This window comes from Euprymna scolopes, chromosome 26 (assembly GCF_053919585.1).
Source record: "Euprymna scolopes isolate OS-2025 chromosome 26, ASM5391958v1, whole genome shotgun sequence".
Taxonomy (NCBI): domain Eukaryota; kingdom Metazoa; phylum Mollusca; class Cephalopoda; order Sepiida; family Sepiolidae; genus Euprymna; species Euprymna scolopes.
Window position 1 is genome coordinate 72603456 of NC_136507.1, and position 238616 is coordinate 72842071.

Here is a 238616-nt window from a genome sequence, read left to right on the forward strand (position 1 = left end):
ATACTTCTGCAGATTAGTACAGCCAGAAGCAGGAATAGGGGAGGAATTCTATATTAGAGTAGAAAGTTTGCCAGCATCTAGGGACTTCAACAGTGAAGGGGTGGGATTTTGCTGCTTGTCGTCCTCAACGCGTATTATTTGGATTATTTGGATTACTGTTTGCATCTTGAGTACTATTCGTATCACATTTCGGCCAATGTAACCTCCGACCTTCTTCAGGTGTATCTTGTCAAACTCATTCTGCCGTTGTGAGAATAACATCAAGATGAGAACAGTAGTCTGAATAATCCAGTGACATGAATCATCAATCCTCATCTCAAAAATTTCAGAAACAAATCCTCGGCTGTTTTTCTGCACCAGACAACTTTATGATGGCCAATCCACCAATCTAGAATCGACAACCAAAACTCGTCTAGCTACAACCACTGCAAAGAACTTTCTTTCATTAGTTCAATGAGGGATGTTTCTGACAAAGGAGGAAGAATTGCTGTTTTCTGTGTTGGTTGTTATTTGGAGTGGATAGTGTGCGGATATTTGAAATAGGTTCATAATATTCTCGATTATTTAACTGTCAACCTCCACCACTCATCTCCTGGAAAATATACAGACCTTCCTGGAACCACTCCAGAAAGAGCCACTTGAGATAATGGCCGCCCAACATTTACTTGAAAAGGTTCATCTGCTGACAATCTATAAGCATAAAAATAACACTGTCTACAGGCGCCTGTATCTATTCAGACATTATTTTTCTCAAGTACCTTGCTCTTAGTGTAAACTCTTGTTGAAAGAGACACTACCCTTTTTTTTGGGGGGGGTCCCCCAACAAAAGGAGGAAGGACCTGTAAATTCACCCTTGTCTGTTCATTCGTTCGTTCGTTCGTCCATTCATCTGTCCGTCTGTCCGCACTTTTCTCAAAAACTAAGCCTTGGAATTTTGTGAAATTTTGCATAAACATTCAACATGATATGAGAAAAAAAGTAACAGTGCAGATTGCCCCCATAGGGGTGCCTTTCGGATTAAAATGGCTAAAATTGACACTTTCATGCTTATTAAAAAAAAAAAATGATGCCTTGAATTTTTATAAAACTTTCTGAAAAGTTGAAACTAACTGATTTCTATATAATTTTATTTGTCTATACTTCACCATAACTCTTGGGTTTTGCCCCAGGGGCTCTTTTAGGGCTAATAAAAACACTCCATTTTTGGGACTATTTTATCATATTTGTCCAAAATTTTGTGTGTATGTCTATTTAGCAGTTTTGCATGGTGCTGAACTCAAATTTAAATATGTTAAGACCTTGGGGACTTTTTAGGCTAAATAGGGGTGGGGTGGGGGGGGGCAAATAATGAACTTAGTCATTTCTTTTTTTTGCATGGTGCAAAACTCAAAATTACATATGTTAAGGCCTAAAACCGCACCGTTTGTTCATTTTCACCAAGATTTGATGTCCCCTGGGGACTTTTAGGATTAAATGGGGGGGGGGGGAATACTGAACTTAGTCATTTTTTTATGCCTCGTTTACTATGCACTCACGGAGAACCATGCATGCTTCACTTGTTTCAAAGAGAAATCCAATTTTGGATAACTCAATCCAAAATCAGAGATACTACCCTTATCTTGGGTGATTTCTCTTTTTTTAGATAAATATCTATCACTTGCATCGCAAACATGCAACCCACTCAAAATGCAACCGCCTAATGCATTTTCACATCATCACAATCTATGGAATTGGCTAAATTGGATCTATTGAACATTTAGGCTCTATTAATTAATCTATTGTTAAGAAAGGTATGAAACTAAAATTTCCCTCTACTTCGGGTTAAAATACCAACTTGTATTCAATTAATCATATAAAATAAATCCTTTACAACAGGTGCATTGGGTTTTGGCTGTAAATTATCCCAAAATTGTGAATATATGCTTAAACATGCTTCAGAATGTTTTAGATTAGGATTGATAATTTGTATTGTTTGAAATAATCAGATTACTGTTCTCATCTTGGAACTTATTCTCATAACATCTCAGCCTGTATAATCTCCAATCTCATTCAGGTGCATCTTGTAGACCTTGGGAATCTTTGCAGAATTTCAACTGAACCCTTTATTTAATTCATGAGAGTAGGTTTTTCTTGTTCCATCAGCCACAGACAAACATCTTAAGTAATAATCAGTTCTAAGAGATTATTTTCTGCAAACAAATACTGATAGAAACTCGTCCAATAAATATCACCAATCGTGTGAAAATGTAATGTTCTACCAGTATTTGTTTAATTTTCGAGTTTTGAGCGATTATCGAGGCTTCGCTATGGCTCGAATTTGACCACCATTTTGTTATCATGATCTGTAATGTGTAACCCTCGCCAAGATTTAAACAAGTTAACATAATCGCTAATTATCGACATAAGGTCACAATATACGAGAGCTGTTCCAAAAGTAAGGCGTCCCATTTTAAAACTCAAAACAAAAATGTCAGAAGTAGTATCATTAAAACGAGTGGCCTTTTGTGTTCCAGAATTTATTTTTCTGCATAGTCATTACCATTCTTAATGCGCTTTTGCTAACCTCATTTGATTCCTTGGTCGTAAAAGTCCGGAGCTCGTTTTGTCCCTCACATGTCTGTCCCCCACTCTTAAATCGATGAACCCATCTCCTAACTTTGCTGACATCAACTACATTGGCTTCATAAACGTTCAACAAACACTGGTGACAACTGTTTCTGCTGATTCTCTGTTCGTGTGATATTTAGGCTCATCATTTGAGCAACCTGGGATTCTTATGTCAAAAATGACAAGAAGCAACCGATTTTAATTTAGACAGACTGGCGTGCCGCTTTCTTTTTTTCTATAAAAATCTTTGTAAAAAAATAAACACATTTTCTGCTAAAGATCTTTGTAAAAAATAAACAAATTTTTTTTTCAACTAAAAATCTTTGTAAAAAATCAACAATTTTTTCCATTGAAAATCTTTGTAATTTTTTCCACTAAAAATATTTGTAAAAAAAAACAAAAAAAACAATTTTTTCCATTAAAAAAATATTTGTAATTTTTTTTCCACTAAAAATATTTGTAAAAGAATAAATATTTTTTTTCCACCTAGAGTCACAAATAGTTATTTATGCTGTTCACAATTACTTTACTAGTAAAAAAGAATTAGTGCTTATCATCAAACATCCAAAATTGGTTATTATGTAAGACCATGCCGTCCTTCTTGACAATTGCTGTTTGTCATTGCTTTTTATCTCCCTTATCTTCTCTTCCCGTTCTGGGCATGTCACTGTCTTGTAACACGTTTGCACACGTGTTACTATATAGACACTTATAACCTAGCACGTTGTAACAGAGTATGTCACAAACTCGACTCACTTTTTTCCATTGAAACAACTTTTATTTCCAGGTACTTTCCCAAATAAAACGTGATCATGCTCCTTCGCTCTGACCTCTGTCCTCTCAAACGTCATGATCAGTCTGTGCACATATTTTTTTTATAATCTTTTTCTTTTTATAGTCTTTTTATAGTCTTTTCCCCTACCGTGACATCACTTTGCACACGGCTTGGCATTTTGCATATAGCTGGCATACGCACATGTGGGAACATGATGAGAATTAGCAGTGAACCGGATGTTAACGCATCTACCATGAGAGACAAAATGAAAAATCGTCTTTTGCACATGGCTCCACGCATTGCTTCCGTTTGCGAAGAAAAAAATAAGATAACCACAAAATAATTATCGATCAATGGCAGAGCTCCACGCCTAAAATAAACACCTCAAATATCACAGTCACTGGGAGCCAGTTTTCCACTATAAAAGCGAGGGTTGTTAGGGAACTGGAGGAAAGAGGAGATTCGCCCTGCTGCATCAGTGAAGCACGGACAGATTCTCCCACCCGCCCTAAAAAGATGAAGAGAAGAGAACTTGCCCTGCTGCGTCAGTGAACGTATGGACGGATTCTGTCACCAAACCTGAAGAGACATAATGAAGAAGAAAAAGAAATAAGGCACCAGTGAACTGAAGCCGATTACGCTCTCATGTTATGGGCCAAACGCCTTCAATTCTAAACACTGCCTATTCATACAAACCAAAGAAGAGAGGAGGAAAAAGAAGACGAAGATGCCGGGCTGCTAGCTGCTGATGAAAAAATCACCCGTTTTCCAGTTACAAGCCAGGACACGCATCACCGACAGCAGAATGACTGGCCTACCCTGATCATCTCCATCGTCCAAAAGATAAGTTACATTTGCGAACATTCATTCCTTGTCAATTCATACATACCTACAAACATTTTACGAACATTCATTCCTTGTCAATTCATACATACCTACAAACATTTTACGAACATTCATTCCTTGTCAATTCATACATACCTACAAACATTTTACGAACATTCATTCCTTGTTAAATCGTACATACCTACAAACATTTTACGAACATTCATTCCTTGTTAAATCGTACATACCTGCAAACATTTTACGAACATTCATTCCTTGTCAATTCATACATACCTACAAACATTTTACGAACATTCATTCCTTGTCAATTCATACATACCTACAAACATTTTACGAACATTCATTCCTTGTTAAATCGTACATACCTACAAACATTTTACGAACATTCATTCCTTGTCAATTCATACATACCTACAAACATTTTACGAACATTCATTCCTTGTTAAATCGTACATACCTACAAACATTTTACGAACATTCATTCCTTGTCAATTCATACATACCTACAAACATTTTACGAACATTCATTCCTTGTCAATTCATACATACCTACAAACATTTTACGAACATTCATTCCTTGTCAATTCATACATACCTACAAACATTTTACGAACATTCATTCCTTGTTAAATCGTACATACCTACAAACATTTTACGAACATTCATTCCTTGTCAATTCATACATACCCACAAACATTCTACGAACATTCATTCCTTGTTAAATCGTACATACCTGCAAACATTCTACGAACATTTCACTGTAATACAAACTGTCAAATATCTCCATCAGACAATCCATTCTTCGTTAATCACATTCCATCCTACGAATACTTTGCCTTTCCTAATACAAGTTGTTAGTAGTAAATAAAATTGGATCTCAACCTTCAATATTTGTCTGTCTTTAATTATATGGAGTCAGAATCTACACACTTCCAACGTTGTTAATTTCATGTATTCTTTGTTGTGACCTTTATGGCATCCTTCCCCACCCTAACCCTATTTATAAATACCGAAAGGCCATAAACATACACGCTCTCTTACAGTTTCTCATATTGGCAAGCAATGGTTTGAAAGTATAAAAACATAAAACAAGGGAAAACACAAATTCTACCAGATTCTGTAAGTGTCAGTTGTACTTAGAATGTGTACGTAACATCATTGTGGAAAAGGACACTCCAAAACTCAACGTCCGCATCTTAGTTAAATTTCAGTGTATCAAGTAAGATCCAATTGAGATAATCTTGCTGTCACTGCCATCATTATCGTTCAATTAATATCAGTTCATCTCAGATCTGCTAAAAGTTCTGCTCAGTCTATCCTGAGCCAAAAACTGCCATCAACTATCATAAACTTATTCCGACTCCTAAATTTATAGACTCAAAATCGGAAATCATATGTCCAATCTTTTTTCTTAATCACCAACAAACTTTATCAAGAGAAACTGGCTACTTCCATGATTGTGTAACGAATGTCCATAGCCCATTTGGGAATGCTGATCACACTGTGATAATGGTGATAATGGTAGAAATCACCCTAAATTCTAGAAGAGCCATTACTCAAAATGACAATGTACTATAAGAATGCAGGCTGGAAAGCCATCAGTGATCTCATTAGAAATGTCCCAAGGGGATATATCTTTTCTGTTTCTGCAGGAGCTTTCTGTTTCTGGGCAGGAGCTGCTAAAAACAGCCTATCCTGCCTTGACAGAGTACAAAATAGACTTCGTGGCTTAGAAAAGGCCACTATTAGCTCTGACAAACTACTAGCCCTCATACCTCGTTGACGTAAATACCCCCGACAAACCCAACTAGCAGCAAAGTCCCACCCCTACATACTAGAGATCCATAGATGTAAGAACGCCTTCTACTCTAATAGTTTCTTCCCCAGAACTACTAGACTTCGGAATTCCGTTCCGTGTTCCTGCTTCCCCAACTGTACTGACATGCATAAGTTCAAATGTAATGTGAACAGACATCTTGCTGCTCAACTCCCTACATAGTATCCCTGTAACTCATGTCCTTGATAGTAACCTCCTACATCAATGTGGCATTATGCCTTGTTTGTGGTGAAAATGTAATAAAAAAATATATTAAAGAGAGTTTGTTAAAATTAGCTCAAACACATTAACACAGGCAAACGTAAAACATAAGGTCACATGCGACTGTAGTGTAATTCAAATCTTACCGTAGCTGAATATGTGCTGCTTTGCCAGGGCTATCAAGGGTATTTTTATCGTGATGCCATCACTAGACGGGTTGCCTACCATGGCTTAAGAGAGGCAATTTTAATGAATCACCATTCTTCCAGATCAAACATACCCATTCCTGTGTCTCGATACATCTTCTATCATTATATGTAATCAGTTTTTAAAATAGTCAACCATATAGGAGCCTATTCGTGACCACACACACACACACATACACACACACAGCTTTATATTATAGATGTATATATAATATAAAGCTGAACATCTGTGTGTGTGTCTGGTCACGAATAGGCTCCTATATGGTTGACTATTATAGAAAACTGATCACATATAATGATAGAAGATGTATCGAGACACAGGAATGGGTATGTTTGATCTGGCATAATGATGATTCATTAAAATTGTGGGGTCAGCATACGCACCTGGTCCATAAAGTATAGAAATAAAAAATTTAAAAAAAACGTTTACAAGTGTTTTTGATATATATGTACATAAGAATATTTTGATAAGTATGTTTTAACTTAAATAGAGATGGTATAATAAAATTGTGGGTCTGCGTTCGCACCTGACCGCCATAGAATGGAAATAGGCACAAACTTTAATGAAGACTTTTCATATCTATCTGCGTAAGTATACTTTGATAATTATCTTTCAATTTGAAGAAATATGGTATAATAAAATTATGGGGTGTTCGTTTGCGTCTGACCTCCATAGAATGGAAATATGTCACAAAGTTTAACAAGGTTTTTTAATATAGATCCACAGAATATTGTGATAAGTGCTTCAGTGTGAACAGGTATGGTATAATAAATGATGGGGTTTATCTATTTCATCATATTTTGCTTTGGTTTTGATCCCCCCCAAATTCGAAGCTATCTCTTTAGAACCCTTCCTTTTCATAACCTATCATACTTTCATAAATCAGAGTCCATTTTCTGTAGGCTGTTTTTGAACCCAGTCAACGACGGGTACTTTTGCTAGTATATATATATATATATATATATATATATATATATATATATATATATATATATATATATTATCATTGTCCTAAAAAAACAGATGTGGACTTCAGTTTAAAACAATCATATTTCTTTCTGATAAGAAATTAGATAAAAAAAACTAATGACATGTCTGCCTGCCAACGGATGAGATAATTTTAAAGCAATAATCTGTTAGAAAATATTTAGAAGGTTATTATAAAATAGTTCCAATTATAAATGAACTAAACGACACTTTCACTCGTTTCTTTTTTTTTCTAATTTTTTTTTTAGTTAGAACAATGTTATGTTTCATTAATGATATTTTGATAATGGTGCTCATCGTTAATGCAGGTTTTATAATACCTCTGACATATTTTATACTCCTAGGACTGATTAACTTTCACTCCAAACGTGGAATGAAAGACTTAGCTCAAATCTGTTGCTAAGGTCACTAGCAAAAAAGTTGAAAAATAGTAGAAAGTACCTGACTCCTGGCACAATCCTCTACTTGTATAAGACTTAGACAGAGTACTATTGCCACTTCTATGGAGAGCACTACACAGAGTAGCCTTTCTTTTCTTGACAGAGTACTAAATCACCTTCATTATATATATATATATATATATATATATATACTCTTTATTTGTTTTTACATAAGCAGTAATATGTTGCTATACAATCATGAGCATGTTTCGGTCAGCTAATTACCAGTAACTAGAGACCTTTTCAGGCGATACAGCTTATACGAAAGCGAAGTTTTTGTATAAGCCATATCGCCTGAAGAGGTCTCTAGTTACTGGTAACTAGCTGACCGAAACATGCTCATGACTGTGGAGCATTATATTACTGCTTATGTAAAAACAAATAAAGAGTATATATATATACTAGCATTTCAGCCGGCGTTGCCCGGGTGTTTGAAGGTGTATGTTGAGCAAAAACAAAAAAGAAAAGAAAAGCGGTCATTTTTTTTAACTTTGACCCCTATTATGACTCCTTAACATTTATTGTTTTGAGCTCAAATTAAGTTATTAATAGTCTTCCTTAACAACCATAGAGAAAAGACAGACAAACATTTTCACTTTTATAGATATATAGATAGATTGATAGATAGATTGGATGCAATATATAGTAATGATTTAAAAAGTATTAAAAAAAAAAGACTCATGCAACATCACCAAAATCGAAACCAAAACGTTCAGCTCACGATTTATTTTGCTTCTGCCGCAATGATTGGGCTATGAAAACATGTTTACTGCAAGGCTAAAAATTAAAACATGAACCAATAGCTACTACATTATGCATTCATAATGTCGGCGTTCGACCGTCACCTGGCAAATTTCAATTTTTTTAATTTTCACACTTTTGCTACGATTGCTAAAACCGAAATATACAGTTTTGCATGGATTCAAATACCGTATATATGAAGTTTCATGTCTGTAGACCAAAAACTCAAGAAAAGTTTGGTAGGCAAAATGTGTTAAACAAAAATATATACGTATACATAAATATATATGGAAACAATTTTGTTTTACTATAAACTTTTTACGCAAATATTATGCAAGTATAAATCATGTAGAATATCTGCATGAATATAATTACACGTAATAGTTAACTAAAGATGATCATCCCATTAGAAAACCGAAGCAACTAATAGGGAATTAATTAAAATGAATATTTAAAAGAATATGCAAATTAGCTAGATCTTTTGTTAGTGAATGCAATTCTACGACCCATATATAAGAACTTTTTAAATAAATAGAAAATAGGGTTTTTAATATGAATATCAACACACACATATATATATATATATATATATATATATATATATATACTAGCAGGCTTCCTGGCGTTCCCTAATTGTATAATACATATAAATATTATATTTTAATTCATGCAGTTTTCTTATTCATTATTATAGAGCCAATCATTTATTGATTACTAGCAGTTCAGCTCGGCTTTGCTCGGGTCCTATGTACTGTTCATAACTTTGTGTGCATATGTATATATTAAAAACTATGCATATATACGGTAATGCCTTTCTATATAATAGGCTTCCTTAACTACCATAGAGAAAAGTTCTTAGAGACAGAAGGGGTCAATTTTTTTTTTAAATTTGGCCCCAATTTTGACCCCTTAACATTTATTACTTTAAGCTCAAATTAAATTAAAATGTTTGATCCATGTCTAGGTAACCTACATCTAAAATTTCAAGTGTTTAGACCAAAAATTGGTGGAGGAGTTTGGTAGAGTCTGCAAAGGTCAACTCTGTAAACTTTGACATCTTAGCAGTCAAATTTTTGCCCAAAAACTGATTAAAAAGCTTGCTGCATATCTGAATACCCTTTATGTAAAATTTCAAATGTTTAGACCCTAAATTGGCTGAATAGTTTACTAGAGACTGCAAAGGTAAAATCTTTTGAACTTTGACTCCTTAGCAGCCAAATTTTCGGTCAAAAACCAATTAAAAAGCTTGCCTTATATCTGCATACACTTTATGTAAAATTTAAAATGTTTAGACCAAAAATTGGCTTAGTAATTTGGTAGAGACCGAAGAGGTCCATTTGTTTTTAACTTTGACATCGATGATGACCTCTTAGCATTTTTTGTTCTGGGCTCAAATTGAATTATAAAATTAGATCCATGTCCAAGTTACCTATGTCTAAAATTTCAAGTGTTTAAACTCAAAATTGGTGGAGGAGTTTGGTAGAGTTCTCAAAGGTCAAATCATTGAACTTTAACCCTTTAATAGCCAAATTTCTGGCCGAAACCCAATTAAAAAATTTTTCCCAAATCTCAATACCCCATAAGTCAAATTTCGAGTCTGTAGACCGAAAATTGACAGAGTTATTTGGTAGGGAAATGTACACAGACAGACAGACACTTTCACTTTTATAAATATACTTGCATGGGTGCCCGGTGTTTGGAGGTGTATGTTGAGCAAAAAAAAAAAAGTGGTAGTAGGAAGGCAGGCTCGACCCCGTACCGCAAAGAAGGAAAAGAACGGGGGAAAAAACCTGACGTCTTTGCTGTTATGACCACCGCCAAACCGGAAGTGACGTAGGTTTAAATCAAGGCTAGATAATCGAAAGGAGAGAATAACTTTCGAAAATATCGGTAAAAAAAGCACCCCCCCCCCCGTAGAAAAGTGCCCAGTTGAAGATATTAATGTTTTTAGCCAATTTTTCTGTATTTGTCGTCTGAAGGGTCGAGCTTAAAAAAGATACTGATCTTGTGAAAATTTGCCGCCTCTGTCCAAAGTTTTAGGCAGACATGCAAACATACATACATACATTTATATATTGGTAGCTCAAATTTTCGACCCAAACCGATTAAAAAGCTTGCCCTATCTCTGAATACCCTTTATATCAAATTTCAAATGTTTAGACCAGAAATTGTCTGAGTAATTTGGTAGAGACTGCAGAAGTAATTTTTTTTTTAAATTTGACCCCTATTACGACCCCTTAACATTTATTGTTTTGGGCTCAAATCAAGTTATTAAGTTAGATCCATGTTCAAGGAATCTATATCTAAAATTTCAATTGTTTAGACCCAAAATTGTCGGAGGAGTTTGGTAGAGTTCTCAAAGGTCAAATCGTTGAACTTTGACCCCTTAACAGTCAAATTTTCTGGCTGAAAACCGATTACAAAAATTTTCCCAAATCTTAGTACCCTGTATATCAAATTTTGAGTCTGCTAGACTTTGGAACTCCCTTCCAAGTTCCTACTTCCCCAACTGTACTGACATGCAGAAGTTCAAGTGTAAGGTGAACAGACATCTTGCTGCCCAACTCTCTACATATTACTCTTGTAGCTTATGTCCCTGATAGTAGCCCCCTGCATCAAAGTGGCAATGTGCCTTGTTTATGGGTGAAAATGTACTAAAAACTAAATAAATTTTAAAAAAATACATGTGTATTATATACTGTACTGTATTTTGTTACTAATTTTTAATGCCCTATCCCTGAGTTCTACTATATATATATATATATATATATATATATATATATATATATATATATGATTTTCAGAATGTAAGAGATTATATATAATAAATTCCACAGCCAAACAACGTTGCAGCCCACAAGAGCCCTGAAAGTCAACAAACCGGAAGTCCAAGACTCAAGTTTTGCCCTCATTTGGGCTCATCAGTTAGATACATCCAGACTCAGGATTCGAAACCCGAGCTTCTTGCATGCGAGGCAAGCACTCTACCAAATGAGCAAACGCCCCGCACACAAGAATTTCTATTAACCAACACAGATCAAGTAAACCGCACCGAAATCTGACTGTGAAATGAACCTACTTCATCTCGACAAGGTTCGCAGTCATCCAACCAGCTAATAACCCCAAGCGAATGTCTTAATTAGCTTTCATATAGTTGCTCGCATATCCATGCCTGAGTATATAAAAAAGTTTATATTATTTAATTATTGGAATTTTTTTTTGAGACGAGTAATTTGTATATTTTTATTTATTTATTATATTTTGTGGAATAGTTGGTCGAAACATCATGAAACAACAACTATAAAGATGAGGATAATTGTTTGCTAATAAATAAATAAAAATATAAAAAAGTTTGTTTGATAATTTTTAAATGGAAAAAGTAAGCTTTTAATATAAATGTCAGAGTGAGAAAAAAACTAAACTATATAGATATATAACTTTATATGTCACCTATACTAAAGCTTTCTGCCATGAAAATAAGATAAAGCAGAGATATGTTAACAATGTCTGTTCTCTGAGAAAGTGGTAGTAGGAGGGAGAAAAGTACATTGTCCACTAAATTTCGAAGCCTAAATTTTCTTATCCTGTCAAGGCAGGAAAGGGGTACTCTGAGCAGCTCCTACTCTTTTGATTTTAGAGAAGGTGTACGGGTTTCTGTGTGATCTTGTTAATTATTAAGAGAAGTTTTTTTTTTTTTTTTTTTTTTTTTTTTACACAGTGATCACAACTTATCAAGGCCCGGAAGCCACTCAGGGATAAGGGTTATTGCAAGTACATTACGTTAGTGTGGAGATTTGATGAAGTGTTTACTTAAGGGGGCGGTTCATTAGGAATTTGTTAACGTTGGACTTGAACACATCCAAGTTGTAGTCCGGTGGGAAGCAGGCAGACGGAACAGAGTTCCACAGGCGTGCAGTTCTAAGAAAGAAGCTTTGTTTATGGAATCCGCGTTTTGATTTAGGCATAGATATAGAGTGGGGGAAATTTTTCACAGTGGATTCAGCTAGACGGGTGTTTTTTTGTGAAAGATTGGCGAGGGGGGACCAGAGATTGGAGTTCAGACGAGCACCTGCCATGGAAATAACAATAAAACAAGGATATGCTCGCAACGTATCTTCTGTGGGAGAGAGGTTGCAGGGTAGAGAAAAGGCCATCCACTAAGCCACGAAGTCTATTTTGTACTCTGTCAAGGCAGGATAGGCTGTTTTTAGCAGCTCCTGCCCAGATATGGCAACAGTATTCCATCCTTGGACATACTTGGCTTTTATATAGATAGAGAATTGCATCAGTAGTGAGATATCTTCTGGAGCGGTAGAAGGATCCCACCATCTTTCCAGAGACCTTGGCAACAGACTTGATGTACGTGTTCCATTTCAGATCAGGAGTAAAGGTCAAACCCAGAAGCTTGTCAAAACACGGGGCCTCACCCAGACGAGAGCCATCCATCACAATTGATGCCAGATGGGGATCAGAGCGTCGATGATGTAAGGATAGGAGTTTGGTTTTGGATGCATTAAAGGTAAGCAGCCACATCTTCCCCCACTGAACCACGCGCTCGAGATCAGAGTAGAGAGAATCAGAGAGAACTTTGTCATTTACAGCCTTTGATGTGTTGCCGTAAATGGTTGTGTCATCAGCATAGATGTCAATGAATGATTTAAGTATGTGTTTAGGGAGGTCATTGATGCAAATCAGGAAGAGAGTTGGGCCCAGGATTGACCCTTGAGGGACTCCAGCATTTATATTGCAGGCCTCCGATTTTTGTCCATCTACCACTACTCTTATGAGCCTATCGGAGAGAAATGATTTAATGATTGAGAAAACATTTCCAGTTATGCCGTAGCTGGAAATCTTGTGAAGTAGACCCTTATGCCATACCTTGTCAAAGGCCTTTGATATGTCAAGTATGTGAAATATCTCTGTAAAAGGAATATGGAACACCAATGACACCACATTACATATATCTTGAAAGGAGGGATAGATAAAATGATGAAAAAAGAGCTTGTTGGGTGATGTGGAAGTGCAAGAGAAACACCTTTTATTTTTGTCTACTTTGTAATGTTACCTGCCATGAGCGATCAAGCCGGATACACAAATGATTTGGTTGGCTTGATTGTTTTGTTTTATGGCATATCAACCCTTTTTGGGATATTTAATATTGAATCCAGTCATGGGAAGCAGCTCGGCAGTATTTTGTTTCACAGAAAGAAACTTTGCTCATGGAAATTTCTGTAGTAGGAAAGCAAAAAGAACATTGTCCACTAGATTTCAAAGCCGATTTTGTACCCTGTCACGACAGGAAATAGGTCATTTGGGTAAAAGTTTTTTTCAAGATCTTTATATCTTCAAATATTTATTCGTAATGTTTGGTTTGATTGTTTTGTTTTACAACATTTTGATCCTTTTCAGGTCATTTAATGCCCGGTCTGGTCATTTTGGTAAAAGATTTGATACTTCAAGTTTGTTATATCTTCAAATATTTATCCATGATGTTTTGTTAACTTGTTTTGTAGAAGAAAATTATTGTTTGCTTTTGACTTTGCAGCACATGATTGAGTTTTGCAAAGGGAAATATAAAAAGAAAAAACAATTAAATCACTATTTGGTGAAGCCGGTATCTTCAGACAGCCTGATCTGGAAGCACCAGATACACATATAGGATGAGACACATCACTGGTAATATTAGATAGCATCTGCGGTCGATTTGGGCAAATGCAGTTTACATCATTTTTCAATGTGTGATAATGCCTTACTGGTTTATGAAAGAGTTTATCTAAATCTATAAATCCCACCTGTCTGTTTAAATGAATGTATATATGTATGTATATCTACCTAAAACTTTCGACAGGCGACGGATTTTCACGAGATTGGTATCATTTCGAAGCTCGATCCTTCGGACGACAAATATCGGAAAATTGGCCAAATACATTAATTCCTTTACCTCTAACTGTGCACTTTTCTACACCGTGAGGTCGCTTTTTCGTTGATATTTTCGAAAGTCATCCCTTCTTTTTGATTGACTAGCCTTAATTTAAACATTCTTCACTTCCGGTTTGGCAATCGGCGCAATAGCAAAGACATCACGTTTTTTTTTTTGTTTTTTTTTCACATTCTTTTCCTCCTTTGCAGTGCAGGTTTGAGCCTGCCTGCCTACTACAACTTTTTTTTTTAAATTTTTCTCAACACACATCTCCAAACACCCGGGCAATGCCAGGCATCCAGACTAGTCTAAATTTAAAACTGGGATTTGCTTCTATATCTCAGAGTGTTCACAGCAAACAGTTTGGGAGAAAGGTTTTTTAATTTTATATATAGCACTTTAACCTGTGAAAAGTGCCTGGGCAGCCCCATCGGCATTCCCCGGTAAGAGCACTTCCGGTGATTAGCAATAAACTAACCCCTTCTCAAAGAGAGAAGACAAAGCCTGGGAATGTGAACCTCCTAGAACTACACAGAACTAACATCCCACCACAATCAACAGGGGCCAGATCATTACAGGAATGGTCTAATTTCTGTTGATTTTTGGAGCTGAGGATAAAAATCTCGAACCAAGTTTGGGAGGAAATCAAACAAAAAAAAAAGCTGTTGGAAAGAGGGACGAGTTGAGGAATAAGGAGAATCTCTGCATCCAATTTTAGAAGTTTGGGGAGAAGGAGGGGGGGGGTCGAATACCTATGAAAAATGGATGATAATTTTATGTTAGATTTGCTTAGATCTCAAGCTACTTCTTAAAGGGTATTAAGTGATTGAAAAATTTATGTAGCATAAATTTTGATTTGTCACAGATGGACGAATGCGATAATACTTAGTTGCAAGTGTGTAAAGCTATGGTTAGCATGATAAATTTCTACGTAAGGTTGAAAATTAAGATAGATTGAAGTTTTCTAATTTGAATCTGAGTGGAGGCGGTAATACTGAAAAATTAATAAAATGTAATACAAGAAAATAATTACGTTTCCGGATTTTTTTAAAATGAGGATTGGGTTATTCGTATTATTTGTCTGCAAGGATTTGTGGTGCAGTAGTTAGAGTACTTGGAAAAATCAATTGTAAAAGTGATATTCTCATGAAGGTTGAAGGTTCAATTCTCAGTGTTGGCGACTGAGAAAATACAATTGTGAATTATGATACTTAGGACCTGTATCCACTCATGGCTGACGGAACGAGAGCATGCTACCCCCATAAAGTAAATAAAGGGTTCTATTCAAAATTCCATCCAAATTCCCGAGTTTGACAGAAGCATTCCAGAATTTGACAAGATACACCTGAAGAAGATTAGATGTTACATCGACAGAAACGTTGTGAAAATGACACTCAAGATGAGAACAGTAGTCTGAAGAATCCAAATAATACAAAAAAAAATAATTGCTGTTTATCATTTCAAAAAAAGTAAAACTTGACTTATAATTTTTTTTTACTTGTAAAACAGGCACAGGAATGCAACACTGAGATGATGGGACAGGGGTTGGAGCTTAGTTGACTAAGTGGGACCTATTAGATTAAAGACTCTTTTTTGGACCCTATCCAAGAGGGAGAGACTAGTGGAAGTGCACTGGCCCAGATGTGGCAACAATACTCTATGTGTGGGCGAATGGTGGCTTTGTGAACTAAACTTGCAACCTCAACTGTTCTACATCTGTACCCCACTCCAACAACTTCCAGCAAATGACGTCACTGAATTTGGCCGTTTTGAGTCCCAGTTGGTCTCTTGGTGGTTGGTGGTAACTCTGGCGAAGGCCCTCGATGTTGAAAGCTTTGTAGAGGTACAGGATACTCTCAGGTGTGAGTAGTCTTTCTAGCACGATAGAGGGAACCCACCTTCTTTGCAGCAACTTTGGCAATGTCCTCAATGTATTTGTTTCAGTTCATGTTGCCTATGAATGGTAAGCTGAGGAGTTTGAAGGAAGAATTCTCAGATAGGGTGTTATTTGTCCCTCAATGATAAAAATAGGTTAAACTTTATTAATATAACCGTGTTTCTCATTATTCGCATCACTGTGTGAGAGATTTTCAACTTCAGAAAAATACAAAGATGGAATATTAAGTATCACCTTTTTAAAAAAAAATCAATATATTTTTTCAACAAATTACACGTATTATGTTTATATGGATATCAGTACAAAACAACATACTGAAAGCGTACACAAACATGCTAAGAATTCGTGCGGCAAGACATCCTAGTTCAATGGAATCAAAATTTTTAAAAACTTGATAGAAATATTAAATGCATGCGCACGACTAATCTATATATCAATCAAAGTGAGAATGTGTGTGTCACGACACTTCTCAACCTATATACTCAATGAATTTTTGATCTACAGACTTGGTTTGATATATAGGATATTCAGACATGTGAAAAACTTTTTAATCAGTTTTCATGCGGAAAAAGAGTTGCTGTGTGGTCAAAATGAGCAAATTCGCATGCGGGAGTCGTTGGATTTTATCTGCTTGTCAACTGTTTCACGACTGCGCATGCGCGGTTGAGAAACACGACAGCAAGAATAAGATATTTGAAAAGATTTTCTAAATATTATGTCAAGCTGGTGTAGTGGTTATCGTACTTGACACAATGTCTTTAGGTTTTGGTTTCCATCAAGCATTTTTTTTTTTTACTTAAAAGAAGTGAGCTGTTTGGAATGAAATATAATACTTGCATGCACATGCCTCAGTTTCTGTATGAATTAAAATATAATATTTATGCATATTTTATAACCGGGTAATGCCGAGCGGCCTGCTAGTTGCTAATAAGTAAAAAAGAATCATTTCTAAGGAATAACGCAAATTTCTAAGAAATAACGCAATTTCTACGAAATAGTCTGAACAACTTGACAGTAAAAAAAAAGCAATATTACATGCTTCGCTCAACGCTACCACCAATCCTAAGTTCGAGTGTTAACAGATCCACCCTCAAAGTACTACATACATGCCTCCCTTTATCCTACCACAAGCCCTAAGTCTGGGTGGCAACAGACCTTCCCTCCAAAAATAACTAACCCAGCTAATAACCGTAAGCAATAACCTTTCTCCCTCCCCAAAAAGTATTACCTGCTTTCCTTAACTCTACCACTAACTCTAAGTTCGGATGACGATAGACCCCCCCCCCCCAAAAAAAAAGACAACTACGATTTTGGCCGCACTGACCCCCACACTGTAGAGTCTAACTCCCACACAAGACACGCACACATATTATTGCCAAGTTTTTTGCTGCAAAAACTTAGCAGTAATAGTGACTATTACTGCTAACTATTACTAATAGTCACATAGTGCTAACTATTACTAATAGTCACATAAAAATAAAGTATAATGTCATTTTTTAATTTAAAATTCATTTTTTTGTTTTTGGTTGAATTAGCAAGGGGTATACTGGTAGAATCATACCAAAATGATAAAGACAAAAAAAAATAGTGATTTATTTAAAAAAAAAAAAAAAAAATAATAATAATAATAATAATAATACAAAAAAAAATTTTTTTAAATGCGTTGGCTTCCGCCCAATGAAAAAGTAAAAATCACACACACAGAGCAAAGATTATTAATTTATTAAAAAATGATTATATTATTTATTTTATTTTATTTTTACTTATTAAAAAATATAAAAATATTTTTATTTAATATTTTTTAATGAAAAATGTTTTAATATTCTTTACGAAACTTTGTCTTTCGAAAGCCCGTCAAGAATGTCAAATAAAACTTTTTTTCATGTTTTTTATTGCGTCGAAATATTTTTTTTTTAATCTCAAAATATATCTTAATGATTTGGATTTCGTAGTTCGAACATTCTTTTTAACATCTTCCATAAAATAATTACAAAAACGTTTTTACGGGAGAAGAATAACTTTTTAAATTATATTTCGTCCACTTAATCGGAAGAGAATGTGCGTTATGAAGTTTTTGTTAGGAAAAAAAAAAAAAAGAGGGAAAAACACAAGGGAGGTAATGTCAAATTGAGTTTGTAACGGTGATCGCTCAATTTAATGAGGATTTGTTTCTTAATCCGTCTATATTAAAATAAATAAATAAACAAATGGTTCTTCTTCGTTATTGTACCTATTTACAATGTCTCCCCACGGGACAGAGTTAGACACCAGGGTCGTTTTTTAACGTGGAGAAAAGGTACAAAAATAAAAATTGTCTCAGTCGTGAAGGATTTCTCCTCCACTGAAAGAGAACGAGAAATGGAAGTGCCTCATCTGAAGAACAGATATTACACTTTGATCTTGGCCAAAAGGCCAAATTGTAGCGAAATTCGAAAATTGAAATACTGCATTTCAAGTGAAACTAATGGTATCTACTGAATTGTCATGTCACAGTAATGAACATATCCAAAAATTATGAAAAACGATAAGGTAGAAAATTAATTATTAATGAAAAAGGCACTTCTGCAGTATATGGACGACGGCCATCTTTTTTTATGCGTTTCACTAAATTGTCGACGATAACTTGTACTTTTTGGGGAAATTCTTCGGAAATTTTATCTTAAAATGGATGTAAATTCCCTAAATATGCGCGACATTGCATTATTGACGTCGGACACCCAGGAAACAATTGACTTTTTGTAGGCTAATAGATTGTTGTCGGCCACGGAGCAGTGTCAATGTGGACGAAGCATCATATTACAAACCAGCAATAGTAGTAGTGACGGATTCTGCTGGAGATGTTGCATTAATTCGAAAAATGTTCCATTTAAATTATTAAATTGTTGCTTTACTTAGAAAAATCTTTCATTTAAATTAGTAATTTGTTTGCAAAAAAAAAAAAATTACTTTACAAAAATCTAATGTTGCTTTAATTAAAAAATTGTTTTATTAAAATTATATATTCTTACACAGACTTTTAAATGTCTTTACAATTACATCTTAATGCATTTTTATACAACAAATGTTTTGGTTTTCAAAAAATTTTGTTTGTTACTTATTTGGCATGTTATTTGACCAAGAAGAAATTAGAGTTATCAGCCCCAAAAGATGGCTGCCGTCTGTGTACTGCAGAAGTGCCATGAAAATGTTTTCGTTGAAGACTGAGTTTTGCAAAAGAAAGAAAGAAAGAAAGAAAGAAAGAAACCATAACAAAATGGATGTAAATATTTTCTGAAACTGAAAATCTTTGGTTAATTTAGTAAAACTCAATTTTCACTAATTGTCTTCAAAAACTGTTTTCATTAATAATTAATTTTCTACCTTATCGTTTCATGTCATGACAATTCAGTAGATATCATTGGTTTCACTTGAAATTAAATATTTCATTTTTCAAATTTTGCTACAATAATGAAGAAGGACCGAAAACATTTGTATGATGTGCGTCTAATGTGACGAAACAAAAAATATCATATTTTATGAGATATTTTATCTGACCTGTGACAGTGGCAAAAAATTAACATAACAATTACAACAAAGCATACCTTTAAAATTCGACACAAATTTTATTTGTTCTTCATTGCAAAAAAGGAATGCCTAATTTGCCTCTGAAATAGAGCAGGTAACAATCTTGAAAGGTAATAGTTCATTATCTTCAGCAGGAACTGGTATTTGGGTACACCACTGTTTGAAGATGAATTAATTACAGCCGTTTGAAGGGGTTGGTATGATGCCTTCTGATGAAAAGATTCACATCTCGACTTGAGTCAACATTACAAAAGTTCATAATTAATGTTCGTTTGAAGGAAAAGTCATAAATGACAGGTCGACAATTCAAACCTTAAAAAAGTCTCAGGGAGACACATATAATAATAATATCCTAATCATTTAGGCTTAAAAATAAAGTCTCAAGAAGACGAAGGGTAGAGGCACCTAAATGCCTCATATCCATAGAGAGTTGAGTTCCTTCCTTCTTCATTGGCTGCATGTCTGGAACTGAAGAAAAAGCATTCAATTTCCTGCCAAGTGCATTGCCTGATGGTTAAAACAACAACCAATTTGATTGGTCTAAACAAAAACAGTGGGTGGTCAAACTAGCCAATGAGGGCTTGCTTATAATTGTAGAATTTCTCAAGGAAAGGAGGAAAAAGTAATGATTATGCATTACTTTTTTTCTAATGAGAAAATTAGGTATGCTTAAAACTGTCAATAAGTGACAGGTAACAAAAGTTGCCCTGAGGGACTTAATACAGTTAATTATCATTATTGAATTTAAATATGTGTATCTGTCTGCTGTTAAATGAATTTATATACAATAAATCTAGTTTGTCTAGATCAGTTATTGACAATAAGAAAGAAAGTGACTTTACCTTAAATCAATTAATCGCAAATAGTGATTTTAAAGATTTAATGAGATGCTTTATCCGAACAATATTATTCTCACTATTATCAGTGAAATTTTTAAAGTAGCCTGAACCCTTTTTATTATCAACAGATTTGCAGTTAGAACCAACTGCTATATTGTTTTTTAGCTAGTTCACTTAGGAAGCGGAATGAAGGAACGAGAAATACTGATAACGAGAGAAAAACTAATTGTTTCTCCCACAAATTAGCAAAATCTATTTCATTTTATAAATTATTCCCCCTTTTATTTATTTATATTTTTTTAAATTGAGAAGGCTACCATTTTAGCAAGAACAATAATAAAACGAGCGTCAGCAGCTCAAAAATCAGCAATAAAAGGGCATGAAATTTGAATTCATGGAGTACCCCAAATTTTACACTAATCTCCTCCAAGGATTTATTTATATCCGATATACGATTTTCCACAAAAATATTTTTTTGTGAGCCCTTCCCATTTAAAAACCCATGACAGGGATATTTGTGCATCAGACACAAGGAAAAGGGCATGGATATTGATAGACATTAGGGCCTGCAAGAGGAATAACTTTAAGGGCTAGATATATAGTCATCAATTCCAAAGTAGGGAGTGATTTCCCTTTGATGGGAGCCACTTTAGCTTTTGCGAATATCATGGAACATTGGGTCCCTTGTTTTGCATATAATGAAAATCCATAGGCATGCTTAGATGCATCACAGAAACAAATGATTTCAACCGGGGTGTCCTCCAAGAATACACATTTGGGGAACTCAAAGTCCCATGAATTATTTAATTCTTTGGCATGCATTTGCAACAAAGTAAGAGAACTTTCAGGAAACTGCTGATCCGATGATAAATTGTTTTTCCACAATTGACTGACTAGAATCTTCCCCTGAACAGTTACAGGGAGAATCAGTGACAACAGGCTATATACACTCGAAATCTGAGATAGAACCCCATGTTTGGTTTTGATATTATCATCTATAGCTGTGGGAGTAAGTTTAAAAGAATCTTGTTGAGGGGAATATCGATAACCCAACACCTTTTCATGGATGTGGAGATGTAACAGAATCATCTTCCAACATTTTAATTTGCAAGTTTGTGCAATTGGAATTGCAGGACTGAAGCTCAAACCTTGCTTCATTTAACCTGTCACAGACATTGCTATAAAATGAAAGTAAGGAATCATGGTCACAACTAGTAGTGACAAAATTGTCAACATAAAATTTGTTGGAAATTGTATAAGAGGCCAAATCAGCCTTATATTTTTCAGCATGAAATTTGAGAATTAAACTCAAAATAAAAGGCCTGGTATTAAAGCCCAAAATAATAGTATTGTATCTAAAGGTGTACAATTTATCGTCCACCTTAAGAAAAAAGCAAAATCTATTCTTATCCTGAACAGATTTCAGGTGAATCTGTAGAAAGGCCTTATGAAAATCACTCAAAAGAACATAATTGTTTTTTCTAAAGGCTAGTAATAGGTCTAATAGGTGTTTTTTCTAAAGGCTAGTAATAGGTCTAATTAGTTGTTAAATTGACGCCAGAATAAAGAATAGAAGTACCTCCCCGATGTTTTAATGAACAGTTGAAGACAGGGAGGATCTTCATTTTTACCCCCAGACCCACCTTAATAACAGGTCTATGGAGGATCGAGAATGATTCAATTATTCCACAGTCTTCATATTCTCTGAAAACTTGCAGATAGTCATCATACAAACCCTTATTATTTAAGGACTCTGCTACCCTTTGCATTATTCACAGAGAGGGCACATAATTAGGCTCAACTTTAGAAACTTTCTCTGAGTCCCACGGCAGATCAATATAATATTTACCATCGCTGAGGATGATAGATTCTTTAAATTTATTTATCTTCTCTTCATCACAGGAAGAAGACAACTTATTGTTCTCATTAATTCCAATGGAATCTAGAGAGAAAAACCTCTCGATTCCATACTCGATGGAAGATTCATTAAAGAATGTTTGAAGTACATCCTCAACAGTAACAGTCAGATTCAGTACGCTATCAATCAGATAAGAATTGCATATGGGGAGAGCATTTCTTCTTTATTGGCTGCATGTCTGGAACTGAAGCAAAAGCATTCAACTTCCTGGCTAGCGCATCGCCCGGCGGTTAAAACAATGATTAATTTGATTGGTCTAAACAAAGACAGTAGGTGATCAGATCAGCCAATGAGGGGCTTGCTTATAATTGTAGAATTTCTTGCAATTTCAAAAATGACGTAAATTGATCAAGTAGCTTTATTTTTATAAAGAAAATCATTTTTAAACAATTAATGTGAATTTTGTAGGCATTACAACATAAGTCTGCTAAGTATAAATTGTTAAGTTATCTCCCTTTGTTTCTTTAGATGCTTTCAAAATGACGAGCGAGACAATCACTCCTTGGATACTCATTAAATTTGATTTTTTTATTATTTGGATTCCTCGGACTACTGTTCTCATCTTCAGTGTCATTTTCACAACGTTTTGGTCAGTGTAACCTCCGATCTTTTTCAGGTGCATCTTGTTAAACTTGGGAATGTTTCTGTCGAACTCCTGAAGTTGGACGAACTCATGGTGCAGTGGATAGAGTACTTGGAAAAATCAATCGTAAAAGTGATATTCTCCTGAAGATTGAAGGTTCAATTCTCAATGCGGGCGACTGAAAAATACAATTGCGAATTACTTAGGACTTCTATCCAGTCATGGCTGATGGAACAAGAGCATCCTACACATATAAAGTAAATAAAAGGTTCTGTTCGAAATTCTGTCCAAATTTCTGACAGAAACATTCCCGAGTTCGATAAGATACGAAATCACTTTTTCCATAGCCTTCTGTGTGTCATGAGTAAGTTGCTGGAATCCATATTAAATAGAGAAGTAGTCAACCACCTCAGCAGAAATAACCTTCTTAGTGACACGCAATATGGTTTCCGTTCTGCAAGATCTACCGCAGATGTGCTAACAGTTATATCTCATAGGATTAGTGACTCTCTTGACAAAGGTTTTCTTTCTAGGGCAATTGCTCTTGACATATCAAAGGCCTTCGACAAGGTATGGCATAAAGGCCTACTTCACAAGATTTCCAGCTACGGTATAACTGGAAATATTCTCTCTATCATTAAATCATTTCTCTCTGATAGGCTCATAAGAGTAGTGGTTGATGGACAAAAATCAGAGGCCTACAGTATTAATGCTGGAGTCCCTCAAGGGTCAATCCTGGGCCCAACTCTCTTCCTGATCTACATCAATGATTTCCCTAAACACATACTTAAATCATTCGTTGACATCTATACTGATGACACAACCGTCTACGGCAACACATCAAAGGCTGTAAATGACAAAGTTCTCTCTGATTCTCTCTCCTCTGATCTCGAACGAGTGGTTCAGTGGGGGAAGACGTGGCTGTTACCTTTAATGCATCTAAAACCAAACTCCTATCTTTACATCATCAACGCTCTGATCCCCATCTGGCATCAATTTAAATGGATGACTCTCGTCTAGGAGAAGTCCCATGTTTTGACAAGCTTCTGGGTTTGACCTTCACTCCTGATCTGAAATGGAACACGTACATCAAGTCTGTTGCCAAGGTCGCTGGGAAGATGGTGGGATCCTTCTACCACTCCAGAAGATATCTCACTACTGATGCAATTCTCTATCTATATAAAAGCCAAGTACGTCCAAGGATGGAATACTGCTGCCATATCTGGGTAGGAGCTGCTAAAAACAGCCTATCCTGCCTTGACAGAGTACAAAATAGACTTTGTGGCTTAGTGGGGGATGCCCTTTTCTCTTCCCTGCAACCTCTCTCCCACAGAAGAGACGTTGCAAGCCTATCTTCGTTTTATCGTTATTTCCATGGCAGGTGCTCGTCTGAACTCCAATCTCTGATTCCCCCTCACCAATCTTTCACGAAAAACACCCGTCTAGCTGAATCCATTGTCAAAATATTTCCCCACTCTTTATCTATGCCTAAATCAAAACGTAGATTCCATGAACAAAGCTTCTTTCTTAGAACTACACGCCTGTGGAACTCTGTTCCGTCTGCCTGCTTCCCACCTGACTACAACCCGGATGTCTTCAAGTTCAACGTAAACAAATTCCTGATGAACCGCCCCCTTAAGTAGACACTTTATTAAATCTCCACACTAACGTACTGTACTTACAATAACCCTTATCCCTAAGTGGCTTAGATTGACCACCTTGTAAAAAAAAAAAAAAAAACCCTCCATGTAAAAAAAAAAAACTGCTGACAGACTTCCGGGGACCCAAAAAACTTCTTCCTTTTTATTTCTTGAACACTGTCAAACTGTCTTCCACCTATGCTAGACGATGTGTAGTAAGACTTAGAAACAATTCCAATGAATGCTAAAATGCAAATGGCTCTAATTGCTTACCTCCTAAGTTACTTTTCTACCGAACTGGATAAGTTTTAGTGTTTTTATTTAATGCAAAATGTTTAAGCGGTTCGAAAACATGCAGTGTTTATCAGTATATTTGAAAAAGACAAATGGTGGCGAGCTTGCTGTTGAATACATTAAGTTTGGGAAAATGAGTCCAAACTAAAAGATTATACAAAATATTGTTAGAAACCCACTGAATATATGTGAGCCTACGTCACGTTAACATATATTCAGTGAGTTTCTAACAGTATTTTGTATGTTTTTTTTTTAGTTTGAACTCATTTTCCCAAACTTAACGTATCTTGTAGCGAGCTCACCACCATTTTCCTTTTTTAACTATACTGATAAACACTGCATGTTTTTTTAACCGAAACATTTTACTTTAGATAAAAACACTAAAAACTTATCCAGTTAGGTAGAAAAGTAACTTATCTTGCCTTTGATAACATTTATTTTTTACATATTTGTTTTTTGACAACTTTTTCGAATCTATGTGTATAGTAAAATAAACCCGGAAGTTTTCACAGAAACGTGTGAACTCAAAATATTTTCCAAACCAATAAAAATTAGTTCAATCTCCAGAAAGTAACACCTATATGTGAAATTAGTAAGCCAATATGAACTTAGAAACTCTTATAAAAACGGGTCAATAAAAATTCTCCAGACTTCACTACTTCTGAATATCTGCTCAACACTCCCATCCATGTCTGGCATAGAGGAGGCAAAAAGGACTCAATTACTCACATATGCAGACTTTATCAACTCGCACAAACTATATACACACTAACAAGAACAAGATAAACCAACGAACACACATATATAATGCCACACTGCCAAACACTCACATAGGTATATTACTTACACTCACATATTTTTGAATTGAAAGGCATGTTTAATTTCAAAAGAATTTCCAATGGATAGCTAATCTGTACAAGTCCTAGGGATGAAAAAGAATTTTTGATGGGTATCTGATCTGTATAGGCCTTGGACTTCAAAATTTTGCAGGCAAAAAGCAAAGATCTTTCTTGTGTGAACACGAAACAATTATATGTGGAAATTCTAAAAGATCCAATATTTTTATGGGGCGATTCTAGCTTCTGATTGGTTGTTAGCAGAATGTGAATCCATTTCATTGGTCAGTTCCTATTGCCAGTGTCTATAAGTAGAACCTTCCAATTTTTTTTAATCATATTCTAATATATAAAAAAATTATTGTTACATATTATTCCCACTATGAACATTTTGATTCGTGACTATTTAGTGAACTTTCTTGTTTGCACTGTGAACATTTTCATGATAGAAAGTTAGATAGATACGCACTAGATATGTCTAGTAGTGCTGCACTTCTAACACTGTATTTGTTCTGTTTGTGTTTCAGGATGCATAGATCATCCTTTGATGTGTTATGAATAAAGGAAGATACCTATCTATGATCTATGCATCATCGTTGCCGCTGTCAGGAGGAGGAGTGGCGTTTCGACTGGTGTTAACATCTATGACCTGTGCATCCATCAACGGTTGATTATGGTGAAGCTCATTTGTCCAGTTCAGGACTGCCTTTGGGAATCCCAAGACTTATCAGAGGAGTTCGCCGCTGCACTCACCACTGCTTTGAAAATCCATGCAGACAACGCACACGCAGTCGCCCATGCACCAGCGCTAGCATTACAGCAGAAACTGAAACTGGACCCACCTAGGATTGGTCTGGGTTGCAACCCCGACCAATGGTCCTCATTCACACACCAGTGGAACATGTATAAAGTGGGCATGGCCATCACACACACCACGCTTCCCATAGCCCTATTCAACTGTTGTAAAGATGATCTACGCACATTTATAATGCATGACATCCATGACGATGTAGCCTCAATGACCGAAGCACAACTGTTGGCAGCCATCAAACGCCTGGCAGTAAAAGAGGATAGCATCCTGGTACACAGGATCAAGCTGAGCAATATGACTCAGCCCTCGGGCACTGGCATAAGGACACACTTGGCCAGCCTCCGTGATCAGGCAGTCTTGTGCCAGTATACAGCAAGGTGCAAGGTTGCTGGTTGTGATCACACATTCGACTATAGCGATGAGATAATCAAGGACAATCTGATTCGTGGAATCGCAGACCCGGACATCATGGCGGACCTTCTCGGTGATAGCAAAACACACCGAACACTTGATGAGACTGTCAACTTTATTGCTCAGAAGGAGCAGGGAAAAGCCACTCAGTTAGCAGTTGGCACCCAGGCTGGGGCTATAGGGCACTCCACCAAGCCCACACTCAAGAAATCCCCTGGCAGACCACCCTGCTGGGCATGTCGTGGACCAGTGCATGGAGCAAAAAATGATAGAGACACTAGGTCACAGCTATGCCCAGCCTGGACATTCACCTGCACCAAATGTTCTGTCAGGGGGCACTACAGTTCCGCTTGTAGCAAGTGCACCCCATGTGGTGCGTGGGGATATCGTGATAAGTCCTCATGTTTTTGTCGTGGCCAGCAGCCCACCAACCGCTCATCCAAGCCCCCTCCAGGCAGGACATCTGGGGTACATCATCTGTCAGATGACCCGGAGGACATATATACCAAGTCTGTTTTTGATCAGTTGTGTGGGACCGAGGACTGTCGCACATCCACAACTTTTAATGGATGCAGTCCTCCCCTTGTACATCACATATTTGATGGTGAGTGGGTGGCACGTGCTTCAGAGCCCCACCCTATGATGACTGTCACATTAACCCCATGCCCTGACGACCACGCCATTCTAGGCCATCCCATCACTAATGGTGAGAGACTCCTCCCTACATCCATCTCCATGATCGCAGGCTCAAGTTGTCAAAGCTGCATTATGCCCATTCAATATGCATATGATATGGGCTTTTCAGACTCCGATATCATACCCGTGCGGCTCACCATGAGAGGGGCTATAAGAGAAGATTTAGGTGTCCTGGGTGGTATAGTGGTCAAAATCTCTACCACTGACATGTCAGGATCGGACAGATGCACCAAGCAGCTCACATACCTCTCAAGCAAAATTGACAGGGCTTTTATGTGCAGGGAAGCTCTAGCAGTCTTGGGTGCTCTTCCAGCTAATTTTCCTTCAATCTCAACCTGGCAGCCACACGCCACCATGGCTGGAATAGATGACGAACCCACATGTTCATGCCCAATGCGGCCGGAAGAGCCCCCACCATTGCCTACCGACCTTCCTCCAGGGCTGGATGACAGACCTGAGAGTGTGCCAGCCCTCAAACAATGGGTGCTGGACTACTACGGTTTGTCCACATTCAACACTTGTGAACATCGTCCTATGCGTATGATGCCGGAGGAGCCATTGCGACTTTATGTTGACCCAGAGGCCCGCCCCCATGCTGTGCACAAGCCTGCGATTGTGCCTCTTCATTGGCAAGAACAGGTGCTTCATGATTTGGAAAGAGACGTGCGCCTGGGTGTGCTTGAGAATGTTGGCCCAAACACTACTGTGACATGGTGCTCACGAATGTTAGTGGCAGCCAAGGCGGATGGGTTTCCTCGATGCACAGTGGACCTGCAGCACTTAAATCGACATTCCAATAGGCAAACACACCATGTTCAGAGCCCATTCCATCTTGCCGAGCAGGTCCCACAACATACCCTAAAAACTGTGATAGATGCATGGAATGGATACCACTCTGTGTCAATCCACCCAGATGATCGTCATCTGACCACTTTCATAACACCTTGGGGACGTTACAGATACAGAGTCGCCCCTCAAGGATTCTTGGCTAGCAGTGATGGATACAATCAGTGATTCGATGCCATCATTGCTGACTTCCCAGACAAGGTGAAGATTGTGGATGACATGCTAAAATGGGCGATCTCCATAAGAGAGTCCTTCTTCCAACTGTGTAGATGGTGTGACCTGTACCGCAACGGGGTCACCTTAAACCCCAAGAAGCTTCAGTTCGCTCAGGAGACAGTAGACTGGGGTGGGCTCACGATTACACTCACCAACATCTGCCCATCCTCCAAGTTCATAGATTCTGTCCGGACATCTCAAGCGCCAGGGCATGGTTTGGCTTGGTGAATCAGGGAACATATGCCTTTTCCATGGCCAGCCAGATGAAACCCTTTCGTCACCTACTCAAGCCCTCCAACAGATTTATCTGGACTGACAAACTCGACTCGGCATTCAAACTGTCTAAGGAAGCCATTATCAATGAAATGAAGGATGGAGTACGCCTTTTTGATCTTGCCCGTCCAACCTGCCTCTCTACGGACTGGTCTGTGAATGGTATTGGCTTCTTGTTGAAGCAGAAGTACTGTGAGTGCCTGGTCAAGCTGCCTACTTGCTGCCCACATGGATGGAAGCTGTGCCTCGTCGATAGTCACTTCACGTCCCCGGCAGAGAGTAGGTATGCTCCAATCGAAGGGGAAGCACTCGCAGTTGTGTACGCATTGCATCAGACTCGTTACTACATCCTTGGGTGTGAGGACCTTATTGTGACGACAGACCACAAACCATTGAACGATCAACCTCTCACCAACATTGCAAACCGCCGCTTGCTAAACCTAAAGGAGAAGACCTTGCCATACCGGTTCACACTCATTCACATCCCAGGTCATAAGAACAAGGGAGCCGATGCAGCATCCCGTTACCTGACTTCAGCAGCAAAACAGCTGCAACTACCAAGTGAGCCACCAGAGGTCACCCCAGATTGTCTCCCGGCTGACATTGAGGAACTGGCTGATGAGGCAAGCATGTCATTCAGCGCTTGTGCTGCTCTGAACTCAGTCACTGATGTAGTTACATGGGATATGGTTCGTGAAGCCACATCCTCTGATTCTACGTTACAACAGCTCATGAACGCAATTCAGAAAGGCTTCCCAGACAATTCCTGGGATTTGACCCTGGAACTGTGCCCATATTTTAGATAGTCACAGCCTATACAGTGTTGATGGTGTCATATTGATGGGAGAGCGGATTGTTATACCTGCATCACTGCGTCAGAACATCCTGAATGCCCTTCATGCTGCCCATCAAGGAATAGGCGCCATGACGGCCCGTGCTGCTGACTCTGTATTTTGGCCCAATATATCCACCGACATTGGACTGGTCCATGACAGATGTGGTCATTGTAATTTGGTTGCTAAATCCAACTCTCTGCAGCTGCCTGCTGATATAATTTCCCCAGATTATCCCTTCCAGCATATCGCCTGCGACTACTTCCACTATCTCAACATGGACTACGTGGTTGTGGTGGACAGATATTCCAACTGGCCGATTGCTTATAAGTCACAATCCCGAGCAGCGGGGCTCATCAAATGTCTGTGGGAAATTGTCGTCACTTTTGGTATCCCAGAAGAAATCACATCTGATGGGGGCTCCCAATTTACGGCTGGCGAGATACGGGCTTTCTTAGCTGCATGGGGGGTGAACCACAGGGTTTCCAGTGTTGCCAACCCCCATGCAAACAATAGGGCAGAAATTGCAGTGAAAACCGCCAAGTGCATGTTAATGAACAACACCGGGTCTGGTGGTTCTCTGGACACTGACAGATTCCAGAGAGCCATGATTACATACAGGAATTCCATCGACCCTGAGACCAAAGCCTCACCTGCACTGGTACTCTTTGGCCGACAAATCAGAGACGCTATCTCAATCCCACTTGGGAGGTATTGTCCACACAACACATGGCTAGAAACCATGACATTCCGTGAAAGGGCCCTAGCTCGCAGGCACTCCAGAGAACATGAAAAGTGGGATGCTCACACCAGACTCCTACCACCTCTACATGTTGGGGACCATGTGTACCTACAGAATCTTGTAGGCAACCATCCAAAGCGCTGGGAGCAAACAGGAGTTGTTGTGGAAGTACGGCAGTTCCACCAGTATGTGGTCCGGGTGGATGGATCCGGTCGCGTGACCCTACGCAATAGACAGCATCTACGAAAATTCATACCATTTCTGCAGAGGCAGACACCTCTACAGGTACAGCCCAAGGTCAGGGCCTGCCCACCAAGTCTTTGGAACCTCGGCCAATTGTCACCACATCTCCATCACCTTCCGATCTGCACCCTGACACCACAGGCCCATCTTCGGAGCCTCCACCCCCAACACCCATGGAACCCATGCAACAGCCATCACAGACGCAGCCAGCATCCCACAACCCATCTGAGCATGACAGCATCCCTCTACCCTGTGCTGGCGTGGAGCCAGTTCCGGTTCTTAATCCCCACGGAACGCCTCCCATGCCTGAGAAGAAGCTGCCTCGTGCCCTGGCACGTCTACTACCACATAACGCGTCGGGACACAGTGAAATGGAACATTCCACACGGTGAAAGCCGCGTTGTGACAAGTGATCGTGATATGGTTAGATTCGGAACAGCCAGAATAATGCTGTGAGTGTGAGGGCAGTCTACCCCAATGACCACTCTAGTCCGATGTTGTGTGTTAACCACAGACTTGGTTAGCGTTCAGTTGGAGACTTTTGTTGTATTTATTCAATTAAGTTTTGTGGTTACCCCAAAAACTTGTGGGGGGAAGGGAGATAGATAGATACGCACTAGATATGTCTAGTAGTGCTGCACTTCTAACACTGTATTTGTTCTGTTTGTGTTTCAGGATGCATAGATCATCCTTTGATGTGTTATGAATAAAGGAAGATACCTATCTAGAAAGTAAGTTTTGTATTCTTATCTCTGGTATGAAAATGTTTTGTTATAAAATTTCGTTTTTCTTCATTTCTTCATTTGTGGTTGGTCAGTTCCTATCGCCAGTGTCTATAAGTAGAATCTTCCAATTTTTTTAAATCATATTCTAATATATAAAAAAATTATTGCTACACATATTATTCACACTATGAACATTTTGACTCGTGACTATTTAGTGAACTTTCTTGTTTGCACTGTAAACATTTTTATGATAGAAAGTAAGTTTTGTATTCTTATCTCTTGTATGAAACTGTTTTGTTATAAACTTTTCGTTTTTCTTCATTTCTTCACTTTTCATTTACAGAACTCTATTTCGGTTCTAGATAGTTGCTACCTGGTGATCCTTCTATTCTTTCAATGTTTCATTTATTTCTATTTTTATATGCATGGTATCCTTATATATACCCATTTATTTTCTTCCTTAGCTAAAACATAACCCAATATTTATATTAAACTAGCCTGGGTGCCCGGCATTGCCTGGATATTTCGAGGTGTGTGTTGAGCAAAAAAAAAAAAAAAAAAAGAAAAAAAAAAGGTGGTAGGCAGGCAGGCTCAAACCCATACTGCGAAGGAGGAAAAGAAAGTGAAAAAAAAAAGTTACATCTTTGCCGTTGCATCCATACCCAAACCGGAATTGGCAGAGGTTTAAATTAAGGCTAGTCAATTGAAAAGAGAGGATGACTTTCGAAAATATTGACAAAAAAAAAAAACGACCCCTCCTTATAGAAAAGTGGCCAGTTTAAGATGAAGGAATTAATGCTTTGTCAATTTTTTTTATATTTGTTGTCCGAAGGGTCGAGCTTAAAAATGATACTAATTTTGTGAAAATCCGTTGCATCCATCGAAAGTTTTAGGCAGACATACATACATACATACATACATACATACATTTAAACAGACAGGTGAGATTTATATTATAGATGCCGGTGTGGTTTTTGGCTTACACAAAGACATTATCATCATCCAAAATGGCTTCTACAAAGACCAGGAACCACACCACAGATGTACACAATTATATCAATCATTTTGTTTCCATGGACTGCTTTCATTACATACTGCTAATACATAGAAGTTAATTTCATTTGTATAAGACAAAGAGAATCTTGAAGTTGCAGAAGCAGTGTATCGACCAGCCATAAGAATTAAGAAAACGATGGTGGGAAGCTGTAAGATGAACTGCAGGATCCACAGGTGTTGTTACAAAAACATTGATAACTATATATCGTTATTTTTATCGTAAGTGCTCGTCTGAGCTCCAATCTATAGCCCCCCCTTGCCAAGCTTTCACAAAAAACACTCTACTAGCTATAACCACTCTCGACAATTTTCCCCACTCTCTACCTGTGCCTAATTCTAAACGCAGATTATAGGAACAAAACTCCCCCTTCTCAGGTGCATGGTATCATAAAAAACCTAGACACCTCAAATGCATGTGGACCAGATCTCATTCCGGCTGTGCTAATAAAAAAATGCTCTGCTGAGATTGCTCCAATTCTCTCCAAACTATACAATAAATGCCTTAGCGAATCTTGCTTTCCCGACTGCTGGAAAACCGCTTCTGTGGTACCAGTCTTTAAGAACTCTGGCGAAAGAACTGACCCACTAAATTATCGCCCCATTAGCCTCCTCCCACTTTTTGCAAAAATATTTGAGTCCTTAGTTAATCAAGCCCTGGTCCAACACCTAACAGCTGCTAAACTCCTGACCGAAAAACAATATGGATTCAGGCAAGCCCGTTCAACAGCAGATATCTTAACTGTAGTCTCCGAACGTATATACCGTTCACTGGACAAAACAGGGGAGGGTAGAGTGGTAGCCCTTGATATATCTAAGGCTTTTGACAGGGTATGGCACGATTGTCTTCTAAGGAAAATTAGATCATATGGTATCACTGGAAGAATACACAATGTAATTAAATCCTTCTTAAGTAAGAAAAAAAAATCCAAGTTGTCCTTGACGGTCGTACATCTAAACAATGTGATATAAATGCGGGAGTACCCCAGGGGTCTATCCTTGGACCTTTATTGTTCCTGATATTCATAAATGACCTCCCTGATAAAATTGTTTTGGAGATGGGTATATTTGGGTATATTATTGACACCACCCTTGAAAACAGGCATGGGGGGAAAACAAATGAACACATGTCTAAGGAAATGGCAGAATCACTAGAGGATGACCTCCAATCTATAGTGGAATGGAGACAAAAATGGATGGTCACATTCAATGCTGCCAAGACTAAGCTTGTTTCCTTCAATAACTACAAGAAACCTTTTCTACCAGCAATAGCAATGGCTAAGAATACACTGCCTGAAAGTACTTCCTTTAAACTCCTCAGCCTAATGTTTACAGGGAACATGAACTGGAATAGATACATTGAGAGCATTGCCAAGGCTGCTGCAAAGAAGGTGGGCTCTCTCTACCGTGCCAGAAAATTACTTACGCCTGAAAGTATCCTGTACCTCTATAAGGCCACCATTCGCCCATGTATGGAGTATTGCTGTCACATTTGGGCTGGTGCATCTGCTGCTTGTCTCTCACTCCTGGACAGGGTTCAAAAGAGAGTCACCAACCTGATAGGTCCTGAACTGTCATCTAAGCTTCAGCCTCTGTCCCATCGACGAAACGTTGCATCCCTCTGCCTGTTCTACAAATACTTTAATGGTGGCTGCTCTGACGAACTGCAAGCACTTGTACCTCCTCGACGTGACTACCCCCGACAAACCCGACAAGCAACTAAGTCCCACTCCTTTACAGTAGAGATCTCTAGTTATAAAAAAGCCTTTTACTCCAATAGTTTCTTCCCCAGAACTGCAAGTCTTTGGAAATCCCTTCTGGGATACTGCTTTCCCAACTGTACTGACATGCAGAAGTTCAAGTGTAATGTGAACAGACATCTTTCTACTCATCTCCTTTCTTAATGCCCCGCAAATTGTCCCCGATAGTAGCCCCCTACTTCAAAGTGGCATTTGCCTTGTTTGGGGTGAAGATTGAATAAAAAAAATTAAAAAAATTCATTCCTAGAACTGCCTGCATGAAGAACACTGTTCCATTGGCCTGCTTCTCAGCTGATTACAATATGATAGCCTTCAAGTCCAATGTAAACAAGTTCTTGTTGAGCCACCCCCTTTAATAATCCAAATTCTACCCAATCTACATTATTAATGATTACTAAACTACCACCTTACATTCATTAACTCTTATCCTTGAGTGGCCCTCGGGCCTTGATAAGTGGTGACTCCCTAGTAAAAAAAAAAAAAAAAAAAGGTTGGAGGAACTTCTGCCATTACTAACCAGCAAAGTATTACCATTGTTTACCAAGGGAAGCAGTGTGATAATGTCTGGAAGTGACACCTGGCTAGTGAGGGTTGAGGACATGTGTTGCATGGAGAGAAATGACATGAGAATGATACGATGATGTAATGAAGTTTTACAATCCACAGAGATTCGAAAAAGTGTCTAAAACTAAAATATTCAGCAAATAAAAGTTACATCATTTTTTTGTGTTTTTAAGTAGTTTTAAATACTATTTACTAAATCTCAAATATTAATCGTTTTTACAATCTTTCGAATTTCACAACCAATAATGCCGCCGGCTTGTCCATTTTTTCATGGCCGCTACTGACCCTCCACCTCCACCCCTCCAAAAAATTAAATTATAACTGAGAGCAAAAGAGAGAGAGATTTGAATCCCTTCTCCACAAAAGAAGTGCAAAATAAAAATGACCCCCTCCTCGCTCCCCCCCAAAAAAACACTTTACTTGCATGGACAGAATTCTTGTTATGGCAAATTCGATCCCCTTCTCCCCCAAAGAAAAAAGGTTTGTGAAAAACACTGCGAGAAGAAATCAAAAACAAAGCTGGCAGGAAAAAAATGTACAAGACGGCAGCCATATTGGTTGCGAAATTTGAAAGATTGTAAAAAGGATTAATATTTGAGATGAAATAAATAAAATGGTCGTTGAGGACATGCATTGCATAGAGAGAAATGATGAGGAAAAAATATTATGGATATGTAATGTGAGTTTTAAAGACAGGCTTAGATCAGATGACTTCAGAGGAAGATTAAATCTGGACAGTGTAGAGTGATGTGTACAGAAAGAAGACTTCAATAGCAAGGCCATGTTGAAAGAATGAATGAGAGTTTTTGGATTGGTTGATGTAAAACAATTGAAGTTGCGTAATGGCGTCAAGTTAACATGTTTTTAGAAAACAGTATTAGAATGTTCTGTTGTTTTTTAATGTTGAGTCTGCAGTTTGAGATAACAAATTTTGTTTTAGAAGTTGTATTTGTCTTCAATTGAAAGCTGAATTTTTTTTTCCTGTTGCATAAAGCCATACGAACTGATTGCTACGTTATCCGATCAGAAGACTTTACATGTTAGATACTTGATGGATCAAGTTTTGAAAGTGGTTGAGAACATAATTGAGCAGTTAATAAGAAGGCAAAAAAAAACAAAAAAAAAAAAACAGATGAAATACAATTTGGGTTTATGTTTGCGTGAGGTACCACTGATGTTATATTTATCCTAAGACAGAAGTATTTTGCGAAGAACTTGGATTTTGCTTTTGTGTATTTGGAGAAAGCGTTTGACAATGCTAAGATATGTTGTTTGGTAGGTTTTGTACAATTTAGGATCAAACAAATTAGTGTAGGGACGATTAATTGGAATCAAGAATCATAAAATCAAAACTTTTAAGGGTATCAGATTCCGTATTGGAATCAGAAAAACTTTCACTATTTTCTGATACCAAAAACAATTCTTTTAATTGTTTTTGTTTTTGTTGAAAGCTTAATCTTTCATTGATGATACTGATACATGATGTGTTAATTTTAAACTACCAATAAAACTAAAATCTGCAGATCACCACGAGCAAGTGTATTTTTATCTTTGTGAAAATACATGTACACTTATCAAGGCCCAGAGGCCACTCGAGGATAAGGGTTAAAGAGTGTGCAGTGGTCGAAAGGGCAATATAGTAATTGTTAAAAGTGTAAATTTGGTAAATTGGATTGCTTAAGGAGAACAGCTCATCAAGAACTTGTTTATGTTGGACTTGAAGACAGCCATATTATAGTCAGCTGGAAAGCAGGCAAATGGAAGAGCGTTCCACAGGTGTGCCATTCTAAAAAAGAAACTTTGTTCATGGAATCTATGTTTAGGCTTAGGCACAGATAAAGAGTGGGGGAAATTATTGATAGTATTTTCAGCCAGACGAGTGTTTCTCATGAAAGTTTGGCGAGGGGGGACCATAGATTGGAGCTCAGACGAGCACTTTCCATGAAAATAATGATAAAGCAAAGACAGGCTCACAACGTTTCTTCTGTGAGAAATAGGTTTCAGGGAAGAAAAGGGCATTTCCCATTAAGATATGAAGTCTATTCTGAACTCTGTGCAGGCAGGATAAGATCTTCCTAGCAGCTTCTACCCAGATGTGACAGCAATATTCCATCCTTGGATGTACCTGGCTTTTATATAGGTAGAGAATTGCATAAGCAGGTAGATATCTACTGGATCGATAGAAGGATCCCACCATTTTTCCAGCAACCTTAGCAACAGATTTGATGTATGTGTTCTATTTTGATCAGGAGTAAACGTCAAGCCCAGAAGCTTGTCAAAACATGGTGCCTCCCCGAGAGCCATTCATTTCAAGTGATGCTAGATGAGGACCAGAACATTGATGATGTAAATATAGAAGCTTGGTTTTAGATGCATTACATGAAATTTTACAATAATGTGAAAATTAAAAACAAAAACAAATTCTACAGCTAAATATTTAAAAATTTAAAAAGAATCAGAATTAGTTTTGATCTTTAAACGTACCAATTCCATCACTATTCTTCTGCACTCGATGCTTATAGGCATCACACAAGATTAGGTTGCACCAAACTCCTTTTTCTACAAACTGTCGAATTGGAAGACAAAGTCTCATTCTAACATTTAAAACAATTTTATTGGATCATGTTAAGTAAAAGGGGAACTGAAAAAGAGAAGATTGTTAGTAATAGAATAAGTCCACAAGTATGAGCGTTTAGGTAGATATTAGCAATAAAAAATCAGGTCACTGAAAACAATTCAGAAGAATATTCAAATTTGCAATTATCAACAGAAAAAAACAAAACCCATCAACACTTCAGATTTCAGAATTTATCAATAATACAAAATTTTTAAAAAACCTATCAACTAGATATATAGCTAAGAATTCTGTCAACAAATGAAGAGAAAAAAATTCAAATTTTTTTAAAATCTTGGCAGCCCAAAAAATTATAAAAAAATAAATATTTACTTAAAATATGGTCAACTACACTCGACAGTTCATATTTTGTCAGTTAACAACAAAGAAATTTGAGTTTCAAAAATCTGTTAATCAATGAATATAAATAAAAATGAAAAATGTTTATACAATAACTGTTGCTTTTACAGCAGCATTGCTTCCAATAAAGCCCTCGTCAGATGATGATTCTGGGTTCAGGCATGATTTCAGTTACCACTAGTCCAGAGCATCCCAGCAGTATCTCACGATACCACTAGGCTTTGTTGGATTGTTGTCAATCTGTGGGATATAAATAATAGACTTTCTTTTATATTCCAGTGTCAGCTGAGGCTTAGACTTCCACTGGTACCATGTAACCCAGTGGTAGCTGCCTCATGGTCGGGTCATCGGCGACTAAACCGGCTCCCCTGCCCAGGGTAACCTGGGTGAAGAGGATGTGGGGACACCCAAGCAGGAGCAAAAACAAGACCTATCAAAGGTCGGATGAGCTTCTTATGAGCCAACGGCTATCTCCTGCAGCCAGTCGTTACCAACGTATCAACCTTGTCTTTCCTTGGGTTCTACCGACTCTGGTCAACTTCCACTCGTGCTGCTTGGGCAACGCACGAGTTTCTTCGCTCAGGCTCTTGCAACGGTGGAAGATAGTTACGAGTTAAAAGTCTGGTCAAATTGACGTCGCGATCAGGCGCTTCGGAATGGTGGGAGGGGCTATTTAGCCTCAGTGGGTGGCTACTGCCCACCTTAAACCAGGCAGCCCCTGGTCAGTAAGGTGGTACCCCATCACGTCCGCCACTTCGATGGGGTGGTCAGGCAATCACGGATGTAAATCATTCACCTGTTACAAATCACAAATCTTTTATATTCATTCAAACAAATCATTTCAGAAGAGGAGTTATATAAAAAAGGAATGATACATTTTTATTATTTATTATAACATTTTAGTTTTTCTCTCTAAAAGCAGGGAGGTAGTAGGTAGCTAAATGGTTAACGGTACAAACTGACAATGTAGATGTGCAAAATTCGAGGTCAATTCATTCCACAAAAGTACTTTCACTTAGGTATGTTGGCAACCTTCACGTGATCCCTCCCATAAGTACCCGATGTCTTTCTGGAAAGAATTCTAATAATAAAGATATCAGAGAAACGAATGTCAACGATAATCATTTTATTGATACGAAATGAATAAATGATGACATTCATCATCATCATCATCATCATCATCATCATCGTCGTCGTCGTCGCCGTTGGTGGCGGCATCATCAGCATCATCATCATCAGTTTAACGTTCATTTTACATGCTAGCATGTGTTGAATGACTCTTGTAAACAGACTTTCTGACTGACCTATCTCTGACCAAGTCTTTATTGACTTTAGAGTGACAAAATGGACTCTGAGGGAATGGAAAATACCAATTAGAAGAATAAAAACCTGGTGAAGAGACCACTTTGACAGCCAAAGAGGTCCTCTGAAGGAAAAGCAAGGTAGAAAGAAACTATGGAGGAGTTCTTTCTATAGAAGTGATCAAAAACCACCACCACTGCCGCCGCTGCCACCACCGTCACCTCCACCACCATCATCATCATCATCATCATCATCATCATCATCATCATGGTGTGTGTGTGTGTGTGTGTGTGTGTGTGTGTGTGTGTGTTTGTGTGTTTATGTATATTTGAGTTATTTTCAGTTAATATTTTTATTTTATCTCCAGCAATAATAGCAGCAGAAGTAAAATACTTTGTGTAAAATACTTAATTTTGATTGGTTGTTTTTTTGTTAAATACTCAAAAAAATCGGACTACCAACCAATCAAAAAGAGTTGCTTTGGGTGCTGAGTACATCCAGCAGTGAGACTAAACCTGCTACCACGAATCCTTGACAGTCGTTTCCATAGAAACCACTTACTACTGGACTTCTTGTGGGTAATCCCATACCTAGCTTTGATTGCTGAACCAAAATTTTGTGGCAGATAGCATACACAAACTCACCTCACACAGAAATCCATACATATACAAACTAAACTAAAGTCAAACATGCATATGCATAATGCTGTCTATAAAAAGAAACTGGAATCTTAGGAAGATCTCCATCATTCCAGTTATTATAGAAGCAACCGGGCTCATGAAAAAGAATTTCAATAACTACCTAGTAAAATATCTGCTGAACCAAGTGCAAGAGAGATACAAACAAACGTACTGAAAGGGACAGTTAGAATCTTAACAAGATCTTCCGGTTGGAATATATGAGACAGTAGTTGAATGTCTGGCATCCCAATCTAGATCCGAATGATAAGAAAATTGAAAAAAAAAGACAATTTACAAATTGCCGTGTACAAAATCACACAGCAACAACTGAAATAAACATATCTGCTTGACTTCTTACAAAAAAAAATATCTCTTTCTTCACCTCACATGTTCATGGTCACATCGAACTCTCATTACTATCCATTCGTCTACTTGATTTTAAACCGAGCTTAACAGTAAATTTCATTGTGTCTTTTATTAATGTTAACTCACATGCCTCTCTCTCTCTCTCTTATTCAACTGACATAACACACTCTTTTAATAGATATTGCTATTCATCTACTGTAAGATATTTTATCTCACCTGTTGTTTTGCTCCATGACAGTGGCAAAATAAGACAAAATGCAACAAAGGCCTACCTTAAAACTCAATACAAATTTTATTAGTTCCTTGGTTGCGAAAAGCAATGTCCGTTTTGCCTCTGTAAAAAGAACTGTTAACAACCTCAAAAGGTGATAGTCTTTATCTTCAACAGGAACTAGATGCAGGTTCATCTGTCTTTGAAGATCTGAGTTTACAGCCATTTGAAGGGGGTTGTTATGATGCCTCCTGATGAAAAAATACAGTTCTCACCTTGAGACGATATTACAGAAGTTCATAATTAATGTTCATTGAAGGAAAAGTCACTCTGAGAAACACATAATAATAATTGAGCGTAATTATTTAGGCTTAAAATAAAAGTCTTAAGGAGACACACTTTATAATAACTTAACCTCATCATTTAGGCTTAAAATTGAAGTCTCAAATAGATGAAGGTTTGAGGCTTCAAAATTGCCTCATATGTGGTGGGTGAGTTCTAAATGATCCTTCTCGTACGGCTGTCTCGGTCAGAACAGAAATAGACAGGCACGCAGTAAATACAATCGGCCAATTTAATTGGTCTAAAACAAATACAATGGGAGGCATAATGTAATTGTCAAATTTCTAACACTACACGTTTGATCAACAATGTTAAAGAACTAACTTTGGTTGACCAGATCTATCAAGCTGTTTCTCCAACCTTGGTGACATTCATGTTCAATCACTATTGTGGGAAAAGAAATCCGTTCAGACACTCCTTGTCTACATTTCACATGAGCTCAGCAGCATGAACCGCCCCCTTAAGTTTCCTAATGAACCGCCCTCTTAAGTAAACACTTCATCAAATCTCCACACTAACGTAATGTACTTGCAATAACCCTTATCCCTGAGTGGCTTCCGGGCCTTGATAAGTGGTGATCACTGTGTAAAAAAAAAAAAAAAAAAAACCCTCATCCCTTACATGTACCTTTATCATGCAATAATAAAACTGTCATTTGTTATCTACACATTTTACTCCTGTGTTTACCAAAATCGAATTTCAATCAATCAGAAATAGCTGCTCTGGGTAACAAGCACGTGTGAAGTACTGGCTACGTAAGCGAGAGCCCAATCTGTAAGAATTAACTAACACAACTATTGCCCTCTTTGCCAGAAATAACCTGAAATAAACAAACAAGAACTTACCTGCTGGATAGATATTCTCCATTCTGGTTTCGTCATTGCTAAATTAACATGGTTTAATTTAGCTGGCAACACAGGCCGGGTAGTTATGTCGATTGTGGACATGTTAGTTTGAGAAAAAAAAGCATGCATAAATAGTTTGATAATTAATCAACAGTTCAATTTCCATGAACTGGCATAATAATATTTTTTTTAAAGGTGTATAACTCCCGCTATCTCTAGAGTTCATATTTCTCCTTCAATCCCATTGTCGATTAGACGATTAAAGAGAACTATAATTAAGTTCAAAATGGAGGATTGATAAATGAGTTGCATTTGGTCCAAAAACTTGTTAGTAACTGACTTAGAGCCAAAATTACCGCCAAAGATGCAATCTCTGTCTTCTACCGGAAGTTATAATATCAACCAATCAGGAATCCCGTTTTATCTGTATTATTTCTGACAAATCACAGTCAGCAGAGTTAGACTAAACCAGCATGACAGTATATAAAACGGACGATATACCAACGATGATGATGATGATGATGATGATGATGATGATTGTCATCTTTCTTTGCTGTTGCCATATTTATCTTGTGTCCCAAAAGAGTTGTAAAGAGAGTAGACAGTGGATTTTCAGTTTACTTTCAGCAGCCTTGTAACTCTCACTTCCCTTATTTTGTCCTTTAGTCCTCACATTCCATGAGCGATGTTTCTGACAAAAGAGGGGAAAATAGCTGTTTTCTGGGTCAAAATCTATTCATATAATACTTATTGTTGGCTAGTTTTTAACCTTGAAGTGGTATTTTGTTTATTTTTTTTTTTTAGCTCATTACATCAAGTGGTTTCATGCCTTTTCTGGGGAGGAGCGATTTCCATAAAAAAAGAGATTGATCATCATTGACCGCCTTGCACTGAAACAGATGGAAGATTGTTGGAGAAAATACAATATCAAAAGATAAAAAAAATAATAAAGTCAATCCATGCCAAAATAATTCATTTTTATTGACAACTTATTTAGACAACGAAAAAGTTTGTAACAAATGAGAGTTGGAGTGTCCCGAAAACATCCTCCGCAAAGAAAAAAATTGCTTTTTTTTTTGTAAGATGAAATGTGGAAAAATTAATTTCCTAAAAGTAATAAGACTGCTCAGTCGAGAAGGAAGCAAGATATACTCACCTTTAGAGTTGCGAAAGAATTGCCCCTTCCGCGACGTGACAGTCAGTTAACAAAATAAGTAAATCAATGTAATCATCAGCATCATCAGCAAAAGTAAACACCACTGAAATTGTAACCATCAGCAGCAAATTTGTAAATACAACTGAAATTGTAACAAACAACAAGGAGTTTGATTACCTCCCCTTATAGGTCTGAAAAGGTCATGTGATCACCATCACATGGTGAAGGTTTATAACGAAGGTAACGAAGGTGAAGGTAAAGCTTTATAACGCTTCTAGGAAACAACAACTCTTTTGGTTAGTAACAAGGTAAGTGCACCTACTCCCCTTTCTCCTGAGCAACCAGTAATTTCTAGTTTGAGTAGATATGTTCATTTCGGCTGGCATCATGTGAGTTTGCTTTCGACATTGTGTATAAATGGAATAGGCATTGTAAATGTGTGTGCATATCAGGTTGTCTTTGTTTTGTCAGTGATAGAGAGTGTGTGTACGAACTTGTGTATATGTGAGTTTGATAAGCTGTGTGTCTACTATGCGGTTGCTGTACTTAAATAGTTTTTGTTGTGCCTGCTGAAACATTTAACCTCAAAGATCTAGGTTGGATTGTGACGTACGCTAGGTGCATCAGAATCGGCCATTAAAAATGCCGTATATGAACTTGAATAAATCAACTTACTATCTTTCGAAGCTTATAACTACTTGAAAAATGTAATTCAAACCCTAATTTTTTTTTTCAATTAAAGGAGCAAAGACCAAATTTAAAAAAAAAATAACAAGTATAATAGCAAATTATGCAATATTTGTTTTTTAAATCGGTTTTCTTTAAAAAAGATTTAAAGAAAATCAACGAAATTTTACTTAGTTCGATTATAAAAAAATATATATAAATTCCAAAAAATTACTTACCTATAAAAAATTCTATTTAATGTGTACTTCCATTGTTCATTGTTAAGAATTTATCCATATTTATACTTATATTCCATGTCCTTTTTAAATAAAATACTTTTTTAAACAAGGATTAAAAAAAAAATGCGAACTCAGATTTATTGACTGTTCAAAGAAAGGGAGAGAAATCTCTGATTTTTTTCGTGATTATCTTATGGTGACTTATAAATGCCAGAACTAATATGTCTTTTTATTGCGTGCTGTTAACCAAAATCAGTATTTTGGGGCCTCCGTAGTTGTAAAAAAGCACACATTCACTTATAAGTTTTTCCGTTAAACAAAAAATCCAGTCGACCGAATTTTTTTTTTTTTTTAATTCTCTTAATGAAATACACAAGTTTTTGATTATTATATCTTATTTCTACTTTATCGAGTGACTTTTTTTTTTTTTTAAATATCTAAAAAAAAGAAAACATTGAATGAAATAGAAAAAATTGCTGTCAGCGTCTGGTATTTACTTGACGATATAAGCATAACATGAGCTTTCATTTAAAAAAAAAAATCAACATGGTTTTAAAAAAAAAAGTTTTACTCTTTGGACTTTACAGGTAAATTTCCAAAACACACTTCTTTTTTTTTGTTTTAAATTAGAATATTTTATTTATTGATCTTTTATCTTCAATTTGTGATATATAAAACTTTGGTACGTAAATTAATTATTTAAATTTTAATAGACATTTCAAAATGGGGGGGGTGAATTAAAAAAAAAAACGTTTGTCTAAAATATTATATTTGGTTTGTTGGAAAGAGCATAAAATTTCCCACTGACCCTGAAAATATCGTAAAAATTGAACAAATAGAAGAAGTTTGATAGATTTTTAAAGTTTAAAAATTGAAAAAAATTTCACTCCGTACAATTCAATTGATTTCATACGTAAAAAAAATGGCTGGTTGAACGCGCACCGGCACTTTGTAAACACTGTTGTTGTTTTTTTTAAATAATATTTCTATTATTTTTTAAACAACTTTAATAGTTTATTTTGGAAGTATATTCCATACAGAAAATAAATAATCCACTTTAAAAAGAGAAATTACGAGTTTTTTTTAAATATTTTATTCGCAGTTTTCTGTTAGGGGTGTCAAAAATTCCCCCCAAAATTCTGATACACCAAGACGTACGCATGTGTGTTTGTCTGAAAGAAAAATACCATACAAGAGAAAGAAACTGTGTTTGGGTTTTTATATCAGGCGCGAGATTTGGAAATCAATATTCTCATGCTTGTGATTAGTTAAAAAGAAATTGATGGTTCGAGCTTTTGCCTATTCGATGGTCGACTTTTAAAACAACATTCACTGCTGCTGCTGCTGTTTTCCATAAGAGAAATCCTTTATGACGTCTTAAATGTTGAAGTCATAAAAATATGACGTCATCCTTAATAAACAGTGAACACAACCGACCCGTGACCTATACGAATAATGACCCCCCTCTCTCTCTCTCTCTATATATATATATATATATATATATATATATATAGATAGATAGATAGATAGATATACATATTATTCTATTAAAAATAAAACTTTTAAAATGTAATATTTATTTTTAATTTATCAAATCACAAATTTAATAATAAATGAAAATGCTAATACATTGCCCCCAAAATATACGCAACAAATAGTTTTTTTTCAACGTGAAATAAAAGTTTTAGAGAAAAGAAATCAAACTTTTATATAGGATTGTACGCACACACACTATATATATATATATATATATATATATATATATATATATATATATATATATATATATATATATATATGTTTACCTCAATGTTAAATTCATTATAAATAAATAAACTTCTTTCAAAGGGTAGCATGATTAATTAACTTTTTAACCATCAATAATTACACTTTTGAATAAAAAGCAAATAGTTTAGGCAGTACTTCTTTTGCTATTAATAAGAATTGAATTGGAAATATTTTTCAGGCAAAGTAAAACATTAAACTAAGCAAGAATAAAAAAAAAGGGGGGGGGGAGAAATCAAGTAACAAAAAAGCTATGAGTTGAGAGTAAGTTACTTTTATTTTTATTTTTTTTTTCTCTTTCCTCTTAAAGGTGACGTGACTCTCGCGAGATCTCGGAACTTTTTGGGGCCCCCCCTCTCTCTCTTTCCCACTCCTCTCTCTTTTTCTCTCTCTATGTCTCATCTCCCTCCTCCCCCCTTTCTGCTTCACGTATAACAAACAAGGCTCCATGTCCGCCATATTGACGAAACTGGAGTTTCCCGCCTGGCACTACACTTACCTGGAATGAGTGGTCGGTCAACTCAAGACGTGATTGACCCTGCCCAAAAACAATACGGAACCCTACAATCAGGTGAAGTCTCCATCTTGATCATATCAGACCTTCTTTTAAGTGTGTGTATGAGTGCCTTTGCTAGTTTTCGTTTTGGCTTGTAACGACGAAAAACTGAAAAGTACTCTCCAACCAGAATTGATGTTGTCCGTTTCATAGAAAATACATTTTTTTCTCTATTCGCTTGAATGTCATGTCTGCGGTGATACCCTCCTCTTCTATATAATCCTTAAATTAAAATATATCTATATTACTAACGATCCTCATTATGATCATGATAACAGGCTCTCTCTTTCTTCACGATTACCCATATTTCTATATTATTTGTAGGCCGACGAATAAAGTAATTTTAATTTCTTAATTTAAAATTATTCTCTTTATAATAACTTCTTACTGATCGTATTTTTTTCATAATCGCTTTCACTTAATTTGGATTTGTCAATAAAAATGTCGATTTTACTCAAATGCGAAATATCAATAAACTTTATATCTTTAAACTAAAAAAAAAAAAAAAAATTAGCATTAAGTTTGTAGTTTTAATGTATTTTTAATTCTTTTCGATACTTGTGTAATTTACGCACCACCGTACTGAACTAATTTTTTTCTTTTTAGAAAGCCATTCTTAACATGTGGAGGGGGCTCTTTAACTATTCTATATTTTCACCAATTTAATAAACAAGATACCGTAAAAATTGCACTTTGCTTGAAAATCCTATCTGTAAAAAAAAGGGGGGGCTGAAAAAGTACGTGTCGTAAACTGCACAAGCACACTCTTTCCTCTTATTTCATGCATATTTGACCGAGTTGATGAAATAACCAGTCAAAACGTCCTCTATTCATTTTTAGATTAGCAAAAATACTAGTTTTCTAGAATCACTCTCATCCCCTATCGAGTGTTTTTATTTTTGTTTCTTTGAGAACGATTTCTATCATTCTCCCCCCCCCAAAAAAAAAACAAAAAAACACCGGACTGGTGATCCAAAAATGCGTCCGCTATAAATGATTACATACTTCCCTTTTGTGTTCGGTGACTTCTATCGACGATCTTAAAAGTTTATTGTTTCTTATTCCAAGCATTTTCTTGAATCCAATTAAAAAAAAAAAAAAAAAAAAAAAAAGTCAATGGTCGAATAGCTTAATTGACATAATTGTGTTATTAAATTGCGGAGTTCATGTTTGATAGTTCAGAAATGTCATTACAATCCTCGATAACTTCTCGCGAAGAAATTCTGTTTTTTTTTGTTTTTTGTTTTTTTTTATATAAATCTTGGATTTTTTATTTATTTATTTATATATATACTTGAAAAAGAAAGACAAAAGAGAAACGTATTTGTCACTTGGTTTCACATGGAATTCAAGAAGTCTTTAACACGCCTCCATGCGAAAAGGCCCAACTTTAAACAAAAGTCGTTTCTTTCTGCCCTACTTACTTTTGAAAATTTCGATTATGTTATCAAAAAATACTTAATGTTATCAAAAATATCACAGAAATGTATTTTTTTTCTTCCTTTTTCAATTTAGTCGCTTCAGTAACACATGACATGACGCCTTTGTTTATTTATATCACTAATTGTATTTTAGAATGGAATTTGTTTTGTTTTTATTTAAAAATAAAACGTCATCAAATGAACCCGTTATGCGTTTCTCTAATACATTTTGACACACATTTTGACTTGACGTAAGATTTGCCTTTTTTTTTTATAAGTTAGCTCCCAAAAAATTTTTTTAACTCTAGATTAATAAATAATTTGAAAATACTTATGTTACCATGCTGAAATAATGTTATTTAGAAAGCCATTCTTAACATGGGAAGGGCGGTTATACTTTCACCTCACAAACAAAAAAAAGAAGGTATTTAAAAAAAAATTTTTTTTTTTTTTTTACGACCTGCCCCATAGTAGAAACACTCCCAACCACCCCATGTTAAGAACGGATTTAAGAATAACCCCCCTCAACCTCCCGGCTTTCGAGGTTGGGGGGTTATTCCGAAAGCCGTTCTTAACATGGGGAGGTTAGGTTGGAGTGTTTATAATACGCTGGAGCACGTCGTAAATATTTACCGAAAAGAAAAATGCTTGGTAAAATAAATGCATAAGCACCGATTTAAATTTTATGATTTTTTACTTAATTTTCAAATAATCTTTCATCTTTTCATGGTAAGTTTCGCCGAGCCTGAATGAGCCCCCCCCCCCCCGTCGTAAAATTAATTTCTATTCGTGTTTTCTTCTTTTTTTTTCTTCTGATTATCGTCGATAGCACACTTAATTTTCATATTAGCAGGAAAAATTTTTAAAAAAAAAGTTTATTTAATGACTTTTAACGTGGGGGGGGGGGATCACTTTTCAATTAACGTTCTGTCGGTACCTCCAACGCGCGCCACAGTTTTAATCCCCGCGGCGCGCGGCGCTGTATGTAACACGAGTTAACTTTAATTTAATATTATCAGCCTAACTTTTACCATTTAAAAGAAGCTTCAAATAAACTGCTAATATTAAAAAAAAAAAAAATTTACAGCATACAAGAATAAGTAAAATGCGAGACAAAAATCGTGTTTACATTATCGATGCTAAACAACGTTCCTATGTAGTGACTTTTTTGAAGCTGTAAATATACCCAGGTTTTAAAAAATCAGCAAAAAATAAAATAGTCATATTTTCCTGAAATTTTCGATATTAGTTCATTATTAAATAAACTTACATGATAAAAGTAGGGGTGCTAGTGCACTTACTGATCCGCGCTATTTTTTAAATTGTATTTCCAAGTTTAAGTTTGTTTTTTTTCCAATTGTAAGGTTCAAGTATAGAATAGGTACAAAACATCCTTCCCTCCCCATGTTAAGAATGGCTTTTTAAATAATAACGTTATTATTTCAGCACGGATCAATAAGTGCACTGCACTACTAGTACCAAAGTAGGTTTCGTTAAATATATTAGAGGAAATTAAAAAAAAAATGTTTTTAGGTGTTCTACCCCCATATTTCATGTTACGAAAACTAAACAAAATAAATGTAGGTCGATAAAAACTTCAACATTTTTTTAAAGCTGAAAAGATCAAATAATTAAATATTTTTTTATATATTTATAAAATCCCGTTATTTATTTCATTTACCTTCAATAAAATTGGACATAAAATCAATATTATGTTAAAAAAACAACACTTTCTTTATTTTTTTTATTTTTATTTTTTTCCGGTAATATAATTATTATAACCTTACAATTACAACAAAAAACATAATTCTAAAAAATAATTATTTTTAAAAAGCTTTAAAATGATATTAAATTCAAATAATACACGATATGAAGTTTAAACAAATTTTTTATAACAGATTTCCAATATTAAAAAAATATATTCATATAATAGGATATATGATTCTTGAGATAATAAAAATTGCAAATACAAAATCGTCATAAAAAATTCGTTTTGATTTATTTTAAAATGATAGGTTATGTTTATTTTCTGGCGCTTTTTTTCCCAAAAAAAGTACGGAGGCCTGTAAGCAACATTATCTTTAGATAAAGAAGTGTCAACAGAAAACGTTAAAATTAATTTTATTGTTAATTCTCGTTTGTGCAGTTCGTTAAAAAAATCTATTTGTTTTACAATGTAAATATGAAAATTCGATAGCAAAAAAAAAGTTACTTCCATTAACATTTGTAGCGCCAATGCTCATCCATAGAAATTGACTCGGAAAATAGTAAGCACACGGAATGATAACGTTGCTGTTATTGTGTAAAATGTTGGCGTTTTAAGCACAGCGTTAGCAGTGTCAGAAATTTTGTGAAAATAGCGAATAATTCCACCCCATCTTTCCAAGCTTATAACTCATCGAAAAATGCAATTCAAGCCCTAATTTTTTTTTTCAATTAAAGGAGCAAGGACCAAGATTTCATTAAAAACAAAAAAAAAAAAAACGTGTTTTTTTTTTTAAAAAAGGTTTTAAACTTCGGACTTTACAGGTAAAATTCTACGAGAACAATATGTTCTTTTTGTTTTAAATTTGAATATATTATGTATTGACCTTTTCTCTTCAATTTGTGAGTAAATAATTATGTACTTATGCGAGTTTAAATTAATTATTATTAGACATTTACAAAATGGGAGGCGTGAATTATTCGACCCCCTGTCTTTCCAAGCTTATAACTCCTCGAAAAATGTAATTCAAGCCCTAATTTTTTTTTTTTCAATTAAAGGAGCAAGGACCAAGGTTCCATAAGAAAAAAGAAAAAACAAATAACGTGGTTAAAAAAAAAGGTTTTAAACTTCAAACTTTACAGGTAAAATTCTAAAAGAACACGATGTCTTTTTTTTTTTTAAATTTGAATATATTATGTATTGACCTTTTTCTCTTCAATTTGTGAGTAAATTAATTATTTACTTTCCAGTTACTAAATTAAGTATTTACTTTTTAATAGACACTTAAAAATTGGGATGGGGGGGGGGGTCGTGAATTAAAAAAAAAAAAAAACGTTTGTCTAAAATATTATATTCGATTTATTGGAAAGAACATAAAATTTCACACTGACCCTGAAAATATCGTAAAAATAGAATCAATAGAAAAATTTTGATAGATTTTTAAAGTTTAAAGATTGAAAAATATTGAGTTCGGAAAATTCATTACTGTTTTAAAAAAAAAATATATATTTCTATTACTTTTAAAACAACTGTAATAGTTTATTTTGGAAGTATAATCCATAAAGAAAATAAATAACCCACTTTTAACAGAGAAATTCCGAGATTTTTATATTGTATTCGCAGTTTCGTGTTAGGGGTGTCAAAAATTCCTACAAAAATTCTGATACAGCGTTGGTGATGCCTAACGTTCTGTTCAGTTGATAATTCACTTTACAGTCGTTCTTCCTTATAAATTTTTCTTGGATAAATTATTTCAGTTTGAATTATTACAACTTCTTTTCGTTTTTAATTATAAATTTTTACACCAAAAAGCGGACACGTGACATCTTAGCGAGTTGTGCTGATTGACCGCAAAGTGGGGTATCAATTTAATAGGACGTTATAATTGAAAAGTGATACTTTAAAAAATGGTAAGTTTTTACGACGTGTCCCAGCGTATTATGAACACCTCAACCTCTCCATGTTAAGAACTGCTTTCGGAATAACTCCCTCCAACCTCGAAAGCCGTACTTAACAATGAGAGGGTGTTTATTCCGAAAGCCGTTCTTAACATGGGGTGGTTACGCTGGGTCAAGTCGTAAAAAAAATATATCAACAAATTTTTCCTGCTAATATGAATGTTAAGTCTGTTATCAACGATAATCTGCAGAAAAATAAGAAAATGTGAAGAGGAATTCATTTTACGGTAGGTGTGGGGGAGCTCGTTCGGGTCCGCCAACAGTTTTTATTATTCTAAGTAATTAAAAAAATAAAAATACAAAAAAAAAAAGTCTTTGGTTTACGTACCCGTCACGAAACGAAAATGTATTCTAAAAATCGCATATATTGATTGGCGATCAATGATCGCATAGTTTTATTTTTAACTAAGAAAATCAAATTCTATGAGTAAGCAAAAGGGGACTATCTCTCGTCACCATCTTGAAAAGAAACAAAGGCAAATAAGTTCACAATAATTCAAACTTGCAGGATCAGTCTTGTCTTGTACTGTAGTGCTCGTTTAAAATGATTTTCGTTATAAAAATAAAACTACTTAATTTGTTATTTTTGGGAGGTGGTGGGCTGGGCTGGTGGGTATGACATTTTCCTTCCGTGACGGGTATGTACATCACCATAAAGATATTTATGTAGTTTTATTTATTTTTTAGGTTGAATTCTAAGAACCCAATTTTTATCGGGTTAGTTTTATGTCAAGGTTAGCGTAGAACGATTATTTTACCATTTTATTATTTTACTTTCACTTCAAAAACAACAAAAATGTTCGGTTTTTAAGAAAAATCATAAATTAAATAATTCAACCGGAACGAAAGTATAAAAAAAAATGTCAACTGTCAATTTCTGAGGAGTGTTGACCTGTTCCAGCTTGTTTACTAGCGCCTACGACACCCCCTCTCTCTCTCTCTCTCTCTTTCGTACTCTTACCCGCCCCTCGTACTTGTCCCTTTTACTCTCCTCCTCCTTCGTCTTTAAATACCTGGCTTTATTGCAATCGACAAATATTGTTGACATCATATGCCTTCACTAATAAACAATATTAAGTTTTCTTTCTTTTTTTTTTCCTCAAATTAGCCGTTTCTCTAAATTTTAAGCTTTATTTCCGAGTTTATAATTTTTTATTTATATTTTTGTCGATCATTGTTTATTATGTTTCATTTCTGTATTCTGTTAGTACCGACGTCTCTTCATGGGGCGTGTAATAATATTTCAATCGTCTCTCTTCATGAGTTAATTTTTCCTAAAACGTTCTTTTTCGTATTTAACCCAAGCTGTTTTTTTTATTTTTATTTTTTTTTATTTTTTTAAATATTCAAATAGGTTCAACAATAAATAAATGTTCGTATTAAAAAAAAAAAAAATTGTGGCGACAAGTAGCGTTCCCGATGTTATATTAGACATTTAAAAAATAAAAATTGGTGTTATGCAGAATACGGACTTGCTGAAATAATGTTATTTAGAAACCCGTTCTTAACATAAGGAGGGTGGGCCATGTTGTAACTATTCTATACTTTCATCTAACAATTTAATAAACAAGATACCGTAAAAAATGAATTTATTTTAAAATCTTATCTAAAAAGAAAAGAAAAAAAGCACGATCATATTCTACACAAAAACCAAAAAAAAAAAAAAAATGATTGAAAGTGGCTACACTTCATCTGTCTATGAAGGAGAAATCTTTCTAGACAGAGGCAGTTGTAATTTTTGTCCAGATCCAGAGTACCCTGTGCCCCCCCCCCCCTGGATCACCCATCCCTGAAAAATCAAAAACTGTGTCTAATTCTGTCCTCGTGGGGAGGCAAAACTGAAGATGACAATGAAAATTTGGTTAATTTTATATAAATCACTCTCTCTAATCGGGTATTTTTTTTTTTTTTTTAGCCCTAAAAAAAAGCGGAGGGAGGGCACTTGATCGGAGTTATTCAATATAATTACGTGCATTTTATTACCACTTAAAAACTAAAAAAAAAAAATCACAATCATATGGATGGAAAAAACGACCCTGGTGTCTAACTGTCCTGTGGGGAGGCATTGTAAATAGGAACATAAATGTCCCATTTTGTATGATTGAATAATAGAAGCTTTAATTCTTCAATTGTAACCAAAGTTAGGGAGTCGGAGATTTGGGAAAATTGCTAGGAGTCGAAATCTGTTTTTTTAAATCCTCGAAGAACCAATAGACAGAAATGAGTGTAATGTAACTGAAATTAATACAAAAATAAAATGTTTTATATAAAAAATCTACGTTAGAATGTTTTAATTTCTGATTTGTAAGCATTGTGCGATTTGTTTTCGTCTTTTTTTTTTTTTTTTACAACGTTTCGGCCGTTGTACTTGTACGACTTTGTTGGAGAATAAAAAGGTTCGGTTCGAAATTTCCTCAAACTGGTGACTAATCGAATGTTTCAAAAGTAATTTTCATGAACATTGGCCAACTAATATTACTATCATATGCTTAGTGATCTGTTTTGTTAATTACGCCGTCAATTTCAAACCATTTTTAGCATTTACATTTTTTTCTATGTTAATGCTTATTCTAAGTCATTTTTGGTACTTATATGCACAATAAAAACCATTCTATATTTTTAGATAGGACTTTCACGTTTTAAGAACAGAATAGTTAAGAATGAGTTTCTAAATGTTATTTTTCAGCACGGTCCGTATTCTACATAACTATCGATTTTTTGTCACATTTTGTTTTCATTTTACTAATACATATGACAGTTATTTTTCTCGTATTTTCTGGCAACATTGCATTTTACAAATTTCCTATTAAATATCAAACCATTTTTTTTTTTTTTTATCATGGAAAAGTGAATTAATTTTTCTTGCAAAACTACGTTTTTGCAACCACTATTTCATTGTTTATTATGGGAATATTCTCGGCGGCGTTCTATAGCATTATAGAATGGATATTCAATTACTCAAAGCAGACGGATTTTGTAGAAACCAATAAATTGCTTCCTGTAAGTTTTTTTTTAAATTTTTAATTGTATATCTAAAATATCGTATATTAGATAAGCAATTCAAGATTTATACGTTTTTATAGGCCTAGTGTATAAAATTGTTTTCAACGCCAACACGTAGTTAAAGTAAAATAAATTGTTTCGGATTATTAAAATAATTTCCAATGCTATTGATTATATTTACCCATTCATTTTTATTATCATCACCACTTACGTTTAAATTCATGTTTTGAAACATGACGTAAATCATAAATCTATGACGTCACGCCAATGCTATAAGTATTTTAAGGTAATGTTTTAAGCTCTATTTATAAGAAAGTTTAAATAGCCCAGATGGTAGAACGCCAGACTTATGATCTGAAGGTTTAGATTTTGTGTCATAGCATACACTTTATTTGTTGTGAATTTATCATTTCCTATTATTTTCCGTTTTTAAAAGTACCTAAAATCTCTTGATATTTCTAAATGATGACTGACGGACAGACGAACAAAATCTCTAATATACATTTGCTGATAAAATGTCATGGGTAAAGTTTAAAAATGAGTTGCATTTTTTTTTTTTTTTTACTTTTCATATCATGTGGTCGTCTTCATACTATCTGATGTTGAACTCCTCCCATCTTTTTTTTTTTTTTAATTAATAAAAACTAGAATATTATCTAAATAGTGTTTTTAATATTTTTCAAAATCTTTAATAGTTAACATTTAGTCATTGCACTAATTAATGAAAACAATTTTTTTTTTTTACATTCCGGAAATAAAATTTTAATTATAAATTTTTATTTATTTAAAAAAAAAAATTTTTTTTTTTTTTACATAAATGGGTTTTTTACTTTTTGCTCCTGTCATGATCCGACAATGAAAACATTGATTTGCTTTAAAGACACAAGTAAATCCTGATAATACCTTATTGCTAGTCTCAGTCTTTTTTATAAATACTATTATAGCATGTATTTTTCAGAATCGTTTGATCTATTCCCTGTTTCCTTTGTTCCATCTAATTTGACTCGTTGATTAGTGATCTTCAATTCACTGTTTTGATACCTTATTGTAATACAGCTTCGTTCCAAGAATGATAAACTTGTGGAAGTCTCATTCTGCTCACTGTTTTCCACCTATCTACAGCCTTTTTTAAGACTAAGATCAGTAGGCATCTCCTGTCTTTGTGACAATCATCTTTTATTCTTAGTTCTTTACATCAAGTGGCTTTATGCCTGGTCTGGAGCAATTTCCATAAAAAAAAGGAAATCATAATTAATGCAAACTAAAAATTACTTTATATTTGCTAATCAAAACTTTAAAATTACTTTAGAATTTTGTTTGAGCGTACCTGCCTACTAATACCACTTTTTTTTTTTTTTTTTTTTTTTTGCTCAACACACACCTCCAAACACCCGGGCAATGCCAGGCACGCAGGTTAGTTATATATAGTTTTATTTTTCTGGTTTAGATAATGTATATTTTATTGAGATAAATTACTAATTAGATATTAAACATAATTTAAATACATAAAAGTTAACTAAATATTAACAACCTTCAACCATTATGGCAATCAGTTTCTGCTGGAAGTATTTTGATGGCAATTTCAATAAGGATACAGCTCCTTGCACGTTTTGTCAAACCATCATATCAAAGGGTGGCAAATCAGCAAAAACTTTTACAATGACTAATATGTTAAACCATCTGAGAAAGGTTCGTTCAAAAGAAGCGAAAGTTGCAAATTAGAAAAGGAAACACAATGAATATTCAGGGACAGACATTCCAGAAGCAAGTAGCAGCAACTACGAGCCTCCAGTTTAACACTAAACTACTATAGAATTAATATTGGCCAAAAAGAAAGTTAAGGATATTAATGATCGCAGGTCACAAGAGATTCATTCATGAAGAGAAATCATCGCTGTTGATATTCAACCATATTCTGTAACCTTTGACATTGGATTTAATACAATTTGTTCAAATTGCAGCATTCCATCAGATAAGTACTTCACTACAAAATAATTTTTGATATATTTACAAAAGTAAAACAAAAATTCAATTGTCTCTTGCTGAAATTAGCATTTCATAAACTAGACATTTGGACAGATACAACAGATAATGCCCTCTTTCTCGTTTTGATAGGTCATTGGTTTTCAATGTCCAAGACTTTGAACAGTGCAAAGCTCTGCTTAGGGTGATTCTATTCCCTGGTGCACACACAGGTGCAATAATAAGTGAAGAATTGCACAATATTCTGGATGAGTATAAAATCTTTGATTAAATTTTCTTAGTCTTGCAAGATTCAGTACAAATATGGTTGCTGGTTTCACAGAATGTGATTTCGAATAACTATCATACATCGTAACTCAGGCTGTGAAGACAACCATTGCATCTAACAGAAATACAGTTTCTCACTTTAAAAGCTTTCTATTAGCAATTAGCAGATTAACTGAAATACGGGATCAGCTTTTGGAAAAACAAACACCTTCAAGATGTGACCACAGGGTGGAATTCAACATATATGCTGAAAATAAATTAAGAATGAAAAGCTCTTGTAATGTGTGCTGTTAAGATTTCTACCATAACACCTTACCAATGGGGACTTGTTAAAAATAATATCCACTTCCTGAGTCCATTTGAAGAAATCACCAAAGAAGCAAGTCACAGAACATCAACCATATCAATGATACCTACAAATTTAGCCGTGAGATTATTTCTGTCAAAGGTTGTCTAATCTAATTCTGATATTTCTGACTTTAGTGGAATCCTTACCACTGTTAAACAATTGAATGAATCAATGGAAACAAGATTTTCATCCTATCTAAATGATAAAAACTTGTGTATGTCTCTCTTAAACCCATGATTCAAATATTAATTTTTAAAGATTGGCATACAAAACCTATTTAGAATTGGATTCGGCATTTACTCTCCACTGATCAGCAGTATACACTATCCTGCTGAGTGAAGAAGTGCAACATGCATAAATTAAAACTTTTGAAACCAACTGACAAAAAAAAAATTACCGGTAAAAATATCACAAAAGATGTTTTCATTACTCATAGTATAAGAAGACAATAGGAAGTAAAAGTACAATCATTTCTAATTTAATTTCGGCCTTCATTTTTGAGGTGTGAAAAATAAACATTGCCTCAAAATAGCAAAATTGCACTGATGGACAATTTTTAAAGTATCATCAAATAAAATTGAATTAAATGGCAGTAAATATGAAGATTCAATATGATTCTATCTGTAATAGTTATTATGCCTTTTATTTTTTTTTTTAAACAATTCTAGCTGCAACATCCTTGTAATTATTATACTTATAATAATATAAGTTGATAAAAATGCTGAAATGTTCAATTTTGGTGGCGAAAATAAAGTATAAAATGTCATAAACATATATTAATTTCAAAATCACATATCACAAAACTATTAAGATACAGATCTCAAATATTGCATGCCTAATCAATACATATTGTAGAATGCTATGTCCAAATGTCAGCTCTTTACACCATGTACTTAAATAATATCCTCAAGAAAATTTAATTTTATGTAGTGTTTTTCACTTTATCATCCAATGTAATTAAGTAAACGTACATGTTCAACATCAGTTTACTTTTAATAAAAGAGAGAGCTGCATGTTATCAATGATAGTTCTTTATACAATTGATATTTCTTTGTGATTCTGTTGAATTCTTTGCTTGGCACTGATCATATTTGTCCATTTGAGGTGATTCCCTTAACTCCTTCCCCAGTCAAACACATATAGAGAAAAAAAAACTTCAGTTGTCCTTCAATGTTTGTAGCACAAATCACTTGTTTTGTAGTGTTTATTAAATTGTTAGGTGAAAGTACAGATTACTTAGAAAAACAGCTTCTCCTCCACATGTTAAGAAATGGGTTCCCAAGATGTTCTTTGGATAACTATTATTGTTTTTATTATTTTAACATCTTTATTTTTGTATTGGCTTTGTTCAAGTCAAGTTAATGTTGTGATTGTTTACAACTGATTTATTTCCAGCTTGTGCAGACCATTCTGCTTTATGTTGAATGCTCAGAAAAAGTCCTTTCTGATTAATGTTACCAGTTTTAAAATAAGCAAAGGACCTTTGCTGTTTTTCAGAATAATAGAATATTTTTTGATCTGGTAAACATTAATCAGAAAGGACTTTTTCATGGCATAAATGTGAAGCAGAATGATTTGCACAAATCTGAATCTTTTAATAAGCGATTCATTCATTTTTTCATACAAGGATTTGCGACGCTATAAAATTCCTACTGTAACAACTTACCATTGGGGACTTGTTCAAAAAATTGTCCATTTACTGAGCCCATTCAAAGAAATCATCAAAGAAGCAAGTTACAAAACATCAACCGTATTGATAATAATACTTACAATTTTAGTTTTGATGTTATTTCTTTCAAAAGCTGTCCAATCTAATTCTGATATTTCTGACTTTAGTGGAATCCTTACCACTGTTGAACAATTCAATGAATCAATGGAAACAAGGTTTTCATCCTATCTAAATGATAAAAATCTGTGTGTATTTTCCTAGATCCAAAATTCAAATGTCAAAATAATATGAAAAACACTAAGAATTGGATTCTACATCTACTTTCTATTAATGATAATGAAGCAGAATCAGCAGAATACATTTCTTCAAGCTTTACTGAAGGTCAAGAAGATCAAAGTGAAAGTAAAACTGTATCTCTTTCGAGCCTGTTTGATTAATTAGCTTCGAATAAGCCTACAGTAACAAATCAAAACTTAGAGCAGGTAGAAACTGAGTTAAACCTATAAACTGCAATTACAACAAAAATACAAGAATCACAATCTAAACTCAAAAGGAGTAAATCCCTTATGGTTAAGTGCACAAAAGAACTTGACCATTACATAGCTTTACAACTACTTGCAAGAGGTGATGATCCATTTCAGTGGTGGAAGACACGGAAGACCTTACCACTGCTGAGTAAACTTGCTTCAAAATATTTAAGCATACCGTCTTCATCTGTGGAGAGTGAGAGGCTTCTTAGTACAGGTGGTAATGTGCATGAACCTATGAGGAACAGGCTGTGTCCTGAGAATAGATAAACTGTTTCTACTTTATAACTTTAAATACTGAGGAGACTGACAGCAAGAATAGAAGAGGAAATAGAGCAGCCGCAGGTGCAGAACTTCAGCTTATAGTTATTCCCTTAAATAATTACAATTTGTACTTTGTAGTTGGTTTGTAATGTTTTTCTTATCTAATTGTTTAGTTATATTCATTTGAAATTATACTTTATATTTTATAATTTTAGTTAATAAAGGCAAAAAGCCATAATAGTGGCCAGACACTTAACATTTAAGTTAAAGTAGCTGTTACTATGTTAATGTGTCAAAGCTCTCTGATTGGTCACTTGACAGTGATGAAATGATTTAAATTTAATAAGAAAGAGAAAAGTAATTAATTGGCCGATTAATTGGTACATCCCTAGTAGGCATAATGGGCCAATTTTGGAAGATTTTTAAAGAAAGCAAAAAATTTTATTAATACTTATGAAAATGCAGTGTGTGTATAAGAAGTCTATTTTGGGTCGTTTTCTGAAATTTTATCACAGTGTGCAAAAATGTGTTCTAACCAATATAAAAATTGGTAAAATTCTTTAGGTGTTGGAGTATAATCGGCCACCATTGTGCTTCTTTGGTAAAATAAAATGCCTTTTGTTAAATCAAAAGGTGATGAGCAATGGCATCATAACAGCAATAGTTACTTGAACAGTGTTATATTTATAATAACTAGCACTACTATAGCAAGATTACACACAAACTAAAGAAAATACAGAACATCCCCAATAAATAATTAGGCCAAATATAGAATAGCACAAAAGCTCTCTGAAGCAACATTTATTTTCACAGACAATCCTTATCATTCCATATCCTCTAAATATAGTACACAATATTATAAATACAAGCTTATTAGTGCAAACCTATTCAAATTACTGACTATTCTTACCAATATGGAGTCAGATCGGTGTCTCCACTACTAAAAATCTTAGGTAACATTGTAAAGTAATTGATTTTTTTTTTTAACCGTTAATAATGTCTCAAATTTAACTTTATACTGCTTGAGTACTGCATCACCCTCAAATGTTGTTGCAGAATTGTTGAAGGCTGTAGGTCAAGTAGGTTTGAAATTATCACAGACTAGACAAATCAGATCATAAAAGCTATAACACATAATTGTAAAATTCACAAAGGTAAATGAGGAGCTGTAATTGATGGTTCGGGTCATGAAAGTGGTTGAGAGAATAATTGAGCAGCAAATAAGTGCAATAAACATGGATGAAATGCAATTTGTTTTTATTAGGTGTGTTTTGATTGTGTGGATTTATAGAAAGTTGAGTTGTGGAATTTGCATGAATTATGGACAAAAAAAGTGGTTGAAGGTTGTTCAAGCAATGTATGGAAATGCCCACTTGTGTTTGAATTAATAGCTTTAATGTTAAAGTGGAAGTATATTGCGGATCTATCCAAGATGGTGTCTTTTCCTTTCTTTATTAGAAGAATTGTCCAAGTAGTTTTGTCCAAAAGAGATGCTTTCTATTCAATGATTTTAGTACTTATGAAACAATGAAAGATCTACTTGTTAAGTTTCTCACTTGATGAAATGCAATGGAAAATAAGTTTGAAACTGCTATCAAGTGATAATCAGTGGTTGTAGTATTAGAATACCCTGAGAAAGAATTGGAGCAACCAAATTTTTTTTTTCTGGTACTTGTATAGTGTATCCAATTTCATACATGCAGTGGAATTACAGGTTGTCTGAGAGATAATAGTTTGTGTACAAAAAGTGTAAAACAGAAACAGATGAGAACTCTGATCTAGAGAAAGTATATTTGTGAGGTAGTTCAGAAATTTTGTTTCCTTGGTGATACCATTGGAGCGTGAATGGGAGCCAATGTGATTGCAAGAGTTGTGAATGGCTAAGTAAATTCAGCGAACTTTTCTTACTAATCAACGGAGCATTGCCATTGTTGACTAAGAGAAGAGTTTATGCATAGGATGATGTATGGAAGTGAAGTCTGGCCAGAGTTGGATGTTTTGCATAGTGAGAAATGATATGAGAATGCTACAATGAGTATGTAATATGAGTCTTAGACTGGAGGTTATTTTGACCAAAACGTTGTGAAAATAATACTCAATATGAAAACGGTAATCTGGAGAATCCAAATATGAATTTCCAATGGTAACCGATGTCCAGGTGACCTTATTCACAATCTCTTCCAGGAAAAGAAATCTCTTATTTGCACTCCAGAGCAACTAGGCTGTCTTGTAAAACTTGTAGAATTATAGACTAAGTGGCCATCTAAGTATATATTCAATTTCAAAAAAGATGTGCTAAAACACCTGGAAAATTCAAGAAAGCACAGTTGGAGATTTTTTCAAGAAGTCATTCAGATTTGTAAGAATAGACAGAATCAGATTTTTTTTTTTTTTAATTTGAAGAATCAAATTAAATATTGGAAGACTTTAAGGAGTCTTATTTTTTAATCCTAGAATTCTGTCAGACCTTTAGATCTTCCAACTCTGCAATCCTGGTTCTAGGCCAAATATTGATTTCAATGTCTCGGTATGCTAACATTGTGTTATATATGTGCAACACATGAAACCAGATATTTCATTCCAACTTGTGATAGCTGTTATTAAATTAGTGCAGTTCTCAAAATATTAATTTACTTGCAAATTATAGTGAGAGGCATGTTGTAGTTGACTATCTACTAATTTGAGAATTCTATTGATTGTAATAGCATGGTTCTTTTCTTGTGCGTAAAGAATCCATCTTGAAATGTTTTATAAAGAATGAGTGATATTTGGCAGCATTCAATCAGAAATTCCATATGGTTTGATATAAATAGGTGGGGAGATAGTGTCATTTGTCCTATAGGGAAGCAACCTTCCAATAAATAAATAAATATATATATATATATATATATATATATATATATAATAAACTGAGTAACCTTACAAATGCTGTGCAATGTGGAAACACTTAAACAAGATTTAAAATATCTATCAAACTTAAGTTTTGAGACATTGTTTTGAACAAAGATAGCGGCGTAGTTCAGATCAGTAACCAAGATGGCGACCAAGAATCAAATGCGGTCCGTGGCGTAGTTAACCTCTTAAGTTCTGAGATATTGTGTTGAACATTTCAGCAAGAGTCTGTGCTGAAGGGTCTCTATTTGCTTTAAAATTTTCAAAACCTTTAGTTGAGTTAGACTCAATTAAAAAAAATGGGTAATTTTGAAGTTTGTTTATTTTTATGCACCTCTTAACTTGAGGCGATGTTCACCCAGGATTCGTTAAGCAGCTCCTCCCATAGAACATAGTGTCCCAGATGAACGCAAACAACGCATGGTGGTCTGCAGTGGTCAAAATAGTGACGGGTAGCCAGTCTTGGGATCAGCTATGCACACCATAGACCTCAAGACTGGAGCTAGATCCGATGTCAACTTTGGTATATTCATGTCTTCAGCTGGCCTCTCTGACATTATTGTCCACTGGAGTGATTCTGGCGCTATTGCTTGATGGATGAACTATCCGGAGTTGTGGTGCAGGGCATGGTCGAACCAGCAAAGTCTGATCTTTAAAAAAAAGCTTGGATGAGATGTATGATCTTGTATTACATCACGATTTGGGTATTTGAGCACCTATGGTTTAGAGTAACTAAATTCTAGAGAAACCAATTAAACTGAAATTTTCAGTAATTTAACTTACAGACCCAAAAAGGTACTTAAAATTTGAAAATAACTGTAGAATCTTCAGGACATGGAATGACCTGCTAAGAAAGATATTTGACAACTATTCTTGAAACATTTTTGCAAAACTGGAGAATTTGTTAAAAATGCTGTATCCACATGAGTTATAACCAGGGTTGCGGAGTGGGATGGTAAAAGTCAGACTCCGACTCCTTTAATATCTTCAACCCCGACTCCTTGACTCTATGTGAAAATCTATTTTGCAGATCCATATACCAGCCTCCCACATCTATTCAGCATGCATTTTATTACTTTTCATGTATATCATTTTCGACGTTTAACATTCACTTGTATGATAAATATACTCACATATAAACTCAACCAGCTTTATAGAATAAGTTTAGATAACAAAGGGATAAAAAGTTTACAATTAAATTTTATTATGCTATCAGTTCAAAATAGAATACAATATTTAGGGATCGGGAAAAACCTCTTTAGGCTATGGCATTTCGAAGCCAAACGCTTCTCATCAGAAGAGGGGGATAAAGACATTATACAGAGAATAATAATTTAAAAGATAATATTGCCTTTATGGAATGAGGATTAAAGGTAAAACAGGAAAAAGCCATAAAGGGCTATAGTAGCATGGATTGCTTATTATTGAAATATCACATATATATATAATACACAATGGTATTATTAATGCTCATGATCATTTACCAGCCTATCAGCATATTCAAATCTGTCATAGCAGAGTTGCACTTCAAACTATATATTTTCTTTTTCCTTTGTACCCTCTCCTCTCCCGAAAAGCTCATCTGTTATTGCATTTGTCCATTCTCATAAATCTTCTATCACAATATTAGGAAAAAAAAATCAATCTATAAAAAAAAATCTTATTTGTAAACATAAAAAATAGGCTTTATTTATAATTATAGAATTGAAAGTTGCAAATAAGAATTTAATAATTTACTCTCAAAAACAAGATGGCTTTAGTGAGCTTCTTTCATTGCAGCCCTTTGGTCTGTCCTGATTAGCCTTAGCGCTGAAAACAAACGTTCAACACTCACTTGTGTGGGAAGTGCTGCTGCCAACATTGCAGATTCTTTCACTATCGCAGGGTACTGCTTTATAGCTTCATGAACATTTAACTTAGACTTTCTATCTAGTTGTTCTACTTGCTGTAATGCAGCATGAAAGTCTAGCTTGAAACTTGCTAAGGCTTTATTCACTGAAGATAGCGTTTTAGCTGTTTCCTGTAGCTTACGCCGCTTTGACCTTGCTTTATGATCTTCTTGATCCAAAAGCTTTTCAAAATCCTCTTCATCGCAGGTTCCCTCTGAGTCTGTTGTTGAAATAGTGTCTGGAAAACCATTTGAAAAAAAAATTTTTTTTTTGGACTTAAGTAGTCGGAGTCGGATAAAAAATTCTGACTCCGACTCCTAATACTTTTAGAAATCCGACTCCGCAACCCTGGTTATAACATGGATACATGCCTAATAAAGTTTGATTGCATATTCCCAACGCTACACCATCATTGAGAACTGACTCTCCTTGAATGCTTGCAATTATATTCAAAGTTCTGTGATCATGACAGCTGTTTTGTTTGTTGACTTTCAGAACAGCAAAGTGACAAGCTTTTTGTTGAAGATGAGTAACACTTGGAATAAAACTAGTTTACAATGTTTTAATAAGAATGACCCCGTTTGGACAATTTTATGAAGAGGAATATTAAGCGAAATACAGATTTAAATAAAAAAAAAAAAAAAAAAAAAAAAAAAAAAAAAAAAAAAAAAAGGAATTTGCCAAATAAGGTATTTGCTTTATTTGGACTATTCATTTCATCTTTGTTATATTCACAACTTTTCTGCTAATGTGACCTTCGACCGTAGCATATTTTTTCAAATTTGGGTATCTAATAGTTAATCTTTAGAATCTTTATGTTGAACACTGGAACTTGTATGGAATTTCAAACTGACTCCATTGTTTAATCCACAGTTAGCATGCTCTCCTTCCATTGGTTACCATGGGGTTAAATGTAGTAAGCATGTAAACATTCCCCTCCAGAATAGTGCTACTTAGAACTGATGCTTAACGTAGGATTTTACTTTTTTACTAGAATTATGCACATGTAAGGTATCTTCTCTAGATGTGTAGTCTTATTACTTATTACTGTCTTTCCTCTCTATCTCTTCTTCCGTGTGTGTATGTGTGTTTATAATATTAATAACACTGCATGGCCAAATAAGAGGAAATTCAAGCAAATAATGCTGTGCCCATGCAAAAGGAAAAAATATACACTGGAAATATGAACAGCTATGGTTAGTACATTTATTAAAAATAATTTTACTTAAAATTTTTATTTATTTTATTTTTTACTGATGATACAGGATTATGTAGCTGGCATGTAGCATATATTGCAAGGCTGTAAAGAACCCATAAAAAACTTCTAAATTATAAATATACAAACTGTCTGAGAGAAGGGATATTCTTTGGTTGATGTAACATTTTGTTTGTTTTTTATATGCATTTTTAGCACTGATAAGCTGCTTGTACTGGAATAAAAATTTAAACATACATGCAGAGAATTATATATGGAAGTATCGGTATTAATTGTACACTTGTATAGTAAATAAACTTCCCAGTGAAGTGATATATTAAAAAGTATTTATAGCTCTAGTATTGTACTATCAAGCTATTTAAATGAACTTTGTTTATATTTAAATATAAAATTCAAAAATTTAATTTCAATGTGTGTGTGTTTGGATTAAGTATACTTTTTTTGATAGCTTTTCTTTTCAGAACTATTTGAAGTATTTAATAGTGATAATGTATTATGAGAAGCTGTTTCTGTGTATCATTAGTGTATTTGAGAGCTGAGGGTTCCTACATCTTGGAAAAGAATATACCCATCTGAATTGAGCGAGTCCCTTTTGTAAAATATTGGGATAGTAGGGCATAACCTTCGCTGGAAATGCCCCCAAAACCATCATGGTTTAAGAACTTGGTCTTCATGATATGCAAAACTTTATATAGGCTGTAGGCTATCAATCTGTTGTGCAACTAGTTTTGGCAAAAGATATTGTTGCAGTAGAACCAGAGCCTCTGGTTCAACTGTTTGAACTTGTTAAAGGATTTTTTTAGCTTTCCTACAGTGATTTTCTTAGGTCTTGACAACAAGTAGTTGGTTCTTGTGATTTTTGTATGTAGAGCAGCACTTTCGTAGTCACCACTCCGACACCCATCTCTCTCACCAACGTCTGGATTGCATTGCTTGGATCTTACCAAACCTTTCTTCGATTCTCCCTTTCAACTCGAATTTTGTCATGCAGACATATTCTGAATGCCTGCTATGATCCTTTCTGCTAGCCACTGCTTCCATATGTCCACAATTTTCCAATTAATATTTCATGACTTTCAAGGAACACTGAACAGCAGCTAAGATTCTCAAATCTTTGAATCCAGTACAAATCTGCACAATATCACTCTTTTCTAATATTCTGGTGTTTTCTGACTCCATGGTCTTTAGTTCTCAAACCTACCAATAGTACACAACAACTATCCATTGCTTTTCAGTTATTAAATACTTTAAATATGAAAGAATATTAGGAAAATTATGAAATTTTTTTTCCCAAACAACCGGTGTATGTTTATGTACACACTAGCAAGGCTCTTGTGTTGCTCAATTCAATATATATATATATATATATATATATATATATATATATATATATATATATATAGGCAGCATTCTTTCCTTTAGGCATTTTTTATTAAATAATACAGCCAGTTCCTGTCTACATATTTTGGTTTTGATCCTTTCTAATTTTCTTGCTTAAGGCAAGAACTGGCTGATGTAACTGCCATAGTCACTTTTGACTTGAGTACTTTCAGATCCGTCTTGCCACCACTCCAAATTTCAAAAAAATTTTAGTAGACAACACGTTCTTGAGCATATCACTAACAAGCATAAACTTCGTATACCAAAAACATTACTAATTAAAGCTCAGAAATGAAACATTAATAAAATAAATTTCAATAAGTGATAATATCCTTAAATACCTTTACATGTGAGATGAATAATTTATATATTTAAGAAAATGTGATTTACTGTAGAGAAAAAAAAAGCACACACTTTTATCAATATCCTAAAATCTGTTCTGTTAACTATCCCTGACGATTGATCTGGATGTATCGAGAAGTACTTAGATCAAAAGTGACTTTGGCAGCTACATGATCTGAAGCAAGAAAATTACTAAGAAAATTAGAAAGGATCACAACCAAAATTTGTAGATTGGAATTGTTTATATTATTTAATGAAACATGCATAAAATATATTTAAAAAAAAAAAACAAAAAAAAAAAAAACTGTTTCAAGCAGAAATAAGCAAGTTCATAAAAAATATTATTTGGTCCCAAATCAGTGATCATTATCAAATGGTAGCCTGAAAGTGATCATTTTATCTTACATTTGTATGTGAAAGTGATCCCCTCTCTCTCTTTAAAAATTTATTTATATATTATTTGCACGCACACATTTTCAGAATTTTTATTTCTCTGAAATTGTATTTTATTCAATTTGGAGAAAATAAAAGAAATAGTGAAAAAAAAAAAAAATATTGCCAAATTTTATTAAACAAAAGATTCTTTCTACATAAACGATAACCTTTTTTGATTCTTAATAACTCCAATTGAATTGTCAGGCTGTAATCATGAAAAGTCACTGTTAAAATTACAATTTAAAAGGCCTAATTTTTCATATTTAGGTGACAGGTGGTGAGGACACCTACATAAATGAATTTTCTAAATGTTTTTAAAGAAGTATTTTCACATACAGTTTAACAGGTTGGATTGGATTTTCAAAACTATCATTTTGGACTAATACAAAAGATTAAAATTGTTATCTGGATTAAAGGTACAAATTATTTGTGTAAATTTTAATGACATGATCACAATGATTTTCAAGTTGGATTGATTAGTAAGAAAACAATTTATGTCGACAAAATTAGATAGATTACTAAAGTGTACTTGTTAATAAATAAGATCCGACCCACATATTGTGGCTTATTTAAAGGGTCACTAATTTTGGGTGAAACAAAGGTTATCACTGCCCAATCATAAGAGAACAAAAAATGTGACATGGATTAGTTAGTTACTCATAGAACTCGTCAAAGTAGAAAGTTCTTAAAGGAACTAACACTTAGAGAACTCACCAGAAGATAGTTAGTCCAAGAGTTAGAGCAAAATTGGTAATTGATCGAAAACTGAAATTCAAAAGACTAAAAGGAATTATTTCCAAATTCCACTTCTAAGTGACAAAGCACAACGTACAGTTACTTTATGCTAAAAGTTGCCTGATCAAGATTTAGCACCAATCAAATTCTACAATTTGTCTTTTATTTCCAACTAGCAGAGACACCCAGGGTTCTCCAGGATTTAAAAAAAAAATTAATGTTCCACATAATCTTATCATCAAAGAAATTGGTGAATTGGTGATTTTTCAATGAAATTGTTTGCCTTCTCTAGTTGAGAACTCATTGCATTCTCGAAGTGACTTGGTCCATAATACATTGTAGTTTACATTGCACTGTAGAAAACCTACTGTTTTTTATAAAATGGCTTGAATTAAAGTTAAAATGTAAGTTAAGTATCATGGTTCAATTTTATTTTAAACAGAAAAATTAATTTCAAACATGCCCCCGTCTTATCAAAGAACCTACTGTTGATTTTATATGCTAGGCCATTCAGCTTGTGCAGGGATAAAACTTGTCAAATGCACTTATAATATTATGCTTTATAAAGTGTTAACTTTTTCAGAATCGGACTGTTCCGCCTTTAATCAGATTTTTTGATTATCAATTAATATTTTTTTGTTACTTATCAGAGGCATTCCAATAAAACCTATCAAAGAACACCCCCCGACACATAAAGCTTATTTGTGAAGTTTCATAAAAAATTGTACCAGCTGTTTCGGAGTTCATAGGGAATTAACGCGCGCATACACATACACACACACACACACACACACACACATGCGCACATAGACAAAGTGTATTTTATATATAATTCTCAGTAAAAGCAACATAACTATTCCTTGTTATTGTTACACCTCTGTTCCCAATAACTATTCAATATTTATTAATGGCGAAATTTTCTTGCTGCCAGAACAAACTACTTTCTAAAGTTCCCTATTAGATTGTATTAACAGTTAAGTTGTGACTCTTTTAAACATATCAAGAGTGTAGGATTGATAAAGCCGCTACTTGGAATGCGTACGCTCCTTGTAGCATTGTACTATGTTTGGTATTCCACTAAATTACCTCTACTGCAAATAAGACTGCATGATTGAGTTTGCATAATTGGCCTAATACTGTTGAGGTGTATGAAATCGGCTATATAGAGTTCAAATCTTTAATTAGTGGTGAAATTTATGAACTCATACCTTTCCTCTAATTATTGGTAAAAATATCAATTTTGTTCAATGCATCATATATATTAAACTGTTTCTCATATATTGTTCGAATTTACTTACTTCATAAGGGCAAAGTTGGACATAAGGTCGGTTTTTAGTGAAATTCCAGTTCCCCCAAAAAGGGGCATTTTGTATTAAAATAAAAATTGTCTCAGTATAGACAACTTCTTCACTGACTGAGGACAGGATAGACTGCAGCAGCTGAACAGATACTACATTTTGTTCCTCAGCTTCAAAATAATCTCCAAAAAGGTTGATATCATCATGCTGACAATGTCATTAATACTTATCCTCAAGTGGCTTTTAGCCTTGGTGATTCACAAAAAAAAGACCCAACAAAAAAACTTATTTACCCCCTTATTTCATTTTGCATATTACTATTTTTCATTTTCATTTTTCTTCATATCTCATGCTAAAGGTTAGACGTTTCGTGAATGATTTTCAGCCTGTGTTGTCCAGCAGGATCAGTCAATCTTACATTATCCAATCATCCTTCTATACAATAGTGCATAAAGACAGCACATTCTTTAGGAGAGTTTCAATTTTTTTTCCCCCTCTTAGTTTGTGACAATCTCACATGAGAGCAACTATCCTAATTAATTTTCTACATTCGATTCAAATCTTCTCTGAGTCATCATATTTCGTTTAACATCTGTTTTACGAGCGAGCGTTGGATCAGTATGTATCTATAAATAGCACCTTCAATATAAGTTAAACACTTGCAATATAGACTTTGGAAACAATTCTGACATTTCTAATTATTAATTATACCTAGTTTATTTATAGTACAAAATCTTATGTTGCATTTTTGTATTAGAAAAAAAATATTAGATGAGAAATTATATTTAAAAATAACAAAAAAAACCGGAGCTATTTTCTTTCATTAATGTTCAGATCAATAAGTGAAAATACTTGTGTGCTGACAAATACAATGTGCACCTGTTGCGATATTAAAACATTTTAGATGAAGTTAAAAAATATTTTAATGATAATCACAACACAATATTTTGTACTCCTTGTGTAAATTGATTGATCCAAAATGGGAGAAAAGTGGATTCTTTCTTGGACTTGGGTTTGTTTTGCTTTCAGTCAATCAAGGAGAAATCCCTCTAAACTGAGGCAATTTTAGCTTTCATCCCTGTCCAAAGCATCTTTTTATTGGGAGCTGAATTTTCCCTGTATTAAAAACAACCTTATGCCTAACTTTGCCCATGTGATAAGGCAAGTAAATAAAAAATATCCCAAGATGAAAAAAAAATTTTGTATTTATTTTCTTAATGACCGAGTTTAACTTTTTGTATGTGTTCAAAAAATAAGTGTCAAGGATGTGAGATCTCTGCTTTTTAGCAATTCAGGAAAAAGCTAAATTCGTTTTTTTGTTGCTTGAATTCGTTTTCACATTGAACAAGACTTATTACCATTTGAATATAATGGCTACTATTTGAGACTGTTTACAGGGAACTATGTGAGGAGATCAACAAGCTCTGTTCACATTACATTTAAGCTTCTACATGTTAGTTCAGGGAAACGGGGGTGGGGTTCCAAAGCTTAGCAGTCCAAGGTACAAGGCTTTTTAGGGATCTCTACGATGGGACTTTGCTCCTAGACTGGCTTGTTAGGAGTATGTACGTGGAGGTGGGGGGCAAGTTTAATGTGTTCATCAGAGCACATTTTTAAGTACTTGTAAAATACACAGAATTGCAATTTGGAGTTTGGTTGATAGTGTGAGACTTTATTTTTTTACACACAGGAATCACCACTTATCAAGGCCCGGAGGCCACTCGAGGCTGATGGGTATACATTAATGTGATTATAGCGTAGTAAACATTAGTAGAAATTTTGTAGATTGGATTACTTAGGGGAGTGGTTCATCAAGAACTTGTTTACGTTGAACTTGAAGATAATCAGATTGTAGACAACTGGAAAGCAGGCAAACGGAAGAGAGTTCCACAGGCGAGAAGTTGTAAGAAAGAAGCTTTGTTCATGAAATCAACTTTTAGGTTTATACACAGATAAAGTGTGGAAAACTATAGATAGTGGTTTTGGCTAGACGAGTGTTTTTCATGAAAGCTTGGCGAGAGGGGAGGGAGATAGATTGAAGTTCGGATGAGCGCTTGTCATGAAAATAACGATAAAGCAAAGAGGCTTGTAACGTCTCTTCAGTGAGAAAGAGGTTGCAGGGAAGAGAAAAGGGCATCCCCCCACTAAGCTATGAAGTCTATTTTGAACTCTGTCAAGGCAGGATAAGCTGCTTCTAGCAGCTCCTGCCCAGATGTGGTGAGAGGCTAGTGATGGGTGCATCAGTCCAGATGTGGCAACAATACTCCATACCTGAGTGAATGGTGGCTTTGTAGAAATATAGGATACTCTCAGATGTGAGTAATTTTCTAGCATGGTAGAGAGAGCCCACTTTTTTTTTTTTTTTTTTGCAACAGTAATTCCAAATCACTAGTTTTATTATTTTTGTTTCCCCCCCATTTGGTTCTATTTCTTTCTTTCTCTCTTCCACTTTATCTCTTTCTTTTCCTGTATTTTTTTTCTTTCTTACTCTTCCTCGCTCCATCACATTTTCTATTGCCTTGGTTTGACTCCCTTTCCCCTCCTTTTTTGAAAATGTTAATTTTTACATATTTCAAACGGTTCATGAGTAGGTAACAAACTTGTTTCATCAATGAATGTCATTTCGTCACTTTTAATGTATCGTACGTGTGTCATGGTTTCCAGATTATAAATTATTTGATCTCGCGAAATTATTAGTATATAGATACGCTAATCTTATGTCCGTTGTATATTATCAACTTCTATCCTCCTTTTTAATAAATAGAATCTCCCGATTACTGAAGACAGTATAAAAAAAAACAAAAAAAAAAACGTTTTTTATTTTTCTCTCTTAATTTTATGTTTATTTTCTTAGTGAAACTTTATCCTGTATTAATGGCCTCCTTGACACGATTTCTCATAGATAATTTGTTCTTAAAATTGTGATGTAAAAATGGTTGTGAAATATTTAATAATTTATTAGTTCCTTTTAACGTAAGTATCTGTCCTGGTTTATTCTAAACAAGAATATACTCAAGGTTAAAATGTCTTTTAATTCTATAAAAATATCTTCAATTAGAAATAATTATTATTGAAACAAAATCAACAATTATTTCTAATGCCGCTATAGAATTATCACGGGTCCCGCTAGTTGTACATTAATAACCCTTTCTGTTGGAAAATTTGTAGAGAGTTATAGCGTGACCTTCGTTATAAAGATGGCCGGCCAGCTAAAAAAATGACGTCATCGCCGAGGTCCCAACAAGCAAGATATGTGGAACTCTTAGACTGTCAATAATGAACAGTAATTTTTACAGACAGCGTTACAAAACTTCAAAATTGGATTGAAATAAATAAAGAACACGATGATTTATACTGAAACTCATCTAATATTAATAATAAAAAATAATAAAAAAAATAAAACACAAGTTGTTTGTTTAAGTATTATAAGCAATTGAATATTTCGTTGTATTATAGATTTTAAAGATTAGAATGCGTTCTTTAATTATAAATTACATTTTTAAAAAGTGAAGGAACACGATTTGATTTTTAGTAAACTTGAAGTTTATTTAATATAATTAAATGAAAATTATGCATGTAAGATTATGAATATTTGAAGCAGAACACAAGCAAAACGTTTGAAATATTAAAATTAAACTATTTTTTTAATCAAATGAACAAATTTTTTTAAATCAAAATGAACAATATTTTTTTTTAAATCAAAATGAATATTTTTTAATCAAAATGAACAATATTTTTTTTTAAATCAAAATGAATATTTTTTAATCAAAATGAACCACAATATTTTTAAATGCAAATGAACCACAATATTTTTTTCAAAATCAAAAACAATATTTTTAATAAATTCATGAAATATTGCACAGTAAAAAAATAATTAACCTAAAGAAAAAATCATGTTTCTTATTTAAGATTATTTCACCACATAACAAAAATAACATGCAAAATCATTTTTTTATATCCATATTTTCAGTTTGTTAAAATACGTGGGTTTGTATTACTGTAAACATAGATTCGAAAAAGTTGTCAAAAAACAAATATATAACAAATAAATGTTATCAAAGGCAAGATAAGTTACTTTTCTACCAAACTGGATATATTTTTCGTGTTTTTATTCAATGTAACATGTTTATTCAGCTCGAAAACCATAGTGTTTACCGATATATTGGAAAATTCAAGATGGCGTCTGACTCCCTCTTTAACACGGTAAGTTTGGGAAAAGGTGTTATAAATAAAAAACTGGTTAAAATACTGTTAAAAACTCGCTCAATATATGTTACCGTGACATAGCTTGACATATATTTTTTCTAGTTTTTTTTATTTATAACACCTTGTTTTTCGAGCTGAATAAACATGTTACATTGAATAAAAACACGAAAAATATATCTAGTTTGGTAGAAAAGTAACTTATCTTGCCTTTGATAGCATTTATTTGTCATATATTTGTTTTTTGACAACTTTTTCGAATCTATGTGTACAGTAATACAAACCCGAAATGAACGCGCGTTTTTTTTTTTTTTTTTACTTTTAAGTTTCATATATATATATATATATATATATATATATATATATATAAATAAATAAGTATTTTTAAATTTTATCTTTCTAGCTTTAAAAAAAAGTTTAAAAATGTTATCAGCCGGCATAATTTATTTTTAAATATTGAAAATTTCAGGAAAATTAATTTTTGCTAGATTTTTAAAACATGTCAACAGCTTAAAAAAATCGTCTCTTCAAAAGAGTCGATGTTGTCTCGCATTTTCATTAGTTTTGTATGCTGTAAAAAAATTTTTTTTAATATTAGCAATTTATTTGAAGCTTCTTTTGAATGGTAAAAAACTTAGGATGATAATATTGAATTAAATTATAGTTACATCATGTTAAATACAGGGGGGAGCACGTTAAAACTTACTTTGCTGAATGGAGATATCCACGAGTGACTACCGGTGTTTACCGGTGTCAAGAAGCAACTAATGGACTACCCGTGATGACGTCAGCAGATTAAATTATTTTTGCCCACCGGCCATCTTGTCTTTTAAGACGGTCTTGGTTATAGTCTAACTGGAAAATTTGCTGACAAAAGTATTTGTTCTTAAAATTAAAAATGTAATTTTGGTTAAGTTAAATAAACTTATTTAATTTCTGTTTAGCAGAATTCATGCTGATGTAGATCTAGGAAAAGTCCCTTCTGATTAATACTTACATAATTCTAGTTTTAAAATGCTACATGAAAAAAAAATAGTTTTTACTTTGAAATGCTTCTTTCTTGGAATGGTTTTATTGGTCGGCCCAGACAAAAGGAGGGTGGACCTGTAAATTCACCCTCGTTCGTTCGTCTGTCCGCACTTTTCTCAATAACTACGCCTTAAAATTTTTTGAAATTTTGCACAAAAATTGAACCTGATATGAGTTTAAAAAAAAAAAAAAAAAAATGTCGGTTGCTCCGCTAGGAGTGCCTTTCTGGCTAAAATGGACACTTGTGCTTATTAAAAAAAAATTGATGCCTTGGATTTTAATAAAACTTTCTGAAAAGTTGTAACTAACTGATTTCCATATAATTTTGTTTGTCTATACTTTGCAATGACTCTTGGGTTTTCCCCAGGGGCTATTTTAGGGCTAATAAAAACACTCCATTTTTGCGACTGTTTTACTATATTTGTCCCAAATTTTGTGTATGTCTATTTAGCAGTTTTACATGGTGCTGAACTCAAATTTAAATATGTTAAGGCCTTGGGGACTTTTGGGGCTAAATGGTGGGAGGGGGAGGCAAATGATGGACTTAGTCATTTCTTTTTTTGTATGGTGCAGAACTCAAAATTACATATGCTAAAGTTTAAAACTGCACCATTTGTTCATTTTCAGTAAGATTTGACGTCCCCTGGGGACTTTTAGGGCTAAATGTGGGGGAGGGGGGGGTAAAATGCTGAACTTAGTCGTTTTTTTTTTTTTTTTTTTTGTCTCGTTCACTGTGCACTCACAGGGGACCATGCATGCTTCACTTGTTTTTAAAAAAATGTTATGATTAAAATACATTTTTTTAAGCTTTACTTTGAAATGTAAAGACTAAGAAACTATATTTCTATTAAAGGATACTTAAAAGTAAACTTTTATTTAAACTTTAAAAAATATATTTTCCTTCTCTAAAGCCATTCTGAAAAGAAAAATGTTTCAATGTAAAGACTAAAAATATATTGATTCTAACTCATTTTATTAAAAAAAATAAAAATGTAGAGTTTTAAAATGAAACTAGAATTATGTATTAATCAAAAAAGGATTTTTCTTCTATCTACACCAGCAAAACTAAATAGAAAGCAAAAATTGAAAATGAAAGAAGTTTATTTAACTTGACCGTAATTCTTTATCACGATTATTTATATATATATATATATATATATATATATATATATATATAATTAAGAGCCTTAACTTGCATACGGACAAAATTTACTTCATACCATGAAGTTGAAATGAATAGTTCTTTCTGATTGACCATTAAAAAAAAAAAAAAAAAAAAAAATGAGGGAAGATACAATAGAATTATCAAGAAAAATATAAATTACAAAAGAATTTATATTAATTTTCTTAATAAAAAATTAGTTCTTTTTTCATTGCAAAGTTATGATACTTTTTGTCCAACATAACACTTCACTCAATAAGTCTCAGGCTTAACTAATAAAACAGCTTTTGGGCAAAATTAAACTTTATTTATCAACATAACCTCCTTCTGGGGTGATACAGTGATTTCAACTCTTCTCTAACAATTTGATGCGTTTTTTTCCTGTAGAATGATTTGTCTTTAGCTTGAAATACACTTCGGTTTCTGATATCTCTTTCCCTGGAGCATTCTTGTTAGGTCTAGCAAATAGCAAATCATGGCTAGTGCCAGATTGGGTGGGTATGAGAACAATTCGAAATACAACTCCTGTAGTTTTGCGATTATTTTGTGACATTGGGCATTTTGTTGACGGAGCATTTTTTTTTTCTTCATTTGTTGCTGTTTCTTGGCAAGTTCTTTCAAATATATCCATGATATCAATATTTTCCTCATTTCTCAAGAAAATTGCTGAACAAAATACTTTGTGCATCCTAAAGTATGGAAACTAAAACATTGCCTGCTGATTGTTTCTGAATTTTTGAGATGAGGATTAATAATTTGTATTATTTGGACTATGAACTACTGTTATCTTGTGTTATTTGCACAAAGTTTCAGTTAATATAACCCCTTACCTTTAGATGTAGCTTGTCAAACTCATGAATTTGCATGAAATTTCAAACAGAAACCTTTATTTAATGGGAATAACATGCTCTTTCTTCAGCCATGACTGGGTAGAAATCCTAATTGTATTTTGAGTGTTGCCCGCACTGAAGATTGACCCTTCATCCTCCAGAAGAATGTAACTGAATTTTACCAAGTACTAGCTGGTAGCTCGGCATTGCCCGGTCGTAAAATATTCTAGATATTTTAATTCATGCAGCTTTTGTATTTATTATTATAGTCAATTATCTACTGATTATTATATATTATATTGTACCCAATATATAGTGATTTCAAAGCTAAAAACAAAAATATAACTTGAGTGCCATCAGCTAGAATTGAAACCAAAACATATAGCCTCCAACCTTAGTTGTTACTGTTTGAACTATCGTCAGATGGATAAGAAATAGTTAAAAATAACTGACTTTAATGTATAGATCTATATATTTGTGCGTACAAATAACATGCCTGCCATGTTCCAATTTTTTTTCAATTTTGACTTCCTAGGATCTGTTTTTACTAGCTAAGACTCCAGAAAAGAACAGACCACAAAAACTGCAGTCATTTGCTGCGCTGCTTTGGAGGCGATGCACTTTGAAAAGAATGGAAATAAACATAGATATAGTGAGTTTTATAATTAGACTTTATCCGATGGCTCCTTGCATACAACACTCAAAATATAATTGCTGATTACTTGGGACTTTACTCAGTTATGTCTGAGGAAACAAGAGCATGCCATCACCATGGATTAAATAAAAGGTTCCGTTCCAAATTCTGTATAGATTCCAGGGTTCAACAAGATGCATCTGAAGAAGGTCAGGTTACATCGACTGAAACATGCGAATAACAGTCGAGATGAGAACAGTAGTCTCAATAATTCAAATGATATGAATTGCCTGCTGATGTTTGCATATTTGATCACTTTGAACAGCTTTTACCTGCTGTTGTCCACTCAGCTGATTGTTGGTTTGACTCTGAAGTGATGTGAATCCATGTTTCATTGTCACATGTTGATGCAAAACTCTTGTTTTCTTGTGCTGAAACGGTTGCAAACAACATTGAATTGTTTATATATTGTTGCTTTTGATGAAGTGTGAGAAAATGTAGCACCCACTTTGAACACGGCTTTCTTATCGACAACTATTCATGCAAAATGATGACTACATTTTGATATCTTCAACTCCTCTCCTATCTCTTGCAACTTCATGATTGATCAAAGCAAGTTATTTGCAATATCTGATGAATTTGAGTGACCGAAGCATTCAGCATCATTTATGTCTGTATGACTACATTTAAAATCAACATATCACTTAACTATTGTTTCCGATTAAACAAGGTTTGAATAACGCCTAGCAAACCATTGTTTTTCTTGAACAGTATTTTTCTTCATCAGGAAGTAATGTTTTATCAACACATGAAATTCAGATATTTTCCTTGTTTTGAAAATTTGCATCAATATCTTTGCTTAAATAACAGTAATTTGTAAACTAATATGATTGGGCTGGAATTTTAGATAGATAATTTGAAGGTTGGGATTATATTAAAAAAAAATTTTTTTTTTTTTTTTTTTTTTTTTTTTTTAAATATCAGCATTATTATTAGTGGTGTCATATGTCAGGCCCAGAATTTATTGAGTGATGTGTTAGTAATTTTTTAATTAGATTAATGACAAATAAAATTTCCAGTTCATTGAGTAAAAAATACATTTTTTGTTTTCCATTTTTTTAATGAAGATCTTATATCTACATGTCTAATAAAAATTACACCAGTCTTCAAAGAAATTACTTTATATTCTCACATTCTTATTTGTCTATATATTAAGAATGTGATACTATCAAATATATAAGGTGTTCATAATAAATTTGACACTTTTTGGAGAGGGGAAAGGAAAAACATAGTCAAACTTCATTACTTAGAGGGTCTTTTGTTGAATACAGCTTGCCCAAAAAAGCTGACCTCAGCCTCCACCACGGCTTTCATATGGAACCTGTTGGAGCATGCAGTTTTCACCTTGTTCTTTGAAAGATGTCTGAACACCAGTTTTATACTAGTAATCAGCTAGTCCTTGGTGCTGCAGGTCTATCATTGGTGTATCTCAACTGTGAACTACATTGTAGACAATGGATTCCAATTGCAAATTCATAGTTGGCAAATATTGGGACAGGTCATGGAAGTTCTCGGACTGCTCTATTGGGCTTACCAAAAGTATGTCAAACAGTTCTGTTACCATGTTCACCTTTCTGCAACCACGTTCTCAACTCTATATAGCCACCTGAATTGAGTGGGGTTTTTTGGGAGGTTTTTTTTTTTTTTAAGATATAGAGGAGGCATGACATGACCTTTGCTGGAAACATACTCAAAGACCATCACTCTTTGAATGAAGAACTTGGTCTTAATTATGCGAGAGACTGTAAGGTAGTCACTTGTTTTGCATATTGTGCAACTAATTCTGAGAATAACCAAAGCATCTCTTTCTTCACAGTGTTTAATCTTATTAAGCTGTTTGGTTTTAGTAAGCCCGTATTCTTGGGCTTTGATAGTAAGTTAGTTGACACTTGTGATTTTTATATAAGGAGTAGCAAAGATTCTTATTCAGCATTCCCTTCATTGTCATCATTTCTCTCCAAGATTCGCATTGCTTTGCTTTGATCTTGCTGCATTTTTATTTGTGTATCTCGTTCTGCGTGCACAGAACACCTGCTAGCCACTGTTTCTATATCTGTCACAATTTTTCAACTTGTATCTCCAGGCCATCAAGAAGCAGCTAAGATTTCCAATTTTTTTAAAACCCGTGCGAAGTATCACAACGCAGTATTAGAGACATGCTCCCATCATCCATGTCTTCCAGCTTTTAAACCTATTAATAGTCACAGAAATGGCTGTCTATTCCTCTTTGTTGCTATTAAATATGAGAAATGGTTCTGAAATGAAGATTTTTTTTTTTTTTTTTAAATTATCAAATTTATCATGAACTGCTATATGCATATTCCGAGCACATTTTGCTAGTTTATATTAATAGAAGGCGTTTGGAGGGTGTTAAACTAAATACATGAATATTTAAGACCATTGTCATATTTGCTTTAACATCTGTTTTACATGCTGCCATGTATTGAATAGCTTTAAGAAATTTACTTTTAAACTAACTTATCACTGGACAGGTTTTTATTTATCTTTCTTCCTCTAGAGTCCATTTTTATAATTTCATTACATGTTTTCCTTGGCATTCACTTCTGAACTCTATCTGTTACCTCAACTGTTCTTACATCTATTAAACAAAGTACTTTCATCCATTTTTTAAAACATTATATTTGTAAACTTTATTAGTGAAGATTATTACAAATTATAAAAATGCAATATTTGAAATGAACAAAATCTAGTAAAATTTAAGGTAGACAAAATATTTTAAATCTTAATGATTTTGTTTATTACTGATGCTATTTTTTTTAATATACCTTTTATTTAAATATGATACACATGCAATAATATGTATTGAAATAAATAGTAAAGAAATTTAGAATGTATCCTAAATTAGCTCATTAATAAATGAATTGGAATTGTTTGTATTGGATATTTTATTTCTCATTGGTATCATTTTTATATAATATGAGCAACACCAGATCATTCTATTAATTTATAATGTTTAATATATTTGCTATATTTTTACTATCTTGATAGATATTTTGATTACTAATGTTATCAAATATCTCCAGCCATAAAAACAATTCTTATGTACTAATTCAGTTAAGGTAATATCACTTTTATTTTAGTCATTATATTTCTTATGTAAGACCAATCTAAACAAATTTTTAGGATGAGTTCATTTAATGTTTAGGGAAGCTGTAGCCATCTTTCTTTGGTCTGTCACGTTATGTAAATATGCTTTAACAGTGGCCAATCAAGAGCGAACTAGGAGAGTTTGTGCAGGGCCCTAACATTATAAATGCCCAGTGTCTGGAAGTGTGCTAGAAGAGGGTGGGTCAGAGACTAATTATCTGATCAGATCAGCACGGTGAAGAGAGTATACTGTGGAAAGACCCAAAACTCTCTAGTGATCCACATGAAGACATCCCCTTACGACACTTTCCAGCACACCACTATTGTGTTTATATGTAAACTCGTACATGCATAATTTTATTTTATTTTTTTAACTGTTACTAGAAGTGAACCTATTTTCTTTATTTCCTAGAGTATATTCATGAAGAAAATGATTTTAACTTGTATTTTATTTATTTAACAAGTGGGTATTCATTAATTAGGTAAGAGTTGCTTCAGGCTGAACCCTGGCCATACAAAGTTGAAATGCTTTATTCTCTAGAAGTCACTTACACACACACACACACATACATATTCTTAACTAAAATCAGCAACTGAAATCTAACTTTAATCATGTGAAATAAGAAAAAATTTAACTGACCAATCAGCTTTTTGCATGCATATCGAAAGATAAATCATCTTATCTTGAAAAGCATATTAATACCAAGTGATATTTAATAGATATGTCTAGCCTAATATGAAAGTATTTATTTTTGCAGTCCCCTTTTTTTCCATAAAACAACACAAAATTAAAAATTTTATTCAAATTCAGTTAACTATAATGAATAACTATAATAATTGATTCAATGTTATAAACATGGTCAAACATTAATGCATTACATTTCTGAAACGAGGATTGATTATTCGTATTTGGACTAATTCTCACAATGTTTTGGCTGCTGAAATCTGACCTTCTTCGGGTGCATCTTGTCAACCTCAGGAATCTGTCTGTCGAACTCCTTTAACAACGATCCATGTTATAGTGAATAAAGTACTTGATAAAATTCAGTTGTAAGTTGCATTATTCTGGAAGTTGAAGGTTCAATTCTCAGTGCAGGCAACACGCAAAATACAATTGCAAATTATTTAGCACTTCTACCCAGTCATGGTTAATGGAACCAGAGTATGTTACCCCCATGAATTTAATGGGTTCCGTTCAAAATTTTGTGCAGATTCTTAAGTTTTACAAAATATATTTGAAAAAGGCCGTAGGTTACACGACCAAAACATTTGAGGAATAGCACTCAAGATGAGAGCAATAATCGGAATAATGTAAATAATATGAATGTTATAGAAGAATACTTGAAATGAGTTGTTGCATAGTGATTATTAGAGTTTGTGTATCTATATTGGCAACTTGTTGCCTTTTTTAGGAATTTTGTATCATTAAAATCTTTTGGCATTTTTGCTTGGAGCAAAGTGTAATATTTTTATTTTATTTATTTTTTTTTAGCTGGCTGCCCTCTTGAGTATGAACTTAACAGGCATTTAGTAGTAAATTTAGTGTGATGTGTATATCAATCTTATTTATATTTTGTTTATTAACTAAAATTTGTTTTCTTTTGATAAATTTAAGTTTAAAATATTACATATTTTGAGTAATTGTTATAACCTTTGAAGGAGAACTGGAACTGGTTTACAACAAAAAATTCTAAAATAGCATGAGGATAGCAAATGAATAGTCGACCTTTGTATCAGTAGTTGCTTCTTCCAAAGTTAGCCAAATCACCCTGGTGCTACAAGTTGTGCTGCTTTGTGTGAAAGCAGAGAAAAATGATAAAAAAATAAAAAAATAAAACAAAGGTCATGTAAGCATGCAGATTGCATTTTAGTTTTTTTGTTGTTTGTTACCCTCATCGTATGAGTGCAGGTGACCTAATTGTTAAGTTCAAATTTACATTCATTACTACACCTATGTGTAGAGCTATGAACTGGACCCTTACAAATATAAGGAAAATGATACTTTACAATAAATTATTTGCATTACATTATTTTATTGGTTTTGGGATTAAATAATCCAGTTTTGTAATGGCATGAAGCAAAACAAACCAAATTGGGAAATTTTGATAACTTTAAAACTATCAGTTTCAAATACTTTTTACGACTAATATTAGTGTTCATTTTGCATTTGTTAATTTAAAAAAAAAGAGGTTGATGTTCACAAATGGTTTTCAAGAAATTCATCTTACTTCATGATAACTAGCTATGCTAGTGTTATTCCAATTTCCAGATCGAAGCCTTTTTGGTGAAAGCAGAAGTAGAAAAACCCTGCTTTCCTTACTAAGGCAGATTATCCAATTGGGATTAAATGTTGTAACACGTTTTTTTTTTTTTTTTTTTTTTTTTTTTTTTTTACTAAATCTATGATCTTTTTGAATTGGTGAAATATCATATTTCTGGTTCCAAGTAAAGTGGGCATATAGGGCTAAAAGAATATGCCTAACAGCTTGGTTAACTTACCCAAACCTAGCATTGGTGAATTTCTTTGGAATTGGGAAGTTGATTGAATGTAGCATACTTTCAAAAGAGGCCACTGCTAATAATGTTATCTGAAGAAGGTTACCAAAAAATATCCAATCTTGAATTTACTTCTGCCAAAGACAATTCTGTTTTTACGTACAGCGTGAGAGGTACTCCAATAAACAATTCCTCTATATTGTGGTCAAGAGGTAGGGTGCCCTTTGCAACGGTCACATTATGGGAAATATTCTTGATTGTTTTGTCATATCAACATGTGTAAGCATCACTGGCTGCTAAGTGTCCTTGGCATATACCAAGTTACATGAAATGTCTCCACTCTCTGCTGAAGATAGTGATTGCGAGTCTTCATTTAGTAGAATCGAGTGCTGTTCATCTTACAGCATCCAACAGTCTTTATCTTAAGTAGGACCTATAATCTTAGTTGGAAGGTTGAAGTCATGTGTGGTGTCTCCTGTTTGCATCAGAAGTTTAAATTTTGGTACTCTGAGGTTTTTTCACTTTGTATTAAAGTTATGTTGCTACACTAATCAATCTACCAACAGGTACTAGACTGATGATACCTCTTTTTGCATCATTCCATTGGGCTACGGTTATCTGGCCTCAGAAATTGAACCTTCTTTTGGGATGTGTATGAGCTGCAGAACCAGACAAGAATATTGCTTGCTATCCTTGGAAACTTCTGTTTTCAATTGTTGCTGGAAAGAATGGTGTTTTATCTGTTTTAGGCATATTCTGTCAAAGATAATGCTGAAAAAAAAAAAAAAGAATATATATATATATAATCAACTTTGTGGATGTGTTATATGTAGTTTCTGACTTTTAGCTGGACACACATGCACACATATATAATGGATGAATTTTAGAATTAACAGATTACTCATAAAAGGATGAATATAAGCAATATGTGTAGCTTTGATTTTTTTTCTGGAGAAGTAGGGGGCATATATATATATATATATATATATATATATATATATATATACTAGCAAAAGTACCCGTCGTTGACTGGGTTAAAAAATAAACAGCCTACAAAAAATGGACTCTGATTTATTAAAGTATGATAGGTTATGAAAAGGAAGTGTTGTAAAGAGATAGCTTCAAATTTTGGGGTATCAAAACCAAAGCAAAATATGATGAAAGTAAAAATAAAATAGATAAACCCCATAATTTATTATACCATACCTGTTCACACTGAAACACTTATTACAATATTCTGTGGATCTATATTAAAAAAACCTTGTTAAACTTTGTGACATATTTCCATTTTATGGAGGTCAGGTGCGAGCGAACACCCTATAATTTTATTATACCATATTTCTTCAAACTGAAACATAATTATCAAAGTATATTTGCGCAGATAGATATGAAAAGTTTTTATTAAAGCTTGTACCTATTTCCATTCTATGGAGGCCAGGCACGAACGCAGACCCCACACTTTTATTATACCATCCCTATTTAAGTTAAAACATACTTATCAAAGTATTATGTACATCTATATATCAAGAACACTTGTAAACGTTTATTTTTTAATTTTTTAATTTATTTCCATACTTCGTGGACCAGGCACGAATGCAGACCCCACAATTTTAATGAACTATCGTTCTGCAGGATCAAACATACCCATTCCTCGATACATCTATCATTATATGTAATCAGTTTTTTAAAATAGTCAAGCATATAGGAGCCTATTCGTGACCACACACACACACAGCTTTATATTATAGATATATATATACACACACACACACACACACACACACACACACACACCTAACTTTAAACTATATAGGTAGTACAGGAATCAACTTTTTCCTTTTCATAAGTAATCTATGTAAAAATGGTATGCTGGATGAGATAAATCTTATTTGATCATCGGACTGATGAGTAAAAACATTTGTTTTCATAGACAAATGAATTAATATTGATTATCAAAATTAATCAATTATGCTTCCTCGGGTATCTCTTGTTTTAATCTATAACCCAGTTTCAGTTTTGTATGAAAAAAAACAATAGAGGTTAATTTCTATTATAATTTTATAGAATATACAGTAAGAATATATTTGATGATGCCTTTCTTGCTTGTAAATGTTCAGTCCAAATGGTATTTAAAGAGTTTAAATAGCCCATTAATTTTAAAGTCTCACACATCCTTTTCTCTTGTAAAGTAGTTAAACCCAAGGATTCTAACTTATTTTTATTGCAATCTTTAATTTTTTTTCTGGTAGTTCTGTATGGGCTGCCATTATTTGAGATGGAAGAAGCCAACCCAACCATACCAAGGTGCATACTTTTACATTTTATTTCAGTTTGCATATCTAACTACTAGTTTCCACGATTGAACACTATTTTAATTCATTGTAAAAAGGAGTTATTCACAGGCATCCATATCTATTATATTTTAGCATTTTTATTATTGTTGTTGCAACAGCTTTCATTTTGGTGAGATTGAGCCAGTTTCTTCAACCTGCACCACATCACAAACTATGGCGACTCTGAGACGGGTCACAAAAGATATCTAACCAAGCGTGATTCCAACCATCTGTGGATTTGAGAGATCAGTCGAGTCCTTCTTGATGGTTGTTATGCAGATCTTTAGCTTTCCACTGATAATGATTGCATTATCCATGTAGAGAATTCGACAGGATTACATCCAGAATTAATTCTTTGGTTCTTGTCCAGAATACCCTATACGTTAAAAAAACAGCAATAAAAAAAAAAAAAAAAAGGTCTGATGTACATACCCATGATCAAATGAATATATCATATTCCAAAAATTATGTAAAGTGATCAAGTAGTTTTTTTTATTTTCATAAAAATAATTAATTTCTAAGAGATTAATAGAAAGCCATAGGCATTACAGCATAAATCTAGGGAGTATGAACTATTGAGTTATCTCCCCTTTTTTCTTTTTCTTTTTTTTTTTCATAATGCCAGTCACTCTTCAGATACTCATAAAATTTGATTTTCTTATTTAAAAATAAAACTAGTTGATGAATTTGCATGATTTTTGTTTCATTTCTAATACATACATCAAACAGATTTTTTTTTTATCTTTGTTTTTTTTTTTTATATAGAAGTCTGGACAAGGGTCAATGAGCTGCATACCCAAACAAACAAAGGCATCTCTGCAATATAATGGACTGTAGTTGAGGTGTTCATGGAGAGCAGTAGTTGTGATATGGTTGGTCCGTCAGTAACAGAAAATAAGACTGAGGTAGTTGTCATAAACTTCCTGCTTCTGCTTATCAACCATCCTTTCATGATGGCCATAATTTATTTGTTGAAAACAGACAAAAATTATTCATATTATTTGGATTCTTAAGACTATGGCTCTTATCTTGAGTGTTATTTTCACGTTTTGGTCAATCTAACCTCTTTTGCCCTTTTTCAGGTGTATCTTGTCTAACTTGGGAATCTTTCTGTTGAACTCTGAAATCTGCACAGCATTTCGAACAGAACACTTTCTTTAATCCAGGGAGGTAGCATACTCTAGTTCAGTTGGCCGTGACTGCATAGAAGTCTTAAGTAATTCATAATTGTATTTTTAGAGTCGCCCGCATTGAGTATTGAACCTTAACCTCCAGAAAAGTGTAATTTACAACTGAATTTACCAAGTGCTTTATTTACTACCTTACAGTCCTCGAGTTTGACAGAAAGATTCTCAAGTTCAACAAGATGCACTTGAAGAAGGTTGGAGGTTAACTCTACCAAAATGTTGTGAAAATAACCCTCGTGATGAAAACGGTAGTCGGAAGAATCCAAATGATGCGAGTAATGAATCCTCATCTCGAAAATTCAGAAACAAATTATTTAATCTGTTGATTCCTTTAAAACAGCAATCATCCTTAAATTCGTTTGCTTTGTTCTATATATCAACTCATGTGGGTTGTTTCTCTCTCATTCTGTGGACACATGCTTTGCAAACAATGTTTGCAAGCAAGTATATTTTTCTTTAAAAGAAATCCTAGAAGAGTAGTAGAAATTCAGGTTTTGGTTTCTTTGATGACGCATCAATCTCCCTCAAATCAAATTTACAAGTTTACTTTCGTTCAATTGTAGATTGTGGTGCGAAATGGCTTGTTTCATTTAATCCTGGCTGTGTCTTTCAATCGTAGGTGTGTCTCTTTTCTTCTTGAGATTCTCATTGATGCCTCTGCTCTTGAGGAGAAATCGACTCTGAAACTTCTTGGTCTTTCTTTCTTATCAAATCTTCCTTGCAGTTCATATATTAGATTCATTGCTCTTTTTGCTTTTAGTAAAATAGGTCTTTATCACTCTTACATCTGAGGTTACTATCAGACCATGTATGGAGTATTGTCTTATTTTGGCTGGTGAATCTTACTCGTATTTGAGGATTCTTGATAAGGTGCAGTAACGTATTTATAATTTGATTGACTGCACCCATCTTCTCTGCAGTGATGTTGCTAGTCTCCGTCTTTTTTATAAATACCATTATGGTAGACATTCTTAAGAATTGTTTTATCTATTCTCTGCTTTTGCTCCAGTTTGTTGGTATAGTAGTGTCCATTAATTTGCTGTTTGGATACTTTATTTTAATATAGCTTTCTATTCCAGTAGTTTCTTCCCAAGAACTGTAGGTTTGTGAACTCTGTTCCTGCTGTTTTCCTCCTACTTATAACCTTTGTCTGTTCAAGACTAAGGTCAATAGGCATCTCCTGTCTTTGTGATAATTATCTTTCATTCTTGTTAGTTCATTACATGAAGTGACTTCATAACTTGTCTGGAGAGATTTCCATTAAAAAAATCAATACTAAATCATATGCTTAGATTTGCTGTAGATAAAGTTTGCAGACAAATGAATTCTTCACAAACCTTGTCAGAATAGAATTAAAATTTTTTTTTACTTCATTCACTAGTGGAGATCGTTATGAGTACTGCGACTCCAAATCAGAAGATAAGTAATCATACGTATGGGGAAATTTCATACATTAGATCTCATAAAATAAAGTAAAAACTGTCAATTAAACTTTACGGTTATACACAGGATGAAAGTATCCTCAAAAACAATTTTTTTTTTCCACCGGGAAGTCACCACTTAAGGTTTGAAGGCCACTCGAGGATAATGATTAATGAGCATACAGTGACCACCAGGACAACAGCATAGTAATTGTTAGTGGTATAATATATAATAATAGTATAATATAATAATATAGTAATCGTTATTGGGTATAATTTGATATTTAAAGGAACAGATAAGTTGTGGGCAAATCAAAGTCTCACATGGTGTGATATTTAGTTTTATGCAAAGCATGTAAGAAGTGGGTGGAAGCTGTTCATAAAAATTCAATACTTCCAATTTTCGTGAAATTTTAATGGTATTAAATATTACCCAAATTTCAGTTTCTTTGGAGTCTTTTAAAGGGGTTTTAGGACAAAATATGGGCACAACCTCCTATTTGAAAGTTCAATTATTTCAGCTTCACATTGAATTTGGTTCATAGTTAAGTCTCTGAATTCCATAAAAACCCATAAGTTCAAGCCTTAAATTTTTGTGGACATTTTCTAGAATCAAACTCATGTAATGGATTTTGGTTAAAATTGTTCTACACATGTTTTAGTACCATTATATTCGGATTTTAATCTTTGTAAGGGAACATAAAAATGGTGCAAAACTGTTCTTTTAATTATACCTGTTCTGGGATGGGTATTCTACTTTCCCTAAAAGTATTACCATTAGATAATGCTCAATTAGTCACGCCCCTTCGGTACTCTTTACCCCCACTCCCACCCTCTGTTATATGCACACTCGTGCACATCACGTACACACATGGTGGTCATTCGTTCTTTTTTTTTTTTTTTGTACACAGAATTTCCTTTTAAAATATAATTTCTTTTTTTCCAAGGCCATCTTAAAGCGTGTATATGTCTGTCTGGTACCATTGAATACTATGATTATTAACTCAGGTCTCTGGATATGACTTTAGGTCAATCAGAACTCATATTAGATATTCCAAACTGATTTTTTTTTTTTTTTTTTTTTTTTTTTTTTTTTTTTTTTTTTTTCAATATACCAAAGAACTTTTTTAGATATGCATATATAGTGCTGCAAAATATTTTATGAAAAATACCAAATTTAACGTATCTCAATTAGTACCCGAGTTGTAGCTATTCAAAGTTAGTCGGACATTGCGTTTTGTGTGATAGTGAACATAAGGCCAACTTAAGCATTGTATAGCTGAAGATAAAAATTTAAAATAAGTGAAAAATCTGTGTTAATATAATGCCATAGTTCATTAAAAGAAAGATAATATAAGATGAAATTAATAATTCTTAGATATACCCAGTTTTAAACGTTAGTGAAAATCACGTCACAAAATATTGTGTAGAAACGATGCAGAAAAACTTTGTTATTAATTTCATTATATATGTAACGCATTTAAACTTATGATTCATGACATCATACAGATTGAACTAAATTCTTTTTTCATTAGTACATTCCATTAAAAAATACTTTGTTTTTAACACATAAACCCGGTCTGAAGCTCAATTTGGCAGTTGGGCAGAAAAATGGGTCAAATTTACACTTTACCAAATCTTTTGTAAAAAGTTACCCATTAAAAATACAAGCCTAAAACTTTTATACTTGACTAATTTTTTATGGGAAATTTTTTGGGGTGGGTGGGTGATGGCTTAGAAAAATCGATTTTATTTACTTGAAAACAACGGAATAAATTTTTAAAATTATTTGTCTCAAAATAGGTGTGTGGGGGGGATTAGCCCGTATCTAAAACTACAGGAGAGGCGGCCTAGATGAAGCAAACTAAGTCCATCTGATATCATTTAATACTGTGACTATTAACTCAGCTCTTTGTATATGACTTTAGGTCAACCAGAGCTCATATTAAATATTCCAAACTGAATATTTTTTTTCTCTCAATATACTAAAGAACTGTTTTTGGATATGCATATATAGTGCTGCAAAATATTTTATGAAAAATACCAAATTTAACGTGATATCTCAATTAGTACCTGAGTCATGGCCATTCAAAGTTAATCAATCTTTTGTGTGATAGTGAATATAAAGCCAATTTCAACATTCTGTAACTGAAGATAAAAAACTTCAAATAAGTGAAAAATCTTTATTAATATAATGCCATAGTTCATTAAAAGAAAGATAATAGTACATGGAATTAATATTCTTAGATATACCCATTAGTGAAAATCAGTCACAAAAATTTTTGTAGAAACGATACAGAAGAGCAACTGTGTTCATAGTAATTTCATTTTACAGCTAACGCATTGAAATTTATAATTTAAAAAGTTGCTCATTAAAAATACAAGCCTAAAACTTTTCTACTTGACTAATTTCTGATGAAGAATTTAAAAAAAAAACAAAAAAAGTTGATTTCTTTCTAATATTGGAAGATTTTGTGAAATGATATAACTTTTGGTGTGTAAAAAATAAATGACCTCAAAACCTTGAAATATGTTTAACTACCGGCGTTGCCCGGTGGAAGTATACCCCCCCCCCCCCCAAAGTAAAAACAACAAAACAATTAAACTACGGTTATTAGTGGGAGCCACTGCTGACCCAGTAAAATAGCGGGCACTAGTACCCATGGCCAAAAGGAATGTACCGTGCCGAAGTAACAATGTTAGTATCTATAAACCCATTCTTAACATGAAGATTTGATTATGTGATGTGAATATTTAGTGTTTTTGCCTAACATGTCAAATAAATGTAGGGTAGTGTGGCCTATTAGATAACAGGTGTTACCGTCCACCTGTAATCTATAATGAAAATAAAAGAATGAACTAAAAATTAATTAAACCCAGTGCATTTATTCCGAAAGGAACATTGTGTCACAAGGAAAAGAAACAACCAAAACTATGTCGGATGTACCTGAACAATTGGAACCCCCCATTACCAAAGTTGACTTTGTCGCCTTTTTTCAACTATTTGTGCAGATTTTTATTGATTGGACCCTTGGCTACCAGGAAAGGCTGTACATTTAAAGATTTGGAAAGCGGTTTTTTGTTTGAAACATTATAGTAAATATGAAAAAAAGCTATGTATTTAAAGATTTGGAAATGGAAAGTTTTTGTGTCAATGTACTTTTATAATATGGTAGTTTAGTGTTGAAACGATAATCTGCAGAATTAGTTGGAAAAAAAAAAAGGTAAAAAATATGGAGGAGGGGGAGGGTGCCAATTGTTAGGGTACACCCATGTTTGTATTATGGATTGTGTTGAATCAAAAAAGAAAACAAACGGATGGGGTGTCTGTAGTGGGAAGTGTTTTAAATGGTATAAAAACATGAGTGACAGGTTTAAAATGAGGGAAGCTGTTTTGTGGATTTTGACAACAACGAAGGAGAATGTTGTAGTGGATAGTATATTTTAAAGGTTCTAAAAGAAAGCATAATGTTACAAATTGCAAAAGACAAACTCTAGTAAACTGGAGTAAAATAAAAATAAAAGGAACAAAATACCAGTCTGTTATGAAATATGTTCAATGGTAAAAAAAAAAAAAAAATTTGATTGCAAGGGCTGTGTAAATATTTTAGTTTTCTTGTACTCTTGTAGTGGATAGCATGTTTCAAACTTTGTAAAAGAAAGCAAGGAAACTGATTATTGAACGTTTGTTTAATGATCTCTCTTGTATTTTTCAATCTTACATGACTGAAATGACCTATGCATTAAATGAACTTAATGCCAGGCGAAATATGTTTCTTAGTGATGCCATATTTTAATGTTAATAACTGTTTGTTTATAAAGTGAAGAACTAGATTCCAGAATATGAGAATTATCAGAGCTCAGCCAATGAGAATTGTTGAACTTTGATGAGGGACGCTTTATTATTTATGAATCGGAAATTGGAAAGATTGTTAGATCTATGCATGTATGAGCCAGTTGCAGTCTGTGTAATCACTGGTAGCAGTGATAGGATTAAATATTTAGAGAGAAAAATAGACTCCTTCCTCTAATAATATTGTGATGGTGTTGCTTGTAGGATGTAATGTATTTTATTATCATGACTGAATGTGCCTGAAATGGTGTCTGAAAGTTACATAAGATAGTGGTTATTAGCCTAGCTGTATTGAATGTGTATATGGCATCTGTTATTGCAAATTTGATACTTTTGTCCGGAGGGTAATTCCTGCGACTACTTTATTAATATAGAGATAATAAAAAAATCAGAGAGAGAGGCAGGCAACACTATGCTTTTGCTATTGGTATAATGCGTATCACAGGAGGGCATTATTTTTACATGTGCGTTGCAAGGAAAGGGGAAACATGTTTACATACACATTATCCTAACAAAAAGTACATTTGATAATGAAAAAAAAAAAAAATGGTAACCTGTCTCTTTTATTAGGAAACCATTCATAATATCAAATAAGATCAGTATGAATTAAAATCACTAATAATTTTTAAACATCCATATGTCGACTACAAGAAAATGTCAAACAATATGGAATATTTTCCCAAATAACAAATTATATGAACATCAACCAACTGTTGAAAAAATGTGGAACTGCTACCTGACTGAAGACAAAACCTAGTATTAAGCAGTTAGAATTGAACTTGTTTAATACTGACATACTTAAAATGTAGAAGTTGCCCCTCTATTCATCTTCTACGATCAACTATTCAATCAAACATTTTAATTGTATATTCATTCTTTTGCGAAATGTTATCATTTTCGTAGTTTCACCACATTTCGGCCAATCATCCTCTGACCTTCTTCCGATGATTAACTACGAAGGAATAGGAATGTTGAGTCTTGTAATTGTATCCCCAGTAACTACTGCTGTTTTATAGTTATCTCACCACGTTTTGGACAATTAATCCTCTGGCCTGCTTGGGTAGGATGAAAACCACTATCTTCAGACAATGCTCACCTGGAATTGTAGGGACTCCACACCTTTATTCATTGTGCCACAAATCTGGAAGGGCGATCAAGGTTGGATTTTATAGTCCTCTAAATCCGACTTTCTATTCTTATCTCATCTTCCATTGTCAGGGCCATTCTAAATGGTATTATATTTTTGTTTTGGAATCCTTTGAGATGAAGCTTCATAATTTGTGTATTCGTTCTTTTCATCTTCATAGTTGTTGTTTTACCAATGTGGTGAAACAACAACTATGAAGATGAGGATAACAGTTCACAAGAGAATGAATACACAAGTTATGAAGCCTTATCATGAAGAATTAAAAAAAAGATTTTTATTGACTGGAAAAATATATGAATATTTGCATGAAATACTATCACATATCAGACCTCACCACGCTGTAAAATGTGCCTATTTTTTAAAAAAATAGACTACCTGTAAAAAAAAAAAAAAGTTCCTTTCAACACTTATAGTAGAAACCAAAAATACAATTAAATATTTTCTAGAACTTATAAAATCGCTATTTTATAAATACATTGTCTCACACAAAATGACCATGTGTGGTTAAACAAAAAATCTATTTCCAAACTGTTTTTGAACTTTGGAACCTGAAAAGAATTTCAAACTCTCCATCATATTAATCCACAAGGTTAGCTTGTCTTTATTCTGTCAACTATAATCATTAAGCTTTCCACCCAGCCATGGTTAATATAATGAGAATGATCTATCTCCATGAATTAAATAAAAAATTTAGTTTTAAATTTCATCCAGTTTCTATGTTCAAAATGGTGCCCCTTTTAGGAGGTTTTATCAGCCTGAAATGTTGAATATAACTAGCATTCTCAGTTGATTTTTTTTTTTTTTTTTTTTTTTTTTTTTTAATCATGTCTGCACATATAACATTGAGCCATTTGTCACACTAATAGTAATATTTATTAGAAAAAGTCACTTCTCTATTATAGAATGAAAAAAGATGTTAAATAGGTTAACTAATTCCTTTAAAAACTAAACTCTCATTAATTAATCATTTATATTCGGTTTGTCTGTTTTACAGGCTGACAGGGTTTAATTCCTAAATCAAATTCTATCTTTTGCCAGATCTTTGTGTCCGTCTTTAAGTCCATCTCTATTACTTTCTATGTTTGGGTTGGTCTTTCCCTTGAAACTGAACCTGCAAACTCAAATGTTCTACATTTAATAACTCAACAACTCTCATCCATTCTTTCAAAATAGCCATACCATTGAAGTCTTTTCTCTATTCACCTTTTTCTGTTTTCTTCCTCAATGATTGTTTTCACTTAGCTATTTATCCATATTTTCAATATCATGTGTAACATTTGGGATCAACCAACACAAGTCTGTGTTATTCCACTGAACAAATAACTTATCACAAATACTAGATTTTCAAGTTTTCACATTAAACTTTTTTTTTTTTTAAATTTATTTTTAAAAGTTAAATATAGCACATTTGAAAGTAATTAGATAAGTAACTTTTAAACATTTTTTAAGATGTCAAAGATTTAGCAGTAATAATCTTATTCATTTTTATACAAGTCATGCAAAGCAAAATAAAACAATTTAAAAAAAAAAAAAAAAAACTCGCGGGCAACACCAGGTTGAGACAGCTATTCTTTCAAGATGTGGACGTTTCCATAATCTCTCAGAAAGCAATTTTTTTTTTTCTTCACAATAAATTTTGTCTTGTCATCTAGCATTTCATCCCTATCTGGCCAAAAATGTTCTTTCTGTGATGCTGCCATGGACAACACTGTACAACTTTGAATGGATGTGTCTTCTATTATATCAGGATATCACAGATCTTGCTGTGTAATTGCTACTTTACTCTGTAATTCATGTCTTCATAGCTAACTTATTGAGGGTTATTTGAAGGTGTGCATGTGTTTGTAACACTTTTGTTTTTAAAGTCATTAAAGTTTTTTTTTTTTTTTTTTTTTTTTTTTTTTTTTTAGACAGTTGCTTATTTGTATTTAATTTGTGCCCCCCTCCTTTTTTAACAGGAAGTATTTTTTTAAATATTCAAATATTTATTTTATTGAAATATTCAAACATTTTTATGTGTATAAAAGCTTATTCACAGACACATGTTTCTGGGTCTCTCACTCTCTCCATCTCTCATATATATATATATATATATATATATATATATATATATATATATTAGACATATCTGTGACCTGCTCGGTCACAACTACTGCCACTATTTATCATTGACTTTTCAAATAAAAAAAATTATTTTTCTAGTTTGACATCACTAATAACAACCAAAGAACTTTCCCTTTTCTCGTATACTTATTATTGCTTTTATACCTCCTTAGCATTTCAGCCCGGCGTTGTCCGGGTGTTTGGAGGTGTATGTTGAGCAAAAAAAAGGGGGGGGTTAGTAGGAAGGCAGGCTCGAACCCGTACCGCGAAGGTGGAAAAGAATGGGGGGGAAAACGTGACGTCTTTGCTGTTATGACCACCGCCAAACCGGAAGTGATGTAGGCTTAAATTAAGGCTAGACAATCGAAAAGAGGTGATGACTTTCGAAAATATCGGCGAAAAAAGCGGCCTCTCCCTGTAGAAAAATTCCCAGTTGAGAGTGAAGAAATTAATGTTTTTAGCCAATTTTTCGGTATTTGTCGTCTGAAGGGTCGAGCTTGAAAACGATACTGATCTTGTGAAAATCCGTCGCCTCTGGATAAAGTTTTAGGCAGACATGCAAACATACATATATGCATTTATATATTGGTAGCTCAAATTTTCGACCCAAACCGATTAAAAAGCTTGCCCTATCTCTGAATACCCTTTATGTCAAATTTCAAATGTTTAGACCAGAAATTGTCTGAGTAATTTGGTAGAGACTGCAGAGGTCAAATTTTTAAAAACTTTGACCCCTATTATGACCCCATAACATTCGTTTTGGGCTCAAATCAAGTTATTAAGTTAGATCCATGTCCAAAGAACCTATATCTAAAATTTCAAGTGTTTATACCCAAAATTGTCAGAGAAGTTTGGTAGAGTTCTCAAAGGTCAAATTGTTAAACTTTGACCCCTTAACAGCCAAATTTCTGTCCGAAAACGGATTAAAGATTTTCCCAAGTCTCCATACCCTGTATATCAAACTTCGAGTCTGTAGACTGAAAATTGACAGTTATTGTGTAGGGAAATGCGCGCACACACACACACACACACAGATTGGTATATCTTTCTTGCTAACTAGCCAAGATATTCATTTAAATTATCTCCCTTGAAAATTAATGACCATAATATTTTAAAGGTTTTGGTACTCTCCCACCCCCATTTTATTAATAACCATAATTACTGTTAATTTTGACAAAACTGTAGCTGTTTCGGTCCTTACTCTCTACTAGAAATACGCTATTTAAAAAAAAAACTGTTGTATTGATTTAAATTACTGCAAGAAGCCAGTTTGATGATAATAGGTGTGATATATATATATATAATCTAATATAAAGCTGAATGTCTGTGTGCGTGTTTGGTCACGAATAGGCTCCTATATGGTTGACTATTTTAAAAAACTGATTACATATAATGATAGAAGATGTATTGAGACACAGGAATGGGTATGTTTGATCCTGCAGAACGGTGGTTCATTAAAATTGTGGGGTCTGCGTTCGCACCTGGTCCACAAAGTATGGAAATGAAAAAATTTAAAAACTAAAAACAAAAACGTTTACAGGTGTTTTTTATATAGATGTACATAAGAATACTTTGATAAGTATGTTTTAACTTAAATAGGGATGGTATAATAAAATTGTGGGGTCTGCGTTCGCGCCTGGCCTCCATAGAATGGGAATAGGCATAAACTTTAATAAAGACTTTTCATATCTATCTGCGTAAATATATTTTGATAATTATGTTTCAGTTTGAAGAAATATGGTATAATAAAATTATGGGGTGTTCGTTCGCACCTGACCTCCATAGAATGGAAATATTTCACAAAGTTTAACAAGGTTTTTTAATATAGATCCACAGAATATTGTGATAATTGTTTCAGTGTGAACAGGTATGGTATAATAAATTATGAGGTGTATCTATTTTATTTTTACTTTAATCATATTTTGCTTTGGTTTTGATACCCCCAAATTCGAAGCTATCTCTTTACAACCCTTCCTTTTCATAACTTATCATACTTTAATAAATCAGAGTCCATTTTCTGTAGGCTGTTTTTTAACCCAGTCAACGACAGATACTTTTACTAGTGTGTGTGTGTATATAATATATATATATATATATATATATATATATATATATATATATGAGAACTTCAGCATTTATCCATTTACAAAGGAAACAATGCATGCTATGGGCATAAGTGAAGTGTTTAAATTGACTTTTAAGTTCAAGAGATGCTTAATTCAATCTAGGAAATATCCCGGTCTATCTCTATGGCATTTACCTCATGTGTGAATCTGTAGTTCAAAATTATTAGCTGCATTAATCCGTAGCCTGGAGTCAGAAGTTTGTTGCATAACTTATATAGTGCAGAAAAGGCTGCTGACTGTTTAAAAATGTCCTGCTATTCAGAGAATGAAAATTTGAAATAAGTTTAGAATATTGTTTAAAATAAAAGAAAAAATTTTCTGTTTATATTGTTTTATTTCAAAAAATAAGTTCAGCTTATTTGTAAACTGAACGATATGGTCAACTGTTTCCATGGTTAAAAACCGGTGAATCGATATTTGTGTCCCTTTTGTTTTTAGTTTGGGTTGTTTTGGGTTCAAGGTTAATTGCCACCTAAACTCCAATCCTGCCAAAATTAAATAAGTAGCAGGAAATATGTTGCATTACTAGAATTAAAAATATATGTTTTAACCTAAATCCTATGGCTCAAAAACTTTAATATGAAATGCATCAAAAGTAAATAAAAAAAATTTTAAGTTGGAATAATGTACAGAATTTTTAGCAAGCAATTTGGAAAATCTGTTATTCTGTCAGTTGAGAATGTCAATAAAAATAATCCCCTTCCCAATGTAAAAATTATTGAAAGCAAACAAAACAAAGGTATTTTTTGTAAAAACACCCAGGAAACCCTAAATTGCTACTGAAACAGATTTGCATTTACTGCTTTTTTTTTTTTTTTTTTTTTTTTTTTTTTTTTTTTTAAAGAAACAAATATTTATCAATAGAAAAAAAAAAGCTGTTATGAAGATGAGAGAGGAAGAACAAATTGACTAAAATCAACTTTGTGTCTAACTGCCTTCGTATTCTGCAGTTATTTATTTTTTTTTATTAAATTTCACAAAGTTTCCTGATGCCAAGAGCGAATTATTATAATTTTGCATATATATATATATATATATATATATATATATGAAAATGATTCTATATAGTCTACTTATGAAACCTTGTGCTTTTAACAATTTTTTCCTTGTTTAATAATTTTTGAAGAAACTCAAGTTTGTTTGGTTGTGTTTTATTTGTAACAGGCCAGAGAAAAAGAAAATTAATGATAATTTAATGTCTTTTAATTGGCTGTAAAGTTTCGATAAAATTAACAAAGATTAAACACTATGATTTTACAAACGAAATTAATGTGTAAAAATGAGTCTCATCAAAAATTCATATTTTGCATTCTTTTGCCTATTCAAAACAAAATATCATTTTAACTTGCTGTAAAAAAATATATATATATAATGGATAAAAATATAAATTGCATAGTTAGAAAGATCATTTTATTTTCTTTCCAAACATTTAAATATTTTAAAGATTTTAAATTTGTCAGTGCCACACCATAACATCCGATTTGCTGGCAGTGCTAATACAACAACCAAAATGATGATAGTGGACCAACCAAAGTGATGTTGAACTTTTTGTTTATAAATTCTAATTCACAAATATTTCTCAAATATCATTAACATTTAAAAATAGACTAAAACACAAAGTCTGAAGTCAAGGAAGTCTTTTTCTAATATTGTTTTGAATTGAGTAAAATAAATATTGTATTAAATATTTTTTTAAATATTTACATACTTGTCTGAAACTTGACCGTTCTGTTAATTTTATTTAAATCACTAAGAGACTTTGTTAGTCTGACTATTGTGCTTCAGTTGGAACTAGCATTTTTGTCAGTCTTATTTAATTTTCAGAAATTGTTCTTTATGCATCACGTTTGAAATTTCATTTTAATTATTAAATATATATTGAATACATTTTCATAATCAACCAGTTCTTGTTCTTTATGCCCAAATCTTTTCTGTACTCTGTCAGTTAAATAGGCAGAGGAAATCTTCATTTGTCCTAATCCAGAGTACTCCATTTTCGGGAATTAGATTTTTCTACATATACAAACTACCTTGTGCTTAACTCTGCCTACATAAGGATTCTTGAAGATTTTCTAGTTTCTGTTTACTTGCCTCTTCATAAGGATTTGCTCTTCTTATGAAGAGGCAATTCTAAACACAAGATTCGTTTTTAATGTGGAGGGACATCCAGCTCCTCTCCAAAAAGGGCACTCTAGATTGGAATAAAAATAAGTTAGCCTCGGTCTCAAAGGACTTCTTCTTCACTGACTGAAGACAAAATAATCTAAGTGTAGCATTAGGACAGAAACTACACTTTGTTCCATGCCAAAAGACCAGCAAACAACCTCATAGTTCTGTTGTATAGCATAATAAACTAATTTTTATGACTAATATTGTTTTGTAATTATCAAAGCGTAGATAATAAGAGATTGTACTTTGAACCTGTTTTTAATAATAATAAAAAGAATTTCTTTTTATGTTAACAATTGTATTTTTAGTTTTCTGAATTAGTTTGTAAATAGAGCTTTTTTTTCTGTAGGCTGGTTGAACTGTATAAACAGCTGAGAAAGCGTTCAATGTCATGATACATTCCTCATGTTGTTGAGTCATTTACCAACGGTTCTGTATCAACAATGAAATTTATATACAACTACTACAATTTTCATGTTATCTTGCTCGTCTCTGTGCACACTGTCTGTGAATGTTCTAGATGATAGGAGGAAGAGCAAATAATATCAATGATAACTAAATATATTTATGAAACTCATATAATAGATCCCTCTTTTCTCTTTCTTTTTTTTTCTCTCTTTTTTTCTCTCTTTTTTTCTTTCTCCTGTTATGCTCTCTCTTCCCTTCTCTTCATCATGTCAAAAAAAAAGTATAACGTCACCATTTTTGTGCTTGCCTTTGTTTATCAATTTGTTACTGTACTTAGAGACAGTTTGAGTTTAAGCCTCACTCAGGGCATAATCATTTTACTCTTTGTCTCTAAATGAACTTAGGCATTTCAAAATACAATATTAATCACATTCTTTAGTTTTTCATTTTATTTTTATTATTTTCTCGCATAACATTGAGGTAAGTCTATTAGTTTACAATATAACTGAGCTTCATTAATTTTCCCTCCCATATTCATGTCCCGTCAAAGTAAAATGTACCATTTATTTATCCCCCCCCCCAAGTTATTACATGAAAAAGTTTAAACTTTTCACCAATTTCTTTCATTGTTTTTGTTGTTTATGTATGACTCCACGGTCACTCCTCCCCTCTAAAATATAATATACCAAAATACAGCATTAGAACAGAATGCAAAAGTAAAATTTTATTCTTCATAAATCTTTGAAGAATCTGCCATGGTCATTGTTTTAAGATAGTAAATATGAAATATTGAATCATAAAAGATTGTATTTCAACAGTTAATTCCTTAAATGAATGATATGATCAGCTCTATTGAAATAGTGACATTATTCAGTGAGACGTGGACTAATTACTATCATCACACAAGATAATGACTTTCTTGGACAAAATATAGGTTAAGCCAAAAACGAACTTAACGGTATAAACAGAGGAGAGGAATGGAGCAAGTATTAAAACTAAAATTGTAATATATCACTATCACTCTCCTCGGACTACTGTTCTCATCTGGAGTGTAATTTTCATAACATTTTGGTCAATGTAATCACGACCTTCTTTATGTATATTGTGTTGAACTCTGGGCTCTTTTTGTTGAACTTGAATATCTGCATGGAATTTTGAACAACACCCTTTAATTTAACCACGGGGGTAGCATGCTCTCATTCCATCAGACGTGACTGAATAGAGGTCCTAAGTAATTTGTAATTGTATTTTTGAATGTCGCCCATGCTGAAGATTGAACCTTCAACCTCCAGAAGAGTGTAACTTATAACTGAATTTTTCCAAGTACTTCATCTACTACTGGTCCCAAACTCAAAATAAATCTGGAGAAGGGTTAGAGGTTGCATCGACTGAAATGTGAAAATAACATTAAAGATAGGAATGGTAGTACAAAGAATCAGAATAATATGACTATTTGTTTTTTCCGAATAAGATTTTTAATTAATGAAGTAATTTATTGAAATGGCTGACTTGTTTTCTTGTTTCATAAAAAATGGAATGCATTCCAGTAGAATAAGTTTCTTAATTAAATCGGGTAAGTGTTCTGTTTCATCCTGAGATTGCTTTATGTATGTGTGAAAGTTTATTAGCTTAATACATAAGTGTTTCAATGAAAGTTGATTAAGACATTTCTGCCATATTTTGTGTAATTATATTGCCATAGTAATCCTAGGACCACTATTGACTGTCACTTTGTGACTGGAGACCAATACCTGTATCACAAATATCAATTACTGTAAAACAAAACATAGCAATTTTGGAAAACTGAATGACTCTAAGAAACTTTAAATCCGATCATGCGTGAAAGTACAGAATGAAATAATGATTATAGATATTTATCTTACTAAATCCTAGAAAAGGGTCCATATTTCCTTCATCTTTCCGTTTCTCCTCCTATATGACAAATTAGCATTTGGAGCTCATGTGTATTAGTCTCTGCATTCAAGGGTTTTCTTTAATATTTCTGCCATTTTCATTATTTCTATCAATTGTATCTTCTCGGCTGTCCCTGATTCCAATTTCTCTCATTTTTCAAGGTTTTTTAAGATTGTTCCTAGTATCCCTATGATAGGTGTTATCTTGATGTTCTTCAATTTTTATTATAATATAATTATGTTATTAAAAATGAAAAATTTTTTAATACATTAGACAATAGTAGTTGGAATGAACTAATTTACAGAAAAATTAGCTTCTGTTGGGGCATAGGGTGGGAGAGTTGAGCCCTCTTAAGATGTAAGAGTTTGAATAGCCAACTGAAAACACTTAATAAAAAAAATTAAGTAATATAATTTATAGTATTTAAGAAATTCCCCAAGAGTTAATGACCAGCTTAAATATTTATTCAGATTGTTTTGTTTTGTCTCAGAAAAAAAAAAATGCCAGAATACCAAATCCTTTTCATTTTCATGATTTTTTTTTTTTTTTTTTTTTTTCTTAGAAAAGATGAATTCAAAGACTTGAAAAACAATGCAATGTCATTACTACAGAGCAGGTTTTCTTTTTCTTTTTTTTTTTTTTTTATAAATTTAGTTTTATCTATTTTTCCAGATGAAAACTAGTCTAATCAGAAGAAGATTAAATCAAAAGACCTGCCATTTTTTTCTTTGTCAACCACTGGTCTTGGTCTTTCTAATGTTACACTTCACAAGATCTCTGTTTAATGCCAAGGATTATGTCCAGAATTCCTCCTATGATAAAACGAACAAAAAATTGTTTTGATGTACATATCTGTAACGAAACAAATGTCATATTCAAAAAGTCATAAATTCATCAAGAAGTTTTATTTATAAATAAAATATATTTTATGGGTAATAGAAGAATGTCTTTCTTGTCCGCCATTTTCTATACAATCTAATATCGAAAAACAAGGGCAGATAACTCAATAATTCAAACTGAAAGATTTGTTGTATTGCCTACAAATTCCCATTAATTGCTTAATGATTTTTTTTATAAAAAGAAAACTACTTGATCGATTTACATGACTTTTGGAATATATTTTTTGTCACAGATATGTACATCATAAATTTTTTTTCTTTATTTTTGTTTTTATAATATGGGAGGAATTCTGGACAAAAACCTTGGCATCTTTCATCAAGCAGTGATCTTGTAATGTGTATCATTAGAAAGATGAAGACCAGTGTTCAACAAAGGAAAACTGACAAGCCTTTTTATTTATCATATATACTTGTAAGTTGATCTTGTGTATAAATCGATGTGCATTTTAAGACCAAAACTTGTGTAATTTTAGGTATTACTTGTGTATAAGTCGACTGTAAATTCTAGACAAATGGTCCATCTCATGACTATATTTTTTTTTTTTTTTTTTTTTTTTTTGCACAGATAATTTCCTTTTTTTTTTTTGTGTCAGACATATTATAAATTGTTTCTCTGCATCCACAAGCAATAATAATGTGCATTTATGCAAGTGTGGTCTATTTGATTTTCATGCATAGAACTAACCTGCTGAACACTTGCATGCAACGAATGCAAATGTTGCTAATCAGACATTCTGATCAGTGACGTGCTGTAGATTCCATGCGCAGTTATTGTTTTTAGACATAATTCATGTTACGTTCCATAATAACATAAACGTATACATTACACGAACCATAATAACATAAACGTATACATTACACGAACCATAATATACTATAATGTCAATGCATGCATTAAGTGCCATTAAATGGTTTTATTCAGTAGTGTTATTAAATTAGAACTTGTTGAACTTAGGGGAGAACGACATCATTAACACTACATTTCCTAACCTACTATAAAAAAAATAGTCCTATCATCACCAAATACATCATATCGAACTTAGTCCTATAGCCACGTTTAGAGAGTGAACATTGCGAGAGCTATTCCAATCATTAACCCTCCCAGTAAAAAACCACGCATGTGCTTACATGCTGGCAAACCCACTGCAGTGGGGGTTCGGAAGGGGTGTGATTAATTATTAGGATTACCGGTATAGACAGAGTACACAAACACAAAAGCATTTTCTAGGTTATGATCGAATGCATTTCCAAAAGCATTACCCATGTATAAGTAGAGCCCCAAAAAATAACCTTAAAATCGTCTTCCAGAAACTCTACTTAGACACAAGTATATACAGTAATCATCTTCGGTTGATGAGACTAGTTTGGATTTAGAAAAAAAAAAAAAAAATCATTTGTAGTAATGACGTATTGTTTTTTCAGGGCTTTGAATTCAACATATTGCTCTTCAAACACATGAAAATTGTGAATATGAAAATGATTTGGTATTCTGGCTTTTATTTATTTTTTTTAATAAATATTGAAGCGCTTTCCTCTTGAAGAATTTCTGAAACAATATGAATAATAATATATATTACTTTAAAAAAAATTATTTTAGTTTAATATTAGGACAAGAACAAAAATAAAAAATCATTTGTAACAATAACATCGCATTGTTCTCATTTTGATTTAATAATAACCCGACTCTACTATTACAAATGTGTGCAAATCTTGAATGATTTAACTTTCTGAATGAAAATAAATATTTAAGCTTTATGATAGAGCTTTTTACTTAAAAAACATTATTTGTCTGATTTTTATAGTTCTATGTGAACTATTATAGGAATAAGTTTAATTATCAAGCATAATTTAACTGCAACTTTATTCGATGATTATATTTGTGTTTTCACTAACTGTTCCTATTTATGATGTGTGACTTGCAACATTTCAGTCAATTTTCTCCAATCTTCAACTGCGTCTTTTTGAACAAAACTCTTCTATAACCCACAGGTGTAGTTAGATCTTGTTCTGTCAGTCATGACTAGATTGAAATCTTCAGTAATTCGTAATTGTATTAGTGCTGCTTGTACTAAAGATTGAAGCTTCAAACTTACAAAGACTGTCGGTCAGAACTGATTATTACTTAGCAGATATCCACTGTAAGAATAATATCCAAGATGAGAACCATAGTCTGAATAATATAAATTATCATTACTTATTCAAAAAAAAAAATTCTTCTGCAATAGTATTGCTTGTATTGAATTTATATTTTACAAGGTGAGATTAAAACTTCATAAAATAAAGCAAAATACTAAAGTACAACCTCTTTTTGATAAAGATCGTTCCAGACAAGGCATGAAGCCACTTGATATAAGGAACTAAATACCAATTCAAGGTCAAAACCTATCCAACACTAAATATGGACAGATTCCGACCTAGAAAACAGCAGTTCTTCTCATTTTGTCAAACATTCATGAATTGTGAAAACTAAAGAATAAAATAAACGAAGTGATAGTTACAGGATTGCTGAAATTAAACTAGAGATGTACTTACTATTCTCCATATTTACTAGACAAATTCAATGGTTTTATGCAAATATTATTGAGAACACTTGTAAAGCACAATTTTTGTTGCCATTTTTTTTTTTTTACAAAGACAGGAGTTGAGTAATGCCCGCACGCGCACGCGAGTTGAGTAATGCCCGCACGCGCACGCGAGTTGAGTAATGCCCGCACGCGCACGCGAGTTGAGTAATGCCCGCACGCGCACGCGAGTTGAGTAATGCCCGCACGCGCACGCGAGTTGAGTAATGCCCGCACGCGCACGCGAGTTGAGTAATGCCCGCACGCGCACGCGGTTCTGGAATCGGTTATCAAATGCTTAACTCAAACTTTAGTGTAAAAAATCTTCCAGTCATAATAATTGCTGTATTGATATATTACAAAAAGTTTTTGCTGATGTTATCTTGTTAAGCTTGCTTGTCACCGTGTACACATCATCTGTTAGAGAAATAGTTGATGTAAATAAAATAGCGAAAGATTTTCTTATTAATCTTGTAAGATGTTCTTATATACATTTTTAACTGAATAAATATTAATTTAAACATAAGTTTAAATTAATTTAACCACAGATAAATGTTTTACATGGACCAGAGACAACAAAATCTTTGAATTTTCATTCAATATTAGTGTCAGTGTTTTTTTAATAAATTTATTAAAGCAAATTAAGATATTTGTCTAAAAAGGTAGGCGAACATTAATTTTATGTTTATCTCATCTACAATTTTTGTAATTTAAAAAAGATATCTTTGGAGTACTAAAAATTAAGTGTTTCTATCTGGCTGATGCAAGCATATTTGGTGGGCAGTAGCCAACAATATCATGAAGAATATGGCTATGTTCTCATGTCCACAAGTGGTGGTCTTTGACAGGCGATTCATGTGTGAATGTGTTTGGGACAGCCATATTTTGGAATGTTGTGCAGGTTATGGAAGAAGATTATTTAACCTGGCCGGAACGCTGTTGCAACAGCAAGCACTAAATAGCTAGATGAAAAAATATAGAAAAGAAGGTTAAGAACTTTAAGCATAAAATCTATCAAAATAATTGGATTTAATATTCAATAACCTAGAAAGAGTTGAAATGCAATAAAACAAAACCGACCAATTAGAAATCAATAATACTTAATGAATGATTAAAATCGGCTTTAAAAAAAAAAAAAATGGATGTTTTGATATACCTTGCTATACGAACCTAGACTTTGCTGTATATAGGGATAATAAATAGGTTAATGGTGCAACTAATATAATGCATTTTTTATTGACAATTTTAAAAATAAAATCATTTGAAATAAGAATTTGAAAAGTTTAGAGAATTGTGATATGACGCATACTCTCCATATTATGTGTGTGTGTGTATATTATATCTTAATCATAAAACGTCATTGATTGCTTGTTTGAATCTTATCTTAAATGATCAAGCAATTCCATCTTTTAAAAAAGGGATGACAGGTGAATTTATATGTATGGGTATGGCTCAGAGGCTAAGGAATGAGGGTGGAAAGTTGTTTTAGTTTTGATTCTAGCTGATGGCACCCAAGTCATATGCATACATATTTAATTTTCATGTCACTATGATATATTAGGTTCAATATAATAAATAGCAAAATTGTCCTTATATTAATAAATTTCATCTGCATGAAGTAAAATATCATATTTAAGCATATCTTGTAACCAGGCAATGCCAAGTGGCGTGCTAGTAGATATATAGTAGAACCCAGAGATATGGTTTTTCAGGTTGCGATGTGGAATACAATGTTTTCCAGCCCCTGGTTACGGTATTTGCCCGGCCTTACAGTGTTATTTATAACTAGCGGGGGTACTCGGCGTTGCCCGGGCGTTTGTGTGTGTGTGGGGGGGGTAAAGCAGAACAAAATGGAAAGTTAACTCTGTTTAAATATAAAAAAGACAATGTTAAACTTAAAATAATAAACAGCGATTTTAAAAATGGAAAAAATCTTTTGTAGGCGTAAAAGGAAAGAGGGGGGGCAGGTAGGCTCAAACCCGGAACCTTAAAGCCAATAGGCTGATGACATACACCTGCACTACGGCAACGGAAGCAATGTAAGATGTTAAATTTAGCGAATAAAAAGTGAATGTGTTCAAATTGAGGTTAAACATCATGCTTGCGAGACAGTTTTTAAGTGTGTGTTTACTGATGTCAAATGCGCACTTAATTTTGTTTCCCCAACATGTTGGGGAAAACCAGCTCCCTCGTTTATTAGGGGAGTGTCCAAATGAAAGCAATTGTCTGTTATGATGATGAAAACCGACATTGACCAAACGTCTATTGCTTTACCGGCCCATAGGCTGAGAACCACGCCTTAGCTTCACCAGTTTCGCTTTTATCGAAAAAGCGGAATCAACATAAGTGCCAAAATAGCAAGAATTGTATAAAACTTGATGTAAATAAATCTAGCCGTGACATGCATTCACAATTCGTACATATTATGATCTACAGGGTATATAAGTTCTAAGCGATAGTAACCACCCCGAGAACCAGCCGAAAAAAAGCTTTTCTTGGACATACAAAAACTCGCGCGCGCATTTTGCCTTTTATATACAGTCCTAGTCAAAATCATAAGACCACTTAAGTAAGCGTTTACGCATATTATAGAATTTTTAACCAAACAAATGGTTGAAACCATTGCCAAAAGAGAAAATATGATGGAAAAAAAAAATGGAATCTGCTTCATTTGAAACTTTAACCCTGATCTAATAATTATTTTTTTTAAATTTACATTCCAAAGCAAAATATATATTTTTCTTTCATATTTTTTGTCGTACACATTGAATGGTATACGAACACTAAACCACTCATCAGAGACATGTTAATACCTTCTTTGGAAAAAAATAAACGTTCCATAGCCGGGGGGGGGTTAAAGAGGATAAAAGCTGGTAAAAATAAATTTAAAAAAAATTATTAGAAGTCATGATTCATAAAAAAAAAAAAAAAACTTATTCAAGAAATAATTGGGATGCTTCAAAACTGAAGTACATCTTTTAGTCCCATGAGGATGCATTAATGTTTATTATATATATATAAGTACACGTTTAATAAAATATGTTGAGAAACACTTTAACAGGAGTTAAATATACATTTATTTTTCGGAAAGGAAATACAAATAGAGGTGAAAGTCCTTAATCCAGAGTTTTGAAGAAATACTTTCCTTCCCGTCAGAGGGGAAGAATTAGCAAAATGTATAAAAAATTTGCCTGTAAAATATTTAAAGAAACTAATTATGAAAAGGTTCATACTAGCGCAAAAAGTGAATTGTAGAATAATGAAACAGATGGGGTGGGGTAAAAAGAAAAAATAATTTCACGTGAGTGTGTTCCCGTGGTGGTTGAGTCTGAAATCCGGTGTATCTGAGAAAGTGGTAGAAATAAAATATTCATGTTTATAGTAGTCCGAGAGCATGCCTGAAATCTATTGATGTCTTGGATATATCAACTATTCACCTATTAGTATATGAAGGCTCTAATTCCAATAGCCAAACCGCAAGTAATATATAAGCTTGCTTTACAAAACCTGGAGAAAATTCAAAAGTAATTCTTTTATGAGATTACTAGTGGGGGGTACCCAGCGTGGCCCGGGTGTTTGGAAGTGTGTGTGGTTTTGGGTAAATCAAAACTCCGAGGGGGGGGGGCTTTAAAAAAAAAAAGTTTTGGTAGGTGAGTATGAGGATCGAACCCGAACCCTTGAGGCGAAGTTGGAAATTAAAGTGTGAAAAAAAAAAAAAAACGTGTGCGACGTTAACCATTGACCCACCGCGAGATACTAACGGAAACACGTTTGAATTTATTTAATTACTTAGATTTGGCAGGTGCACATTTTAATGACTTAATGAGGTCAACTTTGACTGCGGGATAGCATTTCATTTACTGTGGGAACGCATTTTTTATTTTTGTTTCCCCAAGATGTTGGTGGGGGGGACCAGCTCCCCTTGTCTAATTTGAATAGCAATTGTTTTATATAAGGAAAATATTTCCACATTATCAAATCTGATTGCTTTCGGACATTTCCGCCGATAGACGGAAAATACCGCCAGAATTGGTGTTGCTTTTATTATAGGAAAAAGACTAATCCACATGCGGCGAGCGACAAATGTTGAATATTTATCTTCCTGAAGTCGAGCAAATTAAATAGACAGGCGAGCTCCGTTAACTCAGAGATATTATAATTTCTATGTGATATAAAAAGTTTTAAGAAGTTGCGAGCCGACCGACCGCTTCTCTGAAAAAAGCCTTTCTTGGACATACACAAAAAGCGAACATACATACGCACATTTTCGCTTTTTTATATATATATATATATATATATATATATAGATGAAGTATTTTGGTGAATAACACAATTCTTACACACCAGCTATTCATACCTGATGTTACCTGGGAGTCTATTGGTGAACCTTAAAAATTCTTTAAAATACAGTTCAGTTGTACTATTGGATCGTTAGAATACCTCGCTTAATTTTTACCTCAAATCCTTTCTTTAATTATCAATTATGTAAATAATGAAAATTTTGACGTGTGATTATTCACTCTAAATTCTAATTCATTGCCCGGTAGTTTAGAGATGTGTGTGTGTTGGGAGGGTAAATCAAAACAAAAGAATAAACAAAGTAATAACCCTGTTTAAATATTATTTAAAAATAAAAACAATATTAAAACTTTAAAAAATCAGAAAAAAAAACGAACGTCATGCAAACAAATGTTAAAATTTCTTAAAATCGGAAAAAAAAAAAAAAAAAATGCAAATGTGATGAAAAAAAAAACAAGAAAAAAACACATAATGCAAAACAAATGATGTTAAAACTTTTTAAAAAATATGAAAAATAAAAACAAAAAAAACAGTGAACACGAAAAATGGCATAAATAACCCAGTTTCAGTATTAAAACTTTAAAAATCAAAAAAAAAAAAAAGTCATCACGATTCAAACTTACAACCTTTAGATAATGACACCACGTTTTAATCAACTGAGCTAAGAAGACCTCAGCAAAATTGGGTCGTTTTTTAAATATTCAAACTAATTCAAGTTCGGATGTCATTTGCACATGCGTAGAAGGAACAATTTTTTTACTACCCTCCCTGTAGAAAAGTGTCCAGTTGAGGGTGAAGGAATTAATGCTTTTGGCCAATTTTTCGATATTTGTTGTCCAAGATGTCGAGCTTCAAAATAATACCGATCTCGTGAAAATCTGTCTCCTCTGTCAAAGTTTTTGCAAGACATACAAACACACACACGCACACATTTTGCCATATATATATATATATATATATATATATATATATATACTAGCGGGGGGGGGGGGACCGGCGTTGCCCAAGTGTTTGGAGGGGGTGTTAATGAAAACCTAAGAATAAGCGAAGTAAAAAAAGAAAACCGAAAAACGAACGTTAAAACTTATTTGAAAAATAAAGCGGAGGGGGGGGGGTACCCGGCCGGTGGGTAATCAAAACATCAAACAAAAAAAACTAACGCAAGGCAAATGAACGATGTTAAATTTAAAAATCGAAAAAAGAAAACGGAAAAACGAACGTTAAAACTTCTGAAAAAAAAAAAAAACACTGGGAAAAATGGCTTAAATAAGCCTGTTTCGATATTAAAATTTAAAAAATCGGTGGGTACCCGGGTGTTTTTGGGTGCATGTGGTCGGTCGGGGGTGTTAATGAAAACCTAAGAATAAGCAATTAAAAAAAAAAAACAAAAAAAAACAGAAAAACGAATGTTACGTGAAAAATAGCTTAAATAACCCTGCTTCAATATTTCGATTTAAAAAATCGAGAAAAAAAAAAGAGACCCTCACACCATGATTCGAACCCAAAACGTTTAGATAATGACTCAACGCTCTAACCAACTGAGCTAACACGACGTACATGAAATTTAGTCAGTTCTTCAACTATTTAAACTAAATCAGGTCATGACGTCATCTGACGTATGCTTAGAACCGGTCGTCATGAGAGGACGGTTTTTGTCCCCCCCCCCCCTTGCAGGTGGTTTAAACTAACGTCAATGTTTTCTAGGTCAAACATGACGTCATTGTCATAGTAGCAGGAGAGAAAATGAAGGAACGATTTTTTTTCGGCACCCCTCCTTGTAGAAAAGGGTCCAGTTTAGGCTGAAGGAATTAATGTTTTTGGCCAATTTTTTAATATTTGTCATCCAAGATGTCTGGCTTCAAAATGATACGTGAAAATCCGTCGCCTCTCTCAAAAGTTTTTGCGAGGCATACAAACACACATACACACATTTTCGCTTTTATATATATAGATATATAGATTTATATATACATACAGTAAAGTGAGGGTTTTTTTTCTGTATTTCGTTCACCAGAATAACTTCAAAGATTACATAAAAAGAATTTGGCATTCATTTTTGTCATTAATTGATCTATGCCCTGAAAACAATTACATTTTTCTATTATGTTAACCGATTTAACTATTTGACAAATCAATTGTTTTTCATCTTTAAAAAAAAGTTGACTACCACCCATTACATTGAGATCATTTATTTAGGGAGTTTCACTTCACTGATTGCTTATGATATAGATATGCATTATAGTAGTATATAATCTATCATGTTTACTAACATTCATATGACTTACTAGCTTGGGTGCCTGGCATTGCTGGGGTGTTTGTAGGTGTGTGTTGAGCTTGGGGTGGGGGTAGTAGGCAGGAAGGCTTGACCCCGTGATGTGAAGGCAGAAAAAGTGAAAGAAAATCTGACATTTTACAACTACTCCATGACGCGACTGGAAGTGTAAAACGTTCAAATTAAAGGTAGTCGATCAAAATGATGACTTGCAGAAATGGCGTTGCTGGGTCATTCCATGTCAAAACACCAGCAAAAAGTTGAAATCTGCACCCACCGACACCGAATTACTTGAAATTTGGCACAAATATTCCCCTTCATGAGTTAGGAAAATTTGTCAAATTATTTGGTCCTAAATCTTACCGTTCGGATTCTAGGGGGGGTGTAAAATTTGCATATTTTGCTTCTAAATTTATGCTGCAAAACGGCACAGAATTTCAGTGTTTTATAAAATTTAATTTCTGAAATTTGATAGGCATTTAGGGACTGTAGAATCCGTATATTTAATTATTTTAACCCCATACCTGGTGTTTATAATTTGTTAAAGACAATCTATCCACACCATACAAAATGCAATGTCTGCAAACTATATTTAAATTATTTTCTTTTTAAATTAACAAAGACTATCTTATTGAATAGTTTAAGAAATTACTTAGCACAATATGAACATTTGAGGAGTTTGGGAGCATTAGGATGATCGTCTTTATCAATCTTTCACTGAATTACCGCGCGTACATAAAAAAAACAAAAAAAACTTCGCGGGGCCATATCTTCTAAAGTAGGCTAGAAACCCCCACAATTTTTTTTTTTTTTTTTTTTTTTTTTTTTTTTTTTGAGAACTTAAGGAATCTGGTGTTACCAAATGAGGCTATCTCAAGATACTAGCTTCCTGATAAAGAAAATGCACCAAAGTCAAAAAAGAAAAAAATTGCACAAAATAAACCAAACACCATGAATAAATATTTGAAGATATAAGGACTTAAAGCATAAAAGCTTTCTCCAAATTTACTGGATTAAACACAAAAATGGTTGATCAACCTACCAGATGGACTGAATTTATTTTTTTTTTACTCTTTTATTTTATCTATAATTAAACTTAGTTATTTCAAATAACAATAGTAAATAGATTTTTTTTACTTTTATTTAAAATTTTTTCTATAATCTACTTAATTTACTGCAATGCCAAGTATCCCTGCTATTATATAATAAATGTGTACCTTTTGTAAAGTGATGTAAACTCTTATGTAGTTTTAAAGTAATGAAATGTGCATAAAATTTGGTGTAAACAACCTGACAGTCTTCATTATTTGGCAATAGTCAATCGGATGAGTATTTAATGCTTTTGTGTTAATCCTAAATTACTATTTCAGTTTGTTCAAGTGAGGAATCGACAAGTGGGAAAAAAAAAACAACAAAAAATACAAAAGATCCAGAAATATTGTTGTACATGCAAGATTTAATAGGATAAGCTAGTTAATGGGATTATAGATCACTAGTAAGGTTAAGTTATGGGAGGAAACTTCAAAACAGGTCAATATTAAACAAGTTAAAAATTGTTAAATATACTCTTGCATTCACTATTACTTTTTTTAAGGTTTCATTAAAGAAATTTTTTTTTTTATACATCAGAAGGGGGTACATGGAAGACAATTTTAACAATACTATGAAAATAAATTATTACATTAATATAAAACATTATTGGGATGAAAATCTACATATTTTTTTTTCATGCAGGATGAAAAAAAACATTTTTTTTTGTTTATAATCAAATTTTTGGTGATATAATGCCTTCAAGGGAAAAAAATCCTACACTGTCCTGACTTTAAAATTACAGATTTTATTCATATTTAAACACTGTGCTTACATAGGGGAAAAAACATTTACTTATTCAAATCACATGAGCATGTGAGTTCTTTTTGATTGAACATTTGAATATCTCACCATTATAGCAGCATATGAACTTAACTTTTTTGTGTCTATACACCACAAGAAATGGCAACCCCCCCCCCAAAAAAAAAAAACATACAACACCTTCAAGGATAGTCTGTATCACTAAAAATTTGATTATAAACAAATTTTTTTTTAAATCCTGCATTATGCCGGCTTTTTAAAATTACAGATTTTATTCAAATTTAAACAACACTTACATAGAGAAAAAAAAATCAACTTATATTTGGATATTTAGTAAATACATAAAAATAAACAGATGGTTACAGAATTTAAAAATATCTAAATAAGTTTTTAAAAGCAATTGTGAACAGGATATTTGAATGTAAATACTCGTACAATTTGAGTGGATGGATCAGCTGGTGTTATGCTTGCACAGCAAACTTAAAAATTGAATGAATATTTTATTAAAAAAATCTTTAATTTCAGAATTTGATATTAAGCTGAAAGTATTCTAAAATAATAAATTTAAAAAATTTTAATCTGCAATATTTAATCGTGACAAAATTCTGTGATTTTGGTGGTTGTTAAAAAAAAAATTGTGCCTTTTTTAGCATTCAATATTTCAAGAATTTTTTTTCTCTCTTCTCATATTACATATGAAGAGGGATTATCAAGTTGTCTTTTTAAAAGGTATCTTAAAAGGCATAATTTCTTGGAGAGAGTATATACCATTAGTCACATCAGAGAGTATCCCATATATCTTTATAAAGCTACAATTTGCCCATACATGAAGTATTGTTGCCATATCTGGGATTGCTGATTTCCTGACTCTCCTAACTTGCAGAAATTTAAATGTAATGTAAACAGATATCTCCCTACTCAACTCCCCACAGTCCCCTGTTAGACATGATCCTTAATAGTAGCCCCTTACATCCAAGTTGTAATGTGCCATTGTTCGAAGTCAAAAAGAGAAAAAAAATGCCATCCTTTTCCAAATGTGTACCTCAATGTCAGAAATTTGACGTAACTCAAACATGTTTTAATATGAAGTGGTAATCATCTTTCTTTTTTCTTTTTTTTTTCATTATATAATTTAAAAAATTTTTAAAAACTTTTTCTCTTGATCAAATTATTAAAGAAAATGTTGAATTTAGAGACTTAAAAAACGTGCCGGTCACTTTAAAGTCAGAACACCATATGTAAATTATTACTAACCTTTATAAATCTGGAATTTTTTATAAATACATGTAACCACTTGATTAGAAACTTATAAATACCATTAATCAAGAAATCTACTCTCGATGATTTTATGAAAATAATATAGTTAAAAAAAAGAATGATGCATTTTAAAATAAGTTTCTGAATTTTTTAGATGAAGATTGATAATTTGGACTACTGTTCTCATTTTGGATGTTATTTTCACATTTCAGTCAATGTAACCTCTGATCTTCTTCAGGTATATCTTGTTGAGCTTAGGTATCTTTCTGTCAAACCCAAGAATCTGCGTAGAAGTTCACACACAATCCTTTATTTAATCTATGGGGGTAGCAGGCTCTTGTTCCATCAGCCATGATCAGGTAGACGTCTAAAGTAATTCTCAATCATGTTCTTAGTATTGTTGGCAGCAAAAATTTAACTTTCAACCTCAAGAGTGTAACTTATAACTGAATTTTACCCAGTATTTTAACCGTCGTGCTACAGGTCCTTGCAGAGAAACATTGTGCAAATAACACTTAAGATGAGAACAATAATCTGAATAATTCAAATACATTTTAAAATAGTTTTCATGATTTCTTTACCAAAAATGTATTTGCAATCAATTTAACTACAAACTACTTTTGATAAATATTTTATTTACTAAACAAAGAATTCAGCATTAAATCACCCATAAGGATTGATGTGTCATTAAACAAAGGTTTTAAGCAGTGTTTTTTGGACAGTTTTTTTTTTTTTTTTTCTAAACAAAGAGGAATATCACGTTTGAATAAGCAATTTTTGTGGAAGTGTTTTTATTTTTTTTAACCAGCTAACTTGTTTGGTTAATTTTGTGATTTTATTGTTTTCTAAAAGCTTTTATAATTTTTTTTTTTTTTTTGTAGATACTAGAGACATGTTTTGGAAGTTCAATCTCCTGTCAACCACTCATATTGACAAAATACTTGAGCGAGAGGTATGCAAAACCTTTGTATTTTACTTATTTTACTTATTTATGCTTGATAAAACAACATAACACTTGTAAATGTTTTTAAGATTAAAATCAGAATGGATTGAAGTTTTATCCTTTCTATTTTTTTTTTTATTGCTTTTTTTTTAACTTTTTGTAATTTTAATTTTTTTCATTTTGTTTTAGGATGTTACATTACAAAAAATTCTTGATGAAGATGATGTTCTTCAAGAATGCAAGGCTCAACACAAGAAGCTCATTGAATTGTAAGTTTGATATTCAATACATTGAAATTATACATTTGAATCCCGTTATTTGTGAAAACTGTTGTGGGTAGAGGCGAAGCACAATCAGTAGATACCAGCAATGAAGTCGGCTAATTCATTGAAATTCAGTAAGATCTATCACATTTACTTTCTCTGGTATTACAGTTTATGTACTTCCTCCCTCCTCCCCCATAATTATGGGTAAAATATCAACGTTCACCTAATGAATTGTTTCGTATAGGTATGATTGCAGATGATAGACTTTTTTTTCTTTCTTTTTTTTTTTTTTTTGCATGGTGCAGCACTTAACTTTACTTATGTTAAGACCTAAAACTGCACCATTTGTTTATTTTCACCAGGATTTGATGTTCCGGGGGAACTTTTGGGGCTAAATGGGGTGGACAAATGCTAAACTTAATCTTTTTTTTTTTTTTTTATGCCTCGTTCACTGTGCAGTCCCGGAGGACCATGCATGTTTCACTTTTTTCTTTTAAAACCTAAAGAATTCAGCATTTTTACCTACACAGAAAACAAACAATTGAATTAATAATTTTTCTCTAAAAATGTTAAAACTTTTCTAAGAAGCTTTGTGTCACAAATCAAATAAGCAGTTGATAAAATACTGAGATTATTCTTGAATTGACATGAGGTGAAATTCACCCAGAACAGATGGCCTCCTACCATAGAATAGTGTCCTTGACCACACATACAGCCTGCAGCAGCCAAGATAGTTATGGACAGCCAATCCTAGGACCAGCAGTGAACACCGTAGATATGTGGACCAGAGCTAGGTTTGATGTTGGTTCTAATGGTGTGATCACATCTTCAGTTGGTCTCCAGCATGTCTTTGCCAACCTTTGAGTGATTGTGGAACTATTGCTTCATGGATGAATTTCTCCTGGGTTTTAATAATTTTTTTTTTTTTTTTTTTTAATTAAAGGATTGGTATAAATAAGGGTGAAATATAATTGGATAAACATCTTTCCCATATATATATATATATATATATATATATATATATATATATATATATATATACACATTGGTAAATCAAGAAGAACATGACCTTTGTTTTGAAAGCATTCATGTGCATCCCTAATTTGCAAGCGACACTTTGTACTCGGTTGAGCATAGGCTGCACCTTTTCACCAGTCGATCCAAGCAGTACAATATTTGCATTAGGAATCGATGCAGCAGGAGAATCGCAAAGGTCTTTGCCGCATCATTAAATCTCTTTTTGGTAGCTGGGGATTTGAATGCTCGCACTGGACTGGCAGATGAAAACATCAGGCATTTACTTGCAGCCTTGCTCTCTGTACAAGATGTGGCAATCGGCTAGTCAACTTTGCAACTACTGATCACCTGATGGTAACCAGCACACTCGTCATATCACTTGGTGTTCAAATGATGGTCACATGGTCAATCAGATTGGTTATATCTTGGTGTGTGCGCATTGGGTTTGACTTTTGTGCTTTTTCAAGGTACTGTTAGTGGTAGTGAATTTAGCTTAGGTCACACTTTAGTTCAAACAAGTCTTCAACTTAAGCAAGTGCTCAAGCAGCCAAAGCAGATCAACATGGCCAATTTGAAGGGTTTCTAGCCCACTTTAGAAGACATGCAAAATATATTTAAATTATTTTCTTTTTAAATTAACAAAGACTATCTTATTGAATAGTTTAAGAAATTACTTAGCACAATATGAACATTTGAGGAGTTTGGGAGCATTAGGATGATTGTCTTTATCAATCTTTCACTGAATTACCGCGCGTACATAGAAAAAAAAAACAAAAAAAACTTTGCAGGGCCATATCTTCTAAAGTAGGCTAGAAGCCCTCACAAAATTTTTTTGAGAACTTAAGCAGTCATAGTAGATGCTATCAAAAAAATATGATGAAAATTGAAGAGGACATTTTCTCTAGACTCACCGTAAAAGCAAATTGATGATTTGGGGGGTATGCTTTTGGGTGAGCAAAATTTTATTTTCTACAAGGTATGGGGTTAAAGTAATTAAATATTCGGATTCTACAGTCCCTAAATGCCCTTCTTACCAAATTTCAGAAATATTGAATATGTGGAAATATTTGTTTTTTAATTTTATAAAACACTGAAATTTTGTGACGTTTCACGGCATAAATTTGGAAGCAAAATATACAAATTTTACACCACCCTAAAATCCGAACGGTAAGGTTTAGGACCAAATAATTTGTCAGATCTTCCTAACTCATGAAGGGGAATATTTGTGCCAAATTTCAAGTAATTCGGTGTCGGTGGGTGCAGATTTCAACTTTTTGCTGGTGTTTTGACATGGAATGACCCTTCTATGAATCATTGGGACTGGTAAATAAGAGACTCTCCACCTTGCAGAGCAAGCGTATGAGGCACGGGTGATGGGTGCACCAAACTCTCAAAATCTGCAACGCTGTGTTAATCAATCTGCGCTGATAGAAATCCATACTGGCAAGCAGCCTGTGGAGATTCCTGTAAACTTTACCAGATGGTGAAACAGGTGAATGATTGAAGCACTGGAAAGAAAACTTTCACAAGCTGCTTAATCACCCTGCAACTTTGGATATGGCCCAACCCGATGAGTATGACTGCAGCAGTGCGTTTCTTACATTCAATGAAGTGAGGGATGTCTTGCGCTGCTTGCAAAACAACAAGACTCCTAGTGAGGATGGGATATTGGCAGAAATCTACAAAACCATACATGGTGTGCTTGCCCCTTGGGTTCTACTAGTCTTCGAGGCAATTTGGTGCACTGAAATGTTCTTTACTGACTGGAACAAAGCATCTCTTTTCCCGTTTTCAAAAAGGACGACAGAAAAATCTGCTCAAATTACTGGAGAATACGCCTCATTAAAAATAAAATAGCAGAAAAAAGATTCAGAAAATCACATTCCTACTTCCTTGATAAGAAATTTCATTTTGTATAGCATGTCATGAACCTTTCATGGTTAACCACTTTCTCTAACAAATTGTTTAGACACAAATTGTCAAAAATATAAAAACTTAAAACTGAATCAAATTCAGTCTGATAAACCTAAACCAAATATTTGAATACCTCAAAGACATCTACTTGTGATAACTGTTTGGAAAGTCATAGTAATAAGTGTCTACGGTTGGCATGTGCCAACTGTAGAGAAGCACTGGCATTTAAACCGGGAATCCTTCCGATACATATGCAAATTTAGGTGTCGTTAAGAGGTCAAGATGGTAGCTTAAAAAGACATTTTGTTATGATTTAATTTGTTGTTAAGAGTTATCCCCCTTGGGATTGACATTCATAATAAAAGCGCCCTCTGTTTCATTTTCCCGCTCGATCCTTTCAAGAGCGTACGTGTATTTTACAGTTAATAAAACCTTTCTAAAAGGCAATTCTTTACTTACTGATACTATTCACTTCAATTTTATTAACTGTAAAAAAAAAAAAAATAATGGATCGAATCTTACGTCCCGACAGATTCGAGGTGGAACCTGCATGCCCTAATTCCGAAAAATCCTATAGGCATTGGAAATTAACCCTCCAGAATTATATCCGCTCACATAATAACGGATTAATCGAAAACACTTCAGATAATTTCTTTGCCTTGATCAATTGTATTTCAGCCTCTTTTTTCGATTTAATAAGCGATAAAACCGACTACGATAGTGCATTAAGAACATTGGACGCCGCTTATTTAAAACCTGAAAATATTGTTTATAATAGATATCGATTGATGACGACGAAGCAACAAACAACACAAAATATAGATGCCTTCATACTACAATTGGAAATGCTTGCCAAAACATGTAACTTCGAAGCGGTTTCTGCTGAAGAAAACAAAAATCAATACATTCGGGAAGCTTTCATCGGTGGAATTTCTTCTTCGTCCATCCGACAACGACTGTTAGAAAAACCCATCCTGACTTTACAAGACACATATGCCACGGCCAGATCTCTTGAACAAGCAGAAAAGCATTCGATAAGCTACGCAAATAACTTTACTGTAGCAGCTACAAATAATCCTTCGGGCTACAATCGTATAGCTGTGACTAAAGAAAATATGCATCCAAAAGGGGTTTGTTTTTTCTGTGGAAAATCACGTCATCCTCGATATTTATGTCCTGCACGAAACGCCGAATGTAAAAAATGCAAAAAAAATGGTCATTGGGCTAAAGTGTGTAAATCTTCTATTTCTAACACTCATACTGCTGTTCTTTATGACGACTCTGACTACCCCTCACCTTCTCTATCCTGACTAGGAACTAACTCCAAAGATGTCACATTCACTCAATGCCAAATTAACGGGCACTTTGTGAACGCTATGGTGGACTCCGGCAGTGTAAAAACATTCATTAATGAAAATACTGCTAAAAAATTTAAACTCTTCACAATACCTAAAAACAAAACTATAGCTCTGGCTGCTTCCGATCAACATGCTAAAATAACTGGCGAAGCTGTCGTGGATTTAATACTGAAAGATAAAACCCATTCTGGAATAACAATTGAAATCATTGAAAACCTTTTCATTGATTTAATAATCGGAAAAGATATTTAAAAAAAATATAAAAAAGTAACACTTAAATTCGACGGTCCTAGAGACAAACTTATAATTGGAGCTATAAACACGAATAATTTTTTTCCTACCATAAACGTTCCACCCCCTCCTCTCTTTTCTAATCTTTCTCCTCATACTACTCCTATTGCGACAAAATCCCGACGTTACACTTTTGCCGCCAACAAATTCATAAAAGAAGAGACTGCTAGAATGTTGAAAGAAGGCATAATTGAACCTTCGATATCTCCGTGGCGAGCGCAAGTTCTTGTAACTTCGAATGAGAATCATAAGAAAAGAATGGTAGTCGACTACAGCGATACCATTAATAGATTCACGGAACTAGACGCTTACCCAATGCCTAATATCAATAAGATGGTAGACGACATCGCTCAATATAACATCTTCTCTACTCTCGACCTAAAATCTGCTTATCACCAAATACCTATAAATCATGCTGATCGTAAATTCACTGCGTTTGAAGTAAGTGGCAAACTTTTTCAATTTACTCGTCTTCCTTTTGGCGTCACCAATGGAGTAAGTGCTTTCCAGAGGAGCATAGACTATATTATAGAAAAAGAAAATCTAACCGATACCTTTGTGTATGTTGATAACGTAACTATATGTGGAAAAAATCAAGAAGAACACGATTACAATCTTCAAAAATTCTATTACTGCAAATTCATTAAAAAATTTTCTGATAAAATTTTATTACTAAATCAAAACAAAGAATTTCCACTACCTCCATCTGTATTAAAATCTTTTCAAACATTGAAAAATGATCTAAAAGACGCCACTTTAATAACGGTAGATCCAAATAAAGAATTTGAAGTAGAAACGGACGCTAGTAACTATTGCATTGCTGCAACACTAAATCAAGAAGGTCGTTCTATTGCATTTTTTTCAAGAACTCTCAATACTAACGAAATTAAGCACCATGCAGTAGAAAAAGAGGCAGCCGCTATTGTAGAAGCTCTCCGTAAGTGGCGACATTTTCTACTCGGCAGGCACTTTAAAGTCATCACAGATCAGAAGAGCATCAGCTTCATATTCGACAATAAAAGAAAATCAAAAATTAAGAATGACAAAATATGTCGTTGGCGTATAGAATTATCCCAATACAATTTCACTATAGTTTATCGACCTGGACCTGAAAATATTGCTGCTGACACATTCTCTCACATCTCTGCTCTTACTTACAATCTACAAGATCTTCGTGATTTACATAAACAATTATGTCATCCTGGTGTTTCAAGACTAAGCCATTTTATAAGAACGAGGAACCTCCCTTTTACTTTGGATCAAATTAAGAATATTACTGACTCTTGCTCATCCTGTCAATTACTGAAACCCAAATTCGCCAATACCAATGGAGGGACTCTCATTCAAGCCATATTACCTTTTCAACGATTAAATCTTGATTTTAAAGGCCCTCTACCTACTTCTATACATGGCAACAAATATCTACTTACTCTAATTGATGAGTATTCCCGTTTTCCTTTCGCTTTTCCTTGCAGAGATATGACAAGCAAAACCATTATCCACTGTCTAAACAAACTCTTTTCAATTTTTGGTTTGCCTGACATGATACATACTGACCGTGCTTCTGATTTCTTAGCAAGAGAAATTAAGGATTTTTTACACAAAAAGGGAATTGCTACTTCTAAAACAAGTAGATATCATCCTGAAGGTAATGGACAGATTGAAAAACTCAACGGTACCTTATGGAAGGCCATTCAAACAACATTACATTCTAATCAAATGAAACTACCTTATTGGGAAGACATACTACCGGACGCACTTCATTCAATTAGATCATTACTTTGTACTGCCACTAATATGACTCCCCATGATAGACTATTTAAATATAGTCGTAAATCTGCTTCCGGAATTTCAATTCCTTCTTGGGTTAAACCAGGCCCAATATATATTAGAAACCACACTAAAACAAGTAAACATGACCCTCCTGTAACGCCTGCCACCCTAATAGATGTCAACCCCCACTACGCTTATGTTCAACTACCTTCTGGTACTGAAACCACTGTCAACGTTCGAGACTTAGCTCCAAACTCATCAAATGAAGAAAACTCTAATAATAATCCTACTACTTCAGAGACTTTATTTGAACCTTCTACTAATGAAAACATTGGTCATGAGGAAGACAAAAATCAATCGTCTGATCTTGAAGAAAATCAGATTTCACTAAAAAATAATACTGAAAATCAGCATTCCTGCCAATCTGTGCGGAGGTCGTCCCGAGTTCGACAATTACCTAGTAAATATAAGGATTTTGTGACTAAATACTGAAAAAACTGCAGTTTGGGTTCATATGTTATTTGTAAATAAAATGATTCTTATGTGATTGTAAAAAAAAAAAAAAAAAAAAAAAAAAATTTGTCTATAATTAATTACCCCTTACTTGAATACTTTAGGACGGGGAAAATGTTATGATTTAATTTGTTGTTAAGAGTTATCCCCCTTGGGATTGACATTCATAATAAAAGCGCCCTCTGTTTCATTTTCCCGCTCGATCCTTTCAAGAGCGTACGTGTATTTTACAGTTAATAAAACCTTTCTAAAAGGCAATTCTTTACTTACTGATACTATTCACTTCACATTTGCAACAGGCATCTTTTGTTTTTTGAACATTCTCATTCATGTGAGTTTATTGTCAGTTGGGAGAAGAGAAGTACTACTGTTGCTTGAGTGAATTATCAAGCGAGTCATGGAAGAGAAAAGACATTTGTGTCGGCCAAGTACAATGGTGAGAGTTGGTACGGCAAATTGAGAGTTAAAAGGAGTTAGTGAGGAGTTCTGACTTTTTTTTTTTTTTTCTTTCATCTTTATAAAATTTAATACATTCCAAGATAAACAAATAAAGGAAGAAAAAAATTTATATATATATAATATAATAATGTAGGTGTATCTGTATATATGAATGTGTATATGCAAGTGTGTTTTATTATATATATATATATATATATATATATATATATATATATATATATATATATAATTACAGGTAGAAAAGTATCCAAAAATTAAGAATAATTGAATTTCAACAAGGGTTGTTGATAGTACTCAATCAAAGAGAGCAAATTCTTATTTAAAAAAATTTTTTTTTTTTTATTATTCTCCTCAAAAGTTGAAAAGGTCTGGAACATTTCTAATTTTTGTATTTTAATTTTTCTTGCCTGATGAAATCAAATATGATTGAAATGGTCTGCACATTGTACCAAGATATGACTATTTGCATAAAGAATAATTAAAAAAAATATATATATATATATATATATATATATATATTAGTCTACCCGTTGGTCCTTAAAGGGTAAGATGAAAAATGTTCCAAATAAAAAGTGATTTAAGTGACGAGTAAAAAAAAAAAAAAAAATTAAAAACTCAGGAAGCCTCCAGAGCACTACTGCAAGCATTAATTAAAATAAAGGAGGCGCTACTAAAACCAAGTTTCTATCCCCTCTCCTTGAAGAGAAAATACTTTTTAAGTAAGGCCTGAAAAGAAATAAATTGTCGGAATTCACAGGAGCACTACTAAAAAGCAGTAAATATGGTTTTGAATATGATTATAGTTATATATTGTATATTTAAATTTTTTTTTTTTTTTTAACTCGATGAGGTTAAATTACATTTATTTGTAAGTAAAACATGTTCAAATAAGTTAAAACAAAAAAGAAATATTGTTGACTTTGTATGTTTTGGCTAGCGGCAGTGGCTTTTAATATTAGACTTAAGACAGGGTGGCCATGAAATAGGTAAGCAGACAAATTTTTTTAAACCAGAAGTCAGAAACTGGATGGACAGTTTAAACCTGTAAGGAAGCAAACAAGCTGATCTGAGTTTTATAATAAATAAATATATATATATATATAATCAATACTTATCACTTTGGGTAATGTTCAGCATTAAATGACAATCACAGTTGAAATGCTGTTAAAATCAATCTACGACACCTAAATTCTACTCCTATTGAAGGGTTGTTGATAGTACTCAATCAAAGAGAGCAAAATTACATTTACATTTTTTTAATATGCATACTACACTGTAAAAGCACCTTATTTAATATGCATACTACACTGTAAAAGCACCTTATTTAAAATTCATGTAAACCTGACCCCTTTCAAGTTGATAATACTTGCAAGAACAAGATCAAAATTCAGAAATATCTACTTGCTTTATTTTAAACTCACAGGCCTACCCAACGATGCTCAGAACCATACAATAAAACAATGAGAAAAATGAAGTTTGAACATATGTTATTATTAGGAGAGGAATTTTTTTTATGTCTATATATTATTTGCTATCTCGAGCAAAAGAATATTTTACCTAACCTAGGATGTGAATTACACAAATTATGTATGAAATAATTTTTACTTCCCTAGGACATGATTAACAGTACGAATATTAAATAATTTTACAATTCCTAGGATGGATAATGTACAACACATGTTAAATAATTTTCTTACCGTCTGACTGGTAATGTAAATATATATCTGAAACCATTTAACATACTCTCGACAGGTATTGTACAACATATATCAACTAATTTCTTTTCCCACCAAGGTCATCATAATTTTAAGAAAAATGAATTCACTGTTAGGAGATGAATCATTAGAATTTCCAACTAAATACATAAATACATTGTCTTGGTTAGTGATTAGGTAACACTTGCTTCAACTGAAAATTCGTCATTACTGTTTCTTTTCCCACCACAACCACCACCGCAATTATAATTTTAAACAAAATTATATAATTTCTAGAATAGAACTCAGCAGATTTTCCAAATAAATATGTAAATATTATTTCAGCACAATCCATATTCTGTATGTCAGTTTCTTATTTAATAGATTGTTCGGTGAAAATACAGAATAGTTTACAAAAATACCCTACTCTCCCTATATTAAGAATGGCTTTCTAAATTATAACGTTATTTCAGCATGGTCCATATTTCATATGTCAGTTTTTATTTATTAAATTGTTAGGCAAAATTACAGAATAGTTAAAGATACCCCCCAATGACTTTCATAAAAACCTCCCATTAAAAAAAAAGTTTGGTAATCCCTGGCAGCCTCCAGAGTACTTTTAAAAGCAATATAATCGTGCTCTTGTCGTCGTCCCCCCCTTTCCCGCCAAACCATCATCAACACATGACGTCACTTCTGGAAAACGACTCGGTAGTTTTTCAAAATACATAATTTCATTATAAATTGTTTACATTTTTTTAATATGCATACTACACTGTAAAAGCACCTTATTTAAAATTCATGCTACTCAAGAAATACATATTTCAAAGTGCAGTCAATGATTAGGCAACACTTGCTTTACAATAAACTAATCAAGAAACTGGATTGAGAAACGGATACTTAATGTTAATTAATACTAAACAGAAATAGAGATAATACATGTCAGTTTCTTATTTAATAAATTGTTAGGTGAAAATAGTTTAAATAATACCTTCCCCTCTCCATATAAAGAATGGCTTTCTAAATAATAGCGTTATTTCGGCACGGTCTGTATTCCATGTCTCTTCTCCGAAGTCTCAAAAATATGTATGACATAAAGTAAATATGAGATCGTAAAAAAGATATATAGGTCTATTTACAAACTTCAAACCGTGAATAATATTTACATATTATTATTTTTTTTTTTTTTGGTTATGCAAAGACATTAAAAAATGAGTTAATGTCATCAGTTAGAAGTGAAATAAATGGACCCCCCCCCCCCCCCCGAGCGTTCCAGCCTGAGAAAAAAACAGAATGTATGCGCATGCGCATACAAAACGAAAATGTCAGCTAACGTTTAATGAACATTTTACATGTAAATTTGCCGATATCTTTATGCGATATACATGCATGTAATCAAAGATATTATTCGCTATAAATCACCCTTGGTGCATGAATATTATTTCCTGAGAATTTCAGTGCTATGTGACCAGTAGTTGAAGAGTTTACCTGTAGATATTTATACACACACACACACACACACATCTATTGTTTTATTTATATAGAAAAGTTATTCTCCAAGGAAATTTATGATGGGATTCGACCCTCTGGATCACTACATCTTAGAGCATATGGTCTTCTGAAAATACATAAATAAGGTGATCCAATATGACATGCCTGCCCAACATTTTTTGGTTCAGTAGCTCTTAGAAATCTTACAATATGTATCAGTTATACACTGCACACCTGATTCCTATTTGTTTATTAATTGCCTACATGGGTTAGGGTTGGGAGACATCCTATGTGCTCTTTTGATGTCACCAATATATCTATATAATATCACACTCATTGAACTACCTGTAAACGCTTTTTTTCTTTTTTAATTTCATCATTTTGTTCTAGTTGGGGATGTGGCATCCTACTGGATACCAGACATTCCCCCACTATCTTATACATTCCAACTGAGAACTGAGATATCCTAAGGTTATAATTACCTCTTTAAGTGCAATTGTTTCTATCTCTCTTGCACTTGGTTCACCGGGTATATTTGCCAGGTAGCTTTTGAATTTCTTTTTCACAAGTTTGGTTGTATGATTACTGAAATAATGAATGATCATAAGATTCTTTTTCATGGTGTCCATAAGACCTTTGTATTTCATTTTCTTTTCCCTCTCAGCTTTAACCCGGCATCATTGAGGACTAACTTCTAGGGTTGCCTCTTTAAAACTTTGTCAATCTATAATATAAAAGGCAAAATGTGTGTGCCCGTTTTTATGTCTGCCAAAAACTTCCAACACACGACGGATCCTCATAAGATCGGTATCGTTTTGAAACTCAACAAATACCGAAAAATTGGCCAAAAGCATTAACTCCTTCATCCTTAACTAGGCTGTTTTCTACAAGGATTGGTATTTTTTTTATTTTTTTTTTTTTTGTTTTTGTTTTCATTGACATTTTCGCAAGTCATTGTCTCCTTTCGATGGACTACCTTTAATTTGAACGCTCGTGACTTCTGGTTGGCGCCCCCCCCTTCTTTTCCTCCTTCACATTAGGATTCAAGCCTGCCTGACTACTACTGCCCCCCCCTTTTTTTTTAAACACCTCTCTACCTAAACTGTCTACTGTTTTGTTCTCTCCTCCCACGACTTTTTTAACACCTTAATTCCCCCTCCTTCTTCGGTTCCTTACTACACCACCTCAACACACCAGGGCAACGTCAGGTAGCCCCACTAATTCAAATGAAATTAAAAACATTTTTTCATTTTATGCTTGAAATCGTAATAAAATAATAAATGCTTTTTAATCATTAGAATAAAAACGATTAAGTAAACAAGTGCATTTTTCAGGTTTATGATGGTGATCGATGTTGGCTAGGAAAATCAAATTTTCTAGTGAGATTCGAACCTTGAACGACAGCATAAAATATTAGAACTGAAAGTGAACGCTTTCTCCACACAGCCATTGATCAAATGAAAATATTTTGCCTTTTTTACCTACTTTAAATATTCATGAGTTCAATGTAAGGATACAAATTAGGAAAATTGTTTAATCTTTCCACATCCAAAATAGTTTAATTTATATAAATAAAACAGTTAATGTATGTGTGTGTGTGTCTTTGTGTAAATATTTAGCTGATAAACTCTTAAACTACAGGTAACATCATACTAAAATTAACGGAAAATAGTAATCGGACACAAAAGATGGTTTATAATGAGTAAAATCTTTAGTTTGGATGGATAAATAACACGTACAGAAATATTGACAAGTTGAAATACAAAATGTTCATTTCAACTTACTGACATAGTGCACATGCGTAAAACTAATCAAAACTAAAATAGTTTAATTTTGAACCTTTTATTATCTGTCTGTTGAGTTAGCTCAAACTGTACGAAACATTGTTGGAGTGTTAAACAAGGGAACACGTCTCGAATGCTAAATGTCTTGGTTTCGATTCTAGCTGATTACACCAGTCATTTTTCTTATTTTTTTACTTTTGAAATCAGTACTATATATTAGGTACAATATAATATTCAATAGAGAATTGGCTTTGTTATAATATATACAAAATTTGCATGAATTATAATATATTCAAGCGCATTTTACAACTGGCAAAGTTTCCCCACCCTTCTCTGGTAGTTTTATTATAAAAATAGAATATCAAATATGTACAATACTTACCTGGCACAGCCTGAGTAGATTATATTTATACCCATTGAGGATGCGTCCCTAGACGCAGTTTTGGCCATTTTTGAGTAGGGAATGGTCTTACATCTGTGTGATTGAATGAGGTATGATCCTGCATCTACCTTTTTCGGTCATTGCCTCCAGTTTATTACTTACTGCCTGAGGCGCCCCAACTAAGGAATACTAAGAGAGCTGCCCAGGCAATTTTTAATAGGGCAGAGTGCTATTTCTTTAACAGCACTGGCTTGATTCTCCCCACCTTCTGATCTTGTGTCATATCTTCCTGTGATAGGAAGGAAGCAAATACCTACTTACAATGATTTTGACTATAAAAAAATCTTTACTGTTTTTGTTACTAGTAGTGAAAAGATTCAAATTAGGATGTTGTTCAGTTTGTTAATAATAGAAAATATTTAACTGAAAAGAGAATGCTAAAAATGTTGGAACATTTGTTTCTGGTTTTATGTTTACATACTTTTAATTTTTAGTGATTTTTTTTTTTTTTTTTTTTTTTAAGGTTAAAGTACTTCTGACATCAATAAGATCAAAGATGCTGATTTAAATCTGCAGTTAGTCTGGCTCTTAGATCAACTGCTTAACTGATGTCATGACCTGTGCAATATACTAGCAGAGCGACCTGACGTTGCTTGGGATTTAAAGAGGATTAACAAACCTTCCACACTTGTAATACTTTTATTTTTATTGAAATCGGTGAAATCGCTTATTCGTCAATCAAATCAATTGATTGCCCGCTCTACTCAGAAACTCAAAGCTGCGCACTGGGAGGAAACTTCACATGCCTCCGAGTAATGACTTAGACTACAATGAATTGTAGACTAACAGTGCACTGTAGATAACCTACTGTTGATGTTATGAAATTATTTTTAATTTTATATAATGACTTGAATTAAGTTTAAAATGCAAAAGTCAAGTACAATGCTCCAATTATATTCTAAACAGAAGCGCTCATTTTGAACACACCTCTCTTATCAAAGAACTTACTGTTGATTTTATAGGCCGAACCATTCTACTGGTGTGATTGAATGCAATTATTTTGTTAGGCTGCATAAAAGTGTTAATTTTGACCAGATTTCTTCGATTATCGATTTTTGATACTTATCAGAGGTATTCCAATACAAAAGCTATCTAAAAACACATCCAATCACATGTGTGAAATTAAAAAAAGAAAGAAAAAAAATCAGCCCAGTCATTTGGAGTCTATAGGGAACAAACTCACACACAGTGCCTTTTATATATGAGTATATCTATATACACACACACTCTACTTACTTTAATAATTACTAGAGGGGGTAACCGGCGTTGCCCGGTTGTTTGGAGGTAAGCGAAGTAATAACCCTGTAATAATAAAAAAAAAAAAATTTAAAAACAATGTTAAACTTAAAAAATCAGCAAAAAAACTAAAACAGCGAACAAATGTAAAACTTATTTATAAAAGAAATCGGAAAAGCAAAAATTCATGGAGAAATTTGTTTGAAAAACCAAAAAACACAGCGAAAAGCGAGGAGAGAAAAAAAATGGCACAAATAACCCTTCGATTCGGTTAATTCCAGTTTAAGCACTACGAAGTAACCCTTCGATTCGGTTGATTCCACTTGTTTTTTAAGCAACTACTAAGAAAAGAAAACTCAAACCGGTGTTCCTTCATAACTGTTCCTTGTGAACGATCCGGCAACGGTGTTAAGTGGTCGCGGGGGAAGGAGGAATTTAATAGAGAAAAGATTTTACCAGTTCCATTGAGTTTAACCGATTTTGGCCGTGAACTCTCAGCAGAAAAAATATTGGGATCTAAGATTATCGAGGAAGTGGAGAGGTAATAGGCCTATAACACACCTCGGATATTGTGCTGCAGTTTGTGCATATTACATTTGCATCAAATGTCTTGATTTTTAATCTTATTAAGATCAAAATCACACGGGGGGGGGGTTCATTTTATTTATATATATATATATATATATATATATATATATATAAGGAGGGATTATAGTAAATAATTGTGTGTGTGTGTGTATATATATATATATATATATATAGTTTTATTTGTAGTATTCTGAATTATACTGGGTTTATATGATTGTTATTGTTCATATACCAATAAACCTTAAACCAAAAAGAGATGATTTAAACTGTAAGCTACAAAATTATCATATTCTATAATTGAGCATTCATGTACTGTTTTAACAAAAACCAAGACTTCAAAGAATGGGTTGATAGCAATAAAAAATGTATTTCATTGTTAGTCACAATTGTAACTAACAATGAAATACACTTTTTGTTGCTATCAACCCATTCTTGAAACAATTGTAACTAATAATGAAATACTTTTTTTTTTTTTTTTTTTTTTTTTGCTATCAATCCATTCTTTGAAGTCTTGGTTTTTGTTAAAACAGTGTGTATGTCGTTTTTTTTTTTTTTTTCTTCCGGTTGTTTTCGTTATTACTATTGGTTCTGTTTCTATTTCCGTTATAGTAGTTGTAGTTGTCACTATTGTTATGATCCTTTCTATTGTTTTTTTCGTTATTTGTGGTGTTATTTTCTTTCTCAGTTTCATTTTTAACCGATGCTAGGTGATTACGATATCTGTCCTTAAAGCAAGTTCCAGTGCTCCCCAGATATACTTTAGTTTCATTATTTGTTATAACTTCACATTTGTATACTACGTTTGACGTTAAACAGTTCCCCCCTCATTGGACACTCAGTAGGGTCCCGGTAGTTACATTCTTTTACGTTAGTTAGATTCATTTTCTGTCCTATCTCTATTTTTCAAAAATTTGTTTAATTTTGTGTTATTTGAGCCAATTATGGTATTTAAGTTAGCAGACGTTGAGAAGGATAGCTTACCAGTGTTTTTGGGATGTTATTTTTTATGTGGTAGCTGAACGGTGGATTAAACCACGTCTGGCTCTTCCTTCTATTTTTCTTTTTAACTTCTCTTTCAGTTTTATTGTGGTTTATCTTTTCATTTTTGTGTTTATTGTATGTTTTATTTTTTCATTTGTTTTTGCTCTTTTTTTTTCCTTTTTTATATTTCCTCATCGACATGTAAGATATTACATTCGCATTGTTTATTGTTCTTTCTGTACCTATTTTATTGTTTTGAGTTTCCTTAACAAATTTAATTTGTTCTTTATATCCTATATATATATATATATATATATATATATATATACTAGCCATTCCACCCAGCTTTGCTCGGGCCCTATGTACTGTTCATAACTTTATATGCATATGTATATATTAAAGTGTGAATATGTATGGCAATGCCTTTCTATATAACAGGCTTCCTTAACTATCAGAGAGACCATAGACGTCAAATGTGCACTTAATCATAAGGAAACCTTCATTTAGGAGAGGCGCGGTTGGAGATTGCACAACTCTTGCCACAAGAACTCCATGGCAGGCACCCTTACATTGGGTATCCATAGTCTATCAAGACTGAAGGAAGCTACAATATACACACACACACACACACACACACACACACACACAATATTTTAATGCTCTAATCTATTATTTATAATTATTGGTACCCATATTGTATTTAATTCTATGCAAAATCTACTTAGGAGGTCATTGTAATTCAACATATGTGCTGCTTCTTCTAGATATATTACTCTCTATTCTTTTCTGTTCATCTATAATTTACTTTATTCCACTGGCAATACACACAGACGATAAAACACTTTAGATAATCACCGATTTCAAGGGGATTCTGCTAAAATCGTCATATTTTAAAAAACCAAAGCAATTATAATTCTCAAAATATCACTGTTTTGTTCGGAAATGAATATACTTTCAAATGAATTAATAAATGATAACGTACATTCTATATTTAAAAAGTTTTAAGCAAATAAAGTGATGAAAAACATCATAAAACAGCATTTTGGATAAGATTTTGTAATACCGCCCTCCCTCCCCTCCCCATGATTTGTAAATGCTCGTGCCACGTTTGTATGAAGAATTTTGTCATGAAATTCGGAAACTAACTAGAAGAGATGTCACTTTTAATAGTTTGGGGTGTCTGAAATTCTTTTGACCACTAATTTTTTTTTGTTGTGTTAAAAAAAACAAAAAAACTTTAACATGACGAGTATTGAAAATTTTGAAAAAAAAAAAAAAAAAAAAAATTGTTCGGACAATCACTGTTAAATAAATCAATCTTTTACTGCTTTTATTTGTTAAAAGTGTAATTCTAACTTGTTTTCTCTTGTGGTAGCTAGCAATTTAAAATCATGATACCTAGAAAAAAATCGTTTTATTTTTAAAAAAAAAAAAAAAAAAAAAAAAGTATCTAAAATCTATTTGTAGCAGTATCGTTGTAAGCAAACGGTTTGTTAACTTTTTATTTCCGAACGAATTAAAAATGAAAATATGAATATAAAAGAAATGTGCTTACATATTTAGTTGAAGCTATATTGTTATCAAAATATAGTTAGCTTAATTAGAGCTATTGGATTATAAGAATATCTAATTGAAGCAATCTCAACCAGTCCAGCATTATTTCTGATCAAATTAAAAAAATATTTATATGATTGAAAAGACAAGAAAATAAGCTTTGTAAATATGTAACTTGCGTGCAATTTTATCCATCGCATTAGTTTTTAATGGTGAATTAAACAGGGTTTTCTTTTGAACAACCGAAAAATGTGAAATATTTTTTATTTATTTTTTAAATTTTTTTTTCACATGTGCAAGTATACTTCCCTCCACGCACAATGCTTTTTTCGTCTTTTTTACAATTTTTTTCAACGAATTGTAATCAAATGGACTCTAATCTACCCAGTTATAAAAAAAAATGCAAAATCAATATTTAAATATTTGTAGGGGGTGCTCAGTTTCTAGTTAAGTTCCTACTTACATTCCTCCCCACGAGGGCAGAGTTAGACACAAGGTTGGTTTTTAATGTGGGGGAAAATCCAGCTTCCCAAAAAGGGCAATCTGGATAGGAACAAAAATAAAAATCGTCTCAGTCGTAAAGGATTTCTCCTCCACTGACAGAGGACATAAAAGGTGAAGCGTAGCATCAGAATACTACACTGTCATCTTGGCCCAAAGTTCAAATAGAGAAATAAAAAATGACTTAAACTGGAAAATTTAGTGAAATAATGTATCACTTGGACAAGAAATGTAATCTATATATATAAAAGCGAAAATGTGTGTATGTCTGCAAGAAGCTTTTTTCGTCGGCTTTCTCACTCGGCTCGCTTCTTCATTAAACTTTTTATATCACGTCTAAATGATAATATCTACAACTTAAGAACGGGGGTCGCGTGTGTATTTAATTTGCCTGACTTTCAAGCGCTATTTTCTCCAGATATTTCGATCGCCGTATGTTTCTTTCGCTTTTCAGTATAAAACAAGCGAAAACTGGCTTGCAGCCGCGTCATGTTTCAAAGTCAAATATCACGCGACTTAAGGTTCTCGCACCGGTCGATTTCATTTTATAAACGTTAAATTAAGATGTCTTTCATTCCTCTTCTCTCGTGGCCGAGATGGTTAGGTCTCGGGGTTTTTTTTTTGTTTTTTTTTTTTTTTCCCATTTCGTTTCCAGCACCACGTTAAAGGTTCGGGGTTCAAGCCTACTTTCCTACTAAAACTTTTCTTTTACACCTCCAAACACCCTGCCAGCGGTTTTTAAACAGGGTTGTTTTGATCCCCCCCCCCTCAACACACACACACACGGGCCACGCCGGGTACCCCCTGCTAGTCTATAATATAAATCTCACCTGTCTGTTTAAATGTATGTAAGCTTGTATGTCTGCCTAAAACTTTCAACAGAGGCGACAGACTTTCATGAGATCGGTATTCTTTTGAAACTTGATACTTTGGACAACAAATATCGAAAAATTGGCTAAAAACATGAATTCCTTCACCCTAAACTGGGTACTTTCTACAGGGAGGGGTTGCTTTTTTTGCTGATATTTTCGAAAGTCATCCCTTCTTTTCGATTGACTAGCCTTAATTTAAACCTTCACCACTTCCCATTTGGTGATGGACACAACAGCAAAGACATCACGTTTTTTTTTTTTTTTTTTTTTTACATCTTTTTTCGCATTCTTTTCCTCTTAAGCGGTACAGGTTCGAGCCTGCCTGCCTACTACCATTCTTTTTTTTTTTTTTTTTTTTTTTCTCTCTCAACACACACCTCCAAATACCTGGGCACCCAGGCTACTTGAAAATAAAAACCAAATTCATCCAAAATTTGAATGATTTGTCAGCTTTAAGCAAAAAGTGTTTTTTGATATTTAAATAGGTGGACAAAAAATACTTAATATTTTTCCAAACGTCATATTTTCTGTTAGTGATGTCACTTGTTTTAAAAATTTATTTCTGTTTGTCGTAATTGTTGTAAAGTTTTCTTACCCCTCATTTATATAAATTTACATATTTAAAAGTAATTTGATGTTCAAAATCTAAGGCATAACATTTTCAAAAGCCAACAATTATGAACCACTAACCGTAAATATGGGTGTCAAACACCCTCTTAAAAAAAAAAACTTCCTTAATCCTACCTCTAATCCTAGGTACTAGTGACAAGCCGCCTCCTCCTAAAACCTTTAGTCCTAACAATAATGCTGTCCGAGTGGTAAGCTCCTCACCAAACAAAATTCCTTGGTAAACTACATATAAGCATCTAAAAAAACAAAATAAAAACAGATCCTACCTTAAAGAAAAGTGCACGATTTATCTCCCATAAAAAATAAATTGGTCAACTGTCCTAAAACGCTAAAATGGTCTTGAAATGGTGAATTATTTAACATTAAATTTATGTGAAATCAACCTCCACTGTAAATTCTAAAGTTGTTTGTTTGTTTTTTTCTCTCAAGTCTTCAGGATGTTCATGTATAATTTCCCTTAACTCTATCATTAACCCAAAGTCAGTGGCAACTTACTCACCATCTCATAATTGTACAAAGATCCTCTTAAAACCACACATAATCGTCTTTAGAAAAAAATGTGCACTTATCTCCTATAGGAAAAAAAAGGTTAACTGCCCTAAAATGCTGGAATGGCTCAAAATCATTTTACATTAAATTCTAAAATAATATTTGCTTATCTTTAAAGTTTTTCAAGGTGTTCACACATAATTGCCTTCAAAGGTAAAATCACATATTTTGAAGAGGTGGTCAGATGGGGGGGGGGGGATGATAATGACGGTATTAATCTACAATAATACCAAAGACATATTGCAATGTATTCATTTTTAAACAGTCCAAGATTTCGATTTCTTGTATATAAAAGCATTACAATTCAGCTTTGAGTTCTCTAACTTTTCTTTTAATGGATACATGGCATTTTTAAGGAATTGCAGCATATTTATGTGCATTTACTGCAGATTATTTGGAAACCATTAATTTCTGGAGATTTTCAGTAGCATATTACAATCCATAGCACAAAAATACACTTATATGACAAATTTCATTGCTTAATCTTGTGTTTTAACAAAGATATAACATTTTTACTGAAAAAGGTAGTGTAAAAAACCTGACAAAATGCATATGGTCTTTAAGAGGGGAAAATATCTTAACGTGTGAGGCAAAAAAATAGTTATAACTTAATTTTAATTGGATTTTAAAACTTTAAAAACATTCTTTCTTAGTTCAAGCTCTTTCTATATATACCAATATTCAAATATTTTAAGCCATTTCAATTTTTTCATGTGTATTGCTAATTCCACAAGGGTAGATGGTTTCCATTTTCCTTGCATATGTAATCAACCAAAGCTGATTTTCAATATCTTCATGTATTATGTCTTTGATGTTCTTGTTTCAATGACAACATGTCTTACTTTTGTATATTTTTCTATACTTACAATTAGGGATGTACCAATTATGAAATTGGCCGATTACCGATTAATCAGCTGATTAATAGTTTTGCTAATGCCGATTTATCAGCAAATGTTGGTGTCATGAATTATGACAATATTAATTATATTGGAAAGGAAGACAAATTAACTCGCTCTTTTGCTTGCCAGTGAAAATTTATCAAAGAGACGTGCATCGCTAAATCATATCGTCAAATGACACGTTAACATGTAGACTTTTAGAACTGCGCTGAATTTGAGGCAAATAGATGGAAGCATATGGAAAATTTCTCTCCTTTCTTGTCCTATCAAATTATTTTTACTTTAAATCGCCATCACTTTCAGTTTTCATGTTGAAGAATTGTACAGTATATTGCTACGACGTGCAAGCTAAAAATGAAGCATTCTTCATCAGTCATACTCTTGTTCCTCATTTTCAGACTTTTGTTACCAATGCATGTATATATATTATTTTTCCGATTTAGATAAGGTACATTTTATTGAGATAAATTACTAATTAGATATCAGACATAAGTAATTTAAATACATAAAAAATGAACTAAATATTAAAAACAACGTTCAACCATTATGGCAACCATTTTCTGCTGGAAATATTTGAATGGAAATCTCAAGAATAAGAATAAGCTGTCAAACCATCACATCAAAGGGTAGCAAATCAGCAAAAACTTTTACAATGACTAATATGTTAAACCATCTTAAAAAGGTTCGTTCAAAAGAAGCAAAAGTTGCAAATAAGAAAAAGGACGATGGATATTCATAAGAAGACATTCCAAGAACAAGTGGCAGAAACTATAGGCCTTCAGAACACCAAACTATTATAAAATCAATATTGGCTTAAAAGAAAATTTGGGACATTGAGGATCACAGGTCACAAGAGATTCATTATCTGATAAGAGAAATGATTGCTGTTGATATTAAACCATATTCTGTAACATCTCGCATTGAATTTAATAGGCTTGTTGCAAAACTTTGTTCAAATTACTGCATTTTATCAAAAACATACTTTACTGCAAAATAATTTTCGATATAAGCGGTAGATGTAGTTTGCTTGAAGCATTGTATAGTATGTAATTAAATGTAATATGTAGAAGACAGTATAATGCAGAGATGACGGAAAGACACAAACTGAAGCAGATAAAGAATAGTTTTATTAATACAACTACAAATACATGTGTATATATTTATATATAAAAATGTGTGTATGAAATATATAAATATATACACATATATTTGTAGTTGTATTAATAAAATATTCTTCACCTGCTTCAGTTTGTCTTTCCGTTACCTCTGCATTATGCTGCCTTCTACATTTAACTCATTTTCGATATGTTTACAAAAGTAAAACAAAAATGTAACCGTTTCTTGCTGAAATTAGCAACCTTTCATAAATTACATACATTTGGACAGTTACAACATATAATGCTCCTTTTCAAAGTTTGACAGGTCATTGGTTTTCAAATGACTTTGAACAGTGCAGAGCTCTGCTTAGGGTGATTCCATTCCCTGGTGCACATACAGGTGCAATAATAAGTGAAGAATTGCACAGTGTTCTGGATGAGTATAAAATCTTTGATAAAATTTTCTTATGGTTGCTGGTGTCACAGAATGTGATTTCGAATAACTCATACATGGTAACTCAGGCTGTGAAGACAACCATTCCATCTAACAGAAATACAGTTTCTCACTTTAATCACTTTCTTATTAGCAATTAGCAGAAATACGGGATCAGCTTAATTTGGAAAAACAAACTCATTTAAGATGTGATCACATGGCGGAATTCAACATATATCCTGAAATAAATTAAGGACAATGAAAAGCTCTTGTAATGTGAGCTGTTGATAAGATTCCTACCTTAACTTACCAATGGGGACTCGTTTAAAAAAAAATATCCAGTTCCTGAGTCCATTTGAAGAAATTACCAAAGAAGCAAGTTACAGAACATCAACCATATCAGTGATGATGCATACAAATTTAGCTCTGAGGTTTTATCAAAAGCTGTCGAATCTAATTCTAGTATTTCTGACTTAAGTGGAATCCTTCTTAGTATTGTTGAACAATTCAATGAATCAATTGAAACAAGATTTTCATCCTATCTAAATGATAAAAACTTGTGTATGTTTACTTTCCTAGATCCATGGTTCAAATATTAATTTTAAATGATTGGCATAGAAAACATTTAGAATTGGATTCTACCTCTTTTTCACTGATGATCAACAATATATGCTACACTGCTGAGAATGAAGAACCACGAACATGTGTACATGGCTACTTTGAAACCAACTGATGAAAAAGTAATCAGCAAAAATGTCACCAAAAGAAATGCTTTCATCTCTCCTAAGACAGTAGGAAGTAAAAGTACAATTATTTTTAATTCAATTTTGGCCTTCATTTTTGAGGTGTGAAAAATGGGCACTGCGTCATTTATGATAGCAAATTGTACTGATGGACAATTTTTAAAGTATCATCAAATAAAACTGATTAAAATGACAGTAAATATGAACATTCAATATAATTCTATACATAATGATTATTATACCTATTTTTTTCTTTTTTTTTTTTTTTTTTTTTTTTCAAACAATTCCAGCTGCAAGTTAATTATGTCAATAAAAATGCTGATATTTTCAATTTTGGTGATGGAAATAAAGTACTAAATGTCATAAACATACTAATTTCAAAATCATATATCACAAAAACTATTAAGATCTGGAATTTTGCATGCCTAATCAACAGATATTGTAGAATGCTATATCCAAATATCAGCTCTTTACACCATGTATTTCTTAAATGGTATCCTCAAGAATATGTAATAATTTTATGTAGTATTTTTCACTTTATCATGGTGATGTAATTAAGTAAAGTACATGTTCAACATCAATTTAATTTTAATAAAAGTAAGAACTGCATGTTATCCGCAATAGAGTTCTTTATACAATTGGTATTTCTTTGTGATTCTGTTGAATTGTTCGCTTGGCACTGATCACATTGGTCCATTTGAGGTGGTTTCCTCAACCGCTTCCCCAGTCACACATATAGAGAAAAAATACTTGTCCTATAGTGCTTGCTGCAGAAATCTCTTGTTTTGTATTGTTTATTAAATTGTTAGGTGAAAGTATAGATTAGTTAGAAAAACACCTTCTCCTCCACATGTTAAGAAATGGGTTCAAAAAGTTCTCTACATAAGTAGTATTGTTTTTTATTGTTTTAACATTTTTATTTTTGTATTGATTTTGTTCAAGTTAATGCTGTGATTGTTTAAAATGATTTATTTCTGGTTTGTGCAGACCGTTCTGCTTTACCTTGAATGCCCAGAAAAAGTTCCTTCTGATTAATGTTTACCAGTTTTAAAATAAGCAAACGAACTTGACTGTTTTTCAGAATAACAGAATATTTTTTAACTGGTAAACATTAATCAGAAAGGACTTTTTCATGACATATGTGAAACCGAATGACTTGCACAAACCAGAATTTTTTTTTATACACGAATTTGCGACGCTATAAAATTCCTACCTTAACAACTTGCCATTGAGAGCTTGTTCAAGAAATTGTTCAGTTATTGAATCCATTTGAAGAAATCACCAAAGAAGCAAGTCACAGAACTGCAACCATATCAATGATAATACCTACAATTTTAGCTTTGAGATTATTTCTTTCAAAAGCTGTCCAATCTAATTCTGATATTTCTGACTTTAGCGGAATTCTTACCACTGTTGAACAAATTAATGAAAACAAGATTTTTATCCTATCTAAATGATAAAAACTTGTGTGTACTTTCTTAGATCCAAGATCCACATTTAAATTTGAAAAGAATGACATGGAAAACGCTAAGAATTGGATTCTGCATTTTCTACTTTCTACTGATGATAATGAAACAGAATCGGCAGGTTACACTTCCAGTAAAACTGTATTTCTTTCAAGCCTGTTTACCGCGGATAAGCTTACAGTAACAAATCAAAACTTACAGCAGGTAGAAGCTGAGTTAAACCTGGAGACTGCAACTACAACAGAAATACAAGAATCACAATCTAAACTCAAAAAGATTACTGATTAATCGAGAAAGTGACCAATTACCTGCCGATTAATCAGTACACCCCTACTTACAATGGTATATACAGTTCTTGGTCATGATGTATTCTGTAAGATGCTTAACTTTTAAAAACTCTTTAGAGTTGAGTTGCTGTGGATTATTGTCCTGTTGGCTATTTTTGCATGCTTTTCCCATTAGTTTTGATCAAATTTCTTTGCAGAAGAGTGATTTTTTTTTTTTTTTTTTTTTTTTTTTTTTTTTTTTTAATGAAACCCTGTGTGATGATGAAATGAAAATATATTCCAAAAATCATATAAATTGATAGTAGTTTTATTTTGATAAATTCGTAAGCTTTTGAACACCATAAATCTTGTAAGTTTATTGTCCTTTGTTTTTGTTTTTTGTTTTTGAGATTTGTTTCCAAAATGGCAGGCGAGACAGTCACTCTTTGGATACCAATAATAAAATTTAATTTTCATATTTAAAAGTAAAACTGCTTGATTAATTTATGATATTTTCGTTTCATCACAAATACATACATCATATAGATTTTTCTTTACTTTTTTGGGTTTCTTTATTCGTTTTTTTTTTTTTTTTTTCTCCTTCTTGCCATTCTTTCTTTCTTGCTGTTCTTTTTTTTTTTTAGTAGCCATAATTCAAATTACCTGTTTACTTGAATAATTGTATGCTCGTGTATCTTGTTGAAAAAGATAACATTCTTGTTGTATTGTCTGCTTTAATCGGCATGGTCCTTGCAGATGTTAAAAACTGCAAACTAAAAGTCTGAAATGCAAAAATGCAGATAACTATAATTTTTTTTTAAAAAAACAAAAAAACAAAAAAGGGCCAGTAATTTAACAGCCACAAAACCAGATTGGCAATATGACCGTCACACAGAAAGTAAAGAGGTGCACTTGATATAATTTACCAAAAACAGATATGGCAACAGTACTCCATCCTTGAACGTACTAGAATACAGCTTTTTCTTCTCCCTTTGTCAGAAAAATCACACCTCTCCTAAATCAGGACAGGAGAACAAATTAGAAATGAGTTACGGGAGCTGCCAACAACGCATTCACAATGCATTGTCTACAGGAATACACAAAACATTAACAACGGTGTTGATAGGAAACAATCTACGTTAATATAATATACAGCATAATCCTGCTGACACATCAGTTTTCGTTAGATTACCGAAGTTATACAACAGTTAACCTGGTCAGTACAAAATGGCTGACCATTTGGGAATATCAGGCACCATATGTAGGAGGACGTCGACAATTTCTTGCAAGAACTGCAAAACCATAACATTGTCATCTCCTAATTATGATATACAGGTGAGTAGAGACCTCTTGTAAATTTGATATTCCCCTGACACTTCCTCCTTTTGGAGGAAGCCAGTTTAAATCGCTTAGGGCAAATGCTGTTGGCATACATACATTGTTAGTATTAAGGCATTTCTAATAAAGCCAAGCCTGTTATATTTTATACTTTGTTCATATCTGAACTGGTTATGGGTTTCATTTGTAACTTCACTTCCAGAAAAAGATAAGCGCTGCACCATCTCTGTTATAAACAATCTAACACGCTATCTTTTGATGAAGATAGCAACTAATAGAAGATGCCAGAAACCTTCCTTTTTATATTTTTTCATTGTTTTAATTTGTGCTCACATTATTTATGAATGTATTGCTTTAAAGTAGTGTTGTCTGTTTGTTCTAGTGCTACCAGATCTGACTGTCCAAAGATACTGGTTTCAAGACCTAAAATGCACCAAACATTGATGTTCTCTTTTTTCCTTTCCCTTTACAAAACTCAATCATGTTTTGCAGAGTCAAAAACAATTTTTCAAAACAAAGCAACCAAACCAAACACCATGAATAAATATTTGAAAATATAAAGAGCAAAGTAATTTTTTTTTTTTTTTTTTTTTTTTTTTTGACAAAGTTACTAGTTTTGGCATTAAATAACCAGAAAAGGGTAATATACCTTAAAACAAAACCAAATTGTCTGTTTTTTAGCATTAAATTGCATAGTATATATATTTTTTATTTATGTCTCCTTTTTATGCTACTTTCTTTCATATATATGCAATTGTATTTTTAGCCTTATCCGTCCCGATAACCTGGGAGAGATGGTTAATATGGTCACTCAAGAACCCTCAGAAGAGATTGAAGAAAAATTACGCTACAGGTATGAATACTATAAACTAAGCTTGTTCTTTCAGGTCTTTAACTTTTTGTGTTTAAACTAATTTATGGAATATACTAAGAAATTTTGTTAATTCTCGTATTACAACTGGCCTCCTGGGCATCTTTGCCAATCTTGAAGTGATTCTAAAGCTATTGCTTTGTGGATGAACTTTCCTGTGTTGCAGTGTTGCTAAACCATTGAAGTCTCTTTAAAAGAGACTGGTTGAGAGGGATGATCCTGCATCAGATTTCAATTTAGATAAATGGTGCCAGCAGACCAGCAGAGTTTGGTGAGAGCAATAAAGGTTAAACACTGCCAGCCTTGTGAAATTCACAGCCATAGAGAAGGATCACCTGTACAAGTGCTTGTTTAAATCCGGACTTTTGTGATCTTGGGTTGTAACGATGAATTCAGATTGCAAATATATATTTTCTTTTCTTAATTTCTAATCTATGTATTAAAGCCAATGTCAAACCTTAGGTCTAGTGTTCGCCTTTGGTCCCAGGACTTGTTGCCTATCACTATCTTGGTTGTTGTGGATGGTCTGCGTTCATCCAAAATGCTGTATGTTCTAAGGGAGGAACCAGCTCAACCTATCCTAGTGAATGTTGCCCCCCAAAAAATGATTCTTGTAATTTAAAAATTTCAAAGAACATTATTAAAATGTTATTTAATATTGATTGCACTGGTGAATTTTGATTATTTACAAATGAATATCTGTAAAGCTAAATGTGTTTTAGCTATTTGATAAATGCCAGAAAAGAAAGTGTCCGATGTACTACCTACAAAGTTGTTGCTAATGTAAATTTCCTGGTAGTCTAATTTTGCTAACACATAGTTGGAATTAGCGAATCAACTCCATCTATATAGAAAGGAAATTGTTTAATTTCAGTTTGGATGTCTATGTAACAAGGTCAGCCCCATTTCTTTGCTGGGTCCCTGTTGAATATAACTAAACTAAAAACACTAGTCAATTTGTGACTAGAATTTCCCTTATATAAAAAAACAAAAAAACAAAGAATAATCTATATGATGTACATACTCATTACAAAATGAAAATATCATGTTTCAAAAATCACAAATTGATCAAATAGTTCAATTTTTATAAAGAAAATAATTTTTAAGCAATTAATGGGAATTATTATGCATTACAACATAAATCTGGTATGAATTATTGTTGAATTATTATTTTTTTGTTTTTAATGGCAGCCGAGACATTCACATCTGGGATACTCATAATATTTAATTATTTTTGGTCCCCTGATTTATTGGAGAGGGACCTATGTTTTCAGTGGCTTCTGTGCGTCCATGTGTTCGGACGATTGCCAGATAACCATCCATTAGTTTTTCCTGAAATTTTGCCACAAATTGTATTTCATTAAATAGATGTGCACAGTAAAAAAAATTTTGTGAAAATTTCCATTGTGTCCCCAGGCGCTCAAGAGGTCAAAAATACCCCAAAATAGCCAAAAAATGACACGTTTTGCCCCATAAATTTTGATCCATCCATTAGATTTTTCTGAAACTGAAACAAAAATGTAGTAGGCAAAACAAAAAAAAATACAACTAAAAACAGACGGAACAAAAACTCGCTTCTCGCAGACACGTGGGTCGTAACAAGCACAATCTACTCGCCAGAATCACCTACACACAATGTGCAGAACGCCCCCTCTCCTTTCCAGTGTCCTGCCTTTATAGCGGGCGGGAACAACATATTTGCATAATCTCGCGAGAGCAGACGTGATTCAACGATAATCATATTGGGTAAACGCTAATAAAAGCCCATGGACGCCATCTTGGAAATCTCTCTTTCGCTCAACCCAAAACAGACGTATCCGAGGTAAGCTCTATTTCTCATTTTGGTTACTGCTAATTCTGCTACACTCCCCCCTGATCTCATGATCACAAACGGGGCATGGGGGCAGTCTTCTTTGCCGGGTGCTTCTTCGAAGAACTGGAGGCAGCACTTCCTCCCTGTCATCTTCCTCATTACCACCGTTATTGCCGTCAGCTTGTTCCATAGGCGGTGTTTTACAATCAGGGCAGGGACAGGGGGGCAGTATCCGTCTTTGTCGGGTACTCCTTCGTAAAGGCAAGACGGGTGGTCCCTCTTCCGCGTCTTCCATATGTGAATTATATGGCTCTTCATCGTCCTGCATCATACTCTCTGCTCGTTCAGAAGATATTGTACTGTCTTCCTCTTCCTCTGATGTAACAACATAATGGCGAGGGCGCAGATCTTTCATGTGGCGAGGCACACCGTCCACCAAAATCGATTGAGGGCTGATTACCTTGGTCACCTCACCCTTGCCGAACCTCGTGGTACATCGATTTTGCGGTCTTTTGATCCAATCTGGTAAGAGCTGTCCTTGGGATCTGCGGACGCAGTTGCGAGATTGGTCTCCTTTACTCGAACTTCGTATCGATAAATCTGGTTGGCAGGCGCAGTGAAGGGAGATGTGTCGTCTCTTGGTGTGATGTTATACCAGTAGACAGCTTCCTGTATGGGACAGCGCATTCTAGCCGCTATTCGTTTCACTGTACGGTGACATCGCTCCGCTATGCCATTCCCGGCTGGAGCGTACGCACAACAGAATCGCAAGTGAACTCCCCATTTATGTGCAAATGCTTGAAATGCATTGCTGCAGAAAGCTGTGTCATTGTCTAAAAGGATTTCGTGCGGCGAGCCACGCTCGAGGAACACTGTTTCCAACTGATGGATCACGCTTGCCGAGTCCTGCCTTGCCAATTTCCTCCAAATGGAGAAACGCGATGGGCCACAGTCTGTCAGAGTTACAAAATGGAAGGTGCCATAATGCATGATATCTATTCCAATTCTTTGCCAATTCTCGTTAACTTCCAGCTTTCCCTTTTCCCACCTGACTGGCGCTGGACTGACATTCCTCACATTTCCGTATGACTGTTTTAACGGTTGCTTTTGTCGTGGTTGGGCAACTTCTCCTGACAAAGTAGGTAGTGCGTCGCACCCCCAGATGTCCACTACCTTTGTGAATAACCATGATTTGACTCTCATCCAGCTCGTCTGTGTGAACCGCGCCTATCACCGGGTCAGGCCCGTTTTTCTTTTTCATTGCCTCAAACCATGTCTGTGGTATTCGTGTCAATCGGTCAGCAATGTTTCGTGCTGAAGGAACCAGCGTCACGTCCACTGTCAGCCCGTACTCTTTCACGAGCTCCTTTAGAGTGCTTAGTCGCCTCCTAATAAGCACCTCGTTTGGTGCTCACTCGCGCCTTTCCAGTAAGTGTGTCCGAGACCCAATGGTATACGCAGATAGAATCTGTCTTTATGTGTAGCACTTTGCTCTGCCACTGTAGAGCCAAATTTATACCTTTCAATACAGCATCCAGCTTGGCTAAGTTGATATGTTGAGAGTCACCTTCAGGTTGCAGCCAACATGCATCCTCCAACACAGTTTCGTGCATCTCCAAGGCTGCACCAATTGCTAGGGAGCTAGCATCGACCCATACATTCAGCTCTTTGCCATCCACACACCAATTTCCCCGGACTGGATCGTTCCGCTGCACAGATTCCAAGGTTTCGAACATCATACGATGCAGTATACAGCGCCCCTTGCTTCATCGTCCCAGCCCTTCGTTACCGAACTTACTCTCCTTCTGAGTATTCCACAAGCCACACGAAGCCAACCGCACACCGGAAAGTGCCCGACAAGTCGACCACACAGGGAAAACATTGTCCGTCACGTAACAATGCTGGGAGCTTCTGGAATTGCATTTCCTCGCTTCCACCGTAGTTCACTGTGTTCCATCCAGACCGCCAATCCCAGCACCCGTGCACCGTCCTTCAACCGCTCCGGGTTCTTGCACTCTAACCCAAACTGCGCTAGGTGTTCTCTTACATGGGTCGCGAGAACCATGTCCTCGTTGACAAAAATGTCATCTATGTAAGCAGATGCTGCACGGCTTACAACTTCTTCCTGAGACAGTACTTTGCTGACAATTGCTCTCATGATCAGGGGAGCCACATTCAAACCGAACCCCAGACGGGTCAGGCAATATTTTTTCCCATCGATTTCCACAGTCTGGTATGGCTACAGTGTCTCATGGACCCGGACTTGTAGGTATGCTCTCCTGAGGTCCAGTAGAGACACGTTAGCACCTTTTTGTCTCCATTCGCGCAGCTTAGCCGCACAAACATCTGCGTTGGCCGTAAACGCGTCTACGTAATGATTTAGCTCCCGGTAGTCCATTACCGGGCACACTTTGGCTTTGTTCTGCTGCATCACAGCCATCAGGGGAATTAGGCCTTTGGGAGGTCCCAATTTATCCTCTGGGTATGGCACGAGCCAACCATTAGCTATCCAGGTGCGGAGCTCCTGCGTGTATTCTTCACGGATTTCTGCCGGCACTGGGTATTCTGACACTCAATTGTGTAGTCTTTCAGGGGGGTGGTCCTCAGACCACTTCCACGATGCAGTCCACGTTCGGTTTTGATGATCAAAGGTGGCGGTGAAATCTGGTTCATTAATAGAAATGGCTGCACATTTAATATTTTTCCTGTCGCCCAGCCACACTGATCCTGTAGGGTTGACAACGACACCGCCCAGAGCTTTTATGGCGTCGATCCCTAGAAGTAAGTCAAACCCCAGCGGTTTGCCACGCACCACCAACACATCGATTCTGGCAGACACACTTTCGTCAGTGGACACAGAGACCGCTCCAACACCGCAGCACGCATGGGACATTCCACCAATCGTTTTGACATTTACGTTCGTTTTTCTCCAAGACCGACACCGGTCTGCATGTAAAATAGTCCTAGAGCATCCTGTATCAATAAGCGCCAAACATCGCGTCCCGTCAACCTGGATGCTTATCACCGGGAGCGTTGTGCTCGCATCTTGGTGGGGAAGGAGACTGGCGCTTATGCGTCCTCTCCGTGCTCGTTTCCCGAGCAATTCCGAGCCCAGTGTCCACTCTCACCGCAACGGTAACACTGTGTTCCACGTTTTCTGTATGCTGCAAACGCGTCGTCTGCAAATGCCTCCTTTAATTGGGCCTCAATCCGGTCTATTTCTCTTTGATCGTCCGCCTCCATTTCCATGTAGAGGGCCAGTGCATCACCTTCCAGATATAAAGGTAGCAGACTCGCTACATCATCCACCTGCTGAAGTTGTGCGACAAGTCTCACTTTTTTCAGCCACGCTACAACGTCTCCCTCGCCAGAGAACAGCTTGATAATATCGCTGCTTATCCACACCTTCGCCATAGTCGGGCCGAAATAGCTTGAAACAAAAATGTAGTAGGCAAAACAAAAAAAAATACAACTAAAAACAGACGGAACAAAAACTCGCTTCTCGCAAACACGTGGGTCGTAACAAGCACAATCTACTCACCAGAATCACCTTCACACAATGTGCAGAACGCCCCCTCTCCTTTCCAGTGTCCTGCCTTTATAGCAGCCGGGAACGACATATTTGCATAATCTAGCGTTTACCCAACGTGATTCAACGATAATCACATTGGGTAAACGCTAATAAAAGCCCATGGACGCCATCTTGGAAATCTCTCTTTCGCTCAACCAAAACAGATGTAAGCTCTATTTCTCATTTTGGTTACTGCTAATTCTGCTACAGAAACTTAGCCAAAATGTGGAGCCCATTGTTCTTAATATAAATCTAGTATGGGTGTCCCTGGCAAAATCCTGGTCTGTGTCCCTGGGGACTTTCAGTGCTAAAAAAAAACATGCCTTTTTGGAGCTTTTTTTTCATATTACTCAAACTTGATATGTATCTTTATATTGTGGTTTTCCAATTTACTGAATTCAAATATACATGTCTTAAGGTGTGAAACTGCACAGTTTGTCCATTTTTCACTGGGATTCGGCATTCCTAGGGGCTCAAAAGGGGTCACAAATGCCTCAAATTGCAAAAAATGACACGTTTTATCCCATATTCATTAGATTTTTCTGAAACTTGGCGAAAATGTGAAGGCAACGTTGGCCCTTCACACTTCTCACATTCATTATTTCTTCATTATTTTTTGTTGCATCATCTCACGTGCAGCATCAGAGGGGGACCATGCATGTGCAGCTTGTTTTGTTTAAAAATAAAACTATTTGATTGATTTATGTGATTTTTGAAATATGATATTTTCATTTAGAGATTTAAAAAAAATTTTTTTTTTTTTTTTTTTAATATATAAGGAATTCTAGACAAGAACCCACTTGTCTTTTCATTAGATCATCTTTCCCTTACATGCTGGGTTACCATTGAAGCCTCAAAAGGCACAAAAGGAATTTTTATCGCTCACTTTATTTGATGTTTGAATGTTTTTGCACATAACTCACATTCTACCGTATAAAAAATGTCATGTGCATGTTTTTATGAAGATATTTAAATAAAAATTAAATGAAAATCTTTTTTGTATTTTTATTTAAAAAAATGTGTAGTTTTTATTTAATTGGAAGTTTATGGGGATTCATTTTTAATATTGTAATTGAACAACTAAACCTCTAAGACATTAATAAAAAAAAAAAAAAAAGAAGTTTTTTCATCAGATAAATTATGACAATACTAATATGCCCTCTCGATCAAAAATAGCAAGGTGAGAAGGTGAGTATTTTTCATGTATAAATTATCATTTCTGATGACCCAAAGAAAAAAATTTTTAAGATATTTATTATTGACTTTTTATTTAGAGGGGAGGATTTCTTTGTGAATTAATTTAAGATGGTGCTGGTTTGTCTAACTTGCTATTTGCTTTCTTGCTTCTCTCTTACCACTTGAAATGATTTTATCTGGAAGTTTAAAAAAAAACATGTACTTTACTCGTTATCTTTTGCATGATATAATATTATAAATCAATACACATCAGTCTTTATTACATAGTGGAGGTTGACTTATTTGATGTTAATATTACATTCCTGGTTGTTCATACAAGATCCCAAGTTAATTGTATCTTTATGCATCCGTTAATTCTAACTTATTAGACTTTTATCTTTGATTCATAGTTTTCAATTTAAAAATTAATTTTTATCTAACTTGATATTACAAGTGATCTTTCCTGTCTTTTTATTTTAATTACAATTTTTCTTTTTTTCTTTTTTTTTTTTTCTTTCAGATACTCTAATACATCCTGTGAAGTATTGACATGTGATCTGACTCCAATTAATGACCGCTTAGCTGGAGATGATACCTATATAAATAAATTGTATGGTTTTTTGGAGGCTAAAGGTCCGCTTAACCCATTGATGGCTAGTTTTGTCAGTAAAGTCATGGGTCTCCTTATAGCAAGAAAAAGCGAGATGGTAAATGGGTATTTTACTTATTTTTGTAATTGTAAATCTACGGGTAGTCCTGAAAGTCTTGTTGCCACTATCAAAAATATAACAATCCCTACTATTGTATAAAAGGAACGTTGTCTCTGTAAGTTTGTTCCCTATGAAAACGGCTGGGCCGATTTTTTTTATTTTATTTTTTTTTTAATTTTTTTTTTTTTATAAAATTTCACACGAAAGTACTTTATGTGCCTGGTCGTGTTCTTTGATAAGTTTTGTATCAGAATGTCTTTGATAAGTATTCATAATTGAAATAATCCTATGAAAAAAGGAACAAACAATTTTGACCAAAATTAACACTTTAGAAAGCCTAACATCACAGGTACATTTGAGAAGCTTTATTACCACACAAGCTGAAATACCTGACATATAAATCAACAGTAGGTTATTTGATATGACAGGGGCGTGTTTAAAGCATATATGCACTCTGATACATGACTTAATTCAAGCCATTATATATAAGAAATAATTTTATAAAATCAAGAATAGGTTCTCAACAGTGCAATATAAACTACAATGTATTGTAGACCGAGTTACTACAGGGAGGCATGGGATACTTCCTCCCAGTGTTTCGCAATGGGTCCTCAACTAGAGCAGGCAATCAATTGATTTGATTGGAAAAGTAATCGATTTCTCCGATTTCGATGACAATAAAACTATGGGAGTATGAAACCTTCATTGATCATCATTCAATCCTGGACAATGTTGGGTCTCTCTGCTAGTAGATGAATAAAATAGCAAAACAAAGCATAGATTCAGTTTATCATGAAAACAAAGAACACAAGAAAAACCAGTAATACAAAAGAATATGTGATGGATTCAGTTTATTCACTTTCATTAACATTGTTCCAATGTGTTCTGAATCGAGATGTTGGTATAGCATAACTATTGATGCCTTGCAGACGATTATGTCCACGGATGAATATGTGTGTATATGTATATATCACATGAATGACAGAAAATAGTGGAAAGAAATGACGATACTGCCAGTTGACGTAGATATTTTATATACAAGGATACAAATTACATCTATCAGTCTTAGTCCAATATTACTTCAGTTTGTGTGTCACAAATATTTTATGTAGATTTGCTATTTTTGTGATTGTTAATTTTTTACCGGCACTAACAAAACTTGGGGTTTGTATTTTCTAATTAGACATAGAGCAGATTAAAATATATTCGATTTAATTTAAAAACTGTTACTAATACCATGGTTTTTTTTGAGCGGTGTTGATCTGAAGTTATCGCATGTGTTTTTAAACACTACATAAATCACACATTCATGGCTTCATGCCAATGCTGTGAAGGTAATGCTTTAAACTTTATAAAAATGTTCAAATTAGTCAATTGGTAGAACCTGAGACTGGAGAGCCTTGATTTTCGGTTACAGTTTATGAAAGTACTTAGTATCTGTATTCTTTCGAAATGAAACAAGAAGTTCTGCAATGTATTATGTTTAAAAAAAAAAAAATTAAAAAAGGACAGACAATCTATTTATACAATATACCTATCAAATATATACTCTTTCTAGTAGTATATTTTAGCTAGGCTAGAAAAATTATACAATTATGAAAGAACTACATGCAATAACTAGTTAAAACTAAATTGGTTTGGATTATTAAAATAATTTTCAACACTATTAATAATGTTTACCGATTTATTTATTTGTCGTTTTTTTTTTTTTTTTTTTTTTTTTATCGCTTATGTTTGAATTCATCTTTTGAAACCTGATATAGATCATAAATCAATAGTCAAAGCTATAATTTTGTTAAGGTAACGTTTTAAGCTCTATAAGAAAGTCCAAAAAAAGCAGATGAAGATCTCAAAATATTGTTTTTGATTTTTAATGGCATCTGTTAGAATACGAACCATTTTATCTTTTACAAGTTTGCTATTTAATAAGACCTTTGAAGCTGCTAATCTCCTTTCACACTTATATCACAAATAACTAATGTTGATTTAATTTTTGTTTAAACTAGGGCTTAAGATTAAAGTCCAACAAATATTTCCCCTCATATTTAAAAAAAAAAAAAAAATTGCATAAATTGATGAAGTAGTTTTATTTTTTATAAAGATCATTTTTAAGTGATTAATGTGAATTTGTATACATTACAACAAAAATCTCAAAAGTTTGAATTGAGTTATCTCCCTCTCCTTTTTTATTTATTTATTTTAGATTTTCAAAATGGTGGACAAACGTCTGCTCTTCTGTTAGTCATAAAATTTGATTTTCTTGTTTTTATTTTTTAATATTGGGAGAATTCTGGATAATAATCTTTTTTTTTTTTTTTGTCTCTACTAACAAGTGGAGATAAAAGAATGAAAACATTCAGATTTCTGAACAATTTAAAGACAATATTGAGCAAAAGAAAAAAAAAAAACTTTATCTGGAGGCCTGGTTTGAACAATTTCTTATAAAATATTGGTGAAAAGTTGAAATAAGATCAAAATAATCTTATTTTGATCTTCGAACAGAAAAATGCCTCATAACTAATTATTATTTTAATTTTTTTAATAGATGTTTGAGTTTTTTAAATCAAAGTCTGATTTTGTTGGGACTTTATTGCTTAACATTGGAACGTCAGCTATGATGGACATTCTCTACCGATTGATAACCTATATAGAATCCCCAGAACTCCGAGTTGAAATGATACAGGTAACTATATATGTATATTTGTGTATTATTTGATAACATTGCTTTACAAATAAAAACAATCGATCCATTTTTAAGATTACATTTGTCCATTAAAATATAACTAATGAATTTAACAAGGTTATTAAGAGTGCTCAATAAAAGAAAAGCAAGGTATCTTTTTATTAATATAAAAAAACTCATGGTTGTGACACTAGACATGCTAATGTTTCGGACAAATGTTTGGTGACTTAATAAATGGTTGCTTTCTACAGAAGAAACCAATCCTCAAAACAAAACTCTCACACACACACACACACACACACACACACACACACACACACACACACACACACACACATCTCCCCCAAACCTCTGGCCTTTATGGAGGGGAGACTAAAACTTGCTGCTATGGTTTCAAACTATAGGCAAGGGAAGACTTGATTCCAAATATTTCTCATATGTTATATTTCCCCTTTTTGGTTCTCATACATAAAGTAAATTTCACAGTGTATAAGGATTGATACTGGAGATATTCATAATCGTACCCCGTTGCCAAAAGAGGGGAAATATGACATATGAAAAATATTTGGAATTAAGTCTCCCTTTGCTGTTATTTCAGATCATTTGAAACATTTTATGGTTGTAAAAAGTGCTAAAACTAGGCTCTGAATGATTGATGATCTCTTTAATGTGTGACCTTAAATGCAAATGTCACATAGTCCATTACACAATACAGGTCGTTTGCTTTCCAACGAATCTTCATTCATTAAATTCTGATCAATAGTTCCTGAGATTTCAAACTTATAAAATTGACAAAAAAGGTGGGGTATGTATATATATATATATATATATATATATATATATAATGTATTTGTAGTCATCCACATACAGTTTTGTTTCGTTATATCACAACTTATCAGTGCGGCTAGACTAGCACCTTTCACAAGCTGAGGATTGAACCTAGAACCATCATGTTGATAGTTGGCAGTTCTACTCATCGACCCATGGGAGAGGCGCCTGTAAATGACCTCAGCAAATGTCCATTTTAAACAAACATTTGTCCACCACTTTTATAGTGCTCAAATTGCTTGTCTTTGTTTACAAACTGGTTAAAATTTATGACAATTGGTAAAAAAAAAGAACCTATATTTTCAAGCCAATAAAATATGCCCAAATTTACCTACATTTCTAAATAGTGTCCTGGTATGCATCTTCAGTTTTGCTGCTTCGGTTGTCTTCCCTATGGCCTTGCTAAGCTACTAATATACACACACACACACACTTGCTTTTAAACAATCAAATTCGTTGGTGATTTTTAAAAATACCACACAGTGGAGAAACATCTGTGTAAAACAGTTGAAATATGATCATCAAAGTGCATTTGTTGAAATATTTGTACTGTAAAACTTAGAAACCATTTATACTGATGATTCTGGATTATGGCCGGTCAGTGTAAGATTTTGGAGTCAGGCGCCACCAGAAAATAGTAGGTTCTAAGATATGTCCCCGAATTTGACCTGTGATGTCAATCCTGGCAGAATAAAGAACATCGAAGTTACATATAAACAAATGCTAATTTTGGTATGGTGAATTAAAATTTCCAAACAGCTTTGCTCTAGAGCATCTAATTTTGTTTTCTATATCTCACTTTTACTATAATGCTTTCATAGTAGGGTGGATGTATTTTGTACAATATTACAAGATTGACAAAACAAATAATTCTTTTCAAAACCAGAATATTTCATCAGCCAATCAAAGTACTTATTTCGAATTCAGCATAAAAAATCTTTTTTAATGTAGTTTATTGTTGGAACATTGAGATCTTAAAAACCAGTATGGTGTCTCTTAGGGTCCTATCCTGCGTCTATTTACCATTGTGGTAACCTTGTGGCTATGGAAGTGTTCTGAATCTTATTGATCTTGCATGGCACAACAAGATACTGAACATTGATGGTTTAATTTTATTTTCAGAGAAGCTTCTGTCTATTGTCTTGAACCCATAAGGATTCTCAAAATCCTGTGATTACATACCTGTGTCTGAACTGAGTCAACCGGTTGCATTAATCATTAATTTTCTGTAGAAATTTAATTATCTGTGCCGATATTCTTAAAACATACCTGTTTCTTGGATTGGTTGGGTTCTGTTTCTGAATTATTCAGACGAAGGTTGATAATTTGTATTATCTGAACTACTGTTCTCATATTGTTATTTGCACAATGTTTTGATTGATGTAATTTCCACCTTTCATCAGGTGTATCTTGTTGAAATGTGGAATTTTGAATGAAATTCTTTATTTAATCCATGTGAGTAGCATGCTCTTGACTGTAAAAGTCTTAAGTATTTTGAAAATTGTACTTTTTTAATGTCACCTGCTTTGAGGATTGAACCTTCAACTTTCAGAAGAGTTTAACTTACAATTTAATTTTACTAAATACTTTATCTACTATATCATGAATTACTTAGGATTTCTATTTGATCATGCCTGATGGAACCAGAGCATGCTACGTGGATTAAATAAGATTTCCAAGTTCTACAAGATACACTTGAAGTAGGTCGGAGGTTACATCAACCAAAACATTGCGTAAATAACACTCAAGATGAGAATAATAGGTTGAATAATACGAATTAGTTGGATTCTGTTCCTTTTTTTGTAACTAGTTCATGCGATATACGGTCGTGATGAACCTTTAATTTCCATCACTTTGGAAAGTAGACCATGTTATTCAATGCCGTCTTTCACGTGTTCACTACAAAATTAGGTCAGAATCCCTCAATTATCCTTTTTCCGTCTTTAGCTCCTCAAAAACTAACATTTTTTAAGTGATGATCCAGATGATCATTGATCTATCTCTAATCCTCGCTGTAATTCATATCGAAGCGTTGTATCCCTGAGCTCTTCTACTTTTTAAAAAATTTTGCTTCCTCTTTTGCTCTTTAGTGATCTCATTTCAAACTACATCCACCTTTTTCTTGACACCCAGCTTCTCTGGATTCATATTTCCCATGTCAGTGTCTTAAGCTTTTGATCAAGATATCGGATGGTATATTCTGTTTACTAAGTTGTCAAATACTTTGCCTCAATTCTGCTTTATTTTAAACCTCTGGTTGCATCGGTAGAATTTGCCGTATTTTGCCAACAATTGATTGAACAACTCTCTACTAGTAACATACAGGTGATCCTCTAGATATTTTTTTGATACCATCCAAAAAATCATATGCCAGATTTACTAGATCTGTTAGCTTGTAGACCCCCCCCCCCAAAAAAAAAGCTGCTAACCATGACCTATATTCTCATTCTACCATTTACATCCAGCAAATTGTACATGATGCCAACTCTGATCCTGAAGATCTGAGGCAGCTGATGGAAGACAAAGAAATCTGGAGAGAGAGCCACATTGGTCCGAGCAAGGAACCCGACTAGATAGATAATTTTTTTTTTTTTTTTTTGTATAATTATAAAGTTGTATTAGGAGCTAATTTATGTATTCCATTGTTTGTGATTTTTATATTTCTTTAAATGTTTTAAATATTTTTTTTTTATTATGTTAGCATTATTTGAGAGCCTATCTTCTGCTGATCTATTTAATAAAGGTTTTCTTTTTTTCTCGTGAAATGTGTGTAAAAGAATTATCGAAACTTATTCCAATACTATTTTCAATCTTTGTGTTTGTGTGTGTAATTTTAATTTAACAATTTTTTTTAATATTATTTTTAGTGGTTAAATGATCAAAAGTTAGTTGAAAGACTTGTTGATCAGGTTGTTCCAGCTATAGATGAAGATGTAAGTATTTCTTACCTGCTCCTGATCTTATTTTTTGCATTTTCAAAACAAATGAAATGAAAAAAGATTTTCAAAAATATTGTCTTAGTTATTTTTTATCACCATTTCATTTTGAACTGCCTCAGGAGGACTAGGACTACACAGATGAGAAATCTCTTAATGTAAAGTAAATTGGGGGTGTGAGGGTGTTCTGATAGAATAACTAAAATGTTTTTTCTGAAGTCATAAAAAATATTTTTTTATATACAATGTAATAGATAATTTAATGATATCCACATTTATTCTTTTAAGTTCTTTTTACATCTCCTTCATTCTTTCTGGAATTTTAATGAATATTTTTTTAAAATACTTTGCTTTTTTTTTTTTTTTTTTTTTTTTTAAGTATTAGTTGTAAATACTTTCCATTGAACTGGCATAACGTTATTTTACTGTGTGTGTGTATATATACATACACACTCACACAGCATAATCACATTGACACACCAGTTCCCATTAGATCGCTGTGAAGTTAAGCAACATTGAACTTGGTCAGTATTAAAATGGGTGGCCATTTGGAAATTCCAGGTGCTGTATGTGCTCTCCGCTTATTTCGACTTTGTTTCCAGTCTTTTAGCACTTCTTGTCACTGGACTCAAGCAGTGCCAATTCAGAAATGTGGTTGCCTCATAATTACATGTGTAGCTACCTTTACAGGGCTATCCATTCTTTTGAGACTAAACAAAGGTGATGAGATATATATATATATATGCACATACAGAGTGCAGCATAAGTAATACCTTTTTTGATTATTCTTTTTTCTTTTCTTTTTTTTTTTTTCTTTTTTTAAATTAAAAATTGAAAAGGTTATTTATGCCGTGTATATAAGCTGTTTATACAAGTATTTTGTGAGAGTCTGAATTTTCCATGAAAAAATTTAATTTCTCCTCATCCTTGAAAATAAAATATTGATTGACTCTTATTAATCAATTAGCATGGATACCCGACATTGCCCGGGTCGACATGAAGTTCCGTTTGGGCACACCTGCTATACTAAGGATATTGAGCATTTTCATCATGGGCAACGTTGATACTCCCACAACAATTTCAAAAATAAAAGAACCGATAAAAAACACAAAAATGTAATCGCCTAAAAAAAAGTATGTGACAACCACCTCCCCATCAGATATTTTGGCAGAAGGAATACGAAGAGAAGAAGCTGTCCTCCAGATATTGAGCACTTTTTCGTTGCCTGTGTGCTGGAACGCACTTTGAGGCAACTCAGAAACCTTTCCTATGGCCTAATTAACATTGATTTAAAAAATTACTTCTATTTATGAAAACGTTAAAAATGATTAAAAAAATATCTTATTCCTGAAAAAGTTTTTCTTTTTCTTTTTATTTTGTCGGATTCATATTTTCATTTGATAAAAAATTGTCAATCTATTCAATAGGCAATCATATTTTTTTGTTATATTTCTGAAATATAATTTTTATTGATTACTAATTTTAATTTTGTAGTAACTTTCTTTGCATTTATAACTTTTAAACTTGATTCGGTGTTTGTGACAAAATTTATGAACTTTTTATTAAATCAGCTATTGAACATTAATAAATATCTCTGAAGCTAAATTGTTGCGAATCTGTCAATGTTTTAACTGTTTTCTTCAGGTTCATACAAATGCAGCCCTGTTCCTTTGTGATATAGTACGAGTAGGTCGTGAGCAGATGTCCCGGCTTCAAGATAAAGCTGATGCAGATCCACTTTTAGTTTCTATTGAAGCGTAAGTACATTCATCATCATTATCATGGCAGACGTCATGACATGAGGCTGTTATCCCTGAAGTCTCTATAATCACTCAAATTTACAAAAATGAACAAAATACTGATAGAAATCCATCCAATAAATGTTATGGTGACAGTGAGTGGATTTCTATCAGTATTTTGTTTATTATTTGAGTTTTGAGCGGTTATGGAGACACCAGATAGATGACAGCCTCATGTTCGCCATCTTGTTGTTCTAACTTAGCAACTGATCACTACTTGTTTCAAATTTAAAAAAATGCTTTAAAATTAATTGAAACGCTAAAAACTTATCCAGCTAGGTAGAATGGAACTTGTGTTGCCTTTGGTAACATTTATTATATTTGTTTCTTTATAACTTTCTGTTTGTTGTCTATTGTAATAAATGCCCAAAAGAAATTGACTTCCAAATAGACCTCTCTCTCGTCAGGTTTTTTTTTTATTCTTCAATCTTCTGTTGATGTCCATGCAGTTCTTGTCCAGAATTCTCCCTATACTAAAAAAAAATAAAGAAAAATCTGAATGATGTACATACCCCTAACAAAACGACAATATCATCTATAATATAAATCTCACCTGTCTGTTTAAATGTATGTATGTTTGTATGTCTGCCTAGGTGATGGATTTTCACGAGATTGGTATAATTTTGAAGCTCGACCCTTCGGCCGAAAAATTGGCCAAAAACATTAATTCCTTCATCCTCAACTGGGCACTTTTCTCAAGTGAAGGGTTGCTTTTTTTTGCCGATATTTTCAAGTCATCCCCTTCCTTCGATTGTGTAGCCTTAATTTAAACCTTCATTCCGGTTTGGTGATGGACGCAACAGCAAATACATCAGGTTTTTTTTTTTCTTTTTCCCATGTTCTTTTCCTCTTTCACGGTATGGGTTCGAGCCTGCCTGCCACCACTTTATTTATTTATTTTTTTTCTCAACACACACCTCCAGACAACGCCGGGTACCCAGGCTAGTATTCCATGTAAATTGATCAAGTAGTTTTACTTTTATAAAGAAAATCATTTTTAAGCGATGGATAAGAATTTCTTGACATTGTAACATAAATTTTGCAAGTTTTGTTGAGTTATCACCCTTGTTTTTGAGATATTTTTTTTCAAAATGGCAGGTGAGACAGTCACTCTTCAGATACTTATAAAATTTTATTATCTTAGTTGAAAATAAAACTACATGATCAATTTACGTGATTTTTTAAAATTTAACATTTTCGTTCTGTCACAGGTGCATACATCTTTATTTTTTCTTTCATATATAGGGGGAATTCTGGACAAGAGCCGTCTACGCTTATAACTTTCTCCCATGTTCCTTTTTCATCTGGTATCTTGATTCATGTTGTCTGGATAAAAAAAAAACCCTTTTTAATTATGACCTGATAATTAACCTTTTTGACATGTGTACATGACCCTCAACCCCACCCAAAATTTGAAAAGATTTTCACTAAATAATTTTATCTTTTTGGAATATTATTGAATAAATATTAACTTATCTGATCATATGTTAAAAAAAAAAATAATTTTCAATAATGATTTGATGTCTGATTGATCTAGTAAGCTAAAGATATGATGTACATATGCATGATGAAACAAAAATCACACGAGTTGATCAACTTTATTTTTATAAACTCATTTTTAAGCAATTAATGAGAATACATAGGCATGACAATACAAATCTAATAAGTATAAAATATTGTTATTGATAATCTCCCTTTATTTCTTGACCTTTTTTTTTTTTTTTTTTTTAATGGAAGCCGAAACAGTCTCTCTTCATATACTCATAAAATTTGATTTTCTTAGTTAAAACTTATATTTCTTGATAAATTTATTTGATTTTTGGAATATATTTTCGTTTTGTCATGGGTACGTACAGATTTTTCTTTATTTTTATATTTTAATATGGAGGAATTTTGGACAACAACCCCAATTTTTTTTAATCATTGTTTCTAGATGTTATCACTTTTTTGCTTACAGTGAATCAACCATCTGCCGCTTATTGTACAATATATTGGATGGGGAAAAGAATGAATCGGTCATTGTCAATGGTCTACTTGTGATACAAACATTACTTGATGTCAAAAAACAAGGGTAATATTTTGTCAGCATTTCATTAATTTGTACAAGCAAAAATATGACTTTGTTCTGGATGATTTTGTTTTTATTTTCTGATGAGAAACGTTTTTCTTTTTAGGAAATTAGAAAAAATGGTTTGATAATTGTTTATCTCTTCTATTACCTTATGCCAAATTTGAAGCAAACCATGCTTAGAAACCCTAATATGAACTCTTCTTTTTGAAATTTGATTTAAATGGTTTTTTTAAATCTATGGAAACAAAAGAAAAGATTGTCATATCTTGGCCAATAATTGTTACATTTCAAAATGCAAAATGTCTTTAGAAAACGTTTTGCTTGAAGAAGCTGTCTTAGGAGTTGCTACCAGAGTTTCTAGTTGGCACCTGAATCTGAAGCACACAGCTTTCACAGTGTGTTTTGAGAGGGAACTGAAGATCAATTTTATCATTCTTAGTGCTTTAAGTTGTACAGTTTGTGTCTTTCTCAACTGCCCCCCCACACACACACATACACACATAGATAGCCTATCCTATTTTGTTATCTTATAGTTTTATATTAGGTCAGTGCAGAAATTTTTGGTGATTTCAAATTTCGTCTTTAAAATGGAAAACTTTATTTGTAATAATAATGACATTGGCTCTCTATAACTTGATTCCATCTGTCGAGTTTATAAATATGTTTCACTTGTAAAATTTTTTTAGGTTTCAATATGATGTGTAAATCTAACATGTTCAATCTTTCATGATGTTAACCTAAAGCCATCTAAATAGTTTTGTAATCCTCAAAATAAATGATAATGTGAAGGAACTAGATGGGAATATGCAGGATGGGTAAAGATTTCAAAAAAAGAATTCTCCTAGGAGGTATTTGGTCAGTAGTTCTGCACAAGGACAAGCATTATCATGATGGAAGATGACTCCCTTTCTGTTGACTGGATAAGGTCGTTTTCAGATCAACCTGGGTGAGAATATTTAAGAAAAATATGAATGGTGCTTTCATAATGTGAAAGAAAAACTTATAATATGGTGATGTTTTAGTAATAAAAAATGTGCATAAAATCGAATGATTTTAAATGCCTTTTTCTAGAAATTGACAAAAACTTTTGCACCAACCTGATATTATTTGAAATTGTTTCTCTCCTTAATGAATTTGTTTCTTTGTTTCTTGTAGATTTGAAGGAGAACTTAATCAGAGGACTCCTTTGGATATGGAACGACTGACACAAGGAGTAAACAATGTACTTTCAGCTATAACTCCTCGGATCAAGGATTTCCATTCACTCTTAGAAAATCCTCCGAAGGTTTGTCTTGTTTGATAACTAAAAATTTATTCATAATATAGTTTTTGTATTTAAAATTTTTGCTGTACTTGGAAATTGTTGTGCATATATATTTATTCTATATATTTTGAAGTGAAGTCAGTTTGTTTTTGACAGTGAGATCTGTCTTTCTATGTAACAAAAGAAAGTTGTATTTGGATTCTTCAGACTATTTGAAAACCTAATTCAACAAGAGAACTTTTGTGGAATTTTAAACTGGATGATTTATTTAATCCAAGCATTTCTATTCTACTTTAATGATTTGTTCTTAATTATCTGTATTAAAGGTTGAACCTTCAACCTCCAGAAGACTGTCACTTTGAACTTAATGTTAATCAATGCTTTTAATGCTTGAGACATGTCTGTGTGAACAATTTTAGTATAAATTTGAAGAGACTTGGACTTAATATTGTCTATATTTATTTATATATTTCCATTAATCTCGTATCTATCAGGTTGACAAAGTTCTTGCAGTTTTTAACTTAAATTTAGATAAACATATCTTGGCTCAAACAAAAATTTATTGATCGAAATAAGCACCATCAGAATCAATTGCACACTTTTGCCTACACCAAACAAGTGTATTTATGCCAGTAACATAAAAATCTTGTATTCTTATGGTGATGAAGTCGTTGAAGGCGTTTTTGATATCGCTTGGGTTTTTGAAGCATTTCTCACACTGAAAGTTGTCAAGATGTTTGAAAAAGTAGTAGTCTGTAGGTGAGAGATCTGGAGAGTATGGCTGATGAGGCTGTTTCCATAGCCCAATTCGTTTAACTTCTGCAGGATCGGTTTAGCAACATGCAGTTGGGCATTGTCGTGGAGGAGCATTGGGCCTTTTCTGTTGACTAATCCTGGGTATTGTTGTCGAAGTTTCTGATGTATTTTATCCATTTGTTGACAGGACTTTGTAGTAATAGTTTCGCTTGAATTAAAAACTAATGGATGAGACCACCAAATGACCTTCTTTTGGTGCAACTCTGGCTTTGGAAAGTGTTGTGGAACTTCATCAGCGTCTAACCACTGAGCTGAGTGCCGCCAGTTGTCATAAAGAGCCCACTTTTCCTCAAAAGTCACAACCCAGTCGAGAAACTGGCCCTTCTTGCTGTGTAAAAGGAGAGATGACACTTCATAACAGCATTTCTTTTGGTTGTCATTCAATTCATGGCACCCATTTATCAAGTTTTTTGTCTTTCTAATTTCCCAAGTGGTTGGAAATCATTGTATATGTTATGTTTAATTCAGAAGCAAGTTCCCAAATGGTTGTGTGGATTGGCTTCGACTAAGGCTCTTAATTGATCATTGTTAACATCCGACCACTATGCTCATCATCTTCAACACTTGCCACCGCCACAAAAGTTCTTAAACTACCATTGTGCTGTGTGTTCCATAATGGTTTCTGTGTCAAATGTTTTGTTGATATTGCAAGTTGTTTCAGCAGCTTTTCAACCTAGCTTGAATTGAAATAGAAAATTGTGCAAACTTGCTTCTTTTTATCTTGTATTCAACGTTATGAAAAGAAGACATAATTGTTAAACAATTAGAGCAAAAAAAGCTCTCTAAAATGATATATCAAGTGATGGTATTATAACTTATTTGAAAATAGATCATTTGAGATCAAAACTAAAAATTCTGTAAGAACTTCTCAACCTAATATAAAATAAATAGAATAAGAATAAAAATTTTATTAAAAGCTCTCCTTTTTCTTGTCTTGAGCTCTGTTATGTATCATCCCGTTGTCTCATAACATGCATATACAAGCAGCATTTTGTCAATCTTTTACTTGCTCTTTAATAGTAATTCCATGTTGGAAAATAGCGGGTACTAATGGTCTAAGATGAAAGATGCTATGATCAAAAGAAACAGTTAAGACATAAAGGGCAACCCCGGATCTTGATTTGTGATGTCCCTCCACATTGGAAACCCTTCCAGACATAGTCATGTCCATGACATATGTGCTTATCTTAAATGTTGTGGTTAGAGAATAAACTAGAAACTTGAAGTGCCCAACAAAATAAGTTGATGGATCAGTGTCAGTTTCATGCATAATCAACAAATCTGGTTTCATCTCATGTAAATGGATTTCAACCCTTTGGAATGTTAGAATGCAGACCCTTAATGCTGATAGTATAAATCCACATTAGCAGTTCCAGAGTTGGGTTTACGTTTATTTGTTTGCATAATTTGGATGAAAGTTCTCCCCCCCCCCCCATCTGCTAATTTCTGCCAGATTGCCAGAGCCTATATTTTGCCATGTTTTCTTCTCTCTTGTCTTATCGTTCTTTTTTTTTTTTTGTTTTTTTGTTTTCCTCTTTTTTTTCTCTCTTTTTTTCTCTTCCAGCCTTAGTTTTGTTTTTCGTTTCTCTCTTAAAACTTTTCTTTCTTTCTTTTTTTTTTTTTTCAAAAAGCTGAAATATTTATTTTGCTGTAAAGACTAAGATTTCAACCAATTTGATATTGAGATTATGGGAAGCTTTTGTTTCATTAATGATCACTTTGTTTTCCTCACGTACTCAATGTCTGTTCACCAAGATTTTAATTTAACAAATTAAATATTTTTCAAATTATTTTAAATGTGTTTTTACTACATATTACTTGCACATCTTCCAAGCTGTTCTGGGGTCAGGAAATTTATTTCTATTTCAACTTTTTCTGACACCAGCTATTTGCATTCCTGCAACACCAGCTTGATGGGGGGTTGTCAGTTCGATCGGCAATGTCTCAGTTATGAAACAAGTAGTACTAGTTGACATGGTACGAGTAGCAACTAAAAAAGCAGACCTCACCTCAGTTTTGTCATGTCATTCATGCATAGATATCATCATAGCAATTTTTTAATTCTATCCAATCTTGTTGTACGTAACACAGAATGTAAACAGCTAAGGCTAGCACTCCTGGTTACGATTAAGTGTTTTTGTTTCTCTTTTCTTAACTGTCATGTGTGTGTATGCATATATAAAGACTGATCAATTCAATATTAATAATTTGATTGTGCTCAGCAACTTATTTATTTAAAAAAATAATAAATTTAAGTGAAAAGATGATGGGAGGGTAATAATTTTTTAGTAAAGTTGTTGCAAAAAATGTGACAGCATGCTACGCATTTTTACTGGAGATATGACTGCGAGATTTGTTACTTATGCATTTGAATAGTTTGAAAAATGAAATAGGACCTCATTCCATATCCTTCCTCCACTGTCTTAAAAACAATAATTTACAAATATTGCAATTATACACTATCAAATGGATAATTCTAATTGTAAAAAAATGTGTTTTTAGTCATCAACTTTATCTTATCAGTTCTTTTGAAAGTCTACATCCAATGTAAAGTTTGATAAATTGATAATGTCTATTTCTGAAATGCTTTTTATAGTTGGATTCTTTTATTTTCAGCCTAGATATTGTGCAATGCCAACAACCATTGGTGTTCTGGAACCTCCTTTGGGAAATACAAGACTTCAGATTGCCAAACTGATCACAACTTTGATTCAAACAAATTCACACAGTGTTAATGTTGAATTAGCCAATTCAGGGACCATTGGTGTTTTGTTGGTATGTATGCATTTTGAACGTTTATAAATGTGTCCCATGTTTTAATGATAGACTCTCAATAACATAATCTCTCTTAATATTTACTATTTAAAATTTTCAAGTTTCCTAAGGCTTTGATATTAATATCTATTATTTGTCTAGACTATCATTCCCGTCTTGAATCTTATTCTCATGTTTTAGACAATGTAACTTCTGACCTTCACGTGTCTTGTCAAGCTCTGGAATTTATATAGAATTTTGAATTGTATAAGATTCCAGAGTTAGACAAACCATACCTGGAAGAAGGTTGGAAGTTTCATGTTATGGGAATAATATCTAAGATGAGAACTGTATTCTGAATAAGACAAATAATAGAAATTATTAATCCACATCTAAAAAAAACTTCCTATATCATAAAAATGACATTAAATATTTAATGTTTTCTCAATAAACAAAACCAATTTGTATTGCAAAACATGACAAAATGTAACACGAGAGCATAATTTTAATTGTAATTACATACTGCTAATAAAGAATTTACATTTAAATAAGTAATTATGGATGTAAGTTAGAAAAGTTCTGTTTTTAATTGTTGTAAGGCTCTGTTCAGTCTTGTCTGACTATGGATACTCACTGAAGGGTGCCTTCATGTGAAATGGTGGCAAGAGTTGCAAGAGTAACCACACCTCTTCAAAATGCACTATTTTAATTCAGGTTGTAAGTTTATATATAAGCTCAGGAAAGTTGGAAACAATGCTGAAATAAGCGGAGAACACATAAAATGCCTAACATTCCCAAATGGTTACTGATCTGGTACTGGCCAGACTCATTGATGCTTAACTTTGGTGATCTTGCAAGAACTGGTGTATCAACATAATTGTGTCATAATTGTTGTAAGATGATTCTAATAGCATTCTTCATTTCTTCCTTATTTTATTTTTTTGCTATACTTATTCTATGAATGTCCTTACAAAGTTCCCCCCCCCCTTTCATTTTAAAATCAGAAAACAAAATGTTTTAGTAATTGTTCAATCGCTAGTCAGTATAGTTAATATAACCGTATGTAGTGTATAGTCTAAGACAAAAATGTGTGTGTATTTTTGTTAGTGTTCTGGGTTGAAAGAGTGTCTTATTACTGTGGATTGAGTTGGGTAGTCACTCCCACTTCCACACTGAAATTATTCATAAAAAAGAGGGTGGCTGACTTGAACAAAACTTATTTTTGAAAACCTATATCAATAATTGAGCTAAAATGGTTACCACAATGAAGGGAAAATTCTATAATGCATATGTACATAGTATGATCATGCCTGTCAGCCATTAATCCTAACGTTTGATTGATTTTAAGCAAAAGCCAATTAAGGAAATTTTAAGTGATGGTTGCAAATTAAATGCTAGTTTTGCTTATTATTGCCCCCTTGTAGGGGATCAATCACTATCAGATTTTTTTGCTCTTGTGGAAAATACAGAAAACAGGAATCTGAAAATAAACCAACAGAAAATGATAAAAACTTGTATCCTGATTAATTGCCGGAACAAAAATACAATCTTAAATATTAAGATTCTGCTAAATCTATTATAAATATTTTTCTGAAACAAAAGATAACATTGTTAAGAAAGCATAAATCATCACTACTGAAAGTAATGTTTTAATGTAATTTGGTGGGACGAGGGTAGGGCTTATTGAAATTTGTAGCACCCTACATATTTAGATATTAACTGATTGATTTTTAATAGATCTCTTTCCTCATATATGAAGGAAAGGATATGTTTTGCATGCATTTATGTAAATTCTTTTTGAATAAGAATATTTGAATTACCTTAACATTTTTTTTTTTTTTTTAAATCTAGGATCTATACTTCAAATATATATGGAATAATTTTTTACATAGCCAAGTTGAACAGAGTATAAGTTTAATACTTATTAATCCACCGTCGGAAATTGAAGAAAGAAAAGAACATCCACTTTTACAACAAGTAAGTACTTTTCTTTTTATCAGTAATTGTGTGTGTGTGTGTGACTAAAATATATTTTATATATATATATATATATATATATATATATATATATATATATATATATATTGTCTGGGTCAGTTTGACATCTGCTTTTCTATCTTATATTTAATTCTATTCCCTTTTATTTTTATTTTTATTTTTTTCCTCTTCTTCCCTGTTATGTCTCGGCAGTCGTGTGAAAAGCATATCTTATTTTTCTTTTATTAATATTATTGGAATTTTCCCCTTTTCTTTTCTTTGTACATATTTGTGAATTATTCCATGGATTTCGGCCTTTTGGATTATTTTGGACCATCTTCCAATTACGTGATTTCCTTGGGTTTTACTTGTGCAAATGGAAACTCAATTAACTTTCTTGGAGTTATATTTTTGGATTTTACCGTCATTGGATTTTTTACCTTTCACCAGACTATCCATTCACGTGTAATCACCTTTTTCTTCACCATATTCCCTCTGCTTCACTTTCTGTTATCAAGTAAGATCTTTGATTTACTTGTAGTTTCATCAAATACTTTTGTATGCAAAATCCGATCCCGCATTTTGCTAATTCCTACCCTCTGATAAGAAGGAAAGTATTTCTTCGAAACTCCGCAGATTAAGGACTATCCACTTATCAAGTGTTTCCTTTTCAGATTAAATATGTTTTTAACTCTTTTTTAAAGTGTTTTTTAACATGTTTTATTAACTTTTGTTCTTATATATATATATATATATATATATTTTCGGCTCAAAATAATCTCGCTCACATTCCAGTATTAAAAATTTTTTTAAAATATTTTAAATTATTCCCTATTAACTATTATTCTCTCTTTGTTTGTATCATATGACTTCAGGAATTTACTTTTTCATATCAAAATTATTTCTGGTTACTTAAATCAAAACTAAAAAACCTGCCTACCACTGACTTTTTATTATGGAGTCAAGGATTTCTTTCCAAATTCATTTTGGCTGACAAGGCAAACGTGAAGTGGTTGTATAACTTATTTACTTTCTCACTTCTCGTCACTACTTGAAATGGTTTCATCGGACGACTAGAAAAAACAACCTTACTTTTGCATGACAAGATGGAAATATATTTATATAGAAATAAATATACATTGAGCTTAATGATGGTGGAATACCCTACCCTTTAGTGTATTGAGTGAATTATAAATATTTAGTGTACGTGACCATGTTTAATGTAATGTCCTATTACTATAGTTCCTATCCCATGTGAGGCTGAGATCAACAGATGTTTGTCAAAAAGGAATGTTTATTACCATAATACTATTTAGCCAAACTCCTGGAGTTGAGCAAACTGGTTTTTGTCTCATAAGAGATAAGTGGTTTTTAGTTTCCTGAGTTTCTATTTTATTTTTATTTGGGTTTTTGTTACATTCAATATTTACATTTTGGAAAGATTATTCCATGAAGAAGTCTATTTCATTAAAAACAAATTTAGAATTTAAATATCACAAATACATTCCTTTTTTTTTTTTTTTTTTTTTTTTTTTTTTAACTAATTTTTTTTTTGAAATAATGAAAAAGAAGAAATATAAATAAATCAGATATTTGGAGACTTTAATTCATAATGGAACACTAGTATATATACTATATGTTTAATAAATTTTTTTCTGCTTGGTTCTCAGATGAAATGATTTGCTATAGTTGTGCAACCCACTATTTCCAGTGAATTTGTTGCAAATTAATTTATTTGTGCCACAGTATATCTAAATGTTTTAAAACTAGGTAAATTATTTTAAGGATAACTTTATAGTGCTACTGAAACCATCCTTTCCAGAGAACTTTAAAAATATTAAAAGCAAATTTATATAAATTGATGTTATAATATTTTAAGTGCCATGAAAAAAAATATATATATATAAGAACTCTAGAACACTGCCCAAACCATTGTGTTCTAATCAAGCCGGCTTGGGCACGTGAAAATATGGCGTTTCTGTTAAAATTCACAGAATATAATTTTTTCTTACAAGATTTTTAAGAATGATAACAACATATAACTATAGAAACCTTTAGTGTTCTATCAAAATTCTTTTCTTGGGAAAACTTGTGGAGATGCATACTGAAAATATATTGTTGCTGTTGAAAGTAATTTTTTTCTTTTCTTTGTCTCACACACACACACACACACACACGAATTAAGTGACACCAAATAAACTTTTTGGCCAATGCAAAAATCATCCGTTCTGGGGCAAAATTAGACTTGGGTTTACTTTGTGGGAATATGTTGTTTTGAAAAGCGATGGTTTGTAATTTGTAGTTACAATAAATTAAAGCAGTCACAGAGAATACGGTAAGGATCCATATTGCTATTGAAACTTAAAATGTTATTAAAAGTGACTTTATATGATTTTATGTTAGAATAGTTTATGTATGCTGACAAAAGGTAAACCTAAGGAAGCCTCTGAATTCTGCTGAAACGATCCAGTCCTAGTAAAACAGACTTTGGCCAATGTGTGTGGAAAATACGATCTTACTGTTGAAATACACTGGATATAATTTTTTCAATTTTAAATAGGGTGGCTTGATTTCTGATTCCGTCATTTGAGGTGCAACCATTGTACGTTGGATAATGTGATTGAGTGCATGGTGTTAGAGATGGTGTGTTGACTTATCTGTCGTCTCTATACTGACTAGCCTGTCAAACTTCTTGTCTAGACTCTCTAAAAGTAGTTTACATTGATCTCATTAACTGTTTAAGAGTTATTCATTGAGGAACTAGTCTAATATTGCATGAGGATTATTGATGATGGGTTAAAGGACGTGACATCTCTACACGTAATAGATTATATACACTATTCTACCAGTAATGTGAATTTTTTTTTTTTTTTTTTAAATTAAAAAAAGATGTTTTTTCTTTTTTAATAAGAAAAAACTGATTTCTACCAAATCACTAGAGCATTACTTGCTTTCAATATCTGCATATACTATTTTCACTGTTTGATATGATTAGGCTAGTGTTTAGAAGATTTGGAGAAACATACATAAGTTATTAGGATCATCTGTAGCTTCAAAAAAAAAATTTTAAATGAACTGATTTTCATAAATGAGTATTGTACATTTGGATTAGGACGCTCTGAGAGTCCTTCTAAAACTAAAGCCTCTTTTTTAGTTGAAGAGCTACGAAGACTAAAGTGATACCACATTAAAATATGACATTTTGTGCCCTAGAATGAATTTTTCTACATAGTCACCACCATTCTCAATGCACTTTTGCCAGGAATTTAATGACGCATCTTTGCTTCTGACACACATCCATGGCAAAGGTTGCTTTCTTAGAATCTCACGTCGTCAATATCTGCAACAGAGATGAAACTTTCAGATTATGAATGCATAAATTCAGTCATTGTAAAAATGCAATTTGCTATAGTCTCTGATCCATTTATGCAGATTAAAAAAAAAAATAAACAGGAGGTATTACTTTTGGAATATTTCTTGTAGTATACTCAAAAGAAAAATGAGATGCTACTTGGGCCAGGGAATCTATTATCATCCAGACTTATGGTTAGTGGTAGTTAAGGGAATTCATATAATGTCAAGTTTTTCAGAGTTAGCCTTAAAAAACAAGAAGTAGAATCTAATTTCGAGAGAATAGCATAAACATATCTAGGAATAAATGCATGTATTTTGGGGTAACTTGTATCTTTTAATAATATAAATCTCACCTGTCTGTTTAGATGTATGTATGTCTGCCTAAAACTTTCGACAGACGCGTCGGAATGTGACAAAAAAACTTCAAACTTTTGGACGACAAATATTGAAAAATTGGCCAAAAACATTAATTTTGTCACCCTCAACTGGGCACGTTTTTATCGGGAGGGGGTCGCTTTTTTTTTTTTTTTTTTTTTTTTTGCCGATATTTTCGAAAGTCATACCCTATTTTCGATTGACTAGCCTTAATTTAAACCTACGTCACTTCCGGTTTGGCGATGGGCGCAACAGCAAAGACATTTTTTTTTTCTTTTTTTTTTTTTTTTTTTTTTCTCGTTTTTTTCCTCCTTCGCGGTATGGGTTTGAGCCTGCCTTCCTGCCTACTACCACTTTTTTTTTTTTTTTTTTTGCTCAGCACACACATACAAACACTTGGGCAATGCCAGGCACCCAGGCTAGTTAAATAATATAGCAAACATTTTTTTCCTTTAAAGAAAATTTTCAATATCAATATTTTATTTTTGTTCTATAGAGACTTAAAAAGTTGCAAATTTTTCATTCTTTCAATAAAACTTGTTCCATAGTGTTTTAAAAAAGATATTACAATACAAAATGAATATTTAAGTTTTAGTTTATTATACATGTCATTATTGAATCATGAATTTACTTTTTATTTTGTCAATTTTATTTGTTTTTAGATATTTATTAAATGCAATTTAATACAGAGGATTTTAGATTCATGGGAAGAGAATGACCAATATGAGTGAGTACTTTTCTACATGTTTTTTTCTTTGTTAAACCTTTTTGCTTTTTTTTTTATATAAATTTAGAAATTAAACCATTTTTAATGAGAATTTTTCTAAATGATTTTTACATTTTTATTTAAATGTTTTTCTATCAGTGCTTCCGTCTTGTTCTTCAGTTTTAATCATGCTGTCAATCATGTGCTGTCAACATAAAATAGAATTATTTGTGCACATCTATACTTATGAAAATGCACATTACCATGTGCTATATTTAAATACGGAAGTTAACCACCATGCTGAACATAAGAACTGATACTTTTATTATGTCCCAAGAATTAATACAGCTGCAGTATAAAAGACAAAACCAGGAACACTGACCTGCATTCAGTTTAGTCTGGAGTCCCCATTCACCTACGAAGCTGTTCTCTGGTACCAAGATTTAAAAAAAAATTTTTTTTAACTAGGACTTGTTAGCCTGAAAGGTACTACCTTTCTGTAGACTTGCTGTGGCTGTTTGTAAGCAGAGGAGCCCTCTCCAGTCTTCTATATTTAATCCTGATGGGTGAATTTGGCATTTTCTTCCCAAGCAAGTGCAATAAGGAAGTTAGTTTAATTATCAATCATTTGAACATGAATTATAACAAATCTAATTGACAATATGCATTCCTTGTTCACTATTAATATTTATCGATTTATTTTTATTTTTTTAACAGAAATCGGGTTGGGGGAAGGAGAAGAGGTTACATGGGACACCTTAGAAAAATTGCCAACCACATAGCTGAATGTTTAGAAAAAGGAGAAAACTCGGAACTTTTGAAAGATTACATGAAAGGTAAGAATATATATTTTTTTGCATTTATTGCAATAATACAACCTCATGTCCTAAGTTTCCAAGACTTCCAGGCAAGCTATTAGCTAACTCTGAAACTTGAAAGGCATGCAAAAAAAATAAAAAGTTAAACTTTTTATTTTTAATAAAAAGTTTAACTTTTTGTTTTATTTTTTATTCTTTTTAAAAAAAAATTTTTTTTAAATAATCTTCTGAAGTTTACAAAACAAGTCATTATGTAAATGTAATTTGAAGGCAAGCATATTATTTTATTTTTATAATTCAACCGGAAGTAAACGAATCTAATTTTGAAATGTGTTCTTTTGGTTACATCTTAACTTTACACTCTTTTTTTGTCAAATATTTATTTTCATTATGAATGTGAATAGGTATTCATAAAATGTTTTTTTATTCAATAGAAATTCCAGAAGAATACAGAAATAAATGGGAATCTTTTGTTTCTTCGACTCTGCTTGAAATCAACAAGAAAAATACTGTGGTATCGGTATGTATCAGCTATTTTTGTACTGACTTGCAAGAAGTAAAGGAGTTGGATGTTAATAGCATAAATAATGAAAACTGCTGTCAGAGAGTCCTGATAGACTTAGGAAAGATGATATTAATTTAATTCCCCCATCGATGAATTGAGAAATCATTCTGTTAACATTGGAAAGTGAAATCCTGAGGTTTGCAACAGTCTAACGCTGATTAAGTCCACCTTCATATTAATATATAATCTGGCTCCATTGACACTGAGAATTTTTAGCTTCTTTGGACAATACAAAATGTTTTAATTAATACAGAAGGTCAATATATAAAATACTTACACTGCTTTGTATGGCTCCAAGTGCTAGATGTCGGCAAAGAAAGCAGAAATTGAAAACACATCAATCATTCTTGTGGAGTGTTCGTTTATTTTTTACATATATAATTGGATTTTATGCACTTATTTGCCATAAGCCAGTCTTAAACATTTTTCTAATCATTGATTTTTTTTTTTTTTTTTTTTTTTTTTATGACTAAATTATGCGTTTCTTTCTTGCTAGGTTCCAAGTGTTCCGGTGCCGTCAAGTAGTGAAGATGACAACTTTGGTGATCAGGATTCTGCCATGCAGCAAGTCAGTCTTCTATTACATTTATTATGTTTTTATTAGTTGCATAAAGTATTATGACATCTCATCAGTTTTTTTTTTTAATTTTATTTTTCATTGAATATATTTATTTAAAGAAATAAAAAATCTATTTCAATAAGTTCCTATTTAATTGTCTGTAGATGAGAAGGAAAACTTTTTATATCTAAAAACTTGGATGTTGAGTTGCGTCAGATGATATCTATGGAGATGCACTGGAACATCTAAACAGTCTCTTATGGCTTGTTCGTACAAGTGTCTATCACCCCTCCATTGTTTCAAATATGAATCATGAAGTATTGAGATTGAGGGCACCTATCATTTCGACTGACCTATTGCTTCTGAAATTTTATTTTGAAAAGATTTTTTTTTTCTTTAAAACAAACAGCTGATGAGAGAATGGTTTTTAAACAAGGGAGGGGAAGGAGACTAATTTCTACTTGTGGAAAAGAATTTGTATTAGCAGGAAAACCCTGTGGAAATTCCAGTTCTTTCACCATCATTTGTATAATTTACTGTTAATATTTCTGTTGAAATAATAAATTTCTGTCGGGTTAAGAAAAAAGTATCTTCTGTAAAAATAAGCTACTTTCACCTAAATATTCTTTAAATAAAGCAATTATCTCTTATGGGTCCCCCGACAAAGGAGGGATTGGACTTAGTAATTCACTCCTGTTTGTGTGCACTTTTCTCAATAACCAAGCCTTGGATTTTTTGGCTATTTTGCACAAAGATTAGTCATGGTGAAAGTAAATTTTTTACTCTTGGAGGGGGATCTCACATACTTGGCGTGTTTAAAATTGTAGAAATTTAGTTCTTTTTCAAACAATAAATATGACCATAACATTATTTTCAACTAAATGTTTTTCAGGTCAATAAAACGAATGCTACTTTTTGAAATGTATTTATTTAAAATTGTACTGTTTTGATCAACATTATGACATAATTTGATTTTGGAACAATTCATTTAAAAATGAGTAAAGTTGGAATTGTTTACCTTATCGGCATCTGATTAATCATCAATCTCAAATGCATTTGAATGGTGATAATGTAAGAACATGAAATGCCTTGGCGTATTATTATATACATATAAAATTATCAAATCCGAACAAATTTTAACAAGAAATATCAAAGTTATTTGTAGTGAACTCAATTAGAACAGGTTCAACCAACTTGAGATGAATGCCGTTACAATTACACTTTTTTAAATTTTTTTTTAATTTTACTGCTTTAGTTTACTACATGACAGGCTTTGATTTTGGAACAATTAATTTTTAAATGGGTGGTCAGAATTGTTCACCATAGTGACATTAGATTAATTGCCAATCACCATCTTTGCTGATCAGACAATATCTTTTTCTTTGTATATGTCAAGGTTGAAAACGTATGCAGAAGCAATGAATGCCTTGGCGTATTATCATATAGTTTTACTATTTTTAATTTTCTCATGAATGATTGAAATGATAAAAATGGAAGCCTATTTTCTTTAGTTAACTTTGGAATTTCCATCATCCATGCTAATCACAGTAATGATTAAATTCTTATTGCCCTTGTATCATTCATTACTGTACTTTCAGAGACCATCTTATTCGCAAGTAAGTAAAAATGGACGCAATTTGCACTGGTAGTTCCACGTGTTGAATAATTGTACTTATGTAATTGCATCAATTTAAATGTTTACATCACATTAATCTGAGTGTGCATCAAAGTACATTAAGGGTGATAATGGTAATTACTAGTAGTAGTAGTAGTCGTCGTCGTCGTTGTGCACGTGAGATGAGCCATCACGTTTAATTTCTTTAATAATTATTCTATCTAGATGCATATCCTATAAACTTCACCTATTTCCATTCTAGCAACCCCATTTTTGATTAAAACATGTTGGTAACATCCTCCACTATTCATGTTAAAATTGCACTGGTAAATAGATGTAAAACTAGTTTGGGGCCCCGCATTTGTTTATGTTTGTTTTGGATAACAAATATTGACACTTAATTGAAAAGGTAAGGAAAGGAGGTATATACTTTTTGTTTCTTTATTTTTTTTCTTTTCTTTTTTCTTTTCTTTTTTATTTTTTTTTGGGGGGGGGCATTAATGAGCATTTTAAAAGAACTTTGAACTGTATTTTTGTATATCGCTTATTTCATTCATCTCTACATGCATAACTAACATATATTAATTTTGGTTTTTCATATTCCATCACCTTTTGAATATTATTTCCATGATATATATATATATATATATACATATATATATATATATATATATATATATGTGTGTATGTATATATATACTAGCAAAAGTACCCGTCGTTGACTGGGTTAAAAAACAGCCTACAGAAAATGGACTCTGATTTATGAAAGTATGATAGGTTATGAAAAGGAAGGGTTGTTAAGAGATAGCTTCGAATTTGGGGGTATCAAAACTAAAGCAAAATATGATGAAAGTAAAAATAAAATAGATAAACCCCATAATTTATTATACCATACCTGTTCACACTGAAACACTTATCACAATATTCTGTAGATCTATATTAAAAAACCTTGTTAAACTTTGTGAAATATTTCCATTCTATGGAGGTCAGGTGCGAACGAACACCCCCATAATTTTATTATACCATATTTCTTCAAACTGAAACATAATTATCAAAGTATACTTACGCAGATAGATATGAAAAGCCTTTATTAAAGTTTGTACCTATTTCCATTCCATGGAGGCCAGGCGCGAACGCAGACCCCACAATTTTATTATACCATCCCTATTTAAGTTAAAACCTACTTATCAAAGTATTATGTACATCTATATCAAAAACACTTGTAAACGTTTTTTTTTTTTTTTTAATTTTTACATTTTTTATTTCCATACTTCGTGAACCAGGCGCATGCGCAAACCCTACAATTTTAATGAATCCTCATTATGCCAGATCAAACATACCCATTCCTGTGTCTCAATACATCTTCTATCATTATATGTAATCAGTTTTTTATAATAGTCAACCATATAGGAGCCTATTCATGACCAGACACACACACACACATTCAGCTTTATATATATATTATACACTGTCAATAGCATTTCAGGAATGTAACAACAAATATTAAATAATATTGATAATAGAAATGGGGGGGGTAAATAATTCATAAAAAATGTCTCTTCAGAAACCAACGTGCAGGTATCAGGAAGTTTCATTGGATGTCCTGTTTTGGCAAGTCGAGAGAAGGCTTAAGGCTCTTTTACAAATAAAATAATGGTGAAGAAAACTTAGCAGACTTTATTTTAATGAAAGTAAGAGGAGACCTTTCATAATTGTTTTAAAAGATGCAATATGCTAGAAGCTTCGGAACGATTCAATTGAATAAACATAAGTTTGATAATTAACTTTTTTTTTCTTTTCTTTTTTTTTTTTTTTTTTTTTTTTTAAGGAATTTATTGGGGGGGGTGTTTTACTTGCCATGAAATTATTTTTATCTGGATACAAAAAAAAAAAAATCTTTACAGTAAGTAAATTAAAAAAAAATATATATACAGACAGTCCTACAATGGAAGTGGAATTGGCCAAAGTATCATTTAAAAACATGAACAAGAGATACCTGTGTCTGCATTGAAAAATAAATAAATAAAAGAATAATAAAAATAACTGTGATAACTAGTGTTGAGAATCAAAACAAATTAGAAGCTTTTGGGTATCAGAATTGTAAAATTGTCGCTTATTTTCAGATGCCAAGAATGATTCTTTTTATTGTTTTTTTTTTATTTATTTAGAACTTAATTTTCCATGGTTCGTATTAATGATAAAATTATAACTATTTATTGATTTTAAACTATTAGTAAAACTAAAATTGATAGATCATCCCACAAGTGTATTTTTATGTGTACGAAAATATACGGGCATATTACATTGTTTTTTTTTTTTTTTTTTTTTTTTTTTTTTTTACAGTAAACCTCCCTACACACACACACACACACCAAGAAAAAACTGTTTTTAAATTTCTAAACAATCAGGAAAAATATTGTACTTATCCAATCGCTAGAATAACACATCACAGACACACTTGTTTCATTTTCATTACAATCCATCATTGTGGCTTGATACAGCTGATCTACTGACCACACAATTCTATCCTCAAATTTGTCACCATTGACTCTTCAGATATAATGCCTTGGTCATTGTGCTTACAAAGACATCTGCAAAAATAAAGCAATATTCTGTAGATATTAAGTTACATTAAGTTTCTAAGAGTGTTTATTATCAAGAGAAAAAAAACTTTGCATTATAACTTGACAAAAACTTTACTCCTTAAGTGACTAAATATAATTATTTTTAATTAACATATATATATATGCTTATCTATGGTAATGTGTAAACACCGCAGCTTAGAATGAAAATGGGCATCGAGTTTTATGTAAAAAAAACTGAAATGAAATAAAAAGTGAAAGTGTTTAAACATAAAAACTATTTCACTCAAAAGAAAATTTATTTTATAAATATTAAGAATTGAAGTATAATTGAAATTTACTTCACATATTAAAGTATTTAATAACTGAATACTATACAGCATGTAATCTTGCCAGATTTATTTGACCTGTCTCTCTTCACATGCACTTAGTAATAGCCACTAGCAGATTAGTGAAATAAAAGTTCCAGAATTTCGGTTTACCACCTCTGTAGACAACACTGCCAGAATTCAATAGCTATTTTCTTTCTAGGTTGCTGACCACATACCATAGCAATACTTGCAGAAGAGACTAGCAACATCACATCTATGGTAGAAATGGCCTGGAGAAGAAATGATGGGTCCAACCAAATGGCACATGGGCTTTCAAATCTTATCAAGAACCCTTAAATGGGACAAATTCACCAAATTTTTGCAGTGTTGTCTACGGAGGTGGTAAACCGAAATGCTGGAACTCTTATTTTACTAATCCGCTAGTGGCTATTACTAAGTGCATGTGAAGAGACCAGTCAAATAAATTTGGCAAGATTATATGCTGTATAGCGTTCAGTTATTAAATACTTTAATATGAGAACAATACTCTATACAAGGTCTTTGTTGAGCTGCTTAATTGTCCCAAAATTCCACAAGTTTTAATAGAAGTTTTAAATTTTAATATGCATTTTTAACTGCAAAATGTTTTTAACTTTTTTACTTTAATAAAAAGAAATTTGTTTTTTTATTTTCACTAGACGTTCTCGGATTACCAGTTGCAGCAGATGACGACAAATTTCATTGATACTTTTGGGTTCAATGAACATGAATTTGCTGATCATGATGGGAAAATAGAGTAAGTGTTGTATTTAAAAAAAAAATTTTTTTTTTTTTTTTTTTTTAAATGTTGCCATGTTGTAAAGTTGGAGAAAGAATAACATCAAAATACAACCGCTGAGATACAATGCGCAGCTCTTTACAGATTTTCTTTTTCCACCTTTACAACATGGCAAGAAATGAGGAAAAAAGAAAAACAACATACTGAGGATGGAGTGTAGCTCTGAAATATATTTGTTATAAATTTCAAACAAGTAAAATATTTGTTTATTTGCCTTTCAAGCACACTAAATGCGTATTTTATTTATTCAAAATAAAAATGGTTGGTTTTTTTTTTTTTCTTAGTTTGAACACTGGACTCATACCAAAATTTATTTTTAAAAAGTAATCTATTGTCAAAAATCAATTTATATATCAAATTGATTCATTAAGATAGAGATGTATTTGATAGATTTAAAAATTCATTGAACTATAAACTAACCTGATTAGATTAAAAAAATGAATTACATATCATCAGAAACTTGACTGGAGAATGGTTACATTTGGTATCTTTACCTTCGCAAGTTGATTTTCCAAATGTAACTATGGCAGATCAAGCTAATCTATATAGTTCTCTTTGAAATATGTGAGAACATACCTTTTTTATATGTAGTTAAGCATTCTAATCATTTCTAGATTAAGTTTTATATGGTATTAAATGTATTCATTTTTGTCATTTCTTCCTAATTGTAGTGCAACCTTCACAGATAAGATCTCAAGTATTGATTTTAATATAAGGGCAGATGAAGATGGCGTAAGTAACTTTTTCCCCTCCTATTTTTTTTTTTTTTTTTTTTTTTTAAATTTTAAATTGTTTTGAAAAAAAAATGATTTTAAGTTTTAATATCATCTGATATAAAATTTAGGGTTCTTGTCTAGAATTTTCCTTAATTAAAAAACAAAAAGAAAAATTTATGACATATGTACCTTTGACAAAATGACAATATCATGTTCCAAAAATCAAATAAATTGATAAAGTAGTTTTATATTTAAATAAAAACAATCAAATTTTATGAGTAATGGGAGAGTGGCTGTCTTATCTGCCATTTTGAAAACAATCTTTAAAAAAAACAAAAAAAAAAACAGAAGTAACTTGACAATAATTCAAACTTGCTGGGTTTGTTGCAATGTCTATGAATTTCTATTAATCACATAGAAATAAACTTCTTTGTAAAATAAAGTTACTTGATCAATTTATGTAATTTTTGGAATATGACTTCATTTCATCACGGGTACAAACATCATACAGATTTTTTTCATGTTTTTTAAATTTTGAACAAGAACTGAAAAATATACTTGAAAGAAAATATTGGTAATTCATAACTAGGTCTATGACAAGAGAATATTTTTATCATTGTTTCGACTCTTGGGTAATATATCCGACACAGTTAATCAATCGAGAACCATATCATTATCTAAAAACATATACGATGTTAACTGATATATATACTCGAGAGTCAAAATAATGGAAAGAATATTCTCTTGTCATAGCCCTATTCATAATTTAACCTCTTGTTCATCAATCAAACAAAAATTACCTCCCTTTAATAAATTTTCTAATTTGAAATTTAGCTCCCTAAATCATGCTGTTCATTGATGCCAGCCTGTAAAACAGATGTTTTAACTTATGTCAATGATCTCTTAATTTCTCACCTTTTTGAAGTATTTTTGTTTGTGATTTTTTGCATTTTTGTTTGTGATTTTTTGCATTTATTAAAGTTTATAAGTTTGTGCCTGGTTATAAACGAATGACTTGATAGTTAATATTTCATTTCTTTTAAATTTTTTTTTGTAAGTAATTCAGCCATCATGACAATTTTGTAGGGAGTTGTCCTTGCTAATGCTAACCAGTTTAGGGGACTGAAAAGTAGGTATTTTTATGAAGACATTCTTACTAAGTTGATTACCAACCAAGGTAAAGAGTTTGACCTTCTCTATTTCTACTCGCAGAGTAGTTTGATTTCAGAGATTTCTTTCTCTTAAGCAAGCTACTAACCAAAGCTGAAACCTTTACCCGGCCGAATCAGTTTAACATTATTCTCAGGATTTTTGTCACAGTTTGCTCTCTGTGCCCTTTCCAAGGTATCCGCAAAGCAAGGGAACTATTAATCTATAGCTGATGGTTGATTCATGGGCATCAGAGCATGTCCATGCGCCGATGGACAACTAACCAATTTTATTATATACGTGAACTTATATTTATTTTTTGTATTTTCTTTTCTATTTAAATTGACTATTTTTCTCAACTTGGATGTTTTTATTCGAATTGAACGTTTCTGCCAATGTAACCGTCAACCTTCTTTAGGTATGACTTACCTGACTTGGAAATTGAACATTTCATTTAATCTACAAGGATTGATTATTCTTGTTACATCAGCCATAACGGAGTAGAAGTTAATTTATATTATATTCTTAGCATCACCTGTACTGATGATTGAACCTTCAACTTCCAGACGACTTTGAACTGATTATTTATCCATTGGATCAAGAGTTCATTTGAGAAAATCACATTGAAATTGGTGGCAATAGTTTGAATAATCCAAATTATTAATACTCATTTAAAAAAAATTCCTACTTGAAGTGAATAGTATCAGTAAGTAAAGAATTGCCTTTTAGAAAGGTTTTATTAACTGTAAAATACACGTACGCTCTTGAAAGGATCGAGCGGGAAAATGAAACAGAGGGCGCTTTTATTATGAATGTCAATCCCAAGGGGGATAACTCTTAACAACAAATTAAATCATAACATTTTCCCCGTCCTAAAGTATTCAAGTAAGGGGTAATTAATTATAGACAAATTTTTTTTTTTTTTTTTTTTTTTTTTTACAATCACATAAGAATCATTTTATTTACAAATAACATATGAACCCAAACTGCAGTTTTTTCAGTATTTAGTCACAAAATCCTTATATTTACTAGGGAATTGTCGAACTCGGGACGACCTCCGCACAGATTGGCAGGAAGGCTGATTTTCAGTATTATTTTTTAGTGAAATCTGATTTTCTTAAAGATCAGACGATTGATTTTTGTCTTCCTCATGACCAATGTTTTCATTAGTAGAAGGTTCAAATAAAGTCTCTGAAGTAGTAGGATTATTATTAGAGTTTTCTTCATTTGATGAGTTTGGAGCTAAGTCTCGAACGTTGACAGTGGTTTCAGTACCAGAAGGTAGTTGAACATAAGCGTAGTGGGGGTTGACATCTATTAGGGTGGCAGGCGTTACAGGAGGGTCATGTTTACTTGTTTTAGTGTGATTTCTAATATATATTGGGCCTGGTTTAACCCAAGAAGGAATTGAAATTCCGGAAGCAGATTTACGACTATATTTAAAAAGTCTATCATGGGGAGTCATATTAGTGGCAGTACAAAGTAATGATCTAATTGAATGAAGTGCGTCCGGTAGTATGTCTTCCCAATAAGGTAGTTTCATTTGATTAGAATGTAATGTTGTTTGAATGGCCTTCCATAAGGTACCGTTGAGTTTTTCAATCTGTCCATTACCTTCAGGATGATACCTACTTGTTTTAGAAGTAGCAATTCCTTTTTTGTGTAAAAAATCCTTTATTTCTCTTGCTAAGAAATCAGAAGCAGGTCAGTATGTATCATGTCAGGCAAACCAAAAATTGAAAAGAGTTTGTTTAGACAGTGGATAATGGTTTTGCTTGTCATATCTCTGCAAGGAAAAGCGAAAGGAAAACGGGAATACTCATCAATTAGAGTAAGTAGATATTTGTTGCCATGTATAGAAGTAGGTAGAGGGCCTTTAAAATCAAGATTTAATCGTTGAAAAGGTAATATGGCTTGAATGAGAGTCCCTCCATTGGTATTGGCGAATTTGGGTTTCAGTAATTGACAGGATGAGCAAGAGTCAGTAATATTCTTAATTTGATCCAAAGTAAAAGGGAGGTTCCTCGTTCTTATAAAATGGCTTAGTCTTGAAACACCAGGATGACATAATTGTTTATGTAAATCACGAAGATCTTGTAGATTGTAAGTAAGAGCAGAGATGCGAGAGAATGTGTCAGCAGCAATATTTTCAGGTCCAGGTCGATAAACTATAGTGAAATTGTATTGGGATAATTCTATACGCCAACGACATATTTTGTCATTCTTAATTTTCGATTTTCTTTTATTGTCGAATATGAAGCTGATGCTCTTCTGATCTGTGATGACTTTAAAGTGCCTGCCGAGTAGAAAATGTCGCCACTTACGGAGAGCTTCTACAATAGCGGCTGCCTCTTTTTCTACTGCATGGTGCTTAATTTCGTTAGTATTGAGAGTTCTTGAAAAAAATGCAATAGGACGACCTTCTTGATTTAGTGTTGCAGCAATGCAATAGTTACTAGCGTCCGTTTCTACTTCAAATTCTTTATTTGGATCTACCGTTATTAAAGTGGCGTCTTTTAGATCATTTTTCAATGTTTGAAAAGATTTTAATACAGATGGAGGTAGTGGAAATTCTTTGTTTTGATTTAGTAATAAAATTTTATCAGAAAATTTTTTAATGAATTTGCAGTAATAGGAAAACATTCCAACTATTCTTTTTTGAGATTTAAGATTCAGCGGAGGTGGCATTTCGAGTAATGGTTTTAGTCTTTGATAATCGGGAGCTATTTGTATTATTTTCTATGGTGTAGCCGAGTAGAGTAATAGAACTAGAAGAAATTATGCTTTTATTTTCATTTAAAGTGATGTTATATTGTTTAGCAATTTTGTAGAATTTTTGAAGATTGTAATCGTGTTCTTCTTGATTTTTCCCACATATAGTTACGTTATCAACATACACAAAGGTATCGGTTAGATTTTCTTTTTCTATAATATAGTCTATGCTCCTCTGGAAAGCACTTACTCCATTGGTGACGCCAAAAGGAAGACGAGTAAATTGAAAAAGTTTGCCACTTACTTCAAACGCAGTGAATTTACGATCAGCATGATTTATAGGTATTTGGTGATAAGCAGATTTTAGGTCGAGAGTAGAGAAGATGTTATATTGAGCGATGTCGTCTACCATCTTATTGATATTAGGCATTGGGTAAGCGTCTAGTTCCGTGAATCTATTGATGGTATCGCTGTAGTCGACTACCATTCTTTTCTTATGATTCTCATTCGAAGTTACAAGAACCTGCGCTCGCCACGGAGATATCGAAGGTTCAATTATGCCTTCTTTCAACATTCTAGCAGTCTCTTCTTTTATGAATTTGTTGGCGGCAAAAGTGTAACGTCGGGATTTTGTCGCAATAGGAGTAGTATGAGGAGAAAGATTAGAAAAGAGAGGAGGGGGTGGAACGTTTATGGTAGGAAAAAAATTATTCGTGTTTATAGCTCCAATTATAAGTTTGTCTCTAGGACCGTCGAATTTAAGTGTTACTTTTTTATATTTTTTTTAAATATCTTTTCCGATTATTAAATCAATGAAAAGGTTTTCAATGATTTCAATTGTTATTCCAGAATGGGTTTTATCTTTCAGTATTAAATCCACGACAGCTTCGCCAGTTATTTTAGCATGTTGATCGGAAGCAGCCAGAGCTATAGTTTTGTTTTTAGGTATTGTGAAGAGTTTAAATTTTTTAGCAGTATTTTCATTAATGAATGTTTTTACACTGCCGGAGTCCACCATAGCGTTCACAAAGTGCCCGTTAATTTGGCATTGAGTGAATGTGACATCTTTGGAGTTAGTTCCTAGTCAGGATAGAGAAGGTGAGGGGTAGTCAGAGTCGTCATAAAGAACAGCAGTATGAGTGTTAGAAATAGAAGATTTACACACTTTAGCCCAATGACCATTTTTTTTTGCATTTTTTACATTCGGCGTTTCGTGCAGGACATAAATATCGAGGATGACGTGATTTTCCACAGAAAAAACAAACCCCTTTTGGATGCATATTTTCTTTAGTCACAGCTATACGATTGTAGCCCGAAGGATTATTTGTAGCTGCTACAGTAAAGTTATTTGCGTAGCTTATCGAATGCTTTTCTGCTTGTTCAAGAGATCTGGCCGTGGCATATGTGTCTTGTAAAGTCAGGATGGGTTTTTCTAACAGTCGTTGTCGGATGGACGAAGAAGAAATTCCACCGATGAAAGCTTCCCGAATGTATTGATTTTTGTTTTCTTCAGCAGAAACCGCTTCGAAGTTACATGTTTTGGCAAGCATTTCCAATTGTAGTATGAAGGCATCTATATTTTGTGTTGTTTGTTGCTTCGTCGTCATCAATCGATATCTATTATAAACAATATTTTCAGGTTTTAAATAAGCGGCGTCCAATGTTCTTAATGCACTATCGTAGTCGGTTTTATCGCTTATTAAATCGAAAACAGAGGCTGAAATACAATTGATCAAGGCAAAGAAATTATCTGAAGTGTTTTCGATTAATCCGTCATTATGTGAGCGGATATAATTCTGGAGGGTTAATTTCCAATGCCTATAGGATTTTTCGGAATTAGGGCATGTAGGTTCCACCTCGAATCTGTCGGGACGCAAGATTCGATCCATTATTTTTTTTTTTTTTTTTTTTTTTTTTTTTTTTTTTTTTTACAGTTAATAAAATTGAAGTGAATAGTATCAGTAAGTAAAGAATTGCCTTTTAGAAAGGTTTTATTAACTGTAAAATACACGTACGCTCTTGAAAGGATCGAGCGGGAAAATGAAACAGAGGGCGCTTTTATTATGAATGTCAATCCCAAGGGGGATAACTCTTAACAACAAATTAAATCATAACACTACTTATATTCTTTTGTTTTATTTTTTTTCTCTTTTATTAAATCGTCCAGTTTTGTTAAATTTTTCAGGCTCCAAATGCTACAATGTTTGAACAAGCTTGTAATGAGCGTCTCCAACAATTTGATGACAATGATAGTGATGAAGAAATTTGGGAAAAGAAAGAAGTGATATTATATGACAATTCTCCCGTACGGCAGCCTGGGTAAGATTTATTTTATTTTTATATACTAATGAGTCACTACTTACTAAGGACACAGGCCACTCGAGAATTAAGCTTAATAAGATTTTCAACTAGATGACGACTAATGCTACAATAGGATTGGAAGCAATTAGCGGAATGGACAGAATGGAATTATTTAAGGATGACTCTACAAGTATTTGTTGGCATTGGACCATCATGTTGCAGTAAGCTACGAAGAACCCTACAGTATTTATTTCCACAGATGAGAAACTGTTTATGGTAGTTCTGTTTGGTTTTAGGTATACAAAGAGAGGAAGTTCTTGGTGGTGGTTGTAGCTAGATGAGTTTTCATTGCGATTGTTTTACAGTGGGAATTGAAGATCGGAGCCCAGTACTAGATGATTGATCGTTTGGGAATACCAGATGCTGTATGTAGGAGGACATTGACATTTCCGGCAGCTTCTGCATCCCACCTGCCCTCTAGTTGTCTCAACCCTGTCCCACCATTAGATCAGGCTGATTGCAATGAGAGTGAGGCTGATTCTGTGCAAATCGGCTTCATTTCAAACAATCTCTCCAGCGTGAGTGATCCATCATCCCTAAAATGATCAGATGGTCTTTGTTGTTCCAACACACACATATTTCAAAAGCCTATTATATATTATTGATTTAAATTCAAGTAATCCATTTTAATGCTAACATATTTGAAAAAAAAATTGTTGCATTTATTGGATAAAATTTTGGTTTGTGATATCTAATGTAAGCACAACATTGTACATGTAAATAAAGTTTACATCTATCCTCCATTTCTAGTTTGTCCAGTGACAGTTTGGGTTGTAACGATCATGAAGAGGATGATGATAACACAGACAGTGATGAAGAATTAGATTCTCCGAAACGTATATTACAACAACCGCAAGAAAAAATGGATGTGGATGGTACAGAAGGTAAGTATAGTTCAATCATTTATCATCTTGTTTTATCTGTCCCAGGATAAGTAAAATTAATTCTCTGAATAGAAAGATAAAAATTAAGATATCTTGCAACTAATTCACTCCTTAACGAACAATAAAGTTGAGTCTCAGCAATGGTTATGTACTATAGAACAAGAAAGCAGTTATCATTCGATTTGTAAACTTGGGAGTGGTGTAAATGCCTCTGACCCACTTTTCATAACAGAACAACAACTTGCCAGAGTTATGGCCTTTTCTTCACATATGACCTACTTAGTTACACATCTATTTTTGTAGAATACCCCAAATTGTTCCTCTATCCACAACATAATTTCGGAAATTAAGGTTGTATCATCTGGGAAATGCTTTCTTTTCAAAAACAACTTCATAGTTAGGAAGAAGTGAAAGCCAGAGGAGGCAAGGTCAGGAGATTAGAGGGTATGGGAAAGGCTTTCATAGCCAAACTTCCTTTGCTTCTGATCTGGTGACGTGTGCATTGTGAACTGGAGAATTGTCTTGCAGGAGGGGGATAACTTTGCTGATCTTGCCCTACCTTTTGATTTTGAGAGCTTCTTTTGATCTCGTCAAAAGTGAAGCATGATAGGCTTATGGTATCATTTGCTAGGAAATCTGCCATCACTATTCTATCCTAGACCCAGAAGACAGCATGACCTTGACAACGAAGACCTGCACTCTTGTCTTGTTTAGAGGTGATGAGTGTTTCCACTACATTAACTGGTATTTGGATCAGGATGATAGACTTGAGGTTACATCCTGTATAATCAGTCTTTTGAAAAATTTTGGCACATCTCCAAATTTATTCTTAAGCACTTGATATGTTCTCGCATTCCTGAAAAGTGTCAGCAACCTGAGAATGTATCTGGCAAATACCTTATGCATATACAATTGCTCGTGAATGATTGTTTCCATAGATCCCATACTAATTTTGACCTCTTAGTTACATGTGGATCTTCCAAAATGGTAGCCTCAACTTGACTGATAAATGCATCATCAATGACAAGAGTGGGGAAGTGGAGCAACTAGGTCTTGAAGCTGTTTTTGCAGCTTTCTGGTCATGTTTGAATTTATGATGCCAGAATTTTACAAAGTCATATGATTATTTCAGTTAGATCAAACAAATGGTAATGGTTTAAGAACATATTGAACGTCCCACATATTTTTCATCACTTATTTTCTTGTACTCTCATTCTTACCCGATACCTGTAATTCCACTGTACTTTTTTGTGTATGCGATATTTCCAAGTACCACAAAAAATTAAATTGCACATCCAGCAATCAGTTTGAGTAAACACACTTGTAACAATCAAATTATGGTAGTTGAACTAATTGCAATATGCGAAAAAGAAGAGATACTTTGCCGCTTATCTGTCGATCAACTCAAACTTTATAAAACTTACTTGAAAACTAAGATTCACTCAGTGCATTTACTTTAACGAGAAGAATTATCTGGCTGCACTTGGAATAAATTCTTGCATCATGGCTAATATGCACTCTGATTGAGTACTGGCTATCTACAGCCTTGGTTTGAATTTCATTCAACGTTCCTGTGAACCGGGTTCTTAAATATTGTTGACACTCGTGTAGTACCTGATCTCTACTGCATGTCATTTCTACTTTCACATTTTTTTTTTTTTTTTTTGCCACATCATCATATAAAAAACGTAATATGAACACATTTCCGCAAATAAAGGAGGGGAGGGGGTGATATATGGGTTTTAATTTAATTGGTACTTTAAATTCAATAAATATTTATTTTTTTCATTAGCTACAGCAATGGAAAAGTTTTAAGCAAAAAAAAAAAAATAAAAAAATAATTAAAATGATCGCTTTTGGAATCAAAAAAATAGACATGAATTTTTCCGATTCCCAATTCAGATTAATCAGCTCTCCCCACCCCTTACTAATGTGGATATGATCTTAATACATCCATTAGTGCAGCTCCATTTTGGGAGCTTTGGAGTTGCCCCTTAGTTATCATTGCTCCATGTTTACTTTGGGTCGGAGTTATAATTTAGTGCTCCCAGATTAGACTCTCTTAAGATACTGGCTTTCTGACCAAAAATGCACCGAATGTTGCTGTTTTTTTCCTTTGCGAAACTCAATCATGTTCTGTAGAAGAAAATTGTTGTTTTAGTTTTTGACTTTGCAGAACAGTCAAACCAAACATTGAATAAATATTTGAAGAATAAAAACCTTTCCCAAAATTTCTGAATTTGGCATTAAATAATCTGAAAAGGGTTTATATACCATAAAATAAAGCAACCAAACTCCAGGAAGAAATATTTGAAGATATAAAGAACTTGAAGCATAAAACCTTTTTCCAAAATTACTGGATTCAACATTAAATAACTCAAAAATGATTGATATGCCATTAAACAACCAACTAAGCAATCAATTTCTGTATATGACCCCCCAGTACATTGTCATAAATCTTTACAGAATTTCAAACTAAACCTTTTATTTAGGTAGATTATTTTCACTTCATCAGTCATGATCAGCTTAAAGTTTTTTGTAAGTTTTTTTTTTCATTTTATTCTTTGTTGGTATTACAGCAAAGAATAAACTTTCAGAAGACTGCCACTTAAACTTGATAACTTCCATTGCAGCGTGTGTTCATTTTCATTTATGATTTAACTCTCATGCTTCAGTCTGTTAGAACTGTACATCTGCATACACTGTATCTCTGACACAATTAACAAACTGCACCCAATTTAGAACACTATGAAATGCAAATAACTTATTTTCTATTCTTTGTTTAAAAAATTAAAGGGATTTAAGGCACCCCAAAATAAGCAACAATGAAAAGGGCATATTTTATCTTAACACAAACTTTGTTTTTGTTTTTCTTCCTCCTTTTAATAATATTATAGTAATAAAAGTATATCTATTGTTTGAATGCATAAGGAAAATACATTTTGAAAATATTTTGACTGGTCTCTCGGCTGTTATAATTCAATGCATGCAAACACTGAAGATACTTTAATATATGCACATATGCATACCATAACACAACACCATTGGAATCTGGCATAAAAATCTCAATCTTCAATAAGAACAAAAGACAACATTCCACATAAAAAATGTTTTTTTTTCTGGTGAAGATTCTTATTTAAGTTGAAAATTAGAATTTAATTAAATATGTTTATTTAAAAAAATAAAAATTTAAAAAATCTGCACTTCAACTGGTCTCTAAGCCATTATATATTTTTTTAAAGTTTGTAAAGCAGAAATATTTCTTTTTTAATACAAACCGATATTTCTTTTTACATCTTTTTATAATTTAAAAAAAAAAAAAATGTCGGTCACAATTTTTTAAAAATACATTGCAGAATTTGTCTCATTTCAAATATCATTAAATAGTAAATAAATTCCCAACAAATAAAGGAAATGCTATGACTAAAAATCAAAATCTTGAGTTCTTCAGTCTCATATGCTACAAATTGAGCTACTGGTACTTTCTTATAAATAAAGCTTAAGACATTATCTCCAGGAAATAAATAAAAGTTGGATTTGATATCATGCTACAAAGCATGAATTCAATAATTATAAGTGATAATAAATTTAAAAAAAAAATAAATAAATGAAAAAACAAAGATAATCAATAATGTTAGAAATTATTTTAATCATCTGAACCATTATATGTTGCTTTAACTATTTATTGGTGTTAAAAGCACTTTAATAAACACTAGATTTTGGGCCCATAATTTTATTTTAAAAAAATTTTTTTTACAATTTCTCAAGTTTGCAAAATTTGTAAATAAACCACTTTTTTTTTTTTCTTTTTCTTTTTTTTTTTTTAATCTGTGAAGCCAAAGTTAAAAACTTTCTATATTGTATTCATAATTCAACTAAAAAGAAAAAATGAGAGGTGCTGTTAGGACAAAATTTATCCTTTTGGTTGTTGAGATGCATACTACTCCTGATGGTTCTAACTTTGGCCATTCCTGGGTTCTAGGTGGTCACTTGGTACCTGCTCACAAAAAAAAAAAAAAACTGCAGGTGTTGAAGGGTCGTGTTCCATCACATTATCACTCACCTTAGGTGACCCCCACACTGGTTATAAAGCTAGTTCCCAGTTTAATAGAAATTCTTATTCACACGATGAGAAAAACAACTCTTTCTTCTTCTCAACAGATTTTTTAATCAAATTATTTCCTCTTTTTGAGAAACCCCAAGTTTTACATCAACCTCTTTCCAATACAATAATATTGTCACTATAAGAAACGTGTTTGTAATGTAAAATTCTTTTACAAAAATAGATTTGAATCCACAAAAATAATTACTTTGAATGTGTCAACTGAATTAAGGAGCTTAAAAAGTAAATAGAGAACTGTATGGAAAATTAAACATTTATTTGCATGCAACAGATTTGCTAACATTTAATAAAATGTGAACTTTCTATTTTATAGCTTGGACAACAACCTTTGATGAAGTTCCTATTGAAATCAACCCTGTTGCCATGGAAACCTCCCCTTGGGACACAGCCCCAGTAACAACTGCATCTTCTGAACAGAAGTGGGTAAACTTTGAAATGTCTGGAAATACTTGGGCAGACTTCTCTAGTTTTAATTCTTCTATGGAAAGGTAATGGGCAAATCCTTGTAAAATCATATTTCACTGTGCTTGTTCAGAATACTCCCTATATTGAAAAAAAAAAAAAAAAAAACAAAGAAAAAAAATAAGGAATTGTATGATTTCTGTACCCGTGATGGAAAGAAAATATATTCCAAAAATCACATAAATTGATCAGATAGTTTTATTTTTATAAAGAAAATCGTTTATATCGAATTAGATTTTATTTTATTTATTTTTTTTTTTTTTTATAGGTCTCTGTTAATCTTTTTGTAAAATCTTGCAAGTTTGAATTATTTGTTGTTATTTCCCTTTTTTTTATCCAAGATAGTATTGCAGTATCATTGCTGTTAATTTGGCCACAAAATTTGATTTTCTTATTTAAAAATACTTGATCAATTTATGTGATTTTTGGTGTATAATACTTATTTTGCATTGTGGGTACGTACATCATACAGATTTTTCTTTATTTTTTTGTTTTTTAATATAAGGAAATTCTGGACAAGTGCCTATTTCACTTCCCCATGTTTATTATTATTATTATTATTACTCTCTACACGCTAGATATCAACTTTTAAACACTTATTTTATAGTAAATAATGGATTTGCTTTTTTGTTATGGTTTATTTAATGGTCACAGAATCCGTTGATCACTTGAAAAGTACAAATTCAAGGAATGGGAACTAGACGAAAACAAGGTAGTTTAATAAATTTTATTTCCTCATACCCCCCCCCCTTTCTAAATAGTAACGTAAATTTAAACAAAATTTTGAAAATTACTGAATCATATGAATTGTTAAGATTGAAGACTGCACAGATATTTGTGAGAATGAAACCTTTTTACTTATATTTGAGACTTCAGTAACCTATATTATACGCTTCTGAATTAGTTCCCTATTAACTATTAATACTAAATGAACGTGTAATACCAGTTTTCTATGCTAGTCTTTCACGTGTTCATTTTCACACTATTTTCCTCTTTGTTCCTTCTGCTGTTGATTTCTTGATGCTTTTTAAAAATTTTTAATGCATGTTTTATGAAAATATTTTTTGTGATCACATGTCAATTCACATTTTATATTTTACATTTTTATTGTCAGTAATTGTTTAGTAGTATTATTATACCCTTTCCTAGATATTTTAGAATACGTCAACTGCATCTTTCCAGAAGGGATAGAGCCACCTGTTTGCCATGAATGCCAACCCATAAGTGCCTAAGTAGTCCTTGTGCCAATTGCAATAGTTGTCACTTGATTTGTAATACTTCATTTTGCCCTTTGCTTGGAATAGACAGATGTTTGGAGATACCTGATCCAATCAATCAGTTGGTCTTATCAAACCCTTTTGTATGTGGATTCGGACAGTCTCTTAACCCTTCAGGATTGTGCATATTTTTTAATGCAGCCAGTCTTTAAGAATAGCCTAGCCATACTCATCCTTCTCCAGGTTTCAGAGCAAATACATCCATTTTTGTACAGGCCAGACAATGTTGCTCAACTTGGATGATTTTACAAGAACTGCGGTGTCAACGTGAATATACCATATTTTCATATATAACCAACACCAAAAAGATGCAATGAAAAATCTCCAGACTTTTATCAAAATGGAGATATAAATAATCCTGTATGTGCAAATCGTTGGCAGGACCATTCAGCTTCTGCACCCATATGTCAAACATGAAATTGGAGCACATACAGGATCTCTCCTTTGCAGAAACCAGGAAAATCCGAGGCATATTAAACATTCTAAAGAACAAAATAAACTTCCAATCTAACAATTGAAAACCCAGGAAAATATAACCAATCATATTCCATAATTGAATTCCAAGAAATCTTTATGAAAACATACAATACTGTAGCAGGGTTCAATGAAATACAGTATGAATTTCTGAGACAACTAGCATCAGCCTCTGACATACCTACTTGAAGTCTACAATATGATTCCGTGGGGAATATGCTGCAGTGATTGTGACTACCAAAATTCACAAAAGATCCTACAAACAATCTGAATGATAAAACTGAGGACAAATTAAATCATAGCTCAATTACACCAATCAGATGTATATGCAAAATATTTGAAAGAATATTTGATTATTCAAATTCCAATATCTAATCACCGAAATGTAAGACGGAATGCAACAACTTATGTTGTATATCAAGTATTCATATTCTTGGTAATGACAGAATTATGAAACAAAAAACAAATAAAGCAACAAGTAACTATCAAATTCCAAAATACCATATGTTGATTATAGAATGACTATTAAGCAATTGCTTACAAATGACAAAAACAATGGAAAACTTACACAAATAATAAAGTACATAATGTTAAATGTGTCATCAAAGAACAAGTTTTATGGAGATTGAATGAATATTTCATCAACCTAAGAGTATTAGAATATTTTGCATGATCATGGTATAATTTAAAAGATAAATGCATGTGCTTTTTTTGTTGTTGTTATTAGGCTGATAAAACAGATTGTATAAAAAAAAAAATACCTGATTTTTCAATCTAATTAAGGTTATATTTCATCCTTATCCATATATTTAACAAATAAACTCTTTCCCTTGATCTAATAAAATGGTATAACAGTATAACTCTTCCTTTGTTTTTATACTCTCTCTCCTTTTTGCCCACCAATCCTAAAATGACTAATCATTAATTCTTCTAAACACTACTATGGTCAGAGATGGGAAATCAGTAGAAAAGCTTCAAATCTGTCTTAAAAAAAAAAAAATCGAAAATGGTGCTTTGTACAGTATTGGGCACAAATGAAAAATGCAGTTAAACAAATGAAAATCACAGATCCAAATAAATTAACAGGAAATTTTTTTTTGATATATTTACGTATCGGGCAAAAGTTAAATATCTACACCAAAAATTAGGTAAAATTATCAAGTAGAATTTTAATTAAAAATAAAAATCAGTTTTTTTTTCATATTTTGCCTATCCATCATTGATCTGAGCAGAAATACCCAGAAAACGGGGGCAGATAAATCATTGCCATTTCGTCAATTAATAATGAATGGCAGATCAGCAAAATACAAAAACTGATTTCTATTTTTAATTACACTTCTAATTTGTCATTTTTCCTAATTTTTTTAGATGAGAATACTTATTTTTGCCTGGTACATAAGTATATGAGTTTTTATTTGGAATGCGATTTTCATATGTGCCTCATACTCTATAGGGTTTGCCAATGCATCGGGAAGATTTAAAAATTAATTGAAAAACGATTTTAACTACTTTATTATTCATAAATGGAATCTACATATTTTTACCACTTTTTTTTAAATGAAGAAGCAGTGGTGGGGGGGGGTAGCATTGTAGGAGGGAGGGGAACCTTATCTTCAGACGTCAGTTATCATGGATCAGTGGACAGGTGAGCATCGCGACTAAAACAAAACTTCAGGTATTGGGCAGAGGAAAACCCATGTTTGCTTCATGAGAAGTCCCTTCATCCTCAGAAAGTTACGGTATGGTGCGCTATGTCTGCAAGAGTTATTATCAGTCCTTTTTTTTTTATGAAAATAATGCTAGTAATGCAGTCACTGTAAATGCTCAGCGTTATGTTGAGATAAATAACTTTTTTACTCCTCAACTTGTTTTGCAGTGGATGAGCAAACACTTTTCCAATAAGATGAAGTTACAAGTCACACAGCAAGAATTTTCATCGATGCCCTTAATGCTTTATTTTCAAGTTATGTCATTTCTCGCAACGGAAATATTCCTTGGCCCCCTTGTTCACCCAATTTGAGTCCTTGTGACTATTTTTTATAGGGTTATCTTAAAACAGAAGTGTTTGAAAGTGACCCACCTAGAACAGTTCTGGCTCTCAAAGAATGCATTGCAAACAAGATTGGGGCAATGCTAGTAAATATGCAGCAAGATCTCATGGAGAACATTTCCATCCAAATCCAAGAATGTCATGACACTAATGATACCATTTGAAAGGAGTAATTTAAAAAAAATAGTATTGCTTCTTCATTTAAAAAAATATGGTAAAGAATGTATATTCCATTTATGTATAATAAAGTTGTTAAAATGTATTTTTTTCAATAACTAATTAATTTTTAAAGTCTTCCCGATTCATTGGCAGACTCTGTATAAGCACTCAAAAGTAAAAAAAAAGAAAAAGAAAAAGAAAACTCTGACAACTGCAAAAATTTTTGACTCTCTGATTCTCCATATCTAACTATAGTTTAACATATGATCTTTGAAAAGAATGTTTAATGTTGTGCTGATGTTTGAAAAACAACTTTATTTAACAGGCTTCCACGTAGCAGTTCACCTGTAGCTATGGAAACTGGTGATATTTCAAGTTCAAATTTTGGCTCTGGTGGTAAGTTTTATTTTCACTTTCTTTCTAGTATGCATAGTCTGAACGTTTACTCTCACAAATCAAGGCAAAGATAAAATCGCAATGCATATCCGTTTAGTCTTCTGTGGCTTGCAATAATGACTTTGACCTTACTCGAAAATAAAAATCTCTACTAATGGTGGAATATATCCAGTAGTTATTTTATTCTTAATTAATATAGACTGTAGTGAGGATTGAACCATCGACCTCCAGAATATTGTCACTTAGAGCTGCTTATTACTTAACGTTATCCATTGTATCATACGAATTATCAATCTTCATCACAAAAATGTGAAACCTAATTCAGATTTCTTGTTTAAAATTTAAATAGTTTTTAGCATCATATATCAGTTAACACTATATATAAATTTGATATATGAAAATAATCTGGTAGTATTTAACTGACAAACAAGATTTTTTTTTTTTTTTAATACATAACTTTCAAAGTTCTTAAACTGTTATTTCCTGTAACAAAAAGATGCAATAAAAATATAAATCTGCATCTTTTTTCATCAAGGAAAAATACCACTGAACACACTTGTGAAGAATTGTATTCATATAATCAGTATTTGATTGCAACACTTTTTACATTTATTGATTTCTTTAATTTGCTTTTCGTAACAAACTGATTATATCTCAAAACTGATCTTGTGACATCGATCGTCATACTTTAGTAATGATGTGCTTAAAAGATTTGATAGCCCTTGTCCAGAATTCTCCCATATTAGAAAATCTTTATGCTGTATGTACCTGTGACCAAACGAAAATATCATATTTGAAAAAATCACGCAAATTGATAAAGTAGTTTTATTTTTATAAAGACATTTTTAAGTGATTTGTGAGAATTTGTAAGCATTACAACATAAATCCTGTTTTCAAAATGGCAGACAAGACTACTGCTCTATATTTGATTTTCCTATTTAATAAAATTAATTGATCAATTTATGTGATTTTTGTAATATTTGTTTTCTGGTGGATATGTACATCATGCAGATTTTTCATTTTTTTGTTTTTTAATATAGGGGGAATTCTGAACAAGAATAGATTTGGTGAACAGTATTTTTTAATATTATTCTCTTGATGACTCCCCACATATTTTCTATTAGAATTGCATCTGAACTTTTTTCAGTCTTATTATACCCCCCTCCTAATTTTGTCTTCATGTTCCATGAATTATCTGCCTGACAAAGGGAAAAGAATTACTATTTTCTGGGTTAGTTGTTGCTTTGAGTGGGTGGTATATAGAGATTCATCAGAATTTAACTGTCAATCTAACCATCTCATTAACTCAAGGTATTTTTGGCCTTGGAAAGTGCTAAATTTTAATTAAAAAATATTTCGGACAGAATGGTGGTAGACATGTAATACCAAACTATTACACGGTAATTTTATACCGGGTAAAAGTCTTAATTCACAATTGTATTCTGAGTATTGCCTGCATTGAAGGTTAAACTATCAACCTCCAGAAAGAGTGTCATTTACAATTGAATTTTACCTCATTTTATCCGGCTTACACTACGAAAGGGTTCCATTCCAAATTTTGTGCAGATATCCAAGTTCGACAGAAAGATTCTAGAGTTCAACAAGAGACACCTGAAGATCAGCAGTTACATTATTGTGAAAATAACGTTCAAGATGAGAATACAATAAAATAATATAAATTGAATACAATAATCATAATAATAATCTAACGGATAATTAATTCTTGTTTCAAAAATTCAGGAACTTTTAAAAAAAATTCAGGGAGCTTTTTAAGAGATTTTATTTCTCTTTCTCTGTTCTTTAAATTTTCTTCACACTACAGTTGACAGTGCAGAGCGTCTTTAGCTGTTTTGGTTTGATGTAACCAAATCTGTTGTCATGCTGGTGATTATCATCTCTTAAATGTCAGTCTTGCCAGACCTTATTGTTCACTGGAGTCTCTTTCAGGATTCCATGACTCAAAGGGGAACCATAGTTTGGGGAGACTGGGTTCCATGGTGTAAGTTATATTCTCACACCTGTTCCATTTTACCAAGGTTTACACCTGCACGTTGCTCTTGCTTTCCTTCCTTGAGGTATTTTATCTGACTTTGGTGGATTTTTAAGCTTCTTTGAGTTTTGTATGTATTCCTGCATCTGCATTTATTCATTGTCAATTGGGCAGTTCCATCTATTTCTTATTGCGGGGCTCCTCCCTCCTTTCAGAATCTCCTAGTATATGATACATTTAGCATGGTTGGGATTCTTCTCGTAGAGAATCTAAGTGAGTAGCTAATCTGTCTTGCCTCTTTTCCCATCTTTCTGGACTACCCATTGTCTCTCTAATCGTCAACAGGTTTATTCCCTGTTTGCTAACAGGTCTATTCTTAGCCATCACTGTTAATACCAAAATTATTAATCATAAAATACATTTCTCAGATACATCAAGTGTGCTCTTTAGTGACATCATTAAACTAACTGATGTACCTATCAGCACTAAGTTTCTCAATCCTTTTTCCTTTGCATTTCAGTTCAAAAAAAATTTTTTAATTGTAATAAAAGAATTAAAAAATAAATACATCATTCAGGTTTATGATGATGAGAAATATCAGCTAGAAAATAACTGGAATACGAAAAAAAAGCAAAAGCAATTATTTGGTGTGAGATTCGAACCACGAAAGATTGTATAAAATGTTGAAATGCTTTAACCACATGACCACTGATCAAACAAAAATTTTCTGTTTATAAAACTATTTAAACTGTTTTAGTTTAGTGTAGGAATGAAAACTCTGCATGAATCTAAAATTGTTTGTTTATTTAAAAGAAACAAATGAAAGCGTGTTTTTTAACGATAAAAAAAAAAATGTCAAATGTAATGATTTGACTAAAAACATAAACTAGACTGTTTTTTTTTTTTTTTTTTTTTTTTTTTTTTTTTTTTTTTTACTTCCAGTGAAAAGGTTCCAAATTATGTTCATACGGTTTGAAAATAGAATGGTAAAAATGGTAGAATATTTGTTTTGAATTATATTTGTATACAATTTTAAATTTGATTGCATGTAAAAATTAAAAAGGTTAAAGAAGTTCTCACATCGGATGGAAGGTGGCTATTCCAACTCTGCAGTTCGTTTAGCTTTTAGATAAACCATTTAACTGTGATGCTGCAACACACATACACATAACTTTGTCATATATATATATATATATATATGAGGAATTATGTAAATTAACATTTACAAGACTTAAAAAATTTGGCTTTTTTATTTGCCTTGCGGGTTAGTGCAAAAAATTGAAACCCAATGTTCGAAACTTTGTCGTTTTCAATTCTTTGTGCTAACTAGCAATATTATAGTAATTCTATAAAAAAAATTTGATTGCTAATTATTTTCATTTGAAGAAAAAACAAATTTTGTCAACTTCATGGAATAACAAAATAATTGATTGTATCATAAATTTTGTAAATGTTAATTTGCATAAATTAACACTTACAAAAACAACATTGGTAGTATCAATATTCCTCTCATATTGATACTCAATCTCGAATACTGAGCATTTATTTTATTTTTATTTCTTTTCAGTATAGATTCAATTATAAATATTAATACTAATATATTATTTTGAATTTTAGAATGTTATGCAAGAGTTTTTCATTACAAGTAAAATAGATTGTTTTAAATATAAAAACATCTCTATTTCAAGGTGATGGTTCTCAGTCAAGCCCTCTTAACAAGACAGGTGAAACTGCTGGAAAGAAAGAGGATGAGAAATGTACTAAGGACACCAAATCAAAAGATGACACATCTTGGAAGTATGATCTTTTTTTTTTAATTACATTTATAAATATAACTCTTCTGTGGAGGCAATTTAAAACATAAAAAAAACATTATTAACTATGTTTCTTCAAATTTTGAAGATAGTTTTGGACTTTCATGAAGCTTTTTTTTTTCCTAAGTTATAAGCAATAGAATGGCAAATTTCTCCTGGAATGAGGATATTAGACTAATCTCCACTGCAAGGGTATTATCTAAAAACCTATTATCCTGGAAACTGCTGGTATGCATGGCTAATCAACACAATTTATAATTTTGTGATATATATAATATTCAGTGTTTCTATTTTACTCAACTGTAATGTTGAGATAAGGCATTTCTCATGTCTGGAACAATATATATAAGGGGTGTCCAGTAAGTAATGTTCCTGACTCATTTCTCATGGAAGTAGAGTAATGTAACTTGACACAGTTATTAGTTTCAAATATAAAAATCTAATCTGCCAGCAAGCACCATTTCATATTTGACTCGGTGCAAACACTCCTAAATCAGAAACAGCGATTAGTTCAGAGCGGTAATTTACCACATATGCTGTAGAGAAATGAATCATTGCACATGCAAAGTTTCAGTTAGATCAGACGACTGGAAGTGAGTCAGTGGTATTACTTATTGAACGTACGGGGCCACTATTGACCCCCCCCCCCCTCCAAAGTGTTGGGAAGTGGGGAAGAAAAGAAAAAGTAAACATAACAAAAAAAGGAAGTAGGTTTATTGAGTAACAAAATGAATAGGCAATAGGATTGGTGAAAAGACAGTAGATAGGAAGTTGTCTCTGTGGTAGACAAAAGAATTTTGACATGGGATTGTTGGTCAGGATATGGCAATGACTAACAAAAGAATCGAACAACGGACTCGAGATATTTAGGATTGATAATTGGTTTTATGACGGTGAGGATCAGTTTGCAGAGGTTAGTGTTTATCAATGTTTTTACGAAAGTATCTGGTTGGGAGTGTTTTAACAACAATCAGTTGAGTAGTCCATTGGACACTTGATGACAGTTTGGACTCTGTGGAAGGCAGATCCTGAATTGAACCAGATTGAGCACAACCTAGTACATGTGGACTTCAGTATTTAGAGGATCAATAGTGTCGCACACACACCCAGAGTGCAACGAATATTCACAGAAATGTTTGGAGTCTGTGTTTTTCTCTTTGTGTTTTCTTTTCTTTTTCGAATGTTATTTTTACACTTGTGGACCTGTGCACTCCCCTTGGTGACCACCAGTGTAAGTGACTCTGATGATACGCTTATAAGAAGACAAAAGGGAAGACAAATCCCTGGCACGCAACCTTGAGGTTGGCAAATTGTTGGGTGGTGGGGACGTGTGGTGTCACAGTACCTTGTACATGATATCAGTTAAAAATGTTGCTAAGAAACAGTACATTTGATAATAGTAATCCAAATAAGATTTTAAAAATACAACCTGTCATCAACTCATCTCTGATAAGTCGAGTTTGGGAACATTTAGGTTTTAATATATTATGACTAAATGGTTACAGGTTCAACTCAAAACGCTTGCCTACATCAGCTTATAAGTTTTTTTGTTTTTGTTTTTTTAGGTAAAGACTCAGTTTTTCAAAGTTTTTGTCTCGCACTCTCCACTAGATCGTACCTAAAATCGCTTTGGCAGAAAGCATGACAATTGCTTGTAGATCCAATAATATTGCCATAAACACGACATTGTAACGTTTCATATTATTTGGATTCATCAGGCTACTGTTCTCATCTTGAGTGTAATTTTCACAACATTTCAACCAATGTAACCTTCGACTGAAATGTGAAAATCACACTTGAGGTGACTACTACTGTTGTCACCAAATCCAAAAAAAAACAAATAACTAATCCTCATCTCAAAAATTCAGAAACATCATTGTAAATTTTACTCCAAATTAATTTTAAACAAAAAGAACTGTCGAAATATTTTCCATGCTTGAATGTGATATTTGCTCCTCAGTGATATAACTCTGATGACCAACATCGGACTTCGGAACAAGATCAAAGTGTAGTATCTGTTCTTCAGATGCTGCACTTCAATTTCTTGTTCTCTGTCAGTGGAGGAAAAATCCTTCACGACTGAGACGACAATTTTTATTTTTGTTCCTTTTCTCCCCGTTAAAAAACGACCCTGGTGTCTAACTCTGTCCCGTGGGGAGACATTGTAAATAGGAACATCGAATGATGGCCTTGCTGATTTTTGACAACATGGGGAGAATGATAATTTGACAGACCTAACCCCCTTTAACATCTGTGGTTTTCATTAGAGCAGCAACTTTTTTATGAGCAGATACTAAGTGACCAACTGGAACCGAGGAACGGCCTGATTTTGGAACATCCTGAGGAGACGGGATACAATATTATTGATAAGCTTATGCTTAATCAAAATATTATTTATTCTTGCTCCACTCAATTCTAAGAAATATTCTAAGATTCATTTGTCTATGGTTAAAAAAAAATTACTTTTTTCTTTTTTTTTTTATTTACAAATTAAATTTTAAAAGCAAAACTTGTTTGTAAACTGAAGAATTTTTTTTTTTTTTACATAGGCATCATCACTTATCAAGGCCCAGGGGCCACTCGAGGATAAGGGTTAAAGAGTGTACAGTAGTCAATTGGACAATGTAGTAATTGTCAGTAATGAAAATTCAGTAAATTTGTTAACTTAAGGGGAACGGCTTATCAAGAACTTGTTTACATTGGACTTGAAGACAACCATATTGTAGTCAGCTGGAAAGCAAGAAAACAGAAGACAATTCCACAGTCGTGCAGTTCTAAGAAAGAAGCTTTGTTCGTGGAATCTACGTTTAGGTTTAGGCACAGATAAAGAGTGGGGGGAATTATTGATAGTGTTTACAGCTAGACGAGTGTTTCTTGTGAAAGTTTGGCTGGGGGAGGGGCATAGATTGAAGCTCAGTCGAGCACTTGCTATGAAAATAACGATAAAGCAAAGACAAACTCGCTACATCTCTTCTGTGAGAAAGAGGCTGCAGGGAAGAAAAAAAAGGACATCTTCTATGAGGCTATGAAGTCTATTTTGAACTCTGTCAAGGCAGGATAAGTCCTTTCTAGCAGCTCCTGCCCAGATGTGGCAACAGTACTCCATCCTTGGACATACTTGGCTTTTATATAGAGAATTGCATCATCAGTGAGATATCTACTGGATCGATAGAAGGATCCCACCATTTTTCCAGCAGCTTTGGCAACAGATTTGATATACGTGTTCCATTTCAGATCGGGAGTAAAGGTCAAACCCAGAAGCTTGTCAAAGCATGAGGCCTCCCCAAGATGAGAGCTATTCATTTTAATTGATGGCAGATGGAGATTAGAGCGTTGATGATGTAAAGATAGAAGTTTGGTTTTAGATGCATTAAAAGTAATCAGCCACTTATGAAATGTTTTCATTTCCTCTTTGTTTTTATTTTTAATGTTTTGTTATTTCTGTATTTGTCAGTCATGAGGCGTCTAAAGAAATTAGCAGAAAAGAAACTGCTGATCAACAGAGTAATTTAGCAGAGTCTGGTGAGCAGAATTCTACAGCTGCCAAACTTGAAAACTGTAAGACGGAAGACCAAGTGAACTGCCTAACGAAAGGCTATAGGTATATTTTATTGCTTATCTTAAGTTGTGCGTAAGCAAAATGATTTTGTAGAATTAGAATTTTTTTTAAAGTTGTGGAGTCCGAGAATATAAGGCCCAATTCTTAGACTCTTTATCTTAGTCTTCCCATGTTTAGTAATAATCGAAAACAGATTTTTTAATCTGACTCCAACTCCTTGTCCTGAATTCTTCTATATTAAAAACTTAGGAAAAATCTATGATGTATGTACCCGTGACAAAACAAATATCATTCTAAAAATTATGTAAATTGATCAAATAGGTTTATTTTATAAATAAAATCATTTTAAATGATTAATGAGAATTTGTAGCAAATACAACATAAATTTTGCAAGTTTGAATTATGGCAAGTTATCTCCGTTTTTTTTGTCTTTTTTTAGACTGTTTTCGAAATGGCAGATAAGACAACCGTTCTTCCATCACTCATTAAATTTGATTTTCTTATTTAAAAATAAAACTGTTTCATCAATTTACATAATTTTTGGAATATGATATTTTCCTTTTGTTGCAGGTACATACATCATACAGATTTTTCTTTCTTTATTTTTCATTTTTTTTTTTTTAGTATGGAGGAATTCTGGACAAAAACCACATTTTTATAAGTTCAAATCCTTCTGAAGTCTCTGCAACTCTAATTTTCTACTAACTCTTCAATTAAATAATTTCAAAAGATTTTGTGTAGATTAATAGATTTTAGATGAATTTTTTTACATTATTAATCACAATGTTTGAAAGAATCAGATGGCATTTATAAAAATACTATCTAATTTATCAAATGCTATCTAATTTATCAAAAGTTGAGCAGATACCAAATTCATCGCTAGTTAATGGCAAAAAAGAGGAGCTAAAAAATTTTATGAAATCACTTCAGACAAGGCATGAAACCACTTAGCTACAAGAGCTATTAAAAAAAAGATAAAAAAACCAGCTCATTATAAGTATTAGATAAACAGATACTGACCCAGAAAAACAGCAATTCTTTCCCCTTTGTCAGAAGCATCGCTCATTGAATGTGAGAACTAAAAGATTTAAAAAAAAAAAAAAGGCAATGACAGGAGACTGGATTCCATTATGTAAAAGTTTTTTCTTTTGTATCTCTATGAAAAGGGTGTAGTGTGTTATAACTGTTATCTGTATTTAATCTAAGATGATCGAGTTTGTCCATCCACGAAGGAATTATTCCGGCTCACTACCACAATGCCGATCAAGTTATAGAAGTGAAGAAAATGAAATTACTGGAAGTGCAACATGTTTCGACTTGAATGAATTATTTAAGTCATCTCTCCAAGAAAAAAGATGATGCTTGTTAAGATATAGTTGACAGATTTTTTTTTTTTTAATGTTGTTTTAAGCAACTTAATTGTTATGCTGAAAATAGTAATATATTCAAAACGGAAGAAAAATCATCTAGTAGAAAGTTATTTATAGTAAAAAGTAATTTTCATGAAAAATTGAGTAAAATTGTTATAAAGAGGACAGTCGGAATCTCTGCAGGAGACATAACTCCGAAACGAATATTTTAGATTACTTGTTCATGGCTGTAACATTTGTTGTCTGTAGCGATAGACTTCATTTTACTAAAAACACAAAAGCAATTCTTCTACTTGATGAATTTTTGTAATTTTGGGATATATTGTTATTTTCGACATGACAATTAACTAATATTGTTTTTGCTTAAAATGATATATTTAAAGAATTGATTTGTCGACTATATCTTAACAAGTACTGAAAAGACGAAACGTGTAATGATTAAAAATCAGATGAAAAAAATACTTATCGGCTGTGCCATCTCCTATTCCCTGTAAGATGCGCACATACATACACAACAGTAAAAACAAAGACAGAAAATCTGACCGCCTTGAAACCATTTGAATCTGTATTATAAAAGCATGACTACATCCTCAATTTTTAAAATCTATTATGGTGCAAAAACTTTTTTCTATATTTTTTTGTCATTAATAAGAGGTGATATTTGGTATTCACTCAATATTGTTTTTTTTTTTTTTGTTTTTTTTTTCATGCATTTTATTGAACCTACTAATCAAAATTAAGCTTAAAAAAATAATTTAATTGGTACCTGCAGAATTTTCTGCATGCCTGTTCAAACCATCACCTTTACATCAACTTAACAAAATCATTGATAAGATGGGGGGAGGGTTAGATGATATGTTTTGGTTTGAGGCCTAACCAAACTTTTTGTATTTTGATACTTATGTATTCCATACATAATTTTAATTTTTTTTTTTTTTTTTTTTTTTTATTATTTTTAAGGAAGAGGTGATAGTGAAAAATATATTGATTATTTTTTAGCAATCAAACATTAATTTGTAAGCAAATGGATTGTTTTGGGATGATTTGAGCATAAAAAATAATGTTTGTAAAGTTCACTTAATTCATCCTTAAATTTACTTATTTTTTAAGAAATTCTTCAAATGTTTTTCAAGATTTTTAAAGAGGTTTACAAACTTTGCTTTCAACTCTCCTCATAACAGAGGAGATACTCAAATATGATTTGAATAAGTAAAATTATTCTTCGCTTGAACAGATTAGGTTTAGCTCAGTTGTTCCTAACTTTTTCCCACTAACTAGAGATAGAATTTAATATTTTTTGCGACCACCATCTGAAAACCAAATTAGATTATGATTTTATAAAATAAAACATTTTGTGGATACGTTAATAATATAATTGCAGTTGTCATTTTTCTTTCTTTTTTTTTTTTTCATTTAAGTTATAATTTAAAATCATTTTAAAAAATTAGTTTTAAAGCTGTAGAGATCAAATTTTTAAAAAAATTTGATTCTTGTCAAGAATTGTCACTATAATAAAAAACAAAAGTAAAGAAAAATCCAAATTTAGTGTGTGTACCCATGGCAAAATGAAAATATATTCCAAAAATCATGTAAATTGATCAAGTAGTTTTATTTTCATAAAGAAAATCATTTTTAAATGATTAATGGGAATTTGTAAGCATTACAGCATTAATCTTACAAATTTGAATTGAGTTATCTCCCCCTGTTTTGTTTAGATTGTTTTGAAAATAGTGAACAAGACAGTTGCTCTTTTGCTACTCATAAAATTTGATTTTCTTATTGAAAAATAAAACCACTTGATCAATTTATGATTTTTGGGATATGATATTTTAGTTTTATCACAGATATGTACATTGTACAGATTTTCCTTTATTTGTTTTTTACATGGGGAATTTTGGACTAGAATCATTTTTTTTTTTCTCTATGAAAATATTGCTGAGGCTAGGATAAATGTGTTTAGCTATATCTCCCCCCCCCCTCCCTTTTTTCTCCATCTCATCTCCATGGTTAATTTTCTTTTCTGTCAATGAATGTACCATAATGGATGTTCTTCCTTTCCTGTGCAAAGGTTACATTCTGAGCATGAAGATCATCTCAATGAAGAGGAACTGAATGAAAACTTTCAGTGAGTTTCATCTCTTATGTTACTGTTTACTATTTTACGCACTCTAAAAATATATACTCGCATGGCTGATCAGTTATGTTAGCTTATTTTACACCATACTTTGGTTCAGATATATTTTACTAGATTAATATGACTTTGAAATAATTTCAGAGTTCATTTTAAAAAGGTAAATGTTCGCATAACTCTTATGGTGTCTGTATATAAAAGCAATTTTTACAGTAAAACTCCTTGCATCAGAGTCCAAATATAAGGAGTTATGTGACAAATTAGGACAATTAAGATCAAAATTCTCTTATTTGGATTATTCAAATTATTGTTCAAGAACTTTTCAACTCGAGAATCCATACAGAATTTTAAACTGAACCTTTTTAATTAATCCATTAAAGTAGATTGTTTTTGTTCAGTCAACCATGACCAGATAGAATTCTTAACTTCTATTAGTACCGCTTCTAGTAAGGATTGAACTTTCAATTGTCATTTTAAACTGATTATTATTCAAATTTGTTCATGATGGAACAAGGACGATCTATCCACATGCATTAAATAAATTGGTCAGTTTGAAATTTTGTATAGAATCCTGAATTTAAGATATTCTCTGAAAAAAAAAAAAAGTAGTTATGTTGTGGAGATTACATCTAAGATGAAATGAGTCGGAATAAGACAAATAATAGAAATTATCAATCCTCATCTCAAAACTTCCAAAACATAAAAATGAAATTAAATATTTTTTAATTTAATTTTAATATTTGTTTTATTTTAACTTTCATTATCATCTTGGATCTTATTGTGTTTTGGACAATGTAACTTCTGACCTTCAAGTGTCTTTTCAAACTCTGGAATTTATATGGAATTTTGAACTGTATACAAATCATACCTAAAGCAGGTTGGAAGTTTGAACAGCTAAAATGTTGTGTGAATAACATCTAAGATAAAAATAGTGGTCCAAATAAGACAAACAATAGAAATTATCAATCCACATCTGAAAAAATTCCTAAACATAAAAATGAAATGAAATATTTTTTAAATGGTTTTGCAGTAAATAAAACCAATTTATATTGCAAAATAAAACACAAAATATAACAAAAGAGCATAGTTTTAATTGTAATTACATATTGCTAATAATTTTACTTTTAAATAAGTAATTACATATGTAATATAGAAAAATTCTGTTTTTACTTGTAGGATAATTCTAATAGAATTAATTTCTTCCTCATTTTATTTTGCATTTTTATTTTATTTTTCAATGCAAAAATCTTGCAGCATGCATGTGTTATATTTTTGTTTATTATTAAGAGGTTTCTTCTATTTAATTAAAAATTGATATAAAAAATGGAAGGTACTGAGGAAGCCTGGATTGTCATAGAAGATTCTATTAAAAAAAGAAAGCAGTCAGTTTTTATGAAAAAAAAAAAAAAAAAAAAGCATAATTTCAGTAATGTACAGAAAGTACAAAATTGTTTTTCATCAGTAAAAAAAAAAAAAAAAAAAAAAAAGCATAATTTCAGTAATGTACAGAAAGTACAAAATTGTTTTTTCATCAGTAAAAAAAAAAAAATATGAAAGTGAAATAAAGAAATTGGGAATAATATTAGAATACTTATTTTAATATTCTTGTTTCATTTCCATTAAACTGGTGACTTTTTAAATATCTTCCACATTTCCTTGTTAGCTTCCATGTATTTAATGTCACTGAATTTGAAATATACAAAAGGGACCTTTTTATAGACTGGATATGTAGAACTCGAGACATTTTGTTTTATTGGATTTAGTTATAAAATTTTAGTCAAACTATTCACTTAATTCATTATTTTAGAATTAAAATTTAAAAAAAAATTTTTTAATTGGTTTAGTGTTTTAATTCCTCTTTTTAAACCTCATCACTCTATTTAATTTTAGAGTACAAACTGGTTAACACACATGACATGTTTTCCCCAATCTTGTCTAAAATTTGTCATTTTATAGTGTGTGCTTATCAATTGAATGCCCAATTTTCATAAAAGTTTTTCTTTCTTTTATTAATCTATATAAAGATGTAATTGTTTGTATGTTACTACTAATATATAATCTAAAAAACTAACTTGAAATTTTGCTATAGAATTTTAATTGGATGCATGCATATTTTTATATATCACTTTTTAATTATGTTTTACAAAATTTTTATTTAATAAATTATTTGGTTTTCTTTGTAACAAGCTGGTCATTTTATTATGAGGGAATTAATCATTGGTCACATGATAACCTTAGTTCGTCAACCTGTCCCACCTCTCATTTACTTTGTTGATTAACTGGACATTTTTTGACAGGTTTGCCGTTTGGTTATATAAATACTCTCAAACCCTATATCTAGTCTAAGGAACTTTCGGTAATCACTGTTAAGTCACTGAATGTAAATAAAAGTTAGGTTTTAAATAAGAACTTTTTCACAAATAAACAACTAAAGTAAAGAGTTTTAAATAAAACTTTCATTCATTTTAAAAGCAAAACTTTTTCACAAATAATTTTTTTTAAATGGATGAAATTATTTTTATTTAAACTCTTATATTACTTATTTATATTATTTATTTGTTTAGGTTAGTTAAATAACCCGAAAATCGTTGATATTCTAATCAAAAACAACCAACTTGCACCGAGAAATCTTTTTTGCGGCACTGTTATTTCGTTTTTTTTTGTTTTTGTTTTTTTATTCGTTCTTGACATTTTTTTAATTACCCTATATATTCAACCTAAAAGTGGAAAGCTCCCTTTACCTATACTTTTTTTCTTTTTTGTGAACACCTTGATTGTGAAATAATGAATTTAGAATACCCATTCTCAATTACCAAGTTGAACAAATAGCAGAAACACAAAGCAGTTTTCAGAGTCAATACAACACCTTTTTATTTCTTTAATTTTTATTTTTCTTCAATAATTGATTGCAAGAGATTTATGCCGACTATAGTGAAACATTCTATGGAATATTTGAATAACAATTCAGGTGAATAGCAGAATTAGCACTATATTGCCTTCAGAATTAACACAATCCCTAATTTAAACTTCCCTCAGTTATACTTAAAAAAAAAAAAAGCATTAATTCTTTAATTCTTCCTTTAATCCAACATTTTCCCGCATAACATTTTATTTCAGTCAACACTAGTTTCTGCTTGAACTTCACAACAAGATTAGCTGTTTTATCACTGGGCATAAAAACTTACTGACTAGGGTATCTATTATCTAGAATGGATATTAATTTTGTTAGATTTTAAATGGCTTGATTTCTCAGCATGAACTCTTGTATCCAAGCAGAGATCATTATTTCAGATATGTTGGTTATTTTCTTGGGTAAATCTTTTCACTTAGTTAAATATTTCTCCTGTTGCTGGTTTGCTGCCTGCATCTTCACTGAAGTGCATCATTGTGCATGTTGCAGAAAAAACTTTTCTGCATTTTTGTTGCAATTTCATACGGAAAGTTGGTAAATGCCTCCAATCTTATTTGCATTCTTCAGACTAGTGTTCTCATCTTTAGTTATTTTCACAGCATTTCAGTTGATGTAACCTCTGAGCTTCTTCAGGTGTATCTTATCGGGGATTCTTTTCTGCAAGTGTATAAAAATAAAATACTTGGTAAAATTCAGTTGTAAATTACATTCTTCTGGAACTTAAACACTCAAAAATACAATTGCAAAATACTTAGGACTTGAACCGAATCATGGCTGTGGGAATGAGAGCATCCTACCCCCCCGTGGATTGAATAAAGAGTTCTGTTCCAAAATTTATGCAGATTCACAATTCCAACAGAAAGATTCCAGAGTTTGACAAAATATACCTGAAGAATGTCGGGAATTACATCAACCAAAACATTGTGAAAATAACACTCAAAATGAGAGCAGTAACCCAAAAAATCCAAATAATCCTTATCTCAAAATTCAGAAACTTGATTACCTCAATTCTGTCTTAAAAAGAAATTCAAACTAATTGTAAGACCTAAGTTTGATTAATACTCTTTTTTTTTTCCTCACTCTGTCCTCTTCCCAGTTTCTTGTCATCTGTTGGCCTTATCAAGCCTGGAGCTGCTGAAGAACCCGATACAGCTACTACTGCCTCCAACACTTCAACATGCATGGCAACTTCTACTACTGCCAGATCTTCGTCTGCAGTCTCAACTTCTGAACCTGCTGCCGCTGCGACTAACAGCACAACTCCACCAACTGCAGCTGCTGGAGGAGAGTCAGTAGGTGTTTCTGCAGATGGTGAAAATAAATTTCAGTCCGAAACTGCAGCCGGTGATGCCAACAATGACAAATCTACTTCCAGCACAGACCAAAGCAGTCCATCATCCAAAGCCAATTTGATTGAGGATATCAGGTACAAAACTTAATTTACCCATATCTGTTTAGATATAATAGACATAACATGCATACAAGTATTTATGAAGATGAAACTCTTATAATTATGGAAAACATAAATAATCTGCAATTCTTCTCCATATAGATCTTATCAAGAATTCTGTGTGTGTATGTATATATATATGTATGCTGTGTTTAATGATTTTCTTTATAAAAATAAAACTACTTGATCAAATTATGTGATTTTTGGAATATGTTTTCGTTTTATCATTGTTATGTCACAGGTTTTTCTTTTCCTTTTCTTTTTTTTCCTTTTTTAATATACAACAGATTTTGAACAAGAAATTTTATTTCTCATGAAGAAAAGCCCTGTCTATCTCTAGTTAAAAAGTAGTTTATGGTAAAATAGTTTTCTCTCTCTTTATCAAAATGTTACATTTTACTTTATATTTAGATTATTCAGACTACTGTTCTTACCTTGGTTATTCTCAATGTTTTGTCTGATTCATGCTCTTTCTTCTTCAGGTGTATCTTGTTGAACTTGTGAATCTGTATGGATTTTTGAACAAAACACTTCATTTAATCTGGTGCTTCTATATTATAACAATGATAAATGTTGCATTTCAAGTGAAACAAATGGTACCTACGTGATTGTCACGTCTCAAATAGCAACATAAAAAAAAATTATGAAAAAACAATAAGGTAGAAAAATAATTATTAAAAAAAAAAAAAACAAAGCAAAATCACTGTTACATTTCCTTAAAAATAAAAAAAAATGTTGACAGGAGAGATAATCAAGTTCTGTTGCTAACATCACATATGAACATAATTCAAAATGTCGGACAAATTTTATTCTCCATCTAAACTTTATCGAAAACTTTTTCATTGATAATTATTTTTTCACTGTATCGTTTTCCATAATTTTTGGAGATGTTACTAAACTGTCGCAGATACACCAATTTGCCAGTTGAAAAAAATGATGTGGGCCCAAATGCTTTATTAACCTCTTAGGAAAATTTCAAAAGGGTCTCTTTTAGACTTAAAGTGCCCCTTCCTTTTTATTATGATGATTAGGTCTTTATATGATACTAAGAGAAGAAATAAGTTTATCAGCAGAACAAAGGTGAGGTTAGTAAAAAAAAAAAAAAAAAAAAAACGATAGGAAGATGCACAAAAGAAAACTGAAATACGTAAGCCGATGGTAAGGAAGTTAATTGTGCAACCACCTACTTCTCCGCTCAACATTTGTCAACCCCCAACACAGTTTCTTTCTCCTTCATCTTTTTATTTGGCTTTGCTGTTGTCTCTCACACATGCACCCAGAGCCTTTTCAATATATATATATATATATATATATATATATATATATATATATATAGAATGTGTTGGAGATTTTGTTTCTCTTGGCTAAAAGAAAAAATTAAAAAAAAAAACATGACATATGGCTTTGGGGTTCGTAATTGCTGTTGAGCAGGGGAAGCACAACTAAGTGGCTTCATGCCTTCTTTAGAAAGATTTCTATTTAAAAAACAAACAAAAAAAAAAAAAAACGGGAAAGATCTAATTAATCTAAAGAATGTCCTTGCTTAACCTACTAAAGGGGGGGGGTATGAATTCCAAGCAGTTTTACGTGTATATTATATCACAGTGATTTTTTTTTTTTTTTTTTTTTCTTTCTTCTCCAGGTCTCAAGCAAAAGAAGCCATGGAAAAGTATGAAAAGGCTATAACAGCATCTATGAAGAATGGACCCATTTGAAATTGTTTCCTTTGACTCGGTCCTCAATGTTGTCCCGGGCAGCAGCTGCCGCAGCAGCAACAACAACAGTTCTCAACTTGCCTTACAACCAGTTCCCCCCTCCCCCACTGACTGACCTGTGCACAATATATATACATATATAAGATAGCCAGGGGTATTTGTGGTACTGCCAGTGTTTAAACCAATTAACAATCGCTAACTCGTGCTGAAGGAACAGAAAATCAATGAGAAGAAAGAAAAAAAATGGGAGACTTTTAAAAATATATATTTTTTAACCATTAAACTTTAATGGGTAATTTTTACCATTAAAATTTAATGGCTGCTGACTTCAGTTAAAATCTTTTTTTTTTTTTAACCCTGGTTTTGTTTTGTTTTCTCTTTTAAATTATTCTTTTAATATCTCACCCTTGTTCCCACCCCCTCCCATTCGAAATGCGTCATCATCATCAACATCATCATTATAGTTGCCATACCCCGCCAACCCCACCTTGTCTAATAAAAAGTACTGGGGTCATGTGGGGGTGGGGGTTACTGTGTTGTCCATTCTACCTGAGTTTTGTGCCGCCAATGAACTCTCTTCCACCATGGAATCCCTGCCAAAGTTTGGTGCTGCTGCCAGCTGGCTATGAGGAGCATGGCAAGCACATTTCTCTTCCTCATGATCCTTGCCGATTAAAGAATGGCTTAAGTTTATTAGAAATGTCAGGTCTATCCAGCAACACTCTACCTCCTCTCCACCAAAGGTGATGACCTTTTGTCATTTACCACCCAGAAGGAAGGAAAAACAAGAACACTCATAGATTCTCATTTGTCTATAAATCAATTTTGTCCCCACTTAACCAAAAGCCCTATGTAAAAATAAAAAAAATATAAAGCTTTTTTGAAAAAAATATATCTGGTGCTTTTTATTTTTCAGATGATATATAAATATTTAAAACAACAAAACAAAGATAATAAAAAAAACACAATTGACAGTTATGTGCTGTCATCACTTCGTTTGTGATCACATTTAACAGAATCCCCCCCCCCCTCAGTGTATTTTTATTTTCTCAAGCCATTTTTATTGCAATAATAATAATAATAGGTGCTTGTGTAGAATTATAATCTTTTTAAACCAATGTATTTCAGATAAAAACATTACATAGTTATGTGTGATGTCGAAATTTGTGTAAATTCCAAAAAAAAAAAAAAAAAAAAAAAAAATGGTCCAATAAAAGATGTATTTTTTTAACAAAAGATCATCCACATTTATGTTCAGAGATTGTGTATTAAAAAATGTCGAACCCTTAATTTAAGTCAAGTAAAGGATTATCTCCCTTGTGTGTCATACTGAATTGGTTCCACAACTCTTCCACATTAAAAACATGCGATAAAACTCGATTATTTGATAAATTCTATTTTTACTTGTAATTTTTTACTGGATCATTTTTCTTTTTTTTTTTTTTTTTTTGTAATTCATACTAATTTCGGCATGACACATTAGTACATAATGTTCTCACTTGAAATGCGTGCGTTTAAAAGATGACCAATCTACACAAGCACATGATGATGATGATGATGACTGAATTGATATTACTGCTGCCATCACCACCGGTTCCTGGCATAAAAAAGCCCACACCACCATTACCATGATTGGCGCTATGACTATCAGATCTTCCTTTTGACCCCCTAACTGGGTTGTACCCGTCTCTATAAATGATAAAGAACAAAAAAAAAAAAATCCCAAAGCCTCTGGAGGAAGAAGAAAGCTTCATGTGTTCATGTTAGTCCAATTAATATTATAGTGTTGTGTGGGTAGGGCTGCATATAGAGGAAGGGAGATTTGTGAAGGTGCTGCGTGAATCAAACTTCACCTCTTGGATTTAATTCCTGTCCCCTTTTTGTTAGGACTAATATCGTTAAGGGCGACCAGTGTACCAAAGATAAAGATTTTTTTTTTTTTTTTTTTTATTCATTTATTTTAAATGAAGTACCAAATCTTTAGCTTTGCACACTCCTCATATTCACTTCCTTTGTGAGTTTTTTTTTTTTTTTTTTGTTAATGAAAGATTAAAAATTGCCTTTATTTGCAGAGGCGTCATAAAAGTTGAATGATTTAACAATAAAAATTTGTTTTTGGTGCTTGTTAAGATAGTTGACGGATCGAGTTTTTAAATATATCCTTGTAGGAAAAAATTATGACTTAATTGTCGTGTCAAAAATAGTAATATATCCAAATATTACGAAAATTCAAGTAAAATGTAATTTTTACGTAAAAAGGGGGGAAAATTGCATTTTTTGTAGATGTTTTAACAGACGGAAAGATTTCAAACACAAGGGACATAAACTCAGGGGCTTAAATGTTGGCCACCTATGAATGGCAACCAACATTTTAGCCTATAGCAGTAAACTTTTTTTTTTACTGAAAACACATTAGCATTTTTTCTACTGAATAAAAATTTGTAGTAATTGGATATATTACTATCTTTGATATGATTATTATTTTTGGTTACAAGGACATATTTAAAAACTCTATTCATTGACTCTATCTTGAAAAACACCAAATATTTATTTTTTTGTCAATTTCTTAATTATTTAAAGAAATAACATTAGAAGTGGAAATGTTTAAGTGAACTTGTCGAGTTCCACTCAAGGAAAACAAGTGCCCCAGTTGAATAGCTCATGCACAAATTCAGGAAAATATTTTTTAAATGAATAAGATGTTTGGTGATTGTCCAGAATTCCCCCTATATTTAAAAACTAAAATAAAAAAAAAAACATGTGACAAAACGAAAATATCATATTCATAAAATCATGTAAATTGATCGGGTCGTTTTATTTTTAAATAAGAAAATCAAATATGAATTACTGAAGAATGGCTGTTTTGTCTGCCAGTTTTAAAACAATTTAAAAGAAAACATAATTCAAACTTGCAAAATTTCCATTAAATCACTTAAAGAAAAAGTTTAAAAATAAAAATACTTGATAAATTTACCTAATTTTTGGAATATGACATCGTACAAATTTTTCTTTATTTTAAATTATTTAATATAGGGAAATTCTGGGAAAGAAAAATGTTTTTGTGTTCAATCAGAGAGTGTGTGTGTGTGTGTGTGTGTGTGTGTACTTTTATGGTTTCCTTGTAAATATTCCAAGAGTAATGTTTTTTCAGTCATAGCAGGATGGACAATAATATAATATAAAAAGTACAATACCAAATATACTACATTTGTCTGATATTCAATGACATTCAGAGCATATATATATATATGTTTACTGTTTTGGGGAAAGAATTCTATCAAAGTGCTCGATTACAAAGAAAAACTTTCAATATAAGAGCTTAATATTTATTTATTTAAAACTGTAAAGAAGGTCAGAAAAACATTGGTACCGTCGGTTTCAAACCTAACATAAGGGGGACCAGTAAATGGTAAGTAATGTTAGGCTCTCGTCAGCCATATTGTTTTCTGTTTATCTTTCTGAGGAAAAACCAAGACTGCACACATCTCTAAAAATCATTTTTATTTAATTATAGCTTGTCTGTCCCTTTTTCTATATATTTTATTCTATTATCAATTTTTCATTTAATATATTTAAGTAAATATATGTTTAACATTATTTTGTCCTATTCTGTTCTGGAGCTATGTCAATTAAGAACAGAATAGGACAAAATGAATAATGTTTAACATATATTTAATAAAATATATTAAATAAAATATATAGAAATAGGGACAGACAGGTTATAATTAAACAAAAATGAACATTATTATAGATAATGTGTGCGGCCCTGGTTTTTCCTCAGAAAGATAAACAGAAAACAATATGGCTGACGAGAGCCTAACATTGTTTACGATTAACTGGTCCCCCTCATGTTAGGCTTGAAACCGATGGTACCAATGTTTTTATGACCTTCTGTACAGTTATAAATTATTTTTATTTTTTATTTTTTTTTTTTTTTAAGGTTAATTCACAATTTTTGAAAACGCATTCTTTTATTTTCTCAGATTGTTACAGATTTGTTTCGTTAGCAATTTTCAACAAGCAGTAAAAAAAATGTTATCACTGTATTTTTTAATGTAGCAAACTCTTCAGACAATTGTGTGTGTGAGTGTATATATATATATATATATATATATATATATATATATATATATATATATATATATATTTGTGTATGGGTGTGTATATTTATGGGTGTGTATAAATGTGTGTTTATTTATATATATATATGTATATATTTATGTATGTATATATTTATGTATGTATATATTTATGTATGTATATATATATATATATATATATGTATATATTTATGTATGTATATATATATGTATATATTTATGTATGTATATATAAATGTATGTATATATTTATCTATATATATATTTATGTATATATATTTATGTGTGTGTGTGTGTGTGTATATATATATATATTTATGTATATATATTTATGTGTGTGTGTGTGTGTGTATATATATATATATTTATGTATATATATTTATGTGTGTGTGTGTATATATATATATTTATGTGTATATGTGTGTGTGTGTATATATGTGTGTGTGTGTATATATATGTGTGTGTGTGTGTGTGTATATATATATATATGTGTGTGTGTGTATATATATGTGTGTGTGTGTATGTATATATATGTGTATGTGTGTGTATATATATGTGTGTGTGTATGTGTATATATATATATGTGTGTGTGTATATATATGTGTGTGTATGTGTATATATATATGTGTGTGTGTATATATATGTGTGTGTATGTGTATATTTGTGTGTATATGTTTGTGTGTGTGTATATATATATATTTGTATGTATATATATATATATTTGTATGTATATTTGTGTGTGTGTATATATTTGTGTGTGTGTGTATAAATAATCATTGTTTATTTATTTTATGTAGATTTCATGCATCATGCAACCTTGTAATAGCAATAAAGTATATTTTTTCAATGAAATGAGAGGTCGGGGCGTTAATCTACTCTTCTATAAGACGATGCATGAACAGGCATGTAACGAGTAAATAAGTTAAAATTTCTCTTTACTTTAGACGTTAAAATTTTAATATATTAACTATCTTCGTACTTAGACATAATGTGTAATTTAAGAGAAATAACGAAAGTGCTCAATTACTTGTATCAGAGCCTATGTATTTTTTTATTTTGATCTAAAGATACCAAGTGTAACCAATTCTTCAGCCGATATTATTATTATTATTATTGTACTGAAGCTCATTTAATCAACGTTTGTTTCCTTGAAGCTTTCTTTTTTTATTATTATTATATATTTTAATCACATAAAATTCATATTAAAATATTCTTTGGTTCTGGGATTGAGTTGTCTTAAAAAAAAAAAAAAATCCATTTTAATTGCTCTAATTAGATCTAATTCGCAATTTACTCATAAATTCGCTCATCTCTTACTGGATTTCTGTCTATTAATTTCACAGTTGTGATTTCCCCCTCTCTTATTTTATACAGCTTCTTTATCGTTTTTCGTCTCGTCACACTCTTAACAGTCAAAGGTAATAAAACTAATTACAATGCATATGAAGTTTTTTGAAGCTTAAGAGTTTGCAATTTGTTGAAGATGATGGGTAATTGTACAGTTGGAGGAAAGCTTCATTGCCATGTAACAGGGTTTTCTTTAAGTAATGCTCAACTGGTTGGCATCATGATCGGTGTTAAAATCTTCCAGGGCAAAGTTGCCGTGTCTGAATATTTTTTTTAACCTATACAAAGCATTTTGTGCCTCAAATGTTCACTGGAGACTGTCAGATTTTAAGGGCTTTCAACTGTGAAATTTTGACTCCTTTTTCCTGTAAAATAAAATTCATAAAGTTTTTAATATATCGAAATTCGTATATATAATTTATAAATATTATGTACTTCTGTTAGACATTATCACTTGTTATTGAAATCCATATATATATATATATATATATATATATATATATATATATATTTATTCCAGGTTAAAAATATCCAAAAGTAAAAATTGAATTTCCACAAGGTTGTTGATTGTGCGTAATGAAAAGAGCAGAATATTGTTTTATTCAATTGAAATAAACAGAATGACTAAAATACAATATTACTACACTACGGTAAATTTACCGTTTCAGTCTTATGACATCGTCACGCAACAAAAAACCACTAATCTTACTCGAAGTCAATCATTTGAATGACATATGGTAATTTTCTTTACCTAAATTGAATAAAATAACTGTTTCATGTAGCCACGTAAGATTTTATAAGGAGATATATTTTATGTATCGCTTTTCAGTATTTACTTCAACAGTGCTCAATACATGAGTAGATATAGTTATGAAAAAATATGACAATTGACGCAGAATTTTCCATGATTTATCCTTGTGAGGACTGCATGGAATTGATGTTACTGTGTTATATATATATATACACATACTTATGACATTGTTTGCTAGTTTACCTATCAGATTCTTTCTTAATCTTGCTCCCGTTTGGTCAGGCTTTTATCAGATAAAGGTTTGGTTAACCTGTAATTCACCTCTCTGTTTATGTTTGGAGATTGCCATATATATATATATATATATATATGGTGTACCAGAAGTCGCGTACCATGTAGATTTATATAAAAACAAATATGAATATCAATGAATATCAAAATCTGAAACAAAAAAAAATATAAATATATGGTGCATGACTTCTGGGACACCCTGTATATATATATATTTGTATAATTTTGACTACTCGAACTAGTTAGTCATGTGTCTTAAAACAACACCTGCACTAAACAGTCCCTCTTCTGAGGCACAAGTCTCATTTTCCATTTTGTGTTATTCTTTGTTTAGCTATATTACTTAAAAAAGCATTAGCATAAAAACAGCATAATACATAAGACGTATTTTACAGCTAAAATAATTTATGCGATCCACTCAAAGCAACTTTTTATTTTTAATAATGTCCATCTGTAGTGAATATCATTTAAATACATCATAATCATCTTGAGCTGGTATAAAATATTTTTTTACATTTTTTTTCTACTCAAAGAAATGTGCTAACATCGAAACTGTTTACAACATTATAGTAATATTGCTTTTTTTTCTTTTTTTTTTTTTTATCTGAACAAAAATATTAAACTGTTTTCACGAAAAAAAAATTTAAACAATAACCCCGCATATGCGCACATCTTTATTAGCAACTGCTGTTTTGATATTTTGCTAATTTTCCTTCTTGCCCTCTCTTCGCTCAGCTTGTTTAAAATATTTATGATCAACACAATTTAAGTATTATTTCAAAATAAAATAACTGCAAAAAAGTAATTAACGAAAAAAAAAAAAAATTTTTTTTTTTTAACAATATTTGTATCAAATCTTATTAATTTTTTATATATGTTTTTTAACATTTTTAAGCATAACAATCCTTTTTAAATTAGCTCTATGCTTAGATAGAACAGCAGAGCATATTTGAATGAGCAACAATTTTCCTGTATTTTAAAGTTCAAGGTTTTATTCATCTTGCCAATCATTTTTTTTTTTTTTTTTTTTTTTCAAAAATAAAAACTTCAGTAAACAAATTTTTTTTCTGAATTACCTATTGCATTATATATTTTTCTGTGTGAGAACTTTGTTTATTTATTTTATTTTTTGACGAATCTACAAAAGAAATATTCAGTATTTACATGTAAATATTAGGTACCCTAACTGAACGAAACATAGCTGTAAAATGTATGAAAGTTTTTATTTTGGAGCAAAATAAGATTAATAAAACCTTGGACTTTATAATATAGCAAGATTGTTTTATTTATATATATATATATATATATATATGATGATGAAAATAATGGAAATAGTATTCCGACAAAATAGAGAAATAAAAAGGAACAAACCGTATTATGTGTTCATCAACGTTTTGTCTTTATTTCTAAGGAGTCTCAAAATAAAGACGAAACGTTGATGAACACATAATATGGTTTGTTCCTTTTTATTTCTCTCTATATATACTTAAAATGAAATTTAAACTTTCACTATTTTCATTTTCAGTTTTAATTAAGAATTAACTAGTTTAGTTTCAGTAGAAATTTAAAACACAAAATAAAGGTGGGTTTCATTTTTAGTAATTACAGTGAAATTTACTTATGATATAAAGGGCATTGCCTGGTGTTGTCCACCACTTTGTCTGGGACACTCGCAGCCCATTAAATACCAAAATTGAATGATCGATGAGTTGTCTGTGTGTGTCCAGCTAAAAGAAGAAGAAAAAAAATAGTCATTCTTTTCTACATGGATTTTTTTTTTTGAAGTCATAACTAGCCGGGAAACCCAATGTTGTCAAGGATTGAATGAAGATTAACAAATGTTCCACCTTTCTATAATTTTATTGTCATCAAAATCTGTGAAATCAGCCTTTTTTTTTTTCTTAATCAAATCAGTTGACTGCCTGCTCTAGTTAAGGACCCCCTCCCCCCCCCCCCCCCCCGTTGTACCAGGAGGAAGCTTCACATGCCTCCTCACAATGCTTTACTCCACAATACATTGTAGTCTACATTGCACTGTAGAGAATCTATTTTTTATTTTATATAATTATCTGTAAATAATAGCTTCACTTAAAGTTTAAAATGCGAAAGTCAATTATAATGGTTCAATTGTGCTCTAAACAGAAACATTAATTTTGAACACACCTGTCTTATCAAAAAATCAACTATTGATTTTATGGAATTATTTCTGCATAATCACTTGAATTAAAGTTAAACGTACAAAAGTAAAGTATCATGGTTCAATTGTGTTCTACAAAGGAACATTCATTTTGAATGCACCCTTGTCTTATAGCAGAATCTATTGGTTGGTTTTATAGGTTAGGCCTTTCTGCTTGTTCAGTGATAAAACTTCTCAAATGCACTTGTGATGTTAGGTCGTATAAAAGTGTTAATTTTGGTGAAAGTCGGACTTCCTTCTTTAATAGGATTATTTCCGATACTTATCAGACCTATTCCAATACAAAACCCTATGTAACACTTCCAAACACATCAAATATCTTTGTGTGAAATTTCGAAAATATCTGCACAGCCGTTACAGAGTCTATAAGGAATGAACTCGCACACACACACACACAAAGTTCCTTTTATATAATAGTGGATAGACGGATAGATTCTCTTAATTTTCAGATTATGTACAAAATAATATAAATTTCCCCATTATATACAAAAATAATATAAATGGTACTTGTAAGCATTCAGTGCAATAGAATTACTTGTACGTTGAGCGATGATAACCAATTTATGTTGAAGTGAAAGATGGAGGAGGACTGATATGAAGAAATGATATTTGGATAGAGAAGCTATTAAGATTGTTCAAACATTTTGTTAGATTGGTGCGCAGAGGAACTGGGTCTATTTTTAGCTGTTATACTTTTTTTTCATTTAAAGGTATTTTCAAGATTAAATTGGGTTCAATTATGCCAAATTGCTCTTCCCACTCCCCAAAGTAATTTCTTTAAGAATATTTTTTTTAAGTTGTCTTTTGCTCTTCTCAATAATTTTAGCAATTTTTTTTTTTTTTTCTTTTTTTAACTCTTTTGTCTCCAAAATAAATACCAATTTCTTTATTGTTTTTGAACTCTTCCCCTCCCCTACTAAAAAGGTAGCATTTTATTTGAAGGGATCAAAATTATTTACTCCCCCTCTTCTTAATACAATTACACATTAAAATATTCACTATTATTTATAAAAATAATAATTAAAGAGCAAATTAATTAAATAATTTAGTAACTTTAACTATATATTAATCACTGGGAGCCATGTCTTCAATCAATTGTGCAAAATAGGTAAGGTCTTTCAATAATCCCTTTATTTTTATTGTATGTAAGTAAGGAAATGGTGCCAGATTCTTCCCTCTCACACTTCAAAGTTCTCTCACCGTCACCAATACACTGGGTACAAATTTTATAACAGACACTTTTCCATATTTACTGACTGTAAATTATATTTAAATCGTTTTCATTGAGTAATGTTTAACTTTAATTCCAACATATTAAACATGACCAACGCAAGATATACAACCGATTAAGTTTTTTTTTTTTTTTTTTTTTTTTTTTTTTAATTTATTTATTTTGAAACATTAAAGCTTCTTTCCTAATAATTTGTACAAACTTTTATAAAAAAAATATATGTATAAAATTTACTTTCTTGAACATTTGAGACAATCATTTCTTTTTTTTTCATTTACAATGCATGGAATTGTAACTGCATGTGTTTCCTCTTGACAACTGTCATCTACGCTGTGTTCCATAGATTTCTTCTCTTTCACTTTTTCTGATTGTGTCATCTCACATCGGCAGTGTTAGATATTTAGCAGGTGACCCTATGAAGAGAGGTATTCAATGGGTTGTACACATGCAAATTAATTCCATTTGAGGAATGCGCGGCTTTCCACCATTGTCTGTTGAAGTGCATAATTTGAGCAGAAATATTGAGAGAAGTATCAGCCAAAGAAGTAGAAAAATAGACAATGGTAAATATTAAACATTCCAGAATGAAAGAATGTTTATATAAATCAGTACAACAAAAAGCGAACAGGGACAGACAGTTAGTCACAGAAGGAAAGCAAGCTGCCAAAACATCCACTTTCACTGATGTCACACCATGTCATACTAAATCGAAATAGTTGTCATTGGGAATAAACAAAATATTTTTATAACCGAGCTGTGTTTTATGTCGTTGCCAAGTGTATATATTGTAGACAGTGACAAAAGTTGATTTTAGAAATTATATAGACTGAAAATCACTTGGACGACCGGACGCAGTGAATATATAACAGCAGCTGCCGGGAGAGTGTGCGCACAGGTTCACAAGTATAAAAATAAAATAAAACATTCCATGGATGTCAGCTGACCTCAGGTGCATGCGTGACACCATCCTGGGTAAAATCTGTTAAGACCATTTTGTCGTTGGTCGATAAATTCATTTCTTCATCTCAACCTACTAAATCTGTTACAAGCTACTATTTGCTTTTGACTATGTCCAATTGAAAACTGTTCTCAATCACTGCAAATCCAAGACGGTCTGTAAACTATTCCTGACCATAGCAAAACCCACTGCTACACCTAAAACTGCCTGTAAACTAACCCTAAATATATCCACCTTCATGTCCGTTTTTTTCTTTTGGGGGGGGGGCTCTGCCACACCTTGATTAACAATCTTATTCAGCTTCCTTTGTGCATCTTGGTGAATAATTTCCTCTCTATTGTTCTGCTGATGAACCCATTTACTCATTCTTTTTCGTCTTAAGATTTGTGGATGTGCATTGAGTGTATCACACAACATGACTGATATAAAAAAAAATCTCTTTTTTAAATTTTAACTTTTGTACAAACATTTAAAGCTTTTTAATATCACATTAAAAACAACAACAAAAATTTGATTCCTGCATGCAATTAGAAGCTCACACACACCTACTAACAGGATTTGTTTTTCTTTACCTCATTGATTTTTTAAAAAAATTTTCAATTAAGGCTGAAAACACGATAGTTTCTTTATGAAGAGACAAATGATTGTTTTAGTTTATTGAAGAAAAAAAAAACGAGTAAAAAAAAAAAAAAAAAATTATGAGTCAATGTACATACTATAAAAAGTTATGTTTTTGGGAGTTTGTTCATTCACAAAAAAAAAAAAAAAAAAAAAAACATGATTGATTGATTGAGAAAGAACAAATGGGCCCAACTTTAAATATCCAGAATTTCTTTGGAAGAAGGAAATTAAAATTTAAAAAAAAAAAAAAAAAAACTTTGCCAATATTTTTTTTTCAAAACTAAGTTACCTTGTTTTGTTTTTTTTATCCACAAAAGTATAGAGCATTCGGCATTAGTTCAAAACAAATTATTTTTGCCTAAAAACATAATTTCTAATGTTTTTGCCAATAAAAACAATATAAATAAATTCATTGTAGTTAGCTCCATACTGCATAGCATATTTTTATCACAAAATTTTTACAAATATTTTTCTCCATTTTAGCTATAAAAGCAGCAAAAGCTACGTAAAGATGTAAAGTGATATACTAAGATAGTGTACCAACAACGTTCATGAAACGTGTATACACTAATAATAATAATTAGAATTGTAATGTTTGTTTTCATTGCAACAGATTTACTTAAACGAAATCAGGTTTTTTTTTTTTTTTTTTATATCAGTTTGTTCAAACTGGGGATGGGGCATCATACTGGATGCCAAACATCCACATGCTAACTCAGATATTCCAACCGAGAGATCTTTTTTAAAATTCTGACCGTCCCTTTAAGTGCAATTGTTTGAATCTCTCTTGCACTTGGTTCACTGGGTATATTTGCCAGGTAGTTTTTGAAATTTTTTTTTTTTTCACGAGTCCAGTTGCTCCTATAATTACTGGAATGACAGATCTTCCTAAGATTTTAGTTTCTTTACATGTTGTACATAAGACCTTGGTGTTTTCTCTCTCAGATTGGTTTAACTTGGCATCATTGGTGACACTAACTTCTAATGTTGCTTCTATTTTCTTGTCTCCTATCGCTGTCAGGTTTTATGTCTCCATTGTCAAGGTTCGTAGCTGTAGGGATTGCATAGTCATAATGGATGGTGTGTGACTTATTTCCAACTGTGCTTTCTGGTAAACATATTCCCAGGACTTGCTGCTGGATTCAACTTTTTACAGCATGTCTCATGGAGATATTTACACATTCCATTGTATTTACCATCTGGTATCGACCAGGTTTAATGTTGCTTCACTTTGGTGATTTAATGGGAACCAGTATGTGTAAATGTGATGATGCATATATCCTTCTAGTGTGCTATATTTGAACTCTGTACCCAGTCCCCTCTGAATTTGTATTGTTCAACTTATCCATGGTCAAACAGGTTTCGCAGCTTTTTTTTTTTTTTTTTTTCTCCAAGTGGGCCACTCGATTATGACAGGTGGATCGTAACAATTATCTTTAGATAATAGGACCAACTTGTGTGCGTTGCAGATAAGTGTAATGTCCACAAAGTTGTGGTAACCAAATTCATTTGCCTTTTCGCATGCAGACCGCACTGAGAAAACTAGATAGAATGATTGATAAGAACATTGCTGAGAATTTTACGGTTTGTTTGGAATCGTTATTGTGTTGCAAAAGTTTAACAAATATTGATCAAGCTTAGTATCAATAACTGCTAATTTATTAAAAATAAAAAGCTTGTCCATAATTCCCTATATTAAAGAACAAAGATAAAGAAAAATCTATGATGTACGTAGCTGTGACAAAAAAAAAAAAAAAATATCATTCTCAAAATCATGTAAATTGTTGGTTATAGTCAGCTCACACACTTCCTAACTTCCGGCATGGCTGCTACTAAAAATGGTGACAAGGCAAATCGGTTCCTTCACTTTTATTATTCTTCTTCAGTATTTCTATTCTGAAATGATTTATTGGAATAAAATATTTTTAAAAAATGGAAGGACATTATCGAAAATTATACAATAAAAATTGACAAAATTATACAGATAAAAATAACGATTAGTTTTTATTTTCACTTTTAACAAACAAAAAATGTTTTATTTTTGAAATTTTATAAGAAATATGTTTATGAAATTATAAAAATAAGTTTGTTTTTTGTTTTTTTTAACAAGTTTTTATTAGAATTTACATAATAAATACATGTTTATGAAAGTATAAAAATAAAATTATTGAAATCAAAATAACAAATTTATGGACATGAGAGAAAAAAATTTGAAGGAATTGATTTACCTTGTCACTTCTTCCGGTAGCACTATGCTGGAAATTAGGAAGTATGTTAGCTGACTATAACCAAATTGTTCAAGTAGTTTTATTTTTAACTAAGTCAAATTTTATGAGTATCCAAAAACTGTCCATTTTGTCTGCCATTTAAAAAACAATCTGTTTTTAAAAAAAAACGATAACTCAACAATAATCCAAACTTGTGAGACTTGTGTAAATATTTTTAGATCAAGTGTCTTAAAAAAATTCATGTACCACTTTTCTTTTATCTCCATTTCTAGTAGTAGAATTAACAAAGCATCATATGTATATACCTCCCTCCCTCCCCTGATAAGCCCAGAATATTCTTCCTCAAGACTTAAAGCCTAACCAAATAAGTTACCTGAGCTGAATCTAGTGGCCAATAATGATGTCGAAATTAGCCTCCCTATCCTTTCTGGTCCACAATTTTTGTTATACAAACTTAGTATTCTACTAGTAAACCTAAAAAAAATGTTATTTCCTTCATTCTTTTTTATATACTCTTTTTATAACCCAAACAAGTCATATTACCACTTAGATGTAAAGGGCTACTATTTTGGATTGTATCTAACGAGACTGTGAGAAATTGAGCAACAAGATGTTTGTTCACATTACATTTGAACTTCTGTGGGTTATTAGTCAAGAAACAAAGAATTCCAAAATCTAGCAGTTCAAGAACAGAAACTATTAAAGTAGGAGGTTTACCAGCATCTTGGGACCTCAATAGTTAAGGGGTGGGATTTTGCTGGTTAGTCAGGAGTATGTATGTCAAGGAGCACAAGTGCTACAAGTTCATCAGAGTACGTTCCATTAAAGTACTTGAAAAACAGGCGCAGAGATGCAACATTGCTGTGATGAAACAGAGGTTAGAGCTTGTTTGATAGTGCAAAAACTATTAGATTTGAGACTTTTTCAAGTGCCATTTAAGAATGAGAGACTAATGGTAGATGCACCAGCCCAGTTTTGACAACAATACTCCCTGCATAGGCGAATTGTGGCTTCATAAAGATAAAGAATATTCTCTGGTGTAAGTAATTTTCTTGCACGGTAGAGAGAACCCACGTTTGCAGCAACCTTGGCAGTGTCTTCAATGTATTTGTTCCAATTCATGTTGTCTGTGAATGTTAAGCGAATGAGTTTGAACGATTGGTTCTCAGTTATGGCGTTATTTGTCATGGGTATACTTGATAGTTGTCGAAGCTTAGTATTCATCCATCACTATTACAGTCTTGTAGGAATTGGAGCTGAAAATAAAATTTCACCAGTTGATTCGACCACTCGATCTCAGAAATTTGTTCTCCACTCTCCGAACTAAATATTTTCAATGGCTTACTTTTGGGTTGGATGCAGGCAAAAAGTAGATTGCGTAATTATGTTTTATCTACCTGGGGGAAAAAATCCAATCTATTTATATTAAAACTTGTATCTCTCTGTAACGTAGTCGTTACCTGTTAATAATTGGACCGGATACTGTGTATGAAAGTCTCGCAAAGAAGCAAAGGAAAAACTCAACACAAGTTTTTTTTTTTTTTTTTTTTTTTTTTCAGTTGTAAGCAAAGGCATTTATTACCGGTCGTTTCTACACCAAATTACCTGACATGTATTTCCCAAGTGAGAATATGGTCAACTAGCAGTTTCTTAGTCTGCAGCTATAATTAGCTGTTGTGTCTGTAATTCGTTTCATTGCATACGATCGTTTGAAAATGTTAAAAGTTTGGAGGCTAAATGAGTCCTGTGTCTTGTTTAAAAGCTCCTGTCGTTGGCCACACGGTTTAAAAATTCTACCATGTCGACATATGCTTTTTCTCCTTCCGCATCAACACATACTTTTTTTTCCTCTCAGTTTCTCTTACTTCGATCTCGCTGTGACGTCATGTTTGCACCACGGCTTGGTTATTTGCATACATGTCAGTGGCTTTGTTACATCTTTACCTCTGTCTATCCGTCTCTTTCCTTCTCCCTTGCCAAACCTCCACTTTCTCCTCCATCCAGCCCATTCATTTCTACTTGGATATACAAGCACACACTCCTTTATATAATAGATTCCTTCAGTAATTTCTTTCCAAACTAGTATATAATGACCCTGAAAAACCGACTCCTTCCCCTAACAAAACCTGGTTCGGGTGGGCCTCTGTCCCCGCCTGAGAATAAATATTTTCTAAATTGTAGATATTATTCATCCAGGTCAACATTGATCAATAATATTCAACTTTGTAGGCATTTGTGTTGATTTTTAGTTGAACATGCAGACAACAGATAACTTCCCTATTCTTTAACTGTCCACATGACCTCAGCCGACTATCATTATTTTTGTATTCTATCCATTCATAGATCATCAATCAAATGTTGCTGCTATTATATCATATGCGTGTTATCTATTATATAAAGGAAAATCTCTATGTCCAGCTAAAACTTGAAAAATAGACAACAAACACTCACAAAGTTGGTATTTTTCTAATTGGCATAACCCTGGGTGCATAATATCTAAAATATTTTTTTTTTTTTTTTTTTTTAATTCATTATTTGTCAGTCAGATAGCTATTTATATCATTTAATATTATCAAGATTTGTACGCATCTTTTAATGTTATGTAATGGGAAGTAATTCTGATTTTTTTCTTTTCAGAATTATTTCTCTTACACAGCCTTCAGTTATGTATGTGTATTAATATATATGTTCAGAGAGAGAACTGGGCAAAGAAGAAAGCGGGAAGGGATAAGGATTGAAGTTATGTTACACTTTTGTCTCAGGCAATGCCAGATAGCGATGCTAGCATATTATAGAATGTAGTCACATAACGTGTTAATATATATATATATTATATAACTACTATAATTTATAATATAGATAATTGTCATTATATAATGTATATTATATAATGACGATTATCTATAATATATATTATATAACACTAACTATCAACTGGATTGTTGTAGGTTTGATTCCTGACCTTGGATCAATGCTAATCTTGCTTTATTGAAGAGCAAACAAACTGTCTGTGGATGACTTATATAATATATATGTATATATATCATAACCTATAATCGCATGTGCATGTTATTTAAGTTATAAATTTAGCGAGATATTAATAAATGCCCGTTTAGTTATGCTTTCACACAATCAATTCTGCGTGTGTCCATTCAAATATTGAATATTATATAATGTACAAATATAAGAATAAAGAAGGGTAATATGGTGTTGTGGGCTTGACACAAAATGTCATTGGACTCCTTATTCATTCCCTGGCAGCACCAGTGTCATTCTGCTTGTGTGTGTGTGTGTATGTATATATATATATATATATATATATATATATTCTTCTGATGAGTTAAGGACAGAATAACTTCCAGAATTGACAGAATAATTACATGAATGATCCTGTGCTATGAAACAGGTGCTGTCAAGAATTGTGCATGTCAACGTATTTAAAGAAATAAACGGTAAGATGGTCAACATCTTGAAATTTGGAATATAGACTTTTGTCATTCATTTGTATATGCTCTGTAGTTACATCGAGCTTCATAAATTAAAAGATTGGTGTGAATAAAAGGTAGAATATAATCGATTAAGCCTATTTCTCCCCATTAACAAATTTACGTGGTCGCAACACTGGACATGCTAATTTTTCAGACAAATGATCGGTTAAAACTTCTTTGGAAAGCAACACATCATGAAGTCGCCTGACGAAGACTTCTGGTTTTAACTGACTATTTGTCCGAAATATTAGTATGTCCGGTTTCATAACCATGTAACTTTGTTTATATTAATAAAAATATATCTTGCTCTTTCATTGAGCACTCTTAATAACCTTGTTAAATTCATTAGTTATGACTTTTGAATACCTTTAACCGTGTGTGTGTGTGTAATTTATAACCAAAAATTTACATATTAAGTTCCGGTAATGTTCATATACTAATTTAACCAGAGTCAATATTAATTGACAGTGTTTTTCTTTTTTTTTTTTTTTTTTTTTTTTTTTTACCCCAAACAAGGCACATTGCCACTTTGATGTAGGAGGCTATTAGAGACACAGGCTACAGAGGTACTAGGTGGGGAGTTGGGCAGTAAGATCTCGGTTCACATTACACTTGAACTTCTGCATGTCAGTACAGTTGGGGAAGCAGGAACCCGGAAGGGAATTCAACATCTAGCAGTTCTGGGGAAGAAACTACTGGAGTAGAAGGCTCTCTTACATCTAGGGATCTCTACTGTGAAGGGGTGGGATTTTTCTGCTTGTCGGGGGTATTTACGTAGAGGGGGTACAAGTGCTTGCAGTTCGACGGAACATTCACCGTTGAAGTACATGTAGAACAGGCAGAGGGATACTACATTTCGTCCATGGGACAGAGGCTGAAGCTTGGATGACAGTTCAGGACCTATTGGTTAATTAAGCTTAACGATTGTCAGCATATAATCGAACATATATATTATAATTCAATGATAACCAAGATAAGAATATATCACAGACCCCGAAATTTGATATACAGGGTACTGAGATTTGGGAAAATCTTTGTGATCGGTTTTCGCCCAGAAATTTGGCTGTTAAGGGGTCAAAGTTCAACAATTTGACCTTTGAGAACTCTACCAAACTCCTCCGCCAATTTTCGGTCTAAACACTTGAAATTTTAGATATGGGTTCCTTGGACATGGATCTAACTTAATAACTTGATTTGAGCCCAAAACAATAAATTCTAAGAGGTCATAATAGGGGTCAAAGTTTAAAAAATTCACCGATTTTTCTTTTTCTTTATTTTGCTCAACATACACCTCCAAACAAATGCTAGTACATATATAAAAGCTAAGAATCTTATTTACCAATGCAAACAGCAAAACTCGCTTCTCCATCTTTCATTTTATCAGTTACTATTGAATCATACTAATGAATTATATAATATATATATATATATATATATATATATACATACACACACACATACGTTTTAGAAAATTAAGAAAAAGCAGTCAAAGTGCAAATACAATATTCCGATTTGTTGAATACTCTCTTACTGTTCACTATGTCTGCCCACCAATGTGGCATTTATAGATATTTCATTTCCCTTAATTTTTGTGTTAATTTCTTGTAGCTTTGATGTAGAATCCCAGCCTGTGGACTTAAGGTTGACTTTGTGACTGGGTTCAAATCTCCCAACTGCCAGTAATTATCACTTCTTACACTAATGATTCCATAAGCATGAAACACTAGTGTCTATTATTTAAAAATATTGCGGTTCATATATAATAGGATTGATACCTCAATGTGGTGTATCCATAAGTGTTTTTAGTGATGCAAGGATTGTGTAATCCACAATTGCACCTCCTGAAAATGTGTTGTTTGAGTTCAGTGTTAAGGAGGAGTCCAATATGACTGGAAAACAATGTTGGGATAAGGGGAGGAAGATTAAAGTTATGTCAGATTTTTTTTTGTTTTGTTGCACGACGAAGCTTTGAGTCTGGTTTACCCTGTTATTTTTGAAAGAAAATGTTTTTATTCTTTTTCCACAGGTGATGCATTCAGATAGGACTCTAACACTGCACGTCTAATATTATATTTCTCTTAATCTGTCTGTTCCACTTTTTCTCAGAAACTACTGGGTTGAATTGGCTGAAATTTTGTATGGATGCTTGTTGTGATAAGGTGCAGCGAACTAAGTAGCCTTTTGTTAGGAATTAATAAGGATTAATATTTAATGCAAAATGAGCACTAATGTAATGATATTCAACCATCAATTTGGCATAAAGCATTCATTCTAAGCCAAAAGGCTATAATTTTTCCATGATTTTAAAGGGCAAGATATATATATATATATATATATATATATATATATATATATAACTTAAAGCAAATATTAGATTTATTGTTTAAGTCATAAGCCTTGATGTGTAAAAAAAAAAAAAAAAAAAAAAAAAAAAAAAAAAATTGAATAATTAATAGATATCTGGGTATTCGTAGAATTTTCAGGTGGTGTTGTTAAAATTTATGTACCTTACGATGTATATATTGGAACCCGATGATACTGGTAGCAGTAAGAGGACTTGTGCCTGAGAGGGGGTTATCTCCTCTGACTTCATCTATGACATCAGTAATCAAAACAAAGTGACGACTGGACTAAATCTTAAAAGTGTATTTAAATAAAAAAAATAAAAACATTTTAAATGAAAAATTTTCTTTTTCAGAACATGAACCAATAAATAACAATAACGAATTACGAAAAATTTTATATGTAGTTTTTGTTTATTAACCTATTCATGGAATTGACATTCTCTACTTTATATATAGCATGTATATTGTAAACCCCTCCTCCATTAAAAAAATTTGACTGAATTCCTCCTTACTAATGCTATAATTTACACCAATTCTGTAATCCCAAAAAGAAAATTGACAGAAGTCCTCTTCATTTCCTTTTTTTCTTCTCTGCAACCTCTTTCCCACACAAGAGACGTTGCGAGCTTGTCTCTGCTCTATCGTTATTTTCATGGCAAGTGCTCTACTGAGCTCCAATCTATGGTTCCTCCTTGCCAGTCTTTCACAAAAAACACTCATCTAGCCGAAATCACAATCAATAATTTCCCCCACTCTCTATCAGTGCCTAAAACTAAACGTGGGTTCCATGAACAAAGCTTCTTTCCTAGAACTGCCCGCCTATAGAACTCTGTTCTGCTGGTCTGCTTTTATGCTGACTACATTATTGTCATCTTCAAGTCCAATGGAAACAAGCTCTTGTGGAACTGTCCTCTTAAATAATCTAATTATGCCAAACTTCAACTATTAACGATTACTACGCTATTGTTTCAATAACCCTTATCCTCGAGTGACCCCTCTCCCCCCCTCCCGAGCCTTGATAAGTGGTGACGCCTTTGTGTAAAAAATAAAAAAAAAATAAAAATTCAACCATAATTCACATTAACTTTCAATTTCAATGTATTTTTTCTCTGCTATCAAACACTTGATATCTAAAGCACTAAATGCTTAATTATTCCATTCGAGCCTTATTTCTTCATTGTAGTGCTTTCGTCCTAGTCTCTTAAATTCTTTTGCTGAATAAAATCGATGCAGTTGGTATCAGTTTGCTAACCTTTCTATTCTATGTGAGGTAACTCTTGTAATGCCACAGATACATTGTCTGGGAATCCCGCAATGAAAGCAAGTTTGACTATGTGACCCAGCCCTCTTTCTAGGTATCCTGCTAGTCTGGCCAATCTTTTTCTATTGTATAGGCGTAAACGTCTACTGATTCTCCAATCCACCTGAATCATTTTAGCTTTTCAACCCTTATCTTTATCCTCGACTGGCCTCCTGGCCTTGATAAGTGGTGATGACCTATGTAAAAAGAAAAAAAAAATGCTTTGAAAGGTCGTTCGGTGAAATGCTTTCACTAGTCTTATTTCTATCTGTTCCGCATCTAAACCCATCTTCATCACTCATCTTGAAATAGAGAGCGAGCCCGTCTCCATGCAGAAAAAGGTAGAATGAAATTAACATTGCATTTTTTTTTTTTTTTTTTTTTTTTTTTTTTGTAGTTTAGACACAAATTTCACCTTCTTGATCCACCTGACTACATACATGATACGTTGTATTATAATGTAATATGTTATATATATGATGTGTTTGGTGGAAGAACGACGTAAACACCAACAGTTAAAATTTTTAGATTTTTTGTCACAAAACATGTAAAATATCAAGGAGAATCTAATCACAAAAAATCATTGCCGAATTCAAAATATTTATGTGAAAATAAGTGTTTGAGTATTTGATATACGTCTGTGGAAATGTTGATACTTAAGACCGTAGATTTTTCTTTAAATTCTCTATTTAATTATTTTCTATTTGTTTTGATTTTTTTTTTCTTTTTTCTTTTTTTTTTTTTCCAGACTTGCAAATCAATAAGCACTAACGTCATTGTTGTTCATTAAAGTCAAACGTCTAAAAAAATTTTTAACTCTCTAGGGCCTAAACATATTAATACTTATTCATACTTATTAATAAAAATTCTGAAATTTGAAATTATAGATTTTGTTGGATCAAGAATCATGAATCTGAACAAAAAAAAGTGAATTCATTTAAAAACTTGAAAGTTATGAAATGTGCCATATCTGTCCCCTTGGGCTCTAATCTTCCTGATTAAGATTGTGCCATATATGGCATGGGTGGCCCTAGATGGTTAATTTTGTAAACCCCCTTCGAATGTGACTGGAAGAAAGGGAAAACAAGAAAGGTTGCCTAGTGGGAAAGAAATAGCAGCAAAACAGAAGCGAAATTATTAGGAATGTCAATAGTTCTTAAAAATGCATTGTAGGAAAGTGCAAGGTTGGAGAAGCATTTTCTTGCAAGAAAAAATGTTTCATAAAAATAGGTGGCCACGAAAAGGTTGCGTTAATATTCAAATCATTTTGGAAAATAGGAAATTATGAGCAAAATCTTGTTTTTTTTTTTTTTTTTTTTTTTGTTAACAGTATCATGTAGTACTTATATCGTTCTTTCACCAAACGTGTCATATGTATTGGCCATCTCAAACGATCAACTACTGGCCTGTCAAAGTTATGCTTTGAGGGTATGTTAGAAGGTAAAAGAGGCAGAGGAAAGCCAAGGAAAAAGTGGAGAGAAAACGTTTTTGATTGGCCATTTCTCAACAGTTGACCGTCTATCAACCAACTTACCTTGGATCAAAAGGAATGGCAAAAAATAAGTCACATGGGTTCGCAATCCGCATATATATATATACAGCATAATCACATTGACACACCAGTTTCCATCAGGTCACTGAAGTTAAGCAATGTTTAGCCTGGTCATTATTAAAATGGGTGACCAATTTGGGAATCCCAAGCGCTGTATGTAGGAGGACGTCAACACCTCCCTGCAAGAGTTGCAAAAACCTAATGCCGTCATCTTCTTTAACAGGGATACACATGCGTCTGGGGATTGCTTGTGAATTTCATACTCCCATGGAATTTCCTCCTTTGGAGGAAGCTGATTAAACCCGAATGGGGTTAGTGCCATTTCAGACACACACCATCCACACCAAAAGGAAGATGCGACCCCACTAGAGAGTATATGTAAAAGAGGTGTTGTCAAATATTTCATGTAAAATTCATAGATATGTGTTATCCAATGAAATAATTTGTAAAGCAAATAAGTCCCAATTTTAATTTCGGATTTTTTTTTTTTTTTTTTTTCAGTAATTATAGCAATCTGCAGTGTCAAGAGATTCTTTGCAAGAACTAGAATTTAGTATTATGGCTCGTTAAAAAAAATGATGGATGAAAAGAAATATATAAACAAAGGAAAATCTTTGCTTGAAATTTCTAGGATTTGACGAGATCATCCAACAATCAAGAAAATATGTCAACTGGAAATTAAACCAAGGAAAAAAAGTCTCAGCCTGAATTTAGGAATTTAACAAAGCAACATCTATCACACATCTGAAGAGAATTAATAAAAAAAAAATAAAAAAAAAGTGTCAAGTGCGTTCATATTTGAGGCTACTGGAGCTCTTATTGTTGGATATTGAGTCCGGGCCACGCTTATAAGATTGCAGGTGTGCACATATCAAACTAACTTTGATTTACATTCTTGCGTCCTATAAAAAATGAACTGAATTGTAATTATCACTGAAAACAAAGAAAGGCTTACATTCCAGGTTGGGAAGTTAGAATTGTGCAACACAAAATAAAAAAAATAAATAAATAAAAACAATTAAATATTTACATTTTTAGGAATGTCGGTTCATGTTTATGTAACACGGTTAACATAAACAACCGGGAAGAGAAAAGGCTGACAGTCATCCAGTGTGATTGACATTTTTCCGCCATTGTCACACACACACACACACTTACAGCTAAACGCAGTTATGTTCTGTCTCTCTCTTGTCGATGGCCAAAAGTTAATTGTAAATAAACTTGTATGTTGACAAAATTCGTTTGTGTTGATTTTTAAGAACAACAACAAAAGAATTGTCAGGTGTACATATAGTTTCACAAGCAGTTGAAAAGTGCAAACTAGAAAATTATACATATATTTAATAACGTAACATTGAAAATTATGTATACATTTAATAATGTAACATTATGGTGTCAAGGAAAACAAGCTGTAAAGTATTACAGAAGTTTGCTGATGTAAAAAAAAAAAAAATTAAATGAAACCCCATTTTAAAGAAAAAAAAAAACATAAGGAAAGAATATTGTAGTGGGTAAGAAAAATATATGACAACTGATTTCAGTAAAGTGCTTTTTACAGACGAATCAATAATCACCCTTGATGGGTTTGATTTATGGGTTTGCAAGTAATATGATTCAAGCCAATTTTTCAAACATTAACAAGTTGGCAGTGCTGGTATCATGATTTGGGTTGGGATTATGCGAATGAGCTTGTGGGTTCATTTAAAGTGTAAGACCAAGTTAAAATGAATTTCAAAAGTTAATATGATTTTCTTGAACAATATTTTTTTGAATGACTTCGTAACCAGTCTTTAGCCAAGCTTAAATCTAATCTTTATGCAAGGTTTGCAGCAAAGTTTATTAAATCCTGGTTGAAAGAAAAAGGATTTGCTGAAGGTTCTCTAATGGATTGGCCTTCGAATATATGTGAATGGAATCCCATAAAGGATTTGTGTAGCATCCTAAAAAGAGATATTTATTCTAAGGGGAGGCAATTTATCAGCAAGTTTGACCTCATGGAGGCAGTTGCAAACAAATTCTTAGCAACTAAAATTGCAAATCTAACATCAGATGTTGACGATAAACTGCTAAGAGTTATTGAAAAAACAGGAGTATTCGTGCCATAAATTTTAGATGCTTATTTATTTATTTATTTATTTTTTGTTAATACATCTTATTTTTAAAATTGGAAAAAAAGTGGTGGTGACGGAAGTCATGAGCGTTGAAATTAAACGTAGTCAATCCAACCGAGATGATGACTTTGGGAAAATGTTGATGCAAAAACCGATTCCTCCTTGTAAAAAAAAAACTGCCCAGTTAAGGGTGAAGGAATGAATGTTTTTGGCCAATTTTTCAATATTTGTCGTCCGAAAGATCGAGCTTGAAAACGATACCAATCTGGTCAGGATCCGTCACATGTGTTAAAAGTTTTTGGCAGACATACAAACACATTTTGCCTTTTATATATTAAACTAGCAGGGGTGCCCGGCGTTGCCCAGGTGTAAAGAAAAAAAAAAAAAAAAAAAAATTGTAGGGAGGTAGGCTTGAACCCGAAGCTTTGAGGTGAACAGTCTGACAACTTACTATGACGCTACGCGGGCAGAGAAGTGAGGAAGAGTGAAATTCAATGTTTCAAAAACCAGGTGGTTAAACGAATGTGAACGTGTGGTTTTCTAGGTCAGACATTATGCCATAGTAGTAGAGAAAGTGAAATCACAGCATGAATTTTGTAACATAAAAGATTCTGACCACCTCGTTTCGTAAATTGGACATATAATCTAGACAGTATATAAAAAGTTGTAAGATTTAGTGAACCCTCCAAGCACCCCCTCCCCAAAAGCCTTTGGCGAACATAAACAAAAAATGTACACACAAACACACATTTTCGCTTTTATATTATAGACTAGCCTGGGTGTCCAGTGTTGCCCAGTTGTTTGTAGGTGTGTGTTGAGCAAAAAAAAAAAAAAGTAAATAAGTTGTGGTAGGCAGGCTCAAACCCGTACCGTGAAGGAGCAAAAGAAGGTGAAAAAAAAAACATGACGTGTTTGCTGTTGCATCCATTGCATAACGAGAAATGATGTACGTTTAAATTAAGGTTAGACAATCGAAAAGAGGGGATAACTTTCGAAAATATCGGCAAAAAGGCGACCCCTCCCTGTAGAAAAGTGCCCAGTTGAGGGTGAAGGAATTAATGTTTTTAGCCAATCTTTCGATATTTGTCGTCCAAAGGGTTGAGCCTTAAAATGATATTGATTGATATAAACTTATATACAATTGTTCAGTTTTTGATTTTTGACAAAACACTATTGAGTCCCAATTAGATTTAATTACTCTCAGTTTTTTGGTGGTGAGGT

At 32.7% G+C, this 238616-nt stretch overlaps 1 protein-coding gene across 9 annotated transcripts; it reads left to right on the forward strand.

Moving 5' to 3' along the window:
• The first annotated feature begins 46245 nt into the window (after positions 1 to 46245).
• Positions 46246 to 213230, forward strand: LOC145248175 (serine/threonine-protein phosphatase 6 regulatory subunit 3-like). 9 transcript variants are annotated; one of them, XM_080110018.1, is made up of 28 exons: positions 46299 to 46442; positions 50612 to 50695; positions 115964 to 116034; positions 116215 to 116294; positions 142947 to 143033; positions 150132 to 150318; positions 152867 to 153004; positions 156700 to 156765; positions 158413 to 158525; positions 160525 to 160638; positions 161794 to 161923; positions 165335 to 165493; positions 167324 to 167449; positions 171841 to 171905; positions 172602 to 172720; positions 173137 to 173222; positions 173764 to 173835; positions 179033 to 179130; positions 179844 to 179904; positions 185935 to 186068; positions 186861 to 186994; positions 191431 to 191605; positions 195865 to 195935; positions 199614 to 199722; positions 203194 to 203340; positions 206737 to 206793; positions 210807 to 211136; positions 212803 to 213230. In XM_080110018.1, the coding sequence occupies exons 3-28, from the start codon at positions 115975 to 115977 to the stop codon at positions 212873 to 212875; spliced, it is 2991 nt and encodes a 996-aa protein (XP_079966144.1). In that variant the 5' UTR covers positions 46299 to 46442; positions 50612 to 50695; positions 115964 to 115974; the 3' UTR covers positions 212876 to 213230. The 9 variants fall into 9 exon arrangements, with proteins under 9 accessions (XP_079966141.1, XP_079966143.1, XP_079966142.1 ...); XM_080110021.1 differs by having other exon boundaries at positions 46308 to 46442; positions 191431 to 191536; XM_080110019.1 differs by lacking the exon at positions 50612 to 50695 and adding an exon at positions 86381 to 86520 and having other exon boundaries at positions 46312 to 46442.
• The last annotated feature ends 25386 nt before the right edge of the window (positions 213231 to 238616 follow it).

What these genes read in the sequence shown, in the direction of transcription:
- LOC145248175 (XM_080110015.1), top strand. Translation starts at nt 46,376, where the DNA reads ATGAGTGGTCGGTCAACTCAAGACGTGATTGACCCTGCCCAAAAACAA. An exon ending in AGGATTCTGCCATGCAGCAA is followed by an intron (nt 173,836 to 179,032) that starts GTCAGTCTTCTA and finishes TATTTTCACTAG; the next exon opens with ACGTTCTCGGATTACCAGTT. An exon ending in AATTTGATTGAGGATATCAG is followed by an intron (nt 211,137 to 212,802) that starts GTACAAAACTTA and finishes TTTCTTCTCCAG; the next exon opens with GTCTCAAGCAAAAGAAGCCA.